This window comes from Kogia breviceps, chromosome 4, assembly GCF_026419965.1.
Source record: "Kogia breviceps isolate mKogBre1 chromosome 4, mKogBre1 haplotype 1, whole genome shotgun sequence".
NCBI lineage: Eukaryota > Metazoa > Chordata > Mammalia > Artiodactyla > Physeteridae > Kogia > Kogia breviceps.
The window spans coordinates 144,351,588-144,582,874 of NC_081313.1; the positions used below are offsets into that span (position 1 = coordinate 144,351,588).

Consider the following 231,287-nt stretch of genomic DNA (forward strand, 5'->3'; position numbering starts at 1 on the left):
TTTTCCTGGCCTGGGACTATTTCCTCCATTGCTTTGATGGGCAAGCTGAAATTAGCCCTGGCTTCGCCAGATTGCATCAGTAGTTTTATTATATCTGTGTATGAGCACAGAGGAAATATGGTGTAGTGAAAAAACAACGGGATTGGAGCCTGAAAACTTGTGTGTGAGCTCTTGCTCTTCTAATTACTAAGTGTACAACTTTAAGCCTTTGAGGTTTGCTTGCTCATCTGTGCTGTGGGAAACCTCATACTGACCTCACAAGGCTGTTAGGAGGGCAAATGAAATGATGGTACAAACCCACTTTGTAATCCGTAAATAGCTGTGAGCCGTTATTGTTTGCCAATTCCTCTTTGTTCCTGCCCACTTTTCCAATTTGAAAAGGTCAGTTTAAATTCTAAAGCAGACAGCCAACGATTTACAAGTGGGTTAACTTCTAAAAGTTCACTGTTTGAATTCTGGAACACTTGGAAACAAGGCTATAAATTGTAGTCAGGTTTCCAGGCTAGCCCATTTATACTTTAAAGCATAATATTTCACTTGAAGTAAATTTTTAAAATATGTAAAACGTAACTGTTGCAAGAACAGATGGAGGCTTAGAACTTTTAGAAACTTTAAGAAACTTTCAGACTCTGGATGTTTAGAAGAGAACTGGAACAGAAAAATCAAAAAAGCTAAAGGGAATTTATATGCACCTTTGGAAGAATTTGTGGAGTGGAATTAACTGAGCTGTGGTCTAGGAAAGATGTAAAAATGGGAGAACACAGTCTGTGCACAGTTTTCCCAAGGATTAACAGAAAGAAGTTGCTCTGAAGGTGTAGTGGTTCTGGTTTAATAATTACCCATAATGCCCACTAGGTGGCACTGTTGACTAAATTGACTACAGCTTGGTTGCTGTTAGGAAACTGGGTGAGGCTGTGTTGGGACAAGGAATAACTATATATTTTTTCTGTACTTTTCCTTTACTTAGGCCTATAGTCACCATAAAAACTATGCCCACTTTTCATCAGTCCACTTAGGAACGTTTGTTGCATTCTGTGCCAGTTTCTATTGGGAGAAGTAATGCTAAGTAGAAATGATCTCCATCCTTAAGGAACCTACAATCTAGTAGAGGAGATAAATATGTACAAGATAATTTAATTAAAAATTATTATGTGAAAAGTGCCAGAGGAGAGATAAAGTGTTCTTGGAATTCATTCACACAGAGCAAGAATATCTTACTGATCATGGAGACAGTAATGGATGACAGACACTTGGGTGAGCCTGCAATGAGAAGATAACATTACAGGCAGCGAAAACAGTGAGAGCAAAGACATAGAGATAGAAAACTGCAGGATGTGTCTGTAAAGAAGTTTGGTCTGGCTAGATTGTAGGGTATCAGGTGGGAAGTGCTGGAATGAGAATGGGGATGGAAGTTGTGGATGCCAATGCCTGGTTTCTCCTCCCTTTCCCACTTCCCTGTATGAATGCAATTCTCTGGAAAGGATTTTTAGGATCTGCCTCGTATCTTCCCTTTTCTTATTGTTGTACTAAGTTTTCTAGGTTTGCCTGGTGCTTGTCTAAAGAAGTCTGTGCGGAGAGCTCCAGCTCTGTAAAAAGATATCAAATTTGGTCCCAGTGAACAATTCCAGGAAAAAAGCTTTCAGCTCCCACATGCTCCTAGTCTTGTGAAAACAAATGATACTCCCCAGTCTCATTCTTAACTTATCAGGTAGAACTGGGAAGCCCTGGGAAAGAAAAATTTGGAGGCTAAATGTTCTTTGTCCCAGTGAGAGAAGCATACTTTAGCCTTCTAACCTGTCACTTTGCCTCCAAGTCTGCTTCCATTGTGGCTGCTACAGTGACCGTTCCATGGTTCCAATCAGATCCCCCTTAAACATACTTGATGGCTCTCCTTTGCCCTCAATGTGGAGTTCAAATTCCTTACTATAGTATTTTGGGTGCCTTCCTCACTAAGCTCCAACCCGCCATTCCTCAGAGCAGACAAGCAGTGATCTCAGGAGACCCTGGGAAGAGTAAGGAAAACCACCGACTGGGGACTCAGATCTGGGTTCTTGAACTGACTCTGTTACTGTGTCACTCTCAGTTCTTCCATTGGGTCATCAATGTATAATTTCCTACTTAGGTCTCTCCTTACCTCTCCATGGCTCCCCAGATTGCAAGTACTATGAGGGTGGTTGCTGTGTCTTACTATTTGCGAGGTCCCTAGGGCCTAGCACAGTGCCTGGAACCTAGTAAGTGATAGCAAGTATTGTGGGGTGAGTCAGTGAATAAATGCTCAAGGACTCAACGAGGTTTCTATTAATGCAGGTATTTTTGGGGTGGTCTTCTTTATCCTCTGGTATTGTTTATTTGCTTATCTATTTGCAGAGGAAAATGAGATTGCAATGATGTGTTCTGGGAGCAATGCCTCTGTGTTTCCCAACCCCACTGCCTGCTGCTGCAGACATGCAGCCCAACCCATGGGGCTTCTTCTTGGCTCAGGGCCCTGCTCCCAAACTCCTTTGTTCAGGGTGAGCCCCAGAGCCCCTTGCTCGAGTGTCTGCCCAATGCTGGTCGCTGGATGAAAAACCTCCCTTGTTCCACTCAGCACAATGTCCCCATTATAGCCCCTATCCAGGGAAATGACACATGCCTGCTGGTCTACCCTGGGCCCCGGAAAGCAGATAGAGATCTGAGTGGCGGCTGCTGGGAGAAGGAGAGTTTCATGGCTGGATGAAAACCTCTCCTTTTGTTGCACCTTCAGGTTTTGGTTCCAAGGCACCAGGCTCCTACCTGCACCCAGGCCACAGGTTCACCTTCAACTGTCACAGAGCCCAGAGCACTGTTGTGTCTGGAGGAAAAGGAGCTTTTATTCTTGTGCCCCAGTGCTGCACATCCCTTCCCCTTGGGTCCTTCCTCAAGAAAAGAGCACTCTTGGTTCCTTAAGTGAGGCTCACAGGCCGAAGTTCCCACAGGACCAGTCAGGGGAGGTCTGTGTGTGAGCCGACCACCTGGCAAAGCAGAGCACTCTTGTTCCAGCTGAAAGGCCAGGAGCCAGCAACTCGGAGAAGTGTGGCCAGGGAGAACATGGGCCTGGAGTGGCCAGATCTTCAGACTTTTCAGGAGAACCCAGGAATCCAGATTTCAGCTTTTGATTTTAAAATGTTGGTAACTAAGTTCAGCTGTTTTAAAACATTGCAAGGGCCAACTAAAATACCCCTATGGGCTTAAGCTGGCATACAGGCTATGCCTTTGGAACCCTGAGAAAAACTCCGGGTCCATGAAGACTTCTAGAGAGTCTGTCCAGCTGGGTGCCTCTACTTGGGGACCAAGGTGATACCCAACCCTTAACACTGCAGCAGGGACTAACTCTCTTTTGAAAGGCTGTGCTGCATGCTCCCTGTTCATCTCTAGGCTGCAGGCTGATGCCAGGGTGCAGAGTCCAAAGCAAATTTCTTAAACCTGGAACTAGAAAAACTTTAGAGCTGAGAGGAGTCTGAGAGATTAGCCAGTCTGGTTGCTTCGTTTGTCCGATGAGGAAACTGAGACCAAGAGAGGGGAAGAAAGCTTGCCTGAAATCACACAAGGTCTTAGAGACAGAACTGGGAGTGGTGCCCAGGGCGCTAGACTTGATGTCAGGTTCTGCCACATACAGCTGTGAAACCTTGAATAAATTACTTATCAAGAGCTCAACCTTGAATGAATTACTTATCAACGGCTCAATTTCCTCATCTGTAAAATGAGGATGAAAGTCGTAACCAGAGGATTAAGTGAGATCTGTAAAGTGCTTAGTGTAAAAGTGCAAGTTATTGTAATCAAGTGGGTTTCCTCTGGAGACATTATCAGATGCTTATGGAAATATTAAGGAACACTGAAATCTCAGCCGCACATCCAGGCTGACCCCTGCAGGGAGTTTTGTGTAAACCAGACCACTGGAAATGTGATAGATTCTGCCAGCTTCCTCCTTCCCTGTAGGAACATCTGATACCCTTAGATACGAGGACTATGGAGCTTCTAGCTCCTGTTACCCACAGAGTCTGAGAAGGGGTGGCATTTTGTAGGTATATATAAAAAAATTAAATAGTGCTGTTATTTTGTCAGAAGGACAAATTGACAGTTTCTCCTGATCCAGGTGGACAAGACCCTGTGTGCTAGGCAGTCCTATTTCTCTTGTATGACAATGAATTCTTTATCCACAAGAGAGCTTTGGGAGCAAAAAAGGCTTTTGGTCCAGGCTCTACAAGCACTTTCCATGACTGACAGAGGCACATTTTGACCCCTTCACATGTGCTCACTAGGTTTCCCTAGTGAGTCCCATGGCCCGTCGGTTGCTCTGGCAGGGGCAGATGCCTGCACTACTTAAACTGGGATCGTGTGATCTCCCTCACACAGAGAGCAAAACTGACAATATTAATTCACCCTGGGGGCCACTGTGTTTGTCACAGCTCCGTTAGTGGCAAGCGACATAATCACAGCTCAAACCAGCTAAAACCAAAAAGGGAATTTATTAGCTTGGAAGGTAACTGGGGATTTGAAGGGTGAAGTTGGATTTAAGGTAAGCTTAGATCCAGGAACACAAACAGAGTGGTTGCTACTTTCTTTCCATAGCCTGACTCCACCCTCCTCTGTTTAGTCTTCAGGTGGTGTCTCAATCTATAGCAAAGAAGGCCACAAGGCTCCAGGCCTGCACACCTTTACTGGTGGAAATTAAGGTGAGAAAGGCTTGCCTCTCATCCTGTAGTTCCAGCACCGGCCCAGAGGGGGCACTGATTGGGTGAAGCACCTGATCTAAGAATGGGGGAGATGCTGAGCAAACACACCTCCCCTGCAGCCAGGTGCTGTGCCTGAAGCACATCATTCAGTCCTTACCAGCTAATGAAATAAGTGCTGTTATTCCTGTTTTGCAAGTCTAATTTCATGTGATGTATTAGTTTGCTAGGCTTGTTGCAACAAAATACCACAGACTGGACTTCCCTGGTGGTGCAGTGGTTAAGAATCTGCCTGCCAATGCAGGGGGCATGGGTTCGATTCCTGGTCCTGGAAGATCCCCCATGCTGCGGAGCAACTAAACCCGTGCACCACAACTACTGAGCCTGCTCTCTAGAGCCTGTGTGCCACAACTGCTGAGCCTGTGCTCTAGAGCCCGCAAGCCACTACTGAAGCCTGCGCACCTAGAGCCTGTGCTCTGCCAGGAGAAGAGCACAAGAGAAGCCACCGCAGTGAGAAGCCTGTGCACCACATTGAAGGTTAGCCCCCGCTTGCCACAACTAGAGAAAGCCTGCGCACAGCAACGAAGACCCAACGCAGCCAAAAATAAAACAAACCCCCCGCCCCAAAACATATTAGTACCACAGACTGGGTGGCTTAAACAATGGAAATTTATTTTCCCCTGGTTTTAGAGACTGGAAGTCCACAAGCCAGGTGTTAGCAGAGTTGGTTTCATCTGAGGCTTCTGTCTTTGGCTTGCAGATGGGTAGCCTTCCTGCTGCCTCATCACCTGGTCTTTCCTCTGTGCACCTACATCCCTGGCATCTCTCCCTATGTTCTACTCTCCTCTTCTTATAAGGATATCAGTCACATTGGAATAGGGCTCATCCTCACAGCCTCATTTTAACTTATCACTTCTTTAAAGGCCCTGTCTCAAATACAGCCACATTCTGAGGAAATGGGGGTTAGGGCTTCAACATATGAATTTGGGGGGACAATTTAGCCCATAACCCTCCCTAGTAAATGGTGAGGCTGAGATTTGTACTCAGAGAGGCTTAGTCTAGCCACGGTGCTGTCATGTTTCTGCCACAGCTCAGGGTAGTGCCCACATAGGCAAAGTCTTTACAACCCAGACCAGCAGTGGGAGGGATGGTATCCAATGAAAACCTTAGCAAACAGGAAGTCCCTCGTAGAATATGAGAGTTTTGGCTCCCTGGGGTGGCTGGGGCTAACCAGGCCCTGCCTGATTGTCAAAGTACTTGTGTTTTCTTTTCCCTGAAGCATCTTCAGTTTGTTTTCCTTTAGCTTCCCGAAGACCAGTCCTCATGAAGAAAGTGAGGGAATACTCATCCTTACTTCCCTCCCACTTCTGTCAGGGGGAACAATATTTTTCCCAAAGTGTGGAATTCAGACTAGTGCTGAATATGTAAGGTAAGTGTAGATGTGACTCAGGCCAACATATTTGAAGAGTTATGAATTTATTTGAATTTGCATTAAAAACATAAAATCGGTCCTTATTTGATATTGCTAAACAGAAGAGTCAGGAATGAGTCAATTGAAAGAAAAAATCACATAAATAGTGTTAAGTAGATAAATAATCTGATGAAACTTGTGGAGGTAGTGTTTGAGTGACTGAAATTTGGGAAACACTAGGATAGTTTCCCCCCGAGGAGGAAACCCTTTTGGTCATGGGCATAGATGTCCACCTTACTTTTTTGACCTGATTTATCTATACACTTGGCCGTCATTTGCCCTGAGGACTAACCATGGGGGCTACTGCAGGCCTTTGGTGTCTCTGCCTGTGCCCTTGTGCCAATCACATTGGAGGCCATGTGAAGAGGCAAGTGGACGCTTGGGGGATAGTGAGACGCCAGCCCTTGTCGTCATGGCTTCTTGGTTTTATTTATTTAGAGTCTTGCTCTAGGGCTTCTGAATAGCTTGGCAGTGGCCCACAGCTCTGTGTGTAAAAACAGGTATTTATCACTGTGAGATCAAGAGTTCTGGCAACTTGAAGTCTGATGTGGAAGGAAGTATTTAAAATTTAATTACACATGGGGCATTAACAGAGTTGGCATAACTGCAAACTCAATTCATAATCTCTGTGAATTTTAGTTGTGCTTTGTTACCCTTAAATTCCAAGCCCTTCTACTCCACATTTGGCTCTGTTCAGTGGCCAGCTGCAGCTGCTGACACCGTCCACAGCCAGACCCCATGTTTCCACACCAGGTGCCTTGTGAGGACAAGCAGCTCTGGATGCAGGAGAGCTGGCTGCTTGTCCTGATCTGCTCAAATGCTCAGTGGGCCTTTTCTGTGGCTGCAAAATGCAACCATTGTATTGGCTTTAAGCTCTAACCTTCTGTGATTTCTGTGCCCCCCCCCCCCAGGTTGTGTTCTCCTTTATTAACATAAGGTTGCCCTCCAGTGTCCAGAGAGGTCATGTGCACAGGGAAAGGGATCCCTTCTAGAACTTCAGAAAGTCAGACACAAAATGTTGTTTTGTCTGTCCAAAAAAAGAAAGGTGGTTTATAGCAGCAATTCTCAAACTTCACTGTGTGTATGAATCACCTGGGAGTCTTATTAAAATATGGGTTCAGATTGAGTAGGTTGAGAGGGGGCCTGAGACTCTACATTCCTCACAAGCTCCCTGGTGACTCCTCCAGTGCTGCTGCTTGGGGACCACATTTTGAGTGGCTAGACTTAGAGTAATTCCCCCTGCTTCTGGTAGGTTAACAACCATAGTGCAAGCCAGACAGTCTCCACGAAGCCTGCATGAATGAGAGGTGTCCTCCCATTCCCTCTGCATGTTCTGGTCTCTGCCTGCCTTCCCACCTCTTGTGATGTCACTCTCCCCTTCCTTTGCTTTGCCCCAATGTATTTTAGTTCCTCAGGTACATCAAGCTTTTACTCATCTCAGTGCCTTTGCATACGCTGTTCTCTGTGCCCAGAATGCTCCCATCCCCACTTTTCCCTTGGTACTTTGTTGTCATTCTTCAGTAAGGGAATGAAGTGAGTTTCTTTCTGCTCCTCTTTTCTGGTGCCCTATTTTTGTCTCTGTGGCAGTTAACTTTGTGCGCCATCTCTTTTTCTGTTTACTTATTTACAGTCTGTTTCCTCTTTTAGACCAGAGCTACATGAGAGCTCACACCTGCCTTGCACACACAGTTGTATCAGTGCTCCTGCTTCACAGCAGATGCTCGATAAGTAAATATTTGCTGGGGCTGTGTGTAGCCAGGGAGCACGGGAACATTCTTGAGTTTACTTTCGCACATTTGAGCCACCTGTCTCAAGGGGCTGTGGTGGGGATGATACTTAGAAGAATCATAGAATGAAAGGTCAGGAAAGGAGATCCTTTTAAGCCACATCTCATCATCAGAGATGTCAAAATGTGAAAAAAGTATATATCTTAGAATGGATGAAATAAAGTAAGTGTAACGTTTCTTAAACAGTTATGTCAAATTAGTTTTTGCAACATTAAATTAAACAAAGAACTTCATAGGACTTTTGGCAATGTGCTTGTGATTCTCTGAGGGGAGAGACAGTGGCTGTGGCCGAGACCCTGTGATTCTCTTACCCAGTAGCCATTCCCTGTCTGCCCTGTTTCTCTTCTTTGCCAGTGGGGCACCTGCTTTCAACTATCGAGGCTGAAAATGCCAGTTACTCAATTTCCCATCTGTTTTTGCAGCAAGGGCATGAGCCTCTTCCTTAGTTCTTCCAGCAGAACCTGCAGAGAAGACTACTGAGGACTTCTGGGAAGGTTTTTCTGCTTAAAAGAGACACTCAAAGGAAAATTTCTTTCCTGTTTTTCCATGTGATTTTGTGAGGACCTGATGCCTGGAGCCACAGCAGGCTCTTGTAAACCTGAGGAGTCACACCTGAGAATGGTGGAGTGGAGCAATGCAGAGAACCTGGGCAAAGGATGGAATGAAGAGGTGCCAAGAATCTGGGCTCCCGACAGCATCACTGAGCTGCCGATTCGACTAGCCCCTGCACCTTGGACCTCTCTCTGGTTGTGGAAGATATGTGTTCTCCTTGTTTAAGCCACTTTTTTTTTTTTTTTTTGCTGTACGCGGGCCTCTCACTGCTGTGACCTCTCCCGCTGCAGAGCACAGGCTCCGGATGCGCAGGCTCAGCGGCCATGGCTCACGGGCCCAGCCGCTCCGCGGCATGTGAGATCTTTCCGGACCGGGGCACAAACCCGCGTCCCCTGCATCGGCAGGCGGACTCTCAACCACTGCGCCACCAGGGAAGCCCCTAAGCCACTTTTAAGAGGCACTCTTTACTTGCAGCTGAAAGCATCCTGACTGATAAGAGTGGTTAAACTGCTTTCTTCAGTCAGTGAGGAGGGAATTGGTTCCTGGCTCCACCACAGGAATTATATGTCCTTTCAAAGCTGCTTCCTCCTCTGTGAGACGCAGGTAAGAAGAATGGCTACCTCTTGGTTTGTTACAGAGGCTTAAACAAGATGATGGGTGGAAAGTCCTCAGCACAGAACTTGGCACATTGTCGATACTTAATAATGAGGAACTGTTATTATTATTATTATTTTAAAATTGAAGTATAGTTGGTTTACAGTTTTGTGTTAGTTTCGGGTATACAGCAAAGTGATTCAGTTACATATATATGTATTATTTTTTATTCAGATTATTTTTCATTATAGGTTATTACAAGATATTGAATATTGTTCCGTGTCATACAGTAAATCTTAATTGCTTATCTATTTTGTATAGAATAGTGTGTGTCTGTTAATCCCAAACTCCTAATTTATCCTTCCCCCCAACTCCCTTTCCGTTTTGGTAACCATAAGCTTGTTTTTTATGTCTGTGAATCTGTTTCTGATTTGTAAACAGATTCATTTGTATTATTTTCTATATTCCATATATAAGTGATATCATACAATATTTGCTTTCTCTGACTTCACTTACTGTGATATTCTCTAGGTCCATCCATGTTGCTGCAAATGGGCAATATTTCATTCTTTTTTTTTTATAACTGAGTAATATTCCATTATATATATATATATATATATATATATATATATATATATATATATATATATATACATACCACATTTTCTTTATCCATTCATCTGTTGATGGACATTTAAGTTGCTTCCATGTCTTGACTGTTGTTAATAGTGCTGCAGTGAACATTGGGGTGCATGTATCTTTTTGAATTAGGAGTTAGGGTTTTGTGTTTTTTTGCATGTATGCCCAGAAGTGGGATTGCTGGATCATATGGTAACTCTAATTTTAATTTTTTTTTCTATTTTTAGTTTTTTAAGGAACCTTCATACTGTTCTCCATAGTGACTGTACCAATTTACATTCCCACCAACAGCGAAGGAGGGTTCCCTTTTTTCCACATCCTGTCCAACATTTGTTGGACATTTGTTGGGATTATTTGTTATGGTTCTGTGAAAAATGTCATGGGTAATTTGATAGGGATCACATTAAACCTGTAGTTTGCTTTAGGCAGTATTGCCGTTTTAACAATATTAATTCTTCCCATCCAAGAGCATGGGATATCTTTCCATCTCTTTGAATCATCTTCAATTTCCTTTAACAGTGTTTTATCTTTTAAAATATATTTTACAACTTTATTGAAGAATAATTAACATAATAAGCAGCACATATTTAAAGTGTACTATTTGATGAATTTTGATACATGAATACACCCATGAAATCATCAACCCCCAAAGTTCCTCCTCCCCCTTTGTAAAGTAATCCTCTCTATTCCCCACTCCCATCCCCAAGCAATCCTGATCTGCTTTTTTTTAAATTGAAGTATAGGTGGTTTACAGTGTTGTGTTAATTTCTGCTACACAGCAAAGTGACTCAGTTATATGGTTTATCCCAGGATATTGGATATAGTTCCCTGTCCTGTACAGTAGGACCTTGTTGTTAATCCATTCTGTATGTAATAGTTTGCATCTACTAACCCCAAACTCCCAGTCCATCCCTCCCCTACCTTCCTCCCCCTTCGCAATCACAAGTCTGTTCTCTATGTCTGTGAGTCTGTTTCTGTTTTGTACATACGGTCATTTGTGCCATATTTTAGATTCCATATGTAAGTGATATCACGTGGTATTTGTCTTTCTCTTTCTGACTTACTTCACTTAGTATGATAATCTCTGGTTGCATCCATGTTGCTGTAAATGGTATTATTTCATTCTTTTTTATGGCTGAATAGTATTCCATTGTATATGTGTACCACATCTTCTTTTTATTTTTAACATCTTTATTTGAGTATAACTGTTTTACAATAGTGTGTTAGTTTCTCCTTTACAACAAAGTGAATCAATTATACATATACATATGTTCCCATATCTCTTCCCTCTTGCATCACCCTCCCTCCCACCCTCCCTATCCCACTCCTCTAGGTGGTCACAAAGCACAGAGGTGAACTCCCTGTGCTATGCGGCAGCTTCCCACTAGCTATCTAATTTACATTTGGTAGTGTGTATATGTCCCTGCCACTCTCTCACATTGTCACCGCTTACCCTTCCCCCTCCCCATATCCTCAAGTCCATGCTCTAGTAGGTCTGTGTTTTATTCCCATCCTACCACTAATCTCTTCATGACATTTTTTTTTCTTAGATTCCATATATATGTGTGTTAGCATACGGTATTTGTTTTTCTCCTTCTGACTTACTTCACTCTGTATGACAGACTCCAGGTCTATCCGCCTCATTACAAATAACTCAGTTTCATTTCTTTTTATGGCTGAGTAATATTCCATTGTATATATGTGCCACATCTTCTTTATCCATTCATCTGTTGATGGACATTTAGGTTGCTTCCATGTCCTGGCTATCGTAAATAGAGCTGCAATAAACATTTTGTACATGACTCTTTTTGAATTATGGTTTTCTCAGGGTATATGCCTAGTAGTAGGATTGTGGGGTCATATGGTAGTTCTATTTGTAGTTTTTTAAGGAACCTCCATACTGTTCTCCACAGTGACTGTATCAATTTACATTCCCACCAGCAGTACAAGAGTGTTCCCTTTTCTCCACACCCTGTCCAGCATTTATTGTTTCTAGAGTTTTTGATGATGGCCAATCTGGCCGGTGTGAGATGATATCTCATTGTAGTTTTGATTTGCATTTCTCTAATGATTAATGATGTTGAGCATTCTTTCATGTGTTTGTTGGCAATCTGTATATCTTCTTTAGAGAAATATCTATTTAGTTCTTCTGCCCATTTTTAGATTGGGTTGTTTGTTTTTTTGTTATTGAGCTGCCTGAGTTGCTTGTAAATTTTGGAGATTAATCCCTTGTCAGTTGCTTCATTTGCAAATATTTTCTCCCATTCTGAGGGTTGTCTGTTGGTCTTATTTATGGTATCCTTTGCTGTGCAAAAGCTTTTTAAGTTTCATTAGGTCCCATTTGTTTATTTTTGTTTTTATTTCCATTTCTCTAGGAGATGGGTCAAAAAGGATCTTGCTGTGATTTATGTCATAGAGTGTTCTGCCTATGTTTTCCTCTAAGAGTTTGATAGTGTCTGGCCTTACATTTAGGTCTTTAACCCATTTTGAGTTTATTTTTGTGTATGGTGTTAGGGAGTGTTCTAATTTCATACTTTTACATGTAGCTGTCCAGTTTTCCCAGCAGCACTTATTGAAGAGGCTGTCTTTTCTCCACTGTATTTCCTTCCCTCCTTTATCAAAGATAAGGTGACCATATGTGTGTGGGTTTATCTCTGGGCTTTCTATCCTGTTCCATTGATCTATATTTCTGTTTTTGTGCCAGTACCATACTATCTTGATTACTGTGGCCTTGTAGTATAGTCTGAAGTCAGGGAGCCTGATTCCTCCAGCTCCATTTTTCGTTCTCAAGATTGCTTTGGCTATTCGGGGTCTTTTTTGTTTCCATACAAGTTGTGAACTTTTTTGTTCTAGTTATGTAAAAAGTGCCAGTGGTAATTTGATAGGGATTGCATTGAATCTGTAGATTGCTTTGGGTAGTAGAGTGATTTTCACAATGTTGATTCTTCCAATCCAAGAACATGGTATATCTCTCCACCTATTTGTATCATCTTTAATTTCTATCATCAGTGTCTTATAGTTTTCTGCATATAAGTCTTTTGTCTCCTTAGGTAGGTTTATTCCTAGATATTTTATTCTTTTTGTTGAAATGGTAAATGGGAGTGTTTTCTTAATTTCACTCTCAGATTTTTCATCATTAGTGTATAAGAATGCCAGAGATTTCTGTGCATTAATTTTGTATCCTGCTACTTTGCCAAATTCATTGATTAGTTCTAGTAGTTTTCTGGTAGCATCCTTAGTATTCTCTATGTATAGTATCATGTCATCTGCAAACAGTGACAGCTTTACTTCTTCTTTTCCTATTTGGATTCCTTTTATTTCTTTATTTTCTCTGATTGCTGTGGCTAGAACTTTGTATATGTGTACCACATCTTCTTTATCCATTCATCTGTCAATGGACATTTAGGTTGTTTCCATGTTTTGACTGTTGTGAACAGTGCTGCTGTGAACATAGGGGTGCATGTATCTTTTTGAATTATATTTTTGTCTGGGTATATTCCCAGGAGTGGGATTGCTGGATCATATGGTAATTCTATTTTTAGTTTTCTGAGGAACCTCCATACTGTTTTCCATAGTGGCTGTACCAATTTACATTCCCACCAACAGTGTAGGAGGTTTCCCTTTTCTCCACACCCTCTTCAGCATTTGTTATTTGTAGACTTTTTAATGATGGCCATTCTGATCTGTGTGAGGTGGTACCTCATTGTAGTTTTGATTAGCATTTCTCTAATAGTGATGTTGAGCATCTTTTCATGTGCCTATTGGCCATCTGTATGTCTTCTTTGGAAAAGTGTCTATTTAGGTCTTCTGCTCACTTAAAAAAATTAATAATTTTTGGCTGGGTTGACTCCTCATTGCTGTACGTGGGCTTTCTCAAGTTGTGGCGAGTGGGGGCTACTCTTGTTGTGGTGTGCGGGCTTCTCACTGCGGTGACTTCTCTTGTTGCCGAGCACAGGCTCTAGGCACGCAGGCTTCAGTAGTTGTGGCATGCAGGCTCAGTAGTTGTGGCCTGCCGGCTCTAGAGCGCAGGCTCAGTAGTTGCGGCACATGGGCTTAGTTGCTCCACAGCATGCGGGATCTTCCCAGACCAGGGCTCGAACCCATGTCCCCTGCATTGGCTGGCGGATTCTTAACCACGGCTCCACCAGGGAAGCCCTTTCTGCCCTTCGTTTTTTTTTGCGGTACGCGGGGCTCTCACTGTTGTGGCCTCTCCTGTTGTGGAGCACAGGCTCCAGACGTGCAGGCTCAGCGGCCATGGCTCACGGGCCCAGCCGCTCCACGACATGCAGGATCCTCCTGGACCGGGGCATGAAGCCGTGCCCCCTGCATCAGCAGGCGGACTCTCAACCACTGCGCCACCAGGGAAGCCTCTGCCCATTTTTTGATTGCGTTATTTTGTTTTTGTTGAGTTGTATGAGCTGTTTGTATATTTTGGAGATTAAGCCCTTGTCAGCCACATCATTTGCAAATATTTTCTCCCATTCCATAGCTTGTCTTTTTGTTTTGTTTCTGGTTTCCTTTGCTGTGCAAAAGCTTGTAAGTTTTTTTAGGTCCCATTTGTTTATTTTTGTTTCTGTTTCTATTGCCTTGGGAGACAGACCTAAGAAAACATTGGTATGATTTAGGTCAGAGAATGTTTTGCCTGTGCTGTCTTCTAGGAATTTTATGGTGTCATGTTTTAAGTCTTTAAGCCATTTTGAGTTTATTTTTGTGCATGGTGTGAGGCTGTGTTCTAACTTCATTGATTTACATGCAGCTGTCCAACTTTCCTAGCACCACTTGCTGAAGAGACTTTTTCCCATTTTATATTCTTGCCTCCTTTATTGAAGATTAATTGACCATAGGTGTGTGGGTTTATTTCTGGACTCTCTAGTCTGTTCCATTGATCCGTATGTCTGTTTTTGTACCAATACCACACTGTTTCGATTATAGGAAGTTTGCAGTATTGTCTAAAGTCTGTGAGGGTTATGCCTCCTGCTTTTTTTCTTCACTCAGGATTGCTTTCACAATTATGGGTCTTATATGGTTCCATATAAATTTTAGGGTTGTTCTAGTTCTGTGAAAAATGTCATGAGTAATTTGATACAGATCACATTAAATCTGTAGATTGCTTTGGGCAGTATTGCCATTTTAACAATACTAATTCTTCTACTCCAAGAGCATGGCATGTCTTTCCATTTATTTGAGTCATGTTTAATTTCCTTTATTAATATTTTATAGTTATTAGTGTATAAGTCTTTTACCTCCTACTTTCTTTGGTGCAATTTTAAAAGATACGTTTTTTTTTTTTTTTTACATTCCCTTTCTGATATTTCATTGTTGGTGTAAAGAAATGCAGCCCATTTCTGAGTGTTAATCTTGTATCCTGATACTTTGCTGAATTCATTTATCAGTTCTAGTAGTTTTTGTGTGGAGTCTTTAGGGTTTTCTATATATAGTATCATATCATCTGCATATAGTGACAATTTTACCCTTTTTCTTCCAATTTGAATACATTTTATTTCTTTTTCTTGTTCGATTGCTGTTGCTAGGATTTCCAATACTGTGTCGAATAGAAGTGGTGAGAGTGGGCATCCTTATCTTGACCCAGAATTTAGCTTTTCACCATTGAGTATTATGTTGGCTGTGGGTTTGTCATAAATGAATTTTATTATGTTGAGATATGTTCCCTCTATACCCACTTTGCTAGGAGTTTTTATCATGAATGGATGCTGAATTTTATCAAATGCTTTCTCTGCATCTATTGAGATGATCATGTGGTTTTTGTTTTTTCTTCTGTTAATGTGGTGTATCACAGTGGTTGAACCATCCTTGTGAACTTGGGATGAAACCCACTTGGTTGTGGTGTATGATCTTTTTTATGTGTTTTTGGAGTCGGTTTGCTAATATTTTGTTGAGAATTTTTACATCTATATTCATCAAAGATATTGGCCTGTAATTTTATTTTTTGGTGGTATCTTTGTCTGGTTTTGATATCAGGGTGATGGTGGCTTCATAAGATGTCTTTGGGACTGTTCCCTCCTCTTCAGTCTTTTGGACGGATTTGAGAAGGATTGGTATAAGTTCTTTGTATGTTTGGTAGAATTTGCCTGTGAAGCCAGCTGTTCCTAGACTTTTGTTTGTAGGGAGTTTTTTGAAAATTTTATTACAGATTCTATTTCACTTCTAGTGATCAGTTTGTTCAAATTATCTATTTCTTGATTCAATTTTGGTGGACTATATGTTTCTAGAATGTTGTCCATTTCTTCTAGGTTGTCAGATTTGTTGGCATATAATTGTTCATATTATAGTATTCTTTTATGGTTTTTTGCACTTATGTGGTATTGAGATTTCTCCTTTTTCATTTCTTATTTTGTTTATTTGGGTTCTCTTGTCTTCTTGGTGAGCCTGACCAGAGGTTTGTCAATTTTGTTTACCCTTTCAAAGAACCAGATCTTGATTTTATTGAGTTTTTTCTAGTTTTTAAATCTCTATTTTATTTATTTCCTCTCTGAGCTTTATTATGTCCTTCCTTCTGCTGACTTTAGGTTTTCTTTGTTCTTCTTTTTGTAATTCTTTTAGGAGGTAGGTTAGGTTGTTTATTTGAGACTTTTCTTGTTTTTTGAGGAAGGCCTGTATCACTATGAACTTCCCCCTAAGATCTGCTCTTGCTGAATCCCATAGATTTTGTATGGCTGTGTTTTCATTGTAATTTGTCTCAAGGTGTTTTTTATTTTCCTTTGTGACTTCCTTGTCGACCCATTGGTTTTTTTTTTTTTTAAACATCTTTATTGGAGTATAATTGCTTTACAGTGGTGTGTTAGTTTCTGCTTTACAACAAAGTGAATCAGTTATACATATACATATGTTCCCATATCACTTCCCTCTTGCGTCTCCCTCCCTCCCACCTTCCCTATCCCACACCTCTAGGTGGTCACAAACCACTTAGCTGATCTCCCTGTGCCACGTGGCTGCTTTCCACTAGCTATCCACCCTACATTTGGTAGTGTATATATGTCCATGCCACTCTCTCATTTTGTCACAGCTTACCCTTCTGCCTGCCCATATCCTCAACTCCATGCTCTAGTAGGTCTGTGTTTTATTCCCGTCCTACCCCTAGGCTCTTCATGACTTTTTTTTTTTTTTTTTTTTTTTTTGCGGTACGTGGGCCTCTCACTGTTGTGGCCTCTCCCGTTTTGGAGCACAGTCTCCGGAGGAGCAGGCTCAGCGGCCATGGCTCACGGGCCGAGCCCCTCCACAGCATGTGGGATCCTCCCGGACCGGGGCACGAACCCGTGTCCCCTGCATCGACAGGCGGACTCTCAACCACTGCACCACCAGGGAAGCCCTTCATGACATTTTTTTCTTAGATTCCATATATATGTGTTAGCATATGGTATTTGTTTTTCTCCTTCTGACTTACTTCACTCTGTATGACAGACTCCAGGGCCATCCGCCTCACTACAAATAACTCAGTTTTGTTTCTTTTTATGGCTGAGTAATATTCCATTGTATATATGTGCCACATCTTCTTTATCCATTCATCTGTTGATGGACATTTAGGTTGCTTCCATGTCCTGCCTATTGTAAATAGAGCTTCAATGAACATTTTGGTACATGACTCTTTTTGAATTATGGTTTTCTCAGCCTATATGCCCAATAGTGGGATTGCTGGGTCATATGGTAGTTCTATTTGTAGTTTTTTAAGGAACCTCCATACTGTTCTCCACAGTGGCTGTATCAATTTACATTCCCACCAGCAGTACAAGAGCGTTCCCTTTTCTCCACACCCTCTCCAGCATTTATTGTTTCTAGATTGTTTGATCATGGCCATTCTGACTGGTGTGAGGTGATACCTCATTGTAGTTTTGATTTGCATTTCTCTAATGATTAATGATGTTGAACATTCTTTCATGTGTTTGTTGGCAATCTGTATGTCTTCTTTGGAGAAATGTCTATTTAGTTCTTCTGCCCATTTTTGGATTGGGTTGTTTGTTTTTTTGTTATTGAGCTACATGAGTTGCTTGTAAATTTTGGAGATTAATCCTTTGTCAGTTGCTTCATTTACAACTATTTTCTCCCATTCTGAGGGTTGTCTTTTGGTCGTGTTTATGGTTTCCTTTGCTGTGCAAAAGCTTTTAAGTTTCATTAGGTCCCGTTTGTTTATTTTTGTTTTTATTTCCATTTCTCTAGGAGGTGGGTCAAAAAGGATCTTGCTGTGATTTATGTCATAGAGTGTTCTGCCTATGTTTTCCTCTAAGAGTTTGATAGTGTCTGGCCTTACATTTAGGTCTTTAACCCATTTTGAGTTTATTTTTGTGTATGGTGTTAGGGAGTGTTCTAATCTCATACTTTTACATGTAGCTGTCCAGTTTTCCCAGCAGCACTTATTGAAGAGGCTGTCTTTTCTCCACTGTATTTCCTTCCCTCCTTTATCAAAGATAAGGTGACCATATGTGTGTGGGTTTATCTCTGGGCTTTCTATCCTGTTCCATTGATCTATATTTCTGTTTTTGTGCCAGTACCATACTGTCCTGATTACTGTAGCTTTGTAGTATAGTCTGAAGGGAGCCTGATTCCTCCAGCTGCGTTTTTCTTTCTCAAGATTTCTTTGGCTATTTGGGGTCTTTTGTGTTTCCACACAAATTGTGAAATTTTTTGTTCTAGTTCTGTAAAAAATGCCAGTGGTATTTTGATAGGGATTGCATTGAATCTGTAGATTGCTTTGGGTCACAATGTTGATTCTTCCAATCCAAGAACATGGTATATCTCTCCATCTATTTGTATCATCTTTAATTTCTTTCATCAGTGTCTTATAATTTTCTACATACAGGTCTTTTGTCTCCTTAGGTAAGTTTATTCCTAGATATTTTATTCCTTTTGTTGCAATGGTAAATGGGGGTGTTTTCTTAATTTCACTCTCACATTTTTCATCATTAGTGTGTAAGAATGCCAGAGATTTCTGTGCATTAATGTTGTATCCTTCTACTTTACCAAGTTCATTGATTAGCTCTAGTAGTTTTCTGGTAGTCTCTTTAGGAGTCTCTGTGTATAGTATCATGTCATCTGCAAACAGTGACAGTTTTACTTCTTCTTTTCTGAGTTGGATTACTTTTATTTCTTTTTCTTCTCTGATTTCTTTGGCTAGAACTTCCAAAACTATGTTGAATAAGAGTGGTGAGAGTGGGCAACCTTGTCTTATTCCTGATGTTAGTGGAAATGGTTTCAGTTTTTCACCATTGAGGACGATGTTGGCTGTGGATTTTTCATATATGGTCTTTATTATGTTGAGGAAAGTTCCCTCTATGCCTACTTTCTGCAGGGTTTTTATCATAAATGGGTGTTGAATTTTTTCAAAAGCTTTCTCTGCATCTATTGAGATGATCATATGGTTTTTCTCCTTCAGTTTGTTGATATGGTGTATCACGTTGATTGATTTGCATATATTGAAGAATCCTTGCATTCCTGGAGTAAACCCCACTTGATCATGGTGTATGATCCTTTTAATGTGCTGTTGGATTCTGTTTGCTAGTATTTTGTTGAGGATTTTTTGCATCTGTGGTCATCAGTGATATTGGCCTGTAGTTTTCTTCCATTTGTGACATCTTTGTCTGGTTTTGGTATCAGGGTGATGGTGGCCTCATAGAATGAGTTTGGGAGTGTTCCTCCCTCTGCTATCTTTTAGAAGAATTTGAGAAGGATATGTGTTAGCTCTTCTCTAAATGTTTGATAGAATTCACCTGTGAAGCCTTCTGGTCCTGGGCTTTTGTTTGTTGGAAGATTTTTAATCACAGTTTCAATTTCAGTGCTTGTGATTGGTCTGTTCATATTTTCTATTTCTACCTGGTTCAATCTCGGCAGGTTATGCATGTCTAAGAATTTGTCCATTTCTTCCAGGTCATCCATTTTATTGGCATAGAGTTGCTTGTAGTAATCTCTCATGATCTTTTGTATTTCTTCAGTGTCAGTTGTTACTTCTCCTTTTTCATTTCTAATTCTATTGATTTGAGTCTTCTCCCTTTTTTTCTTGATGCATCTGGCTAATGGTTTGTCAATTTTGTTTATCTTCTCAAAGAACCAGCTTTTAGTCTGATTGATCTTTGCTATCATTTCCTTCATTTCTTTTTCATTTATTTCTGATCTGATCTTTATGATTTCTTTCCTTCTGCTAAATTTGGGGCTTTTTTGTTCTTCTTTCTGTAATTGCTTTAGGTGCAAGGTTAGGTTGTTTATTCGAGATGTTTCCTGTTTCTTAAGGTATGATTGTATTGCTATAAACTTCCGTCTTAGAACTGCGTTTGCTGCATCCCATAGGTTTTGGGTCATCATGTATCCATTGTCATTTGTTTCTAGGTATTTTTTGATTTCCTCTTTGATTTTTTTCAGTGATCACTTCAATATTAAGTAGTGTATTGTTTAGCTTCCATGTGTTTGTATTTTTTACAGATCTTTTCCTGTAATTGATATCTAGTCTCATAGCGTTGTGGTCGGAAGAGATACTTGATACAATTTCAATTTTCTTAAATTTACCAAGGCTAGATTTGTGACCCGAGATATGATCTATCCTGGAGAATGTTCCATGAGCACTTGAGAAAAATGTGTATTCTGTTGTTGTTGGATGGAATGTCCTATAAATATCAATTAAGTCCATCTTGTTTAATGTATCATTTAAAACTTGTGTTTCCTTATTTATTTTCATTTTGGATGATCTGTCCATTGGTGAAAGTGGGGTGTTAAAGTCCCCTACTATGATTGTGTTATTGTCGATTTCCCTTTTATGACTGTTAGTTTTTGCCTTATGTATTGAGGTGTTCCTATGTTGGGTGCATAAATATTTACAGTTGTTATATCTTCTTCATGGATCGATCCCTTGATCATTATGTAGTGTTGTTCTTGGTCTCCTGTAATAGTCTTTATTTTAAAGTCTATTTTGTCTGATATGAGTATTGCTACTCCAGCTTCCTTCTGATTTCCATTTGCATGGAATATCTTTTTCCATCCCCTCACTTTCAGTCTGTCTGTGTCCCTAGGTCTGAAGTGGGTCTCTTGTAGACAGCATATATATGGGTCTTGTTTTTGTATCCATTCAGCCAGTGTGTGTCTTTTGGTGGGAGCATTTAATCCATTTACATTTAAGGTAATTATCGATATGTTCCTATTACCATTTACTTAATTGTTTCGAGTTTGTTCTTATAGGTCTTTTCCTTCTCTTGTGTTTCTTGCCTGGAGAAGTTCCTTTAGCATTTGTTGTAAAGCTGGTTTGGTGGTGCTGAACTCTCTCAGCTTTTGCTTGTCTGTAAAGGTTTTAATTTCTCCATCAAATCTGAATGAGATCTTTGCTGGGTAGAGTAATCTTGGTTGTAGGTTTTTCTCCTTCATCACTTTAAATATGTCCTGCCACTCCCTTCTGGCTTGCAGAGTTTCTGCTGAAAGATCAGCTGTTAACCTTATGGAGATTCCCTTGTGTGTTATTTGTTGTTTTACCCTTGCTGCTTTTGATATGTTTTCTTTGTATTTCATTTTTTTTTTTTTTTTTTCTTTTTTTTTTTTTTTTTTTAACATCTTTATTGTAGTATAATTGTTTTACAATAGTGTGTTAGTTTTCCCTCTACAACAAACTAAATCAGTTATACATACACACATGCTCCCACATCTCCTCCCTCTTGCATCACCCTCTCTCCCACCCTCCCTATCCCACCCCCCCAGGCGGTCACACAGCACAGAGGTGATCTCCCTGTGCTATGCAGCAGCTTCCCACCAGCTATCTAATTTACAATTGATAGTATATATATGTCCCTGCCACTCCCCCACTTCGACACAGCCCACCCCTCCCCCTCCCCATATCCTCAAGTCCATGCTCGAGTAAGTCTGTGTTTTATTCCCGTCCTACCACTAACCTCTTCATGACATTTTTTTCCCTTAGAGTCCATATATATGTGTTAGCATACGGTATTTGTTTTTCTCCTTCTGACTTACTTCACTCTGTATGACAGACTCCAGGTCCATCCACCTCATTATAAATAACTCAGTTTCATTTCTTTTTATGGCTGAGTAATATTCCATTGTATATATGTGCCACATCTTCTTTATCCATTCATCTGTTGATGGACACTTAGGTTGCTTCCATGTCCTGGCTATTGTAAATAGAGCTGCAATGAACATTTTGGTACATGAGTCTTTCTGAATTATAGTTTTCTCAGGGTATATTCCCAGTAGTGGGATTGCAGGGTCGTATGGTAGTTCTATTTGTAGTTTTTTAAGGAACCTCCATACTGTTCTCCATAGCGGCTGTATCAATTTACATTCCCACCAGCAGTGCAAGAGGGTTCCCTTTTCTCCACACCCTCTCCAGCATTTATTGTTTCTAGAGTTTTTGATGATGGCCAATCTGACCGGTGTGAGATGATATCTCATTGTAGTTTTGATTTGCATTTCTCTAATGATTAATGAGGTTGAGCATTCTTTCATGTGTTTGTTAGCAATCTGTATATCTTCTTTGGAGAAATGTCTATTTAGTTCTTCTGCCCATTTTTGGATTGGGTTGTTTGTTTTTTTGTTATTGAGCTGCATGAGTTGCTTATAAATTTTGGAAATTAATCCTTTGTCAGTTGCTTCATTTGCAAATATTTTCTCCCATTCTGAGGGTTGTCTTTTGGTCTTGTTTATGGTATCCTTTGCTGTGCAAAAGCTTTTAAGTTTCATTAGGTCCCATTTGTTTATTTGTGTTTTTATTTCCATTTCTCTAGGAGATGGGTCAAAAAGGATCTTGCTGTGATTTATGTCGTATAGTGTTCTGCCTATGTTTTCCTCTAAGAGTTTGATAGTGTCTGGCCTTACATTTAGGTCTTTAACCCATTTTGAGTTTATTTTTGTGTGTGGTGTTAGGGAGTGTTCTAATTTCATACTTTTACATGTAGCTGTCCAGTTTTCCCAGCACCACTTATTGAAGAGGCTGTCTTTTCTCCACTGTATATCCTTCCCTCCTTTATCAAAGATAAGGTGACCATATGTGTGTGGGTTTATCTCTGGGCTCTCTATCCTGTTCCATTGATCTATATTTCTGTTTTTGTGCCAGTACCATATTGTCTTGATTACTGTAGCCTTGTAGTAGAGTCTGAAGTCAGGGAGCCTAATTCCTCCAGCTCCATTTCTCGTTCTCAAGATTGCTTTGGCTATTCGGGGTCTTTTGTGTTTCCATACAAATTGTGAAATTTTTTGTTCTAGTTCTGTAAAAAATGCCAGTGGTAATTTGATAGGGATTGCATTGAATTGGTAGATTGCTTTGGGTAGTATAGTCATTTTCACAATGTTGATTCTTCCAATCCAAGAACATGGTATATGTCTCCACCTATTTGTATCATCTTTAATTTCTTTCATCAGTGTCTTATAGTTTTCTGCATACAAGTCTTTTGTCTCCTTAGGTAGGTTTATTCCTAGATATTTTATTCTTTTAGTTGCAATGGTAAATGGGAGCGTTTTCTTAATTTCACTCTCAGATTTTTCATCATTAGTGTATAAGAATGCCAGAGATTTCTGTGCATTAATTTTGTATCCTGCAACTTTACTAAATTCATTGATTAGCTCTAGTAGTTTTCTAGTAGCATCCTTAGGATTCTCTATGTATAGTATCATGTCATCTGCAAACAGTGACAGCTTTACTTCTTCTTTTCCAATTTGGATTCCTTTTATTTCTTTTTCTTCTCTGATTGCTGTGGCTAGAACTTCCAAAACTATGTTGAATAAGAGTGGTGAGAGTGGGCAACCTTGTCTTGTTCCTGATCTTAGTGGAAATGGTTTCAGTTTTTCACCATTGAGAACGATGCTAGCTGTGGGTTTGTCATATATGGCCTTTATTATGTTGAGGAAAGTTCCCTCTATGCCCACTTTCTGCAAGGTTTTTATCATAAATGAGTGTTGAATTTTGTCAAAAGCTTTCTCTGCATCTATTGAGATGATCATATGGTTTTTCTCCTTCAGTTTGTTGATATGGTGTATCACATTGATTGATTTGCGTATATTGAAGAATCCTTGCATTCCTGGGATAAACCCCACTTGATCATGGTGTATGATCCTTTTAATGTGCTGTTGGATTCTGTTTGCTAATATTTTGTTGAGGATTTTTGCATCTATGTTCATCAGTGATATTGGCCTGTAGTTTTCTTTCTTTGTGACGTCTTTGTCTGGTTTTGGTATCAGGGTGATGTTGGCCTCATAGAATGAGTTTGGGAGTGTTCCTCCCTCTGCTATCTGTTGGAAGAGTTTGAGAAGGATAGGTGTTAGCTCTTCTCTAAATGTTTGATAGAATTCGCCTGTGAAGCCATCTGGTCCTGGACTTTTGTTTGCTGGAAGATTTTTAATCACAGTTTCAATTTCAGTGCTTGTGATTGGTCTGTTCATATTTTCTATTTCTTCCTGGTTCAGTCTCGGCAGGTTGTGCATTTCTAAGAATTTGTCCATTTCTTCCAGGTTGTCCATTTTATTGGCATAGAGTTGCTTGTAGTAATCTCTAATAATCTTTTGTATTTCTGCAGTGTCAGTTGTTATATCTCCTTTTTCATTTCTAATTCTATTGATTTGAGTCTTCTCCCTTTTATTCTTGATGAGTCTGGCTAACGGTTTATCAATTTTATTTATCTTCTCAAAGAACCAGCTTTTAGTTTTATTGATCTTTGCTATTGTTTCCTTCACTTCTTTTTCATTTATTTCTGATCTGATCTTTATGATTTCTTTCCTTCTGCTAAATTTGGGGTTTTTTTGTTCTTCTTTCTCTAATTGCTTTAAGTGCAAAGTTAGGTTGTTTATTCGAGATGTTTCCTGTTTCTTAAGGTATGATTGTATTGCTATAAACTTGCCTCTTAGAACTGCTTTTGCTGTATCCCATAGGTTTTGGGTCGTTGTGTCTCCATTGTCGTTTGTTTCTAAGTATTTTTTGATTTCCTCTTTGATTTCTTCAGTGATCACTTCGTTATTAAGTAGTGTATTGTTTAGCCTCCATGTGTTTGTATTTTTTACAGATCTTTTCCTATAATTGATATTTAGTCTCATAGCGTTGTGGTCGGAAAAGATACTTGATACGATTTCAATTTTCTTAAATTTGCCAAGGCTAGATTTGTGACCCAATATATGATCAATCCTGGAGAATGTTCCATGAGCACTTGAGAAAAATGTGTATTCTGTTGTTTTTGGATGGAATGTCCTATAAATATCAATTAAGTCCATCTTGTGTAATGTATCATTTAAAGCTTGTGTTTCCTTATTTATTTTCATTTTGGATGATCTGTCCATTGGTGAAAGTGGGGTGTTAAAGTCCCCCATTATAATTGTGTTGCTGTCGATTTCCCCTTTTAAGGCTGTTAGTATTTGCCTTATGTATTGAGGTGCTCCTATGTTGGGTGCATAAATATTTACAATTGTTATATCTTCTTCATGGATCGATCCCTTGATCATTATGTAGTGTCCTTCTTTGTCTCTTGTAATAGTCTTTATTTTAAAGTCTATTTTGTCTGATATGAGAATTGCTACTCCAGCTTTCTTCTGATTTCCATTTGCATGGAATATCTTTTTCCATCCCCTTACTTTCAGTCTGTATGTGTCCCTAGGTCTGAAGTGGGTCTCTTGTAGACAGCATATATATGGGTCTTGTTTTTGTATCCATTCAGCCAGTCTGTGTCTTTTGGTGGGAGCATTTAATCCATTTACATTTAAGGTAATTATCGATATGTATGTTCCTATTACCATTTACTTGTTTCGGGTTGTTCTTGTAGGTCTTTTCCTTCTCTTGTGTTTCTTGCCTAGAGAAGTTCCTTTAGGATTTGTTGTAGAGCTGGTTTGGTGGTGCTGAACTCTCTCAGTTTTTGCTTGTCTGTAAAGGTTTTAATTTCTCCATCAAATCTGAATGAGATCCTTGCTGGGTAGAGTAATCTTGGTTGTAGGTTTTTTTCCTTCATCACTTTAAATATGTCCTGCCACTCCCTTCTGGCTTGTAGAGTTTCTGCTGAAAGATCAGATGTTAGCCTTATGGGGATTCCCTTGTGTGTTATTTGTTGTTTTTCCCTTGCTGCTTTTAATATGTTTTCTTTGTATTTAATTTTTGACAGTTTGATTATTATGTGTCTCGGCGTGTTTATTCTTGGGTTTATCCTGTATGGGACTCTCTGTGCTTCCTGGACTTGATTGACTATTTCCTTTCCTATATTAGGGAAGTTTTCAACTATAATCTCTTCAAATATTTTCTCAGTCCCTTTCTTTTTCTCTTCTTCTTCTGGGACCCCTATGATTCGAATGTTGGTGCGTTTAATGTTGTCCCAGAGATCTCTGAGACTGTCCTCAGTTCTTTTCATTCTTTTTTCTTTCTTCTGCTCTGCAGCAGTTATTTCCACTATTTTATCTTCCAGGTCACTTATCCGTCCTTCTGCCTCAGTTATTCTGCTATTGATCCCATCTAGAGTATTTTTAATTTCATTTATTGTGTTGCTCATCGTTGCTTGCTTCCTCTTTATTTCTTCTAGGTCCCTGTTAACTGTTTCTTGCAAATTGTCTATTCTATTTCCAAGATTTTGCATCATCTTCACCATCATTATTCTAAATTCTCTTTCAGGTAGATTGGCTATTACCTCTTCATCTGTTAGGTCTGGTGTGTTTTTATCTTGCTCCTTCATCTGTTGTGTGTTTTTCTGTCTTCTCATTTCGCTTATCTTACTGTGTTTGAGGTCTCCTTTTTGCACGCTGCAGGTTCGTAGTTCCTGTTGTTTTTGGTGGCTGTCCCCAGTGGCTAAGGTTGGTTCAGTGGGTTGAGTAGATTCCCTGGTTGGGGGGACTAGTGCCTCTGTTCTGGTGGATGAGGCTGGATCTTGTCCTTCTGGTGGGCAGGTCCTCGTCTGGTGGTGTGCTTGGGGATGTTGGTAACCTTATTATGATTTTAGGCAGTCTCTCTGCTAATGGATGGGGCTGTAGACCTGTCTTGCTCTTTGTTGGGGATAGGGTGTCCAGCACTGTTCTTTGCTGGTCCTTGAGTGAAGCTGGGTCTTGGTGTTGAGATGGAGGTCTCTGGGAGATTTTCGCCGTCTGATATTACGTGGAGCTCGGAGGTCTCTTGTGGACTAGTGTCTTGAGGTTGGTTCTCCCACCTCAGGGACACCGCCCTGGTGCCTGGCTGGGGCGCCAAGAACCTTTAATCCACACGGCTCAAAATAAAAGGTAGAATAAATAGAGAGGAAAGAAAAGGAAGGAAGGAGGGAGGGAGGGAAGGAAGGAAGAAAGGAAGGAAGAAATGAAGGAAGGAAGCAAGAAAGCAAGGACAGAAGGTGCAGAGGAAGAAAGGGAGGAAGGAAGAGAGGAAGGGAGGAAAGACGGGGGAAGGAAGGAAGAAAGGAGGGAAGGAGGGAAGAAAGGAAGAAAGAAAGGGAGAAGACAGAGTAGTATAAAGTATAGTTATTAAAATAAAAAATAATTATTAAGAAGAAAAATTTCCTTTAAAAAAAAAAAAAAACAAAAAACAAAAAACAAGAAAAAAAACCAAAACAAACAAACAAACAAAAAAAAAACAGAAAAATGGGTCGGTCTAACCCTAGGACAAATGGTGCAAGCAAAGCTATACAGACAAAATCTCACACAGCAGCACACACATACACACCCACAAAAAGAAAAAAAGGGGAAAATAATAGTATATCTTGCTCCCAAAGTCCACCTCCTCAACTTGGGATGATTCGTTGTCTATTCAGGTTTTCAACAGATGCAGGGCACTTCAAGTTGATTGTGGAGCTTTAATCCGCCGCTTCTGAGGCTGTTGGGAGAGATCTCCCCCTCTCCTCTCTGTTCGCACAGCTCCTGGGGTTCAGCTTTGGACTTGGTCCCGCCTCTGCGTGTAGGTTGTCCGAGTGCGACTGCCCTTCGCTCAGACAGGACGATGTTAAAGGAGCAGTCGATTCGGGGGCTCCAGCTCACTCAGGCTGGGGGGAGGGAGTGGCACGGGGGCGGGGCAAGTCCGCGACGTCAGAGGCCGACGTGACGCTGCACAGGCCCAAGGCGCGCCGTGCGTTCTCCCGGGGAAGCTGTCCCTGGATCCCGGGACCCCGGCAGTGGCGGACTGCCCGGGCTCCCGGGAGGGCCGGTGTGGAGAGTGACCTGTGCTCACACACAGGCCTCTTGGTGGTGGCAGCAGCAACCTTAGCGTCCGACACCCGTCTCTACTGTCCGTGCCGACAGCCGCGGCTCGCGCCCGTTTCTGGAGCTCCTCTACGCGGTGCTCTTAATCCCCTCACCTCACACCCGAGGAAGCAAAGAGGCAAGAAAAAGTCTCTTGTCTCTTCGGCAGCTCCGCGCCCGTTTCTGGAGCTCCTTTAAGGGGCGCGCTTAAACCCCTCTCCTCGCGCCCAGGAAGCAAAGAGGGAAGAAAAGGTCTCTTGCCTCTTCGGCAGCTCCAGACTTCTCCCGAACTCCCTCCCGGCCAGCCGTGGCGCACTAGCCCCCTTCAAGCTGTCTTCACTCTGCCAACTCCAGCCCTTTCCCCGGGATCCGACTGAAGCCCGAGCCTCAGCTCCCGGCCCCGCCCGCCCCGGCGGTCGAGCAGACAAGCCTCTCGGGCTGGTGAGCGCCGATCGGCACCGATCCTCTGCGGGATTCTCTCCGCTTTGCCCTCCGCACCCCTGTGGCTGAGCTGTCCTCCGCGGCTCCGGAGCTTCCCCCTCCGGCGCCCGCAGTCTCCGCCCGCGAAGGGGCCTCTAGTGTGTAGGAGTCTTTCCTCCTTCTCGGCTCCCTCCCACTGGCGTAGGTCCCGTCCCTATTCTTTTGTCCCTGTTTATTCTTTTTTCTTTTGCCCTACCCAGATATGTGGGGAGTTTCTTGCCTTTTGGGAGGTCCGAGGTCCTCTGCCAGCGTTCGGTGGGTGCTCTACAGGAGAAGCTCCACGTGTAGATGTATTTCTGATGTCTCTGTGAGGAGGAAGGAGATCTCCGCGTCTTACTCTTCCGCCATCTTTTCTGCCTTTGTATTTCATTTTTGATAGTTTGATTAATATGTCTCTTGGCATGTTTCTCCTTGGATGTATCCTGTATGGGACTCTCTGTGCTTCCTGGACTTGATTAACTGTTTCCTTTCCCATATTAGGGAAGTTTTCAACTCTAATCTCTTCAAATATTTTCTCGGGTCCTTTCTATCTCTCTTCTCCTTCTGGGACCCATATGATGCAAATATTGTTGCGTTTAATGTTGTCCCAGAGGTCTCTGAGACTGTCCTCAGTTCTTTTCATTCTTTTTTCTTTATTCTGCTCTGCAGTAGTTATTTCCACGATTTTATCTTCCAGGTCACTTACCCGTTCTTCTGCCTCAGTTATTCTGCTACTGATCCCATCTAGAGTATTTTTAATTTCATTTATTGTGTTGTTCATTGTTGCTTGCTTCCTCTTTAGTTCTTTTAGATCCTTGTTAAATGTTTCTTGCATTTTGTCTATTCTGTTTCCAAGATTTTGGATCATCTTTACTATCATTATTCTGAATTCTTTTTCAGGTAGACTGCCTATTTCCTCTTCATTTGTTAGGTCTGGTGTGTTTTTATCTTGCTCCTTCATCTGATGTTTGTTTTTCTGTCTTTGCATTTTGCTTATCTTACTGTGTTTGAGGTCTCCTTTTTGCAGGCTGCAGGTTTGTAGTTCCCGGGTTTTTTTGGTGTCTGTCCCCAGTGGCTGAGGTTGGTTCAGTGGGTTGAGTAGGTTTCCTGGTTGGGGGAGACTAGTGCCTGTGTTCTGGTGGATGAGGCTGGATCTTGTCTTTCTGGTGGGCAGGTCCACGTCTGGCGGTGTGTTTTGGAGTGTCTGTAGCCTTATTATGATTTTAGGCAGCCTCTCTGCTAATGGATGGGGCTGTGTTCCTGTCTTGCTAGTTTTTTGGCATAGGGTGTCCAGCACTGTAGCTTGCTGGTCGTTGAGTGAAGCTGGGTCTTGGTGTTGAGATAGATATCTCTGGGAGATTTTTGCCATTTGATATTACATGGAGCTGGGAGATCTCTTGTGGACCAGTGTCCTGAAGTTGGTTCTCCCACCTCAGAGACACAGCCGTGATGCCTGGCTGGAGCACCAAGAGCCTTTCATCCCCATGGCTCAGAATAAAAGGGAGAAAAAAATAAGAAAGAAAGAGAGAAATATATAGAGAGAGATAGAGAGAGGGGGAGGGGGGAGGGAGGGAGGGAGGGGATAAAATAAAGTAGGGTAAAATAAGATAAAGTTATTAAAATAAAAAATAATTATTCAGAAGAAAAATTTTAAAAAGTAAAAAAACAAAAAAAACACCCCAAACGAGATGGTCAGAACCCTAGGACAAATGGTGAAAGCAATGCTATACAGACAAAATCTCACACAGAAGCATACACATACACACTCACAAAAAGAGAGAAAGGGGAACAAAAATAATATATCTTGCTCCCAATGTCCATCTCCTCAATTTGGGATGATTTGTTGTCTTTCAGGTATTCCACAGATGCAGGGTACATCAAGTTGCTTGTGGAGCTTTAATCTGCTGCTTCTGAGGCTGCTGGGAGAGGTTTCCCTTTCTCTTCTTTGTTCTAACAGCTCCAGGAGTTCACCTTTGGATTTGGCCCTGCCTCTGCGTGTAGGTCGCCTGAGGGCATCTGCTCTTCGCTCAGACAGGATGGGGTTAAAGGAGCAGCTGATTCGGGGACTCTGCCTCACTCAGGCTGGGGGGAGGGAGGGGTACAGATGCAGGACGAGCCTGCGGCGGCAGAGGCCAGTGTGATGTTGCACCAGCCTGAGGCGTGCTGTGCGTTCTTCCGGGGAAGTTGTCCCTGAATCCCGGGACCCTGGCAGTGGCGGGCTGCACAGCCTCCTGGGAGGGGAGGTGTGGAGAATGACCTGTGCTCGCACACAGGCTTCTTGGTGGCTGCACCAGCAGCCTTAGCATCTCATGCCCATCTCTGGTGTCTGTGCTGGTAGCCACGGCTTGCACCCGTTTCTGGAGCTCCTTTATGCAGCGTGTTTAATCCCCTCTCCTCGAGCACCAGGAAACAAAGAGGGAGGAAAAAGTCTCTTGCCTCTTTGGCAGCTCCAGACTTCTCCTGGACTCCCTCCCGGCTAGCCATGGTGCACTAACCCCTTCAGGCTGTGTTCGCAGTCGCCAGACCTCTCCCTGCGATCTGACCAAAGCCCGAAGCCCAAGCCTCAGCTCCCAGCCCCTGCCCGTCCCGGCAGGTGAGCAGACAAGCCTCTAGGGCTGGTGAGTGCCGTTCAGCACCGATCCTCTGTGCGGGACTCTCTCCGCTTTGCCCTCCACACTCCTGTTACTGTGCTCTCCTCCGTGGCTCCAAAGCTTCCTCCTCTGCCACCCGCAGTCTCTGCCCGTGAAGGGGCTTCTAGTGTGTTGAAACCTTTCCTCCTTCACAGCTCCCTCCCACTGGTGCAGGTCCCGTCCCTATTCTTTTGTCTCTGTTTATTCTTTTTTCTTTTGCCCTCCCCAGGTACGTGGGGGAGTTTCTTGCCTTTTGGAAGGTCTGAGGTCTTCTGCCAGCTTTCAGTGGGTGTTCTATAGGAGCAGTTCCACGTGTAGATGTATTTCTGATGTATCTGTGGGGAGGAAGGTGATCTCCACATCTTACTCTTCCGCCATCTTCTCTCTCGACCCATTTTTTAGTAGCATGTTGTTTAGTCTCCATGGAATCGTTTTTTTTTTCTTTCTCATTTCTTTTCCTGTGGTTGATTTCCAGTTTCATGCCATTGTGGTGAGAGAATATGCTTGAAATAATTTCTGTACTCTTGAATTTGTTGAGGTTTGTTTTGTGCCCTAGTATGTGGTCATTCTTAGAGAATCTTCCGTGTGCACTTGAAAAGAATGTGTATTCTGGGTTTTTTTGGATGTAATATCCTAAAAATATAAATTAAGTCTAACTGTTCTGTTGTATCTTTTAGGACCTCTGTTGCCTTATTGATTTTCTGTTTGGAAGATCTGTCCATTGATGTGAGTGAGGTGATCAAGTCTCCTACTATTATTGTATTCCCATCAGTTTCTCCCTTTATGTCTGTTAGTATTTGTTTTATGTATTTGTGTGCTCCTATATTGGGTGCATATATGTTGATGAGTGTAAAATCCTCTTCTTTTATTGAGCGTTTTATCATTATATAGTGTCCTTCTTTGTCTTCCTTTATGGGCTTTGTTTTAAAGTTTATTTTGTCTGGTATGAGTATTGCAACTCCTGCTTTCTTGTCATTTCTGCTTGCCTGAAATATATTTTTCCATTCCCTCACTTTCAGTCTATGTGTATCCTTTGCTGTAAAGTGAGTCTCTTATAGTCAGCGTGTTGTAGGCTTTTGTTTTTTAATCCAGTCTGCCACTCTATGTCTTTTGATTGGAGCATTTAGTCCATTGACATTGAAGGTAATTATTGATAAATACGTATTGCCATTTTAATCCTTGTTTTCCAGTTGATTCTATGTTTCTTCTTGTTCCTTTCTTTTTCTTTTTGTGGTTTGAGGATATCTTTTATCTTATGCTTGTGTTCTCTTCTTTTTGGTTTTTGTGGATCTACTATATGTGTTTGATTTGTGGTTACTCTGTTTTTCAACTCTGTTTTTAAACCCTTTCCTATATCTGCTTGCTTTAGACTGATAGTCATATAGGCTCAAACACATTCTAAAAAAAAGATGTCCTCTTTTACATCTTCATGTTTATCCTTTTGCTGTTCCTGTGTTTATCATCACTTTCCAAATAGGTTTTTTTTTTTCTTTTTGATCTGTATACTGGCTTATTTAAGTGATTTACTTTTCAATTGTAATTTTCTCTTTCCTGTGTCTTCTTGCTTCTTTTCTATTTAGAGAAGACCCTTCAGTATTTCTTTTAGGATAGGTTTAGTATTGCTGTATTGTTTTAGTTTATGCTTGTCTGAGAAAGTATTTATCTCTCCTCCTATTTCATTTTTATTTTTTAAAGTTTTTTTGATGTGGACCATTTTTAAAGTCTTTATTGAATTTGTTAAGAGTATTGCTACTGTTGTTTGTTTTGGTTTTTTGGCCACGAGGCATGTGGGATCTTAGCTCCCTGACCAGGCATCGAACCTGCACCCCCTGCATTGGAAGGCAAAGTCTTAACCACTGGACCCCTAGGGAAGTCCCTCTTCTTCTATTATTTTTTTAAATTAATTAATTAATTTTGGCTATGTTGGGTCTTTGTTGCTGCACGTGGGCCTTCTCTAGTTGCAGCGAATGGGGACTACTCTTCATTGCAGTGTGCAGGCTTCTCACCGTGCTGGCTTCTCTTGATGCAGAGCCTTGGCTCTCAGCGCACGGGCTTCAATAGCCGTGGCACGCGGGCTCAGTAGTTGTGGCTCACAGGCTCTAGAGCGCAGGCTCAGTAGTTGTGGCACATGGGCTTAATTGCTCCACAGCATGTGGGATCTTCCTGGACCAGGGCTCAAATGCGTGTCCCCTGCATTGGCAGGTGGATTCTTAACCACTGCGCCACCAGGGGAGTCCCTCATCCTATTTTAAATGATAATCTTGCTGAGTAGAATATTCTAGGTTGCAGATTTTTACCTTTCAAGACTTTGAATAATATTTTGCCACTCCCTTCTGGTCTGCATCATTTCTGTAGAGAAATCAGCCTTATGGGGGTTCCCTTGTAATTAACTCTTTGTTTTTTTCTTGCTGCCTTTTGAATCCTCTCTTTAACTTTTGCCATTTTTATTATAATATTTCTTGGTGTAGGTCTGCTTGGGTTCATCTTGTTTGGGACCCTCTGTGCTTCTTGTATCTGGATATGTATTTCCTTCTTTAGGTTTGGGAAGTTTTCAGCCATAATTTCTTCACATACATTTTCAATCCCCTTTTCTCTTTCATCTCCTTCTGGAATCCCTATTATGTGTGGATTGGCACACTTTGGTAGTGTTGACCCATATGTCTACGCTACGGTAGTGTGGTCTACACTACTATGCTAGACCCATAGGTCTCTTATATTGCTTTCTTTTTTGTTTCATTTGGCTTTCTGTCTGCTGTTCTGATTGGGTAATTTCTATTATTCTCTCTTCCAGATCAATTTTTCTTTCTTCTCCATTATTCATTCTGCTGTACATTACCTTTAGCTCAGCTTTCGTCTCGGCAAATGAATTTTTAAATTTTTCTTGGCAGCTCCTCATAGTTTCTAGTTCCTTTTTACAGTAATCTGCATTTCTGTCAATTGCCTTTCTTAATTCCTGCAGTATTTTCATTACCTCCTTTTTTTTAAACAAATTTTTTAAAAAATTAATTAATTTATTTAGTTTGGGCTGCCCTGGGTCTTCGTTGCTGCACCTGGGCTCTCTCTAGTTGTGGTGAGCGGGGGCTGCTCTTCGTTGTGGTGCATGGGCTTCTCATTGCAGTGGCTTCTCTTGTTGCGGAGCATGGCTTCTAGGCATGCGGGCTCAGTAGCTGTGGCACATGGGCTTATTTGCTCTGCGGCATGTGGGATCTTCCCAGACCAGGGCTTGAACCCATGTCCCCTGCATTGGCAGATGGATTCTTAACCATTGTGCCACCAGGGAAGTGCCATTACCTCCTTTTTGAATTCGATGTCTTTGAGCTTGAAGAGGTCTGTTTCATTGTTTCTTCCTTCAGGGGAAATCTCTTGGTCTTTTAACTGGGAATGGTTTCTCTGCTTCTTCATTTTACTTATATTTCTCTTACTCTGTGAGTTTAGGAGAAACAGTTACCTATTATAGTCTTAGAGGGCTATTTATATGTGGATGCGTCCCTGTGTAGCTTGTGTGGGTTTAATAATTTTTTGGCATGAGGGCTGCTTTCATTTGGATGCTTGCCATCTGTTTCCTCAGTGTGTGCTGGCCATTATCCCCTTGATAGGCGGTGTGTAGGTGCGTGGTCTGTGTGTGCTCCCAGGAAGGCGGGGGCAGTGATTGGCACCTGGTTGTGGGACTCTCATCGGCAGTGGCCAAAAGGCACTCCCAGGAAGTTGTGTGCAGCGATTGGTGCCTGCTCATAGGACTCTCAGTGGCAGCAGTGGCCCACGCCCACCTTTGGAGCCTGAGATGGCAGTGGTGCCTCCCGCCTGCCCCCAGAGCTTGTGTAGGTGGTGCCCTGTTGCCTGAGAGCGTGTGTGCAGAGAAGAAAGCTCCTATGGTGGTCCTGCCCCTCTCCTTGCCTGCCCCCCAACAATGGTACCTTGCCTTTCTGGCGGGCCCAGGTTTTTTCCGGTACACCCTCTGTTATGGTGTACAACATCCCAGCCCTTTCAGGGGGCTCCTCCTTGCAGCCAGTCCCAGTATTCTCCCCAGGTCTGATGTCCGAAGCTCAAGCCTCAGCACCCAAACCCCTCCTGCACCAGCAGACCAGCATCTCAAGCTGGGGAGTGCAGGGCGGTAGCACTGACTGTCTGTGCATGTCTCTCTCTGCTTTGCCCTCTGTATACCGGTTGCTGCACTCTCCTCCGAGGCTCCAAAGCTCCACCCTCTCCCTGCTGATCTCTCCACCAACGAGGGGACTTCCCAGCATGTCAAGACCTTTACTCTTTCACAGCTCCCTCCCAGTGGCACAGGTCCCATCTGTATTCCTTTCTTTCTCTTCTGTTTTTTTCTTTTTGTCCTATCCAGTTACATGGAGATTTTTTTGCCCTTTTGGAAGTCTGAGGTCTTCTGACAACATTCAGTAGATGTTCTGTGAGAAATGTTCCACATTTATTTTTGATGTATTTATGGGAGGAGGGGAGCTCCATGTCCTACTCCTTAGATCTTGATCCGATCTCCTAACAAAGTTTTATAGTTCTTAGGGTCTAAGTATTTCATCTCTTTGGCTAGGTTTTTTCCTAGGTATTTTTTTTTTTTGGAAGCGATTTTAAACAGTATTTTTTTTTACTCTCTTTTTCTATTTTATTGTTAGTGAAAAGAAATGCAACAGATTTCTGTATGTTAATCTTGTATCCTGCTACTTTGCTGAATTCATTTATTCTAACACGTTTTGTGTGGAGGGTTTTCTATATAGAGTATCATATCATTTGCATATAATGACAGTTCTACCTTTTCCCTTCCAATTTGTATACCTTTTATTTCTTTTTCTTGTCTGGTTGCTGTCGCTAGGAATTCCAATACTATGTTGAATAGAAGTGGTGAGAGTGGGCATCCTGTCTTGATCCAGAATTTAGCAGGAAGGCTTTCAGCTTTTCACCATTGAGTATTATGTTGGCTGTGGGTTTGTCATAAATAGCTTTTATTATGTTGAGATAAGTTCCCTCTGTACCCACTCTGGTGAGTTTTTAATTTTTTTTATCATGAATGGATGCTGAATGTTGTCAAATGCTTTTTCTGCATCTTTTGAGATGATCATGTGGTTTTTGTCTTTTCTTTTGTTAATGTGGTATATCACATTGATTGATTTGAATATGTTGAACCATCCTTGTGACCCTGAATGAATTCAGCTTGATCATGCTGTATGATCCTTTTCATATATTGTTGGATTAGGTTTGCTAATGCTTTGTTGAGGATTTCTGCATCTATATTCATCAAAAATATTGGTCTGAAATTTTTCTATAATGTCCTTGGTTTTGGTATCAGAGTGACGGTGGCTTCATAAAATTACTTGGGGAGTGTTCCCTCCTCTTTAGTCTTCTGAAATATTTTGAGAAGGCTAGATATAACTTCTTTGACGTTTGTAGATGATTGTAGAATTCCCCAGTGAAGCCATCCAGTCCTGGACTTTTGTTTGTAGGGAATTTTTAAATTATAGGTTCTATTCCACTTTTAGTGATCAGTCTCTTCAAATTATCTGTTCTTCTTCACTCAGTTTTGGAAGGCTGTATGTTTTTGGAAACTTGTCTATTTATTCTAGATTGTCCAATTTGTTAGCATATAACTGTTCATAGCATTTTCTTAAAATTTTTTCCTGTGGTATGGCTTGTTATTTCTCCTCTTTCATTTCTTATTTTGCTTATTTGGGTCCTCTTTATTTTCTTCTTGGTGAGCCTGGCTAGAGATTTGTCAATTTTGTTTATCCTTTCAAAAAACCAGCTCTTGGGCTTACCTGGTGGTGAAGTGGTTGAGAGTCTGTCTGCCAATGCAGGGGACACAGGTTCGTGCCCCAGTCTGGGAAGATCCCACATGCCGCAGAGCGGCTGGGCCTGTGAGCCATGGCCGCTGAGCCTGCGCGTCCGGAGCCTGTGCTCCACAATGGGGGAGGCCACAACAGTGAGAGGCCCACGTAATGCAAAAACAACAACAACAATGACGACAAAAACAAACAAAAAAAAGCTCTTGGTTTATTGATCTTTTCTATTTTTTTAATCTCTATTTTATTTATTTCCTCTCTGATATTTTTTATTTCCTTTCTTCTGCTGACTTTGGATTTTGTTTGTTCTTCTTTTTCTAATTCTTTTAGGTGGTAGGTTAGGTTGTTTATTTGAGGTTTTTCTTGTTTCTTAGGGAAGACCTGTATTGCTATGAACTTCACTCTTAGAACTGCTTTTGCCTACGTCCCATATATTGTGTATGGTTGTTTTTTCATTGTCATTTCTCGTGAGGTATTTTCTGGTTTTCTCTTTGATTTCATCATTGACTCATTGGTTTTCTTAGTAGCATATTGCTTAGTCTCCATGTGATAGTTTCTTTCCATTTTCCTTTCTGTGCTTGTTTTCTAGTTTCATACTGTGGTCAGAAAAGATGCTTGAAGTAATTTCTATCCTATTAAATTTTGTGGCTTGTTTTGTGTCTTAGTATGTGGTCTATCCTAGAGACTGTTCCATGCATGCTTCAGAAGAATGTGCATTCTGTTTTTTTTTTTTTTGGATGTAGTGTCCTATAGATATCAATTAAATCCAGCTGGTGTTGTGTCATTTAGTATCTCTGTTGCCTTGTTGATTTTCTGCCTGGAAGATCTATCCATTGATCTTGTTAAAGTCTCCTACTATTATTGTATTCCTGTCAGCTTCTCCCTTTATATCTCTTAGTATTTGTTTTGTATATTTAGGTGCTCCTATATTAGATGAATATATTTTAACAAGTGTAATGTCCTCCTCCTGTATTGATCCCTTTATCATTATATAATGTCCTCCTTTGTCTTTCTTTATGGACTTTGTTTTCAAGTTTATTTTGTCCGATATGAGTATTACTACCCCCACTTTCTTCTCATTTCTGTTTGTGAAATATCTTTTCTATCCCCTCACTTTCAATCTGTGTATGTCTTCTGCCCTAAAGTGAGTCTTTTGTGGGCAGAAAATTGTAGGTTATTGTTTTTTTTATCCAATCTGCCACACTGTGTTTTTTAATTGGAGCATTTAGTCCATTGACATTTAAAGTAATTGTTTTATTTATTTATTTTTAACATCTTTATTGGAGTATAATTGCTTTACAATGGTGTATTAGTTTCTGCTTTATAACAAAGTGAATCAGCTATACATATATATATATCCCCATATCTCCTCCCTCTTGTGTCTCCCTCCCACCCTCCCTATCCCACCCCTCTAGGTGGTCACAAAGCACTCAGCTGATCTCCTTGTGCTATACAGCTGCTTCCCACTAGCTATCTATTTTACATTTGGTAGTGTATATATATGCATGCCACTCTCTCACTTTGTCCCAGTTTCCCTTTCCCCCTCCCTGTGTCCTCAAGTCCAATCTCTGTCTGCATCTTTATTCCTGTCCTGCCCCTAGGTTCTTCATAACGATTTTTTTTTTTAGATTACATATATATGTGTTAGCATATGGTATTTGTTTTTCTCTTTCTGACTTCCTTCACTCTGTATGACAGACTCCAGGTCCATCCACCTCACTACAAATAACTCACTTTCGTTTCTTTTTATGGCTGAATAATACTCCATTGTATATATGTACTACATCGTCTTTATCCATTCATTTGTTGATGGACACTTAGGTTGCTTCCATGTCCTGGCTATTGTAAATAGTGCTGCATTGAACATTGTGGTACATGACTCTTTGAATTATGGTTTTCTCAGGGTATATGCCCAGTAGTGGGATTGCTGGGTCGTATGGTAGTTCTATTTGTAGTTTTTTAAGGAACCTCCATACTGTTCTCTACAGTGGCTGTATCAATTTACATTCCCACCAGCAGTGCAAGAGGGTTCCCTTTTCTCCACATCCTCTCCAGCATATATTGTTTGTAGATTTTTTTGATGATGACCATTCTGACTGGTGTGAGGTGATACCTCATTGTAGTTTTGATTTGCATTTCTCTAATGACTAGTGATGTTGAGCATTTTTTCATGTATTTGTTGGCAATCTGTATGTCTTCTTTGGAGAATTGTCTATTTAGGTCTTCTGCCCATTTTTGGATTGGGTTGTTTGTTTCTTTGATATTGAGCTGCATGAGTTGCTTGTAAATTTTGGAGATCAGTCCTTTGTCAGTTGCTTCATTTACAACTATTTTCTCCCATTCTGAGGGTTGTCTTTTGGTCGTGTTTATGGTTTCCTTTGCTGTGCAAAAGCTTTTAAGTTTCATTAGGTCCCATTTGTTTATTTTTATTTCCATTTCTCTAGGAGGTGGGTCAAAAAGGATCTTGCTGTGATTTATGTCATAGAGTGTTCTGCCTATGATTTCCTCTAAGAGTTTGATAGTGTCTGGCCTTACATTTAGGTCTTTAACCCATTTTGAGTTTATTTTTGTGTATGGTGTTAGGGAGTGTTCTAATCTCATACTTTTACATGTAGCTGTCCAGTTTTCCCAGCACCACTTATTGAAGAGTCTGTCTTTTCTCCATTGTATATTCTTGCCTCCTTTATCAAAGATAAGGTGACAATATGTGTGTGGGTTTATCTCTGGGCTTTCTATCCTGTTCCATTGATCTATATGTCTGTTTTTGTGCCAGCACCATACTGTCCTGATTACTGTAGCTTTGTAGTATAGTCTGAAGGGAGCCTGATTCCTCCAGCTGCGTTTTTCTTTCTCAAGATTGCTTTGGCTCTTCGGGGTCTTTAGTGTTTCCACACAAATTGTGAAATTTTTTGTTCTAGTTCTGTGAAAAATGCCATTGATAATTTGATAGGTATTACACTGAATCTTTAGATTGCTTTAGGTAGTATAATCCTTTTCACAATGTTGATTTTTCCAATCCAAGACAGTGGTATATCTCTCCATCTGTTTGTATCATCTTTAATTTCTTTCATCAGTGTCTTAATAGTTTTCTGCATACAGGTCTTTTGTCTCCTTAGGTAGGTTTATTCCTAAGTATTTTATTCTTTTTGTTGCAATGGTAAATGGGAGTGTTTCCTTAATTTCTCTTTCAGATTTTTCATCATTAGTGTATAGGAATGCAAGAGATTTCTGTGCATTAATGTTGTATCCTTCTACTTTACCAAATTCATTGATTAGCTCTAGTAGTTTTCTGGTAGTCTCTTTAGGATTCTCTCTGTGTTGTATCATGTCATCTGCAAACAGTGACAGTTTTACTTCTTCTTCTTTTCCGAGTTGGATTACTTTTATTTCTTTTTGTTCTCTGATTGCTGTGGCTAAAACTTCCAAAACTATGTTGAATATTACTGGTGAGAGTGGGCAACCTTGTCTTGTTCCTGATCTTATTGGAAACGGTTTCAGTTTTTCACCATTGAAAACGGTGTTGGCTGTGGGTTTGTCATTTATGGTCATTATGTTGAGGTAAGTTCCCTCTATGCCTACTTTCTGGAGGGTTTTTATCATAAATGGGTGTTGAATTTTGTTGAAAGCTTTTTCTGCATCTATTGAGATGATCATATGGTTTTTATCCTTCAATTTGTTAATATGGTGTATCACATTGATTGATTTGCATATATTGAAGAATCCTTGCATTCCTGGGATAAGGCCCACTTGATCATGGTGTATGATCCTTTTAATGTGCTGTTGGATTCTGTTCACTAGTATTTTGTTGAGGATTTTTGCCTCTATGTTCATCAGCGATATTGGCCTGTAGTTTTCTTCCTTTGTGACATCTTTGTCTGGTTTTGGTATCAGGGTGATCTTAGCCTCGTAGAATGAGTTTACGAGTGTTCCTCCCTCTGCTATATTTCAAAAGAGTTTGAGAAGGAATGGTGTTGGCTCTTCTCTAAGTGTTTGATAGAATTTGCCTGTGAAGCCATCTAGTCCTGGGCATTTGTTTGTTGGAAGATTTTTCATCACAGTCTCAATTTCAGTGCTTGTGGTTGGTCTGTTTATATTTTCTATTTCTTCCTGGTTCAGTCTGGGATGGTTGTGCTTTTGTAAGAATGTGTCCATTTCTTCCAGGTTGTCCATTTTATTGGCATATAGTTGCTTGTAGTAATCTCTCATGATCTTTTGTATTTCTGCAGTGTCAGTTGTTTCTTCTCCCTTTTCATTTATAATTCTGTTGATTTGAGTCTTCTCCCTTTTTTTCTTGATGCATCTGGCTAATGGTTTATCAATTTTGTTTATCTTCTCAATGATCCAGCTTTTAGTTTTATTGATCTTTGCTATTGTTTCCTTCCTTTTTCATTTATTTCTGATGTGATCTTTATGATTTCTTTCCTTCTGCTAACTTTGCGGTTTTTTGGTTCTTCTTTCTCTAATTGCTTTAGGTGTAAGGTTAGGTTGTTTATTTGAGATATTTCTTGTTTCTTGACATAGGATGTAGTGGTATAAACTTCCGTCTTAGAACTTCTTTTGCTGCATCCCATAGGTTTTGGGTCATCGTGTTTTCATTGTCATTTGTCTCTAGGTATTTTTTGATTTCCTTTTTGATTTCTTCAGTGATCTCTTGTTTATTAAGTAGTGTATTGTTTAGTCTCCATGTGTTTGTATTTTTTACAGATTTTTCCTGTAATTGATATCTAGTCTGATAGCATTGTGTCAGAAAAGATACTTGATACGATTTGAATATTCTCAAATTTACCAAGGCTTGCTTTGTGACCCAAGATATGATCTGTCCTGGAGAGTGTTCCATGAGCACTTGAGAAGAAAGTGTATTCTGTTGTTTTGGATGGAATGTCCTATAAATATCAATTAAGTCAATCTTCTTTAATGTATCTTTTAAAGCTTGTGTTTCCTTATTTATTTTCATTTTGGATGATCTGTCCATTGGTGAAAGTGGGGTGTGAAGTCCCCTACTATGATTGTGTTATTGTTGATTACCTCTTTTATGGCTGTTAGCATTTGCCTTATGTGTTGAGGTGCTCCTATGTTGGGTGCATAAATATTTACAATTGTTATATCTTCTTTTTGGATTGATCCCTTGATCATTATGTAGTGTCCTTCTTCGTCTCTTGTAATAGTCTTTATTTTAAAGTCTATTTTGTCTGATATGAGAATTTAAAGTAATTATTGATAAGTTTGTGTTTACTGCCATTTTAAACCTTGTTTTCCAGTTGATTTGGTAATTCTTTGTTCCTTTCTCCTTTTATGTTTTTCCTTTTGTGGTTTGATGGTTTTCTTTTGTATTATGCTTGGGTTCCTTTTGTTTTGGTTTTTGTGAATCTGTTGTACATTTTGGACTTGTGGTTACTCTGGTTTTCAAGTATGTTAACCCATACGTATATCTACTTGCTTTAGACTAATAGTTATGTAAGTGCAAACACATTCTAAAAGTTCTACATCGGACTTCCCTGGTGGCGCAGCGGTTAAGAATCCTCCTGCCAATGCAGGGGACAGGGGTTTGATCCCTGGTCTGGCAAGATCCCACATGCTGTGGAGCAACTAAGCCCGTGTGCCACAACTACTGAGCCTGTGCGCTAGAGCCCATGGGGCACAACTGCTGAGCCTCCATGCCACAACTACTTTCCAATCTTTTGTTGTTAGCATATATAGGAGTGCAAGAGATTTCTGCGTATTAATTTTGGATCCTGCAACTTGACTGAATTCATTGATGAGCTACTCTAATAGTTTTCTGGTAGCATCTTTAGGGTTTTCTATGTATAGTATCATGTCATCTGGAAACAGTGATAGTTTTCCTTCTTTTCCAATTTGGATTCATTTTATTTCTTTTTCTTTGATTGCTGTGACTAGGACTTCCAAAACCATGTTGAATAAAAGTGGCAAGAGTGGACATCCTTGTCTTGTTCCTGATCTTAGAGGAAATGCTTTCGGTTTTTCACTGTTGAGGATGATATTAGCTGTGGGTTTATCATATATGGCTTTTATTATGGTGAGGTAGGTTCCCTCTGTGACCACTTTCTGGAGAGTTTTTAATCATAAGTGGGTGTTGAATTTTGTCAAAAGCTTTTTCTGCATCTTTTGAGATGATCATATATTTAAAAAAATATTTATTTATTTATTTTATTCATTTTTGGCTGCGTCAGGTCTTAGTTGGGGCATGTGGGATCTTCATTGCAGCATGCGAGATCTTTCATTGCAATGCACGGGCTCTTCATTGAGGCGCTTGGACTTTTCTCTAGTTGGGGTGTGTGAGTTTTCTGTTCTCTTGTTGTGGCGCATGGGTTCCAGAGCACGTGGCTCTGCAGTTTGTGGCACGCAGGCTCTCTAGTTGAGGCACACAAGCTCAGTAGTTGTGGCGCGCAGGCTTAGTTGCCATGCTGCATGTGGGATCCTAGTTCCCCACCCAGGGATTGAACCCATGTCCTCTGCATTGTAAGGTGGATTCTTTACCACTGGACCACCAGGGAAGTTCCCCATATGGTTTTTTTTAAAAAAGTTTATTTATTTATTTTTTTGGGCTGCATCAGGTCTTAGTTGTGGCACACAGGATCTTCATTGTGGCATGTGGGATCTTTCATTGCAGTGCGTGGGCTTCTCTCTAGTTGGGGCACGTGGGCTCTAGAGTGCGTGGGCTCAGTAGTTGCAGCACGTGGGCTCTCTAGTGTGGCGCTTGGGCTGTAGAGTGTGCAGGCTTAGTTGCCCTGAAGCATGTGGCATCTTAGTTCCCCAACCAGGGATCAAACCCGTGTCCCCTGCATTGGAAGGCGGATTCTTAACCACTGGACTACTAGGGAAGTCCTGATCATATGGTTTTAAATTCTTCAGTATGTTAATGTGGTGATCACACTGATTGATTTGTGTATATTGAAGAATCTTTGCATGCCTGGGACATATCCCAGTTGATCATGGTGTATGATCCTTTTAACGTGTTGTTGGATTCAGTTTGCTAGTATTGTATTAAGGATTTTTGCGTCTATGTTCATCAGTGATATCGGCCTGTGATTTTCTTTTTTTGTAGTATCTTTGTCTTGTTCATTGATTTTAGCTTGGTTTTTATCTTGGCAATTCAGTTGTCTAGTTTTGATTGGTTCCTCTTCATAGTTTCTAGTCCCTTGTTACAGTGATCTGCATTTCTGTCGATAATCTTTCTTAATTCCTTTAGCATTTTTATTACCTCCTTTTTGAACTTGGTGTCTAGCAGACTAGAGAGGTCTGTTTTACTGTTTGTTCTTTCCGGGGATTTCTGTTTTTCTTTCAGTTGGAGTAGCTCCTCTGCTTTTTCATTTTACTTAAATTTTTCTGTTTCTGTGAATTTAGGAGAAACACTTATCTACTGTGGTCTTGAAGGGCTGTTTTTTGTTTTTTGTTTTGGTTTTTTTTGGCCACGCTCTGTGGCATGTGGGATCCTAGTTCCCCAACCAGGGATTGAACCCACACCCCCTGCAGTGGAAGTGCAGAGTCTTAACCACTGGACTGCCAGGGAAGTCCCATTGAAGGGCTGTTTTTAATGTATGAGTGTCCCTGTGTAGACTGTGTGAATCCAGTATTTTTGGTATGCATGATGGCCATGTCTTTCCTCAGAGTGGAAATTATCCCCTTGATGGGGGTGTGATTGGTGTTGTGGTAACCAGAGTCTGCACTGGAAGTTGGGCAGGACCTCTTCTTTCCCTTGTGGCTGTCACAGCCCTGTCAGGCGTGGGGTCTGCTCCCCAGTTGTTGAAGTAGAAGCCCTGAGGGTTGGGTTTAGTAAGGTTGCATTGCCCTTAAGTGTGTGCTCTGTCCCCAAGGAGGTGAGTGCTGAAGCAAGTGAGGCCCGTGTGGTCACAGAGAATCCCTGGTTTTGCCCAGAAGCAGCCCAAAGTTATGTCCCTTTCTCTGTAGTGTTTGTCCGAGACCTAGTGTCAGGCAGGCACTGGGGGTCAGGGCATTGTGGCTGCAGGAATCAAGGTGGTTGTGCTGCCACTTGGCACCTGGGGTGCCTCTATGATAGGGCTCTCCCAGGACTTGTGTGTCCCAGATATGACTCCAAGCTGTGGTGTGAAGTAGGCAGGACTGGAGTGTTCCTGCTGGGAAAGGAACCACTGCATACTCCTCCCCAGGGGCTGTCGCAGGGGATGTGTGATTCTGTGATGGCTGTGCCACCTGGTGTGCACACCAACATGGTCCATTGTTGCTAGACCCGTTCTTGGACCCGCCCCCGCTATGGGAGCCCTGATAATTGGCTCTGATGTCAGCCCCACTCCTGTCATGTGTGGACTCACAAAGTCCACCATCACTGGAGCTGCATCCCTCCGTGAGCACGCTGACAGTGGGGCTCTTATGGTAGACCCATGCCCTGCCCTGCGCCTGCTGATATTGGGGCTCCTATGGTGGGCTGTGCCCCTGTGGCGTGTGGTAACAGTGGTGGCCAAGACCATACTCCAGGCCCTTCTGGTTATCTCTGCACAGCTAGTTTGAGTCCTCTCCCAGGGTCCCTCTCCTGAAGGCCGAGTTTCAGTGCCTAGCTGTTGTGCCTACTAGCAGGCCTGCCTTGATCGCATTTTGGGTTGAGAAGTGTGACGACATGGCAGCCGTCAAGTGCTGGTCTCTCTCTGCCCTGATTGTTAGCAAGCCAGCACACACACACTCCTCATGAGCAGAGACCAGGCCCTTTCAGCTCCCTATCTGTCCCAGAGGACCTCCCAGCTGGCAACAGGGGTTCACAGGGTGAGCGAACCTCTCTTCTTTTGTATCTCCCTCCCAGGGGTGCTGGTCGCTTCCTGATGCCTTGTTTTTCTTTTTTGTCCTACCTGGTTACATGGGGATCTTACTTGCAGCTTTGGTTGTATAAGAGATCTTCTGCTAGTTTTCAATCGGTTTTCTGTGAGAATTGTTCCACATTTAGATGTATTTTTGATGTGTGTGTGGGGGGTGGTGAGTTCCATATCCTTCTACTCTTGATCTCCCTCCTCTTGTGTTTGTCAAATAACTGCAACACTGAATCAGATGAGGGCAAATGCAGAGGCTGGGTGGTTTACTGACCATGAGTACTCTTACACTCACCATGCTTCCCCACCTCCAGGTTCACTACCTCTTGGAAGTCGCCAGCTCACCTGGGTCTTATTATTATTTTATGATCATAAAACCTTATTTGTTATTGGAACATCCTCTTCCATCCTGCAGGACCCTGTGTTCTGCAGGAAACAATTTGGGTAATGCTTACACAGAAGGAGAAACTGAGGCCAAGGGAGGGCTGCTCTCTGACACTTTTATTTTGAAAAATGTGCATGGTTCAGTCTCTCCCCACGTCACTCATCTCCACTCACACTAGAAACAACAGAAGGACACGAGTCTGGGTTGAAATTATGTGCATTTATGGGAAAAAAAAATCCAACAATAACAAAAGCCCTTCAATCTCGCCAAGTTCTCAACCAGTGATAATGAGGCAGTTTCAATGATTGTGTCTGGCTGGGGACATTTCCAAAGGGGTCAGGACAGTTGAAAGACATTGGCCAAAAAGAAAAGATGCAGAGAGGGCTGACATTTTAAATGAGAGCATATTAGACCTCCCTTATGGCCCCTCATCCTATCAACTTTTCAAGTTACAGTCTCCTCCCAGTTTACAAAGATCCTTCCTGAACTTCACTCAAATGCAGTCTCTTCCAGAAAGCTTTCCTTGGTCTGCACCAGCTGCATATGCCTTCTTAGTAATGTCACATTTTCTCATGCTGTCTCCTATCGCTTTCTGCCTCACATCCATCATGTTTGAGTACCTGCCTTACGGTACCCATTGTTAGTAGGCATGCCCCTGAGGTTGGGCCCCATGTTGCTCATCGCAGTATTTGCGTCTCCCTCCCCCATTCAGTGCTCAGTATACAGCAGGTGCTCAGTGAGGGTTTGTTGAGCTGAAGTCAGTTATACATTTGCCACCACACATAACCTCTTGAGAGTGATAACTTCTTCATCCTTCCTCCACGACCTCAGTGGTCTGACTCCAGCCATCTCCAGGAAGGAACAGACCCCACCAGACATCACCAACTCTTGGTTACAGGTTTGGGGTGGGAAGTTAAGCTTTCAACCCTGTTCCAGAAGCCAAGGAGGTAGGAAAGGCAGCCACTGGGGAAATCAGTATGACCATGAGTGGTGTTGGCCAATGCTCCATTTTGGAATCTCATAATTAGTCATTCTTCAAAAATTTCCCCCATGAACCATGGCCAACTTTGCAGTGCAAGCCGAGGACTGGTGGGGGTCTGGTTGGGTTGCTGTGCCAGCCCAGGGACCAGAAGACATAGGCCAGGAAACTTTCTACAGGACATGGCCTATATTACCTTTGTGGGGGTGGGGGTGTTAGAGGTTGTCTGTCTAGTTGTTCGGTTGGAGCTGTGGTGGGAACATTAGCCCTGTGGTGAGTTGTCAGGCACATAGATTGTAGTAAGGCTGAAAAATACAGGCTGCAATAATGGGCCTCTCCTCCAAAGGGGAAAGGTCAGGAGGTTCTGGGAGGAATGAGGGAGGGTCCCAAGAGGTCTTGCAGCTCCAGTGCTAACAGGTGCCCTGCTCTGTCTCCTGCTTCCAGCTCCTGCTCCCTCCCTCTGGTTCTCCACATAGGGGCCAGGCAGGGGGCCATTGGAAGTAATAGTGCAGGGAAGCGAAGTGCTTTTTCTTTTCCTACCATGAGGCGTAGATTTGGACTAGAGAGAGGTGAGGCTCAAGGATAGAAGGAGGATTGAAGAGGAGAGGAGAGGCCAGGGCCCTATCCACTTGTTTACTTCTGTAACGAGTAGACATGAAACCCACATTTCTAGCTGCATCACCCCCAGACAGCATTGAGGTCCTAGTGGGGGTGATGAGAAAATTCTTCAGGGCTCTCAAAGGTGCTCAGTGACTTGGGGAGAATGCTGTGGATCCTCCCATGAGAGGGCCCCTCTGGGGCCAATAAGGTGTGAAAACTGCAGCATCCTCCCTGGAGACTGGGGAAAAGAGCCGAGAAGCAGAGAGAAGAGAGACTCCTTCAGGCACCTCCTTTAGCAAAGAGAGTTGGACCTTAGGGGACTCAAGTCAGGAGAGATGTTTCAGTATAAAAAGGCTTCCCAGTAAAAGGATGGGAGTCCCCACGAATCCCTTCCCAAATCCCATTGCACTTAGAAAAGAGAAAGGAAGGAGCATAAAAATATCTTGAAGATGTGGACTTGCCTGATGATACAGAAAAGCAAGTCTCATGGCAGGCAGTGTGTCCCATTACACAAGAGAGGATTATACCGAGCTTCAGTATAGAGATTTTACATATATCTTTATATAAATGCATATATATTTATAGAGCTTCTGCCTAGAACAGCCGGGCTTGCTTCTTCAGTTCATTCCTCTTCCAGAGGGCCAGCCGGTCAAACTCGGAGATGGTCATGCCGAAGACTTGGTAGAACTCTTCCTGGGACAGGTGGCGCTGCAAGGAGGTGGGAGGAGACAGAGGGAACAGCTTGAGGATGTGAGGGGCAGGCTGGGGGCAGGTGGAGGCAGGAGTGGTTCCTGTACGTTTCCTCTGAGTACACTGTGCCTGGCAGTGTCTGACCCATGGAACGTGTATGATGAATATCTGTTGAATGGATCAGTGTGTGAGTGGATGTTTCCTGGGAGGGACCTCTGTAGCTGGTCTGGCTGGAGAGGCCTCCCCCGCCCAGGACTCAGGTGGGACTTCTGCTTCACCTAAGTGCCTCTCGATGCATCCCAGTTGACTTCCACTTTCTGCAATCCCTGCTCCATGCATTGTGTCCAGGAGTGTGTAGGATTAATGTTATCACTCTTTGCTTTGGAAGAAAAAGGAGGCATGCCCAAGATTTTAGGGCGTATTTCCTCTTACTAATTAGTTTACAAATGATCTGGAAGGTTGTTCCTTAGGCCAGTCAATGAAAAAAAGTTACTGTCCAGATTCACCACCCCCTCCCAAATGTCCTTTCATCTCTTTCTTATTTGAAAACAAGTATGTCATATACTGAAACATTGTTCTGCATGCCTTGGCATGTTTTTTAACCCCTTTCTGCCTGCCCTCTCTCCTGCCCCTTCCCATCAGCCTTGAAAGTTTATACATTATCCTAAGCTTTTAGAGTTAGAAATATATGGCACTTAAAATGTGGCAAAATGTGAAAAATTGGTACATTTAGGTGAAGGGTAGATGGATACTCATTTTACAATTCTTGAAACTTTTCTGGGGGTCTGAAATTTTATTTTTCAAAATAAAATTTACAATTATGTTTAAAGATAGAAATAGATGGCATATATCCTGCCTGTAAACTTCCTGCATTCACTTACTGTTGGTAGCAATTATATTAGCTAATTGAGCATTGAAGGAGATTGAATGAGAATCATGTATACAGCCACGTAACACTTAGACAATTCTCTGGCCTATTGTCCCTGTGAATTAATGTTTTCGCCACATTTCCAGAACTCTAGGTAAAAGTAACTTTGATACTTTTGTTAGATGTCATTGGCTGCCAATGACTGAGTTGATTTTTTAGTACTTTTTAACACTACCACCAATTCCTTATATTGCGTTTGTATTATGCTCAGTAGTTCATAAATGTACATTCACCCTCATTTTTCTCTGTTAATTCTTCTGCCCTGATTTTCTTCTGAAAACCAGGAATTATTTCTACCCAAGTGAAACATGGGAAAAGCAAAAGTCAGAGAATTAAAATGACTTGCCCAAGAGGGAGGGAGGGGAGGAGACTAGGTAAATAGCAGAGCTGAGGGCCAGGGCTTCTGATTCCAAATGCAGTGTACCCTCACTGCCCCTTTTGGTCAATCCCATTCATAAATATGTCTTTCTTTTATGAAAAATTTAAAAAATACACAAAAGAGAGAAAATAGCACAATGCACACCCATGCCCATCATCCAGATTCAAAGAGTTTTACCACATTTGCTTCATCTGTTTCCTTTGCTGAAGTGTCTTAAAGCAAACCTTAGACACTGTCTGTTCACTCCTATATACAGCAGTTTGCATCTCAAAACATACTGGGTATTTTCTTACATAACCACAACAGCATGGGCAAGGAAAAATGACAATAATTCTACAGAATTACCTAATAGCTGTCTACAATAAAATTCTCCTAATTGTCTCAAAGTGTTTTTTTTATAGTTGGTTTGTTTGAATAAGGATTCAAACAGCATCCACACATCACATTTGGTTGTTAGACTCCACCAGTCTAGACAGTGCCCCTCTTTTGTTCATGCTATTGACTCACCCAAATCTGTTTTACTTTCACTCGAGTGCTGAAAAATATGTGGATATGAGAGCATCTTCTGCTCCTTCCATAGTAAAGACTGAGGGGAACTGTCTCATTTTTTCTTTTTGCTGTTGTTTTTGTTAGAGAGTGATGGTTACTATTGATTCTCTAGCTGGCTTTCTCCACTGTCTAAAAACCTTTTTTTTTTTTTTTTTTTTTTTTTTTAAATAAGACTCAATATAAAGGAGTGGCGGACTAAACTACTCAAGTAAACACTGTAGGACACACTGAAGGAGTCTGAGGCTTTTTTTCTCTCCTCCTGTTAAGGGCCACGTGGAGCCTCCTTTCTCCTCTGAGTTCTCAGAGCACACAATGGCAGCCCTGTCCATTTGACATTCACCACAGATTTTAAAGCATAAAGGTTAAGTGCATGGGCTTTACAGCCAGGCAGATATGAGTGTGTGACCTTGGACATGGTAACCTCGCTGGGCCTCAATGTCCTCTTCTGAGAGTGGCAGCATCCCAGTACCTACCTCACGGATACGTGAGGGTGACTGAGATGATGTGGGTCACGTGCCTGGCACAGTGGCTGGCACTCAGTCACCAGCACTCTCATTTAGTGCAGTGATCTCTTCATGTGTCTGTCACATAGCATGGCCTGCTCTCCGTTTCCTTTGATTTCATCTCCTCCTCATCCTCTCTTCTGGGCTCACGTGGCCCCAGCCACACTCACCTCCTGCCATCCCCCAACACACCAGACTCACTCCTGCATCAGGGCCTTGGCAGCGGCTGGTCCCTTGGCCCAGAATGCTCTTCCTTCCTATATATAAGCATGGCTAACTCCCTCACCTACTTGAAGTCTTTGCTCAGATGTCATGTTTTCAATGAGATCTACTCTGACCACCCTATTGAAAACTGCAACTCACCCCTCCAACTCCCGATCCCCCCTCACTCTGTTCTCCGCTTACCCTTTCCCTCAGCCCGGTTACCTCCCAGTGTACTATATCCTTTATTTATTACTTGTGTCATTTACTGTCTGTCTCCTCACATGAGAACGCCAGCTCCAAGAGGGCAGGGGTCCTTATTTTGTTCACTGATATGTTGTAGCCACCTAAAACAGTACCTGGTGTATATAATAGGTTTCAGAATTTATTGAGTGAACAAGTATCTATACTCTGAGCTCCTTGAGGAGAGAGTCAGGGGTTTCCTTCTTCCATGCCCTGCCTGAACTGCTGCAGACGGCTAGGGCAGTGTCTCTAGCCCAGTGGTCTCAGCTCAGGCTATATATTAGACATCCCTGGGAGCCTCTGAAAAATACTAATGCCTGAGTTCCTTCTCCAGATTGTGATTTAATTGGACTCAGATGGGGCCCTGTATTGGTATCTTAAAAAAGCTCCCTAAGTGATTCTGATGCTTAGAGAAGGTTGCGTTTTCCTGGTCTGAGCTTCTGGGTGTCCTGGAGGATGTAGGAGAGCAGTTGGTCCTCCATTACGAACCAGGTTCGTGAACATTTCCATCCCTAAGTGCTGGCTCCAGTGAGCTGCCGTGGGAGCTGTCCCCTTCAGCACCAGCAGACACTCACTGCTAGACAGTGAAACGAAGCCCTTGTTATAAATGTGGGGAGAATCATCTGCTTCCTTCCCTGCTACCCCAGCATGCTAGAGCCGAAAGGACTCACAGAGCTTCCTGGCCCACTCACATCTCCTTCCTACGGCTCCAACCCTCTACTCTGGGCAAATTCATCAGCCGTCAGGTCAGGGGTGGTCCCAAGAAGTGCTGAGCCTCCGCTCTTACAAGCCTGCATTCAATTCCACAGACATCTCCTGACACCTCCCCTAGTCCAGGCCCTGTGGTAGATGACAGACAATGTGTCGGGCAGAGGAAATGGATGGCTTGATGATCTGATGCAAAGGAGAAAGAGAGGTATTGGATTTGTGCTCTGGACGCAGGACTGGGGAGGCTGGAGGAAGAGGTTAGAGACACATTTTGAAGAAGGCTTAGGGGAGGCTTTGGGGCACAGGCATCACTAGAATGGGGCCCTGATGAGTGAAGAGACTGGCAAGATGGGAAGGGTGTTCCAGGGAGAGGCAGGGAGAGACACTGGGGTGAAAAGGGCAGCGTGTGCTCCTGGAACTAATGTAACCAGGGACCGAGACTCCATGCCAAGTGGACTGGATGGCTTGAGAGCCCAGTGCCATGGTCAGGCCACGTCTGCACCTTATTTATGCTGTTCCCACTGCTCATGTTGCTCTCCTGCCTCTCCATCCATCTAAACCTGCCCACCTCCAAAGTCCGTCCAAATCCTTCCTCTTCCTGGAAGCCTGTGTCACCCCCCCCAGCCTTAGTGGTCTTCTCTGAGTAACAGCAATGAAACACTTATGAAGAATTTTCTACTCAGTACACTTCCAGATTGTGTGTGAAGGGCTCTATGTGTATTGTCTCTAGAATGTCATTTGGCAACCTGAGGGAAGCATGACAGTCACCCCATTTTACAGAGGAGAAAACTACGGTTTGGAGAGGTTGTCATGTGGACAAGCTGTCCAGTTCGGCATGGCAGCATCAGGGTTGGAACCTAGGGAGTCTTGCTTGAGACTTGCTTATATGTTTACCCTCTGCACAGAGCTGTCCCCCATCCTTCCCCGTCATAGGCACTGGTTTTCTACACAATCCTGCATAACACCAGTGCTGTGTTTCTTCTTATCAGACAGACTGCAGGCTCTTGGAGGGCAGGAACCAAATCTAGCTCTTATGTCTGCAGAAGCATCAGCCCCAGTTGGAGACACGCTGTAGCTGTGCACCACAGATGCTAACTGAATTGAGGAGGCTGCATAGAACAGCAAGGAACAGTCTTGGGCTAAGGAAACCAGGTTGGAGTCTCTGCTTTTTTAACCAGCTGTGTGACCTTTACGCCATTCATTCTGCCTGCTCCTCCCAAGCTGGGTTAGACCAGGCAATTTCTGGAATCACTTCAAACCCAAAGGCTCCTGCTCAGTTTTCTATACATACCTCTAAACGCGTCCGATCCACATCCTTGGGCAGTCGGTTTCTCCCTCTTGTGGTCACCAGGAGCAGTTCATAAGGGTAGATCTAAGAAGAGAGGAGGGGGGATATTTGTAGGTTGGGTGAGGGTGGTGGGCTTGTCCCTTCAGACATATTTTGTGTCTGGCTGGGGCTCCCTCCTCTGTCCAGAAAGAGCCAGAGATTAAAGTCTGGAGGAAGGGCTGAGTATGTCCTCATTCGGGTTTCCTGGCAGCCTCAAGGCACCTTCTCCCAAAAGGCAAGGCCCTGGAGTCCTTGAATACTGCCAGGGATGAGCTTGGTTGCATTTGGCCTTAATGTGAGCACAAGGGCTCCTGAGTGTAAATGTCTCATATCTGTGATTGGCAAAAACCTCTAGAGAGTCTCCGAGGCCCGGGGGAACTGTCTGGTTTCAGGAGGCAAGAGATGTAGGGCAGGATTCAGGGAAACTGGGCCAAGGAGGGACTGGAAATGCTAGTCTTGAGAGGACCCTTGGGGTTATTTATCGATGTTCCCTTCCCTGCATAGACAGTGCTGTCATCTTCCTGCTGGTCCCCAGTGTAGCAACATGCAGGGTCCCGGAGACCCCCAGGGTCTGTGTATCTTTACCTTGTACTCTGTAGAAAGAAAAGAGACACACAAAGTAGAAGCCATCAGTCTTTGCTTTGCATCACTACACTGACCTCTGTCATAGAGACACTGTCTTTATTGAATTCATCCCAAATCAAGGCTGGTTCGAACACAATGGAGAAATGGGTTGGGCTGATCCAGAGATAGGTTTTTAGGGGGAAAATGACTTTTGAGATATTTAGAATAGAAATAAGAAGGGTCTGGGACCATGAAGCACATGGGTGAGATCATCTTCTGGGGGGAATCCTCCAGGGTTTGATGTGGGCCTGCCTTCCTGCCTGAGCCTGCTTATGGGAGATGGAAGAGGCTGGTGGGAGAGCATCACTGGAAGAGAGCATGAGGCTCATGGAATTTTTTCTGGGAACAATGTGCATTTGGCTCTGAGTATTTCCCTCCACCCGGGGCTGGCAGGCAACTCTAGCTCAGCAGTACTGGGAGAACAGCAAGCACTCTGTGATGGCTCTGGGAATCCAGATGGGACAGATGGCCTGGAGATCACCCAAGGCCAGGGACTTGAGAGGATGAGAGAAGAACAGGGGAAAAGGGAGGGAATGGGAAGTGAAAGGGAACTCAGGGTTTGCACAGAGCCCAGCGTGGGACCAGAATAGTTTGTCAAACGGGCTATTATGAGCAGTGCATTATAATGAGGTCCCTGTGAAGTCCCAGGAGAGGCCGGCACTCACCTCGCATGCCCCAGTTGACAGCGTTCATGCTGTCGTAATGGAATAGGTCTGCGCTGGGTGTCTGCAGGGGAGACAGAACCAGGGCTGGCCTGAGGCACGCTCACCTCTGCCCCCCTGAAGTACTCACCCATCTCCAGAAAATGCACTGGGGCTGGTGGGACACGGGGCCCTCTCAGAAGCCTCGGCCTCAAGGTGGAGTGATTTACTTCGCTACTATATGCCTAGTGCCTAGGCCTGGCACATAGTAGGCACTCAGTAAATATTCATTTATTAGTGAATTACAGCTCATGCTTTCTTTCATTACTCAAATATCATTTTTTTCTATGAGATCTGCCCTGACAACTCTATCTAAAATTGCTAATTGCCCCTTCCCCAACTCCCAACCTCCCCCATCCTGCTCAATTTCTCCCTTTTTTTCCATAGCAGTTACTACCTTCTACATTGTGTATAAGGTGACTTGTGTACTATTTACTACTTGCTTTCAGTTTCTCCCTATAAGAATATAAGCTCCAAGGGCAGGGGTCTTTGTTTTGTTTGGTCACTGAGGTATTCTAAGCACTCAGAGGCAGTGCCTGGCATACATAAAAGGCTTTCAATAAACATCTATCTGTTCATGAACAAATGTCTAGGCTTTGGGCGTGTTGAGGACAGGGTCTGTCTCTTACCTGCTTGGAGCGGGTGGGGCCCCAACACCAGCCGTGGCTCTACTATGGACCTCTGATCCCTTTTGTGTGCTTAACCCTAACATTGTCTCTTAACAAGTCTACCACTTCTGTCCCTCTGCAGTGTCTTCTCTACACAAGAGGGATCCCATTAAAAATCTGAGTTGGATGGTGCAGCACACCTACTGGAACCCTTCTGAGTCCTTACCAGCACACAGGGCCCTGATGACATCTCCGTCTGGCTTCATCTCCACGCTCACTCCATCCCAGCCAACCATCCTTCCCACCCAGGGACTCTGACACTGTGCTTCCCTCTATTAGGGTGGCTCTTGCTGGTCTTGGAGAGGTGAGGTTCCTCCCTGCACTCAGGCCTTTTTAAAAATTCACTCTCTGACCTTCTCTCTCTTTGCCTCCTTGCTTTATCTTCCATCTGAGCACTTATGACTGATGACTTCTAGTCACACATGCACTTACTGGTTGTCTGTCTCCCCAGCTAGAATGTGAGCTCCACAGGAGCAGCGAATTTATTCACTGCAGGACCTCCAGTACCCAGAGCAGTGCCTGACACTTAGTAGGTGGTGAGTAAATAAATGTCTATCTCAGTGTCCTTGCCCTTTCCCCCATCACTTGTCTAGTCACAGAACCTCTCCTTTTGCCAAAAAGACATATTTTTTATCCCCTTTTTAGTCCTTAAACCACCTCACAGCTTCCATGAAGGTTTTTATGCTGCAGGACATCTAAGAGCTCAGAAGGCTCCAAGCCTCAACGGGTGAGTGGAACCCAGCAGTCAGGTGTGGGCTGTCGGGGGCAGCTGGCCCAGTCTCAAATCCTGGCTCAGCACTTACGAGGAATGAGAGCTCAAGCAGGTCACTGAGCCCCTCTGTGCCTCCATCTTCATCCACAAAATAGAGTTATTAAAAATAGTAACTACCTGGCAGGGTTATGAGTGAGTGCTTGTAAAATGCTCAGCATGGAGTAACTGTGCCATAAATACTAAGTGCTCCCAGCCCCTCTCATAGGGGGCTCTTTTGTTAATGCACCTCTAGCCCCACGGCCTCTGTCCAGGTTTCACCGGTAAGTCATCACTCCTGAGCTAACACAGGAATTGTGAACCTCTTGGGGATAATGTCCCTGGAACAGCCTTTCTTACCCTGTGCAGCCCGTTTCTTCTGTAGGCAGGCAGGGAGGCAGATTTGGAGATGAGGGGGTCTGAAAAAAAGGAGCCAAGACAATTACCAGGAGCCCCAAGCCAGGATTTCCTCTCCCTGAGGTCATCTGGCTGCAAATGGCCAATGTTACTCATGGAAAGGGGGACAGACAGGGACCACCAGCTCCTTCCACTGCTCTCCAGGCTTACAACTAACAGTCTCTTAGGGGTGCCTCACCCTGGCAGAATTCTAGGCCCACCCCAAATACCCACTCACAGAGTCTGCTGGTGTTAATCTGCACACATCTATCCTCCTATGATGGACCCATGTATCCTGGAATTGGAGTCGAGCTGGAACTCAGACAGGCAGGCTCCCACGTGGGTGGAAGAGGTGTGTGCTCTTTCTTTCTCTCTGGGAGCTGCTGGGCATGGCAACACTGGTTCCAGGACCAAAGATTAAGACCTACTACCTGACAAACACATGGGGTGGACTATTTCAGACGGGGACTGTGCTGGGACATCCACGTTGTATGGTCATCACAACTAAGGGGGACCTGCTGCTGACTCAGCTCTGGCCCTCACAGAACATGATGGGCTGAAGGAAAGGCAGGCAGAACATACCGCTGTCAGCCAGGTAGTGGGACCGAGGGGCTGCAAGAGAGGGAAGCCAGAGATCAGCATTCATGGAGACAGACAGAAATGGCTCCCATACCTGGGCCACACTGGCCGGCAGGGAGGAGGGCCCTCCTTCAGTACCTCCTTTCCCACTGGTCAGTTTCTAACTGTTGCACCTGCACCCGATTCTCCCTCCCCTACCCAGCCTGTAGCCCAGCACCTGGCACAGTGCAGGTGCTCTGTGATATTTGTTGCACAAATGCCATTGAATGGAGCTGAATTTTGAGCAGCACTGGTGCAGTGTACAGAGCCAGGGGTTGAAAACAGTGCCTCTCAGTGGTGAAACAGGGAAACAGCCCATCAGTTCATCCTGGCTTGGCCATTAAAAGACACCCAATTTCAGATAAGTAAATCATGCTTTGTTTTCTTATCTGTAAAATGGGAGGGATAGTGTTTCCTTTATAGGGTTATTGTGAAGAATATAGGACACAATATAGTAAGGTGCTTAGTACAGTGCCTGACAGATGCAAACCCTCAATAAAACTGGCTTTATCATCATCACCACCACCACCACTGTCATCTTTGAGCTCACCTAGAATCAAGATGCAGTAAAGCAAAGAGGGAAAAGCTTATGGCCTTGAAGTCACTCTGTGCTGGGCCTGATCCTGGCTCAGTCACTTACTGGCTTTCTGACCTTGGGCAAGAGGGTTAACCAGTCTCTCATCTATAAAGTGGGTGATAATAATCCCTCTACATTGTGGGTCTTTGTGAGGACCAAGGGTGATAATGTATCTATAAATGCCCAGCACACAGGATTGTAATAAATGGTACCTTTTATTATCCACCAAGTATTGACCTGAGATAGGATTTCCTGGCAGGACTAAATCCCACAGGGGTAAGTAAGAGAGGAGGCAGGAAGAGGATGTGTGAGTCCAGGAACAGGGGGGAGCTTACAGTGAAAGACTCTCAGGGCAAAGTGCTTGAACCAAGCCTTTGCTTGTATACCTCCAGTGATGGGAGGCTTGCTACCTCAAGAGGCATCCCCTTTTATCTTCAGACTATTAGAAGAGTTATTTCTTTACATGGAAACTGACTGGAAGTCATGGCTTCAGATGGCCCAGAGAAGCAGAAGTGACTGCTCAGGACAGAGCATGGTCTTATTTAGTCTGTATTCTGGACCCTGGTGAGGCCATAGAAGGTTAGATTCACTAATGGAAGAACTGATGGGGAAGAGAGTGCTCCCACCCCGGCAGGTTATAGGGCAGTGCTTACAGCCATTTAGGGACATATCATAGCCAGCTGTGTGCAGGGCCTCTCGGCTGCTGGTGGAGCTGCGGGGTGGGGTCCAGGGATCTGCGTAGGAACTGGACCGGGCCTTCATCTCTTCCTTCAGAATTAGTCGGCCAATTCCACTCTGGAGCTGGAGGTGGGGGAGGAACAAGATGAAGTTAGAAGGAAGCAAAGAACACTGAGATGGAACAGGCTTAGGAAAGGCTGAGGGACCAGATTCTCTGTGCCAGTGAACCTCTGGTACTTTTTGCCTTTTCAGTGTCCCTCTTTTCCTTGAACCCCCCTATTTTCCTTTGTGGGACTTCATTTCTCTTCCACAAGTAGTCCCGTGGTCAGGGTGGGGCTCTGGTGGTACGTACCAGAGCCCGTATACAATATGTGGGCTTTTGTGTGTGTGGCTTCTTTCACTAAGCATAATGTTTTCAAGGTTCATACACATTGTGTATGTATTAGCGCATGTAATACATGTGCGTATGTATTAGCGCTTCGTTCCTTTTTATAGCTGAATAATAGTCTGTCATATGGATATGCCACATTTTGTTCATTCATTTGTGAGTTGATGGACATTTGGGCTGCTTCCGTCTTTCGGCTTTTGTGAGTAGTACTGCTAGGAACCTGTGTGTACATGTATTCGTTTGAGTACCAGTTTTCAGTTCTTCTGGGTATATACCTAGGAGTGAAACAGATGGGTCTGTGAAGAAAGAATGTCACCTAACATGGGTCAGTAAACAAAGGATGTTGCAGCCATCCAGCCAACAACCTCTGCAGCCACCACCAACAGTATACCCTGAGAGGATTCAGAATGGAGTAAAACAGGATACTGGCCCTAGATAGTTAAGGTGCATATCAAAGGAATGATTTCAGTGCATCTTCCCATACACAGAAAAGGGCTAAATTCATTAACGTGAGATGTCTGTTTTTTTCTTTAATTAGAATCTTTTGACGTTTGACTATCTGCTTTGTTTTGTTTTGTTTGTTTTTGCAAAAATTCCTTTATATCCTGGTTCCTCCCTTACCTCTTCAGAACTGACCCTCAGAGCTATCTGAGAGGCTGTCTCCCAGGCTTAGGTCCTTAGTATGTCTGCTGAATAAAACAGAATTCTCAACTTTTAGGTTATGCAGTCAACAGTTTTGACAGCTGCAAAGGGACCCAGAGCAGACTTTTCTCCTTTGCCTGAACTCTCCAAGGATCCAGAGCCTAGGTAACAGCAGAGGATTCTTGGGCCCATCTGCCACCTCAGAGTCCAGATGAATTTGGGTGAGTCTCTCCTGATTCTCAGATCTCCTGTTATTGCCTGATGATCCTAAGTTTTATTCAGTGATGTTAAACTCCTCACTGGAAGAGTAGTAGGTTATCCTTGAAACTTAGTTTCAAGAAGAGGTACCTGGGTTATGCTCAGTTGAAAGACACTGAGTAAGGTTGGACTGGGTAATTAGGTGGAAGACTGGCCTGTCGTTTTTCCTTGAATTGGCTACTTTAATAGAGTTTGTCAAGATAAAAGTGAAGATATCTCATGAGAGCTTTCAGCTCAGAAGGAACGTCACCTCCTGGCTGGCAGCAGCCTCCTCAGGCAACTGAGAAACTTGTGGGAGTGGTAGAGGCAAGTCCTCATACTGTGCAGTTGTCCCTAAAGGGAAACCCACTTTTTAAATTAAACACTTGCCTGCCAGGGACATGCGTAAGAGCTGGCCACTGCATAATCCGAGTACCCATGGTGGTTGTAGGCTACTGAAGGGAGAAACCAAGATTCATAAGAGGGCTAAAATGAATCTAGGGTAAAATCTAGAGGAGTTAAGCTCACAACAGCACATTAGCTCACCACACAATCATCACTAGTGATTTTACCTCCACAAACTGACTCTGGAATGGGGAACAAAGCTTTCAAAACAAAAAGAAAAAGGAACGACAGATTGCCAGCTTCTGACTAACACCCCAGCCAGATATATGTACATGTTACAAGTACTTACGTAATTGGGAATTAAAGGAAATCTCGCCCTGAAAATGACTAAGATGGGGCTCTTCTATTGCATACACAGTTAAGTTAGAGAAAGCCTGCTTGATAAAACATCTTTTCAGAATTCTGACCTTAAAGAAACAAAAGCCCTTCTAGGGGCAACTTGGATTTCTCTCCCTGTGTCTTTGAGATGTAAATGTTCTACCTGATTTTCTTAGGTACTTTGTGTGTGTGTACGTGTGTATGTCTGTTTCTGTGTTTTGAGTACTTGGTCTTTGCCATCTGGAAGGTACATATATGGTATACAATTCAGCAGCCAACCGAATAGACTGGGATTCTAAGCAGTCTTTTGTCTGTGCCAACTCTCAGGGGCTTTTGCCATCTTAACCTTCGTCGCATCGGCCTGTGCAATGAAGGCCTTTACTTTCTTAGGCTATTTTGGGGAGTAAACTTTCTAGATTTTGTGAAGGCTACATCTTCACACTCTGTTGTGGGGACTTCTCTGGTGTCTTATTGGTTTGCATCAATAAGATACATCTTGTTAATGGCCAGATGATGGATCCTTTATATTGGAGAAACTTCTAAATTGGTAAATTTTAAAAGAGCTGTGTTACTGGTACTTATAAGAAAAAAACGTAGAAGGTGGAAAACATATATACGGTTAACCTAAGAACTCTCTTAATTGAAAACAACAACAACAAAAAACTGGTTTGGGAAGCCTTATTTGTGGTCTCTGCTTCCCCTCAGTGAGTCTTACAGATGCTAATAAAAACATTAGGATAATTAATGTTAATTAGGTTGATTAACAGGGAAGTGAACTGAAGAGAAAGTTTAGAGACTTCTTCCCCAAAAGGTGGAAATTTTAAAGGGACTTATCCCAAAAGGATAAAGAAATCTTTAGATGATTATTTTAAAATGGGATAAATAAAATGGACGTTAATGGGATTAAAACACAGGTTTGATACAACACCACGTAAGGCTGGATGGAACAAAGGGGGCCCCCTATAGGTCACCAACATTAAAGGGACCCAAACAAGTCCACTCTATTTACCCTACTTAAAAATATATATATATATATTTAGGGACTTCCCTGGTGGTCCAGTGGGTAAGACTCTGTGTTCCCAGTGCAGGGGGCCCAGGTTCGATCCCTGGTTGGGGAACTAGATCCCACATGCATGCCACAACTAAGAGTCCACGTGCTGCAACTGAGAAGCCCACATGCCACAACTACAACCCAGTGCAGGCAAAATAAATAAATAAATATTTAAAAATATACATATATATTTTTTAAATGGCTGGAAGTAAATTACACTGAGATACCTGGCCAACAATTACTTGGGGCAACAGTTAGGCCGATTAATCAAGTAACAGATTGACAAAAGGGCCTGAGTCCCTTGGCTCAACCCCTCACTGGGGACCCCAGAGCCTTTTATTAAAAATAGATAAAAGAGTCAGAGGATAAAAAGAAAGGAAAGCTTCTAGGACTCCTTGAAAGACCAAGTCTTGATGATTGGGTCCTAATGGAAGATAAAGGTAAAGGTATAAAAGTTGATAGAATTGAGATGAAAGTTTATAAAAATTGGTGTACCTAAACGGGCTTTATACAAGATGGTTATTTCTCTTTTGTGTAATTATATTGTGTGATATACATGTTTCACTGGGGTATGCTTCATAAGACAGGGCATATGAATCTGCCCCTCAGGAAATATTATTAAACATACAAAAGGAAACCAGTAGGGTTACCTAAGTCTGTATAATATAATGTAAAAACTGGGAGCAATATTCAGGAGCTAATAAAAATAATAGAGATTTTGCTCTGGGTCTCACCTGTGCACTCAGAAAAAGGACCTTTGTTGAATGTCTTATGTAAGCTTTTGAAAGCATGATAAATTAAACCCTAAAATTCTAGAACATAGAACTCTTGAATTTTGGCTTAGTCAGAAATCTTCTCACTGATATAAAAAAGCAAATTAAACAAAGTACAGTTGGGCAAATCAATCTTTTAATATCATTTAGGCAGCAGACCAGTTATTTTGAGAATTAAAAGCAACTGTCTTTGTTTTGCAAATCTCTACAAATAAGAAATGTAAATACAGCCCACATTGATCTGAGACTGAGCCTAATTAGCTCAATCAGGTAAAACCTGAAACCAAGGAGGAAAAAAAAAAAGCAAAAAAGTCCTTTTAAACTCAAACTGCTGGAAAGGCTCCCTCACCCCAAATCTAATTCATAGCCTCCTTAAGGGTTTATCAAGGATAAATACAAATCTTAAAAGTCTTTTCCACAAACAGCAAAGCCTTAGTCATCTGAGCAAGCAAATTTAACTTATTCCAACTGTTATTTATAAACTAGTAAGTTTGTACTGTAATAACTGATTCATAACTAAGTTTTTAAGGTGAAGCTATGAGATCTCTAGTTAGGTCTGTTTATATGTCTGTGTACCCATTATACATATGAGATGTCTCTACCTCCGGAAAATACTGTCAAAATTAAATTTATAAAAGAGTTCCATTTAATTTACTTAAAAGTAAGTGCTTACAAATTAAATACTTCTAAACATAAAAGAAACTGGCCAGAATGAATTTCAGGTTCATGTATCTAGGAAATATTCAATATTAAATTAATACCTGGTATCAAAGCTAGCTTCAGCTTGCTGGTTTAATCAGTCAATACAGACATATCTTGGTACAACTTCAGTGTACCAAGGTTCACTGAAGGTTAATAAGTTCATGTTATTTCTGTTGCAGAGTTTGTCAGCAAAAAAATTAACTTGGTATGATGATATTTTCATAAATTATAAAGGAAAATAAGAGTTTTCAGGTGAACCCTTTAGGAATAATTATGCTTTGGGTATACTGATTTAAAACAGTTTCTCCAGATTTTTGGTAACTTAAAACTTTAGAGTTTTTCCTATTTATTTTTAATTTAATTTTTATTTTATATTGGAGTATAGGTGATTTACAATGTTGTGTTAGTTTCAAGTATACAGCTAAATGATTCAGTTATACCTACACATATATCTGGTTTTTTTCAGACTCTCTTCCTGTGAGGTTATTATAGAATATTGAGTAGATTCCCCATGCTATACAGTAGGTCGTTGTTGATTATCCATTTTATATATAATACCGTGTATATGTTAATCCCAAACTCCTCATTTATCCCCCCCCCACGTTTCCCCTTTGGTAACCTAAGTTTATTTTCGAAGGCTGTGAGTCTGTTTCTCTTTGGTAAATAAGTTCATTTGCATCATTTTTGGGGTTCCACATATAAGTGATATCATATGATATATGTATTTCTCTGTCTGACTTACTTCACTTAGTATGATAATCTCTAGGTCCATCCATGCTGCTGCAAATGGCATTATTACATTTTTTTATGGCTAATATTCCATTGTAGATATGTACCACATCTTCTTTATCCATTCCTCTGTAGATGGACATTTAGGTTGCTTCCATGTCTTGGGTATTGTAAATAGTGCTGCAATGAAGATTGGGGTGCATGTATCTTTTTGAAATATGGTTTTCTCAGGGTATATGCCCAGTAGTGGGATTGCTGGGTCGTATGGTAGTTCTATTTGTAGTTTTTTAAGGAACCTCCATACTGTTCTTCATAACAGGTGTACCAATTTACATTCCCACCAACAGTGTATGAGGGTTCCCTTTTCTCCACATCCTCTTCAGCATTTATTGTTTGTAGACTTTTTGATGATGGCCATTCTGACTGGTGTGAGGTGATACCTCATGGTGGTTTTGATTTGCATTTCTCTGATAATTAGTGATGTTGAGCATCTTTTCATGTGCTTTTTGGCTATCTGTATGTCTTCTTTGGAGAAATGTATATTTAGATCTTCTGCCAATATTTTGATTTCATTGTGTTTTTTTTTTTTGATATAGAGCTGCATGAGCTGTTTGTATATTTTGGAGATTAATCCCTTGTCAGCCACTTGGTTGACAAATATTTTCTTCCATTGTGTGGGTTGTCTTTTCATTTTGTTTATGGTTTCCTTTGCTCTGCAAAAGCTTTTAAGTTTAATTAGGTTCCACTTGTTTATTTGTGTTTTCATGTTCATTACTCCACGTGTTTGTGTTTTTTACAGGATTTTTTTCCTGTAAATGATTTCTAGTCTCATAGTGTTGTAGTCAGAAAAGATGCTTGATATGATTTCAGTTTTCTTAAATTTACTGAGGCTTGATTTCTGGACCAGGATATGATCTATCCTGGAGAATGTTCCATGTGCACTTGAGAAGAACGTATACTCTGCTGCTTTTGGATGGAATGTTCTATAAGTATCAGTTAAGTCCATCTGGTCTAATGTGTCATTTAAGGTTGTGTTTCCTTACTGATTTTCTGTCTGGATGAACTCTCCATTGATGTAAGTGGAGTGTTAAAATCCCTCACTATTATTTTGTTACTGTCAGTTTCTCCTTTTATGCCCGTTAGCATTTGCCTTATATATTGAAGTGCTCCTATGTTGGGTGCATATATATTTTCAGTTATTATATCTTCCTCTTGGATTGATTCATTGATCATTATGTAGCATACTTCTTTGTCTCTTGCAGCAGTCTTTATTTTAAAGTCTATTTCGTTTAAGTATCACAACTTCAGCTTTCTTTTGATTTCTATTTGTATGGAATACCTTTTTTTCCATCCCCTCACTTTCAGTCTGTATGTGTCCTGAGGTCTGAAGTGGGTCTCTTGTAGACGTATATATATGTCTTGTTTTTGTATCAGTTCAGCCAGCCTATGTCTTTTGGCTGGAGCATTTAATCCATTTACATTTAAGGTAACTACCGATATGTATGCTCTTACGCCATTTTGTTGTTTTGGGTATTTTTTTTTTTAACATCTTTATTGGAGTATAATTTCTTTACAATGGTGTGTTAGTTTCTGCTTTATAACAAAGTGAATCAGCTATACATATACATATATCCCCATATCTCCTCCCTCTTGCGTCTCTCTCCCACCCTCCCTATCCCACACCTCTAGGTGGTCACAAAGCACCGAGCCAATCTATCTGTGCTGTGTGGCTGCTTTTGGGTTTGTTTTTGTAGGTCTTTTTTTCTTCCCTTTTGTGATTTGATGACTCTCTTTAAGTGTTGTGTTTGGATTCCTTTTCAATTTTTGTTTGTATATCTATTGTAGATTTTTGGTTTGCAGTTCCCATGGGGTTCTGATATAGCAGTCTATATACATATACAAGATTTTTTAAGTGGCTGGTCCCTTAATTTGAAATGAATTTCCAATATCCTGCAATTGTACTCTCCTCAAGATTGCTGGTTTTGATATTTGTGTGTGGCTGATTTCCTACCTTTAGTGTATGTTTGCCTTTATTGGTGAGTTTTCCCATTCATAAGTTGCTTGTTTCTAGTTGTGGCCTCTTCTTTTCTGCCTAGAGAAGTTCCTTTAGCATTTGTTGTAAAGCTCGTTTCATGGTGCTGAATTCTCTTAGCTTTTGCTTCTCTCTAAAGCTTTTGATTTCTCCGTCGAATCTGAATGGGAGCCTTGCTGGGTAGAGTAATCTTGGTTATAGGTTTTCCCCTTTCATCACTTTAAATATATCATGCCACTCCCTTCTGGCCTGCAGAGTTTCTGCTGGAAAATCAGCTGTTAACCTTATGGGGATTCCCTTGTATGTTATTTGTTGCTTTTCCCTTGTTGTTTTTCCTACTTTATCTTTGTCTTTAACTTTTGTCAGTTTGATTAATATGTGTCTCGGCGTGTTCCTCCTTGAGTTTATCCCGTATGGGACTCTCTGCACTTCCTGGACTTCATTGAGTGTTTCCTTCCCCATGTTAGGGAAGTTTTCAGTGATAATCTCTTCCAATATTTTCTCAGGCACTCTCTCTTTCTTCCCCTTCTGGGACCCCTATAATGCGAATGTTTGTGCATTTAATGTTGTCCCAGAGGTGTCTGAGACTATCCTCATTTCTTTTCATTCTTTTTTCTTCTGTTCCACGGCAATGATTTCCACCACTCTCTCTTCCACTTATTCATTCTTCTGCCTCATTTATTCTGCTACTGATTCCTCCTCGTTGTTTTTCATTTCAGTTATTCTATTTTTCATCTCTGTTTCTTTAGATCTTCTAGCTCTTTTTTAAACATTTCTTGTATTCTCAGTCTGTGCCTCCACTCTTTTTCCGAGATCTTGGATCATCTTTACTATCATTACTCTGAATTCTTTTTCAGGTAGATTGCCTATCTCCACTTAACTTTGTTGTTCTTCTGGGTTTTTATCTTGTTCCTTCGTCTGGAACGTATTTCTCTGCTGTCTCGTTTTTTTCTAAATTTCTGTGTTTGTGGTCTCCTTTCCACACGCTGCAGGATTGTATTTCCTCTTGCTTCTGGTGTCTGCCCCCTGGTGGGTGAGGTTGGTCCAGGGGCTTGTGCAGGCTTCCTGGCGGGAGGAACTGGTGCCTGTCCACTGGTGGGTGGATCTGGGTCTTGTCTCTCTGGTGGGCAGGGCCATGTCAAGGCGTATGTTTAGAGGTGGCTGTGAGCTCAGTACAACTTTAGGCAGCCTGTCTGTTGATTGGTGGGGCTGTGTCCACCGCCCTGCTTGTTGTTTGGCCTGAGGTGTTCCAGCACTGGAGCCTACAGGCTGTTGGGTGGGGCCAGGTCTCAGTGCCAAAATTGTGCCCTCCCTGAGAACTCATGCCAGTCAGTATTCCCTGGGGCCTTTGCCGCCAGTGTCTCTGCCCCCACAGTGAGCCACAGCTGACCTCCACCTTCCCTGGAGACGCTCCAAGATCTGCACGTAGGTCTAGTCCAGGCTCCTGTGGAGTCACTGCTTTGTGCTGGGTCCCTCCAAGAGTGGAATCTGTTTCCCCTCGTCCGTGGAGCTCCCGCACTCAAGAACTGCTGGCCTTCAAAGACAAATGCTCTGGGGGCTCCTCCTCCCAATGCCAGACCCTCAGGGTGGGGACCCTGACGTTGGGCTCAGAAGTCTCACTCCTGTGGGAGAACCTCTGCAATACAATTATTTTCCAGTCTGTGGGTCACCCACCTGGCAGGCATGGGATTTGATTATATCACAAGAGCACCCCTCCTACCATCTCATTGTGGCCTCTTCTTTCTCTTTGGGTGTAAAATACCTTTTTTGGTAGGTTCCAATCTTTTTTGTCAATGGTTGTTCAGCAGTTAGTTGTGATTTTGGTGTTTTTGTGAGATGAGGTGAGCTCAAGTCCTTCTATTCCACCATCTTGTCCGGAATTGAGATGCTTTTAGTTTGGATGCTTTCTGCCTCTTTCCTTAGTGTGTGCTGGCCATTATTCCTTTCAAATGGTGTGTGGATGTGTGGCGGCCTATGCACACTCCTGGTATGGCAGGAGCAGCAATCAGCGCCTACTCGCGGGTCTCCCAGCAGCGGCAGTGGCCCGTGTGCCCCCAGGCCAGTAGGGGCAGAGATTGTTGTCGCTCCTGTGTCTCTTAGCAGCAGTGATGGCCCACGCACTCCCGGGACAGCAGGGACCGTGATTGGTGCCTGCTCACTGCCTGTGTGTACTCTCTGGATGGTGGGGGTGGGACTGGTGCCTGCTCCCGGATCTCTTAGTAGCAGCGGTGGCCCGCACACTCCCAGGACAGCAGGGACAGTGACTGGAGCTTGTTCATGGCCCGTGCGTACTCCCCGGACATTGGGTGCAGTGATTGGTACCTGCTCGTGGGTCTCTTTAGGGTGGCGGTGGCCCACACACTCCCGAGATAGCAGGAACAGTGCTTGGTGGCTGCTCGCAGGTCTTGTATCTGCGGTGGTGGCCTGCACACTCCTGCGACAGCGGGGACAGCACTTGGTGCCTGCTCATGGTTCTCTTATTGATGGCGGCTGCCCGTGCCTGCCTCTGGAGCCCACGATGGCAGTGGTGGCTCGCGCCCACCCCTGGAGCTCATGTAGGTGGTATCCTGTTGCCTGAGAACGTGCACACAGGGAAGGAAGCTCCTATGGTGGTCCCACCCCTCTCCTTGCATGCTCCCCAACAATGGTACCTTGCCTCCACGGCGGGCCCAAGCTGCTTCTGAGTGCATCCTCAGTTGCCATGCTCCACCCTCTTCAGGCTGTCTCCACATAGCCAATCCTGGTCCTCTCCCTGGGTCTGACTTCCAAAGCCCAGGCTTCAGCACCCAGCCCCTGCCCATGCAGGTGGACGAGGGTCTCAGGCTTGGGGAGCACAGGGTGGCAGTACTGACCATCTGTGCAGGTCACTGTCCGTTTTGCCTTCCACTGACTGGTTGCTGCACTCTCCTCTGAGGTTCTGAAGCTCCCCCTCTGTCCCAGCTGATCTCCCCATGGGTGAGGGAACCTCCCAGGGTGTGGGAACCTTTCCTCTTTCACAGCTCCCTCCCTGGGGCACAGGTCCTGTCCTGATTCCTTTCTTTCTTTTTCTTTTGTCTTATCTGGTTATGTGGAGGTTTTCTTGCCCTTTCAGAAGTCTGAGGCCAGTGTTTAGATTTTCTGTGCAAATTGTTCCACTTATAGATGTATTTTTGATGTATCTGTGGGAAGAGGTGAGCTCCATGTCCTGTTCCTCTGCCATCCTGATTCCTCAGCCCTTGCTAAATTAAAGTAATGGGAATCCACTGACTACCCAGGTCACTTCAAATAAGATAAAATTTTCAAACATTATTTGCTAAACAGGTCTAAATTTACCTACTTTTGTCTCCTTACAAGAAGGAAACTAAAGATGTTTGGGTTTACTAGACACAACTCTTGTACCACATTGAGGAAAGAAATTATGCTATGAGAAGATGTATGTTTCTAGAGGTTAAATGATATGCCAATCAGGAATGCTGGTATGAAAAACAGTTCACAATTACTTGCTACTTGTCAGTTTTCACTAGAGATTAATGTTTTTAAGGGTTAAAATTATAATATGTAATTAAAGCTACTAAAGATAATAAGGGAAACATTTCAGTATGCAAGGAAAGTAGGGTATGTTTTTTTCAGCAGAAGAAGGTATGAAGAATGGAAGTGCATTTTGTTAAGTGGAAAGAATGATTTTGTCCTAGAGCTGGTTGTTTCTGGATGGAAAAATAAGGGACAGACTAACAAGAATAGAGAAAGTTGTGGAAGGTTCATAAAAAGGGAGCCCTGAAAAGGAGTTTTGTACATGGTCAGGCTGGAATTGGATTAAATTTAATTAGGTAAGTGGATATTACTATTAAAAGCAGGCTGGTACAAGACTGGATTTGGTTCCTCTCTCTGTTAAGAGAACAAAGTTATCTTGAAATACTGCTTTTGAAAACAGATTATGTGAGATTCCTTTTCTGTAAGTCATCTTTATGTTTTTGAAATGTTTTGTCACTTTAAGTGAATAAGTATTGTTTCACAGTGACCTATGATCCTATTTGACCAAGTGCTTTGAAACCTTTTTGATATTTTTGACAAAACTTCCCAAATAACAAATTCTAACTGAAGTTCTTTTGACTTCCAGCTAACTCTGGGATTCTTCAAAGAAACCCTGCGACATCTCAAAGAGAAATGTTAAACTAATTAGGCTAATTTGGTATGTTAAAGTACTTGAGAAGCACTGTCAAGTGATTGGGGATAAACCTTCTTAGGTTATATGGTATGGGTAAATGTCATTAATACAGATATTCCAAAATTTATACCGATTTCCTAAAAATCTGGTATGTCCTGGTATAAGGTTATCAGTCATAATACTAGGTGTTATCTTAGGATGTTGTATGTCACAGAAATATTCAAGTTTCTTGTCAATTACATTATAATCAATCAGATCTTTATGCCATTTAAAGTCTTGTTGTTTATACAGTCATTGTTTTACTCTGATGCTTTTATATATGAAGATCTTAGTGAAGATTCATAAAAAGCACTTTTGATAAATACAAGTTTCTGATAACTTTTAGATCTTACTCCCGAACTGGGTAAGAAATTTAAAAAGACTAATGGAAAAGTTGACAACTTCATCTAGATGAACAGGAATTAATTACATTGACTGAATGAATTGATGAATATGACTTATAATTTTATGACTTTTTTCTGAAATATACTGGTTTTTAATCTCTGTTTTCCAGAAAACCTTTCCTCTTATGCTAACTATGACCTTCAACAAGTTGATAAAGTATACCTTTGTAAACAAAGATGAAACATTTATCTTTTTCTCTCTACCTGATCCCTCCAGAATTTGGTTTCTCCAATTGGCTCCCCTGTGGATTTGATGGCTTATTTTGACCAGATTACAACTAGTTATACTAATCACTGTTTTAGTTTGTTCTCTCTTGGCATTTTCAAATTATTTATGCCTTGTGCCTCTCTCTGCTGCACTATCAGTTTACTAATGTTACTAGCTGTATTACTTATGAGATTGTTATCTCTTACATTACCAAAGTGTAACCAAGCCTCCAGCAAAATTAATGACATCTCGAGTTAGTTGAGCATGTACATAACTCTACATAGAATAATTGTAATAGTGCAATTCTAGATCTGGGAAGAAGCAACAAGGGAAAACATTTCCTGGATCACAACAGACTAATAAGACAGGTGATCCAGAGAATTTTAGATTATCAACAGGGTCTAATCCAAAACAAATCAGCACATTGAGTGGCCTATCAACAGAATCTTCTCCTGATCAAGGGACGAGCCTTCCTAGCCCTGAGGGACAAAATTGGTCATAAAATGCCTCCCAAATATTGGTTGAATTTATGGCCAAGAGGAAGAAGCACTGTGAGCAAAGAATGTCACCTGCCATATCAGTAAACAAGCCATGAAGCCTTCAACCTCTGCAGCCACCACCAATGGTGCAGCCTAAGGGGATTCAGGATGGAGAAAAACAGGATACTGGCCCTAGATAGTTAAGGTGCATATTAAAGGAATGATTTCAATGAGCCAAGGGCCTTGCATCTTCCCATACATAGAAAAGCACTAAATTCATTAAGTGTAGATGTCTGTTTTTTCATTAATTAGCAGCAATCTTGTGATGTTCGACTTCCTGATTTTATTTTTGCAAAAACTCCTACATATTCCTGGCTCCTCCCTTATCTCTTTGGAACACTCTCAGACCTATCTGAGAGGCTGTCTCCTGGGCTTAGGTCCTCGGTATGTCTGCTGAATAAAACATAATTCTCAACTTTTAGGTTGTGCGGTTTTTTGTTTTTTTTTTCAGTCAACAGTTTCTATGGTAGTTCTATGTGGTAACTTTTTGAGGGACCACAAACTCTTTCTCAGCAGCTGCACCACCTTCCATCTCCACCAGTGATGCACAAGTCACTGGCATCCACTGACCACAACATGAGAAGAACCTGCTTGAGCATGAGGCCAATGCAGAGGCAATCCAGCGTAAGAGCAGAGAGAGAGAATTTCCCTATGGCAATTTGTTTACCAGCTGGATCAAGTTGTACCTGCAGCTAATCCTACCAGTTGACTTTTCAGTTTTGCCAAGTTTTGCATTTCTCTTTTCTATCATGAGTGAGTTTGAATTTGGTTTCTGTCCCTCACAAATGAAAAAATCCTAAGTAACATACCATCTAAGCATCTCATTCAATGGTGTGGCCTGCTTACCTTGTGCATGCTGCGGTCAAAATCGTCCTCCTCTCCTCCAGATGAGAACCTTCTGGCTCGGGGCACTGCCAAAAGACAGCTAGGATCAGCTCCCGCCCATGCTCCCCACTCAGCCTGCTCAGGCGAGAGGGCATAGGGGGGCAGTACAGCCTTGACAGGTGGGGGTTTCCTCTTGGCTCCACCACTTTCTAGCTGAGTGACCCCGCACAAGTGCATTTTGGTGAACTGCCTCCACCATGGGCCTCCCTATACTGAGATGGCCAGCATCCCTTCCCATTCTTGGGCTGGAAAGTGCAGGTGAAGCTGACTGCCCGGACAGATCTAATAAACCTCAACGTTGGGACTTTTCCTGCCGCTGGTAGGAGAAAAAGCCCTCTTTCTGCCAAGGATGGGAGGTAAGCCTGGACCTGCCAGAACTCGTTTTCCCATGATAAGGGCAGAATCAGCCTGAGACTGGAGCCACCCAGCCCACAGGACAGGTAAGTCCTGATGATGTTCATCTACCTCTAGATCCAGCTATGCCTCAAAAACTTTTGGTCACATGACCCAGAAAATCCCTATTTTGGCTTAAGCCTTTTGGAGGTGGTTTTTCTTTTTCTTTTTGTTTCTTTGTGTGTGTGTGTGTGTGTGTGTGTGTGTGTGATTGAAATAGTCTCATCTAAGATTCCCCCTCTCCCCCCTCATGCCTGTTGGGTCTGGTCTCTCTTGCCTGTGCAGCCTCTGAACACTATCTACCATGGGCACTGATCACTGTCCATTCTGGGTTATAGTTGTGCTTGTGTCTTACCCCCTTTCTAAAGTGGAGAACTCCTTGAGGGTGGCACAGGGCCATCTCTGAACTCCCATGAAGCTTTGTTCAAAATGGACATTCATTACTAAAGGCATGCGTCGAATCAAAGTGGCACTTACTGACAACTCTTCCACATACTTAAAAGAAACAGCCTGGGGTGTCTGATTAGGTGGGATAGCACCTTGAGGACCATTAGGACCCCTTGCCAGGGTGCCTGTGAGAGACTTCCATCTCCCAACATCCTCTCTTTTCCGTTATCCAAACCATTTTCCACCTACAGCCAAAGTGGTCTCTTAAAAACACAAATCTGATCATGTCACCACTTTTAACAACTTCCTCCTATTTTGGATAAAGACCAAAATCCTGACCTCAACCCACAAGGCCCTGTGGGATCTGGCCTCTCATCCCCCACCCCCTCCCTCTCTGAGCTCAAGGTTGAGCTGACAGCCATTCCTTTGCTCCAGTGGAGCCTACATCTTGGGTCTTTGCAGGTACATTTCTACACTCTGCTGGCTTACCTGCTCCTCACCCTTCCTGTGGTAGCTAAGGCTCTGCATCTGAGCAGCTTTTGTCATCTTCCAGACTGGACAGCATGCCCCTACCATCAGCTCTTCTATCTCCTGTACCTCACCTGCTGTACATCAGCTCCCTCTCCAGTTGGGGCCGATGTCTCATACACAAGGGCAAGGACCTGATCTGGTTTGCTTCCCAGTATCTCCCTAGGGCCCATGGCTGCCCTTAGTACCTGTTTGCTTAATGAATAAATGAACTATCGTGTGAAGGAGTGGGCAACTGTCTGTGCCGGCCCTGTGTCCCTGGCATAGGTGACGGGGCTGTGATCCTGGCTCCCCTGTAAGGGGTGATACCTTTGGGGGACCCGTGGTAGGTCCAGTACTCAGACTCCGCAGCATAGTAGGGGTCTGGTGAGTAGGCTGGACTGTACTTGGAGGCCTGACTGATGTCTTCACTTGTTTTGCTCTTGGTTGCTGTCGACAAGTCACCTGCAAAGGACCCAAAGAGAGAGCTTCAGGGAGGCAGAATGTCCTAGAAGAGTGTCCTGGACATACTCTCCCTTGTCTCAGCCAGGCTCCAGCCCTGGGGAGTGAGGCCACGTCCAGGCCAGGGTCTGGGACATGGAGCATCGGAGCTGGAAAAGCACTGAGGCCAAGCCTCTCATTTTACGGTTGGGAATCTGAACACCTGAGAGGGGAAGGGTCTTGCTCAGACCACGCAGCAAGTTAGACCAGAACTGGATCAGACCCCAGCTCAGGGCTCCTCCTACCAATTCCACAGACTCTCCTAAGTGAACACTAAGGCCGTGGCTCCTTTAAGTAAGATTAGACAGGTCCCAGGTGAGTCCTTGCCCTTACTACGTTCCTCACCCTCTAGAATCCAGCCTTGTTGTGGATTTGAGCCACATCTTGGGTGGGATCGCCAAGCAGGGCCTGCTGCATGTTGAGTCAGGTCACCTTTCTCCTCATACTGAAATGACAAATCCTGCTTGGGGGAGACTAGATGGCCTGAGGGAAGGAGCACTGTCCAGGGAGTCAGTAACGCTGGGTTCTGGTTCCAGTTCTGCCACTTAACTCAGCTGTAACACTGGGCAAGTCGTGCCCCTCTCCACCTGTTTCCTTGTCTGTATCAGAACTGGTCTGCTGGCTGAGATGTCATCCAGCTCTAGGCTTCCCCCTGAAGTCCACAACATGGGGGTGACCATCAAACCCACTGTAGGCACAAAACCTTCCAGGGCAATGACTATCACGCCCAAGACTGGTGAGAAGCTGACTAGGGCAGAGAGAGGGCTGGGGAACGGAGATGGGGCCCCTGATCATTTCTCAGGAGGCAGAAGCTATAGGGACAAGCCCTAGGCTCCACGGAGCCAGAGCAGCAGAGGGTCCTGGGATGGCTCTCAGCCAGCCAGCAGCACTTGCTCCCAAAGCTTGCAAATCCTCTTTGATGTGGGTCCTGTGCAGGCCCTCCCACTCCAGCCGTTCTCATTCAGCCCTTTCATCCACCCTCTTATCTGCACAATCCACCTCCAGCCCAGACTCCTCCTGAGCCTGCTTTGGTGCTGCCCCTCAGGCCCACCTACAAAATCCCACACAGTCCCGAGGGGCTTGGGACCTGGGGGGCCTTTTCTGGATGTAAACTACCTTTGTCAGGGTTGGTGCCTTTCTGTGGCCACCGGGGGGTACATGGCATGTCCTCCACAGCCACAGGTAGATGTGCACTGCTCAGGACTCACCTGGACCCCAGCCCAGTCCGCTCAGAAGTCGAGGATGTTTGTCTAAATTGTCAGATCGTGAGCACCCAGAGCCACTGTTTATACTTGTACCACCTCCTCCGTCAGCCCAGTGAGTTTAGATCCCAGTACAGGGTTGCTTCTGCCTGTCTCCATGCTCGTCCAATTCTGTGTTCCCCCTGTGATCCCATAGGCACCCATAGGTACCTAAGGGTAATACAGGGTGGCAGCTGTGCCTCTGCATCCTCAGAGGAAGGGGTGTGCTCATTCAACTGAGTGCTTTTGCAAGAACAAACAGGTCTCAGTGGTGGCTCCCACAGGGAGCACAGGTAGGAATTGTGAATGGAACTGGTTACAGGGCAGATTTGTAGGGCAAACTCTTAGTATTCCTAAGTAAGGAAGTCTAGGGCAGGGGAGGGGGCCAAGGTATCTGTTTTTAAAAAAATCTCTTGGGTGCAGTTGGCCCACAGACAGTTCTGTAAGAAACACTATATGGGTGAATGAACGAAGGCACCCTCAGCTCCTTTCTCATCCGTGTCCCCTCTCCAGGCCTCCATCTACTCTCAGGACATGGTGACTGAGAACAGTTTAGAGCAGTGGTTTCCAAGCTGGGCTGGACATTAGAATCACCTGGAGAAACAGTAACAAATACAAAATTTGGATTCATTATGTCTGGGGTGGGCCCAGGAATCTGTATGCATTCCACATGATTCTAACGAACGTCGAAGTTTGAGTACCAGCGCCTTGGAATGTCACTCTCCCAGGGCTACATGCATTTGACAAGGGTTTCCCTGACCATGGGCTTTAGGATAGCAGATAGCAGGGCAAGGCGGGTAGTGAGGAGATGGTGGGAAAGGATGTAGGGGATACAAGGCCTTTCTTGCCGTTTTGAAATGACACCAACCCCCTCCCCAAGGCCACCTTGAGTGACTGGGGGGCAGCCGACAAGAAGGACCGAGTTGCAGCCTTGTATGTGTCCCTCTGGTGGCCCTGCAGAGCCATCTGCACAGATGATTAACTGCCCCTCCCCTTGCCTGGCCAAGCCCTCTCTGCCCCTGACCATACCATGCCGTTTGTAGATCGGGGGCTTCCGGTAGATGTTACTTTCTCCAGCTGTGCCAGTCAGACCGGGAAGGGACAGCGGGGAGGAGAAAGACAGACAGGAGAAAAGGAGACGGCCAGTTGGTCAGTGGGTCCCAGAAGAGAGACCTGGTTAGCAACTTCTCCCAAGGCTCCCCCACCTTTCCCCCAGTGGACTTCCTCTTCCAAAGGTGAGCTTCCAACCTCATCCCATCAGGTTCCAAGAAAGGTGAGGGGAAAGGAATGGATGGATTCAAATGGGGCTGAGGCAGGGGGGCTTGGGGCTTGGATGGTTGGGCATGAAGGCATAAGGCAGGCGCGTGCTCAGCAAGACCCCATGCGGGAAGGTGCCCACCCAGCAGCCATGCCTCATTCCACGTGGGGGTCCCCAGAACCCCACAGCCACAGTTAGCACTCTCACCCCCTCCTCCCCAGGAGGCTGGATGGGACCTTTCTGGGGCAACTGAGAAAGGTGTAGATGAAATGGCAAGACCAACTCTTGGGGAAAAGTGAGTGGGGAGTGAAAACCTGAGCTCAGAGGTGGGAGACTGGGGTCTAGGCTCGGCTCTGCTGTAGCTCAGGGTGAGACTGACTTTGTCCCAGGTCACCCAGCCCCTGCCTTCCTCTTACTGCCCATCACTTCCCCTCATGCTCACCACCTCCAGCCATGCTGGCCAGCTGCAGGCTCGGCGTTTCAGGGCCTTTGGACTTGCTGTTCCCTCTGCCCAGGATATTTTTCCCTGGGGTCTCTTTTGGCTTCAATGTCACCTCCTCCAAGAAGCCCTCCCTGACCACCTCACATAGCCCAGCCTCCCCCACGCCGTCACTCTATCACAGTGCCCTGTTTTATTATGTTTGGCACCTATATGTCCTGAAATTATCATTTTACTTATTTGTTTACTCATTTATTAGCTCTCTCCCCACATTAGAACTTAAACACCCTGAAGGATCTGGGCTGGTTTGAGCACAGTAGCACTTTCAGGACCCAGAACAGTGCCTGGCTGTCCAGAAGGAACAACACAGGCTCAAGGAAGCTAAGTAGCTGGTCTGAGGTCACAAGCTTATAAGCAGCAGAATCAAGGATTCAATCCCAAAAGCCCATGACCTTCAGCACAGTTACTGCCATGTCCCATCACAGCCCTTGGACATTCGAGGCACTTCCCTGGGCTGCTTCCTGGTGGTCCTAATCAACGCTGGTTCTGTCTAGGGAGTGGGCTAAGGCCAGTGGGCGTGTCGGAGCTGGAGGCCAGTTAGTGCGGGTGACTAGGGAGGGTCCCCAGCACCCAGTTTCTCCTCGGTGCCGGTGCAGGGCGCCCGGCGACCCCACAGAGCATGCACCCATGCCAGGAATTCTGGGCTGGCAGCCTACCTGGGATGTGAAAGTGCTTGGGAGCCTGGTAAGAGGTTGGAGTGGAGGACCTCACATCTAACTGGCTATGGTATGGAGAGCTCCGGCCACTCTCGGGCCCTGGAGCACGCAGGCAGTGGTCCCCAGAGAGAGCAGAGGCACAGAGAAAACAGGCATTAATGCAGTGGTGGTGATTACGGCAGCAGCGAGGTGATGACAGCAGGGATGGGGGCTGTGCTCTCATGCACCGGGTCTGCAGAAACAGGCTTGGCCCTGTTGTCTGCTTCACCCCAAAGTCAGATTTTGTGGGTTGTAAGAGTCAACAGCACTGAGCTTCAGGAAAGCGTCTTTGCTCCTCCTTAGCTCCCCACCTGGGCCCCTCCCTTAATTGCTCTGCCTGCTTCATCCCTAACCTCAGGGTGGCCCTCAGGTGAAGGCCAGGACACTGCCCCACTTCTGATCCTCTGGTTCTGCCCTCTGGATGGGACAGGACAAAGGATGAGGATGGAGACGTTTTCTTCCAGCCAGGACAGCTGGGCTTCCTGCCACTCCCCTCCCCGCAGCAGCACGCCACCCACCTTCCTGCTGCATCTCAGTACCATGTACCCCTCTTCTTCCCCTGCCAGTGGCCTCTGCAGGGACTCAGTGAGGCCTGGGTGGCCACGAGCCTCCAGAGGACCATGTTGTAATGCAGATACCCCAGGGAAGCCCCATGCTGTCTCAGCAGCTGGGGACATCTAGGCACTGTGTTGTCACCCCTGGCTCTTCCTGTCCCTTTGGGAGCTTCCCCCTTCCTTACCGGAGCGGTAATAGTGATGAGGAGAGCGGGAGAAGGTGGGGGACATGCCCTGCCGGCTGTAGGTGGGGGAGTCGATGTATCCCGGGCTAGAGGCCCGTCTCTGCCGGAGGTCCAGGTTCTCATAGATGTCCTGGGGGAGGAAGCAGGACCATGAGCAAGATCTGCAATTAGGGGGCCTATAGCCCAAGGGTCTAGCAGTCAGGTGGGGAAGTGACATGGAATCTGGGATCCCAGGGGCTGAAGCATGGTTTTGCCCTTCTGAATACAGAGACCCCCTCCCTGGGTTACATGCACAGCCCGAGGAAGGCTGCAGAGCCTTTCCAGGGCCTTCACCCATCACTCACATGCCCTTGAATGGAACCTGTGGGTCAGGACCCTGGAATCCTGGCCAAGGATCACAGAAGCATCAGGGAGGCCGTCTCTGGGTAGAAAGGTTCGCTCCCAGCCAACTCTACCCTTTAAGCTACTGCCACTTCCTCCAGGTCATGCTGCTAAGTCTCCCTGTCTCTGCTTGCACTGGGGGAGCACCTTCAGGGGCTTCAGTGGGTGGGGGGGGGAAATTGGGGGTCTGCTTGGTCAGCATAAAGGACACAATTATAGAAAAGGTCTCCTGGAACCAGTTTAATTACCTGGGAGTAAGGAGATAAGGTCCCCAGCGACTTGGAAGCGAAGTTTGAAGGCAGCCATGGAAGGAGTGAAAGGAGAGAGGAGGGCAAGAGGGAGGGACAGAGAGTGGTTACAAGGAGCAGAGAGAAGCCTGCAGCTGCCCCTTGTCCCCCACCCCAGAGAACAGCCTCAGCTTCCCTGAATATCAGCAGTGCTCAACAGGTGCGAGGAAACCTTGAGACTATGCTCTTTTTACAAATGGAAAAAACCACAGCCCAGAGAGGGGATGAGATGGCTCGGGGCCCCGCAGGGAAGAAGCGGTAGGGTCTTCATCTGGGCCCAGGCTTCCCCACTGCAAGCTCAGAGCCGGTTCATGGCCCTTCCCTGTGCCTCTACCAGTTCATGCCCTTCTGTGGCTCATAAGGACAGGACACAGGGCAGAGCTCCCAAATGCAAGGCCAAGCAAGGGCCAGGCTGATGCCATCAATGCAGGAGTTGGGCCGGTGGTGGGGGGCAAGCTGGGGATGGAAGGCACCGCCTGCAGAGGGGATGGCGCTCAGCTCCAGGGCACCCGGCCCAGGCTGGACTGTCGATCCCATGCTAACACAGCTTCTTAAGTTTCCAAGACAAGGCAGAAGTGCAGACTCCTCCGTGAAATCTCCTAATGTTTAAATGTTGACAACTAATTTACATTTTAAAAAGATACTCTGAGTGAAACAAAACAAATCTGGGGGCTGGCTGTGGCCTATGGGCCCCAGTTTGCCATCTCTGGTTTCAGGAGAATCAGCTTCTACCAAACGCTTGGTCCCCTTTTCCTGGTCCACTTCAGAGGCCAGAACTTAGAGAATCTCAGCATTGGGCTCTTAAACCAAATGGACCCCCATTCTCCTTAGAGAGGAAGGGGATAGTGGTGAAGTACGGATGAGGCCAGGGCTCCTTCTGAAGCTCCAAATGATCTCAGCTCAGGGGCCTGGGGTGGGGTGAGAAACCTCCTGGGATGTAAACTGCCAGGACCTCCAGGGTAACAGCCACCCTGCCTTCTCCAGGAAACACTTTCTCTTGTCCAGCAACCATTTAATTATTTCAAAAGCCTTCTGATGTGGACTTTTTATAAGAGTGTCTCTTGCTCTGAGCACAGGGGCTTAAGGCCAGGGGCAGCACCCAGAGAACCTACCTAACTAGGGATTATAAACCTAAATGGCCACTGAGCACAGCTGGGGATGAGAGCCATAGGCTATGTATAAAATCCCTCCACTGTAAGAGAAACAACAGCTCAGGTGATAAGTGGTCACAGGTTCTTGGCTTTTATGTTGGGGTTCTCAGAGAGTAGTGAGGATCGGGGAGAACTGGGGAGCCCATGTCCTGCCTATAGAGGGAGCTGCTCCCCATCTCTAGGTGGTGGAAACACTGGTGTAGTGTTGCCAGCTCCGATTTTTCAAGAGAAGCCAGATTTTGGGTGAAATCACTTGATTTTTAGGTGTTGACTATAAATACCAGTTTAAAAGAGTCTGGGGGCCAGCACTATGGAGGCTGAAGTCTCTGTGATGGAGGGGCGTGGGGACCCTGAGGGCCCTCCTCTCCTCCAATAGCCCCAGAGAGAGGGCAAGATGCAGTACCTCTCCATAGCCACACCTCTCCAGCATCTCGTCGGACGTGTATCTGGAATGAGGCTCGTAGGAAATGAGGTCGGGGCGTTGTACCTCGTAGATGGACTTAACCTTGGGGAGAGCTGCCAGGTCTTTGTAATTAAGGATCTCATTATCCACTTTAGCCTGAGGAAGAGGGAAATGGACAGGAAAGAAGCAGAAAGATAAGTGGGAAAGGGGAGAGGAAACAAAAGCCAGGCACAGAGGGGGATGAGCTTCTCCACCTAGGATGGAAGACTCGCAGAATGTGAGAATAAGACAGGTCATTCATTCCACCTGGGCTAACATTGACACCACACTGACAGAATGTGTGAGGTCCTGTGCTGTATAGGAATGATCTCCTCCAAATGTCAGGATGCCTCTGTGAAGTAAGTGTCAATATTATTCTTATTTTTTAGGACAAAAAATTTTTAAAATTTGTATGGAAACACAAAAGACCCCAAATAGCCACAAAAATTATGAGAAAGAAAAATGGAGCTGGAGGTATCAGGCTCCCTGACTTCAGACTATACTACAAAGCTATAGTCATCAAAACAGTATGGTACTGGCACAAAGACAGAAATATAGATCAATGGGACAGGAGAGAAATGCCAGAAATAAACCCACACACCTATGGTCAATTAATCTATTGACAAAGGGGGCAAGAATATACAATGGAGAAAAGACAGTCTCTTCAATGAGTGGTGCTCGGAAAACTGGACACCTACATGTAAAAGAGTGAAATTCAAAAGAATCTAAATATACATTTCTCCAAAGAAGACATATAGGTGGCCAAAAAGCACATGAAAAGGTGCTCAACATCACTAATTATTAGAGAAACGTAAATCAAAACTATAATGAGGTATCACCTTATACCAGTCAGAATGGCCATCATCAAAAAGTCTACAAACAATAAATGCTGGAAAAGGTGTGGAGAAAAGGGAACCCTCCTACACTGTTGGTGGGAATGTAAATTGGTACAGCCACTACGGAGAACAGTATGGAGGTTCCTCAGAAAACTAAAAATAGAACTACCATATGATCCAGCAATCCTACTCCTGAGCATATATCTGGAGAAAACCATAATTCAAAAAGATACATGCACCCCAAAGTTCATAGCAGCACTATTTACAATAGCCAAGACATGGAAGCAACCTAAATGTCCATCGACAGAAGAATGGATAAAGAAGACGTGGTACATATATACAATGGATGGACCTGGAGATTGTCATGCTGGGTGAAATAAGTCAGACAGAGAAAGACAAATATCATATGAAATCACTTATATGTGGAATCTAGAAGGATGATACAGATGAATTTATTTGCAGAATAGAAACAGACTCACAGACTTCAAAAGCAGACTTATGGTTGCCAAGGGGGAAAGGTGGGAGCAGGAAGGAATAGACTGGGAGTTTGGGATTGACATATACACACTACTATACATGGAATGGACTATATACATGGAATGGACAGTCAACAGGGACCTGCTGTATATAGCACGGGGAACTCTACTCAATATTCTGTAATAACCTATATGGGAAAAGAATCTGTAAAAGGATGGATATATGTGTATGCATAGCTAAGTCACTTTAGCTGACTTAGCTACAGTACACATGTACACCTGAAGCTGACACAACATTGTAAATCAACTATACTCCAACATAAAATAAAAAGTAAATTAAAAAATATGATTCCTATTTTCCAGATGAGGAAATTGAGGCTCAAAAGATTCTGCAACTTGTACCACTTAGCCAGTAGGCCTGAATCCAGCCTTCTAAACCCCACACAGTGAGGGCATCTTCATTCACAGCATCCTTGAAGAAGATGATGAAGATTGTAAAGACAGAATTAATCATGGCAGTAAAACACTAGCTAACACTTGATGACCGCTTATTATGAGCCAGACTCCATCCTAAGTCTCTTATATGGTTTAACTCCGTTAATCCATACAACCACCAACTCTAATAGTACATACTAATATTATCCTCATTTTTGCAAAAGGAAACAGGCACAGAGAAATCAGTGAACTCGCCCAAGGTCACAGCTAATAAGTAGCTGTACCAGAATTCAAACCCAGGCAGTCTAGCCTGGGAGCCTGCCCCTTCCACTGGCCTCTCCTGGCTTCCCAGGATGGCGAGTTCACCATCTTAGCAGCTGGCCGAGGGCTGCACTCAGAGAGCTGCTCCTCGCATCGAACTGAAGCGAGCCTCGACCTACCACCTGCCTTGGCCTGAGTTCAACCCTCTAGAACCACAAGGACTTAGACAGCTTCCCCCGCTTGGGACAGCTCCCATCTCGTGGTTCCTGGAGCCATGTCCTTTCCACGTCTGCGTCCTCCAGCCATTCCCTCTGTTCCTGGTCACCCGGTTCCTGCTATGGTCAGTCAGGATCTGTCCCCCAAAACCACTGTGGCTGACAAGGTCCTGAGATGAGGTAGATTAAGAGAGAATCCAAGGAGACTGTATTATCCTATAATGTTCTCCCAGTGTCTGGGGGGCCAGGTAAGTCTCAGGGCCAAGACTGCCATAGAGAGAGCAACTTTCATAAAGACCTTCGGACTGTGGATGTTTTAAACACTTCCCAAGGCCCTTCCACTCCTTCATCCCCATCCCATCCCACTGCTGTCTGGGCACCGTGCTGTTCATTGTCCGCTCACCTGAGACCCACTGCCCACTCCTCCTGGCCCTGGTCTGAGCTCTGAGGTCCCAAGGACTGTGTCACAGGCTCCCTGGCTTTCAGCTGGGTTTGGCTAATGAGGGGCACCTGCAGGCTGAGGCTGAGTGGAGAGAGGGGCTGTGAACATGTCTCCCTTGCGCCAGCCCTGCCCGGCCGTGATGGACTTGGTTCCTGTCCCGGCTGCTCTGCCACAGCTGCAGCTCTGGCCAGCCCTTCCCTTTAGGCTTAGGGTGGTGACAGCCTCCTGCTGTTGCTGACTCTGGATGCCTCACTAGGTCTTGTGGGTCCCCTGCCCCTGCCCCCAGTTCTGTACACACTCCCTCCGAGGTGTGCCATCTCATTTCTGCCAAGAGACTGCCCAGACCAGACACCCACAGCTGTACCAATTGGGCGGGGTATGGGTAGAGAGAACCTTATTAGGAGAGTCCACTTGCTGAATTAACTGTTGCCTTTTATCCTGGGATGTTAGATTTTGACCTTGAGAGCTCTTGGCATCTTACAAACTTGTCAATGTTTATCTGGGCACTTTACTCCAAACCTCAAAAATACTAAATTTATATTTCTTCCTATACTTCCTTGTTTACTGGGTTATAAATGAGCCTTAGGTCTGGAGGCACAGTGATGGAACAGAGGCATCCTAACATAATTAGCCAGGAAGGAAAGAAGAGAACACATTGGGCTGGAGATGACTCTAGCAGTCATTGGGGAGTGGAGCAAAGTTTGAAAGAACCTGCCCCCTCCAGGTTCACTGATCATTCTATTTTAATACAAAACCTCCATATTTATGAACACTGAACCAATACTGGATCTCTCTGCCTGTTACTAAATGTCCCCAAAGTGGTCGGATGGATTCTTCCCTGAATTTGGAAACCATTTGTGGAATGGTCTGACTTAAAACGTGGCTCACATGACAAGGGCAGTCATTCCCCGGAGCAGCTGGAGGTGAGAGCAGGAGAATACGGGAGGGGAGACACAGGCCAATGCTGGGACATGCCAGGGGTAACTGGTCTCAGTGGATAAGCCCCATTTGAAGGGCACAATGGCAGGTGTCTCCAGCTGCTGCTGTTCATCTGTAGCGGGGCTGCTTCTCACAGGGGCAACTCTACGAGCTTCCTCCAGAATGCCAGGGTGAACGTCATCTGGGCCTAACTTGCTTCACAAAATTTAAGGCGGCTTCCCAGAAGCACAGGGAGGCCAGCTAGGGGGCAGTGGCATTCTATGCAGCTGTGTGTGTCTGAGCTCTCATATCCTGGTAACACTCTTCCAGAGACACGCTGACTTTTGTCAGTAACCTTCTCACCTGGTAGGCCCTGAAACTAAGCTCATTAATCCGACTGTGGTCTGGCCCCATTCACAGCACCAGGGGAGCTATCACCTCTCTTGTTCTGGACTGGAATCTTCAATGAGGACAGCCTGTGATCAAAGTCTCTTATCTTTTGTGGGAGCCACATGCTGACCCATATTGAAGTTGCAGTCAATGATAACTCTTACGTCATTTTTTTCATTTGAACAGAGGAAGAAAGGAAAGGAAATAGTCTCATCGATGGGCATTATCCAGGGATCAAGGACGAAACTGAATGTGGATCTGCAGTAAAATAATGATGAAGCAATGGTGGGCAGGGCCTACTCAGGGCTGGCTTGTTTGGGGACTGTCTCTAGAGCTTCTCATGAGGAGTAGGTTTCCTGCTCTGGACCACTTCCGTCATTTCTGATCTTCCTGGCCCTTTGACATGAGAAAGGCTGCAAGAGGTCTGCTGACTGCCAGGCCCCTCCCTTGCTCACTGCAGTCCTCTCCAGCTCTGCCTTCCTCACCTCCGTTACCTAACTTCTGTTTATCTCTCAGGCGTGGGCTTAACTGTTTCTTCCTCAGGACTCTTCTCCCAACTGGTCCTAGACTGTCAGGTCCCTCTATCTGCAGCATCTTCAGAGCACCTTGCACTTTTTCTTCCTAGCACTTATTAGAATGGCATCTGATTATCCACGGACTTATGGGGTCAATGTCATGAGGACAGGCATCAAGTGGGTGCAGCTCACCAGAGCCCAGCACTTAGCCCAGAGGAGACATTCAGGATGCATTCGCTTAATGAATGAATGAGTAAGTTACATATCCAAGGGACCTGTGAGGTCATCTGACTCAACTCTTGTTGGTTCTGCCACATCCCTGCAAATGAGGAGTGTCTCTGTGTTTGAATGCCTCTGGGGCTGGGAACTCGGACACGTGTGCGTAGTTTGCTCCGTCCCTGGACTTCTCACATGACTAGAAAGCTCTTCTTTATGTGTGCAAACCCTTCATAGTCAGGTTTCCACATTCATATGGCTTCTTCCTCCTGTCTGCCTCTTTATCACACGCCACTATCTCCACATCAACATCCCACCCAAGACCCACTCCAAATACCACTCTGACCCAAATTTCACTTTGCCCTGGTCTCAAGGACTCATGGGGAAGGGGCACATCATATTGGTTTCAGAGCTTCTACTGAACTTGATGTTATCCCTGTAACTATTTACGAGGCTGTGGGTTCCGTGAGGGTCCGTTGTCTTCCCTGTCCCTGACTGCATCCTCAGGACCTAGCACGGAGTCTAGCACATGACAGGCACACACTAGATATCGGCTGGATGGAAACCTGACTGCTGTCTTTGGCTGTCCTTAGAGACTCTTTAATTAACAGGCCTGGGGATGAGCAAGGCTGTTTGGTGGCTGAAAAGTGATACATACGCAGATGACTCGGTTGGGTGACCCGATGCTAGATCCAGGGGGTGAGATGGAAGTTTCAGACGTCCGCCTATGCTGTGGGAGAGATGAAGACAGAGGGTGAGAGACTGCGTCTCCAACTTTGTGGGGAGAGGGGAGATGGGGCTATAAGAACACAGTTCTTCGGGGAACATTAGCAATACTGCTAAAAGCACTCTCTGGCTGTTTCTATACTGTCTCTTTATTTTCTGCCTTTTTAATCAATGTCTGACTGTGAATGAAACTGGAAATGCACAGGACTTTATGCTGTTGAACAGGATTTTTTAAAACCTATTTTTAACTGGCCTTTTAGATAGGAAGCTACTCATAAAACTCTTCATTTTGGCTTATCCCAGTCAATAAAGTATTTACTTCAAGTGAATAAAACTGGTCAGCATCATTCCTTAGCAGTTTGTTTATACAAAACATAAAGGTAGGTTAAACGTCATGTAATTGCACAATATACTGATTCTTTTTATAGTGTATCCATTGCAAACTGACATCAACCTAAGTGAGAAACTTAAAAACTCTTTCTCTGAACAATGGCAATGAAGGACTAATGGCTCCTTTAACAGAACAGCACAATGTTTATCTTGCTGCATCTAAGAGCATGATGTGGTTAAAAAGTAAACAGATTGGAAATCAAGGACAACTGGTAAACTCTGTGATTTTAGGGATCCTGAATTCCTGATCTGTGAAATGCAGGGGCTGGTCTCAAGGACTGCTACATTCCCTTCCAGACCTCTCATCCTGCAATTTAAAGCATTGTAAGTTGGACTATATAGCACTGTTTCCCAAACTGTAGATTGCGAACTAGTGTGGCTCTGAGGAGATGAATTTTGGCAGAAAATTTGATAATACTGAGTCACAGAGTGAGAGAATAAAATGTAAAATTCTATTTCAGTCCTCTTGGTTAGATCTAGGAGGAAGTCTTAATTCAGTCCTAATACATTTCAATAACAATTGCTAATTCCACCTTCCACACCTCACCCCCCCTCCTTTTTTTTAAATAAAGAGAGTTCAGGTAACATGATTTAGCTAGAATTTCTAAGAGATATTGTTATGAAATATTTCATTTTCAATGAATTTATTTTAGGGTTAACCTTCTATTTATAAAAAATAATACTGGTTTTCCACTGGGTGATATAAAGTTTTATTTTAAAATAAGTTTGATTAAGTAAAAAGTAGTGAGTTGATGTAAAGAAAAAAATGAAGCATATAATAATACCGGTGATATACAGATACAGCAAAAAGCATTGGGGTTGCAGAGGGATAACTGAAATTTGAGAAATGCCAACAAAGAGAAGAAAACTGTGGAAGAAAAGGACAGTAAGGTTTTCTTATACCTTAAAAGGGAGAGGCCTTGGAAGAAACAGGGGAAAAAACTCACAGCTCAAAAAAAATATGCACCAGTAGACCAGCTCTTTCACAAATGAAACAGATGAGATGGCAAAGGGGATAATGTTTAACCAGCTGGTCAGAAACTGTACACATGTGTTTTTAGTTGAGATTCTAGCAGGTAACTTTAATAGCGTCCCAAGGGCCAAGTTGATACCTGGGGGCCAGAGTGTAGAGACACCTTGGAGATCATCGAGGGTCCCCCAACACACAACCCAGGTCTCCCCTCCATACCATCAAAGACTCAGGAGCTGTGCCCCACCCCTCCTGCAGTCCTTGGATCAAGAACCCAGATTCACAGGACTTTCTAGTACTTGTCAGATCACAGTCATTCAGAGGGACACAGGACCTCAGCTGCTGTAGCGTGTGCCTGGGGACGCTGGCTGTGCTTCTGCCTGGCTGCATTACTGTGGGCAAGTCACTGCCCTCTTTAAGGCCTTGGTTTTCTCACAAGCAAAGCAAAGATACAATTCCTAACCCACTTGCCCAATGGTGTTAAATCAAATCAGACGGTGGCTGTGAAGATGCCTTGCAAACTGTCCATTTCTGTGACAATTTTAACCACTGTTATTAATGACCTTCGGCTGGGGAAAAACCATGGCCTACGTGCCTCCGAGAGGTCACCATCTTGGTAAGTAATGGGAAGGGTATAGCTTCACCCCAGAAACACTAAAAACTCATATTCATACAGTGCTTTACCGTTTTCAAAGTGCTCTCACATCCAAGGTCTTAATCCCTTCAAAAACCCCATGAGGTGGATGTTACTATTAAGGAAATCCAAGGGTACAGGCACACATTTGAAAGTGTACACACTAAGGAATGACTCTCTAGTAAAGCACAGTGCCCCCAGCCTGTGGCTAGAAGTAGCTGGTTTGGTATCACCACCAGCTTGCTTACCTTTAACTTCTTCTCTGCCCGGGCTGCCTGTTTGCAGATGGGGTGCCAAACCTCAGAGCCTAAGGGGCCAGGAAAATAACAAAGCCTCAGACCTTTCACACCTACTAGAATTTGGGGTCTCTCCCCATCCTCCACCTCCATTTACTCCCCTGGCAGTGCATGTGCCCTGCACAGCAGCCAGGAGGACCCCCTGGTTTTCAGATCTCTGCCGCCACATCGATGCAACCCCCCGTGCACTCTGCCTGTTCAAACCCTGCCCTTCCTCAGGGTCCACATCTCACATGACATCCTGTGACCCTTCTTACCTGCCAGCTGGGAGTGACTTCTCTCTCCTCTATGATCCATCGTTCTTCGTATCATTCCCAGCACATGTGGCCTTAAAACATAGTAGCTTGTGGATTTGTCACTCCCACTAAATTAAGAGCTCCTTCTGGGTGGGAGCCGAGCTTTCTTCATTGCTGGGTCTCCCATAGCATCCAGCACGGGGCTTTGCTCTCAGCAGAGGCCCCATACATGTTTGTGGGGTGATTACATGAGTGGACGATTGGCAGTGAGTGACACAGAGCAGGTGGTCAATAAATATTTGTTGAAGGAATGAATGGCGGTGGAGGTGAAATAAAGCGACAGACTGCGGTGAGCTCCAGCCTTCCTTTCTCTTCAAAGACTGAGGACAGTCTACCAGAGCTATATCACATTTAGGGGGAGGGGGTGTCAGGATGTATATTCCGCCTGAGAGCACTATCCTGACCTGCTAATTTCTCAGAGACTCCAGACTTTTCAAACTTAGCATATTCGGCTGCCCACATTCTATTGTGGATGGGGATCCAGCTGGCCAGCTCCAAGTCGGAGAGGCCGATTTGGAAAGGCATGAGCAACAGGTGGCTGGTCACGTGCTGAGGAGAAGTCCCCCCACCCAGTAGTACACATTCTCCAAAGAAAGGACAGGTGTCCTGGATTAGAGGGAAAAATAGGAACATATTATCTCTCTGGTGCCAGTGCTCTTGTAATCAACCCTAAAAGGAAAGGAGCCAGCAAATGGCGAGATTCCTGAGCACCCAGATGGCATCTGTTTGTTTGACTTCGTTTTTAGAATATCTTTTCCATTATGGTGTGTGGCCTGGAACCCCTAGGACTGGATACTGGCTAAGTGACAGGGGGGTGGTGTAAGGTTGAACAACGAAGCCTAAAAACATGGTGGTGAGAGAAGGGGCCCAAAGTAAGGAGCCCTGCTGGGGCTCTGCTCCGTCCGTTTCTTCATGTGAATAACAATGAGGTGGACTTTGGATGCTCTTGGAGATTATATCTTAAAAATTCTAATTCTAGGGCCAGTTTTGTCACTTGTGGGATAGGGCTCTCTGATTCTTGTTTGCTGATGTTCTTGGGTGTTCCTCATTGGTTCTGTATGAGATTACTTCCTTCTAATGTAAAGTGCAATGGCTCTCAGAGCCCAGTAGAGGGACTCTGGGTCTGCAGCTTGATCCGGCAATCTTAGGGTGTGTCCGGTACCAAGTGGCGGGGTTGGGACCCTAGCTTTGGGAATTATTAGGGAGAGCATTTCTGGTCCTCTCCGAGTTGCTGCTGAATCCACCAGAAGTTGTTTACTGCAGTGGCTCTGGCAGGAAGCACATGTTACAGGTCACTGTAGGAAATGGATGAGGTGGACACGGATGCCTCAGAAGGTTGTGAGATTAAGTGAAACAGGCACAGGGAAGGTAAAAGGTCAGACAGAGGTTCTCAGAGGGGGAGATGGTGTGTAAGGCGAGGGCATCAGACTACATGGTCTCTCCATGCCATTGACGTATCTGTTCTGAAATAAGGCTGAACCACAGATGGCTTCAGCATTCTGCATACAGGAAAGCAGGTTATTATAAGAAGTGTGTGTGGGGGGTGGATGGGCGGGGGAGGGATCAAAAGGGAGAAAGAAACTATAATTAATTAGAAATTTTTAAAAATCAGAAGTTTGGGTTTTGGCAGTGTATCATTTAAATTAAAGAGGGAAGGGATTTGTTGGAGGTTAGCGATAAACTTAGATAAATGAAGGTAAGAAAAAAGATGATTTGTTCATGAAGACCCCTGTAAGATTAGGGTCTGCATATGTCATCAGTCAGTAGCTCTCATCCTAAAACACTACCTGATTCGGAAATGAAAGAGTGACTGGCTGGATCCCATCTTTGTATTTTAGAAAAAGAGACAGACTGATATGCACCCACAGGACACTGGTAACCAGGATGGAGAGGTGACTCAAAATTAGGCCTTAAGGCGGTGTCTTCTCCATGGAGAAGAGAAGACATAACAGAATGGGAAAAAGGGTTTTTGAATATTTTAATGCCTCTCCGTGGGACTAGAGATTAACTTGTTCATCATGTCTGATAAAGTAGAACAAGGATTAAGGGCAGGGGAGTGGGAAGTACAAAGTATTGGGTGTAAGATAGGATCAAGGATGTATTGTACAACATGGGGAATATAGCCAATATTTTGTAATAACTGTAAATGGAAAGTAACTTTTCAAAACTGTATAAAAATGAATTAAAAGATTTTTTTAAATTGAGAAAAAAAGGAATTAAGGGCAGAAGTTTCAGGGAAGGAGACTTTAACATCTGAAGATTGAATGGGTTCATTCTGAAAGTGAGCTACCTGTCCCTGGAAGTATTTACGCACACAACGGGTAGATAAACGCTCAGCTGGGATATTGTTGAGGAGACACATCATGTGGTATTACACTAACGGACATTTACTAACCCTCCAAACCCTTAGATTCTGTTTCCAACTTAGCAGGCTCTTCTACGTAGAAAAGAATAATTTTTTAGCCCCTATCCAACAGTCTTGACCCAGAATGTAGGTTCAATAATAAGGGGCAGGGTTCACACTTGTTTTATCTACAGATATACCTGCAGGGACTGCAGATTCTAAATAAATACTCATTGAGTTAATGAATAAACTAAAGAAATGTGATATCCTCTTTTAGGCCAATTGCACTCTCTAAGCTGGACTCAGAGATTTGGACAACAAGTATAATCTAGATTCTGATTGGACAGCTACAATTCCAGATTGAGTGCCTATAAGAATAGTTACTGGATTGGGGTTTGTTACAATGAGACCTGTGGACCACCTGTCAGGCAGCTTTTAAAATGCAGATTCCTGACTCCAGCCTCATCCCCCAAGAGCCCCTGAAGTCAATCTCCTAGAGGTGGGGCCTGGGAATCTGCAGGCTTAACAAGCTCCCCTGGTGATTTGTGACTCTAAATTGGAGAACCGCAGGCCTAAATTCCAGTTAATATTCTGAATCTGTTCCCCTGGAATGTCATGGGATAAAGAAACCAATGTTACAAGACAGAACTCTTTAACTTGGAAGAATTCAACACATTTTGCTTGTTAGACTCCTGATTCCACAAGTTACACGCTCATCCTCTGAGACTATCACCCACAATTCCAGATTCTGCAGTTAAAACCTCCTGTAAATGTGATGCAAGTGAAGGATTAGCTATTTCTGTTACCAGCTGACTCAGAGATAGAAACCTAGATCTCCAAAACTGTCCCTCAGCCAGGCATTAAGGCTGTTTTTAATCCTTAGTGGAGTCAGCATTCAGCCTTCTCTCTCTTGACTATTTACAGCACACCCCATACCTGTAACACTGGATTATTTAAGGTTTGGGAACCCACCCACCTCTCTGCCAGACCAGTAACTTCAATTTGCCAACACTTTTTTGTTTGTTTGTTTTGTTTTTGCATTAGTGGAGATTATAATACCAAAGCTGGAGCTGGTGCCACAGTCTTCCAGAAGCCCAGCCAGGCTTACAGACACAGCAGGGACTGAAACCGGCCTACCCGAAGGTTCTGTTTGGCCAACGCAGTGTTTTGTTTTGTTTTTAAGTATTTTTGAAGATGAATGCTTTCAGACCCTGAAGGTGGCCAGGGACCTTCCCTGCTGTCTGCCTCCTGGCCTTTCTCCCTCGTTTAAGTAGGCATTGAGTTTTCAGCTTCTGATCCCAGCCAGATTGTTAGGTTTCTTCTCTGGATTTCTCTCGATCATAACAGGGTGAGGTTTCTGAGTTCTGCCTTTATGTTAGAAGCACTATCTTTGTGACACATCCTTGCCAGGACCTTAGAAAGGCTCCTTTAAAATCCACACTCGAATAAACAAGTATGGTGTATCCATATAATGGAATATTATTCAGCTGTAAAAAGGAAGGAAACACCGACACATGGTACAATGTGGATGAATCTGGAAAACATTACGCTAAGTGAAAGAAGATCGACACAGAAGGCCACATCTTTATGAAATACCCAAAATATTCTGTCTTGAGACAGAAAGCAGATTCGTGGCTGCCAGGGGCTCAGGGGAGGAGAATGGGAAGCAACTGCTTAATGGCTACGGGTTTCCTTTTGGGGTGATAGAAATATTTCAGAACTAGATAGAGGTGGTGGTTGCAGAGCACTGTGAATGTACTAAAAAATACTGTAGTGTTCACTCTAAAATGGTTGATTTTCTATGAATATTACCTCAATTTAAAAAATTCCTCCCCACCCGCATCATTAGGGGGACCACTTCTGTAAACCATGGGGCACTCTTCTCTTCACTTGTTACTAAGTGTTCCAATCTCAGCAGGAGGAGAAGAGTGAGCCCTTTTGTTGAATTCGACATGTAATAACAACAATATCATTGCTATAATCTTGGCCACTGGGAAATCTTCACCATATATGAGGCAATTTATGCATTATTTAACGTAATATTCTTAAGAAGTTCCAATCCTGGTTACATCGTTTACTAGCGGTATTGTCTAGAGCAAGTCAGTTACCTCTCCGTGCCTCAGTTTTCCCATCTAGAAAATGGGATGATTACAGTACCTGCCTTGTACATTTGTTGTGCGGATTCATGAGTTAATATACACAGAGCACTGAGAACAGTGTCTGCCAAGAGCAGGCACTGTGTAAGTGTAGTTGTTGTTGTTATTATCTCCTGTTCCCTACCAAAACCCCCTATTTGCCAGGATCTAGTTTGGGTGAGGGGAAAGGAGTAATGGAGAGACTTGAAGGTGGTGGGTGGTGTTTACTCTCCTACTCCCAGAGCTGGCGCCTGGCTGAGCGAGGGGCACGCAGCAAGCAGAGGGCTGGCTGGGCAGGTGGAGTCACTGAACAGAAGCTGGGCTTAGCTGCCGGCGCACCCTCCTGGTAGGTTGGGCTGGTGCCCAGGGATGAGGCACCACCGGAGAAGTGGAAAAGACGGGTTTGCCTGGACCTGACATGATCAAGTGGGCTTGAAGCTTAATAAAGAGCTTAAGGGAAAAAAGTGCTTGGCTACTGTGATGCTGGTTACCATGGAGGATATCAAGCGGGACAAGGAAAAGAGAATGGCAGGTCCCGAGACGCCCAGTAATTCACAGGCTACTACTAATAACAGTTAGGACTGTAATTCCAATGTATCGAGTGCTTCATCTGTGTCAGGCACTGAGTATTCTTATTATTCTTATTGTTATTATTGTAACTAATATTTAGAGACTGTCTGTGCCAGGCCTTATGCTGTGTACCTTATAACAATGGTAATTGAGTAAATAATAATAATAATCAATAACATATGCTGAGCCCTGTGCTAAGTGTTATTAATAAGGATGGTAATATTGACAGTAACCAGCATTTATTAGTCATGGCTCAGGGGGTATGGCTATTTCTACACGACTGGGTGTTTATCATGAGCTTGCACTGGTGGAGCTGGTGATGCCAGGCTCTATGCTAAGCCTTTCCCATGCATTTGCTCATTCGGTCCTCACTAGAGCCTGCTGACATAGGGCCTATGGTTATCACTGTTTTCAGAGAGGGAAATTGGGGTTCGGGGAGCTTACATATTTTGCTTGCTCGCCCATCGCTGTCTCCCTGTCCTGGCCTGGGTGTGGGCATGCAGCCAAAGTCAGGCTCCTTACTGTGCCCACGGTGCCCAGGAGCTGGCTGTGCCCTTCTTCCCCTGACAAGGAGGCAGTCAGTCTGGATCAGGAGAGCATGAGGCCACGCACAAAAAGGAGCAGGGAGAAGACCCACTTGCTGCCCCCGTGGGCCCCTCAACCCGGCCGTGCTGCTCCTGGACTCTCCTAAGTTCTGTGGGCTCATCAGTCCCCTTTAACCTAATGCTGCTCGAGTTGAGTTCCTGCCACCTAAAAAGTCCAGACCAATAAAACATCTCATTGAGCTAACACCCGAGCATCTGACAAGTTCCTGACTTGCCCGGAAGGCAATTTTGTTTCCCAGAAAACAGAGGAAGCAACCAGGGAAATTGCTACTCTGGACCTAATTCTGACCAACATGGACAAATTGGCTGGTGAAGTAGATGTGACACGTAACAGGTAAGAAAATCGTCACGCTGTCTTGAGTTTGTGGTGTGAGGAGCAAGTTGGAAACAGACTATCTACATACAAACCTTAAACTACTATGCTGTAATATTTTCTGTATGATTCAAGATGTTTGGTAACCCTAAAAATCTAAAACAAATTTGCAGCTCATCAAAAATTAAAATGCACTCTGTTTAAAATGAAATATGCTTCGAAGACTCAGACTTGAGGAAATGTCAATTTAGTTCAGTTAACAGGCTACGTTTGAAGAGTCTAAAATTATGTAGCAGGATTGGGGAAACATAAGATTTAAAGTTTTTAAGCATAACTCCTACAACCTAAGCTGTCAGTAGAGAGATCCAATTTAAAATAACAATGTTAAGCTACTAAATTATAGCAACCAATATTACGTTAGTGCCTTTTAAAGTGTGGTTTGATGAGATGTGGAGATGATGACTGAGGGCTGGTGTCCACAGTCCATAATGATGGGCTGCACCTCTCTTGAACATCTATCAGCTCAGGGCACCTCTTATGAGGTACTTGTCAGAGGGAAATGAGGCCTCAGCTAAATACCAATGGCTTCTCCAGCTGAGCCAGAAAGACACACCTCCTGGTACCAGGACCTTATATCATCTAAACTGAAGAAAAAAAATATATGATCTGAAATAGAGTCAGTTATACAAGAGCAGTGTTTGGTGTAATTATCAAAGAAGCTTTCAGGGCTCTGTTTTGGATTTGCATTAACCCAGAACTAAAGCTTTTCACTTTATTTTGGGCCATGGACAGCTCTGAAAAGTTGATAAAAGCTAAAGACCCTATCCTTAGAGAAACACACCATATGCAGAATCTGGCAAGCAATGTCAGGGGATTCATCAAATTCAGAAGGGCAATTATGAACCACAGGCTAAGAATCCTGATAATAAATGGAAAAAATTGCCTTTAACAAACCAAGCAAGACAGACTAGCTAACCTTGGCTCAGGGATATAACCTGTCTATGAATGGCTTTTAGTTCACAGGGTTGTGAGGATAAAATGAGATACTGCATTTAAAAGTAAAGTGCTTGGCACATAGTAAATGCTCAGCAAATATCAGCTGATGGCATTTATTATTATAATTATTAGGACCTACAATTTGTTATAATACTTTTCCTTAGCAGCAAGATTTGTCCTAGGATCTCATAAATAATTTCCTGCCTGGTGGGTTTTAATTAAATATACAAATGAGAGCAGAGACTTATTTGAAAACATACAGCTTAAATCCTATGTTTCCAGTGTTATTCTCTGTCTCAGGTATGCAGAATGGAAGTGCATTTAGTGTACACAGAAGGAGAGAAAAAAGCCTACCTTTCCTTTTTCCTGGGTACAGGCACATTTAGAACAAGAGCAAAATCTATCTCACAAACCACATTTTGGGTTTAGAAAAACTCCCACAGATCCAGCAACTGTAACCTTCATGATATTTGTATAAGTTTTGCCCTTAACCTGCAGCATTTTGGTTAATATTTTGCTGCATAAAATCAGTGACCTAATTACCTGGTGAAGCCCAAATGAAGGGTTTGGACAACAAACAGATTAGAAATCTGGCATCTTTACAGAAACAGTTAAAAGACTGCATGCACAACAGAACTTGAAACAAATAAAAGAAAACTTGCTCCTGTCTCCTGGGGCCCCGGAAATTCTTATCCAGACAGATGTCAGACTTCTCCCAATTAGAGTCCATCAGAAAGCCATTACATAGCAATTAAAACACAAACAAACTGACCAAAAGAACCTCCTGAGGCTGGTTGCCAGTAACATAGTATGTCCAGCCACGGGAATGACAAGACTGGGTTTATAAGAATTGCAGGCTTCCTAACCCGCTCTCTTGTGTGCACGTTGCTTTGTGGGGCACTTAGCATCTTCACATTCGTCCTCCCTTCTAATATTCTTGAGGCCCTTGTGGAGAAAGCTTGCTCTCTGCACAGCGGGTGTGTGGGCCTGCCTCGGTTTCTCCACCACGTTAATGCTTCCTGCCCCGTGGGCCTTCGCACCTGCTGTTCTCTCTGCCGCCACACTCTTCCCTCCCCTTCTCACCCTCCCACCTCCTACCCAATGTCAAGGTCTTGGCTTGCAATTGCCCTTCCTCGGCAAAGCCTCTCCGGGCCTCCCAGACTAGATGAGGAGCCTTATAACATACTCCAGTTATTCCCAAACTTCCCCTTCACAGTGTTTAATCACAGCTTGTCACTGCATGTTTGCACCTCTGTTTGATTAAAGTCGGTCTCCCGCTCCTGATAGTAAACTCCACCATGGAAGCAAGCGCCCCTGCCTCGTTCATCTCTGGGCACCTGGCACAAGCAGGCCCTCAGTTTGAATGGGTGAATGAAAGACAGTGTAATTATCCTCATTTTACAGGTGAAGGAAGAGACCTCAGAGAAAAAAGTTACTTCTCAAGGTCACAACCCATTAGCAAAAGTGCTGGTGCTTGGATCCAGGAGTCCTCCTGGCTGGTTCTCACCACTCCTATGCTGCCTGGAAGGACAGTTTTCTTGCCATTTCTGGGGAATATAATTTTGATTCTTGGTACCCCTGCCCGGAGAGGGTGTCCAAGGCAAACACAAGGCCAGCTCTCAGTGGTAGCAGAAACCCCTGGTGGCTGCCACTCCTGAGACGTCCACAGCCCGAGTCAGCATGACTCTAGCAGTGGATGGCCTGGACCCCCTCATTCCAGGATCACTCAGCATCCCTCAAGGCAGGTCCTTGAATGCCCTGCAATTACTCCCACTCTCCCAGAAGCCCGGGTTGGGATGGGGGGTAGGGATGGGGATAATTAAGGAGGAGGGTGACAGGCCCTTCTTTATCACCAAGAATATCTCCACGTCCTGGAGGCATTTCTGCTGAAGGTTTGATTGTGCATTCTCTCTCATGATGACAAAGCTACTCACTTCATCACTTAACTCTTTTAGCATTCTGTGAAGTTCTGGTCCAAAGCAGGACTTAGAAGATACTGATACATGAGGACATGAGCCCCAGGAGAGCAGGGAACTTGTGGGACTTCCTCATAGCTACGTCTCTGGTTGTTAGGACAGCACTGGGCACACAGGCAGTGCTCAACGTGTATCTGCTACATGAAGGAACTAAAAGCTTTCTGTGTGTCAGGAACTTACTATATTGCTATATTCTAGGGACTGTTACTAGCCCATTTTACAGCCTAGGCAATAGAAGTTTAGTGAGTTAAGAGATTTACTCAAGGTCAAAAACTTACTAAACAGTGGAGCCAGGATTCAAAGCACTAAATGGGCGATTAGGATTGGGAATTCAGGCAGTAAGAGAAAGACCTTGATTTCTTGTGATATGAACATGAGAGCCGTTTCAACACTAGGAAATATCTTCATCAGAGAAGGGGAAGAGGAATCCATGCAATAAACTTTCAGACCAAGCGCAAAGTCCAGATTCTCAGGGTCTATGAAGATACCATGCAGTCTGCTGAGATTCATGTGGGCTTCCCAGCATATAACATAGGGTCCTGCAGCAGGAACCACTCAGGGACCCAGGCACTGAGGGATCAGTGCTCATGGAAAGGGGGAGGCCTAGTCCTTCAGAGGCCTGAGTAGCAGGCAGGGCTCGGGTCTCAGGAGGCAAGATGGGGAGAGCCCTGGAGTGGGAGTCATGAGGCCACGTCCCCCTTTGCCCCCTGTACCCTTGAGCTCTCACGCAAATCTCTTCGTGTCTCTGGGGCTCACTTTCCCCATCTATACAATAAGAGTTGTTACTTTACAGCCTAGGGTGACTCCTGGGATCCATTCACCTCTAATACCTGCATGACTGTACATACAAGTAAGTAGTTGTAGAGTCACAGCATCTTAGAAATGGTCACCTTGCTCAGTCCAACAAAGGAACCCTGCTCTAGCATTCCTAGGAGGTGGCATGAGATTCTGCTGAATAGCTCTAGGCTGGTGGTTCTCAACCCAGGTTGATAATGTCTCCTGAGGGACAGACATGTGGCAATGTCTGAGATATTTTTGGTTGTCGCAATGAGAAGGGGTACGTTATTGGCATCTAGTGGGCAGAGGCCAGGGATGCTACCAAATACCCTGTAGTACATAGGGCAGTCTCCACATGGAAAGATTATCTGGCCCCATATGTCAACAGTGCTGAGGTTGAGAAACTGGGGCTGTAGGCAAAGGGGATTCATTACATGTTGAGGGAACTCCTGGCGTGGGCGTGTATGGCTAGGACAAGCGTGACAGGAAGATATGCTCCCTGACCTTCCATCTGCCTTGTGGGGAAACTGGGAGGAAGGTTTCTCCCCAAGAAATACCCTCCCCAAGATGGCTATTCAAACATCTGCGGATGGCTAGTACAGCAATTCAGCCAACAGCAATCACCTGTAGAGTGAGCGCATGTGGGTCAAGGCCAAGGCTGAGGGGCCAACGTCAGAAGCAAGGTTCTCAGGGAGATGGCCGACGGCTCAGTGCAAGCTGGAGGGGACCAGGTGCAAACAAAGGGCTGAGGGGGTTCCAGGAGGAGAGACTAGTGAGTTGTGGGTGGGGCTGGGGCCATCTGGGGAGTTTCTGAAGTGGGCAGTGCCTAAACTGGGCCTACAGTGGTAGGTGCTCCAAAGTAAGGCACACAGGACAGTGTTCAGGAGGCACGCAAGTGAAGAGCATCTACTTGGAGGCACCAGGACCATGAGATCATTTGAGGGGCTGAACACCGTCCCTGCCACAAGGTCCAGCCTGGCCAGCCCTGCCCACCTCCCACCTCATCTCTCACCTTCTGGCTGCTCCCTGGACACACTGGCCCCTCTTGGTCTCCCACACTTGCCATTTCCTCACCCCCCCAGAGGCTGGCAGATTCAATCCTCTCAGGTTGGCGAATCCCATCCCTCCTCTCTTTGTCCAGTTAACACCCACTCGGCCTTTGAACCCCAGCTCCCGGCCCACTGTCAGGGAACCTTCCCTGCTGCCCTCCCCACCCCGTCACGTGCTCTCACAGTCCCACACTCCTCCCCTTTGTAGAGCTTCTCACAGTTGACAGGTATGTGTGTGACAGCTGACCATGGTCCACCTCCCCCCTGGACTACAGGGCAATGGAGGTAGGGTTGAGGTTGGAATTCACTGTGGACCCTGGTGCAGAGCCTGCACCTGGTAGGTGCTCGAGAAAGAGTATTTGAACGGACAAAGGAATGACTGAAAGTTGGCTTGGGCAGCTGAAGTGTTGAGTTTGTTCAAGGCAGTTTGAGCCCTCAGTGACAGGGTCTTTAATCCTAGGCTGAAGTGTCTGTATCTCACGGGTGAGCACGGATGGGCCCCGGAGACCTCTCGAAAAGGCTCTGCTGAGAACACTGTAATGCCTGGGAATGATGGACTGGTCAGAGGATGGAGGATTGAGCAGCACCTGGAGACTAATTAGGAGACTGGTGCAAGAATCCTGGGGCCAGAGGGCTGGACCCCGGGAAGTGGCAGAGGGAAAGCAGCTCTGATTTGCTTCTTGGAGACTCTTGGTTCCCTCCCATTCCTTTTGGTGCACCCCGAGAGTCCGTGGGAAGACTAAGCAGCAGCCTGGTGTGACGCTCTGAGATGTGGGGGGAAGGGATGGGAGAGGGAGGTGGGGGTATAGGGGCTGTGGTGGTGCAGACACTCTGCAACTCAGACATCCTCCTGTTTTCTGACCCCTTGGCCCCAAGCAGCTCAACCTCCCACCCACTGGCAGAGCCAGGGCAGTCTGCTCGGAGAACAGCCAGGGAAGCAGGCCAGCCGAGCAGCCGGTGGAGGCACACAGGGACAGAAGGCAGATTACACGTCACTTCACATTAGCCACACCGGCAACTTTCCCGAACCACACAGAGAGGGGCAAATTAATCACAATTTTGAGGACAAGCCAAAAGCACAGACAACACTGAGATGGAAGGAGCTTGTATCTCCTTTCTACTCATGAGTGAATAGGAATACCTTACAGAGGGTCAGGTTTGCTTACCTGTGAGGTACATCTCCTCTCCTTCGGTGAACATCTGGTGGCAGCGTACACATCTGGCACAGCTTGGGTGGTAGTGCTTCCCTCCTGCCTATGTAAATAAAAAGATAAAAGAGGTCAGGGCTGGGGCTGCCAACCAGTGGGGCAGGTTGGGTTTGAACATTTCCTAACACATTAGTGTCTATGGCATCTTCATGGCCCTGAAGCTGGTTGGGAGTCTATGAAGGGGAGTCCAGAACAGTCTAAAAGTTCACCAGAAGCTTGATGATTCCATACCATGGGTATCTGATGGCATTCAGGAGACTTCCCTGGACACCTGTACTTCTATTCCAGCAGTGAAAGGGCCATTTGAAGGCCACTGGTCCTACCTCCTTATTTCCAGATGAGAAAACAGCCTTACTGTGAGGACATCCCAGCATGTCCCCAAACATGGGCCCTTACCACCAGAGGTACATGACATGGTTTTAAGTGGCACAGAGACCTTCGGTTTAATAACACTGGATCCGTGAAAAAAAGATGTCCTTTTTAATCCTCTATCAATTCTTCTGATTTTTTTCAAGGAGAAAGTACCAGTTTGGTGCAGTATGTCTTTAACATCTATCCAAAACTTACTAATCTACCTCTTTAAGAATAAGAACAGTTGTGAGGCTTGGAGCCTCCACTAGGGCTGTATTTTCTCAGTCACTGGCAATATGGCAAGTGATCCTGGTTTTCCTGTTATATTACATAAGTTTTCTTGTGTATAAAGGAGCCAACTTGAAGATAAGCTATCGCATTAAGTAAGAATGAGCACACGAGGGTCATGGGCATGGAAAAAATTGTGAGAGTGGCACACTTTTAGGGCTCAGTGGACAAACAAGGGCACCCACAAAGCCAGGACCTGTTGGGGAGTCTCTGACCCCCAGGCCAGTCCCATGACTGCTGTACCTGGGAATCTCCACCCCATCCCCAGTTCACCCCAGTCTGACTTTGGTGAGCCCCCTTCCCTATTTCCACATTCCTTCCCTACCCGTTATTTCAAGTAAAAATGGACAGGATTTGCAGCTGAGAATTCCTCTCTTGGGGGAAGAAACAACCCTCGGAGAGGGCTGTGACTCGAGGTCCCACTGGAAGCCAGGAGCAATGTTGAAGCTGCTCCCTGGAGGGCCGGTCACCAGCCCAGTGCTCACTTCCAGGCCGACAGTTCTGACCCTGCGGTCCCAGCCAAGAGGACCTGGCATATGAGGGCCCTTCACTGGCAGCTCTAGAACTGCTATATGGGAGGGGCTTGGGGCAGCGATTGGGTTGGAAGGTGGGGCTCATTTTGAAGGTATATGTTGCATGTTAGGGCAAGGTTTTTTTTTTGGGGGGGATGTAACCTGGGGGAAATGGATGGATACTGGGATGTTGTTCAAGGCCCCCCAGACATCACTTGGTCTGATATTAATGGGTTCCTTCCAATTCAAAAAGTATAACTGTATAATGCTGAAGGCTTCTGCCTGAATCTTTTGGGGTGGGGGAGGGTTGGTTGGGCATGGACTTATCTATTCTGGAGAGACTTGATTTATTCTAAAAATTTAGCAAGAATGTGGAAAGGGCAGATTTTTTAAAAAGGAAAAAAAAAAAAATCCAGAATCCCCTTTTTTCAGTCTTGGTTGTTTGCATGGCTCCCACCGGCGACAGAATGTTCTTATCGTCACCAGAGCAAACTGTGTTCAAACCTTGGAAGGAGCCTGCTAATTTTCCCAAGCTGAGATGTCGTGGGACTGATTCTCCCATACCATGACAAGGATAATCGTTTTAATTAGTAGTCTCTTCCTACTTTGCGTCTCTTTATCATTTCAATTATAGACCGGTTTCTAGGATGGCAACAGCACGTTGGCAAAACTGAAGCTGGCATCTTGCTAAATGTCATGCCCCAGCACCCCGCTCCAGCCGCAAGAGGCTTTGTACCCGTCTAGCAATCCTGCCCTGAATGGCACTAAAAACCAGCTGAGGGAGTAGGGAAGGGAGGCTGCAGAGCAGCAGGTGCCACAGCAAAAGGGAAACCAAGTCAGTGGGATACAATGAGACATTCTGTCTATTAACAAGCCAAAGTCTAGAACATAGTGAAGAAAAATGGCAAAGAATCAGTACCTGGAAAATGGGGCCCTATTGGAGGTCTGAGAAGCACAAGCAAGGTTAGGCAAGGCAGCACAGGGACACAGGGCTGTGGTTCTCCTTGGAGGACACAGACCAGGAAGGAAGGAGTGTGAATGGAGCTCAGCATGTTGAGGTCTGTCACTGAGGCAGGGATTGGGGGGTGGCCTGAGGAGGGAATGGGAAGGGGACATGGAATTTAATTAAGTGCTGATTGCGTACCCAGAAATGCACTGGGCCTCGCAGTGGGTAGCTGTTGCTGTGGCCTGGCAAATATCCTTCCTCCTTCCTCTAGACTAGTATCAAGCTTTTCCTTGGTGGGATTGACTACCCATTCCCCGTGTCAGTCCATGTGGTTATTCCAACTCTATGGTCACAGCTACTGGTTTGGAGATGGGCCTGAGATTCTCCAATGAGGGCCAGTCCCAGGACGTCTGCTGAGCTATTAGGAAAGAGAAAGCTCGCCTTCCATCGGAAATGCTGGCTGATAGGATGTAAGCCTAGAGCAACGGTGTCCGATTTCCCCATCATATAGGAGAGCCTTCCTGAGAATAAAGCCAACACAGAAGAAAACGGCACCAAGAGGGCAAGATATTCCAAACGCATTTGTTTGAGTGCTGGGTCCAGCTGTGCCTGAAGTAAGAACTCCTTCTGGGTTTTTATTATGGGAGCTGATAAATTTCCTTTTTGGTCTGAGCCAGCTGAGTATAGTTTCTGTACTTGCAAGCAAAAGAGTCCTGACTAGCTATAAAGGAAAAACACACTCCTGTGTTGGTCCCTTACTCTCAGACTACTACCATACTCAAGCACTTCTGACACCAGATATGTGGGTGTTTTTTTCTCCCACACCAAGCAATTCTCTATGACACCAGCTGGGTATCCTATAATTTAATTTATTCTGACACTCTATTCGGAGAGAACGTCAGACCCCACAGGTTAAGGGCTCAGACCCACAAGACTTTCTCCCCCCAACCCCAGTTTAGATACCAATCATAAGTCCCATGTTGTCACCTGTATTTCTGACTGACCAGCTATAAATCAGGGTTCCCGTGACCCCCATCTTGGGTTTAATAATTTGCTAGAATGGCTCACAGAACTCAGGGAAACAGTTACATTTACTGGTTTATTACAAAAGGATATGATAAAGAATAGAGATGATCATTCAGACAGAAGAGGCACAAGGTATGCGGGCAGGGGCATCCATGCCCACTCACTGTGCACCACTCTCCCAGAACCTCCACCTGTTCACCAACCTGGAAGCTCTCTGAATCCTGTACTTGTGGGGTATTTACGGAGGCTTCCTTGCATAAGGCAGGATCCATCATTAATGCAATTTCTAGGCCCTCTCCCCTTCCTGGAGGATGGGAATTGGGGCTGAAAGTTTAAACTTCTAATCATGGCTTGATATTTTTCTGGTGACCAGCCCCCATCCAGGAGTCCACCAATAGTCACCTCATTAGAACAAAATATGCTCCTATCCCTCAGAAAATTCCAAGCGATTTAGGAGCTCTGTGTATAGGAACTGAGGTCAAAGATCAAATGATAGAACAAAAGATGTTCCTAATGCTCTTATCACTTAGGAAATTAGAAGGATTTTAGGAGCTCTGTGCCAGAAGCCAGGGGCAGAGGCCAATATATATATATTCTCTATGATTTCACATTGACATATCTACTAGGAGTTAATAACAGTAGTATTCTCCATGGATCGATAAAGACTCTAAGACTCAAAGAAAGTGACTTGGTTAAGGTTTCATGGCTAGAAGTGATAAAACTGGAATCTAAGTCCGTTTCACTTCAACTGCGTATTTTCATACATCACACTGCCTCAAAGGCCCTGGGTAGCTGAGAGCTGTTGGCATCGGTGTGGGATATGGGAGCCTGGAGTCCTAGATTTCAGCTCTGTCTTTACTAGAAATGCTGCATGTGACCTGGGACATGCACCACATGTCTTGGGGCTCACTTTTCTTATATGTAAAACGAGGAGTGTAAACTAGTTGATTGCTGAAAATCTCTTCCTGCTCTAAGGAAAAAAAAAAAAAAATCAACACACCCAAGATGCTAACGGAGCCTCGTACAAATGTAATCAATTGAAACCCAGTCACAAGAGCTGCCCAAAAAGAGAAGGCTCTCACTGTGCTAAATGACAGTAACATGCAGGGGTAAAGACAGCCACCGACACGATTTCAGAGCAGCTTGGAAATGCTGGGACAAATTCCCGTCTGCGGCCCTGGCCCTGCGTGTAATCGAACTCTCTTCCTTCTCGAAAGAAAAGTCTGCTTTTATGATCTCTCGTGCCACTGACCCTTTACCCCCCTACAATGTGGATGACCCCTGCCCACAATCCTGCAGACCCAACAAATGGTTCTCCTGAAGGTAACCCTGCCCCACACCTCACAGCTTTTTCTCAGCCTGCGTATCCCTACCTGCTCTGTAGAATCTTCCCAACACCCTGACTCCCCATCTTTTCCAGAGCTCTGTCCCCTCATCACCCCTTCCCAATCTCCCCCCACGTCCCGACTGCGCCTCCTTGTTCTCTGACAACTTCTCAGCCCCTTCTGCCCCCTGTAAGCAGCCACTCCTCAAGGCTGCCTGCAGCCCACTTTCTCTCTCAGAAATCCTGATGACTCCGATGGTGCCGCCTATTATTCAAATCCTAGCATTTGTGAGACTGGTCCCTCCAGGCCTGAGCTTTGTCCCTGAGCTCTGATCCACATTCTCACTGTCCTCTTGAAACCTTCCTGGAATTTCTGCCACATCCCACCCCAAAGAGAACTCGATATGTTTCACACACCCCCAGTTCTGCGGATGGCAACACCAGACTTCCTCTCACCTGGGCTTGACACTTTGGTTCAACTTTTGGCCTCTTCTCCTTTGATGGTTACGTCTACAAGTTGCCCCACGGTTGCAAAGCTACTGGAATTCTACTTCCACAGTGTTGTAGACAGGGTGGTAGCCCCTTCCACTGCCACTGTACCTCCTGAGTCCTTCCTGAGGGGTAAATGGCTCCTCGCTGGTGTCCCACTTCCAGTTTCTTTCCTCTAAATTTAGCCCATGTACATCACGTTATCCTCCCTAAGATGCAGCTTGAAGCAGGTCACTTCTGCTTAGCCTTTCTACAACACCCCTGCCCCTGCTGCCCCGTAAAGGACAAACTCCTCACCCTGGTATCAGGCCCTCAGAAACCTGGGCCCAAACCCTCCCTATACTTCTGTTTCATGTCTTTTCCTCCACATCTCACTCCTACGGCTCCTTGGAAATGCTCGATGGTTTATCCACTCTGTGCATTTGTTTATCTTATTCTCTCTGATTCCCTACAATCTTGTAAAAGCAATCTTACTACATTGCCCTTTGATTTAAAATTCTCCAATGGCTTTCCACTGCACTTGCTAGAAAACAGAAACTCCTAAACAGGTCTACAGAGCTTTATGTGACATGCCCTTTGTGATATACTCCATCCTCCTCTAGCCCTGATTTACAGAACTCAGCCACACTGGCCTTTTTCCCTGTTCCCTGAAAGGGTCAAGCTCATTCTTCCTCCAGCTCTTCACACGGCAGCTTCCTGCTCATCCTCAGGGCTCAGCTTCAATGCATCTCCTCAGAGAGTCCATTCCTGGTTGCTGCACATTCTCCTGCTGAGCCGAGATGCGGCTGCAGAATCCTTCTCAACATACTGCTGACTCCAGGTAACCACAACCGACTGGCCAGATTTGTCAGAATTAATGATTCTGTTCGCAAGGCCTGACCCAGTCTGTTTACCCTCAGCCACTGTCATGTGAGAAAACTGAAGCCTAAAAAGGCAAAGATACTCACCTCAAATCTGAGCGTGAGTTAGCAACCAACTATTTCTACTCTTAGGTTACTGTTTTTCATTTGCACCAAACTCTTTCCTGTTTCTGGTTCCTCAAGGTGGGTGGTCCCAAAGCATGGGAAGACAGCTTCCTGGGCCCACAGGGTGTGGGAGGGAAGGCCAGGAAGGCCAGCGAATGAGGGCTCAGACGAGGTCTTAGCAATGGTGCTGCAAGTTGTCTGTCATGGCAGAGCGAGCTGTGTATCAGAGGCAGAGAAGAGCTGTTGCCATGGTGATGGACCAGCCAAAGAAGGGCTTAGGGAATAGGCTGCTAGACAAGCTGGTTCTTAAATCAGCACATTACCACATGCTTAGAAAATAAAGCCGGGTTGGGAAGAAAATCATAATTGTCACTCCCCAGTAATCGAGCTGGGTCTGAATCTAGAGAAGCAACTGGTATTTCCAAGACAGCATTTTTGGAACAAGGAATAATTTTGTCCAGCTCCTCATTCTGGGGGTACCCAGAGAAGGTTATCTGTTCAAGGTTATGTAGCAAGCTAAGCTGGGGTAGAGAAAACAGGGGAGGTAGAGGCTATGGAAAAATGGGTGTGGGGCGACTCTCCCCTTCCTCAGGGATGACTTTCTGGAGCCACAGGCCATCCTGCCCAAACATCTTCAGAGTTACTTGTAAGCACTCACCTCCAAGACCCTGCCGCTGATGTATCGGTCACAAGTCTCACACTTAATGCCAAACTGGGAGTGGTAGTCAGACTCGCAGTATGGAACACCATCCCTGCAAGAGGAAATCCACACAGGAAGAGGAAGTCAGGGGGGTTTACGGGGGTGTCACGTGGTGCTTCCCAGACCTGCAGCCAACTGTGACTGGGCCAAGATTAGAAGCACTCAGGGAGCTGTTAAAGATGCAAATTCCTCAGACACCCTTCAGATATGCAAAATCAGACAATTCCTGGGATGGGGGGATGCCAGGGAATCTGCATCTTGACAAACTCCCTGAGCGTGCCTGGGAACCACCGGTCTGCTGCTGGCTGTGAGTGTCCCTTTTCCAGTCTCCTTCCTCTCCCTCCCCACAAATTCTCCAGACCTACTTTTTCCTTTACCCCAAATGGCTCTTTTAAAAATTCATTTAAAAAATAAAATTTTATTTTATTTAGAATAGGTAATATTTGCATTTGGCACATTATAGAGGCACAAAGGGGATGGTCTTTACCCCCCTCTCAGCCTCTCCCAGTTTTCCTTCCAGGAGGTCATCAATATGATCAGTCATCTGATTGTGCCCCTAGATCAGTAGAAAACAGGAACCCCCTCTCCCCGACCACCTCCTAAGTGCTCCATTCTTGCCCAGTGCTGATAACTTATTGGGCAGTAATAAGATTACTGTTAGTTATTCTTATACAACCTCCTACTACTAATAGCCATTGATATTTACTGCTTGGTGTGTGCCAGGCCCTCTGAGGGCGTCTTACATAGGTTATTTAATCTAATGCTTGCAGCAGTCCTATGAGGTTGGAATTATCAGTCTCCCCACTGTATGGATGAGAAAACCCAATTCAGATGACCTAGAGCTGGTTCAAACCCAGATGGTCTGGTTTCTCCCAGGTTGTCATGAGAATTAAAGGACATGGTTCCAGCGTGTCCCAGGGCTCAGCACAGCGCCCGGCCTACAGTAAGTACTTGGCAAATGGCAGCTAGGGGAATCGCCATGATTGCTGAGACGGGGGTCTTCAAGGAGGACGTTTGGGGCTCAGCTTTCAAGGGCCCATGTGGAGATGGTTGGAGCATCAAAGAGCTCAGCCCTGCTCCAGTCCTGCCTAGCTCTAAGGACCAGATCTGATGACATCTCTCTGAAGTGCTGATGCCATCTTTCGTACGTAACAGAACTTGCTCACACACACAGAGGCCAAAAGAACGGGCATGTCCAAGCTGCTGCCCTGCGGGCACTGCTAGGAGCCCACCCTGGGCAGCAGAGCCGTCAGTGCTTCCTGAAGGAGAGTTGACAATGAGGACCCGTGCTCAGCAAAGTCACCAGGTGAGACTGTTGTTTGTGGGTCCACGAGACAAGCTTCCCCCCCTCCCCCAACCCTTCCACACTGTGTGGGGATGGGAGGGTGACCCTGCAGGGGGATAGTCATTTGTCAGGAGGTGGGGACAACAGCCAGCAAAATTTGGGTGTAAATACCAACACCTCCTAATTTGGACCCATGAGGTTGTGAGGCCTTTGGGAGTTTGAAATATACATGATTCCAAAAAGAGGCAGATGGTAAAAATCAACATTTACCAGGTACTGATTAGGTACAAAGCATAGATCTCTGAGCCCTGACACAACCCTATGAGGCAGGTCTTCTTCTTAGCCCTGTTTTTATAAATGAGGAACCTGAGACTCAGAGAAGTTGAGTCTCTTGCTGAGGTCAAGTGGGCTGGGCTTCTAACCTGGGCATCAACGCCACAGCCAGAGCCTCTAAGCATCTGACACTCTGCTGGCAGATGGATGAAGAGCCCAGAATCCAGCTGCAGAGGCCCAAGGCATGGTGGGCAATCTGGGCTGGACCTGCTTGCGAGGAGCTCTGAGCAAACCCTTACTCCCCCAGAGAATTTGGACTTAGGCTCACAAACTCAAGGACTCCTGGCTGGCGACTCACCAAGGGCACTCCTTACTTGGCAGGCACAGAGATGCATGCTAAACTCCACTAACATGGCCTTCAGAGCTCTCGGGGCTGTGACCTCAACTCAACCTCTGCAGCTTTGGACTTCACCTGTGCAAACACCCGAGTTCCCACAAACAGGATGGATGCATCCAGCACCTCCTTGCCCTTGCCCAGGCTGGGCATTCTGCCTACAAGCTTCCCTTCTCTACATTTTCAAATCTTATACCCCTTTTTAAGGTCTGGCCCAAATATCACCATCTTCCATAAAGCTCTCATATATTCCAGATTCCACTTCTGCTAGTTAGAAGTGAATAGTCACAGCCCTTCACTTAGACCTCTGACACAGACAAGGGTCGTCTAGCTAGCACCCATCTCCCTTTCTGCCAGCAGCAGTACCTCGCCTGGGTTTTCCTGGGAACCACCCCTTCGCACTCGCAGTTACAAAGAACTCACAAACAGCTGCTCTCTGGCTCGAGGGTTGAGATCCTCCTGGCCAGTGATTGGTCAAGAATGGGCATGTGACCCAGCGGTGGCCAAATCAGAGGCAGCTGTGGGACTTTTGCTGGAGTTCTTGGGAAAGAAGCCTCTCTCTCTCTGCCAGGTTTGCGAAGCTGCTAGAATGAAAGCCTGGAGCTGTTGGTGATCATCTTTGCTACCATTTGGGGAGGGCCTGCTTGAGAATGAAATAAATGCAGAGGAAGGTAAAGCTGAGAGGGAGAGAGAGAGACACTTCTGAAGTGCTAATGACATCTTTAAGCCCTTGGATTCATCCATGCCAGAAGCCAGAATGCCACTGGCCTTCCCATTTCTATGAGTCAATAAACTCCCATTTTTGCTTTTTAAGGGAGTTTGAGTTGGGTTTTCTGTCACTTATGATTGGAAAGGTCTTAAAGAACAACTTCTCTTGAGCTCTCAATCACATATCCCCTGGAGGAGTTTCTTATGTATATAGCTTATCTCTCTTATTTTTTGATAGCAAAAACCATGCATGCTACAAATTTACATGCTCGCTGTGTCCTAGCATCGGGCCAGAGGCGATACCTGAGAAGTGTCTGGATCATAAAGTGTCAAAGCTGTGAGGGTCTGGGGCCCTAATTTTTTCTAGGTACTTGAGTATGTAAATGTGGTCACAAGGGCCTAGCACAAGGGGGCTTGTCTAATGCTCAGTGTGCAGGCTGGGCCATCTTTCCTGACAACTGTGTGTCCATCATCTCATCTCAATTCATTCAACAACTGTATTGTTGACTATGGGTTGGGCATTGTGCTACACGAAGCAGAGAATTAAACAAGTCCTGCCCTGGTGAGGACAGACACTAAATATAATCATTGGAGCAAATTACTTACTGCCTGAGACTCAGTTTCTACAGGTTTTCAAGTGGGGATAAATATCTCATGGGGGTAGTCATGGGACTTAATGAGATAATTTGTGCACAGCAGTTAGTACATTCCCTGTCCACAATAAAAGCTCAATAAATGGTAGCTAGTATTATTAACCTTACTAAAAAGTTAACATGGATAAATATACAATTGCAAATGGTGTTGGCCTGTATGAAGGAAAAGAATAGGGTAGAATGAGGCCACCTCTGAGGAGAGGCTGTGGGACCTGAGACCAGAAGGAAGGGAGGAGCAAGCATGTGCAGAGCACATAAGAGCATATGAGGCAGAGGAAGCACCGTGTGAGGGCCCAAGGTGGGTGGGGTGCTGTTTGCGGCCAGAGTGTGGTAGCTGGATGGAAACGGAGGGAGACGCTGCCAGGGACTCAGGCAAGGGTCACATGCAGCCAGGTCAGGGAGCATGCAGAGGCCAGGCGGGCAGGGCGGGGAGGGGGAGAAACCCACTTGCTGATGTACTCCCCGGTGAGGATGATGCTGCAGGTCTGGCATTTGAAGCAGCTGACGTGCCACTGCTTGTCCAGAGCCAGGAGTGACTGGCCATGCTTGATCTCCTCCTTGCACCCAGCGCAGTCTGCAAAGACAAGAGGATGTGCTGAGCAAAGCATCCTGGGCCCCTGGAACCCTGCCATCATCGCACACCTGAATCAAGGAAACCCCTCCTGGAACGCCAGCTTTTCCACAACTGCTCCCACCCTGGCACTGGCACCCGTCGAGACTCTGCCAGGTGAGGGAAAGGCCAGCGGAGCCCTGGCCTCTTGACAAGTGGTCTTGGTGTGAGGGAGAAAGAAAGACCTCCCAGGGCTCCTCCAGAAAGTCCCCTGCTGGTCATCCTGACAACTGTTCATCCAGAATGGACCCTGCACTGCTTCTGCGCTCGAGCTGCTAACTAAGCTCATGCAAGTCTCTGTGACCCAGGGACCTGCAGCATCAGTGTCACCTGGGAGCTAGAACTGGGCAGCAATGTGAGCCCCACCCAGATCGACTGAATTTTGATTTTTAATGATTTTATTTTTATTGAAGTATACTTGATTTACAATGTGCTAGTTTCACGTGTACAGCAAAGTGATTCAGTTACATATATATGTATATATATTATGTATATATTATCTCTCTCTTTCTCTCTCTCTATATATATAATATGTCTTTTTCAGGTTCTTCTCCATTATAGGCTGTTACAAGATACTAAATATAGTTCCCTGTGCTATACAGTAGGTCCTTGTTGCTTATCTATTTTATGTATAGTAGTGTGTACCTGTTAATCCCAAACTCCTAATTTATCCCCCTCTTTCCCCTTTGTTAACCATAAGTTTTTTTATGTCTGAGTCTGTTTCTGTTTTGTAAATAAGTTCATTTGTATCATTTTTCTAGGTTCCACATATAAGTGATATCATATGATATTTTTCTTTCTCTGCCTGATTTACTTCACTTACTATGATAATCTCCATGTCCATCCATGTTGCTGCAAATAGCATTATTTCATTCTTTTTTATGGCTGAGTAATATTCCATTGCATATATATATATATATATATATATATGTATATATATATATATACACACACACACACACACCACATCTTCTTTATCCATTCATCTACTGATGGACATTTAGGTTGCTTCCATATCTTGGCTATTGTTAATACTGCTGCAATGAGCATTGGGGTGAATGTATCTTTTTGAATTCATTTTCTCCAGATATATAACCAGGACTGGGATTGCTGGATCATATGATAGATCTATTTTTAGTTTTTTGAGGAACCTCCATACTGTTCTCCATAGTGGCTGCACCAATATACATTCCCACCAACAGTGCAAGAGGGTTCCCTTCTCTCCACACCCTCTCCAGCATTTATTGTTTGTAGACTTTTTGATGATGACCATTCTGACTGGTGTGAGGTGACACCTCATTACAGTTTTGATTTGTATTTGTCTAATGATTAGTGATTTTAAGCATGTTTTCATGTGCCTGTTGTCCCTCTGTATGTGTTCTTTGGAGAAACATCTATTTAGGTCTTCTGACCATTTTTCAATCGAATTGTTTGTTTTTTTGATGTTGAGCTGTATGAGCTGTTTATGTATTTTGGAAATTAAGCCCTTGTCACAGACCAACTAAATTTTATCAAGATCTCCAAGCACAGTAGAGTTTCGCTCAATGGCAAGGCCCTTTTTGTGATTTGTGTGTTTTGTGGTTAAATCTATCTTCTTGCCTAGCACCGTGCTCAGCACATAGTTAAGAACTCAGAGCAGACTTGCTGAATAAGCGTGAATGAGCAGGCCTCATAGCACTCAGGCAAAGGACAGAACTTACCACACACACCTCCTCCCCAACATGATTCTATACCAAACATTTGTCTTCCCAAGTAGCAAGGATTAAAGAGTCTGATGAGATCGTTCCAGAGCGGAAAGGTGCCCTTGCTCTCCGTTCCCCTCACCCTGGACTGTGCACTGGGGCCAATATTGAATGTAGGGGGGCCCAGAGTCTGCCTGTTGCTCGATCCGTGTCTGCGGAGGGGCAGGAAATGGAGGCAGCGTCCAAGATACTTGGGAGATGTGGGGAATTCAGGCCTAGCCGACCGGATGTCCCACTCTGGAGGAGGAAAGGGTCATGGTACAAAGTTTACCAGAGGACAAGCCTGCCTCCTGGCACCAAAGCAAATGCATACTTGGGAGCAGTGGCGAGAAAAGAGACGGCGTATCGAGTTGGGAGAGGCTGGCTGAAGCTCTCACATCCAGCTGGGAGCCTCTGTCCTAGGAGAGGAGATGAGGTGTCCATGTGTCTAGGAAGTGGGTGTGCCCAGCAGGCTGTGGGGAGGGTCTGGGCCCTGATGAAGTGTGTGTACGAGGCAGCTCCCACAGTCCGCGCCTCTTGGCCACACAGTGCCTTTCTAACGTCTCTTGGCGCAAGCTGCGGGCAGGAAGGTCTCCCATTGCAAAATGCTTCAAGTCCCAGTCCTTCAAATGGGGGCTGAGAGAATAGTTTTAGGATTTCTTTTCTCCTGGGATAAGTCTACCCCACCCCATCCTGATCATCACAGTCTTCAGAATGTCATAGTTTAGAGAGGTCAGGTACCCCCTCCTCTTTTATAGACAGATGGCTTCTGAAGTGACTTGCCCATGCTCCGAACAGTAAAACCCAAGGGCTCAAGCATCTGGTCCAGCTTTCTAGGCCACAAATGCTGACCTTGTGTCTCTGTGGGCCTCATTGATAGGGTCAAATGATTCCACAGGGGCTCAGAGTTCACAGAGCATTTGGCCAAAGTCCCACCCAATGCAGGAATCTACATTCTCAACAGGGGTGGGCACCTTCCTCTGTGTCATCGCTTCCAGGGGTGAGCAGCTCACCCCCTCTTGAGAAAGTCCACTTTGCCTTTGTACAGGTAAGATTGTCAAGACTACCTTTTTTTCTTCTTCTTCGTCTTCTTTTTTTTTTTTTTTTTTGCCTGCCCCAGGTCTTAGTTGCGGCATGTGGGATCTTAGTTGCACCATGCATGTGGGATCTAGTTCCCTGACCAGGGATAGAACCCAGGTCCCCTGCATTGGGAGTGCAGAGCCTTAACCACTGGACCACCAGGGAAGTCCCGTGACTGCCTTTTTTATATGGAGCTGATTCCTGACTCCTTGTGACACCCCCTATTTTATGCAACCAAGAATAATCTACCTCTTCCCCCACGTCTGTTTCTTCAAATATTTAATGATAACTATAGTTTTTCTCTTCTCCTTTATCCCTTGCACGTCACTCTTCCTTGCTTGACATGGTCATTCACTGAGCAAATTTACTTGTAGATTCCATGGAGATAGACATGTTACTAGCCAACACCACCACTGTCTATCTTTGCAATAAACCTTATTTGAAGAGCTGTATCCTTTTGTGGCCACAAAAGAGATGAGTTCCATCTCTTTAAGTTGCAGTGACACATCTGAGATGAATTGGCACCTTGACCTAAAATTTAGGAGATAGTACAGTGTAGTGGTTAGAGTTTGAGCTGAGAGGTTAGAGTGAGTGGAGAGAGGCTGGCCGAGGGGAGAATCCCAGCTCCCCAGCTGACTAGTTGTATGACCTCAGCTTCCTCATCTGAACATCTTCCTTACAACACTGCTGTGAAGATGAACTGAAGTCAGGCCTGGAAAGACTTTGCACAGTGCTTGGCATGTATGTACCCCAAGAGTGGTTGCTATCATCATTATCCCATATTCTCATGTTTTTAACTCATACTCTGTGCATTATCCAATCTCTGATATGAGGTCAGAAGCAATATTCCTGATGTAGGGAAGGCCTGCTGATTCCTCCTGAGAATTCTGGCATACCTGCTCCACATGGCTTTTCTTTTCATGTTATACTGCTGATCCTCCACTGTACTGGTTTCATATTTATCAGGACCTTTTCCTCCCTCTTCTTTCAACTTTCACTCTTGGCCACTCAGTGGAGCCTCAAACACCCCATCCGGCAGGCCGGGTCTGGTGTAATAAGCAGGGTCAGGAAAACCACACCCTGTTCCAAGTTGGATTCTGCAGAGCCAGCTGTCCACTCCATTCCTCATACATTCCTCTTTACTCCAAAATTACAACCTTCAGCTGGCAGAAAGTATGATGCCACCACTTGTTCCTCCTAAATCCCTCAGTTTACTGGAGGTTCTAAAGACCCCAGACAACTATTTTTAGTTTTTTTGACTGTGTCATTCATTCCACTTAGATCAGCAAAAATAAGTGGGTTTGTGAGTCACAGCAAGCTCCCCACCTTGTTTTAGGCAACTAATCCAGGGAGACAGGACCCTTCCTATTAGCAAGTCATGTCTCTGGTATAGGGTGTTAAGGAAATAGGCTCCAAAGCCAGACTGCCTGGGCTCACATTCCAGTTACATTACCATTATCTGAGTGACTCTGGGCAAGTCATTTATGCTGTTTGAGTCTTAGTTTTCTCATCTAAAAACCATTACTCTTATCTCCCTCAAAGAGTTATTATAATGATTAAATGAGATGTTATATATAGAAAACTTAGTGCAGTGCCTGACAATAGTAATGGCCAATCAATGTTAGCAATGGTGATGGTGGTGGTTTTGGTAGTGATGGTGGTGGTGCTACTGCTGCTGATTCTTCTCAGTGAGGTCTGTGCAGTGCCTGGCAATAGTCACAATCAATCAGTGTTAGCAGTGGTGATGGTGGCATTGGTGATAGTGGTGCTCATGATGATGGTGGTGGTGATTGTGAAGATGGTGGTGGTGGTGGGGGGGGCGATGCTACTTCTGCTCCTGATTCTTCTTGGTGAGATCTGTGAGGAAACATTTCTTCCGCCTGTGATAAGTAATACAATTTTTTTCTCTTGACAGTTCCTAACTATTCTTCTTGATCTCTTTTGAGTAGATACTGCTCCTGCTTTTCTAGAATGTCTTTACATTCCAGGGATGAAACGTCACACTCCGGTAGCTCAAAAATACAGCAAGTTTTCCTGCTTTCATATTCCTTCTCCATGATATGTTCTTCACCTTAGCACTCTCTTGAATCTTGTTTTAGTTCCCTCCATTCCTTGGGGAACTAAGCAGACCTTCCAACTTCCCCTCAAGTCAGGAGGCTGCCTTGCGTTTGCAGCATGGACAATGACCACCTTTGGGGAGAAAACATTTCTATGAAACATATGCCCTGTAGATCCACACATTGATGTCTAGACTTCATGAGTAACAAGACGAGCCATGATCCTACGCATCCCCCCGGAGACTGCCCACGTGCTCCCTCGCTCTTCTGTACTCACTCTTCCTCACCTTCTTCACCTCCTGATCTGCAGAGTTATGGTGGACACAGCCTCTTCTTGTGGACATGCTCCCATGCAGGACTCCTGCACTTAGCTGAGGAAATCTCCCACCTGTTTGAGATTCCCCAAGGCACACAGTACATGCAATACAGGCTGAGTGAAGTAATAGCAGATTCAGGAATTTTTTTTTTTTTTTTTTTTTGCGGTAGGCGGGCCTCTCCCTGCTGTGGCCTCTCCTGTTGCGGAGCACAGGCTCCGGACGCGCAGGCCCAGCGGCCATGGCTCACGGGCCCAGCCGCTCCGCGGCATGTGGGGTCTTCCCGGACCGGGGCACGAACCCGCGTCCCGTTCATCGGCAGGAGGACTCTCAACCACTGCGCCACCAGGGGAGCCCCAGATTCAGGAATCTTATTCTCAGTTCTCCTTTGGTATGTTTCCTAGACCAAACCTCCAAGACAACAAAATCCCTCACTTTATATTTAGACAGCATTTTACACACTATGACATATGTTAAGTTTGATTCCCGAATACTGATACATTTGCTTTCCACAAAGTTGGGTAAACTGAGCCACAGGGAGGCTACATGATGGCTGTGCATTCACACAGAAGGATGGCAGCCTCCTGACTCCAGCCGGCTTCCCTCTATGAACTCACACGTGGTCCCACTGGCGTCTGGGCGCCTTGGCAGCATTAGCCATGGCGCTGTGGTCCTGCATCTCAGCCTTGCTGTCATTCTGGATGATGCTTTCAAGGAGTTATGAAGGATAACAGTGTGTGCACTCAGCCACCTCAAGATGGAAACCTGATCAGAGCGGCAAATTGTTCTTGAGCCCCACTGAAGGAAGATACTGATGGGAGCAGATCTGATTCAACTGAAAGAAAGGAAGGGCTAGGGAGGGAGCCTCCCCACTGGCTGCCATGCTAATGGAGCCCCCGGGAGCTCAGCCCTGCTGACTTGAGGTATTCTGCGCTCGCCCTCCTCAGCTGGACACAGCCTCAGCATGCTGACTCTGCTGGTGCCATGGCCAACAGCCCCCACACCACACAGTGATGCCGCACAAGACGCTAATGGGCTTTCATTGATTTTGCCGACAAGGCCAGTGAGAGTGTCACGTAACATGAAAGAATGCCGGAGCTTAGCTTGGCTTACCGAGACCCAGGGGGCTGTGTCCATGTGTGTGGGCACATGCAGTCAGTGGCCTGACAAGGGCATCTTGGAACAGTGATTTGGATATCTTACGGCTAGACACGTTTGAATGGAATGCACATTCCACAAATCAGAATGACTGTTCCAAGGCACTACTGATCCTCAGTTCCCCCCAACTCCCAATCTATGTTTTGGTGATAGACTGTGACCTTTACGATGGCCTGCCAAGTGTTCCCCTCATTCCTAGACAGTAGTTCTCAGTCTTAGGAGCAGCGAATGAATCACCCAAGAAGCTTATTAAGATTGTAGATTTCTAGGTCCCATTCCTAGAAGTCCAGAGTGGGCCCAGAAATCTGTATTTTTATCAGTCCTGCAGTGAAGCTGATGTCACGGTCCACAGAACACACCCTAAGGGACACTAGCACAGCCCTTGTAGTCTTCTCTCATATTCCCTCTTTTGTTAAGATACGTCTGCATATGCTTCTTTAGTGGAGTCTGTAAAAATTGACAGCCACTGGTGGAAAACACTTGATCAGCTCTGTTGGGATGCCCTTGGGAGCGTGGACCAGAGGGGAGATAAGGAGCCCTGCTCATCCCAGGAGAACCATCTAAGTGGCCAATACATGGCATAGGCCATCCCTGTTTATAGTTGGGCAGCCTGTTTTCCCTGCGTATGTGCTTTGGGAAGTTTGTGAGTCTGGGCTGTGTGCCAACTGGGTCATGCTTCAGGAGTCCTCCAGGGTGGGAACCTCCCCCACTTCCCTCCAGGCTGCAGAAGCAGTTAGCGAAGCTGGGACAGGAGAGCCCTGGGAGATGGCACTCGTGGATGGCGACGTGCCCCTTGGGGAGGACTCACGGCTTGGTCCACGGATCTTGATGGGCTTACTGCTCGTCATGGACTGGGAGCATGTCTGACACAAACATTCCTTCCCGCTGAAGGTCACCTTGTCTCCAATGGGGAAGGGCTTCCTGCAAGAGGGATGAAGGAGAAATTCAACACCACCACTCCAGAGGGTTCTGTGTCTACACGTGACTTGACAACACATGTGCTTGAAGACCCTTGGTAGCACACACAGCACACATAGAGCACCAGGTACATTCAAGTGCTGTTCACGGGGCCAGGCTAAACCACTCAGTTAGGGCCAGGACCGGAACTGGAGACTCAGTTGGGCCATTTACATGATTTTTAAACACTGGGCAAATCATGACACTTATTTGGGCTTACATTTCTCTTCTATAATGAAGAGGCTAAAAATGTCTCAGAGGTACTTCCTCTTCCTGGAAGGACTTCTTCCATCCCAACTTGACCTATCCCCTCTATGTCAGGAAGAACTCATTCAACTCCCCAACTTGCCAAAATTTCCTTCTTTCACTCCACAGGAAGTTTAGACGTCCTCAAAGAACCTCTTCCTCTGCTTGCCTGCATTTGCGCAGTTTGAGTTCCACAGCTCAGGGGCTCAAGCACGTCATGTCCTGCCTCCCTAACTAAATATAAAGCGCATAGAACCCTTAGCACCGCTGATCCCGTTAAACAGCAGCTCTCGCTCATGCGGTTTGGGATGCCTGTTAATACGGACTCTGAGCTCATGCCCCCGTAAGCCTGCAGTGGCTCCACTGCCCTTACACTGGCAACGTGAACAGTGGAGGGAGTGCCAGGCAGAGAGGGGAGCCGTGTTCTCATCACAGCCCAGGCACTGACTCATGGTAAAAGGACCCGGCGTGACCCTGGGAAGGTGCCTGTTCTCCATGGGGCTTCACAAAACCTCCACTTTAGACCAGTCTGTGCAAACTCCCAATGGTTCTGGGATTCCAGGTCTTAAGGGTTGGATGAATGAATGCATTCCACTGGGTGATCATATTTTCTTATGCACTGTGTCGTTAGTCTCAATCAGAAACTCTAACTGGTTAGTTACTCTAACTGGTAAAAAAGAGGTGGTTATTTTACGAGGAGAATAATTAATCTATAAATGACTTTCCCAATTCAAAAATGCATACATATCCTCCAATTGTGCTTTACTTATGACTTAATCAGAGCAGTCCATTAAATTTTAACATATCTGTGGGCAGGGTTGAGGTTTTCTTAATTTTTTCATCTCCTTAATATGGTGCTTAGCATACACTGGGCCCTTAAGGTACATTTGCTAAGTTAACAAGTGATGGGGATGCTGAGGGTGGGGAGGAGGGAAGGGGTGAGCTTTCCATCACCTATCAGAGGTCTTGAGAGGCTAGATAATGATCATTATGATAATGAAGAGAATAATAAAAGTGGACACAATTTGGTACCAGTCATTGAGATAAGGTCTCTCTGCATGTACCATCTCATTTATCTTCATGGAAACCCAATGAAGTTGGACTGGCTTTGAGGTCGATTCACCAACGAAGCTGAGGCTTATAGGGGCGGGGTCACCTGCTAGGGTCATGGAGGAAGGCTATAAACAGATATCCCAGTACCGCATGTGGCTGAGGGTGTGAGAGCCTGAGCCAGATACATGGATTCCAAACTGAGTTTTGAGAGGCCACGACCCTCAGTGGTTCCCTCAGGGCCTTTTGTTGGGAAGCGGGAGGCTGAGTGTTGGGGCTCAGATCCTTACGCTGCCTTCATCTCGGGACAAACTAGTGTTTTATACTAGATCACGTCTGACAAACAGGATTCAGCCACTAAATGTCTGAAAACCACTGGCCTGTCAGGTCCTTCCAGCCCTGAGATTAGAGGATGCAAGGGTCCAGCATAAAGCCGAGTAAGCCCCAGATCTTCCTGGGAAAGGCCATTTCTTCCCTTCTGCAAGATCCCAGGCAGAGGGTCCCCATCCCCACTGGCCTCCTGCTCACCTGCACAAGCTGCACACAAAGCACTTGGGGTGGTAGGTGCGGCCCAGCGCAGAGATGACCTCGCCCGTGATAAAGTCCCGGCAGCTGTCACAGCGGGTGCCGTAGAGTTGCTGGTAGTCCTGGGTGCAGATGTACTCCTGGTTCTTGAAGAAGAAGCCTGACTGAGCCAGGCCACAGCCACACACTTGGGGAAACAAGGCGGGAAACAAAGGCAGGTGAGTCCAGGGAGGGTCTGCAAGCAGGAGGTTCTCGCTGGGGACAAGGCTGCTGTCTGACTCAGTCATTAAGTGGCCAGAGAATGGTGACGCATGGGACCTCATGGGCCTTTGGGGCCAGCGCTCCTTAAAGGATGGCTTGAAGACTACTTGCATCAGAATCACCTGGCGGGCTTCTTCAGATGCAGCTGCCTGGACCTGAATCAGACTCCCTCGGGTTGGAGCCCAGGCATCTGCATTTTAGCACACTCCCCAGCTGATCCTGACGCATGCTGAGACCACGCATGCTATACAATCCTCTCAAAACATGGAGGAAAAGTTTAAAGCCACGTGGCTCACGCAATGCAATGCAGCTGGTGGTATCATGAATTTGATGAAAGAATCATTCAGTTAAAAATGTCCTGGGCATTTCCTACGTGCGTGAGTCTGTGCTAGGTGGAGACAAGTTAGGATGGCAATGGGATGTATGATTTGAAGATTATAATCCAGCTTCACCGTAGCCATAAAAGGTAGATCTGTCCCCAGGCAGGAATGATAAAACACAATCCTTGAACTCCGAAGAGCTAACAATGGATGCAGAGGGAAGACCACATAGAACATACATCAGTGGGGTCAGGCCATGGGCTGGTGTAGGCAGCAAGTGCTGTGAGTGGGAGGAAATCAATGAAGGCTTTCTGGAGGAGGTAGAACCTAAGTTGAAGTGAAGGAATGGAACGAGCTAAAGCACAAAGGCAGGAAACTGCTGGTGATAATTGTGTGGAGATGGGGCTAGGGTAAGGGTGGTGTTTTTAGAGAGTGGAAGGCAATATTACAGGAAAATATTGCCAGGCCAGTTGGAGGAAGAGAGGCCAAGTCCAGTTTAAGACGTTTAGGCTTTGTGGGAAACTAGGAAGCCATGGATGTTTTTTCCCCTAGTTTTTAAAATCTTAAATTATTCTGAAAAATCTCAGACATATACAACAGTAGAAAGAAGATTATAATGATTCCCCATTACCCAGCTGCAGAAATGATCAACTGCACTGATGACTTCTGAACACAGAGGCAACATGATTTCATAAGGTACTTTATATAAAGTCCTTTGGGATATCCTTGTGGACAATATGAAGTAATATAGGGCAGATAATAGAAGAGCAGGTGGATATAATTATAGGTGTCGGAACAACTGAATCCTGTGGGACTCCCCTCCCCCAAATGACTTAGAAACGTGGGAAATGAGATTTCCCTCTGAGAGTTAAGTTATGAAATGAACACATAATGGGAAAAGCAGAAAGAGGCTAAGTTTCTTCCAAGAGACTGAATGACTCTTAGGGCCACCAGAACTGCTGAGTTTATTGATCCAGCTAAAGCAAGGATGGGTCAGCCAGGAAGCAGCTGGTCAGCAATCAGAGGAAGGCCCCTGGAGAGCTCATTCAAATCCCAAGACCAGCTCCCCTTGTTCTGAGTCTGACAGTTTGACTTTCTACATAGGTTGCCTTTGTGAGAGAAGCAGCTGATCAGGGCAATATGATCTAGTACAACAGAGAGTTACAGCTCGTCTATGTTAATAAACAGACACTCGGGTTTTACATGTCGGTTTCCCAAAGATGTGGTTAGCATGACTGAGCCTTACCAAGAGTGATCCACGGTGAGGAAGCCAACAAGATGGTTTCCAAGCCTTTAAGTGCGAGGACCTGGCCTGGACTGGGTGACATCACCCCAGTAAATACTCTCTTATCTTTAACAAGGAATGTTGTTTTGCAAAAGCAGCCAGGTTAAAAGTAGGAGGGACTTCTAGGTGAATGTCAGAAGTATTTTGCAAGTGTTTGTTCACTCTGCAGGCCAGAGGTAGGCTCCAAGGGCCAAGGTTAGGGAGGAGGGCGGTTCCAAATGTCACAGCACCAGGGGAAACGGTCTAGGACCATGAGAGACTCTGCTCTGGGAGTCAGACCACCTGGGCTATCTAACTCTCTAGGTGACAATGAACTTGGTCCTCTGTTGTCTGGGGCCTCTGTTCACTACTGTGTAAAGAGCAGAAACTGGACAAGAAATGACCTGAGATTTTCTTCTGACACTGACATCCTGTGAGTCCAGGAGAAGGTAGGGCTGACTATATGCCTAAACGTTTTAAATTCCATGTGAGGTAGAGCTGGCAGCCACTGGAGACCACCCCTGCAGAGAGGCAGGGCTTATGAGTAGAAGTGGTGCTGGTGGTGGTGGTAGGTGGGGAAGGGTCCAACTTTTATCAGGCTTCATGAAAACTCATCACATCAAACAATGCCTGGTCTGGAAGGCAGGCAAGGCCAGAGAACAGGCTGTTCTGGGATGTGCAGGTGGCAGATCAATTGACTTCATGGCTGTGGAATTAGTCAGGTCATGGCCTACAACCTCATTGGAAACAGCTCCTGTTTTTTCCCTTCTTTTCTCTCCTTTGTGTCCCCTGCCAACTCCACTTCCAGAGCCACCTCTCCCAGTGGAGAAAACCAGGAGGCCATACGAAAACTTGGAACAATCAGTTCCTTCATTTCCCCCAAGGAGCCGAAGGAGGAAGGTAGAAAGGATGTAAAGGTTGATAAGAATCCCAGGGGTTCCTAGAAATACAGTGGGGAACACGGAGTGGAAGGAAAGCTGGACCAGCACGACAGATGTATTTGAGGCTGAGCGGAGCTCTTCATTCAAATAACAGGAAAGGCTATGGAGAGGGTCTGCAGTATGGAAGTGATGTGGAATTAATACAACCAGGGCAGTCATTACTCTGTGAATCAGAAAAATATAGCCTATTAATTAAAAGAAAGATCATATAGTCTGACAATGGGACAGAATATGGGAACTCAGAACTGCTTCCAGAAAACACAGAAGGCTCACTGTAAACATAAGGCCTAGAATAGGACATACACACAGCCCTACTGTGTTTCAGTGGAAAATGTACTGTTTTGAGAGTCACTGGACCTTCCTCCATATTCCCATTCTAGCACTCAGGTGCTGTGTGACTTTGAAAAAGTGACCTCACCCCTCTGGAGCTCAGTTGCCTCATTTGTAAAATGAGGGGGCTATGTGGTAACTGAGGACACATCCAGATCTGAGAGTCTACGATTCTGTCATATAATTCTGTTGATTTTCAACTTTTCAAATGAGACAGTTTTATGGAATTTCAAAATCAAAGTGTTAGAAGGGCCCCTGAGGGTGATCTCATTCATTATTTTAAACATTTAAATTGTAAAATATATTATACATACAGCAGATGTAGTAAATATATATGTAGAGTGTAAAGAAGAATAATAAAACATGCTCCCAGCTACTCACTGCCGAGTTTATGAAACAGAACATCACCAGCAGCTTGGAAGCCTGTTCCCATCTTCCTAAGAGCACCTTGCTTTCCATACCACATCCCAAATTGTGTTCATCATTCTCTTGCTTTTCTTTACAGTTTTACTACCTTTGAGGTATCTACAAACAATATATTGTTTAGTTTTGCCTGTTTTTGAACTTTATGTGGATGGAATCATACTGTGTCTACTCTTCTGTGTAATTTACTGATTCATTCTCTCAGTATTATGTTTTTGAGATTCATCCATATCAATGCATGTAGTTGTGGGTCATTCATTTTCACTGCTGTGCTGTATTTCATTGTCTGACTATATCACAATTGATCTATTCCACTGCTGAAGGACATCCAAGCTGCTTGTGGTTTTTTTTTCTCCTTTATGGAAATGCTGCCTTGAACATTCTTGTATTTGTGAGGTGATGTCTCACTGTTTTCCAGTAAGTTTTTCACATTTACTTTCCCACCAACAGTTCTCATTGAGCTATATTATCACAGATACCAGGTAACACCTAACTTCTTCTATTTAGTTAACATGGTACAGGTGAAAGGATGTTCTATTGTGATTTTAAATTTAATTTCCCTGATTATTAATGAAATTGAGAATGTTATTACCCATTTATGGGCCATTTGTGTTTTCAGGGTTTATCCACATGGAGCATGTATCAGTATCTCTTTTCTACTGCCGAATAATATTCCACTGTATGGATATACCACATTGTACTTATCCATTCAGTGGCTGATGGATATTTGAATTGTTTCAATCTTTTGACTTTATGAATAATATTGCTATGAACATTTGTGTACAAGTTTTTGTGTGAACATACGTTACGTGAGCGTAAGTCTAGCAGTGGAATTTGGAATTGTTGGGGTTATATGGTAATAATACGTTTACCCCTAGAGGAACTGCAAGATTGTTTTCCAAAGCACCTACACATTTTACATTCCCATGAGCAAGGTATGAGAGTTCCAATTCCTTCACATTCTTGCCAACACTTGTATTATCTGTCTTTTTTGATTATAGCCAACTGAGTGGGTGTGAAGTTTATCTCATTGTGGTTTTATTTGCATTTCATTGATGGCTAATGATGTTGAGCATTTCTTCATGTGCTTATTGGACATTTATATAACTTCTTCAGAGAAATGTCTTCTCATATCCTTTGCCCATTTTGAAATTGGGTTATTTGTCTTTTTTATTATTAAGTTGTAAGTATTCTTTATATAGCCTAGATACTAGCCCTTTACCAGATATATGATTTGCAAATTTTATCTCCCATTCTGTATGTTGCCTTTCACATTCTTCATGGTATGTTTTGAAGCAAAAAAGTTTTTAATTTTGATGATGTTCAATTTATCTATTTTTCCTTAGTTGTTTGTGCTTTGGGTGTCATGTCCAAGAAGGCTTTGCCTAACTTAAGGTCAAAAAGATTTACTCCTATATTTTCTCTTAAAAATTTTAGTTTTAGCTCTTATGTTTAGGTTTTTGACTTATTTTGAGTTAATTTTTGTGTATGATGTGAAGAATGCAACTTTTTTTTTGTATATATATATATGTATATGTTCACTTTTCCTAGCATCGTTTGTTGAAGATTGTTCTTTCCCTATTGAATTATTTTGGCTGCCTCGATGACATTCAACTGACCATAAATATAAGGGTTTATTTTTACACTCTCATTTCGACTCTATTGATCTACATGTCTATCCTTGTACCACATTGTTTTGTTTATTGTAGCTTTGTAGTAAGTTTTGAAAGTGGGAAGTTTGAGTCTTCCAACCTTCTTGTTCTTTTTCAAGATTGCTTTGGCTATTTTATGTTCCTTTCAATTCCATATGCATTTTAGAATCAGTTTGTCAATTTCTACAGAGAAGCAAGTGGGGATTTTTATAGGGATTACATGTGTTATGAACTGAATAGTGTCCTCCCCCAAATTCATATGTTGAAGCCCCAAGCCCTAATGTGATGGTACTTAGATAGGTGGCCTTTAGGAGATAATCAGGTTTAGATGAGGTCATAAGGATGGGACCTTCATTATGCGATTAGTGACCTCATTAGAAGAGACACCAGCAAACTTGCTCATTCTCATTCTCCCTCTCTTTCTCTCTCTCTGCTCCTCCCTCCATCCCTCTGTGACATGTGAGGACACAGTGAGAGGGTAGCTGTCTGCTAGCCAGGAAAGGAGCTCTCCATAACCTGACTATGAAGTCACCTTAATCTTGGACTTTCAGCCTCCAGAACTGTGAGAAAATACACTACTGTTGTTTAAGCCATCCAATCTATGTTATTTTGTTATGGCAGCCTGAGCTAAGATAGCACTAAGTTTGTAGATTGATCTAAAGAATATTGCCATCATAACAATGTTAAGGCTTCTGATCCATGATCATAGTATATTTTTCCATTTACTTAGATATTCTTTAATATTTTGTAGTTTTCAAACTATAAATTTCACACTTTTGTTAAATTCTTCTTTTTTTCAGTGTAGCTCTCAAAACTTTTCCAGATCTTTATTATTTAAGAGAACATATCACCCCTCCTAGGTATATGGACAAGAGAAATCATATACATGTTGACCAGAAGACACATAAAAGAATGTCTATAGCCACATTATATGTAATGCTGGACACAACTCAAATGCTCATCAACAGTAAGAAGAATAAATTCATGGTGGTATAATATAATCACACAATGAACGTATAGCAATGAGGATGAACAAACCATAAATACATGAAACAACAAGACTGACTCACAAACAAAATATTAGCACCGGAAGCCAGATGTAAAAAACTACCCATATTCATTCTACTTATATGATGTTTACAACAGGCAAAACTTATTTATGATGTTAGAAGTCAGGACACTGGATACTTTTGATGGGGGGCAGTGACTGGTGGGACATGCAAAGTAAGTTTCTGGGGTGCTGGTGATGTGCTGTTTCTTTTTTTGTTGTTGTCATTTTTTTGTTTGTTTTGTTTTTTCATTAATTTAAAAAAATTTTAATTTATTTTTTAATACAGGTTATTAGTCATTAATTTTATACACATCAGTGTATACATATCAATCCCAATCACCCAATTCATCTCACGCCCACCCCCACCCTCCCGCCGCTTTCCCCCCCTTGGTGTCCATACATTTGTTCTCTACATCTGTGTCTCAATTTCTGCCCTGCAAACCAGTTCATCTGTACCATTTTCCACATATGTGCGTTAATATACGATATTTTTCTCCTTCTGGCTTACTTCACTCTGTATGACAATCTCTAGATCCATCCACGTCTCTACAAATGACCCAATTTCGTTCCTTTTTGTGGCTGAGTAATATTCCATTGTACATATGTACCACATTTTCTTTATCCATTTGTCTGTCGATGGGAATTTAGGTTGCTTCCATGACCTGGCTATTGTAAATAGTGCTGCAGTAAACATTGTGGTGCATGTGTCTTTTGAATTATGGCCTTCTCTGGGTATATGCCCAGTAGTGGGATTGCTGGATCATATGGTAATTTTTAGTTTTTTAGGGAACTTCCATACTGTTCTCCATAGTGGCTGTATCAATTTACATTCCCACTAACAGGGCAAGAGGGTTCCCTTTGCTCCACACCCTCTCCAGCATTTGTCATTTGTAGATGTTCTGATGATGCCCATTCTAACTGGTGTGAGGTGGTACCTCATTGTAGTTTTGATTTGCATTTCTCTAATAATCTGTGATGTTGAGCAGCTTTTCATGTGCTTCTTGGCCATCTGTATGTCTTTTTTGGAGAAATGTCTATTTAGGTCTTCTGCCCATTTTTGGATTGGGTTGTTTGTTTTTTTAATATTGAACTGCATTTGCTGTTTATATATTTTGGAGATTAATCCTTTGTCCATTGATTCAATTGCAAATATTTTCTCCCATTCCGAGGGTTTTCTTTTTTTCTTGTTTATGGTTTCCTTTCCTTTGTTTATGGTTTGTACTTTTGTCTTGTTTATAGTTTCCTTTCCAATAAATACTTTTGCTGTGCATAAGCTTTTAAGTTTCATTAGGTCCCATTTGTTTATTTTTGTTTTTATTTCCATTACTCTAGGAGGTGGATCAAAAAAGATCTTGCTGTGATTTATGTCAAAGAATGCTCTTCCTATGTTTTCCTCTAAGCGTTTTATAGTAGAGTCAAAAGCTTTTTCTGCATCTATTGAGATGATCATATGGTTTTTATTCTTCAATTTGTTAATATGGTGTATTACATTGATTTATTTGTGTATATTGAAGAATCCTTGCATCCTTGGGATAAATCCCACTTGATCATGGTGCATGAACCTTTTAAGGTGTTGTTGGATTCTGTTTGCTAGTGTTTTGTTGAGGACTTTTGCATCTATATTCATCAGTGATATTGGTCTGTAATTTTCGTTTTTTGTAGTACCTTTGGTTTTGCTATCAGGGTGATGGTGGCCTCACAGAATGAGTTTGGGAGTGTTCCTTACTCTGCAATTTTTTGGAAGAGTTTGAGAAGGATGGGTGTTAGCTCTTCTCTAAATGTTTGATAGAATTCACCTGTGAAGCCATCTGCTCCTGGACTTTTAGTTGTTGGAAGATTTTTAATCACAGTTTCAATTTCATTACTTGTGATTGGTCTGTTCATATTTTCTATTTCTTCCTGGTTCAGTCTTGGAAGGTTATACCTTTCTAAGAATTTGTCCATTCCTTCCAGGTTGTCCATTTTATTGGCATGGAGTTGCTTGTAGTAGTCTCTTAGAATGCTTTGCATTTTTGCAGTATCTGTTGTAACTTCTCCTTTTTCATTTCCAATTTTATTTATTTGAGTCCTCCCCTTCTTTTTCTTGATGAGTCTGGCTAATGGTTTATCAATTTTATCTTCTCAAAGAACCAGCTTTTAGTTTTTTTGATCTCTGTTATTGATTTCTTTGTTTCTATTTCATTTATTTCTGCTCTGATCTTTATGACTTCTTTCCTTCTGCTAACTTTGGGTTTTGTTTGTTCTTCTTTCTGTAGTTCCTTCAGGTGTAAGGTTAGATTTTTTATTTGAGATTTTTCTTGTTTCTTGAGGTAGGCTTGTATAGCTATAAACTTCCATCTTAAAACTGCTTTTGCTGCATCCCATAGGTTTTGTATCATCGTGTTCTCATTGTCATTTGTCTCTAGGTATTTTTTGGTATCCTCTTTGATTTATTCAGTGATCTCTTATTTATTTAGTAAGGTATTGTTTAGCCTCCATGTGTTTCTGTTTTTTACGTTTTTTTCCCTGTAATTCATTTCTAATCTCATAGCATTGTGATCAGAAAAGATGCTTGATATGATTTCAATTTTCTTAAATTTACCAAGGCTTGATTTGTGACCCAAGATGTCATCTATCCTGGAGAATGTTCCATGCACACTTGAGAAGAAAGTGTAATCTACTGTTTTTGGATGGAATCTCCTATATATATCAATTAAGTCTATCTAGTCTATTGTGTCATTTAAAGCTTCTGTTTCCTCATTTATTTTCATTTTGGATAATCTGTCCATTGATGTGAGGTGTTAAAGTCCCCCACTATTATTGTGTTACTGTGATTTCCTCTTTTATAGCTGGTAGCAGTTGTCTTATGTACTGAGGTGCTCCTCTGTTGGGTGCATATATATTTATAATTGTTATATCTTCTTCTTGGATTAATCCCTTGATCATTATGAAGTGTCCTTCCTTCTCTCTTCTAACATTCTTTATTTTAAAGTCTATTTTATCTGATATGAGTATAGCTACTCCAGCTTTCTTTTGATTTCCATTTGCATGGAATATCTTTTTCCATCCCATCACTTTCAGTCTGTATGTGTCCCTAGGTCTGAAGTGGGTGTCTTGTAGACAGCAATATAGATGGGTCTTGTTTTTGTATCCATTCAGCAAGCCTGTGCCTTTTGGTTAGAACATTTAATCCATTCACGTTTAAGGTAATTATCAATATGTATGTTCCTATCACCATTTTCTTAATTGCTCTGGGTTTGTTTTTGTAGGTCCTTTTCTTCTATTGTGTTTCCCATTTAGAGAAGTTCCTTTAGCATTTGTTGCAGAGCTGGTTTGGTGGTGCTGAATCCTCTTAGCTTTTGTTTGTCTGAAAAGCTTTTGATTTCTCTATCGAATCTGAATGAGATCCTTGCCAGGTAGAGTAATCTTGGTTGTAGGTTCTTCCCTTTCATCCCTTTAAGTATATCATGCTACTCTCTCCTGGCTTGTAGAGTTTCTGCTGAGAAATAAGCTGTTAACCTTATGTGAGTTCTCTTGTATGTTATTTGTCATTTTTCCCTTGCTGCTTTCAATATTTTTCTTTGCCTTTAATTTTTGCCAACTTGATTACTATGTATCTCAGCGTGTTTCACCTTGGGTTTATCCTGTATGGGACTCTCTGTGCTTCCTGTACTTGGGTGGCTATTTCCTTTCCCATGCTAGGTAATTTTTCAACTATAATCTCTTCAAATATTTTCTCGGGTCCTTTCTCTCTCTCTTCTCCTTCTGGGACCCCTATAATGCAAATGTTGTTGCATTTAATGTTGTCCCAGAGGTCTCTTAGGTTGTCTACATTTCTTTTCATTCTTTTTTCTTTATTCTGTTCTGCAGCAGTGAAGTCCACCATTCTGTCTTCCAGTTCACTTATCCGTTCTTCTGCCTCAGTTATTCTATTGATTCCTTCTAGTGTAGTTTTCATTTCAGTTAGTGTATTGTTCATCTGTTTGTTCTTTAATTCTTCTAGGTCTTTGTTAAACATTTCTTGTATCTTCTCGATCTTTGCCTCCATTCTTTTTCTGAGGTCCTGGATCATCTTCACTATCATTATTCTGAATTCTTTTTCTGGAAGGTTGCCTATCTCCACTTCATTTAGTTGTTTTTCTGGGGTTTTATCTTGTTCCTTCATCTGGTACATAGCCCTCTGCCTTTCATCTTGTCTGCCTTTCTGTGAATGTGGTTTTTGTTCCACAGGCTGTAGGATTGTAGTTCGTCTTGCTTCTGCTGTCTGTCCTCTGGTGGATGTGGCTATCTAAAAGGCTTGTGCAAGTTTCCCAATGGGAGGGACTGGTGGTGGGTAGAGCTGACTGTTGCCTTGGTGGGCAGAGCTCAGTAAAACTTTAATCCGCTTGTCTGCTCATGGGTGGGCCTGGGTTCCCTCCCTGTTGGTTGTTTGGCCCGAGGGAACCCAACACTGGAGCCTACCTGGGTTCTTTGGTGGGGCTAATGGCGAACTCTGGGAGGGCTCACGCCAAGGGGTACTTCCCGGAACTTCTGCTGCCAGTGTCCCTGTCCCCAAATATTGTCAAATAGTGTCTTCCTACTCATGTTCTCTATTATACATCTCTAGAACTCTGATTAGATATATGTCAAACCTTCTCACTATATTCTCCATGTATAAAGTTCTCTTTTATTTTTATCACTTTCTTATATTTCTAAGCTATATGTATATACCTCTCTGTTAAATCTTAGTTTATTAATTATCTCTTCAGCAACGTTTGATGTGCTATTTAATCCATACGTTGAGTTTTAAATTTCAAATATTATACACTTTTATGTCTAAAATGTACATTGTTTCAAAATAACAAAGAACTTTGTTATTTCTCTATTGCCTTTCTTTATGGTCAGGTTCATATCAAACAACGTGTACACTGAGCTACGTGCTTCATGGGGTGGTCAAATCCTGCATAGATGTGGTGTTCATTCACTTTCTCCCTTTCCACCTCACAGAGTAACAGAATGCATAGAAAACCAAAAAAGCTGTACACACTATAAAAAGTAAAAAAAAAAAAAAAAAAAAAGATACAGATGAGCTTATTTATAAAACAGAAAGAGACTCACAGACTTCAAAAACAAATTTATGGTTATCAAAGGGGAAACGTGGTGGGGGATAAATTAGGAGCTTGGGATTAACATACACACACTACTATATATAAAACAGATAACCAACAAGGACCTAGTGTATAGCACAGGGAACTCTACTCAACATTGTGCAATAACCTATATGGCAAAAGAATCTGAAAAAGAATGGATATATGTATAACTGAATCACTTTACTGTGCACCTGAAACTAACACAATATTGTAATTCAACTATACTTCAATAAAAAATTAAATAAAAAAAGTTTATGTTGTTTCTTTTTCACATCTGCTGTGTTATTTGTTAAAATGTGTGGTTTTTTGCTCATTTTCTTCTGGCTTGTCTTACTTGTTTAAACATATTGAATGTAGTTATTATATAATGTCAGAAAATTCCAGTCTATAAAGTATTTGAGGTTCCCTTTCTACTTTCCATCATTTCTGCTGGCTCTCCCCCATTATGATTTGTGTATTTTTGACTGTGAGTTATTTGCTTTGCTAATAATTTTATCTGTAGTAATTATTTGAGGTCCGGAATAAAGCTGAGTTCCTCTAAAGAGGATTATTCTTTGCTTCTGGCATTTGCCATGTGTGGGACCACTTTCTTTTAAATTGTTTCACTTTTTTTTAATGCCAAATATATAGCATGAAAATAGAATGTGAATCCATATACAGGGTGGATTATGGGTAGACATTTTGATACAAGTTTTATTCTCTTCTACCCAGTGCCCAAGTTGGTACAGGCAAGTTTCAGTGCTGTTTCCTTCTCCAGTTTACTTCTCATCCATCTATACACTGAGAGGAAGTTTTTGTAGGGGGAAACCTCAGCTTTACTTAGAGGTCTACTGTTAGAATCCTACTTTGATCAGGCTCTAGGCTTTGACTCCTGTTCTCCATGATCCATATAGCTATCAAGGTAAAAGCTCAAGGTCTTCAAGGTTTAGCATAAACTGTGAAGATTAAACATGGCATTGGCAGTCACACCCGGATATCTGCTTTTATTTTTATTTTTTACTTCTACAGATTCCTTCCTTTCATGTCAGTACAGTAGTCCACTTTAAAAGGGTTGTAAAAGAAATTCATAGACATTTTAGATTTTTCAAATGAGAAGGCTATTTAGGGTAACTAATTCCTATACTGGTTACTGCTAGAAACAAAAATACACTCTAAGCAAGTTGACATTGAAAATATTCAGAAAAATAATAGTCTCTTTTGTTTTCAAAATCTCCATTAAAAGAATTTCTATTATCTCGCTATGGTAGACTGTCAAAATGGCCAAATTCTTCCCTTCTCTGTATTCACACCATGGAAATCTGATTCTGCAGGTCCTCACACAAAAGGCAAAGTTTATTTCTCCCATGATCTTGAATCTGGGTTGGCCATTTGACTTGTTTTGGCCAATGGGACATTAACACGTATAACACAAGCTGAAGTTTGAAAAGATCTTGTTTACTCAAGTCTGTTCTCTTGTTGAATTTGGAACTCTGAGACCACCATGGAAACGAGTCCAAGCCAGCCTGCTGGAGGATGAGAAGCCAAATGGAGGCATTCAGGTCAACTGCCTGCCAACCACTGCCAGTTGACCCACCATAACATCATGATGAGGCGAGGAGAGATATGTAGAGCCAGGTCAGATTGGAAGAAGTTCCCAGCCAACCCAGAGTATCATAAGCTAAATAAAAGATTATTTTAAACTATTAAATTTTGGCTTAAAGCAAAACATAACAAATACAACTTCATAAGAATATAACTGTAGAGTCATGGCTCAAATCTCCTTATAACAATTTTATTCTCATTACTCTTTGCCCTGTTTCAATTTCTGGGGATGTAAAAATGGTCACCCACCAAGATACTCTTGCAGGTCAACTTGCACTAAAGGGGTATGCCAGTCTTAAATATAAAATACAAACCACATGAAGTTTTGCCAAGATGGTGGAGTAGAAGGATATGAACTCACCTTCTCTCACAAAAACAACAAAATCATAACTAACTGCTGAACAACTATCAACAACAACAACAACAAAAACACTGAAACCTACCAAAAAGGGTACATCCAAAGACAAAGAAGGAGCCACTTGGAGACGGTAGGAGGGGTGCAATTGCAATAAAATCAAATCCCATACCTGCTGGGTGGGTGACCCACATGCTGGAATATAATTATATCAAAGAGGTTCTCCCACAGGAGAGAAAGTTTTGAGCCCCACATCAGGCTCCCCAGCCTGGGGGTCTGGCATCAGGAGGAGGAGCCCTCAGAGCATCTGGCTTTGAAGACCACTGGAGTTTGATCACAGGAATTCCACAGGACTGGGGGACACAGAAAACTCCACTCTTGGAGGGTGCACACAAGGGCTAATGCACACCAGAACCCAGGGGAAAAAGCAGTGACCTCATAGGATCCTGGGCCAAAACTACTTGCCAGTATTGGAGGGTCTCCTGTGGAGGCAGGGGGTGGCTGTGGCTCACTGCAGGGACAGAGACACTGGTGGCAGTAGTTCTGGGGAGTAATCATTGGCATGAGCTCTCCCAGAGGCCACCATTTTCTCTCTCTAAGACCTGACCCCACCCAACAGCCTTTAGGCTCCAGTGCTGGGACACCTCAGGCTAAACAACAAAAAGGGCTGGAAAACAGCCCCATCCATCAGCAGACAGGCTGCCTAAAGTCTTCCTGAGTCCACAGCTTCCTGCTAATCACACCTCTTAACACGGCCCTGCCAACCAGAGGGACAAGACACAGCTCCACCCATCAGTGGGCAGGTACCAGTCCCTCCCACCAGGAAGCCTGCACAAGCCTCTTGGACCAGCCTCATCCACCAGGGGGAAGACAGCAGAAGCAAGAAGAAATCGCAATCACAGAAAGCTAGACAAAATGAGATGGCACAGAAATATGTCCCAGATGAAGGAACAAGATGAAATCACAGAACAATTAAATGAAGTGGAGACAGGCAACATACCCAAAAAAGAATTCAGAGTAATGATGGTAAAGATGATCCAAGATCTTGAAAAAGAATGGAGGCACAGACTGAGAAGATACAAGAAATGTTTAAAAAAGAGCTAGAAGATCTAAAGAACAAACAGAGATGAACAATTCAATAACTGAAATAAAAAATACACTAGAAGGAATCAATAGAATAAATGAGGCAGAAGAATGAATAAGTGAGCTGAAAGACAGCATGGTGGAAATCACTGCCATGGAACAGAACAAAGAAAAAAGAATGAAAAGAAATGAGGACAGTCTAAGAAACCTCAGGGACAACATTAAACACACCAACATTTGCATTATAGGGGTCCCAGAAGGAGGAGGAGAGAGAGAGAGAGAGAAAGGACCTGAGAAAATATTTGAAGAGATAACAGCCAAAAACTTCCCTAGCATGGGAAAGGAAACAGTCACCCAAGTCCAGGAAATGCAGAGACTCCTAGGCAGGATAATCCAAGGAGGAACACATCAAGACACATAGTAATCAAATGCACAAAAAATAAAGACAGAAAGAAAATATTAAAAGCCACAAGGGAAAAGCAACAAATAACATATAAGGGAATATCCATAAGGTTATCAGCTGATTTTTCAGCAGAAACTCTGCAGGTCAGAGGGAGTGACATGATATACTTAAAATGATGAAAGGGAAAAACCTATAACCAAGAATACTCTACCCAGCAAGGCTCTTGTTCAGCTTTGACAGAGAAATCAAAAGCTTTACAGACAAGCAAAAGCTAAAAGAATTCAGCAACACCAGACGAGCTTTACAACAAACGGTAAAGGAACTTCTCTACGTGGAAAAGAAAAGGCCACACATAAAAATAAGAAAATTATGAATGGAAAAGCTCACTGGTAAAGGCAAACAAATAGTGAAGGTAGGAAATCATCTAGGCAAATATGATATCAAAACCAGAAATTGTGAGGAGAATACAAATGCAGGATATTGGAAATGCATTTGAAATTAAAAGACCACCAATTGAAAACAATCTTGTATATATAGAGACTGCTATATCGAAACCTCATGGTAACCACAAACCGAAAATCTACAGTAGATACACACAGAAAAAGGAAAAGGAATCCAAACACAACACTAAAATTAGTCATCAAATCATGAGAAGAGGACAAAAGAGGAAGGGGTGAAAAAAGACCTGCAAAAACAAATCCAAAACAATTAACAAAATAGCAATAAGAACATAGATATTGATAATTACCTTAAATGTAAATGGATTAAATGTTCCAACCAAAAGACATAGACTGCCTGAATGGATACAAAAACAAGATCCATTTATATGCTGTCTACAGGAGACCCACGTCAGATCTAGGGACACATACAGACGGAAAGTGAGGGGATGGAAAAAGGTATGCCATGCAATTAGAAATCAAAAGAAAACTGAAGTAGCAATACTCATATCAGACAAAATAGAATTTAAAATAGACTGCTACAAGAGACAAAGAAGGACACTACATAATGATCAAGGGATCAATCCAAGAAGAAGATATAACAATTGTAAATATATATGTATCCAATATAGGAGCACCTCAATATACAAGGCAAATGCTAGCAGCCGTAAAAGGAGAAATTGACAGTAACACAATGATAGTGGGAGAAGTTAACAATCCAGTTACATCAATGGACAAATCATCCAGACAGAAGATCAATAAGGAAACACAGGCCTTAAATGACAAATTACATCAGATGGACTTAACTGATGTTTACAGAACATTCCATCCAAAAGCAGCAGAATACATTTTCTTCTCAAGTGCACATGGAACATTCTCCAGCATAGATCATATCCTGGGCCACAAACCAAGCCTCAGTAACTTTAAAAAAATTGAAATCATATCAAGCATCTTTTCTGACTACAACATTATGAGACTAGAAATCAATTACAGGAAAAAATCCTGTAAAAAACACAAACACATGGAAGCTAAACAATATGTTACTAAATACTCAATGGATCACTGAAGAAATCAAAGAGGAAATCACAAAATATCTAGGAACAAATGAAAACAAAAACATGATGGTCCAGAACCTACAGGATGCAGCAAAAGCAGTTCTAAGAGGGAAGTTTATAGCAATACAATCTTACCTGAGGAAACAAGAAAAATCTCAAAAAAACAAACTAACATCACACCTAAAGCAACTAGACAAAGAAGAACAAACAAAACCCAAAGTTAGCAGAAGGAAATAAGTCATAAAGGTCTGAGCAGAAATAAATGAAGTAGAGATGAAGAAAAAAAAAAGAAAGATCAATGAAGCTAAAACTTGTTTCTTTGAAAAGATAAACTAAATGGATAAACCTTTAGACAGACTCATCAAGAAATAAAGGGAGAGGGCTCAAATTAACAAAGTTACAAATGAAAAAGGAGACATTACAACTGATACCACAGAAATAAAAGTATTGTAAGAGACAACCATATTCCAATAAAATGGACAACCTAGAAGAAACGGACAAATTCTTAGAAAGGTACAACCTTCCAAGACTGAACCAGGAAGAAACAGAAAATATGAACAGACCAATCACAAGTACTGAAACTGAAACAGTGATTTAAAAACTTCCAACAAACAAAAGCCCAGGACCAGATGACTTCACAGGTGCATTCCATCAAACATTTAGAGAAGAGTTAACACCAATCCTTCCGAAACTCTTCCAAAAATTTGCAGAGGGAGGAACATTCCCAAGCTTATTCTATGAGGCCACCCTGATAGCAAAACCAGAGAAAGATATCACAAAAAAAGAAAATTACAGGCCAATATCACAGATGAACATAGATGCAAAAATCCTCAACAAAATACTAGCAAACTGAATTAACAATACATTAAAAGGATCATACATCATTAAAAAGGATCATACACCTAGATCAACTGGAATTTATTTCAGGGAAGCAAGGATTCTTCAATATTTGCAAATCAATCAGTGTGATAAAGCACATTAAGAAATTGAAGGATAAAAACTGTATGATTATCTCAATAGATGCAGAAAAAGCTTATGACAAAATTCAACACCAATTTATGATAAAACCCTCCAGAAAGTGGGCATAGAGGGAACTTAAATCAACATAATAAAGGCCATATATGACAAACCCACAGCTAACATCATTCTCAATGGTGAAAAGCTGAAAGAATTCCCTGTAAAATCAGGAACAAGGCACGGATGTCCACTCTCACCACTTTTATTCAACATAGTTTTGGAAGTCCTAGCCATGGCAATCAGAGAAGAAAAAGAAATAAAAGGAATCCAAACTGGAAAAGAAGAAGTAAGACTGCCACTGTTTGCAGATGACATGATGCTATACCTAGAAAACCCTAAAGATGCTACCAGAAAACTACTAGAGCTCATCAATGAATTTGGTAAAGTTGTGGGATACAAAATTAATACACAGAAATTTCTTGCATTTCTATACACTAACAATGAAAGATCAGAAAGAGAAATTAAGGAAGCACTCCCATTTACCATAGCATCAAAGAGAATAAAACACCCAGGAAAAGATCTACCTTAGGAGGCAAAAGATCTGTTCTCTGAAAACTGTAAGATGCTGATGGAAGAAATTGAAGATGACACAAACAGACAGAAAGATATACCATGTTCTTTGATTGAAAGAATCAATACTGTCAAAATGATTATACTACCCAAGGCAATCTACAGATTCAATGCAATCCCCATCAAATTACCAATGGCATTTTTCACAGAACTAGAACAAAAAATTTAAAAATTTGTGTGGAAACATGAAAGACCCAGAATAGCCTAAGCAATCCTGAGAAAGAAAAACGGAACTTGAGGAATCAGGCTCCCTGACTTCAGACTATACTGCAAAGCGAAAGTCATCAAAACAGTAAGGTACTGGCACAAAAACAAAAACAATGGAACAGGATAGAAAGCCCAGAAATAAACCCACACATTTATGGTCAATTAATCTATGGCAAAGGAAGCAAGATATACAATGGGGAGAAGACAGTCTCTTCAATAAGTGGTGCTGGAAAAACCAGACAGCTACATGTATAAGAATGAAATTAGGGACTTCCTTTGTGGTCCAGTGGGTAAGACTCTACACTCTCAATGCAGCGGGCCCAGGTTCAACCCCTGGTCAGGGAACTAGATCCCACATGCCACAACTAAGTGTTTGCATGACGCAACTAAAGATTCCACATGGTGCAACTAAAAGATCCTGCATGCCATAACTAAAAGTTCCTGCATGCTGCAACTAAAGATTCCGCATGCTGCAATGAAGGTCCCCCATGCTGCAACTAAGACCCAACTCAGCCAAATAAATAAATAAATTTTAAAAAAGCTTTAAAAAAAGAATTAAATTAGAACATTCTTTAATACCATACACAAACTAAACTCAAAATGGATTAAAGACCTAAATGTGAGACCAGATACTATAAAACTCTTAGAGGAAAACATAGGCAGAAATCTTTGACACATCACAGCAATATCTTTTTTGATCCATCTCCTAGAGTAATGAAATAGAAACAAATATAAACAAATGGGACTTAATTAAACTCAAAAGCTTTTGCACAGCAAAGGAAACAATAAACAAAATGTAAATATAACCCACAGAATGGGACAAAATATTTGCAAACAATGTGACCGACAAGGGATTAATCTCCAAAATATACAAACATTTTATGCAGTTCAATATCAAAAAAACCAAACAATCCAAAAAAAAAGGGCTGAAGACCTAAATAGACATTTCTCCAAAGAAGACATACAGAAGGTCAACATGAAAAGATGCTCAACATTGCTAACTATTAGAGAAATTCAAATCAAAACTGTAATGAAGTGTCACCTCACACCAGTCAGAATGGCTATCATCAAAAAGTCTGCAAACAATAAATGTTGGAGAGGGTGTGGAGAAAAGGAAACCCTTGTACACTGCTGGTGGGAATGTAAATTGGTACAACCACTATAGAGAACAGTATGGAGGTTCCTTAAAAAACTAATAATAGAGCTACCAAATTATCCAGCAATCCCACTTCTGGGCATATATTTGGAGAAACCCATAGTTCAAAAGGATACATGCACCCCAATGTTCACTGCAGTGCTGTTTACAACAGGCAAGGTGAAGCAACCTAAATGTTCATCAATAGAGAAATGGATAAAGAAGATGTGGTACATATATACAATCGAATATTACTCTGCCATTAAAAAAGCATGAAATAGGGCTTCTCTGGTGGCACAGTGGTTGACAGTCCGCCTGCCGATGCAGGAGACATGGGTTCATGCCCCGGTTGGGGAAGATCCCACATGCCGCGGAGCGGCTAGGCCCATGAGCCATGACCACTGAGCCTGAGCATCCGGAGCCTGTGCTCCGCAACAGGAGAGGCCATGACAGTGAGAGGCCCGCGTACCACACACACACAAAAAAGCATGAAATAATGCCATTTGCAGCAACATAGATGGACAGAGAAAGACAAATATCACATGATATAGCTTACATGCAAATCTTAAAAAATGATACAAATGAAATTATTTACAAAACAGAAACAGACTCACGGCCTTAGAAAACAAACTTATGGTTACCAAAGGGGAAAGGTTGGGAGCGAGTGATAAATTGGGAGTTTGTGATTGGCATATATACGCACCACTATATTTAAAATAGATAACCAACAAGGACCCAATGTAAAACATAGGGAACTTCAGTCAGTATTCTTAATGGGGGTGGAGTCAAGATGATGGTGTGGGAAGACGAGGAGTTCGCATCTCCCCACAACTAGGGTGCCTGTCAGATGCTGGTGGGGGACCTCGATACCCAAGGAGATGGGAGGAATTCCCAAGTGAACCGGTAGGGTGTGGGGGGACTGAGAGGAGAGGAGTAGAGGCCAGACAGGACCAGTGCCCCTGAGGGGTGGCTGAGATGGGGTAGGGGTTCCTATGCCTGGAGGGATCCACAGGGGCTTGGATAAGGGGGGGAACATGCCCAGCATTTCCCCTGCCCAATGGACGGGGAAGTCTGCTCAGCTCTTGGGCCTGGTCCATCACCCTCAGACACCCCCTCTGGGATGCATTGGTCCTGGGAGCGTAGGACGGAGGCCAGGGGAGAACAGGAGAGGCAGGCAGGAGGGGCCTTCCAGGACCAAAGGGGTGGGAGAGGAGCAGAGGGCATTTGTCCTGCCCACTCAGGCCCAGGAAGCCTGCTGGGCTCCCAGGTGGGGTCCTCCACCCTCTGAGACCAGAGGTGCAAGGGACGCCTGGGCCCCTTCTGTTCCACTGAGCCTAAGCCCCACCCCCCCACACACCCCACGGCCTTTTCCAGCCCTGTGGGTCCTAAGTATAGGCCCCACCCACTGCCCAAACCCCACCCCTGCTTAGGTCCCACCCTCCACAGCCAAGGCCTTTTCCCCCATTTTTTTTCTTTTTCTTTTCCTTCCTCCTCTTTTTTACTACTGTCATACTATTGTACCTTCTGGTTATTGATTCAACTATATTTTTATTTTTATATTCTTTCTAACATACCTGTTAGTTTCCCAGTCTAATTTTATTTTTTACTTTGTTATTGTCCTTTTTTTTTTGCCACCCCACATGGCTTGCTGGATCTTGGTTCACTAGCCGGGTGTCAGGCCGAAGCTCCTGCAGTGGGAGCTCCAAGTCCAAACCACTAGACTAACAGACAACCTCAGACCCCATGGAATAGTCATCAGAGTGAGGTCTCATGGAGGTCCTCATCTCAGCACCAAGACACAGCTCTACCAAACAGCCTACAAACTCCAGTGTTGGAAACCTCAGGCCAAACAACCAGTAAGATAGGAATGCAATCCCACTCATAAAAAAAAAAAAAAAAAAAAAAAAAGAGACGGCAAAAAAAAATAGGTCACATGAAGGAGCAAGGTAAAAACCTATAAGACAAATAAATGAAGAGGAAATAGGCAATGTACCTGAAAAAGAATTCATAGTAATGATAGTAAATATGATCCAGAATCTCAGAAATAGAATGGAGACATGGATTGAGAAAATACAAGAAATGTTTATCAAAGATCTAGAACTAAAGAACAAACTAACAGAGATGAACAACACAATAAGTGAAGTGAAAAATACACTAGAAGGAATCAATAAAAGAATAACTGAAGCAGAAGAAGGAATAAATGAGCTGGAAGACAAAATGGTGGAAATAACTGCCAAGGAGCAGAATAAAGAAAAAAAGAATGAAAAGATTGAAGACAATCTCAGAGACCTCTGGGACAATACTAAATGCACCAACATTCGAATTACAGGGGTCCCAGAAGCAGAAGAGAAAAAGAAAGGGTCTGAGAAAATATTTAAAGAGATTATAGTGGAAAACTTCCCTAACATGAGAAAGGAAATAGTCACACAAGTCCAGGAAGCACAGAGAGTCCCATACAGATAAACCCTAGGAGAAACAAACCAAGTCACATATTGATCAAATTAACAAAAATTAAATTCAAAGAAAAAATATTAAAAGCAGCAATGGAAAAACAAAAAAACAACATACAAAGGAATCCTCATAAGGTTATCAGCTGATTTTTCAGTAGAAACTCTGCAGGCCAGAAGGGAGTGGCAGGATATACTTAAAGTGATGAAAGAGAAAAACGTACAACCAAGATTACTCTACCCAGCAAGGATCTCATTCAGATTTGATGGAGAAATCAAAAGCTTTTCAGATAGGCCAAAGCTAAGAGAATTCAGCACCACCAAACCAGCTTTACAACAAATGCTAAAGAAACTTCTTTAGGCAGGAAACACAAGAGATGAAAAAGGAGCAAAGTAAAAAACAAATAAAAATGAATGCAAAACAATTAAGAAAATACATATCGATAATAACTTTGAATGAAAATGGATTAAATGCCCCAACCAAAAGACACAGACTGGCTGAATGGATACAAAAACAAGACCCATATATATATGATCTCTACAAGAGACCCATTTCAGACCTAGGGACACCTAAAGACTGAAACTGAAGGGATGGAAAAAGATACTCCATGCAAGTGGAAATCAAAAGAAAGCTGGAGTAGCAATACTCATATCAGATAAAACAGACTTTAAAATAAAGACTGTTACAAGAGATAAGGAGGGACACTACATAATGATCAAGGGAGCAATCCAAGAAGATGTAACAACTATAAATGTTTATGCACCCAACAAAGGAGCACCTCAATACATAAGGCAAATGCTAACAACCATGAAAGGAGAAATCGACAGTAACACAATAATAGTAGGGGATTTAACACCCCACTTACACCAATGGACAGACCATCCAAACAGAAAATAAATAAGGAAACACAAGCTTTAACTGACACAACAGACCAGATAGATTTAATTGATATTTATAGAACATTCCACCCGAAAGTGGCAGAATACACTTTCTTCCCAGGTGCACACAGAACATTCTCCAGGATAGATGACATCTTGGGTCACAAATCAAGCCTCGGAAAATTTAAGAAAACTGAAATCGTATTAAGCATCTTTTCTGACCACAATGCTAAGATACTGGAAATTAATTACAGGGAAAAGACTGTAAAAAACACAAATACATGGTGGCTAAACAGCGCACTACTAAATAACTGAGAGATCACTGAAGAAATCAAAGAAGAAATCAAAAAATACCTAGAAACAAATGACAACGAAAACACGATGGCCCAAAACCTATGGGACGCAGCAAAAGCAGCTCCAAGAGGGAAGTTTGTAGCAATTCAATCTCACCTCAAGAAACAAGGAAAATCTCAAATAAACAATCTAACCCTACATCTAAAGCAACTAGAGAAAGAAGAATGAAGAAAACCCAAAGTCAGTAGAAGGAAAGAAATCATAAAGATCAGAGCAGAAATAAATGAAATAGAAATGAAGAAAACAAGAGCAAAGATCAGTAAAACTAAAAGCTGGTTCTTTGAGAAGATAAACAAAATTGATAAACTGTTAGCTAGCTTCATCAAGAAAAAAGGGAGAGGATGCAAATCAATAAAATTAGAAATGAAAAAGGTGAAAGCACAAATGGCACTGCAGAAATACAAAGGATTATAAGAGACTACTACAAACAACTATATGCCAATAAAATGGACAAACACGAAGAAATGGACAAATTCTTGGAAAGGTACAATTTTCTAAGACTGAACCTGGAAGAATTAGAAAATATAAACAGACCTATCCCAAGTAATGAAATTGCAACTGTAATTAAAAATCTTCCAACAAACAGAAGTCCAGGACCAGACGGCTTCACAGGCAAATTCTATCAAACATTTATGGAAGATCTGATACCAATTCTTCTCAAACTCTTCCAAAAAACTGCAGAGGGAGAAACACTACCAAATTCATTCTACAAAGCCACCATCACCCTGATACCAAAACCAGACAAAGATATCACAAAAAAAGAAAATTATGGACCAATATCACTGATGAATATTGATGCAAAAATCCTCAAAAAATACTAGCAAACAGAATTCAACAACATATTAAAAGGATCATACACTATGACCAAGTGAGATTTATCTCAGGGATGCAAGGATTCTTCAACATATGTAAATCAATCAATGTGATATACCATATTAACAAATTAAGGAATAAAAACCATATGATTGGGGCTTCCCTGGTGGCGCAGTGGTTGAGAATCCGCCTGCCGATGCAGAGGATACGGGTTCGTGCCCCAGTCCAGGAAGATCCCACATGCCGCGGAGCGGCTGGGCCCGTGAGCCATGGCCGCTGAGCCTGCGCATCCGGAGCCTGTGCCCCGCAACGGGAGAGGCCACAACAGTGAGAGGCCCGCATACCACACAAAAAAAAAAAACAACAAAAAACCATATGATTATCTCAATAGATGCAGAAAAAGCTTTTGACAAAATTCAACACCCATTTATGATAAAAACTCTCTAGAAAACAGGCATAGAGGGAACCTACCGCAACATAATAAGGACCATATATGACAAACTCACAGTAAACATAATAGTCAGTGATGAAAAACTGAAAGCATTTCCACTAAGATCAGGAACAAGGCAAGGATGTCCACTCTCACCACTCTTATTCAACATAGTTTTGGAAGCCCTAGCCACAGCAATCAAAGAAGAAAAAGAAATAAAAGGAATACAAATTGGAAAGGAAGAAGTAAAACTCTGTTTGCAGATGACAAGATACCATACATAGAAAATCCTAAATATGCCACCAGAAAACTACTAGAACTAATCAGTGAATTTGGTAAGGTTGCAGGACACAAAATTAATGCACAGAAATCTCTGGCATTCCTATACGCTAACAATGAAAAATCAGAAAATTAAGGAAACAATCCCACTTACCATCGCAACAAAAGGAATAAAATAACTAGGAATAAACCTAGCTAAGGAGGTGAAAGATTTGTACTCAGAAAACTATAAAACACTGATGAAAGAAATCAAAGATGACATAAACAGATGCAGAAATATACCATATTCTTGGATTGGAAGAATCAACACTGTGAAAATGACTATACTGCCCAAAGCAAGCTACAGATTCAGTGCAATCCCTATCAAACTACCAATGGCATTTTCACAGAATTAGAACAAAAAATGTTACAATTCATATGGAAACACAAAATACCCTGAATAGCTGAAGCAATCTTGAGAAAGAAAAACAGAGCTGGAGGAATCAGGCTCCCCGACTTCAAACTATACCACAAAGTTATAGTAATCAAGAAAGTATAGTACTGGCACAAAAACAGAAATATAGATCAATGGAATAGGATAGAAAGCCCAGAGATAAACCCACGTACATAAAGTCACCCAGTTTACAAAAAAGGAGGCAAGAACATACAATGGAGAAAAGACAGCCTCTTCAATAAGTGGTGCTGGGAAAACTGGACAGCTACACGTAGAAGAATGAAATTAGAACACTACCTGAAACCATACACAAAAATAAACTCCAAATGGATTAAAGACCTAAATGTAAGACCAGATACTATAAAACTCTTAGAGGAAAACATAAGAAAAACACTCTTTGACATAAACCACAGCAAGATCTTTATTGACCCACCTCCTAGAATAATGAAAATAAAAAACAAAAATAAACAAATGGGACCTAATTAAACTTAAAAGCTTTTGCACAGCAAAGGAAACCATAAACAAGATGAAAAGACAACCCTCAGAATGGGAGAAAATATTTGCACATGAAACAACTGACACAGGATTAATCTCCAAAATATACAAAGCAGCTCATGGAACTCAATATCAAAAAAACAAACAACGCAATCCAAAAATAGGCAGAAGACCTAAATAGACATTTATCCAAAGAAGACATACAGATGGCCAAGAGGCACAGGAAAAGGTGCTCAACATCACTAATTACTAGAGAAATGCAAATCAAAGCTACAATTAGGTATCACCTGACACCATTCAGAATGGCCATTATCAAAAAATCTAGAAACAATAAATGCTGGAGGGCTTCCCTGGTGGCGCAGTGGTTGAGAGTCCGCCTGCTGATGAAGGGGATACGGGTTCGTGCCCCGGTCTGGGAAGATCCCACGTGCCGCAGAGCGGCTGGGCCCGTGAGCCATGGCCGCTGAGCCTGCGCGTCTGGAGCCTGAGCTCTGCAAAGGGAGAGGCCACAACAGTGAGAGGCCTGCGTACCACAAAAAAAAAAAAAAAAAAAAATGCTGGAAAGTGTGTGGAGGAAAGGGAACCCTCTTGCACTGTTGGTGGGAATGTAAATTGATATAGTCACTATGGAGAACTGTATGGAGGTTCCTTAAAAAACTAAAAATAGAACTACCACATGACTCAGCAATCCCATGGGCATACACCCTGAGAAAACCATAATTCAAAAAGAGACATGTGACACAATGTTCATTGCAACACTATTTACAATAGCCAAGACATGGAAGCAACCTAAATGTCCATTGACAGATGAATGGATAAAGAACATGTGGCACATATATACAATGGAATATTATTCAGCCATAAAAAGAAATGAAATTGAGTTATTTGTAGTGAGGTGGATGGACCTAGAGTCTGTCATATAGAGTGAAGTAAGTCAGAAAGAGAAAAACAAATACCATATGGTAACACATATATATGGAATCTAAAAAAAAAAAAAAAGGTTCTGAAGAACCTAGGGGCAGGACAGGAATAAATATGCAGATGTAGAGAATGGACTTGAGGACACAGGGAGGGGGAAGGGTAAGCTGAGACGAAGTGAGAGAGTGGCACCGACATATATACACTACCAAATGTAAAATAGATAGCTAGTGGGGAGCAGCCGCATAGCACAGGGAGATCAGCTCTGTGCTTTGTGACCACCTAGAGGGGTGGGATAGGGAGGGTGGGAGGGAGGCTCAAGAGGGCAGGGATACAGGGATATATGTATGCATATGGCTGATTCACTTTGTTGTACAACAGAAACTAACACAGTATTATGAAGCAATTATACTCCAATAAAGATGTATTAAAAATATATTCTGTAATAACCTAAATGGGAAAAGAATTTGAAAAAGAATAGATATATGTATATGTAGAAGTGAATCACTTTGCTGTCCACCTTTGCTGTAACACAACATTGTAAATCAACTATACTCCAATATAAAATAAAAATTAAAAAATAAAATGAAATAAAAACCACACAATTAAAATATACCTCATATAAGCTTCTATAAATAAATTAGGGAATACGAATATGAGATTTATTTGCTCAGTGAAGAGTCCAGTTAGATTCTGGGGAAGGAAATTTGCAACTCTAATGATGGCAGAGGAAGTCAATCTCAGATACATGAGGCTGAGGTTTAGTGGCAGGAACCAAAATGAACAGATCTGGGGGTTTCAGTTGATCTTAAATTCAATATACATCAGTGGTGTGAAGTGGCTTCTCAGGAAGTCCATTCAATATCAGTCACATTAAAGAAATGTAGTCCTTGCTGTATTTGGCAGACCTTGAGAAGTATGGTCTGTTTTGGGCAGTAGGCTTTAGGAATGACAGTGACAAACCAGAACGGATCAAGGAAGAAGACTTCAGGATGATTATACAAGTTGGAATCATTTCAGATGAGGCCCAGTTTAAGGACCTGCAATATAACTGTGTATGTGAGGCAGACCTGGCTACAAGTATGTGAAGGGCAGCCACCAGGAAAAGCAACTACAAAGAACTCATCAAATCCCATGAGGACAAATCTAAAACCAGCAAGTGGAAGTTAAAGGTTTGAGGTCAAACATTTTCTAAACTCATAGGGCAATCCAACATCAGAATGGATTCTCTGTGGAACAGGAAGCCTGGAAGAAAAGTTCAAGAAGTGGAGGCTGGAGTGGCATTCGATAGGGACACTGGGGAGGGAGTGTTGTCCTGTTTGGGCCAGAGGGCTCTCCAGGCTCCTTCAGCCGAGTCCCTCTTTTCCTGCTGCTAGTGAGCCTTCTTCCTTCGGGAATGCTTAGCTGGGTTGAGCTAAGGTTGTATAAATTAGCCATGGGTAAAGCTGCCACAATCAGAGGTAATGCAGCATCCATCTGCTGCCAAATTACAAACCTTACTGAAGTCAAGACGTACCTTCTCCCTTGTTAAACCTAACCTCTGAGGACTGTCACACTCATGTCAGAGCCATGCCAAATTTTAGCCGTGACAGCTTGCTCTTTCATTGGCTCTCAAATTGATTTATAGGCACAAGCCAATAGTCTTTTCAGACGTGTAAGATAAGCTTGCAGGATTGCCTTTTTCCTTCTGGGTCAGTGCTTCCACTCTGGGGTCACCAGGCTTCCTTTCTACCCCCGTATCCCACTGCTTCCCTCACTCTACCCTCCCTCTTCACGCCATGCTGCTGAAGGGAGAATTCTCATTACTGGCTCAAGGAAGGTCATTTTAGGCCTTTGTAGGTATCTCAGTTGCCTGTGTCTGTTCTGCCTGCCCCAAGGCATGTCCTGGGGTGAGAGCATGGCAAGGAATCTGAGAAGGGTGTTGGGAGATTGGGCCTCCTACCTTGACAGGTGAAGCATCTGATGTGGAAATGGTTATTGTGGACACGAACCACCTCCCCTTTGCAGGTGTCTCCACATCGATAGCACTGGATGACACTGGAGCTGCCCCGGGGATTGTAAGGATTCTGCTGATAAGGAACTGTAAAGAGAAACAAAGAGATCACCATCCAGAAGGTCCTTATTCTTTAAAAAGTCCGCCATAAGACATGATTATAATCATTTTTTTTTCTTTCTTTTTTTTTTTTTTTTTTTGTGGTACGCGGGCCTCTCACTACTGTGGCCTCTCCTGTTGCGGAGCACAGGCTCAGCGGCCGTGGCTCACGGGCCCAGCCGCTCCGCGGCACGTGAGATCCTCCCGGACCGGGGCACAAACCTGTGTCCCCTGCATCGGCAGGCGGACTCTCAACCACTGCGCCACCAGGGAAGCCCGATTATAATCTTAACTGGCAGAAAAAGCAGAAAGGGTGAAAGTGATTAGCAAAATACCTTCAATACATCATCAGGGGGAGTATGCCAAGCTAAGACATCTTTAGAAGGTGAGTGGCATTAAGATATGAGTCCATAAATCTCCTTAAGTAGGCAGAGACTTATGAGTGAGCATAACCTTTTCTTGCAATAATGGTGGCCAAATTCACAGATGAAGAAAAATAAAAGAGGAAGTTGAGTATTTCAAGGTAAATGATGCAGAAATACTATTTTTGGGGATATCTCTGGATCAATACCAGGTCCCAAACAAAGGGAATTTAGGTCTTGCCATTGACTCCTGGGTCTCAAGGAAATGGGTGGCTGACTCTGCCTCCAAATGGCCTTTTTGTTGAGCAAGATACAGCCCCACTCTACACCTCAGTTTACACATCTATAAAATGAGGATGGACAATGGTAGCTGCCTTTCTATAAAGGCATGAAGGGAGGCACTCTAGTTGAAAGGAAGTTGATGAGGCAACTCACCTTATAACTGCCTTTGAACAGCATTTTCCATAACATTGAGAAAATGTCACGTGTGTATAGTTAAGAAGAAAGAGCTGGTGGAGACTATGAAGGGGCTGAAGTCACTGGGATTGCAGTGCTATGGTCAGCATTTGATGATGCTGTAGACCTATACTTGCCTTTTGAGGCTACTGATCTCTTGCTTAGATTTTCTCATGGCTACTTTTCTAGATTTCCTTTCCCTGAAATATACTTTACTTGACCATTCTATAATCTGGTAATCTAGCATTTAATAATAGTAGGCACCTGCCTAGAACATAAAATTCCAGGGTTGGAAGGGATATTAATAGCTGTCTGGTCCAACCTCATCATATATAAACTGTTGAGATAACTTTGCCAGTGAGAAACCCAATCTTCTCTCTTGGAGGAAGTCCCTAGGGGCCCCAGGGAGAGAACCACTCAATTCCTCAATTTTTACTCAAGGCTGTAGCAATAGTCCACAAACTTCTGCTCATACCCTATTAGGATAAGGCTCAATTTTGTCCTAACTATAAGGATGACCGCTTGATTGGAGGGGAATTGGTGTCTAGCATTTAGACATGTAGGTTTACTGGCTGAACTCTGAATAAGCATAATATAAGTTAACCTGGACTCACAGAAACCTTGAACTGCCAAGGAACCTAGAGGTCACCTAGTTCAAGGGTTCTTGACCTAGTGTGGTAGTTGTTGAGTCTGTTCACTGAAATTTCAATCTTTTATCCTTGGCACGTGGTATCTTGCTTGGCAATGAAATGTGAATGGAAATTGTGTGTCACTTCCAACTGGAAGCCCTAGGAGCCAGTATGGTATCTGCCATATTGCCTTCCCATAGCCCAGCAGCCAGTGATACCCCCAGATGGTGTGCAGGATGCATCAGCTTGGATCCCTGGCTGAGAAGTCCTGGAGCAGAGCTCTAAGCTAACCCAGGATGAACATCTATCATGAGCCAGGAGGAATATTTGATGGCATATCTTCTAAGATTTTTTGTTACTGTAGCATACCTGACTGATACACCTGATATCTAATATTTCTCTCTAATGAAATACAATTTGGTGTTATATACATTATCCTACAGCTTTTTTCAGATTCTCAAAGATGATCTCCATAACTGATCTCATCCACCCTCCTCCTTTTAAAGTCAAGGAACAGGAAAGCAGGACTTTCGATTACCTCCCACATCTTGAATCATAAGAGCACGGTAGGGCAAAGGGCTGGTTGCTTAGCCCTGAAACTACTATTGCTGACAACTTTGCTATCTGAGGTGGGAGAATAATACCTTTCTTACAGTCCTTCTCTCAAGGAGTTCATGCCCCTTATTTAACTTTTTTTTTCTGTCTTAAATTTAAGACAAAAGTTAAATGAGTTAGCTAGTTAACTAAAATATTAACTCAGTAAATGGGTTAATACATGTAAAGCATTTCAAAACGTGCATGAAGTGCTCCACACATGTATCCAGTGCTCCACTGGTATCATGACCATCACATCCTCCCCAGAGCTCAGAGCAATCTTTCTCCACCCCCAGAATGTCCACAAACATTCTCCTTAGTCCTGTCTCCCTTGCTTCTTTTCCTGATTCCTGCTTAATGTCCCCTGGAATATATTTCACTCTCCCATCTCCCCCTTCCCCCCAGTTTTGGAGAAAAATATAGATTCTATTTATATGAGCAGTGTAATGATCTACTACTGCTAAGGGAAACAAAGCCGTGAGTCTGAAAATAAAATAGGAATAGTATAGTGATCACCATCAATAATGAGAGCCCTTGAAAGTATCCAAAGGCCCTCCAGAATCACTACGCAAACTTCCATCTACCTCTTCTAATTGATCCCACCTTATTGCCCAAGAACCAGCAAGATCAATTAAATTTTTCATAATCTGATTTTCTGGGGAGATGGATTAGTGATCATGGTTTTCAGTCAAAACTCAATCTTTGAACCATTCAAATAAAAAGCCATAAAATCAGAGTGAGGGGATAGACTGGGAAAACAGACATTCTGGGGCAGAGTACCCATGGGCTCCCAGCCCTAACTCTACTGCTTCCTTCAGGATGAGGGCGCTGTTATGGTGATGCTGACTGTGACCAGAGTCCACAAATGTCTGACGTTTATAAAAAGTCCCATAAACAGAAATGCATGCATCGTTGGTGTGAGTTCTTCCAGATTGCTGATGTAAGCCGTGACTATAAAAGGTCAGCGGTGTAGCATGATTTGAGCTTACAGACATGTGAAGACCTTTCCTTATCCAGACAGTGCCAATAGGAACTCTGGGCATCAAGGGAAGCTCCACTGAGATATGCCACATATGCTCTTGTCCTGGAAGCCACCTCATTTCCAATAAGATTTTGTATTCTCAGTTAAGTCAGCAACTTAATCTAACCTTATTGTGTGTGTGTATGGGGGGGTGGTGCGGTGATATCTCTTCCCTCCAATCTATAACACCCTCTGAAACTCTAAAACATTTTTTTTTTTTTTGCGGTACGCAGGCCTCTCACTGTTGTGGCCTCTCCCAGTTGCGGAGCACAGGCTCTGGATGCGCAGGCTCAGCGGCCACGGCTCACGGGCCCAGCTGCTCTGCGGCATGTGGGATCTTCCCGGACCTGGGAACGAACCCGTGTGCCCTGCATTGGCAGGCGGACTCCCAACCACTGCGCCACCAGGGAAGCCCCAAAACTCTAAAATTTTACTGTTGATTTTCTGCTGGTTATTATTTCCATTAATTTTTATCTCAAAGTACTAAAATTCAATCATGTGATTTACAGTATTTATCTATGGGCAAATGTCTTTTGAATTCCAAATTGACTTATACATGAAGTTTTAGACTGCTCTGTGTTAGGAACTGCCTATTCTTTTTTTTTTTTTTTAACATCTTTATTGGAGTATAACTGTTTTACAATAGTGTGTTAGTTTCTCCTTTACAACAAAGTGAATCAGTTATACATATACATATGTTCCCATATCTCTTCCCTCTTGTGTCACCCTCGCTCCCACCTTCCCTATCCCACTCCTCTAGGTGGTCACAAAGCACAGAGCTGATCTCCCTGTGCTATGCGGCAGCTTCCCACCAGTTATCTAATTTACATTTGGTAGTGTATATATGTCCCTGCCACTCTCTCACTTCGTCACATCTTACCCTTCCCCCTCCCCATATCCTCAAGTCCATGCTCTAGTAGGTCTATGTTTTATTCCCATCCTACCACTAATCTCTTCGTGACATTTTTTTTTTCATACGACCCCGCAATCCCACTACTGGGCATATACCCTGAGAAAACCATAATTCAAAAAGAGTCATGTACCAAAATGTTCATTGCAGCTCTATTTACAATAGCCAGGACATGGAAGCAACCTAAGTGTCCATCAGCAGATGAATGGATAAAGAAGATGTGGCACATATATACAATGGAATATCACTCAGCCATTAAAAGAAATGAAACTGAGTTATTTGTAATGAGGTGGATAGACCTGGAGTCTGTCATACAGAGTGAAATAAGTCAGAAGGAGAAAAACAAATACCATATGCTAACACATACATATGGAATCTAAGAAAAAAAAATGTCATGGAACTGCTTATCCTTGAGAGCAACATTTGAAAGCAAGACATTAGTTCTTCAAAGCCTCAAAGGACATTAGCTCTTCTCACCTGTGAAATAATCCATGAAGTTACCAAGTTTAGACATATGGGTCATGCGCTATATTTCTAAAATGCATGCAAGGAACCTCTGGCTTCTGTTTTATGTTAGTTGGCCAAAAAGTGTACCCAGGAGAGTCATTCCCAGCTACTAATCCTTAAGCGGTGATGTCCAATAGAGTTTTCTGAGATATGGAAATGTTCTATATCTACGCTGTCCAATATAATAATCACTAGCCATATGTGGCTTTTGGGCACTTGAAATGTGGCTATTGGGCACCTGAAATGTGGCTAGTGTAACTGAGCTACTTAATTTTTAATTTAATTTTAATTAACATAAATTTACATTGCAATAGCCACATGTGACTAGTTGTTGCCATAGTGGACACGACAGCCTTATAGTTTCACAAATGGAACTCGCATTAAGAATGAAGAAATTTAAAAAAAAAAAATGAAGAAATTAAATTTGGTTGAATCCTATTTCTACAAAAATAACATGTATGAAATAATTTGGGAATACCACCTCAGATTTAAGTTATTCCTTTTTATCTCTGAAGAGTTTTAAAATTGTATTTTAAAATAATTTGCAGGGCTTCCCTGGTGGCGCAGTGGTTGAGAGTCCGCCTGCCGATGCAGGGGACGAGGGTTCGTGCCCCGGTCCGGGAAGATCCCACATGCCGCTGAGCAGCTGGGCCCGTGAGCCATGGCCGCTGAGCCTGCGCATCCGGAGCCTGTGCTCCACAGCGGGAGAGGCCACAACAGTGAGAGGCCCGCGTACCACAAAAAATAAATAAATAAATAAAATAAAAAATTTGCAATAAGAACCAGTTACACACACATTCACCCATCCTGAATTTGGTCTGGAGACAAAAGGTTCTGCGCAGTGAAATAAATACTGATTGTTTTTTAAAAGGACAATTTTTCAGGCACTATAAGACTGAACAATCTTAATCTTTCCAAGAATAAAAGCAATATAATCAGTTGGCAATGGCTGTCAGTATACTTTTAAAAATAAATTTATTTATTCATTTATTTAATTTTTGGCTGCACTGGGTCTTCCCTGCTGCACGCGGGCTTTCTCTAGTTGTTGAGAGTGGGGGCTACTCTTCGATTCAGTGCACGGGCTTCTTATTGCGGTGGCTTCTCTTGTTGTGGAGCATGGGCTCTAGGCACGCAGGCTTTAGTAGTTGTGGCATGTGGGCTCCATAGTTGCAGCTCACGGGCTCTAGAGTGCAGGCTCAGTAGTTGTGGCGCACGGGCTTAGTTGCTCCGTGGCATGTGGGATCTTCCTGGACCAGGGCTTGAACCCATGTCCCCTGCATTGGCAGGCGGATTCTTAACCACTGTGCCACCAGGGAAGCCCCCAGTGCAAGTTTTTAAGAAAGAAAATCAGCTGGTCAATGACTATGAGATTAAAAATTAAGGGTCTGAAACATTAAGTATTCTTCTATATGCTTACCAAATCTTTAGTGTTCTAAAGATGAGAAAATACATCTTAATTCCACAACTAAATTTGCAAGTAAAGCTCTTCCCCAAATGCTACCAAGATAATTTAAAACTGCTGGAACAAAACAACATATTGGAAGGGGAGGGGTGACTGGCCCCTCTGAAGTTAAAAGGAGCACGAGAGTTGAACATAGCAGGAAACAAACTCAGCATCCAGTTCCTCTACCTGGCCCTTCCTCTCTTCCTCTGTCGTTCCTCATCTTGTGTTTCTCTCTCTGATAGGTAGTGCTGGGGGTAACCTGGGTTCCAATTCCCTCTCTGCAGTCACCTAGTTTTATACAGGATTGGGCAAATCCTGTAACTTCTCTGACCTCAATTCATCCTTATTCACCAAGGAGATTGGACAAAATGATTTATAAAATTTCCTCCAATTGAAAACTAGTTCTGTCTCTGTGTGTCCTTTGCTGTACATCTTTCTTTCCCTCCACCTTTTCTTTTCTCCATTAACTTTCTCCCACTTTTAAACTAGACTGTGCTGTATCTTATCAGATTTATTAGTCTCTCTTAAAAGCAGATAATGGCATGATTCTTCTCTCATAAACAATGCGACCTAAGTTACGTTCTCTTTACTGATATAGTGCCTGCACAATTTTTTTTCCTCTTCTGAGGAAACCCTGTAGATAAAAGTGTGCCCACATTCTAATTGAGTCATCTTTATAAAATAGTCTTTAAAAGGTAGAAGCACCTATGCAAGGCTGGGGTATAATTAAAAGAGTGACAAAACTGATGTGGAGACAGTATAACAACTGTGAATAACTGGCTGGAAGTGTAATAAAAACAGTGGAGCTTCTGTCTGAACAGTGAAACATCAAGCAGAGAATCAACCGGTTCAGCAATGAGCTCGCAACAGCCTGGGGCCCAGGAAAACAATCGGGTACAGCAGCTGTCACATGCCGCCAGCTCCCAGAGTACCCTTAGTGTGTTCATAGGTATTCGCTAAAGACCCAGGAGGAGACTCAAGTGAGGATCCAGGCATTTCACAGGTAGAAAGCTATCCTCCTGAAAGGTTAGGGTGGGGTCTGGCTATAAGAGTTATCTGGTAGTTCAGAAACAGGCCCTTCAATTTGATTTTGGAGTTGAATCAGAACACACGGCACTGATCCTGTTTCCTGTGTAAGACCACAGAGATGTGGGATCCCTGTGTGGGAAGCGGTGCGAAGAAGCTCACGGCACAGAGGTCAAGGGTGTAGATACTGGAGTCAGGAGGGCTGCGTTTGTGTCGCAGCCCTGACACTTGGCCAAGGTATGTGAGACCAGTCTTAGTTTGCTCATCTCTAGAGTGGGAATAACTCCGGTCATTTGTGATTATTAAATTACCTAAGCAATATAAAAGTGTTTAGTACACTGCTTGGCATGTCACTTGGGCTCCATAAGTATAAGCGATAATTAATTTTAAAGAATCTTCAAGCTATGTACCCCTACCTCCTACTCAATGCAAGAGTTCTTTCTAAATTACTACCCCTACCAGCTTGCCACTGAGCTTTGCTTGAACATTGTCAAATCCGTTTTTGGACCGGTCCAGCTTGGGCAAAGGTTTTCTGGTTTTCCCTCCCTGCTGTCAAGAAAAATGCCCTTGGCTACAGCCCATTCCACCAAAAGCAACCTCCTTTTTTCTCCCCAATCTCCAAACTCTCTCTGTTTATAGGTTTGGGCTGCAGAGGTGGGTGGTTGACATGCTTTTGATATATCCTGCAGAGGAATGTGTGAATTGGGTGTTTCCCGTTGTGGGAATGAGAGGCTATGATCTATGTTTTCCTGGGGTGGTGTGTTTTGGGCACATCTGCTGTTTCCAGGGGGATGTGTTAGCGTGCTTGTTGTCTGTGCATACTTTGAGTGAGTAATTTGTTTTCTGAAAACTCTGATAGGGAGACAGTGAGAGCTGCTTTTGGTAACCCCGAAGGGTCACGCATGTGTCATCTCATTGTGTCATTACATCTGTGTTCCTCATGTGAATACCTGGAACCAGACTCTTAGAGCTGAGGTTTAACATTACAACAGGTGGGCTGGGGGGTCAGTGTTCCAAGATGCAGAAGCATAGGAGGGAGTTTGGAATGGAAGACATGCATGAAGAAACTAGAGGGGTAAATGCATAAGGGAAAGTCTGGGAGGAGAATAACAGATAATATTTAGGGAGTGGTTATTCCATTAGGAACTGTGCTCAGCAATTCACATGTCATCTTACTGAGTTTTCATAATTCAGAAGGAGCTATTATTATTATCTTTATTTTCCAGATGAGGAAATGGAGACCCAGAAAACTCAGGTCATTTGTCCAAGGTTCCATGGTTAGTAAAGGGCAGAGGCAGGATCTGGACTCAGGAAGTCTGACTCTAGAACATGTGTTCTCACCGCTAAGCCCTACTGCCTGCCATGCAGAAGAGCCAACAGTGGCTACCTCTGGGGAGGAAGTAGGCTCTGGGGGGGCGGTGCAAAAAGGGTATCTAATTTTTTTCCTTCAACAGTAATCATCCATTGCCCAGTTGAAAATACACACACACACACACACACACACACACACACACACACACACACACGAATTTTACAAAGATTTAAAAATAATGATGGAGGGTACTAGCATACAGACCAGGAAACTGGGAACAGTAAATCAGCCTCTCTGGCAGACGATGAGGAAACTGTGATGCTGCCCCGGGCCCAGGGGATATCAGGCTTGAGCGGCTTCCCTGGCATGGGCAGGGACAGCCTGACAGGTGGGCATCTGGGTGCCCTGAGACAGGCAGGCTCTGCAGGTGCTGGCAGCTGCAGCAGAGCAGATGCAGGTACTCTCTGGGAACCTCACAGATGGCCCCAGCCTGGCCACAGTTTTCCATGTCAGCAGGTCAGTAAAACAGTCTGTCACCCCAAGACGAGGCTGTAAAACCTTTGCTGCAACAGAAACTCCTCCATAGCCTCCCTATGCCAGGCTCCACAGCGTGTACCATGGTCATGGCATGCAGCTGGCAACATGGCTCATGCCGCCTTCCTCAGCAACGTGTTGTCAGGACATGTGTCAGAACTGCATGCTCTTGGCCAGACAGACTGCTCTTGCTTAACAGCCAGCTGCCATGCTACAGCTACAGCAGAGAGGACCTGGGCTAGACCCAGATGGCCTTCCCCAGGGTGAGCATCATAGGCCAGGAAATCTGAGCTGAGGTCCACAAAGGGATTGATGTATTTCTCACTTGTTAGTGAAGTCACTTGATAAAATGAGAACTGCATACTCGTTACTCATTTTGCAAATTCAGAAAGTCGACCCAGGTGTAATGTCATAGAATTAACTTTTCACTGTTTTCTATATTAATCTCATTGCAAAAAACTCAAAACTGTACACTTCCAACTGAATTCAATCAAACACTTTAAGATAAAACAAACTAATTTATTTCTCATAACTCAACTTGGTTCCTATTTCAAGACAAGCAGAATCTAAGTTTTGGTGAGTTTGCTCCTCTGCTCCCCAACCCCGTCCTGTTCACTGGGGCTGCGTCCCCACCTTGGCTCAGAGGGCAGGTGCACAGGGCCTCTTTCTAAGGACTCAATGAGAGCCATGTTCTCACTTCTTTGAGATTCTCCTCCCCACCTGTGAGCCAGGCAATCAAGTTTGTTAGCTGTGAGTAAAGGAGCCCTTTCTGCCCTCCCTAATTGATGGTTTCTCTAGAATATTTAACTTTGAAATAAATCCTTCCTGTTCTAAGGGCACAGACGTCTGAAATCCAAAAGCCAGGAAGTGACCCCTTTTGTCTCTGCTTTCTGCTGCCCATCCAGGCCCTGAGGCCTCGCACCCTGAAGAGAGAGAAGGCTCGGGAGGGCTGGGAGAGGGAAATGCCAGTTAATATTTCAGAACTATTATCTTGGGCTTCCCTGGTGGCGCAGTGGTTGAGAGTCCGCCTGACGATGCAAGGGACACGGGTTTGTGCCCCGGTCCGGGAAGATCCCACATGCTGCAGAGCGGCTGGGTCCGTGAGCCATGGCCGCTGAGCCTGCGCGTCTGCAGCCTGTGCTCCGCAACGGGAGAGGCCATAACAGTGAGAGGCCCGCGTACCGCCAAAAAAAAAAAAAAAAAAAAAAAAAAAAAAAAAAAACCACAACAAAACAACTATCATCTTGCTATACTTGGTCATGGGGTTTTAGGAATATAATATACAGAGCTGTGTAAGAATGACTGAGGAATAGACAAGATTTGATGGAGAAAGGGAAAAATCCCAAGGTGTCTGCCAGCCTTGACATTTTTCCCACTTTGGAGTGGCTCCTGTCAATTAACACCAATTCTCTTGTCACTGCTGACTCTGTCCCTCGATACCTTTACCAAGCCCCCAGTCAGAGACTCTGAGAGCTGTAAAAATAGCTAACAGCGAACACGAATGAGGCAATTACTATGTGCCAGGCCCTGTGCTTCATACCTACAATCTCATTTAAATCTCACAACCACTCCATGAGACAGACACCATATGATCTACTTTATATATTTTGTATTTTATATATGGGGAATCTGAGGCACAGAGAGGTTAATTAATCTGCCTGAAGTCACACCACATGTACATGTTAAATGCCTAAACAGGCATCAGTAGGACTAGGAGAGGCTCAGTTTTCTGTCCTCTCCTCGGGGCATCCCCAGCAGGGTATCCTTTGCTCAGCATCTCCTGAGGGAAAGGAGACCTGGCCAGGCATCCCTAACAGGGAGAACGGCGCTGCCCCACACTGAGGCCTTGTGGCACCCTTTCCACCTTTTCCTTATCTGAAAAATACTATTTGGGTTTCGTCTGGGGCCCTGGAAACTGTGTTGGAAATAGAGGAACTTCAGGAAGCCAGCAATTGTCTTTGTGCTTTGAGTGACTCAGTCCCTTGGCCTCTGGGCCAGAGGTTTTAATACTTATACAATGTTTGCTTCCTGAGACTCTGGCAGGCCATCAATCTCTGATACGTTGTGGAGAAATCCAAGGAATAGCAGCTGTCACCCGGGTTCCCCTTAACTTACAGATTTTCCGTATCAGAGCAGAGAGCATGTAGAAAACATCTGTATGTCTAGAGGTTTCCCTCCTCTTTTTTTCAAAGCTATGAACCCTTTATTGAAATGATGAGATGGTCTCTAGGTCATACTGATTCCATTGCAAACCATGCTTGGAATGCAAACACATGATGACCTGGTGGTCACTCAGGGAAATCCCTCACACCAGGGTTGCTGGCATTGGATGTGGCTCCCAGACACCTTTACTTGGGAGGCCTGGTGTTTGTTTTTAAATCCTTCCAGAGCACCATGGTTCCTAACTCTTCCTTTTGCCTCACCTCGGGCCAGCTTCTCTCACCTCGGGCCAGCTTCTCTCTGCGCTGCTAGACCTTGAAGGCACTGGTGCTGTGATCCCCACCTAGGGGCCTAGCGCTCCAGAGGTGCCGTGACTGCCCTGGGGTAGGGCCTGATGTGCCACCTACTTGTGTCCCCTCTCTCCCCAAGGTAGTCCCCAGGGCACCTCCTGTCCCATCTCATCCACATTCCCACCTTCACAGATACAGCCCTGAGGCTCAGAGAAAGGAGAAACTTGCTCAGGGTCCCCATCATGCTGGCCCCACCAGGACTAGCAGGAAAATGCCTTGTTTCAGATCAATGACACCTTGCAGGGCAGGTCAAAATGAGCTGTAGGTGACACAAGTCAGGGAATTCTCAAAGCCAGCCCATGCAGCCTCAATTCTGAGAAGGTGCAGGTCTCCTGGAGACCAGACACCTCCCCCCAGCTCCCATTTTGGTGTCTAAAGAGCTTATCCCATTGCTCAAAGTTCTACAGCCTCCCCCCATGGTCTCTGCAGTCATCCACTCACTAGAAGTCCCTCCAGCATGATTATACCACCAGAGGGGCTCCCCTTGAAGAAATCTGACCCGCTGGTCAGGCCCTCTCTTCCCCGGGGCTGAGAGGATGGCTTACTATCATTCCACTATACCCCATCTCCTTCCTCTCCACCCTCCTCCCTCCCTTCCTTCCTCCCACCCTTTCTTTATCCTTCCTTCTTTACCTCCCTCCCTCCCTCACTCCCTCCTACCTTCCTTCCTTGTTTTTTCTTCATCTCTCTCTTTTTCTCCCTTCTCTCCTCCTACCTTTCCTTCTTGCTTTTCTTCATCTCTCTCTCTCTTCTCTCTCTCCTCCCTCCCTCCCTCTCTCTTTCTCTCCTCCTAAGATTTCTCTTAATATCTGGCTCTTCCCTGTCAGAGGGAACCACTTCTTCTAGTCTTTACTCTGCCATTAACTTTTGGTGAGGTCTCAGGCAGGGCACTCCCCAATTCTGGGTCACTGTTTTCCCAACTATAAAGTGAAAGGGTTGCATTCTGTGATCTCTCAGTTTCCTTTCAGATCCAATAGTCTATACCTATTAACAGAGTTGCAACACAAAATACCTTCAGGGGCCAGGCAGGTAAAGTCAATGAAAAATTCACCCAAGGGGACCAAACTGGAGAAACTGGGCCACCAGAAGGGGAAGTTGCTACCCAGCCTCAGCAGATTATTGTCTTGCAAAAACACATCAAGGTCCCAAAGACGCCTGTCTGTGGGAGCTGGATTCTGCCTGTGGGCCACCCATTTGGGATCTCTGCATCCAGACAGATAGATGACCACAAAGTCATTTCCAATTACCATCGAGAGAAGTCACATGCCCACCACATGCCTGTAGGATCTGGAAGAACAGAATTATTTCTGAAATGAGGTCTTGCAGAGCCCCAGGTTGGACAAGGAAGCACCATATAAGCATGTTACTCTCAAGGTCTCGGTGACTACTCAGGGACAAACAGAGATTTTCAAACTTTTTTTTAACCGTGACCCACTGGAAACAATTAATTTTGCAAAATGACCCAGTACACAAATATGTGACACAAATGTTTCTCAAACAAAACTTATTCTTAGTACACATAATATGTACTGATATTTTCTTTCCTTTTTCTATTCCCTTCCATTTCAATACTTTATGCCATTTCATTAAAAAACGTTGTTTGCAACCCCAAAATATGTATATGATCAGAGGTGAAAAGAATGATAATGATTATTCTAGGTTTGCATGGTCCACTATGATAGCTATTAGTTATATATAACTATTCAAATTAAAATTCATTAAAATTTTAAAAATTTAAAATTCAGTTCCTCAGCCACACTTGCTACATTTCAAGTACTCAATGGCTAGTGGGAACTGTTTGGAGAACACAGAAAAAAAATGTTTTCATAATTGTAGAATGTTCTATTAGACATTCTTGATTTACAACAAGCCTTACAGTCTTGCCAATGAAGAAACAAAGGCCCTTCAAATAGATGTATTTGAAATTGTGGATATATGGGTTGGGGACAAATGGATATAGCCTCAAAGATGTCTGCCAGTGATCACAAGAAGAATTAGGATGAAGAGTGGGCCCCCTTCAGATTTATCCTCATTATAGGATTCACAACTCAGAGTCCATCCTGCAAGGTGCTGTATCAAAACCTTAACTTTCAAAGAAAAACAGAAGCAAATTTTCATTGCTCTATGGGGCATTTATGGAGTAGTTTCTGTGAGCTGGAGAGAGAAGAGGCTCCAGAACCTGTCAGATCTGGGTTCAAATCCAAGTTGTATATTATTGGGCAAGGTGCTGTGTCACTGGGCCTTAGTTTCCCCATCTGTAAAATGGGGATAATAGTATTTACCTTTCAGAATTTTTGAAAGGAGAAATAATATACATAAAATTCCAAGCACATTGTCTGGTATGTTGTTACGTGCTAAGTCAAAGTTTGCTATAATAATAATAAGGATAGTTGTAACAAATAAAAAATGAAGCTAAATATTGTGGAAATGTAAAGTAAACAAATCTCCTATTCCAAAGGAAATTCCAGGATGGAGTAGGGGAGATTTTTTAAAAATTGTACCTCTAATGCTAAACCCAGCACTTGCTACTAGGAGGCACTCATTGCCAAATGAATGAATGAATAAAATATATCCCTAAATGCTACAGTCTAAGGTACAAGTTGTTAAAGAATCAGAGAGATACAAACATGAAATGCTAAGATTTTTATGAATTATTTCTGATTGGGGGAGGAGAGAGAAAGAAAAAAATTGGAGAAAGCACCACGGAAAGATGTCATTTCTATATTTTTTAGTAGGTTGTTGACATATGATATGTGGGTCAAAGAAGTCAATATACACAGTAACCAAGAAAAAGAGAGAAATAAAAGACCAAAAGATAATAGGAGGAAAGACAAAGAATACATTTTCTTTGAGATAAAAATAATTAATAAAAATAAAGATCCTCCCTAAAAATCAACAAACAAAAGTTGCTTTTTTATCTTTAGGAGACAAAGCTTCATTCAAAGTTTCAAACTGAATTTGTACGGTCCAGGGTAGGAGGGGAAAATGTTTACATTCAGTGTGTATCAGCAAGTAGTTCTCAATTATTGTTTGGCCCATGTATCATGCCCTGCAAACTGCTTTTTTTCATCCATAAATGTAGTGGACATCTGTTGTTTTGCCTCTTCAGCATCTGCTCTCTGCTTCTTCTGGCAATATAACCTCTCTTTCCCATGGGGAACCCAATCTGTGGGATTTAGGTGGGCTGAACCTATTCCAACACAGATTAGAAAGGAGCATGGGTCTGGCCACCCAGGCAACCCTAATCTTCTTTCCATGTGATTGGCAGGCACGTGACCTAGTCCTGTCTGGAGTTTTTCAACAGGAGCTTCTGGCTTGCTAAGCCAGGAGGAGTCAGTCTAAGACCCCTGGCCCCATCCTGCCCTCAAGTTAAGAGAGAGCATCATTCAGATGGAGAGGGAATGAACAGGTCCCTGAATGCATCAGTTGAGTCTGTGGATCAAGATGGGCCTGAAGCCACTGTGCTTCTGAACTTCCCAATTATACAAACCTATATAGCTCAGTTTCTTTAAAAAAATATGAGTCAGTTTGAGTTGGGGTTTCATCAATTGCAACAAATTACTTTATGTCCTCAAGTTTCCATCTAAATCATAATCTGCTATCAATTTAAATTAAACAGACATTCCAGGACCACTTCATGCTGGACCTCATGTAGCTAAACATGGCCCACAGCATCTTGCTGAGGACACGATGGACCAGGTGGACCTGGTCCCTGCCCTCACATGACTCACTCTCCAGCAGGGGAAACGGTGGGAAAAGTGCTTCAAGAGAGGAGGATTGTAGCAGACATGATTGATGCCTTCCCAATAGCTAATCTTCTCTTCATCTGCTAAGAGAACCTCTCTCTTCTGGGGGAAATCCATTTTTGTTTATCCTCCCCTGAGCAGCCATGTCTTTCAGGAATGGTTGTGACCTTTCCTGGACTTAGAGAAGGAATCTTGATTGGTGACAACTCATTCTAGTATGCTCATTCCTCTGACAGAGGATTGACTTAGGCAAAGGCATGTGATACACTCCTGGCCAATGAGACATGAGGAAAGATCAGATGGGGTTGTGGAGTCCTGGGAGGGTTTTCTTCACTCTTCTTGGCCTCTGGAGGTTGTCTACTTGGGATGCTGGAACTGCAGCGCTGGTGCCCATGATGAACTCTAAGGGGAGCCACCCAAGAGAGAAAGAATCTGGGTGTTTGAGGATGATGCTGAACCTCTGAATTAACCTGCCTTGGATCTGCCCCTCTTTGGACGTGCTGTTCCATAAAACAGATGTGTCTAGATTGTTTAAGCCACTTTTAGTTGGGGGCTGCCTCTTGTTGCACTCTATGGAACCAAGGCTTTGCTATGGGGTCATCTGGGCCATCAGGGAAAGCCTCCTGGAGCCAATCTGGAGATGAAAAAAGTTAGCCAAGCAGAGATGGGGTGAGACGAAGTGGTCTTACAGCAGAAGTCAGTGGTGGAAGTGAAACTGGAATAAATTCCTTCATGGCGCCATTTAAAAAAATAAATAAATTTATTTTCTTTATTTATTTTTGGCTGCATTGTGTCTTCGTTGCTGCATGTGGGCTTTCTCTAGTTGTGGCGAGCAGGAGCTACTCTTTGTTGCAGTGTGTGGGCTTCTCATTGCAGTGGCTTCTCTTGTTGCGGAGCATGGGCTCTAGGCGCATGGGCTTCAGTAGTTGTGGCACGTGGGCTCAGTAGCTGTGGTGCATGGGCTTAGTTGCTTCGCGGCATGTGGGATCTTCCCCGACCAGGGCTCGAACCCGTGTCCCCTGCATTGGCAGGTGGATTCTTAACCACTGTGCCAAAAGGGAAGCCCCTTCATGGTGCTTTTTGCTGCTTGAGTGTTTCTCAAAGTGACCGGCTAACCACCTGCTTCAGAATCCCCTGGGGTTGGGGGGTCGGGGGAGATGGGCATGGATTGCCAAAATGCAGATTCCTGGGCCCAACAACAGATCTACTGAGTCAGACTTTAAAATTTAAACAAGCTCCTCTGGAGAGTCTTTAAAGGTTGAGAACACTTGGGTCAGGGACTAGAAGACTCACACAGTCTTTGGCACTGAGATGAGAATTTTAGAAATCCCGATATATTAACTTGTATCAAAGTGCTGTCATAGACAATGTGCCAATATTCTTCTGAGTACTACAAAACATATTTTCTTTGATGTGTTTGCCAACCTTCACAAATGTTTAAAAAAGTCAATTGGCATTGAAATAATGTCCTAATACAGCTAGATTAAACACACATTTAATTCACTCAGTCCTGGCAGATGGTCATTTCTTTTAGGAAGAACTGTTTCTGGTCTGTTATTAGAGTCACTCTCCTTCAGGCAGGGATCAATAACACAGGTGGGCATGCAGACAGAGAGACGAGCAAAGGTGTTTCCTCTCTCTCCCTCTCACTCTCTCTCTAGTGTATTCTGAGGAGTGTAACCATGACATCGCAGAGCCGGCTTGTGATGATGTCACTTGCCCAAACCAAAGTCAGTCCTTCAGTGTGATGAGCCCTGAAACTCTTCGTTGGCCTTCACACAACCACTCTCATGTCTATCCATCACTGAGCCATGCAGACGAACCTGTCATGTAGCTCTCCCATTCAGCCTCATTTCCATCTCGACCAGCTCTGGCCCAGCCACAAGTATCTCTCCTCTGGGTACCACAGTGGCCTTCCTACCAAACATCTTTTCTACATCAGCGGTTCTCAACCAGGGACAATTCTCCAATCCTCCCTGCTCCCTGTGAATCCTAATCCACACCTGCCAGGGGTCATTTGACAATGCCTGGAGACATTTTTGGTTGTCACAACTGAGGGTGTGTGTGTGTGTATATTACTGGCATCTAGTTGGTAGAGACCAGGGATACTGCTAAATACCTTATAACGTACAATATAGCTCCTCCCCATCCCAACAAGGAACTATCTGGTTCAAGACAGTGTCAAGGTTGAGAAATCCTGCTTTAGATGGATCCCCTACATCCCACAGATCTCAGATCAAAGCCCTTCACTGATTGCCTTAACAGTACAAACCCTACTGTAATTGGTTCTCACTGACCTGGGTTCTCTCCCTTGACTGCATTTTTTCAGTATGCACTGATACAATTAGTTGTGATTATTTGCTTAATCTCTGTTTCCTCCATTAGACTCTAAGCTTGATGAAGGCAGGGATGGTGTTTATTGAGCCCACTTCTCTAGTCTTAATGCCAAGCATAATATCTGGCACACAGCAGATTTACAATAAACACCTTTAAAACAAATGAACTTACTCTGTGCATATTCATATGCAATCATGAAACACAATGGTTAGTATAGGTCCTGCCTAATAGAAAATTACATTCTTGTAAGGACTACCTGAATAATCCATATTTCAAGATAACTGTTTTGTAGTATAAGAAAACCACAATGGCAGCAGGTCAGAAACTTCTTGATGTCAGGACTCCTATACACACCTAAAATATTATTGTGAACCTCAAAGAGCTTTTGTTTAGGTGATTTACACCTATTGATATTTATCATATTAGAGTCATATCTGAGAATTTTTTAAACACAAAAAAACAGAAGCATACATTCCATTAGCTGTCAGTGGTGACTTCATCATACATCACCTCTGGAAAACTCAACTGTACCCTCATGAGAAATTGAGAGTGAAAAAGGCAAAACACTTCTTAGAATTGTTACAAAAATGATGTTGATCCTATGGACCACTCAGAGGGCTCCCAGGACTCTCAGGGGTCCCTGAAACATGTTTGAAAACTACTGTACTGTAGGAATCCTAATGCTATAGAGATAATTTCCTGCAGAGGAATCAGGGCAAGCTACTTGGAAATGGCACATCTGAGTTGGCCCTTACAAGATGGGAGGTATCAGGACACCAGCAGAGGCACACATCTCTTCTGCTGGCCCTGTCTACAGCTACAGTGGACAAACTATGGCTAGAGAATCCATTCTGGTCCACTGCTTGTCTTTGTAAATAAAGTTTTATTCGAACACAGCCATGTCCATTCATGTATGTATTGTCTATGGCTACTTTCGCACTAAGATGGCAGAATTGATAGTTACAATAGAGCCCGAAGGATCTACAAAGCCTAACATACTCACTATCTGGCCCTTTCCAGGAAAAGTTTGCCAACTCCTGTTCTTTAGAATATTTATAAAGGTAAATGTTTCAGTCAAAAATTAACTTGATGTTGGATGACATTTCTGTTTGTACCACGCCACCCCTAAAATGGACTGGGGGTTACTAAGCAGGTAAGGAAGGTGAGAAAGAACATACCTCCATGAGGTGGGATAAAAAGACCATTAGCTTAGTGAGCCATCCTGAGAACTTTGCTTCTAATCCTCTAACACACTGGGAGACTCAGGGCAAGTCATCCCAACCTATTTTGGGATGCTGAGGAGGGAAAACTTACCCAACAGTCAGAGCTGCTCAGAGATGAAATGAGCTGTTTTTCTAGATAGTGAGCCTCCTACATGTGGAAGCTGGCTGAGGCTGTGGCTTTACAGGTAGGAATCAGATCTTTGAGAATCAGATGAATAACTGTATCAAATTAGGGAGCTTCAGTGGGTAGGAGGTCATATAAATGAGTGAGTGGACTGGAGTAAGATGAAGGGAGGGGGAGACGTGGCCAAAGAGGCATGGTTCCTACTCGATTTTGACTTACTCCTGCCATGTGGGGACATGAGCTCAGGGGAACCAGAAATCTAGATTTTAAACTAAAATCTCTCCGTTTTTATAGTTTGGCTCAAATATTGGGAAAAAAAATAAAGAAGAACAGTATGTGAGTCAAGTAAAACACATGTATGGATCATTTTGTCACCCAGGCCACCGGGATAAGATAAACTTTAGTGCTTCTGCCAGCTTAAAAATGCTTTTGATACTAAGAGAATAAAAGAAATCCCTTATAATTTATTGAGGGCTTTTTGATTTTCAGTGTGTCTTGACATCTTATTTCACATTTTTGTATTCAATAGGACAGCCAGGACCAGAACCCAGGACTTCTGCTGCCAAGTCCAGTGCTCAATGCTATGGCTGCAGGATCCACTGCACCAGAAAAGAGACCTGAACTCAGCAGAGTCAGTGGAATGAAATGGAAATGGGCGGTGAAGACAGAAGAGCTAACTAGGCCGAGAGAGCAGGGAGAGAGCTCAGCAGCAAGCTGTGCAGTAGACATGACCAGGGCAGAGTGGACTAGAGAAGACACTCCACTTGGATCCCAAGAGCAGCTATTCCACCCAGACCTTCCCTTGATTTCAAAGGCCCAGGAGCCACTGGAGCTAGTTTGACCCAGGTTTTAGTCACTTGCGATCTAAGACTTCTTACAAATACAAAGTCTTAAGGAGGGATTAAAATTTTGCACTACGAGAGTGTAAAAGCAGCCTTAGACAACATGTGAATGAATGGGCATGGCTGTGTTCCAATAAAACTTTACTTACAAAGATAGGCAGTGGGCCAGAATTGACCTTTGAGCCACAGTTTTCCGACCCCTGCTATAGGATCATTCAATGGGCTAGTAGAATAAGTGTGTGTCTATGCTGAATGTCCTGATGCCACCCATATTTCAAGGCCAGCTCACAGGTTATTTGGCTGGGTTATTAGACTAGATGATCTTAAAGATCCCTACTCACCATGAGATTCAAGGATGCTTTGGCCTGATATTGTCTTAAGGATTTAAAGGTAGACTCTATGTCAAGCTATGTTTGGAATGGAAAGTTTCCTCCAACAAAATATCTCCAATCATAATTACCAGTTGTATAACTGAACATATGTTGGTGGAAGCCTCAATTCATAGTGAGCCAGTTAAAATGCACGTAAGGGACAGCTAGCAGATCTTTCAAGTTAGAGTCCAGACTGTTAATTACTTTTGTAAAAGAAATATATAAACACACAGATGGCAACTGTAGTAAATACATTCAACTACATATAAATATCAAAATCCAGTCTACTCCTCAAGGCCTATCTCATATGCAACATACTTTTAGGAAGATTTCCAGATTCTCCCCTCATCCTCCCTCCCAATATGAGCTCTCTTATTTAAAACCTCATGGCATGTACTTCTTATGACTAAGCAGTGGTTCTCAAACTTAAGCACGCATCAGAATCCCTGGATGTCTTGTCAAAACACAGATTGCTGGACCCCACCACCAGGGTTTCTGATTCAGGAGAGCCAGGGTTGGGGCTGAGAATTTGCATCTGCAGCAAGTTTCCAAGTGATGCTCATGCTGCTGGTTTGGTGACTACATTTTGAGAACCATTCACCTAAAGCACAGTCTACCCTATAATATTGTTACTTTTGTGCTTGCCTTATTTCCCTAGCAGATTGTACATTATCTGAGGAGGGATGCTGTTGATGTTCATAAACCCTGAAATATTCTGTGGGCATGCCACAAACATTTAGACACACCCATGGGATGAGTGGAGGGGTTAAGTTTTTGGCTAGGATGAACCTGACAGCTGTTTCCTACAACAGGAATTTCTGGAGCCCACAAGGAAGACAAATGCAACAGACTTGTTCCCAAGAAGTAACCAGTAACCAGTAAAGGAAATTTCTGTGGCTAAACCACGCTGTAATAGAATTCACAACACTGTCAAGTTCAATATTCTGGTGTAAGACCAAAAACCATTATGCAACTTTTCCTATACATATTGCAGTTCTAGGTGTGTGTGTGTCTAAGTGGGGGTGAAGTGGGGGTGGACAATGACGAATAATAGAAATGCTAAATGGGACTTCCCTGGTGGTCCAGAGGTTGAGAATCCGTCTCTCAATGCAGGGGATGTGGGTTCGATCCCTGGTTAGGGAACTAAGATCCCACATGCCGAGGGGCAACTAAGCCCGTGCCACAATTACTGAGCCCACACTCCACAACTAGCCTGCGCAGCACAACTAGAAAGCCTGCATGCCAAAACAAAGATCCCGCGTGCCGCAACTAGACCCAACATGACCAAATAAATGAATAAATATTTTTTTAAAAAAGAAAAAAATAGAAATGCTAAAGGTTCTCTAAATACCCTTTATAGGAAAACCAAGAATAAAATGTAGGTTGGGAATGAGACTGTATTTGGAGGCAGGGTCTTTAAAGAGGTTATTAAATTTAAATGAGGTCATTAGGGTGAGCTCTAATCCAATATGACTAGTGTCCTCATAAGAAGGGAAGATGAGGTTGCACAACTCTGTGAATATACTAAAAACCACTGAATTGTGTATTTTAAAAGGATGACTTTTACGTTATGTGAATTGTATCTCAATAACGTTGTCATTAAAAGAGAAAAAAAAATAAGAGAAGATGAGGATACAGACACACACAGAGGGAAGACCATGTGAAGATACAGGGAGAAGCCAGCCATCTACAAGCCAAGGAGAGATGTCTCAGAAGAAACCAACCCTACTGACACCTAGATCTCAGACTTCTAGTCTCCAGAACTATCATTAAATAAATTTCTGTTGCTTAAGCCGCTCATGTGTGGCAGCTCGAGAAAACTAATATAGACTCCAAATCATTATTTTAAATAGCATAAAGGGTATAAAAGCTGCCAGGGAATCAAGACCATGCAATGCCCCAGGAGTAGAAGGTGTCCTGTCCATCTACCCCTAGTTTTGGCCCTATTATCTCCAGCCTGGAGAATCAACTCAGGTCCTAACTGGCCTCCTTTCCCCACTCATTTCTCCACACAGTCGTCAGAGGGATACTTTCAAAATGCAAATCCTATAATGCTTACCCCTGAAGTGCTCACCACTTCAGTGGCATTTAACACCATTTAATGGCTTCACTTTGCTCTTGGGATAAAGCCAGACTCCTTGCCATGGTCAACAAGGGCCTGTATGGCCTGGTCCCTGCCAGCCTCCCCCATCTCTTTTCAGACCCTCCTCCCCTCCGGCAGTAGATGACAGTCACCTGGTTTTCTTTCTTTGCCTTCTAATACACCCTGCTCCCTCTCAACACTGGGAGACTCCCAGTCCAAAACAGACACGACAGAGGTACTTCCACGTGCAGATGTGTTATAGGTCCTGAAAGATGCATCTGGAGGCAGACGGCTTTCAGTTCTTACTGCTCTTGCCCCACTGCCTCTGTCAGGCTGGTCACTGGTGGAAACTGTCTAAAGAACAGCGTAAAAGCACTATTTACAATACCCAAGACATGGAAACAACCCAAGTGCCCATCAACAGAAATTGGCTTAAGAAGATGTGGTGTGTGTGTGTGTGTGTGTATATATATATATATACACACACACAATGGAATGTTACTCATCCACAAGAAAGGAATGAAATATTGCCATTTGCAGCAACACGGACGGACCTAAAGAATATCGTACTAAGTGAAGTCAGACAGAGAAAGACAAATATTACATGATATCACTTACATATGGAATCTTAAAAATAATACAAATGAATCTATATACAAAACAGAAACAGACTCACAGACATAGAAAACAAATTTATGGTTACCAAAGGGGAGAGGAATGGGGGGGGTGGGACGGATAAATTAGGAGTATGGGATTAACAGATACAGATACTGTACATAAAATACTGTTCCCTGGGCTATACAGAAGCAACAAGGATTTACTGTATAGCCCAGGGAACTATATTCAATATCTTGTAATAACCTATAATGAAAAATAATGTGAAAAAATATATATACCTTTGGTGTACACCTGATATTAACACAATATTGTAAATCAACTATAATTCAATTTAAAAAAAGCTGAAAACTGTTAAAAGATTTTCAGTGTTGAGTGAGGGGAGTAGTAAACAGTGAGGCATACTGAGATTTACAAGGGTGTCCTTCCCAAACTAGGCATGGGCGAATCCTGTGATGGGCACCATTCATCTGGGAATTGTAAAAGGAGCTGAGGGGTGACATTCTGGGCCTGTCGGCCAAAACGAGTCACCTGCTTTGATGGGCATGATGAAAGGTTTCTTTCTTTCTGGTCTGGCTTGCTCACTGCCCTTCCAGACACAAAGAGAAGAGCAGTTTCTATCCTATGGTCACTGTCCTGTGTCTCTTTTTATCATCACTTAATTATAGAGACCACACTTTCTGAATGAGATACTGAAATGCATGGTTGGATGCATGGCCTAACGACGGGATGGAATATTTGAAAATGAGGACAGTTGTACATAAGGACACTAGACGCACAATGAACGGACACTTTTTACCTATAACCCCGATAAAGCTGGATTTGCCTTCTGCTCAGTTTCTGTGCACAACTGTATTAAATTTTAATGACTAAAAGAAACATAGCCAACAATCAAAAGTTATAAGAAAAAACAAGTTAAATATTTGCTGGCTTCTCTTTCAAAGAACAGCCAAGGGAGAAGGCATCTATTTAATAACTAGCAAAACAGAAGATAACTCAAAGGTTTTCTCATTCACTGCCTTGATTATCACAAAACATGAGTCAGGTGAGACAAAATCACTCCACCTATTTTATAGATGAGCAAACTGAGGCTCAGGGAATTGAGATTGTCCCAGACTCAAACCCAGGCCTTTGGACAGCTAGTTCAGCAAGTTTTCTTTTCTACACTTGAGCACATGCATGCACAGACACACACCACTAGACTCCCTTTTCACCATTCTGCATCCTAAAATACTGTTTTTTAAAAAATTTCTTGATACTAATGGCAGCAAAAAATGACTATTGCCAATGTAAGTTCAAGAAATCCCCAGAGATTCACCAACATTTGATTCCCAAACCCCAGCTAAGTGTGGAGCTCAAACAAGAAGGAACAAACATCAATGGAGAATACACGTATTTTCACTCTCACAGCTTTTCGAAACTAGATTAACGCCTCAAAAAAAAAAAAAAAATCTACCAGAATACCTCTCTTCTAGCCAAAGAGGCATTCTGTCCCCAGTCAACTCTAGGAACCCTGGTACAATAATTAACATGTGGGCCAGAGGCCCAAACTCCCTGGCACAGGATAGATTTTCAGATGAGAAACAGAGAAGCCCCAAATCCCACTCACATAAAAGGCTTATTGATATTATCTGGTGAAAAGAATACAGATTGCAAGGGAGACAGCAAGGCAGAATTTTGTCTATGGAGGAAGTGGGTGGGAGGAAAGGGTAGACTTCTCTCCTATTTCAAAGCCCCTTAGATTTTCACCAGAGCATTCTCTAAGTTCATACCCTCAAGTGGACTTTGCTACTGGCTAACGAGCATTTCTCCATAGCACAGAATGATGTCATAGAAGCCAAAATAATCCAGGTCAGCAAACATTCCAGTGGTAACACAGAGAGTTTCAGAGAGCTCCCGTGGGCAGATAAGCTGAGGGTGATGCCCAGGTGCCCTGGACTTGGAGCTGACTCTCAGGAAAGAAACAGCCTCAATGAGGGCAATGGCTTTCACGTACAGAAACCCCCAAAAGGTGATTTGATTATTAGAAGGAGAGAGAAGAAAGCAATTAGGGCTAAAAGGCCACATGATGGACCAGAGGTCTGAAAAGTGTCAAAGAAGAGGATGGATGTGGACACAGGCATTCATTCCACCTCCTCTTGGGCCCTGTGCTAGGCATGGGATGCATAAGGCCCTGGAGATGGAGGACAATGGCTACATGATAGATAGTTAGCCTGCTTGTGCTTCAGACTCTTCTCTATCTGGAGATAAATGCAGAACCCCCAGGTCACAGCCCAGCAGAGGAACCACAAAGCAGACCCATAAATAGAAAGTGTCCTAGCCTTCCTAAGGACAAGATGTCCTAAGATTTCCTTGAGTCCCCTGATGCAAAAAGCTTTTCCTTAGTGAGCATGCTACAGTGATACTAGCATTACCCTGGTGTCACTTTCCTGACACCCACCAAGGCCCAGGGAAACCTTGCTCCAAGCAGAAAGTCCTGAGTCAGCACTAACAGATTACAAAGTTCATTTGCTAATGCTAATACCATCTTCATTGGTGTAGTTATTTATTGGGCAATATTTACTGGGTAATTTCTATGTGCCAACAACCCGGGACATGCTGGTGAATAAAACAAGACTCCTTTGGGTCTTTACAATTCCACAGGAAAGATACACAGTAAGCAACTAAACAGATAATTACAAAGTGTGACAAGAAAGAAGGAAATGATAAGGCTTGGGGAGAGACAATCTGAAGGTAAACTATTGCAGCTGAGACTGCAAGGAGGCAAGGAATCCAGCCACGGAAGACCAGGGGCAAGAACAATGCAGGTGGAGAAATAGCATGTACAAGGGTCCTAAGGCTGGAAAGTACCTGGTGAGTTCAAGGAGGCCAGTGTAGCTGGAACATCAGGGCCAGGAAGAGACCTGCACAAAATCAGTTGAAGAGGAAGCTCTTGAAATGTACAATGCCTGGAAGTTCACCAAGCGCTTTCCCAGGTGTGATAATAGTTGAAATAGTCCTCTGAGGTAAGCAAAGATAATAGGATAGACCCACTGAACTGATGAGGATATTAGCAGATGTCACAGAGATTGTAGGAGAGCTGAGATTAGGAGTCAGTTCTTCTGTATCTAAGCCTAGGAATCTTTACAAAGGTTTCATATATATATATATATATAATTGGGTATAATTTACAAATAATTAAATATATAACTTTTAAATACAAAAAGTTTTGACAAATATATAAACCCATGTAAACAACATCTCAGCCAAGACATGGCACATTTCCATAATATGGAGATAATCTGCTATAACCTTTTGCAATCAATCATTCCATCCCCCAACCAGAGGCAAGCTCTGTTATGATTTCCATCCATATAGATTAGTTTTGCCTGTTCTTGAACTTATGATAATGGAATCATACAGTATGTGCTCTTTTTTGTCTGGCTTCTTTTACTCAGCATGCTTTTGAGATTCATTCATGCTGTGGCATGTATCAATAGTTGGTTTGGGTTTTTTTTGCTGAGTGGAATGCTTATCCATTTGTCCATAAATGAACATTTGGGTTGTTCCCAGCTTTGGGATATTATGAATTAAGCTTCCAGAAACATTCCTGCACAAATCTTTTTGCAGATTTATGTTTTCATCTCTCACGGATAAATACCTAGGAATGGAATTGCTGGATCTTAATTAGGTGTGTGTTGAGTTTTTTTTGAAACTGCCTAACAGTTTTCCGAAGTTGTACCATTTTACATTCCTACCAATAATGTATGAGGAATTTAAGCGCTTTTGGCGGGTGGAAAGAGGTGGCTTTAATTTGCTTTTCTCTGATGACTAATGATGCTGAGCATCCATTTGTAAGTGTCTGCTACAATTTCTTGCCCATTTTTGCTGCTCTTAGTGTTCTAAGAAGTCATTGCCTACCTCAAAGTCATAAGATATTCTCCTATATTCTCTTCTAGAAGCTGTATAGTTTTAACTTTTAGTTTATGAAGGTCTACGATCTACCTCAAATTAAGTTTTGTGTATTGACTAGTGATGGACAGGCTTGTCAAGTATAAGGATGCCTTATTTTTATTTTTTACTTTTTTAAAAAAGTCTTGGGCTTCCCTGGTGGCGCAGTGGTTGAGAGTCTGCCTGCCGATGCAGGGGACACGGGTTCATGCCCCGGTCCGGGAGGATCCCACATGCCACAGAGCGGCTGGGCCTGTGAGCCATGGCCGCTGAGCCTGCGCGTCTGGAGTCTGTGCTCCACAGCGTGAGAGGCCACAACAGTGAGAGGCCCGTGTACCGCAAAAAAAAAAAAAAAAAAAAAAAAAAGAAGAAGAAAGTCTTTATTGAATTTGTTATAATATTGCTTCTGTTTTATGTTTTGGTTTTTTGGCTGCGAGGCATGTGGGATCTTAGCTCCCTGACCAGGGATCAAACCCCCACCCCCTGCATTGGAAGACGAAGTCTTAACCACTAGACTGCCAGGGACATCCCTATTTTTTACTTTTTATTGTGGCATAACTTGCATAAAGTGTATAAATCTTAAGTGTAAAGTTCAAGAATTTTACATTTGTTTCCTCCATGTAACCACATTCAGATCATTTGAGGACTTCTTCTTATTGTCAAAAATATTAGTTAGGGACTTCCCTGGTAGTCCAGTGGTAAAAAATCCGTCCTGCAATGCAGGGGAAGCAGGTTCAATCCCTGGTCGGGGAACTAAGATCCCACATGTTGTGGGGCAACTAAGCCCGTGCGCCGCAACTACTGAGCCCATGCGCCTAAACTACAGAGAGAAAACCCACGTGCCACAACTAGAAAGAAGCCTGTGCGCCACAGCAAAGAGCCCCCACGTTGCGAGGAAGATCCTGCGTGCCACAACTAAAAGACCCGATGCAGCCAAAAAAATATATATATATGTATCTATTAGTTAGCCTCACTTCATTAGCATTATTTTAAAGTAATAGTTATTTTGCCATATTGATTTTTCTTATATGCATGCATTTGACAGAATATTATGCATTTGTGGCTTGGTGCACACATGGATCTGTAAGCTCCAGCAATAATGCTCTGACTCCCCAGTGGTCTGTTGCTTGCAGTTGTGGAGCAAATGCACTATTCCCTGCAGACACATGGCTCCTGTCCTCAAGGAGCTTATAATCTAAGAGGGGTGCTAGGAAATACACATGAATAAACCATGTTGAGTTACAGCAAATGACCCATAACCATAAGAATGTTTTAAAACAGGAGTGGAGGTCGAGTGGTTAAGACTCCATGCTTCCACTGCAGAGGGCGCAGGTTCAATTCCTGGACAGGGAACTAAGATGCCACATGTCACATGGCATGGCCAAAAACTAAAAATAAAAAAAAATAGAGACAGACAAGAATCCTATTTTTTAAAAAATAAATAACTAAAACAAGGGCCATGGACTTCAGAAGAGGGAATAAAACCACTTCAGGAGGGGATGAGAGGAAGCTTCTGGCCTAAAAATGGCTAGGATTTTGATAAATGAGGGTAATTATATGAGGTAATTGCCAATGGGAAAAAGGGTAAAATAACAACAACAGCAAGTGCCTTAGTTAGGATCCTTTCCATTGTAATTTACAGAAACCCAACTGAAACTAGGTTAAGCAAAACAGGGAATCTGTTGGTTCTTGCCACTGGGAGGTCTGTGGGTAGGGTGGGGTGGGTAGCCTCTGCCTTCAGATCTGGCTGGATTCTGAGGCTTTACTATATGGTCAGAGCTATGACTTCTATTTTTCAGACAGTTTCTTCCCACATGTTGGACAGGAATGGCCACCAGAACCTCCAGAGCCTCATCTCCTCAGCTCAGCAATCTCAACTGAATGAATACTTCCTCCCAGTATCTCCCTATCCAATTCCAGGGAATACTATCGTTGGCCTCTCTTGGGTCTAATATCCACTGGTGAACAAATCCTTGAGGCACAGGTAGATGGGATACTCTGACTTGCTAGTCTAGGTCATGTGCCACCCCCTGGGGTAGGGGCAGAACACGGTAACTGACAGCTCATTTGTACTATTACATGGAGTTGGGGGGAAGTTCTTGCAAGGAATCAGATGGAGAAATGATAAAACATGTTGGACAGACAATTTGGCTATTGTATCAATACTTCATTAAAAGGGAACGTGGGCTTAGAATAGGAAATGTGAATGGGGAGCAAAGTAGGAGGAGACTTTGCTTTGGACACTGAGGCACTGGCATGGAATATTGCCTTTTATGTCTTTTCCCAAGTGGAGAGCCTCTGGCTTAAATATCAAGAGCTGTCTACTCAACAGACCCCAGGGCAGCCTGTGCAGCCTGGCATTTAGTGGTCACATGAGTCATGTAATACCAGAGTGTGAATTATGGGCTGTGCAGAAAATGAAGGCACACAGGGAATGGAGACGGCCTTCTACAGTCCTTTCTGAGTCTATCTTTCCAGTGTAATCTTTATCATATTTGAAGTAAACTTCCTTTATAGTTACAAAGATGAACTAAATAAGAGAGATTAGACATTTTCTGTATCATCATTTTAGATTGGAATTCTAATGTTGGAAGAGGTCTTAGAGGTCATCTAGCATAAGGGTTGGCAAACTGGCCCACAGGTTAAATCCCCCTCCACCTTTATTTTTGGAAATAAATTGTGATCGGATGTCACCTCATCCATTTGACCACATATTGTCATGGGCTGCTATCATGCCTCAGAGACCGTATGGCCCACAAAGCCCAAAATATTTACAACCTGGCCCTTTACAGAAAAAGTCTGCCAATACATGCTCCCTATTCAAGTAGGACTGTCCTCTACAACATTAATTTCACTGCTGACTCACGCCTGGATCAAAAGAGACAATTCACAAAAAGTTTAGAATATAGTTTGACACATAATAAAGCACTCCTTAAATGTTAGCTAAATAAAAGTCCTGGGTTATCAGTACATACCTCTGCTCCCCTTTCCAATGGAAAAATCAAGAGATGACTGGTCCTAACCATACCACGTGTTGATTAATTTGTATATTGAAAGGGGTTTTCTGGGACTTCCCTAGTGGGGCAGTGGTTAAGAATCCGCCTGCCAGGCTTCCCTGGTGGTGCAGTGGTTGAGAGTCCGCCTGCCGATGCAGGGGACGTGGGTTCGTGTCCAGGTCCGGGAGGATCCCACGTGCTGCAGAGTGGCTGGGCCTGTGAGCCATGGCCGCTGAGCCTGTGCATCCGGAGCCTGTGCTCCGCAACGGGAGAGGCCACAGCAGTGAGAGGCCCGCGTACCGCAAAAAAAAAAAAAAAAAAAAAAGGACATAGGTTTGAGCCCTGTCTGGGAAGATCCCACATGCCGAGGAGCAACTAAGCCCATGCGCCACAACTGCTGAGCTTGCGCTCTAGAGCCCATGAGCTACAACTGCTGAGGTGATATGTCACAACTACTGAAGCCTGCGTGCGCGCCTAGAGCCCGTGCTCCACAACAAGAGAAGGCACTGCAATGAGAAGCCCACACACTACAGTGAAGACCCAATGCAGACCCAATACAGCCATAAATAAATAAATAAATTTATATATTAAAAAAAAAAAAAGAAGAAAGGGGGGTTTTCCCAACACATTCAAATGTATTTCACTACTTCACTGCTGTTAATCATTATTGCACGTGTGCTAAGCATCTAACACCCATTCCCTTACTCAGCCCTCCCCTATTACTCCCTTCTGGAGAGGAAGCTGAAGCTGTGTGTGAGGGTGGGGAGTAAAGCAAGTCACTGAAGGCTGCACAGCTAGTCGGTGGCTGAGCTGGAATTTGAACCCAGGCAGTCTGACTCCACAGCTCAAATGCTTATCAAATACACTATCTAAGGCGTCTCGATTTGGTCAGTAACCCAGTTTTCAAAGTATCAGTTCGCACAGTCCCAGCAATCAGAATCAGATAACAGGTCCACTTGCAAGTACAAGAGCAGTAACGCTGACAGCAATGCAGAGTGTGGCTGGGGGAACCACTGCCAGCTCATCCTCTCTGCCCCCCACGCTTTCCCCGCTCATCCACTCACACCTGCTCCACGGTGCTTAGCCTGCCTCTACTGCCTCTGGGCTCTCCCATCCATCAGGTGCGTGTTGCCGGGGAGATCTTCCTAAATAATGCACAGCTCAGTGGCGGGTTGTGGGGGGGGGTGGCGGGGGGGGTGTCACTGCTCAGCTCAAAACCTCTCATGGCTCCTCACTGGCCACAGACTGTAACAAATACTCCCCGGCCTGGCGTGTAAAACTCTCAGAAATCTGATCCTCCCCAGCTCCCCAGCCTTATTTCCTCACTGGCCACCTCCTCATACTCCACAAATTACAGACAACCAGACTTCCTGACCTTTCCCGAAACTCTCTGTATCTGTTTATTTCGCCCTCCCCACGACAAGCCAGTGGCCGGGGATGCAGAAGTTGTGTAACAAGCGAGTGTGGAAGCTTGCCTGGGAGAACGGATGGATGAGCCCATCTGGAAGGCCCTTTGTCCGCTTCCAAGCTACCTCTCAAGGTCTAGACCGAGTGCTACCTTCTCCACAAAGTATTCCCCATGTCTTCCAGGGGAATTTGGCCTGTCTCCCTCTTCACTCTGTCCTTCCCTCTCAGCACCCAAGAGGGTTTCACCATATTTTAGCCACACATGCTCGTGTCTGCCCCGGGGTGATGCTGGAAGGAGGCCATCTGAGGTCACACTCTCTGTCCTATGCATCTCCGATCCCACAGCGCCTGGCACATTGCCATGTACAGAGCAGGGATTTGTGTCATTGCCCTAGTGAACAGGGGAGCAGTGCTTGGACTTCCAACAGGAAACAAGACCAGCCACCCTAACCCATACTTTCCCCCCGTGACTCTCATCACAGTAAAATAGGGAAAGACGGTGAAAAGGAGGAAGCAGGAAGGAGGGAAAAGATCCTCGGAGTCAGCGTGACGTGGTTTCAAACACCTGCCCCACCACCTCCCAGCTCGTGTGACCAAGGCCAGGAGACTGTACCTTTGAACCTCATTTCCCTTTTATGCAAAATGGGAGTATTAAATATTCCATGTTAAATTCATCCATTCACATACTCATTCATGGCTTCATTACTTATTAAATATGAGATTTAGGGCCAGTGACCTCTTTTCTGAGCTTCGGGTTGCACCTCTGTAAAATAAGGATATTATTAGCATCTACCTCACAGGACTTCCGTGAAGGTTAAGTGCATTCATGTCTATGAAGAGCTCAGCGCTGTGCCTGGCACACAGCTAATGCTCAACAAACATGAACTGTCGTTGGCAGTCATCACTTTGTGCCAAGTGCTGTAATCAGTTTGGAGGACTCAGCAGTGAACAAAACAGGCCTGTCACAGAGCCATCATGTGGCTTATAGTCCAAAAGGGGAAGGAGACAGAAATGAAGAAAACAATCTAACGGCTAAAACAATTAACCGACTGTGGTGAGTTCTGTGAAGGATGGTGAAAGCCAATAACACAGAGGGGGGACCATCCTTAGATACAGAGCAGGCAAGGGCCATGCAGGATTGTTGTAAGGATGAAATAAATACTATTTGTAAATAATTGCACTCAAATAGGCTGTAAATGGAAAAGAATGTCTCTTGATTAGGAGGAGGAGAAAAAAATGGGTGTGAGGCTAAGGCATCTCTCATGGGGCTTGGGCTTCTCTGTTTCTGAAATGCTGCCTCCCAGGTCCCTTCTTCCTACATGTAAAGGGCCCAGGCTCTGTCTCTGCCCTTTGAAAGAGGAATTTATGGTCACTTGAGGTTCCTTCACCCTATAATCACAGGCAATTCTCCTTGTAGAACATCTCATGCTGACTGTGAAAATATCTAATTATACAGTTGCCTTAGATCATCCTTGGATAGGCAGGGTCTGGATCCCTGGGCTCTTTCTCCAGATTTCAAAAAGCAGGAACAGACCTCGGGCTGGCCGTGCCCCTGCACGTTGACAGCAGCTTGCTGTGGGAAGACTGGCACTCGGTGGAGTGTGCTTCAGGTGCTTAAAATAGATCAACTGTGTCATTAGACTATTGCAAAGCAGTCCTTTCATTGGCCCTGCTGGTGCTGGCGAGGACAAGAGATAACAGCCCATGGAGAAAGACCTGTGCTTTGCACAAAATTAAGCAGATGCGAGGAAAAAGCTTTTGATATGATACATGCAGTAGAGAGTGGAATTCTGCCAAAAGAGGGGGTGGGCCTGTAGCACAAGCACACAGCAGTAACCACAGCACAGGGGGCAATAGGACAGCAAAGTGGAGCCTGTCTGGACCTTCTGTCTGGATGGTGGTGCCCTCAGAAAAGAGGCTATGACTTCTGGGTTGCAGGGCACAACCCAGTAGCATTGTGTGAAATTGTCAAAGGATCATCCATACTCTCTTGGGAACACAAAACCAGAGGGTGGGGCTAACTCCCTACTGCTCCTTCAGGGCCCTCTCCCCAGCGTGTTTCAAGACCTCCCACAGTTCCTAGGCATGCTCCGCCCTGAACGCACTGCTCAGATACAGCCTAATCAGGGTTCCGCAGAGCAGTGCTATGACCGCCTCCTGCCCCTGCAGCCTGGAATCACACTGTTCGGCAGCCCACATGGCTCTGATGCCTCCAACTGAACCTGAGACCAACTCAGCTCTCCCCCAGCCATTTACTCCAATGGCTGGTGCCGTAGACATTGGGAAGTGATGGCAGTTGAGGGAGGAAGAGTTCAGGTCATGTTTGGGAGGTAGGAATGACCAGATATGGACACAGACTGAACACAAGAGAGTGAAGGAAAGGGAAATGCAGATGAGGGCTACTTTCTGGCTACTAACTTATGTTCCAGGGTAGATGGAGGTTCTAGCAATCAACTGGGACCACAGAGTAGAAGAAGGTTTTTTTCTTTTAAAAACAATAAGTTTATTAAATTCTAGTTTGAATTTGAACTGCCTTGGAATATCCAGGTGGGCAACTTAGCAAACGGTCATAAAAATGAAACTAAGAGATCTTCGTAAAGAAAAAGAGAGTGGATTTTTTAAATTAATGAATTGATTCATCAAGTATCTTTTGAGCACTGACAATGTACTACTGTGCTTTGCCTTCTATGAATGATTTGCTATGCTGATTTCTTCCAGAGAAATGAAGAAAAATCTGCTCTCAAGTGAAGAAATTATGTTAGCGTTATCCAGTTTCTCACTTTTCTTTCTCACGCAGGAGACCCCCATCATAACAGAGGAGAGGTCTTGAGTAGCCATTTAGGGTCAATGTGTGACCTTTCAGTAATTATCCCTTAGCTGGGTGGGTGTATAAACTGACCTTACTGATACAGAGCTCATGCTGTTGACTAGATGTCCTCCACTGGAGCAGGCATGTCCCATATGTCACAACAATCTCTGGAATAGTCCAGCCTCCCAGGGTACCTTCCTTTGGCTGGAAAAGGTACCCAGAGCTGGGACCATTTATCCAGAACTGCTTTCCTTTGGTCTATGTCCCACCCCCTACTAACAGATTCCCCTGGAAGTGAAACTGACCTCTAGGAGATGGGGGTAGGACATTGTTTGCCCAACTGTATCCAACAGGATATGATCTCACCCTCTGGGAATGGGTCAGCTGGGGAAATAAGGACACGAAGCAGGATTTTGCTCACTTCAAGAGTACTGTACGGCATGGCATTGTTAATCAATTGCTAATTCCAGACAGGATTGTCTCCTATGATGAACAGATATGCTGCGGTTTCCTCAGATCTGTGTTTGATGTTATATGGATCATCTACTAAACTAGGGTTAAAAAATTCAAATGCCCATATATAAAATAGATAAACAATAAGGATTTACTGTATAGCACAGGGAACCATACTCAATATCTTATAATAACTTATAATGGAAAATATATATATATATATATACACAAATCACTTTGCTGTATACCTGAAACTAAGACAATATTGTAAATCAATTATACTTCAATTAAAAATAAATTCAAATGCCTACAGTGGCAAGGTAACAGAAAAATATTAAGCTGTCCTTGTGCAATGTAATAGGAAGTGGTGGCAACTGTGGCTCTCTAGAGACCAGTACAGGCCCCGCTGAATGCAGTCAATTCTACTTACTGTTGTCTGTCATGTAGGAACGTAGAGGCAGGGATGCAAGGTCTTTCAACTGTTTTTAAAGAGAAGCTAGAAATCCCAATTTTGACTTCTGAGTGTTTGCAAAGAATTCAAACTCACTAAAAAGCTGGTGTAAGGCAAATAAAACACGTCTCATCATGCTGGCCACCAGCTGGCCCATTTTGCTGGACCTGTATGATCCACGAAAGCAAGGACCATGTCTGATATATTTACTGCTGTGTCTCCAGCAACATGCTTGGCACAGACCTGGTGGTCAGTAAATATTTGTTGAGTGAACAAATGAACAATCCAATTCTTATTATCCATGTTGGACGTTCCCAGGAAGTAGGTAGATTGAAAAACACTACCAGGACTGTAAATTCCATTTCACTGTTGAAATGCTACAGTTGTGCATAATGATCAGAATAGGGGTAAGGTGGGGAGTGTGTTTTCTGCAGACAGACTGACTGTGGAATACTGAGTCAGCACGGTCCTCTTTTCTGGGCACCTCCTACATATGAACACTCCCCTTCAAGTTCTCAGGGGCAGGCTCCATCTCTGCTGGTCAGAGCTGGTAAAATGAGGGTTTAGACATCAAGACTAGGTAGATAACCAACTATCAGCATCCTACACTAGCCCTGGGGAGTGATCGGTATTCAGGAAAACTGATCCACAGGGAAATATTCTCCTTGAGGAGTCATTTACTTAACAAACACTATGTTATGGATTTGTGTCCCCTCAAATTCGTATAGAGATGTCCTAAGCCCTAGTACTCCAGAATGTGACCTTATTTGGATATGTGGTCTTTACAGAGGTAATCAAGTTAAAATGATGTCATTAGGGTGGGCCCTCATCCAATAAGACTGATGTCCTTGTCAAAAGGGGAAATCTGGACACAGAGATATGCATAGACAGAAAGCGAGTGTGAAGAGAAGACAGAGGGAAGATGGCCACCCACAACCAAGGAGAGGGGCCTGGAGCAGATCCTTTCCTCATGGCCCTCAGAAGGAACCAACCCTGCTGACACTTTGATTTTGGACTTTCAGCTCCAGAACTGTGAGGCAATACATTTCCGTCATTTAAGCCACCCAGTTTGTAGTACTTCTGTGTTACGGCAGCTCTAGCAAACTAATATACACTATTTTTATTCATTTTATAAACATTTGCTATATGCCAGGCACCATTTTAAGCAATTCACAACTCCTAACTTATTTATTCTTTATAACAACTTTGTGAGAGGCACTATTACTACACCCCCTGTGATTATCATTTGAGATGAGGATCAGAGGTACAGAGAAGGTACGTGACTTGCCCAAGCACACACAGCAAGGAAAGGGCGGGGCTGGAAGGTGAACCCAGCTGTGCCCTTTAAAAACAATTTAACTGGGGAAACACCCAACAAGTAAGAGGTACTCACACACTTCTGGTTGTTTTCTGTCCTTTACAATGGTATCTGGCTAATGCCAGGTATTAGCCAGTTGTTGACATTCACAACACCAGATGTTATCTCAGCCAGATAAAGCTTTTGCCAGATAGGAGTGTTGGCGTTCAGAACTGATATCACTTCCTTTATGTGATGCAAGTACTCTTGAAATCACATTGTGATTTGCAGAGATGTGTTTTACTCATTTTGGACTGTTTTAACATTGTTCCTTGTATTATTCCTCTAACCATCCCTTAGCCTTAAGTGGTCATTTGTCAACAAGTGCTCCATTCATTTGGGAAGCACTGTTTAAATAAAATCTCTATTCATATGAAGTATACAATCATCTCTATTTCATCTGTTTTGCAAATTTAGAATTTCTTTAGAGAGTATCCTCCTGTGTTTGTGTTTACAATGGATCCTTTCCTCTAGGAATTCTTAGAGTTCCTGACCTAAGCAATGACATTAGCAGAGGAAGGTCATCGTCCTCCTTGTGCTGGGTGTCTTCAATGCTGAAATCCCTTGCCTCCCCAGATCCACTCTGCTCCCTCTACCCTGGGAGGCTGACCACGGCGGGCCCATCAAGCCAGAGCCTTCCTCGCCCTCTGGCTCCTGGTTGGATCGGGTACCGTAGGAAATCCAAGGGAGGAAGGAGAGAGAGTTCAGGATATTTATTCCCCTGGTTCCTTCCTTGGGGTGTTGCCATGAGCTGGCTGCCTTCCGGGAGCTAGCCTCCCAGTCTTGAGCCATCCTGCCTTCTCCTTGTTTGTTTCTCTACACCCTTCTCACACACTTGCAAAGACTCCTTCTGTTTAACTCCCCTCAAATTACACATCTGTTCCCTGCCAGGACCCTAAGACAGACTCCTCTTCTCTTTCACCCTACAACTCGATCAGGTGCAAGGCCATGCAGACTTTATTTTCTAAAGCATCTTTCCCCTTACTTCTATTCTTACAGCCACCCAAATCCTGGTCATCAGACCTTTTCTGAACTAGGCTAACTGTCTCTCATCTACGATCTAACTTCCTGCCTTGCCCTTTTAGACTCATGCCACATTCAATACCAGGTTAATCATCTTCCTGAAGGCTTCCTGAAAGTCATGGCTCTCTTATGTACAGAACCCAGCGCTGGCCACAATACCAGCAAAACAGGCTAATTTTCAACTAGAGGGTTTGGCTCTTATGACACCATCATTTCAGAACTTTGCTCTACTCAATGGCCAACTCAACTTCAGATTCAACTTCATTCCCTGAGACCCACCGCCACTGAGTTTCTCATGTTATTTCACTTAATCCTCACAACAACCCGACTGGCACTACTGCCAACATTTTATAATGATAAAAATTCAGGTTGAAACATGATCTATCCTGTCCAATATTATAGAGAGACTACATGACAGATCTTAAATTTGAACTCAGGAATCCCATACCCCAAAGCCTGGGCTTTTACTGCCCCAGTGTGCTGTCTGCTTATCCCATGACATTTTTGTCAGGGTTACATGACCCCTTAATGCTCTCTTCAACAAAACAAAGTCTACTCCAAAAAAGTGGCTTGTTGGCATGCCGATCCATGATAACAACCAAGGAAGGGGCCATCAGAAGAAGCCAATGAAATGAGGGAGAATGGCTCTTGGTACCACTGTACATGGTATGCAGGATGCTCTCCAACCTCAAGGATGAGCCAGCGCTGACTCTGCGCCTAGGAAAGCCACAGCCTTCAGGAGCTCTGGGAGTTCCAACCCAAGCAAAGCACAGCATTTTATGACACACAGAACTGACTCTGGTGCTCAGGGCCTCTGACGCTCTGGGGTCAACTCAGTCTCCCCTGGCTTTGATTCCCAGGTCTTGGGAACTCCTGGGGCCAACAGGGAATGGGAGACACTGACAGGGAATAAACAAAGACTTACTGTTGCCTAAGAAAATGCACATTAGGTGGTGAGGCCCTCATGGCTCCGGGGATTATGTGAAAGCAAGGGGTCTGGGGTCAGCTCTTTTCTTGCTCTGTAGGTTCAGGAAAATGAGACCCAGGGGTGAGTGTGTGATGACACAGACAAGGCTCTGAAGGAACAGGGCCAAGGTGCACAGAGGAGAACATCATCGGGGACTGTTAGCTGGACTGGGCTGGGAGGGTAAGGAGGGGCCATCCTGGGTGAACAGGGGTGGTGGGTAGAGGGGCTGGTGTTGGTGTCAGGGAACTTTCCAGGAGGGAATGGAAGGAGGCAAACATGACAGGAACATGGAGAATGCAGAGGCACATGTGGATTACGTTGGGCTGTGAGCAAGGCTGGGCCACTGGGGACCCTCCAGGCCTTGCTGAGGGGTTTCCTCTCGCATCTTAAGAGCAATGGGATCTGCATTTTAAGCAAAGTGCGATGTGGAGGGTGGATGAGGAGACTGAAGGGGGCTGGAGTAGGTGAAGGGAGACCAGTTAGGAGGCTGCGTCAGCAGGTGGGGAGTCAAGTAACAGATTCCCTGGAATTAGGTTGGGTGTGCAGGGGGAAGGAAAGGTTGGACAGTAGACCCACCCCATAGAGGCCAAGGTAGAAAGGATGACTCTGTTTTCCCTGAAGCCCTTGGCCCGGGGGAGGTACCATCTCAGTACTAGTCCTGGGTGTCCTGCTCATGCCTTTGGTGTCTTGTTCTCTCTGCAAGGAGCCCTCGTCCCCTTTTCCTTACTGGCTCAGAGGGCTGGAGCCCACCTGTTGCATTCTGCCAGGTCTGGACCACCATCCCACTCTACATCTCCAAATTACCCATTTCTCTCACAGCCCTGCTTTGTGGTGTGCTAAAGCTCAGCTAGAATTCACAAGAAAGAATTCTGATGAAACTAAAATGTACTCCGAGGAGTCACTGACTGGGCACTCCCCTGTTTTTGCCATCTGAGACGTGTTTCTTATTAATAAAAAAAAATTTACAGGGGCTTCCCTGGTGGCGCAGTGGTTAAGAATCTGCCTGCCAATGCAGGGGACAGGGTTTGAGCCCTGGTCCGGGAAGATCCCACATGCCGCAGAGCAACTAAGCCCGTGCACCACAACCACTGAGCCTGCACTCTAGAGCCCGCGAGCCACAACTACTGAAGCCCGTGAGCCACAACTACTGAAGCCCGCGAGCCACAACTACCGAAGCCCGCGAGCCACAAATACTGAAAGCCCGCGAGCCACAAATACTGAAAGCCCGCGCACCTAGAGCCCGTGCTCTGCAACAACAGAAACCACTGCAATGAGAAGCCTGTGCACTGCAACGAGGAGTGGCCCCCGTTCGCCGCAACTAGAGACAGCCCACCCACGCACAGCAGCGAAGACCCAGCACAGCCAAAAATAAATAAATAAATAATAAAAATTTTAAAAAATTTACATATACTTACAAAGCAATCTCTCACAATCCTGTTTAATCCTCAAGATCACACTTCCACATTCCTTTCAATTTATGACAAAGATGTGACATCCAACAGGTTGAGTGACCTGCTCGCTAATCTCATGAAGTCAACAAGAACCACAATGACTACTGCAGTGACAATGACAGCCTGGCCACCGTCGCTGACATGATGCCAGCTATGTCCCGGTTACCACTCTCTGAACTTTACACGACACGTGACCAGTTATCTCCATTCCACTCTGAGGTAGGTCCCATCATTCCCATTTTGCAGATGAGACAACCATGCTGAGGACCACACAGTTAATAAGTGAAAAAAGGAGATCTAGAACCTGGGCCCACCTGATTGCAGGGCCCACCTGATTGCAGGGCCCGAGCTATATCAACTCTTATGAGCTGTAAGACTGTAGCCGAGGCTCCTCTTCTCCAGATGAAGTGATTAGCAATGTAATAATAAGCGCATGTTTTGCCCCCACCTCAATGGTGACATCTGAACTGTTGGTTAGGCATGGCACACACTATCGAAAATGTTATGCATCCAAGTACATTTCAAAATCCAACAATTAGCTGCACGACTTGAAAAAGTTATTGAACATTAGCTAAAAGGTTTCACCTGTAAAACTGGAGCAATAACACCCATCTCACAGGTTGGATGTGAGAGTTTGGGTAGATGGTGCAGGTGAAATGTATAGCCCAGTGGCTGGTAAAGAGTGAGGACTCAATAAGTGGAAGTGAAAGAAAAACTGAGTAACAGTTTCTCTTAGGTTCAATTTCAGGCATGAGGATTGAGTTAAGAATTTCACATCCTAACGGGGAGAGCATTTTTGCTTACATCAGGTCACACCAAGGACCTCATGCCAACGCTCTGTCCCTGTGACCTTATGACCCTGTCACTCCTTCACTCCTGCAATGTCTGATTTCTACCCTCTCCTTTTGCAGACTCCCAGGGTGGGGAGGAACCTCAATGATGATGAAGCCCAGCCTCTAAGCCTGAGTGTGAGTTTCTCCAGTGTGCCCTCAGGCAGCCCTTTAGAGAAGCACTTCCTCTTAGGGAACCTCAGGGCCCCCCCAAGGCTGTCCAAGTCACTCTGTTTATTTTCCACTACTCCCAGAAAATAAACACACTCTCCCCACTTAGAAAAAGTATATGAGGCTGGAATGGCATTTTTGTTAGTCCTCTTCTTCTGCAGTATTCAATCCTATTGGTTATTTAAAAATTTTTTAAAAAGTAACATCTGTTTCCTTCTTTTAGGAATACTCAGTGTTGCTAATGGGACAAGAGTTCCTTATGATTCCAAAGACAGAAAAGGGCAGGGTCTGTTGCTTGTTACCTTATTTCTTAGTTCCTTGAAATATAAATGAGCCATCTTTCTCTTCTGCCGTTTAGTGAGAAAGGACTCCCATAATAACATTTTTTCCCCTAGAGACAGTGAGAAGCAGCAGGCAGTTCACATCCTTACTTATCTGAGAGCACACAGATGCAAATATGTGGCCCATTAGGTGATCAGTTCTACCTAATTTTGCTCTTTTCCTGAGCCTGGTGTGAAGCCGCGGGCCTGTTCCAGATTGTCAAAATCAAGAGGCAAAATTCTTGGGCTGTAAGAGGCAGAGGAAGTCCAGCTACACTCGCTTGCTTACCATAGCTATGTAATACACAAAGGAAGACAGCAGAGAGATGAGTCATACAAATACATAGTAAATAAATATATTTCATTTCCATCTCCCTGGCTTTCTCTTTGTTTTCCCCCATTCCAGGCCATAAGCCTTGAAATGGAGGGAAGGTGAGGAAACTGGGTTTGGTCTGGGCACAGCCTCAGAAGGTACTGATTTGTATGGCCTTGCTTCTCAGCTCTAGCTTTTTTAGAAGAAACTTGCAGATTCTTAGATTAGAAGGACCTCTAATTCAACCCTTCTCATTTCACAGATGAGCAATTTGGGATCCAGAGAGGAGATGGCAAAGTCACAGACCCAAGGAAGTGAATGTTCCTAGGGGTTCTCTGGTTTAACAACCCCACTTGCTGCTAAGTAACCCAGACAAGCAAAGATGGCCAGGAGGCAGGAGGGGGGACTTGAACCCTGACCTCCCTCCAGGTGGCACCCATGCCGCCTGCCCCAGCAGGTGCCCACGGTCAAAGGGACTATACTGAGAAGAAAGGGATTGGGCCTCGTATTTCTTATTGCATTTCTCAGCAGCTGAGGCTCAGCCCAGCAGCAAAATGTCTGCTGCTGGCTCTGCAAAGCAGTTGCTGCTTCTGGGATGTTAAAGACCTTGGCCAAAGGGCTTGTCTCTTTTCTCTCATTCTCAGGATGGCTAAAGAGCCTGCAGGTGTGTGAAAAAATCAGCCCTGTGCCCCTGGGGCTGCCTGCACACAAGAGCAGGATATTTCACAATCTCCAGACCCAAAGGTGGCTTCCTGATGATTTGTTTATCAAACTGCTCGTTCCAATTCCACGGCCTGCCCACATCCACCCACCCACCCACCAGCCCGAGGCCAGCCTCCCTGCTCCTCCCAGCTCCAGGACAAGCAGGGCCTTCCTTGGCTTTCTAGCTGTGAGCCCAGAGGTCTCCTCAGAGCCCCCCCAGTCAGACAATGGCCACACTACTGCTTCCGAGGCCTTCCCAGGCATTGCTAGAAGGAGACAAGCAGCCTTCCCCACAGAGACAAGTGGCGCTGCCAATAAAACATGAGAACATCATAATGAAAAGCCGGAGCCATATCCCTGTGCCCAGGAGGGAGCACAGAAAGGACCAAGGAGGAGTCTGGGGGCCATGTGTCCTCCCGTGCCAGGCTTCCTTCCTCCTTCCAGGCAGCCCCAGCGCCGGCTCCTGCACCTCCCGCCCCCACCCTGTTCCCATGGCAAAGAAGAGGAGGACCCACTTACTGCTCGTGTTCATGGTGATGCCTTCGCACTGGGTTTTTCAATACGGAGACTCCAGATGCTTTTCAAATCTTGCGATCTTCCGACCTCACTCATCACCTGGGGGTGAAAAGGGCAGTGCAGTGTCAGCTCTGTATCCTCAGGTGCTCTCTCTCTTTCTGCTGTCCCCCTCTCAGTCTGGGCTGTAGCCCCTGGCCTTGAAGGCGAGGGGGCTAATAGGCGCAGGTGAGAGCAGGAAGGAGGAGGAGGCAGAGAGGACGCGGGCGCCGGGTCCGCCCGCTCCTGGGACCCGACTGCCGGGCAGAAGCAGGGCTGGCAGCGCCTGCTCGCGCGCACCCCGACTATTGCAGCCCAGCGGCTCGGGAGCCCAAAGGGGGTGTGGACCACAGGGAGGCAGGGAGGGGGCAGCGCGCGGGGCGCCGGGCTCCGCTGGGCAGGGCGTCCCCACCCGGGCGCCGCGAGCAGCGACCCGCCCCAGGACCCACCTCTCGGCCAGCGTCGGGAGCCAGAGGCCCCTGCCCGGGCCCCTGCGACCGGTTCATGAATCCTGGTCCTCGTCTGGGGTCTCGAATTCCAAGGCGAGCAAAGCGAAATAGGAGAGCTCAACATCCATGATGCGGGCTCTCGGGGTGGCTGCGCAGGGGGCGCGGCCGCTCGCTGCTGCCATCTGCTGGACGCGTCGGCGCGTGTCCAGGCCCCGCCCCGCCCGGGCTTCTCCCTGGGTGCTGGGCTGTGAAGGGGGACGGATGGGGCCCTGTGTCCTGCGGCCAACAAGGCGGGGGTGCTTGAGCGCTGTTTCCCTCCCTTGATTCTGGGGTCTAAGGACTAGACCATGATAGGAAAATAGACCCTTCATCGGGAGGGGCTGTGAAGGAAGGATTGGCTTTGCAGGAAGACAGTGTTCACTTCCAACTCTGCTTCTCACCAGCTGGGTGTAGTCTGGTCTTGAGCAGGTGACTGCTGTCTCTGCCTCTTCGCCCCCAAGTGTAGAAGGTGGCGACTGGACACGTGGATAAGAGATCAGGGGTTCCTCCAGTCTGCTAACTTCTGTCCTTACCTCCCTCTTCATACCCCTTATCACTGATTCATTTGTTAACAATATTTTTAATCATCCCTCTTCTCCATGAGAATATTAGGTCCATCAAAGTATGGGTCTTGTCCGTTGGGATCACTGCCAGGCCCTCAATATCTAGAAGAGCACCTGGCACATAGTGGGTATCAATAATATTTGTTGACAGAATGCCCCAGGTCTCTCCTGGATCTAATATCATGCAGCCCTCAAGGGTAGAAGCTCTAGGAACCACCGCCTTGAAACATCTCCCTGTCTGAGGCAAACAGCAGGTGTGTACCCTCATGACGCAACCTCACTGGTTCACCCAGTTTTGTATGGCCAAAAGTTTTCTTTTTCCTGGAATCAGTTTTTGTAGGTGTGTATTAAAGAGACCTAAATTCTGATTCTCCTGGTCATGGTGAATTCAGTGAGGTGAGATTTTTTACATTCCCCTACTTGCCCTGTCACCTTCTGAACCTAGTTTGTGGTCACAGAACCATGATTTTGGAGTGTAGAAGAACAAGACTGAAAGGACACATAATCCCTGTCTATACCATGTCTCTGGTAGCTGTGAACACTCACGGGCTACCCCAATTTGTAGACAAGGAAACAGTGGGTCAGAGAGGCTGAGCCACCTGCCCTCAGACACAGAGCATGTGGTGGCAGAACTGGACTAGATGGTGGCAGAACTGGACTAGAGCTTCTCATTTCTAGGTTGGTCCCTTGTGAGAGTGAGTCACTGCATCAGAGTCTGAGATGCCAGGGTAAGGGTAGGTGGCCACCCTCTTAAAACTGGGGAAAGAACATCTTTTAGGTAAATACAATGTTTCTACCTTACACAGGGTGAAAAACTTTGATATGACTCAGGACCCCAAGATGTGACAGCCATGAAAGGATCTTTAGATAAATTGAAGGGTCAATGGTTGAAACACATTTTGATAGCTTATTGGGAGTTGTTGCCAATGGAGGGGGAACCTCCTCACAATTTTGTTTGTATAATAATCACCTGAGAGATCTGCAAAAATGGCTCCTGGGTCCCTTGCTCTGCATTTTAAACAAGCATCCCAGGTGATTCACAGGCCACTCTTTGCTACTGAAAAGACCTAGAATAACTTTGAAAACATAGTAGTGCTTAATACATACTTAAATGATTCCCAAAGATCTCTTTAGAGACCCCCTACATTTTCAGATTGAGATTCTTTATTCAATTCCCAAGTTACCTGTTAATTGCTAGGTTCTAATTTTTTTTCACCCTGGGAGAAAGTTCAGGTAAATTTAATATATAAAATTAAGACTTTTCAGTGAACATATTTAGTTATCACCCAAAACCTCAATGTTCAGAACTTTTCAGATTTCAGGTTTACATAGTCAGATAAAAGCATATCATTCATTCATTCATTCAGCAGTCATTTATTGTGTGTCTACTTGGTGCTAGGCCCTGTGCTAGCAGCTGGGGATACAACAAGACAGACAAGGACCCTGGCCTGCTGGAGCATAAATCTTTTGGGAGGATTGAGGATAGACAGTAACTAACTAAGCCAAATATGAATTAGGTAAACAAGATGGTGGCTTGGTTAAGAGCTCAGGAGCAGTTTCCAGCCTGGCTGATTTTCAGTCTTAGCTCCATCGTTTACTAGCAAGAGACTCAGCCTCTATAAGCCTCAAATTCTTCGTCTATAAAATGGTTATAATATGGTACCTACCTCATGGATTGTTGTGTGTATGATAATATTCAGTGTAATGCTTGGCAAATGAAGATGATATATGCTAATTATTAATATCATCCCTCATTTATACCTACCCTCAGAGACAGTTCTGTCATTTTCTACTGATGTAGAACTTTTGGGCTTTTCCATAGCGTGGTGGCCATGAAAATGTGCCTCAGGATTTTCCAATTACAGGGGGCTTAACTGACCAGTTCTTGTCTAGGGTTCTTTTAATACTACATCCACATAGGTGCTGATAAATTCAGCTCTTTGGAGAGACCATTGGTCCAGTCTAAAAGCTCCAATTAGCTTCTTCTGGGGAAACAATCTTATCTTCCCTGAGCAGTTATTAGGATAGGAAGAAAAGGGTTAAAAGAGGCTAAAAAAGCAATACCCGTGAGGATGTCCACAACAATCAGAGGCAGCCGGGAAAGACGCAGGAGGAAGCTGGGGGTGGGATCCTTGGTGGAATCAGCTGTGAAAATCATCAGGCAAGCAGAATGTTGGCTCTGCCCTCACAAGAGAATGGAGCTGAGAACCGAAGAGCAGAGGGTCCCTTTGTTTGCAAGTTTGTTTTGAACTTTATGACTCCAGAATGGAGATAAACAAGTCTCACTCAGGCAAATGCTCCTGGTGTTGGAAAACCAGGTGGCAAAACCACTGGGAGACAGATTTTCCACCTTGTTCAATGGGAAAGAGGAAAACTTGGGGGCTTCACCCAGGCCGTTGCCCCCATTATGCTTCTCTTCTCCTCCAAGAGCCCCCTTCTTTCCCGACTTCCTGTCCCTAACTGGGGTGGTCTCTGGCTCTCCTCTCCACTCTCTGACCCCTCATTGCTATTATTGCCTAATTTGGCCCTAGGCCCCAACTTTTCTTTCCAGTTGCATTTCTCTTGTTACCATCCAGCTCCATCCTATACTTCTGTCCTCTACATCAGCCTGGCCCCCTCACCCCACTCCTGTGCTGCTCCTGTCCATTCATGAGTACACTCCCATCCATCCTCATTTTGAATACAAAAATCCTTCTGGCCTATAAGGGGTGGGAACAGTGGGCAGAGATAGGTACGTGTGATCCAATAGTTTCTACTTGCCATCCCTAGACTATCTGAATATCCCTCCGAGAGGGAGTACTATATTTATTTTTATTTGAAAAATAATGTGTAGTTGTTAATGACATGAGACAGATCTACATGCAGTAGTGAGGGAAGATTTTCATTGTATGTGATTAAGTAAGAAAAGAAAATTGCAGAAAAATATATACAGTATGTCCTTCCTTAGGATAATGTATATATGTGGGTATATTGTATTATATATGATATAATACATATATAATACAGAGAACATACGGCACATACAAAATATATCATGTAAAATAGTTAAACCATTTTTTCCACAAATGGGATCCTATATAGGTACTACATATACATAGATCTATAATGCATAGAGCAAGACCTGGAAAGGCACACCCCTAAGTACCAGGCCCTCGGATCAGGTAGGTTTAACAAAATCATTTGGACACGTGTAAGACGAGAGATTTTGGCAGTAATTTATGTAAAGAACTAAGGTATGCCTTCATTTTTTAGTTCATTCATTCATTTGTTCATTTATTCAACAACTTCTGATTGAGTGTTTATTCCATGCCAAGCACTGTATGGCCAGGAACAGTAGGGAGGACACAATACCATAAACACACAAACTTATTATTGCAATCTGCAAAGTAAGAGAAGAGGGGGCAATCATGGACACTAAGGGATGGGTGTCTCCCTCACGGGTGACATTTGAGCTGAGGCTAAAGAGGAAGGAACCACCATCATGATTTGGTGTAGGGCTGGGGGAAGGAGAGGGTGCAGAATTAAGCGGCAAAAGAGAATCACAGGTCCTTGAGGGCGGCAGGACAGGACACAAGCGATGGGTCTCAAGGCTTCTTTGTGGAAGAGCTGAGTGGAATGCAAATAGTCAAGACCACGTTCAGGATTAATGGACCTGGAATGGAAGTGGCTCCACTGGGCTGGGAGGTTGGAGGTCCTGCTTACAGTCCTGACGCAGCAGGATGTGAATTAGCCTGGAGGTGGTGGAATAAAATGGTTTGAATTAGAGTCCCGACTCTGCTCTTCACAGCTGTGTGACCTTAGGGAAGTGGCTTAACCTCTCTAGACCATAGCTTCTTAGCATGTAAAGCTGAGATTATAGCAATACCTCCCTCACTGTGAGCATCAACAGCAATGACAGATATAATGACAGCACCGTGTCAGACATTCAGTATGTGCTCATACACCTGGCTCTTATTTGCTTTGAACAACCAGACTGACTTGTAAGGTGACACACTCTGGGCCAGAGTTTCTACATTTACAAATGGAAGATTGGACCACATGAGTCCTGAGGTTCCTTTCACTCTAATGCTATTGGTTCTAAGCATTTGAGTGTCCTGTGGTTGGAGTTTGGCAGAAGGTCTGACCATGTTCTAGACTGGTGCAGGGACCCTTGATCCCCCAGGTTTGTGATGAGACCCAGGTCTGAGTGAAGAGTGGTCTTCCCCCAAGGAGATGTGTGGTAATTCCTAACCCCATGTCTGCACCTCTTTTCTTCCTGGGGGACCTCCCAAAACTAAGTGGAATTGGCAGGACACAGGCCTGTTTTTCTGGTTGAGACAGCTCTGTGATGGGGGCCATGCTTTTCCTCTTGTTCCTCATATTGTTTTGTGGAGAAATGTTAAAAAGAAAAATCAAAAGGGTTCCTGAGGTCTTTGGGAAGCTTCTGGGGGGAACAAAGGAACTGGCTTTGAGATCAGAGTGTCGGGCGCTGCAGCGCTGGCTGCGGGGGGCTCTGGGCAGACGGTCCCACTGCAGGGTTCTGCTGAGGCCTCAAGCTCACATCCGACCGCAGCTTGAACCTCCTTCCTGACAGCCACCCTGCCAGCAGAAGCAAGGAGCTGGGGTGGAGCCAGCTCCGGATGGGAATCTAGGAGACATGAGAGCTGGACTCAGGCCTGCCCTTCTCTTGGCCAGCCTTCTCTGGGCTCAGTTTCCGTGTTGGTACAACCTAAAAGGGACCTCAGTGAACCTATCCTGCTCTTCCACTTTACGGATTAAGATATTGTCTTACCCAATTATTATTCACCAGTAATTTCTCTTCTGCCTACGGTTCTGCTGGTAGTGTCCTCTTCTGCCGTGCTCCCCTCAGATAAAGTCAGTCATTTCCTTAAGATTCCCTCAAGTGCCATCTTCTCCTGGAAGTCATCCTCTGGGCTCAGATCAGTCACTAAGGCGGCCCCCTTATCTTAGACCCTCCCTCCCTTTGGCTCCCAGCACAGAAGGATTCCTTGGCCTTTCTGTGAGTTTGTCCATCTTGGAAACTGCATACATGCTGTTTGTTCCCTATACCTGGTTTGCTTTTCTCCTGTTTCTTTGCAAAGCTAGAATCTCCTCATCCCCTAGGTCTTAGCCTAATTGCCACTTCCCTCGAGAGGTCTTCTGTGACCAGCTAGCTAAAGTATCCCAGAAAGTATCTTTAATTAATGGGTGGAGTAAAAGCTTCTCAGACGACATGGACTTATTCACCTCTTCTTAGAGTTCAGTTACATTAGCTCCCATGTCCTCTTCCCCCAAATTTGGTTCTCTTCTCTCTTTATTCATTTGGCTCTTTAAGAACTAAATTCTATTTTTTTTTAAAAAAAAGAATGCCTATATGTGTATAACTCAGTCACTTGCTGTACAGCAGAGATTGGCACTACACAGTAAATCAACTATACTTCAACTTAAAAAATAAATAATTTTTTAAAAAAGAACTAAATTCTATCTTTGAATATGGTCTTCCACTAAATCCTTTAGAATCTGCTGAGGATGCATGCCTTTTCCAGAATTAAGGATTACAAATGGATCTTCACAGCTACACAGCTGGGAAGAACAATGCTGCCCTGTGCACAAGAAAAGGAGTGGGAATCAGAAGACCTGGGTTCCAGGTTTGCTCTCACATCCTAGCTATGTGACCTTGGGCAACTAATTAATTCTTGTTGTCTCAGCCTCCTCAGCTATAATGAATAACAGCATCCATTAGACATTATTATATGTATTATAATTCTCCCTTTCCTGTGTGTATCTTGAAGTTGTTCCAGGAATGAAATGAGAAACTGTGTGCTTTGTAAATTAAAATCTATGCAAAGTAAGTGGTGATTATTTTTCTCTCATCTCATTATAACTTAGCGATTCAAGCTCAGTTATTTACTCAGAATTTGCAAAATTCTGAGTGACATCATATGACATCAGGTGACATCATATCCCCTGATATCCAGGAAGGCCACGGAAAAGGGCAAGCAGAACTCAGCAGTATATGTGCACTAGTCATTTTCCCAGGAACACCATTAGAGTGCATGCCACTGTCTAGAGTGACACATTGCAATCCACGGGCCTCCTGCAACACCTTATAACCTCTGAAAGGGAATCAAACCTCTACTTGTGAGAGAAACCTACAGGTTCACTACCTGGGATCATCAAGTTTTAGATCGCTATTACTGTGAGAGCTCTTAGTATTCATCAAAAATAAGTTCCTCCTCCTATGCAGTCCCAAAGGCGGTGGGAATTGGCTAATGTCATGCAGTGAACTAATGGTGAGGAAAGGTCTCCAGGGTCTAGATGACCACTAGATTGCTAGAAATTCTCATGACTGATTTTCTTCCATTTGGGAATTGCATCTAAGAGCAAAGTCCTCCTTCTGTCATAGAGGAATGCCCACAAAGGGGACAGAGAGGAAATCCCATTGAAGCATTATTTCATTTGTAATACAAAGAGAACGGGAAACAGCTTAAATTACAATCCTTAGGGAGGTTGTGGCATATCATACCAAGGAATATTATACAGCAATTAGCAAAAATGAGGTGGGTGTTTATATAAGCTGAATAGCTATTCAAGACCTATTTTCTGGTGGGGGGCAAAAACAAACTGCAGAGCCACTACATAGAGTATGCTACAGTTTATTAAGATGAGCCCATAAAAATTCCACTATCTTTTTCCAGGAGTAAACACATATGCATTTTAAGGCATAAGAAATGGTCTGGAAGGCTTCCCACTTAACTGATAATAACAGTATTCAGCTCTAGGTGGGACACAGGTACAGGGCTGACAAGATGACCAGGATTGGAGGAGAGGAGTTTAGGGGACATGAGCCTTAGGGACCATGTTTTATTTCATTTCTTCCTTTTTTTTCTTCGTAAAGAAACGTATTCACGAGTTCCTGGGTGATTAAAAATTAATAATAATGATTTAAAAACTTATCTTCAGGGTCTATCGAGCCCGTCCTCTGGGTTGCCAGGGCTGATTCATGATTGACTGACCTTGTATGGGTCATGGTGACTAACGGGAAGGGAGGGTCCACTTTCCATCGCCATGCTGCCTGGTCACTGTGCTCCTGGGAGCTCCCTTGGCCTTTGGAGGCCTGTTCCATGCCAGGTCCTAAGAGTGAGCATAGCGTGGCCAGAGTCCAGTGCCTCAGGGTCCTCCTGGAACTGACCTGGTGACTCGACATGATGGGAAGGTCTGCCCATCACAGTGGACACAGAACTATAAAAACCGTGAGCCTGGAGGCTCCAGTTCAAATCTCAGCCCTGCTTCCATATTCCAGGGGGATGTCGGGCCAGTGCCTGCAGTCCCAGCAGGTTGCCTTGCCCAGGCTCTGACCTTCTCTCCTGGCATTTCCCCCTCACTCACCCTGTTCCACCCACACAGGCTTCCTTTCTGTGCACCCTGCCTCCCACCCTTGCTCTGGGCGTTCATGCTGCTGTTCCTCCTGATCTGAACTTCTTCCCTCCAATGTCCATGTGACTGGCTCCTTCTTGTGGTTCCGGACTTATTTCTAGTGAAAGTTTCCTCCTCGACAGGCTTTCCAAGTCATCCTTCCCTAGCAGTCCCTCTCTGTCACAGTGTGCTGTTTTATTTTCTCCAGAGAATGGACACCACTGGAAGTTATGTTGTTCAATTTGTGCACTTTTACCCACTGTGTTGTCCACCGGAAGCTAGGGGCATTAGGAGCGGGCACCTGTCCTGTCCTCCTCCGGAGCTCATGTACCAAGAATGGTGTCTGGCACATAGTAAGTGCTCAGTAAAGATTATGGGAATGTGCAACCTTTACAAGCCCAGTGAGAAGAGTGCACTTGGAGAAGAAGGACCCAAGTTCCCTTCCAGTCCCCTCCAGTCTGGAGTTGAATCCCTGAGTCAGGCCGGATTGCACAAAGGGACGAGCCCCGTGGCTCCTCTTCCCAAGTTGGCCACCACAAGGCTGAAGGTGTGGGGCTTGTGACTTAATGCCCAGATGCTTTAATTTGCTCATCTGGAAGATGAAGGGATTGGACTAGATGCTTCTTTTCAGCTCCAAGCTTTTACTATGCTATAAAATATAAATGGTTTGGGTCCACGTGCTCAAATCAAGATATATGCTTGAATACACTTTCTTTAATATGCCCTTAAAATCAATTTAGTGTTTTTTCCCCCATTTTCCTCTTTCTCATAAAAAATGGAATGCAGAGTGTGTGGCAGCATGGTCTCTAGTGCACTGTAATACGGAGCCCTTTATGCAAAATTCATTATTGAATCAAAGGCTGCAGTTTTCTCTCCTCATTTGTTTCTTTGCTCTCCAAACAGTTTTCAGCGTTGACATCTTTATTAGTGTCCTTTGGCCTTTTAACAGAATGAAAAGTCTGTGTATCTAGTCATTGGGGCCGTATTTTGAATATGACTAAGTGGGTATACAGATGAATATGGAATTTTTGTTCCAAAACCCCTCGTTCAGGTACATGGAGTGGGGAGTAAGAAGGGTGAGTCCCTGAATTCCCATGCAGCAGAAAGGAGCCGAGTCAGCTTGGTCTCAGGGGCCAGATTCTGACTTCAGTACTGTGTCTTTCCTCCTCATTGGAGAGGTAACTGAGCAAGGTGCCCTTGATTTGGAGGCTGGAGGCCAAAAGCATTATAAAGCTTCCTTTTACTGAGAGCTTGCTAGGTGCCAAGCACTGGGCTAAGGGCTTTGCAGACATTATCTCACTTAACTTAAATTTTTCCAAGCGCCTTATGAGGTAGGAATTGTTATTACCCCATTTTTCAGATGGAGAGATTGAGACTTAGGGTAAATCAAGTGTCTAAGCTCATGTAGGAATGGAGCTCAGATTTAAACCCAGGCTGTCTGATGCTAGAACCTACAGTCTTTCCCCCTACCGATACTTGTACATGTGTAGTACAGGATTTAATACATATCGTGGAGTGAGGTCTGGCTCTGCTAGGACAAGGTGCAGTTAATAAAAATAATCCCTAACATTCAAGTTTCTAATTAAGACTTTAAAAGTAGCAATGATTTCAAAAAATGATTATGTTTATAACAAAGATACCATTCATTCCTTCTATAAACACACAAGCATTTGCTATGTGTCAGGAGGATATGTATACTTTGCTGCCCCAAATAGAGACAGTCCCTGCCCTCATGGGGCTTATAGTCATTTGACACATGAGGAAATGAAAGTTGAGACATTTTGCACAACATGTCCATTTTCATCCAGCTTGTCAGTGACAGAACTGGCATTCAAACCCAACCATGGGACCCCTTAGCTACTAAATTTCCTGCTCAAAGGAAAGCAAGAACTCTAAGGTGTCCAGTTTGAGTAACTGCCTATAATCTCTTTCCCCTGATCTGTGGAAATATTCAAATAATTATTCGATAAGTTGCCAAAGATATGGATTATTAGTATGGGTGGATGGAATAGGGCAGGGTTTCTTCACAGTGGCACCACTGATATTTTGGGCTGGATAATTCTTTTCTATGGGGGCTGTCCTGTGCATTGCAGGATGTGTAGCAGCATCTCTGGCCTCTATCCACTGGAAGGCAGTGGCCAACTGTGACAACCAAAGATGTCTCCCAATATTATCAAATGTCCCCCTGGAGGCAAAACTGCCCCTGGTTGAGAAACACTGGAATTGGGTAGTGAAAAATAAAACACTCACCAAAAAACCCTCCGTTGCTCCACGCCAATGTAGTGTTACATATATGGGATGCACATCATATCAGAGGTTAGGACCCCAAATCTCATTTAGTTAAAATAATTCTCGGAATGACTCAGAAGCCTGGGGTTGTGGTACGACCATAGTTTGCTCAGGTGTGATTGTTTTTTCTGCAGCTCAAATGCCCTGCCTGTGCTGCCTCCCTGCTGGTTAAGTCTTTAAATTAATTTTGGCATGGATCAGAAGATTAAGAAAGGAGAGCTAGTCATTGAAATATCCCTGAAGTCTATACTCTGTCCCTCATCCTTGTGAAAGGAACCCCTGGGACAGTATTTGCCAAAATTTCAGCTAATCAAAATCATATAGGAGGTATATAAAAAATTTCCATTCACCTTGTCTCCAGAGATTTGGATCGCCTGTTGTGCTGTAAACCTTTAAAGAGACACCTCATGCTTCCTTTCCAAGGTCACCTCTGCCACCCCACACTTAGCCATGAATTTCTCCTCTTCTCATCTCCAGTCTCCAACCACCTTCTTCTTTTGTTTATTTACATATTTACAATGACACATTCACAAGTAAATTATAGGTGCTAAAAACCTCAGATAACACAGAGTTCTAAAAAAAAAGAGTACGGTTATCCCTTCTCCTACCCCCACGCCCTCACCGGGCTACAGGAGGCCGGGATGTTGTCCGCCCTGCTCACTGCTGATCCCTCATCCAGCCCAGTGAGGCACACGGGGAGGGCACTTGATGCGCATCTGTGGAATGAATGAACAAATTGCCATCATCAGGCAATGTGAGCCCTTTCCTATACATCCAAAGTCATATATATAGTGTGCTTCCGTACGTAAATGGGACCACACTGTATGTGCTATATACAGGTTTCTTCAGTTTTTGCCTCATAGTATGTCTTAGAGGTCTTCCCTTGACTCTCTATCTAGACCTGCTTCATGCATTTTCACTGCTGACTAACGGCACCATCATTATTTGCCCACCTCCACACTGATGGGCATTTAGGTTCCCTCCATTTCTCACTATTTCCAGCCATGCTGCTGCACAGGCTGTGGGTGCCCAGGTGCCAGGAAAGACACCTGAGGTGGACTCACTGGATGGAAGGGCTTCCCCTTGCTCTCCCATTCCTTGAAAACCTGACTTCCTCTTCAAGATAAGCTGGACGGAAGAGAAATTCTCTTCCCTGGGAGTGGTGGGGAGTGTCCGACCTTGGGCTTGTACTTGGCAAACATACACCCCCCCCCCCCGAATCCTATCCCAGCCTGCTCACTAGGGAAGCTAATTTTAAAACGTGAACTGATTAATTTGTCATGTTTTGTGGAAGCACGCTGAACTGAGAGTCCTGAAGTTCGAGGTCTGAGGGAGGGTTTGCCACAAAATTGCCTAAAAGTGTTGAACAAATGACTTAGTCTTTATGGGGCTCCGTTTCTTTATCTTTAACTGGGGTTGGGGAGTGGACACGTTACTGTAAGGACACTTTCATTGCTCACCTTCCAGGGTGAGGCGTCGGTTGCCTGCCCTTGACCCCAGGTTGGATGTGGGAGCCAAGAAACAGGAAACTGACGTTTTGGAAAGAGCAGTCAGCAGTCCTGGGTGAGGTCAGAGCTGGCAGCGTGGTGACCTCTGTCCGGGTCAGCAGGTCGGCAGCCAGGCCTCCTCCCTGAGCTGCTGGGCTAGTTCCTCAGCTGACCCCTGGCAAGGGCTCACTTTCACCCCTTGCAGAGGAAAGTCTGGGCATCACCTCGCCCGTGGTGTGGTGACCTATCTGCACCTGTGACAGCTGCATGTCTACACCGCACAGAGGCGGATCAGTCCTCCTGGCAGAGCTTCGGGCACTGACCAGAGTGGGGAGGACCAGGGCCCCGCAGTTCCCCTCCTGGGCTCAAGCCCTGACTCTGCTGTGCCCAGTGAGCGGGTGAGCTGGGGTGAGTCACCCAGACTCTTGGTTTGCTCATCTCTAAACTGGGGATAATGTTAGTATATTTCTTATGGGGCATTGTAAGGATTAAGTGAAGATCCTTTTCTTTTGTTTTTTACTTAATTGATCAAAATGTATTTATATTATTACACATAATATAAAAAGTTTTCATCATGAAAATATAAAATTTTAAATAAAAAATTAGTTGTAAAAACCAAAGAATTGGCATCTGGGAGTCTTGATGTGGAAGGCAGAGTAGAAAATAGTTGAGAGATAAACGGCCGTTGGACTAGGGCTGTAGGTGAGCCTTCAGAAACGGACCCTTCTTGCCAGGTGGGTCTTTGCTAAAGCTGGACAAACTTCATTCTGAAAGTTACACAGTAGTAGGGATCTTGGTCCATTTAATTTCTTGGTCTATGCCTAGTGCCCAGAAGAGCATCCAGCACAAAGTTGGTGTTCTGTAAATATAGTTACTTTTTGTTTTTTTGGTTTTACTGTCCTTCTATTTTTCTTTCTTTAAATTATATTTTTGCCAGTTTTATTGAGCTACAGGTGACATATAACACTATATTAGTTTTAGGTGTACAAAATAATGAATTGCTATTTGTATATATTGCAAAATGATCACCACAATAAGTCAACATTCATCACCTCACAGTTATAAAATATTTTTTCTCGTGATGAGAACTTTTAAGATCTACTCTCTTAGCAACTTTCAAATATACAAAACAGCATTATTAACTATAGTCACCATGCCATACATTACACCCCCGGACTTATTTATCTTATAATTAGATGCTTGTACTTTATGACCACCTTGACCTATTTTGCCCACCCCATCATCGCCTACCTCTGGGAACCACAAGTCTGTTCTCTGTTTCCATGAGTTTGGCTTTTCTGGATTCCACATATAAGTGAGATCATACAGTATTTGTCTTTGTCTGACTTATTTCAGTTAGCATAATGCCCTCAAGGTCCATCCATCTTGTCACAAATGAGAGGATTTCCTTCTTGTTCATAGCTGAATAATATTCCATTACATATATCAACATTTTCCATTTATCTGTCAGTGGACATCTAAGTTGTTTCCATGTCTTGGCTATTGTAAACAATGCTATAATCAACATGGGGGTGCAGTTATCTTCTCAAGGAGTGACTTAATTTACTTCAGATATGTATCCAGAAGTGGAATTGCTGGATCATATGGTAGTTCTATTTTTAATTTTTTCAGGAACCTCCATACTGTTTTCTGCAGTGCCAGCACCAATTTACATTCCCACCAACAGTGCACAAGGGTTCCCTTTTCTCTGCATCCATGCCAGAATTTTTTTAATCTCTTGTCTTCTTGATGGCCACTCTAACAAGTGTGAGGTGACATCTTATTGTGGTTTTAATTTGTATTTCCCTAATGAAGAGCAATGTTAGCATCTTCTCATGTATCTGTTGATCATTTGTATGCGTTCTTTGGAAAAAGGTCTATTCAGTTCCTCTGCCCATTTTTAAGTTGAATTCTTTGGGTTTTTTAAAAAATTTTTTGCTATTGCGTTGTATGAGTTCTTTATATATTTTGGATATCATCCCCTTATCAGATATATGACTTGCAAATAATTTCTCCCATTCCACAAGTTGCCTTTTCATTTTGTTGATGGTGAAGTTTTGTTTTTTGCATGGAGTACATAATTACTGCTCATTAAGTGTTTTTAGTATAATATTCAGAACAGAGCATAGCCCCTAGGCTAAGTAGGTGGTAAATAATTGTTTGGTGAGTATATGACAAATACATGAATGAACTAGAAGCGAGGAACCACACTCTGGTTCCATTTCTGCCCTGACTTCCTTGAACAGCAAGGCTACAGCCCCTCCGAACTCTACTGGCCTTCCCCAAACATGCCTCCAGTTTCCTATCCTGGCATTATTACTAGTGGCCTTCCCTCCACTTGGAATGCTTTTCTCATTTATTTCTGCTGTCAAAATTCTATCCTTCAAAAGAGGAGGGAGAGGAACAAAAAATAAAATTCTATCCTTCAAGATGCACATTACATGCCACCGCCCTCCCATGAAGCCTTCTTTGTTTTCCCATTTGGAAGTGTTTCTTTTTTTTTTGTTTTGTTTTTTTTGTTTTTTTTTTTTGCGGTACGTGGGCCGCTCACTGTTGTGGCCTCTCCCGTTGCAGAGTACAGGCTCAGCGGCCATGGCTCACGGGCCCAGCCGCTCCGCGGCATGTGGGATCTTCCCGGACCAGGACACGAACCCGTGTCCCCTGCATCAGCAGGCAGACTCTCAACCACTGAGCCACCAGGGAAGCCCTGGAAGTGTTTCTTCCACCTCATATTTTCAATATATTCCTCTGTTGATGATTCCCAAATTTACATTTTCAGTTCAGATCTTTCTTATGAACTCCAAACTAGTCTATTCTACTGTCTACTTAGCATCTTCATTTGGACACCTAATAGACTCAAACTTAATATGTCCAATGCCCACCCACCCACCCTTCCCTCCGTTAAATTAGCTTCACTTGCAGGTTCTCCTATCTCACTTAAAGACAACTCCATTTTTCTAGGTGCTCAGACCAAAACATTAGTCACTTTTTTTTTTAACATCTTTATTGGAGTATAATTGCTTTACAATGGTGTGTTAGTTTCTGCTGTATAACAAAGTGAATCAGCTATACGTATACCTATATCCCCATATTTCCCCCCTCTTACATCTCCCTCCCACCCTCCCTATCCCACCCCTCTAGGTGGACAAAAGCACCTAGCTGATCTCCCTGTGCTATGCGGCTGCTTCCCACTAGCTATCTGTTTTACATTTGGTAGTGTATATATGCCAATACCACTCTCTCACTTCGTCCCAGCTTACCCTTCCCCCTCCCCATGTCCTCAAGTCCATTCTCTACGTCTGCGTCTTTATTCCTGTCCTGCCCCTAGGTTCTTCAGAACTTTTTTTTTTTTTTTTAGATTCCACATATATGTGTTAGCATACGGTATTTGTTTTTCTCTTTCTGACTTACTTCACTCTGTATGAGACTCTAGGTCCATCCACCTCACTACAAATAACTCAATTTTGTTTCTTTTTATGGCTGAGTAATATTCCATTGTATATATGTGCCACATCTTTTCCATTCGTCTGTGGATGGACACTTAGGTTGCTTCCATGTCCTGGCTATTGTAAACAGAGCTGCAATGAACATTGTGGTACATGACTTTTTTGAATTAAGGTTTTTCTCAGGGTATATGCCCAGTAGTGGGATTGCTGAGTCATATGGTAGTTCTATTTTGAGGTTGTTTTTTTTTTTTTTTTTTTTTTTTTTTTCGGTACACAGGCCTCTCACTGCTGTGGCCTCTCCCGTTGCAGAGCACAGGCTCCGGACGCGCAGGCTCAGCGGCCATGGCTCACGGGCCCAGCTGCTCCGCAGCATGTGGGATCCTCCCGGACAGGGGCACAAACCCACATCCCCTGCATCGGCAGGGGGACTCTCAACCACTGCACCACCAGGGAAGCCCTAATTCTAGTTTTTTAAGGAACCTCTTTACTGTTCTCCATAGTGGCTGTATCAATTTATATTCCCACCAACAGTGCAAGAGGCTTCCTTTTTCTCCACACCCTCTCCAGCATTTACTGTTTTTTTGATTGATGGCCATTCTGACTGGTGTGAGGTGATACCTCATTGTAGTTTTGATTTTCATTTCTCTAATGATTAGTGATGTTGAGTATCCTTTCATGTGTTTGCTGGCAATCTGTATATATCGTCTTTGGAGAAATGTCTCTTTAGGTTTTCTGCCCATTTTTGAATTGGGTTGTTTGTTTTTTTGATATTGAGCTGCATGAGCTGCTTGTATAAAAACATTTGTCACTTTTGATGCTTCTCTTTCTCTTATATCCTACACTTAATCCATATAGAAATCTTTTGGATCTACTTGGATATATCAAGAATCAGAACACTTCTCACCACCTCCACTGCTTACCACTATGGTCCAAGTCAGGGCCAATAGTCTGTACCCCTGCCTTTCTCTCAGCCACAGTCAATTTCTATAGAGCAGCCAGAGTGATTTCTTTATAAATTAAAGGTCAAATCATATCAATCTTATGCTAAAAATCCTGCAGTGGCTCCACCTTTCACTTAGAGTAGAAGCTGACATTAAAACCAGAGTCAGAACTCTCTGATTTCATCTTCCACTACTCTCTGTCCTGTACATTCTCCTTTTGTCCCTGTAGATTCATTCTCCAGCCTTTCCCACTCTCCTCTCTTTGCCAGGAGACTGGCCACAGGAATCTTCAAACATGCTCCACTGCTTTTAGCTTGAAGTTGATCAGTCGATGGCAGGCACTGGTACAGGATGGGGAAACGGGAACTGAGAGAGGTTGGGGTATTTAGTCCTCTGTTTCTTTTCTTGCTAAGCCTGGTTGTGGTCATGACTGTGTTGCTTTACCAAAGACCACATCTGCTAGCAGCCCTCTCCTACAGCCAGCCCTCCCAGGTCCAGAAATCCTGCTCTCTGCTGCCCCCTTCTGGCCCAGGAGTGCTAAAGATATCCAGCTAGTGCTACCTCTCCAGGCCCTGACCTTGATGATTTATCTTAACTCTGTGCCCAGCTTTGTAAATAGCCTTTTTACTTAACACTCTTCAATTGCTCCTTTTTAAGGTGCTCTCTGCTTTCTGTATAACTTGATCACTTCCTCACCGTGGCTCATTCTGTTCAAGCAACACTTTCCACTCTGGGCTTCCTCTAAGCATGCTAGGCACAGTCCTGCCTCAGGGTCTTTGAACTGGCTCTTCCCTTTGCTGGCATGCTGTTCTCCCGGATATTCATGCATCCCTTCCTCATGTCCTTAAATCTCTGCTCAGTTGTCACCTTCTCAGTGACCACATCTCTCTCTGTCCTAATATTCATAAAAATTGCAGCCCCTCTACCCTGGCAGTTCCAATCTTTATTTTTTTTTAATTAAAAAAATAGTACATATCCTCTTATAACTCACTACATTATTTATTTATTTGTAATTTTTTTCACTATCTTTATCCTCTCACTGGACTATAAGATCCTTGAGGGCAAGGATTTCATCTGTTCTTTTCACTGATGAAACTCCACTACCTAGAACAATGCCTGGAATATGGTAGGTGATAAATGCATGTTTGTTGAACGAGTAAAAGTCTGAATATATTCCACTTTGTTCTTATCTCTCAATGGATCCCACCATGTTTTCCCTTGAAATGTATAACCCAAGTGCATAACTTATTACTCCAACTAAACTGTGAACTCTCCAAGGGGAAGAATTAGCATTTATACCTGAGGTTGCAAAGCAGAGGCCCTTGGGCTGGACTTGGCCTGCAGGAAAGTTTGTTTGTACTAAAGTACTGGCCCACACAGTGTTTCAAATATTATTTTGATTTATCTTTCCAACATTAAAAAATGGGGATATTTCACTTAAGATGTAGATTTCTGGTTTCCACACCAAATCGGGTCTGGTCATATATCACATCGTGTTTCTTATTTTCTAACCGTGTTTCTTATTTTCTAACAGCCAAGCAGGGCTTTTCTCTTTAGACTGGGCATGTCTGCTCCTGTGCATCAGGGCTGTACCTCTTCCTGTTGTTTCCCTGACCCCTATAAAGCTTGTGTCAACCAGCCAACTCCACTAACTTACTCATTTGCTTGGCCCTTGTAGACACAGAAGTTTGCAACCCCTGAGGGTGAAACATATCCCAGGGAGACAATAAATGTTTAATGATAATGATGTGATACTGATGATGGAGAAATATGGGTTGAATTTCTACTTCTTTTATTCTTTTTTCTTGTAACTTCTCTTCATCTACTTGTTATATCAATTAGTGTTGATGTCTCCAGATATAATTGTGGATTTTTCTTTTTTAAGTTACATCATTTTACTTTTTGTATTCTCAAATTCTATTATTAGGTGCATACATAGTTATGATTATATGACTCCTGAAGAAGACCTGAAGGACACCGAGGGCATTTTCAACCAACTTGACTTAATTAACATGTATAGAACATTTAACAATAGCAAAGTAAACATTCTTTTCAAGTACACATGGAATATTCACCAAGATAAGTCATATTCTAGGTCACAAAATAAATCTCTGCAAATTTATAAGGACCAAAATAATACAAAGCATGTTCTCTTGACCATAATAGCATTCAACTAGAAATGAGTAAGAGAGAGATACAGCCAGAAATCTCTAAATAATTAGAAATAAAAAGATACACTTCTAAATTACCCATGGATCAAAGAAGGAATCATAAAGGAGATCCTAGTACTTTGAGTTAGACAAATGAAAACACAACGTATAAAAATATGTGTGATATAGCTAAAGAAATGCTATAGGATCCTGTAGGACATTAATTACTCATCAAGAAGAAAAGTCTCATTACAATGAGACTTAGCTGCCACCTTAAGAAATTATATAAAGGAAAGCAAGTTAAATACAAAAGAATCAGAAGGTGGAAATAAAGAGCAGAAATCAACAAAATAGAAACCAGAAAAACAGTAGAGAAAAATCAATGAAACTATAATTTATATTTATAAATATCCAGTATGTTCAATTTAAAAAGAGAAAGTACAAATTACCAATATCAGAAATTAAAGAGAAGACTTTAGAGATCCTATGGAAATTAGAAGGTTAATGAGGGAATATTATGAAAAACTTTATACTAATAAATTTGAGAATTTACATGAAATGGAAAAATTGCCTGAAAGACCCAAACTCCCAAAACTCACTCAAGAAGAAATAGATAGTCCAAACAATGCTATACCTATTAAAAAATTAAATTTGTAGCTAAAAACTTTCCAACAAAGAAAACTCCTAGCCCATATGAGTTCAGTGGTCAATTTTACCAAACACTTAAGGAAAGAATAATACCAATTCTAGAGATGTTTTCCAAAAGTGGAAGAGGATGGAATATTTTCCAATTTATTTTATGAATCCAGTATCAACCTAATACCAAAACCAGACAAAGACATTACATGAAAAGAAATCTACGGCCCAGATATCCCTCACAGACATAGATGCAAAAGCCCTTGGCAAAATATTAGCAAATTAAATCCAGCAATATATAAAAAGGATAACACATAATGAACAAGTGGTTTTATCCTTGTAATGCAAGGTTAGCTCAATATTTGAAAATAAATCAAAAAAGAAAATTAATCAATGTAATCACCGTATCAACAGATAAAAAAAAGAAAAATGATTATCTCAATAGATTCAGAAAAAGCATTTAGCAAAATTCAACGTCCATTCATAATAAAATCTCTCAAGAAACTAGAGATAATAGGGAGGTTCTTCAACCTAATAAAGATCAACTATGAAAATGTATGGCTGGGACTTCCCTGGTGGCACAGTGGTTAAGAATCCACCTGCCAATGCAGGGTACACGGGTTTGATCCCTGGTCTTGGAAGATCCCACATGCCATGGAGCAACTAAGCCCGTGCGCCACAACCACTGAGCCTGCACTCTAGAGCCCACGAGCCACAACTACTGAGCCCACGTACCACAGCTACCGAAGCCTATGCATCTAGAGCCCGTGCTCCTCAACAAGAGAAGCCACTGCAACAAGAAGCCCAAGCACTGCAATGAAGAGTAGCCCCCGCTCACCGCAACTAGAGACAGCCCATGCACAGTAACGAAGACCCAATGCAGCCAAAAAGTAATTAATTAATTAAAAGAAAAAAAAAAGAAGATGTATAGCTAACATCATATTTAGTATATGAAAGACTGAATGATTATCCCTAAGATCAGGAACAAGGCAAGGATATCCACTCTCACAACTATTCAAAATTGTATAGAAGACAAGAACAAGAAATAAATGGTATTAAGATTAGAAGGGAAGGAATAAAATTGTCTTCACTTGCAGATGACATGATTATCTGTGTAGGAAATCCTAAAGACTCTACAAACGATATGTTACAACAGTACCAAAGACATGAAATACATAGAGGTAAGTCTAACAAAATACATGCAAGATATATATGCTCACATTTACAAAACATTGATGAGAGAAATTGAACTAGACCTACAAAAATGGAGAGATGTACTGCATACATGGATCAGAAGTCAGTGTTGTCAAGATGTCATTTCTCCCCAGATTGATCTATAGGTAAATGCAATCCCAGAGTATCAGCACCTGGTGTGAGCTGCTGAGTGCTCTGGACACTCCTGACCACTCCCATGAGGCCAACGCCCAGAGCATCCTTAACACTGAAGTGGTCCTCCCAGGATATAAACTGGAACAGGCTGCTGCCCTCCTTAATACGCTCCTGAGGCTTCCATGTAGCTTTGAGAATCAAGTTCAGAATCCAAGCAGCCAGAAACACAGGCCCTGTGTTTCACGACCTGGACCCGCCTTCTCACAGCCTGCATCTGCTTACTCTCCCTCCAGGAAGACTCCAGGCTTCTATTTTGGGACAGATTGATTTAGAAAACTTTCTGTCACTAAGTGGAAATCTGTGTTCCTGTAACACCCACCCTGGATTAAACTCCCAGAGACCAGAGAAGTACAATCTCTCACTCTCATGAGAGCCTTTAAGCACTGAAATGTGAGCATTCCCTCTGAGTTTTTTCTCATGTTTGTTAAAGGTCCTCTGCTAACGGAGGTATTACTTGATGTACTGACTTGCTCTACTATTAGTGGCCTTTTTCTCAGGAAGTTCCAGTTGATAAATGTCTATTTTAATATCTGTCACCTAGAGCTGAATGCATGGTCCCATCAGGGCCCAGAGTACAGCAGAATTTGCCATCTTGTTTTCTTACACAGTAAGTCTCCTTGTTTGGTCTAAATTGCATAATGTTTGGTAGCCTCATTTACGGATAATTCATGCTTGGAACTTGACACTGCCTAAAACTCTGATGTGTTTCTTGTATGTGTTGTTTTTTAGCCATTTCCTCAGCTGTACTTGCGTCATATTTTTGAGTGTATTTTGAGTTAACATTTTTACATGTATTTTATTTGCTTGTTATTTACTGTGACATTTCCTTCAAACTTTCTGAGACAATGGTGAATTCTGTTTTTTCCTCTGCACCCTCTGTCCCCCCTCACCAATGGCTTTTTTTTAACATCTTTATTGGAGTATAATTGCTTTACAATGTGTTAGTTTCTGCTGTATAAAAAAAGTGAATCAGCTATATGCATACATATATCCCCATATGCCCCCTCTCTTGCATCTCCCTCCCACCCTCCCTATCCCACCTCTCTAGGTGGTCACAAAGCACTGAGCTGATCTCCCTGTGCTATGCAGTTTCTTCCCACTAGCTATCTATTTTACATTTGGTAGTGTGTATATGTCAATGCTACTCTCTCACTTCGTCCCAGCTTACCCTTCCTGCTCCCCGTGTCCTCAAGTCCATTCTCTACATCTGCATCTTTATTCCTGTCCTGCCCCTAGGTTCATCAGAGCCTTTTTTTTTTTTTTTTTGGATTCCATATATATGTTTTAGCATACGGTATTTGTTTTTTGTTTTTCCCTTTCTGAGTTACTTCACTCTGTATGACAGACTCTAGGTCCATCCACCTCACTACAAATAACTCAATTTTGTTTCTTTTTATGGCTGAGTAATATTCCATTGTATATATGTGCCACATCTTCTTTATCCATTCATCTGCTGATGGACACTTAGGTTGCTTCCATGTCCTGGCTATTGTAAATAGAGCTGCAATGAACACTGTGGTACATGACTTTTTTTTTTGCGGTACACGGACCTCTCACTGTTGTGGCCTCTCCCGTTGCAGAGCACAGGCTCTGGACGCACAGGCTCAGCAGCCATGGCTCACGGGCCCAGCCGCTCCACGGCATGTGGGATCTTCCTGGACTGGGGCACGAACCCATGTCCCCTGCATTGGCAGGCGGACTCTCAACCACTGTGCCACCAGGGAAGCCCCTACGTGACTCTTTTTGAATTATGGTTTTCTCAGGGTATATGCCCAGTACTGGGATTGCTGGGTCGTATGGTAGTTCTATTTTTAGTTTTTTGAGGAACCTCCATACTGTTCTCCATAGTGGCTGTATCAATTTACATTCCCACCAACAGTGCAAGAGGAACGGTTCCCTTTTCTCCACACCCTCTCCAGCATTTATTGTTTGCAGATTTTTTGATTGATGGCCGTTCTGACTGGTGTGAGGTGATATCTCATTGTAGTTTTGATTTGCATTTCTCTAATGATTAGTGATGCTGAGCATCCTTTCATGTGTTTGTTGGCAATCTGTATATTTTCTTTGGAGAAATGTCTGTTTAGGTCTTCTGCCCATTTTTGCATTGGGTTGTTTGTTCTTTTGATATTGAGCTGCATGAGCTGCTTGTAAATTTTGGAGATTAATCCTTTTGTCAGTTGCTTCATTTGCAAATATTTTCTCCCATTCTGAGGGTTGTCTTTTCGTCTTGTTTTCCTTTGCTGTGCAAAAGCTTTTAAGTTTCATTAGGTCACGTTTGTTTATTTTTGTTTTTATTTCCATTTCTCTAGGAGGTGGGTCAAAAAGGATCTTGCTGTGATTTATGTCATAGAGTGTTCTGCCTATGTTTTCCTCTAAGAGTTTTATAGTGTCTGGCCTTACATTTAGGTCTTTAATCCATTTTATTTTTGTGTATGGTGTTAGTAAGTGTTCCAATTTCATTCTTTTATATGTAGCTGTCCAGTTTTCCCAGCACCACTTATTGAAGAGGCTGTCTTTTCTCCATTGTATACTCTTGCCTCCTTTATCAAAGATAAAGTGACCATATATGCGTGGGTTTATCTCTGGGCTTTCTATTCTGTTCCATTGATCTATATTTAAGTTTTTGTGCCAGTACCATACTGTCTTGATTACTATAACTTTGTAGTATAGTCTGAAGTCAGGGAGCCTGAGTCCTCCAGCTCCATTTTTCTTTCTCAAGATTGCTTTGGCTATTCAGGATCTTTTGTGTTTCCATACAAATTCCCCTCACCAATGGCTTTCACCAGCTCATGTGCAGGAGTTCCTCACTAAGTCCCCTAAACACCTCTCAATACTCTTCACTTTGTTCTCTCTGCTGTACCCCAGCTTAGTTTGATCTTCATCCAGAAATGGAATGCTTATCCTGGCTGGTCACACACACCTATTCCCACCCCTTCCAGTCCTTTCTCTACACTGAAGCCAGGCTAATCTTTACAAAATAGTTCCCAACATCCCATTGCCTAAAACCCTACATATTTCTATTGTTCATATCTCTTATATACTCATCAGCATTCATTCATTCATTCATTCATTTACTCAATATTTCTCAATATCTACGATGTGGTAAGCACTGCTCCAGGCACTGGGGACACAGCTGTGAGCAAAATAATACAAATTCTCTGCCCTCATGGAGCTTATATTCCAACAAATGAATGCAGCTCCTCGTGGCTCCCTGCACCCTTGGCTCACTGGCCCTTCATTCCTTCACACTAGTCATATTCCCTCCTGGCACAGGGCCTCAGAAGGACAGGCTGGTCTCTCTCTCTCTGGAATTCTTTTCTCTCGTCTTTGTAACTCTTGTGTATCTTTCAGAAATCAGCTTAAAAGTCACTTCTGTAGGGAAGTCTTCCTTGCTTTTCCCACCTAGATGAAAGTCCCCTTTGATGTGCTCTGACAGTACTGACCTTCCTCCCTGTCACAGCTCTTACTGTACAGCCATTTGTGTTATACTCTGATTGACCATTGACCTCTAAGTCCTCAGTGGATTTTGGGTTCTGTGAGGGCAGGGGCTCTGTTTTCACTCAACACTGCCATGAGTGCCCAGTACAGAGTAGGCACCCATTCAATATTGTTTAAAGGAATGAATTTGTGCCTTCATCCAAAACTATTAAAATTTGGCCTGAATGGAATGATAGCTGCAACTAAGAACCTGATCTGAAGATAGCATCCAAGGAAGCATTAAGTAATTTATTAGTAGTCTTTAAATCAGTCATCAATCTGTCTAACCTTATTTGGATTCAACCCATATTTTTCCCATCTCATTTGCAAGATCTCATGGGAGCCTTTTCTAAAGCTCAGCTCACTATGTCAACTGCATCCCCCTGTTCGGCCAACTATCCAAAAAGCAAATGAGGTTTGTTTCATGCAACTAGATTTCGTGCATAGCCTTAACATACTTGGTCCTCCATCCTCTCACCTGTGAGATGCTGGGCTACATCAGGTGAATTCCTGGATTCCTTCTGACAAAGACTGGGAGCCAGTGCTGGGGGTTGGCTCATTGATGATGCAGGGGGTGAGGTGAGATGCTATGCTCCCAGCTCCAGCTTCACCCAGATAGCCAGGGGAGGTATTTGCAGACAGAGGCTAGGTGGGGACCCCTTTCCCAGTGGCAGGTGAGTCAGTGTGGGCCAAGCCAGTCAGGGAGGGAGCAAGAATAGCATCTTTGAATCCTGGGATGCTCTCTGCTCTCCTCGCATGCCTTGGCTGCACCCACAGGAACCGAACAGTGTATCTCAATCCTAGAACGGGTGGAATGTGTTACAGCCTGATAGGTATGAAGCAATCTGCAGAGAGGCAGGGAGGAGCTCTACTTCCCAGTCAGTGCAAGGACTATGGGTCCTGAAGGCTGGGCTGCCCCTTCCATCCTCCCTGGGCCTCCTGCTACAGCCAGGATATCAAAGGCTGCATTGTGCTTTGAGAAGCACTTTGGGTCCTTCATGTATCTGGCGACCCAGAATAGCCAACACAGTATCGAAGGAGAATAACAAAGTAGGAGGACTGACACTACCTGACTTCAAGACTTACTATAAAGCTACAGTAATAAAGACAGTGTGGTATTGGCAAAAGACAAATATATCAATGGAACAGAATAGAAAGCCCATGAAATAGACCCCCGTAAATACAGTTAACTGATCTTTGACAAAGGAGCAAAGGCAGTACAATGGAGCAAAAATAGTCTCTTCATCAAATGGTGCTGGAACATCTAGACCTGTATCTGTTCTAGACACAGACCTTCCATTATTCACAGTAATTAACTCAAAATGGATCACAGACCTAGATGTAAAATGTGAAACTATAAAGCTCCTAGAAGATAACATAGGAGAAAACATAGGTGACTTTGGGTATAGTTATGCCTTTTTAGATATAATACCAAAGTCATGACCCATAGAAGAAAAAATAAGCTGGACTTCATTAAAATTAAAAACTTCCATTTCTGCAAAAGACAATGAAAAGAGAATGAGAAGACAAGCTACAGGCCTAAGAGGAAATATTTGCAAAAGACACATCTGATAAAGGATTGTTATCCAAAATACACAAACACTTAAAACTCAACAACGAGGGTTTCTCTGGTGGTGCAGTGGTTGAGAGTCCGCCTGCCAATGCAAGGGACACTGGTTTGTGCCCTGGTCTGGGAAGATCTCACATCCCACGGAGCAGCTGGGCCCATGAGCCATGGCCGCTGAGCCTCCGCTCCGCAACAGGAAAGGTCACAACAGTGAGAGGCCCGTGTACCGCAAAAAACAAAAACAAAACCAAAAAAACTCAACAACGAGAAATCAAACAACCCAGTTAAAAAATGGGCCAAAGACCTTAATGGACACCTCACCGAAAAAGAGAGGCAGATGGCAAATAAGCATATGAAAAGATGCTCCACATCATATGTCATCGGGAAATGCAAATCAGTATACCGCTAAACACCTATTAGAATGGCCAAGATCCAGAACACTGACAACACCAAATGCTGGTGAGGATGTGGAGTAACAGGTATTCTCATACACTGCTAATGAGAAAGCAAATAGTACAATCACTTTGGAAGACAGTTGGCAGTTTCTTATAAAACTAAACATACCCTTACTATATGACTTAGCAATTACACTTCTTGGTTTTTACCCAAAGGAGTCAAAAATTTATGTTCAAACAAAAACCTGCACAAAGATGTTTATAGCAGGTTTATTCATAATTGTCAAAACTTGGAAGCGAATTGGATATCCTTCGGTAGGTGAATAAGTTGTGGCACATCCAGACAATAGAGTAGTTTATTCAGTGCTAAAAAGAAATGAACGATCAAGCCACAGAAAGACATGGAGGAACCTTAAGTGCATATTACTAAGTGAAAGAAACCAATCTGAAAAGGCTACATACTATATGATTCTGACTATACAACACTCTGGAAAAGGCAAAACCATGAAGACAAGAAAAAGATCAGTGGTTGCAGGGGTTGGGGGTGGAGTGTGATGAACAGGCAGAGCACAGAAGATGTTCAGAGCAGTGAAAATACTCTGTATATTATAATGATGGATATTTGTCATGATACTTTGTCCAAACCCACAGATTGTACAACACCAAGAATGAACCCTTGGATAAACTATAAACTTTGGGTAATTATGCTCTGTAAATGTAGATTCATCCTTGGTAAAAAAAAAAAAAAAAGTATTGTTTTGGTGAGTGATGCTGATAGTGCGCGAGGCTATGCTTGTGTGTGAGCAGTGGGTATATGGGAAATCTCTGTACCTTCCTCTCAATTTTGTTGTAAACCTGAAACTACTCTAAAGGTAAATTTTTAAAAAAATGAACAGAGCCTCAGGGACATGGGAGACAATAACAAAAGATCTAACATTGTGTAACTGGAGTTCCCAGTTGAGAGAAGAGAGAGAATGGAGCAGACACTTTCTCAAAGACACAAATCCAAGAAGCTCAGCAAGAGAAATTAGAGAAAATTGTATCTAATCACATAATAGTCAAAGTGTTGAAAACCAAAGGTAAAGAGAAAATGTTGAAAGAGCTAGAGAAAAGACCCGCTACACATAGTGGGATATGACAGACTGTCTCGTTTGACCAAACTTGAATCAAGCGCCTCTGAGTCCTCTTTCTGACTAGGATCCAACCGAGGGATTTGTCCTTGGTCCATTTAGTCCAGTTTTAGCAAGAATCCTGCTGAGTCAGTTTAGCAAAATCCCTCACTCAGTGTCTGATCACTCTCCGTATCTGATCAAATTCCTCATCCCCAATCCTCAATATCTTAGCACCCTGGCATGGATGGCTTCAGCAAGAATCACCCGATCCCTGATTTTTTCCTCTTAGTAATTTTCCATTTACTGACCCCATCCTGTTCCTTGGCTATAAGTCTCCACTTGTCCTTGTCATATATGGAGTTGAGCCTGACCTCTCTTCCCTGCTGCAAAACCTCACTGCGGTAGTTACTTCTTGAGTAAAGTCTTTAACGAGTGTCATGAATAATTTTTCTTTAAAAAAGTCCATTCCAAAGACCTCTGACTTCTCATCACAAACCATGGGAGCTAGAAGCCTGTAAAACAACAAACACTATACGGAACGTCAGAATTGATTTTTAAAAAGTGAGACCCAATTGTATGCTATTCACCAGATACATATTTTAAATACAAAGATAGGTTAAAAGCAATTGGATCGAAAAAGATATCATGTAAGGTGTAAGCATAAGAAGGCTGAAGTGGCTGAAATGGTACATGAAAAGACATACAATCAGTAATGTGTGTGCTGATAATAGATCTTTAAAATATACAAAGAAGCAACTGACAGAACCAAGGGGAGAAACAGAAATTCTATAATCACAATTGGGGATCTTAACACCCTCTCTCAGCAATTAAAAGGACAACAAAATAACACACAATTGAAAGAACACAGAAAATCAGTAAAAAATAAAGATGTCCTGAAAAACACTTGCTCATTTTGACATAATTAATATTTATGAAACACTAAATCCTGTAACTATAGAATAGACATTTTTTCTCATTTACATGGTACTTTTACCAAGACAGATCAAATTTGTGGGAGAATATGACCCATGCTCAAACTCATACCTCATCTGCAGATGATCTAGATACCACAACCAAATACATCTTTGTAAGGACACTAACTTTAACTGTGACATTTACTTAATTACAAATCTTCCATCACTCTCCATTGCCTACAAGGTTAATTTAAATCTTTTCAGGCTGACATATAAAAAGTTGCACAAGGCTTCCCTGGTGGCACAGTGGTTGAGAGTCTGCCTGCCGATGCAGGGGACGCGGGTTCGTGCCCCGGTCCAGGAAGATCACACATTGCCGCGAAGCGGCTGGGCCCATGAGCCATGGCCGCTGAGCCTGCGCGTCCAGAGCAAGTGCTCCACAATGGGAGAGGCCACAACAGTGAGAGGCCCGTGTACCACAAAAAAAAAAAAAAGTTGCACAATCTGGCTACCACTCTCACCCCCGTGTCATGACTCATTATACTCCATTCCATACCATTATTTTGGTCACAGTTGATATGGACTCTGTATTATCAGTCAAACCTACAATGCACATTTGACTGCCAAGTCTTCAGACATTTCTTTCCCACAACTTTTATGCTCTCCCTCACATCTTCAGTCAGGCTTGCCTGCATTCTCCAAGGTACAGCTCAATTATCTTTTCCTTCACTTTGTCTCCTCTGATCAGAGGCTGGAGCTTCTCTCTCTCTCTCGCTTTACTGAGCTTCACTGAATTGAGATTCTGTCACCTGTCACATGCTGATTCAACTGGCTGATTCTTGATTAAAAATGACCTGACCTTGAGGAGAAGGGACCTTTGGACTATGGCTAGTTACAATCAGAAGCAGAATTTTGGGCAAGCATGGAGCAGGCAGGCAAAGAGATAGCCACTTCCCAGCTCAGCCAATCTGTAGGACTTGACATTAAAGAATTAATCTGGCTCTAAAAATTGGAAGAAGTAAATCCCTGAAGAGGACATGGCTGGTTGGCTTTTGAAACATCTCAAATAGTCTGTAAATAAATCTAAAGTAAATGTTAACTATTCCTCTGAAATGCCACATGAAGAATTTGGTTTCTTTGTCTCCAGGGAGACCCTTCTTTATTAGATAACCAATCAAAGCTTGCAAAGAATTATTGATCACCTACTAAATGAGACTGGCGGCTTCTTAAAAATAAGGAATTAGCTTTGAGCAGTAGCAAAGAAGCAGTTCAGAGTATAGAAGTACCAGATACTCTACTCCATAGCTTTGGGTAGGAGATGGGAATTATCTGCTTACAGCAGGCTCAGGCTTCAGGGTTTTGCAGAAGGTAAGTAAGGATACTGGCACAGCACCAGTACTGCTGTGTTGGGAAATGGCTCACCTACCCTCTCCATGGAGGACAACTCATGATAGGAAAGTTACGGTTATGAAGCAAAACCAAGCAAAGCAAGGGGATGCCGCCTGATTTGATGCATGTTTAACATCTTCCAGAAAATAGTGGCTTCATGTAGATTTACTCAGGAAGCGACCTTGTGCAAAGGGTAAAGGGTCAAGATGGCTCAAGTTTGAAAGAAATAAGGGAGAGATTTTTCCACTACAGTCTTGGAGATCTTTAGTTTTCCACACTTAACATCTCTTCCAGTGAACACTACAGACTCTCACTATTCAAAATGTCATCCATAGATCAGAAACCTCAGGATCACCTGGGAGCTTCACCTCAGACCTACAGAACTTGCATTTAACATGATTTCAGACAAATTTTTTGCCCATTAATGTGTGCAAGCAGCACAGTCATCATACATACCCAAGGACCAAATCTGGACCCACAAGAGCCAGAACAAAAAGAAACAGGCATTTGTCTCTTAGAGATCAAGCCTAGAAGGAGGAAAATATCAGTACATATAAATCATGTTTATAAGTGTGCTTAGAGGGCTAGAAATTATTAGAATTTTAGAATTTCACAGTTTTAAGTCTGCTTTTTACAAGAAAAAGCTTACTGGCCATAGGATGAGAAAGAACATAGGGCAAGCATCAATGTTGGAGTAAACCCTTGCTCTTGTGTGAGTTGTGTGCAGTCTGTATTATGGGAATTTGAGCCCAAGGCAGAAGAACTTTAAGGAAGGTACCAGGAGACTGCACTCAACTTTGTAAGTCTGGAGCATTCCCATCCTGAATGTTTTAGAAGAGGCTGAATTTGGTTTGGACATCTCATTAAACATTTAAGGAGACCCATAACATGTTAAAAAAATGTAAAGATAATTTCAAAACAACTTATATCTCCTAACTTAGGAAAGCACATTCATTTTGGAAATTTTCTAGCTGCCCCCAACCCTAACTCTCTCATGTTCTTCCGATCCCACCACTAGGTGGGGCTAGTGTGCAGCCAAGGTGAGACTCACTGCTCTAAACCACCCCCTCACTTTACTGCAGGGGCAAGTGAGGAACCCAGGAGTGAAAGGGATGAACCTAAGGCCTTGGGTCTGGAATTCCACCGTCCTGACATTAAATCCAATGAGTGCTGCAACCAAGGTCCTGGTGAAAGGGAGAAAGAATAAAGAGACTGGAAAATAGGCTTGGTGGGGAAGAACTGGGAGGATGCCTCTATTTACAGAACAGAGGAAGAAAACATAGCAAAAGAGACCGGAGCAGGCTGAGAGGAAGGAACCAGCCACCAGGGAGGTGAAGGGATGGTTAACACTGTCACAGGCCTCAAAGAGGTAAAGCGAATAGACGGAGGAAAGGCCTTTGGGACTGGCCATTGGGAGGTCATTTGCATTCAGTGCAGCTTAATGGTTTACATAGTTCCAGAGCCAGGCTGCCTGAAAGGCATTTTGGGGCCATGTGAGAACATCATGTGCCTCCGTTAGCTCACCAGCTCGGTAACTTTGGACAATTTAATTTATCTTTCTATCTCAGTTTTCTCATCTGTAAAATGTGTATAAAATATTAGTACTTGCCTAATAGGACTGTCATAAGTTTAAATGAGCTAATACATGCAAAGCACTTAGAATGGCGCCTGGCACAGTGTGTGTGTATCATCAATATATATTAGTTCTTATTATTACTGTGGTTATTGGTGGTGAGCTTTGAGACATGATTTTAATTAGATGGTGGGAGAGGTATCTGATTTTATAATGTTCTCATGGGGTTTTGCATCTCAGCCAGCATCTCTGCAGAATACTCTCCAAGTTAGCAGTTACTAAGGAGTTCAGAAAGATAACTGCAGTCCTGTCTGCAGAAGTGAGGCAGACCTAACCAGGCCTCACTGAGGCCTTTTTTGTGATAGAATGGATTGTCTACCCTGGTACTCCAGTATCTTATACCCCACCCTGAATTTCAGTAACCCAGTACTACTAAATTAAACTGATCATCACATTTTTAGCTGGCTTAGTTGTACAGGACACACTCACCCTGCAGAATATCATCCCCTGTATTGCAGTGCTGGCAGGAGACCTACTCCTTACTTGCACAGAGTCAACTGTTGGCCTCTACCTGGTTGCCCGTGGGACCCCATGCACCAGGGACTTCACATTCGGTAGGGAAGGGGAAAGTGGACAGGAGACAGGGAGGGGTGGGAGAGGGAGAAGTGGGGAAACTGGCTCATTGCACTCTAGAAAGCACTCTCTAGATTACAGACACCCTGAAACACAGCAATTGGAGGAAAACCCCACAAACAACCTGCCACCAGCAGCAGCCAGGGTGTGGAAGTCCTGGGAACCAGCCCTGTGTGCTGTGCTATCCCTGTGATCGGGCCACTGGGTGTCACTCTTAGTGTATGTTCATTTGGGGTCTGGTTTCTGAAGATGGTCCAGCATTTGCTGAAGTCTCCATCCTCTTCCCCCAGCTTCCCTCCCTGTGCTGGTGTACCTCTCCTGGGAGGCTTTTCTGACCACATGGGCAGTATACTGAGAGTAAAACTGCCCCAGAAGCTGACTTCTGATCTACACATGGGGGAATAGCCTGTCTGTCATGGAAGTAAGCAGAGCCCAGCAACCGGAACGAAGTTATAGCAGCGGCAGCTTGAAAACGAGTTTGGATTTTTTTTTTTTGGCTACGTTGCATCTTTGTTGCTGCGTGCGGGCTTTCTCCAGTTGTGGCGAGTGGCCTCTAGAGCGCAGGCTCAGTAGTTGTGGTGCATGGGCTTACTTGCTCTGCGGCATGTTGGATCTTCCTGGACCAGGGCTTGAACCCGTGTCCCTTGCACTGGCATGTGGATTCTTAACCACTCCATCACCAGGGAAGCCCCGAAAACGAGTTCTTAAAACATAGAATTTCATTAATTTTGTCCTTTGTCATTGTTATTTCCTTCTTTCTATATTCTTTATTTTTTATTTTATTAATTTATATTCTTATATTTTCATTTAATTCTTCATGCTATAAAATCAAACACTTAGATGAAATAGAAATTAAACCCAGAAAGAGGACTGGGAGGTAAAACAAGAACAGATAAAACCTTTAGAGAAATAGAAATCATGTTTAAAAAAAATTTTACTGTTATTTACCCTCTTGAGAACTTAATGTACGTTTTCCGTATGAAGATTCATGTCTTCATTCTGGAATATTCTCAGTCATTTTCCCTGTGAGTACTGACTCCCTTTCAGCCTTTCCTTCTGGGAGTTCTATTTGATGATGCTGGGCCTCTCATTCTATTCTGTCTTGCTTGGTTAATCCTTCTGTAGTTTCTACAGCTACATTCTGGGTGATTGCTGCAGATCTGTGTTCAGGTTCCTGGATTTTTTTTCCTCTGCTGTGCTGAATCTTGTATTTAACCTATCCTTTAATTGCAGTACATTTTTGTACTGCATGAAAATGCATGTACTGCATTTTGTACTGCATGTACATTTGTACTGTACACTTTTCTACGAGTTGTTATTTGGTTACTTATCAAATGTGTCTTTTTAAAAATCAAATTTGTATTTTATCAAATCAAATTTTATCAAAAAAATTTTGGTTGTTGTATTTGGCTATTTATCAAATTTGTCTGTCCATAATGCTCTATTCTTTCATTATGGTTCCTAATTTTAAAAATCTTTTAAGTTACTTTAACACACTTATTTTAGGTCTCTTTCATTTCCAGTTCTTTTATTTCCCATTCTTGCTATGCTAATTCACTGGCTGGTTACAACTGCTGGTCCTCTCTCCAGGTAGTTAATTTCCTTTTGGATTTGTATCTCTTTAACTGTGAACTACCCTGAATGAGTCTTCAACATTTAAAAGAAAAAAAGGGTGGGGGGGCTTTTCATGAGCCCTGCACTGTGAAATTATCTTTATAGAGTAGTTTTTGTCATTGTTTCTGTTGTCTTCCTAGAGAATCAACATCCAAGGGCCAGTTTTAATCACTTACTCTCCTGATTGGGATTCCTGTAGAGTGCAGGGTAAATTCAGATCCTACACCTTCTCAAGTAGCGAGTCTGGGGGTTTGATTTTTTTCCTCACAGATGCATGGCTTCTTCAGGGTTTCCTTGGAAAGTAGAAGTAAGTTTTCTAATTCCTTTTTGATGGAAAAACAACACTTTCAGGCTTCAAGCTTCACGCAGGGAGCAAATGTCCAGCTCTCCTGCTTTACACAGGCCCACCGTCATGTCTAATAAGGAGGGGGGGGTGGGCATTAGAAGACCAGCCCAGCTCTGAGGACCAGTGTTCAGGCTGAGAACCCTCAGGGTCCCCATGGCATCTCCTCCCATGAACCTGTAGGACTCTGAACTCCGCACTTGTTTCTGGCTCCCACGGATTTCCCTTTCTTTCTTTAAAGCGGTGTATTAAAATATTTATCTTTGTAACATTTTATCCTACCTTGACACTGAGCCATTCAGTTTATCTTCTGGTTTTCTTACCAGAAGTTTTCAAACAGGGTCCTCTGAGCTGTGGGGGCAGAAGGAAAAGTGACAGGGTTACTGACCCTTCCCCACTCGAAACCCTTCCCTCTACCTTGGTTTAAACAGGCAGCTCTTCTTGTACCCTGCTCTACAACAGACTAGCAGTGTGACTCTGGCAAGCACTTAATCTCTCTGTGCCTCAATTTCTCCATTTGTAAAAAGGGAACAATAACAGTGCTGTCTCACAGGACTATTGTGAGGATTAAATGAGATAATATACATGAAGCAGTCATGTCGTGCCTGGTTCAAAATAAGCACTCAGTAAGTGATCTTTGAGCTTTGAATGACTGAGCTCCAAGTTATATTTCTTTTTAAAAATGATTCTGAACAAAACAAACAAAAAACAGTATCTTTTTAGATCTAGATGGGGCTTTCAAAACTATTTAGATATATTCTAGACTTGACACTTTCTAAAACACCTAGTTTGAAAATTCTTTACTTCTACATCAACACTATAGTAGGAAGGTTAGTTTTAGCCAAGCTTGGAATCTAGCAGGGTGGCATAAAGATCTCTATTGTTTATGATCATTTTCTTCCAGCCCCCTGACATTCTTTCAACCCCACTTCCCATCCCTTAGCAATTCTATTCTTTTCTTAATGATTTACAATGAACTTGTTGTAACATTTGTACAAGCTTCCTTCTGACTAGAGTCAGCCTTGCTTCACGGTTTTTCAACGTTGTGTCACCTGTCCCCAGAATTTTTTGCTAAAATCGCCTAACTATAATGTCATTTAATGGTCTAACTTTACATATATGGTAACCTCTTCTACATTTCCCATGAAAGTGGGGATTATGTAGTTTCAAGGAAAAGACAGGGTTAAGGGAAGGGCTTTGCTTTGTTTCATGAAAGAAGGTGCTACTGGGAGGTGCACTTTCATTCCTGCTTTGATCTACTCAGCAATTGTTCAGCTCAGTTCTGCACTCATGAGCCAGTAAGAGCTTTTCTTACTTGGGAGCATGATACATTATGAACCAAAGAGATGATGAGTCAGGGTTCAGCCATGAAATATGTGGGTTGATGGTCTTACACCACATCCCAGTGTGAAACACAGAAAGTGGCAGTTCTATGGCCTTAATTCAGGTGCAAGAACTCTTATCATCTTCAGTGACAAGGTGAGATGCTCTCTTTGGGTCCAGGGAAGAGACAGGAAATCAGAGTATGCCTGCTTCTCTGCAGGTTGCTCATATTGATATAACATCTGCATAACAGCTGACTATGTTCCTAGTATCATTGGAAGGTCCAAGCCCTTCAAGGTCAATAGGGTCTTTTTAAGTGAATAGGGTTGTTCCAGTGCTACCAAGAATTTGGAGCTACGGTCACAGTTGAGTTGGCGACCTGGATAATAGTTGGTGGGTACAATTGGTATGAAACATCCAGGGTTACGCAGAGCATGCTGTCAAATGTTCAGTGGAAGGAGAGAGAATATTAAGCCAGGTGCATCCAACCACTTAATGCTACTGTGGTTTGAAGATATAATGTGGTTGAGAGTAGGATAGAAGTCTCAGTATCAGAAGGTTGTGATTATTTGAATGGAAGGCTGGTGACCACATCAGACCATGGAGTGTCTCAGCTTACAGCACAGTCTCAGCTGCAACTCTGACGTACTAATACTCAGAGAGGGTGGTCACAGCCAGTCCTGGAATGTTATAGATATTATGTCAAAGGCAGGACAGCAGGGAAAGTATGGGCTCTTTCTTCCCAGTCTTTTAAAGGGCCAAAGCCTGACACTTTCTTCAGAAGGCCAATAGCCACCTCATTGCCAAAATAAATCAGGGCCTCCGTGGTCAAAAGCAGGGCTATGTTTCCATTACTGTAAGTTAACTTATATATATGATGTGAGGTAATGACCCAACTTCATTCATTTGCATGTGGCCATACAGTTGTCCCAGCACCATTTGGTGAAAGAGTATTCTTTCCTCCATTGATTCGGCACCTTTGTGGAAAATCAATTGATCATAGGTACATGGGTTTATTTCTAGACTCTCAATTCTATTACAATGACGTATCCTTAGATAGTACCACACTGTCATAATTTCCATTGCTTTATAATAACTTTGAAACTGTGAGTTCTTCAACTTTGTTATAGCCAGTAGCTTTGGTTATTCTGGTTCCCTAAAATCTCCATATGAACTTTAATATCAGCTTGTCAATTTCTATTTAAAAAGGGAGCTTCTGGGCTTTTGATAGGGATTGCATTGAATCTGCAGATTAATTTGGGGGTATTGCCATTTTAACAGTATTAAGTCTTCCAAATCCATGAATATGAGATGTTTTTCCATTACTTATATCTTTAATTTCTTTCAACAGTGTTTTGTAGCTCCCAGAGTATAAGTTTTGCATTCTTTTGTTAAATATATTTCTAAGTGCTTTATGATTTTGGGGGCTTTGGTAAATCGTTTTCTTAATTTCATCTTTGGATTGTTCATTGCTAGTGTGTTGAAAACAACTGATTTTTGTACATTGTTCTTATATCCTGCAAACTTACTAACCTTGTTATTAGTTATAATCGTTTTTTAAAAATTGGATTCCTTATGACTTTCCACTTATAAGATTGTCACCTGACACTAGAGATAGTTTTACTTCCTTTCTAACCTGAATGCCTCTTATTTCATTTTTTTTGGCCTCAGTTTCCTTTAAATCTTGCAATCTTCCGACCTCACTCATCACCTGGGGGTGAAAAGGGCAGTGCAGTGTCAGCTCTGTATCCTCAGGTGCTCTCTCTCTTTCTGCTGTCCCCCTCTCAATCTGGGCTGTAGCCCCTGGCCTTGAAGGCGAGGGGGCTAATAGGCGCAGGTGAGAGCAGGAAGGAGGGGGAGGCAGAGAGGACGCGGGCGCCGGGTCCGCCCGCTCCTGGGACCCGACTGCCGGGCAGAAGCAGGCTGGCAGCGCCTGCTCGCGCGCACCCCGACTATTGCAGCCCAGCGGCTCGGGAGCCCAAAGGGGGTGTGGACCACAGGGAGGCAGGGAGGGGGCAGCGCGCGGGGCGCCGGGCTCCGCTGGGCAGGGCGTCCCCACCCGGGCGCCGCGAGCAGCGACCCGCCCCAGGACCCACCTCTCGGCCAGCGTCGGGAGCCAGAGGCCCCTGCCCGGGCCCCTGCGACCGGTTCATGAATCCTGGTCCTCGTCTGGGGTCTCGAATTCCAAGGCGAGCAAAGCGAAATAGGAGAGCTCGACATCCATGATGCGGGCTCTCGGGGTGGCTGCGCAGGGGGCGCGGCCGCTCGCTGCTGCCATCTGCTGGACGCGTCGGCGCGTGTCCAGGCCCCGCCCCGCCCGGGCTTCTCCCTGGGTGCTGGGCTGTGAAGGGGGACGGATGGGGCCCTGTGTCCTGCGGCCAACAAGGGGGTGCTTGAGCGCTGTTTACCCCCTTGATTCTGGGGTCTAAGGACTAGACCATGATAGGAAAATAGACCCTTCATCGGGAGGGGCTGTGAAGAAAGGATTGGCTTTGCAGGAAGACAGTGTTCACTTCCAACTCTGCTTCTCACCAGCTGGGTGTAGTCTGGTCTTGAGCAGGTGACTGCTGTCTCTGCCTCTTCGCCCCCAAGTGTAGAAGGTGGCGACTGGACACGTGGATAAGAGATTAGGGGTTCCTCCAGTCTGCTAACTTCTGTCCCTACCTCCCCCTTCATACACCTTATCACTGACTCATTTGTTACAGTTATTTATCATCTCTTTCCCAAGAATGTTAGCTCCATGAAAGAATAGATGTGTCTGCTAACTTTACCACTGTACTTACATTCCCTCCTAAACCTATATCAGTGAATGCCCGCCCCATAATTGGTGCTTAATCAAAATTTGTTGAATGAAACCCCCAGATCATCTTCAATATTTCTTTCACTCTCCATACTTCAGGGTTCTATAAATGTAGGTTGCATTATTCTTTGCCAAAGTATTAATTAGGAAAACTCCATGGTACCCTGGTCAAGAGCCCAGCCCTGGACTCATCCTGTCAGGCTCTGAATCAGGGCTCCATCACTTGCCAGATGTGTGACCTTTGGAAATTTACTCAGCCTCCCAGGGTCTCAAATTCTTCATCTGTAGATGGAGATAATGACTGTACCTGCCTGACTGGGTGATTGTGCTGTGTCAAACAAGTAAACTCATTGAAATACTTAGTATAGTGCATCCACATGAAGCCCTCAATATACGTTAACTATCATTATCACTGTTTACTTGCACCCATCTGGTTGGAACTGAACGGGTGACAAGCCCACCATCTCTCTTTCTCCTTGGGTGGCCTGCTAGACCTTTCCCCCATCCATTCCTGTCTGTTTGCATTTTCCTGCCTGGGAATGTGTGGTGAGCTCTGCTGCCATGGGGATTTCAGGGTGTGGTCCTTCCTCTGGGTCAATTACGTTGCCAAATGAGGCTGGCTTGTGTCCCTGTTTCCATCTCTTTGCAGTGTAGTACTCAGGCAGGGACCAGGCAAAGAGGAGCAAGTTTCTGGTTGCTTCCCTTCACAGTCTCCGGCCCTTCTCATGCAATTGCAGTAAGAATCTAACTCTGTCTCTTTGTTTCACAGGCTTGTGAGTATCTGAATCAAAGTGCTTTCAAAGCAGCATAAATTCATATACGAAGGTGCTATGGTCCTGAGTCCTTTCTCTCTATTCCAGGCTGAGATTAACTTCCTTCTCTAGGACTAAACATTTTCCCCAGTTGGGTGAACTCAGCTTAATGAAACACCCCAGTGCTTCCCAGAACCTCACAATTAACAAAATGCTTCCAGGGATCTTTCTGATTTTCTCCTCCCAACCACTCTGTAAAGCCCACAAGGCAGGTATTACATTTGATAGCCAAGGAGCCCCACCCTTGGATAGCAGCTCAGCCTCTCAGCCTCACACTGGGGCAGGGGGAGCTCCAGATTTGAATGTGGGAACCCACACCTCTTTGTCTAGGGTACTTTTCACCTTACCCAGCTGGCTGTGATGAATTAGATTGTTGAAACTTAGACCATTTAAAAACCTCAAATAACTTCTAATGGGAAAACAATCTTCTTTTCCCTGCATAATTATGAAGACATGAAGAAAGGGGTCAATAGAAATAAGATGGTACTACCCCCATGAGGATGTCCACATCAATTGGTGGCCACCGGGAAGGGGCAAGAGGAAGCCTGCACTGGGTTTCTCCATGGGGCTCGGCTGGGAAAGTTGTCAGAAGACCTGTATCTGGGCTGATTCCTCGCAAGGGAATGGAATCAAGACCTGGGAGCAGAGGATTGCTTTGTTTAGAAGTTTCTTTTGAACTTTGTTTTGATTCCAAGAAGGGTGATGAACAAGTCTCATCCAGAAACAATAAAATATTCCTAGATGTTGGAAAACCACCTGGTGAAACCTTTGGGACACACTTTTTCTACCTTTAACAAGGGGAAAGAGGAAACCTCTCTGGGCCAGCTTCACCCATGGCTGCCACCTCACCCTTCACGAGCTGCTGCCTGGGCTGCCCTCATTAAGGCTCTCTACTCCACAGAGAGCTCCTATCATTCCTTCTTGAGGGGTCCTGTGACAAGTCAGGTGAAACAGGCCAAGTCAGAGTTGTCATCCTCACGATGTGGGATGATTCCAGTGCTGAGTGAAGCAGTAAGCAAATTAATGTATGGGATAATATATATGATCCTATTTAGGAATGTTTATATATATATATATAATGTATAAATTATATATATATATATATATACACACACACACACACATTATATATATGTAATCTTTCTCACAGAAATGGGATCATATAGGCACTTCCCTGGTGGTCCAGTGAGTTAAGACTCCACACTCCCAATGCAGGGGGCCCGGGTTCAATCCCTGGTCAGGGAACTAAGATCCCACATGCATGCCACAACTAAGAAGCCCTCATCCCACAACTAAAAATCCTGCATGCCACAATGAAGATCCCACATGCCACAGCTAAGACCTGGTGCAGCCAAAATAAATAAAATATTTTAAAAAAAGAAATGGGATCATATATACGAGTGTCTGGAATGTAGAGCCAGAGGTCTGGAAGGATGCTCCAAATTGCCAGTGGCTACCTCCAGAGAGGGAACTGAGCTTTGGTTAGGGGTGAATTTGTTTGAAAGGGGACTCACATTTTTACTCCATATATAGTTTGAACTTTTCCATGCATATATTACTACTGTAATGATGCCATTTTAAGCAGAATACCCAGCTTTCCTGCAGGATGGTACTTGCCTCACCCCTCTCTGCAGGGGCTCCTTCTTGTCCTGCACCTTTATAAACACCTCTGAAATTTCCCTCTGCAACCTCCACCTTTCAGCTCTCCCTCTCCCTGAATCCTCCCAAATCTGCTGGACATTCTTCTTAGGACCTTGTGTCAAACCTGTTCTTATATCCCTTTCCACCCATCTTGGCCTCTTCATCCAGTCGGACTCTAAGGCACCCATTTTGGTGACTCACCAGCCACTGATTCTCTCACCCAGTGTCTCCCTGCCACACCTGCTTTGCCAGCTGGGAACTGTCTGCTGTCCCTCCTTTGTTTCAAGGCTACTGGAAGAAAGACACAAGCTCCCATGACTGGCCCCCTGCAAACTCCTAATAGCCAGCCCAGCCCATCCCTCACTGCGCCCAGCAATCCTCTATTCCTTTCTAATCAGCTTATTACACTGTCCCATGTACCCTTCCCCGCCTTCTCCCTGTTTATATTGTAGCCTTACCTGTGGCTTACCCCAAATGTCCACCTCTTTCCTCCATATTCTTTACGCCTTCACACATCACATTCTCCAGCTGGCCCACCTCAGAAGAACCCTGTCTCAAGACAGGCTCTGTGGGTA

General features: G+C 43.7%; 1 protein-coding gene across 15 annotated transcripts; it reads right to left on the reverse strand.

Moving 5' to 3' along the window:
* Nucleotides 1-46,109: 46,109 nt before the first annotated feature.
* ABLIM3 (actin binding LIM protein family member 3) lies at nucleotides 46,110-227,716 on the reverse strand. Of its 15 annotated transcripts, XM_059060141.2 has the most exons (24): nucleotides 190,785-190,950; nucleotides 190,303-190,398; nucleotides 147,808-147,945; nucleotides 119,628-119,811; nucleotides 117,655-117,767; nucleotides 110,354-110,480; nucleotides 106,552-106,645; nucleotides 99,951-100,038; nucleotides 87,676-87,734; nucleotides 85,366-85,437; nucleotides 79,965-80,120; nucleotides 78,372-78,401; nucleotides 77,743-77,872; nucleotides 76,965-77,063; nucleotides 75,581-75,628; nucleotides 73,140-73,274; nucleotides 71,484-71,548; nucleotides 58,002-58,149; nucleotides 56,736-56,765; nucleotides 56,118-56,176; nucleotides 54,306-54,366; nucleotides 53,602-53,609; nucleotides 52,981-53,061; nucleotides 46,111-48,196 (listed from the first exon to the last, which is right to left on the reverse strand). In XM_059060141.2, exons 2-24 carry the CDS (start codon nucleotides 190,313-190,315, stop codon nucleotides 48,083-48,085), a joined length of 2,052 nt encoding a protein of 683 aa, XP_058916124.1. In that variant the 5' UTR covers nucleotides 190,316-190,398; nucleotides 190,785-190,950; the 3' UTR covers nucleotides 46,111-48,082. The 15 variants fall into 15 exon arrangements, with proteins under 15 accessions (XP_066888219.1, XP_066888218.1, XP_066888225.1 ...); XM_067032118.1 differs by lacking the exons at nucleotides 53,602-53,609; nucleotides 54,306-54,366; nucleotides 190,785-190,950 and adding exons at nucleotides 224,419-224,487; nucleotides 227,556-227,705 and having other exon boundaries at nucleotides 46,110-48,196; XM_067032117.1 differs by lacking the exons at nucleotides 53,602-53,609; nucleotides 54,306-54,366 and having other exon boundaries at nucleotides 46,110-48,196.
* Between the last annotated feature and the right edge of the window lie 3,571 nt (nucleotides 227,717-231,287).

What these genes read in the sequence shown, in the direction of transcription:
- ABLIM3 (XM_059060141.2), bottom strand. An exon ending in TCAGCGGCAGGGTCTTGGAG is followed by an intron (nt 100,039 to 106,551) that starts GTGAGTGCTTAC and finishes TTATTTACATAG; the next exon opens with GCAGGAGGGAAGCACTACCA. An exon ending in CTACCACGGGTCCCCCAAAG is followed by an intron (nt 71,549 to 73,139) that starts GTATCACCCCTT and finishes GTCTTTTGGCAG; the next exon opens with TGCCCCGAGCCAGAAGGTTC.